Source organism: Rhinatrema bivittatum, chromosome 1 (assembly GCF_901001135.1).
Source record: "Rhinatrema bivittatum chromosome 1, aRhiBiv1.1, whole genome shotgun sequence".
In the NCBI taxonomy this organism is placed as follows: Eukaryota; Metazoa; Chordata; class Amphibia; order Gymnophiona; family Rhinatrematidae; genus Rhinatrema; species Rhinatrema bivittatum.
In genome coordinates, this window is record NC_042615.1 from 693,873,327 (window position 1) to 694,161,684 (window position 288,358).

At 43.8% G+C, this 288,358-nt stretch overlaps 1 protein-coding gene across 1 annotated transcript; it reads right to left on the reverse strand.

The window, feature by feature from the left end:
• Positions 1-293: 293 nt before the first annotated feature.
• Positions 294-176,508, reverse strand: WDR41 (WD repeat domain 41). Its single transcript, XM_029575399.1, has 13 exons — positions 176,346-176,508; positions 167,450-167,565; positions 119,251-119,299; positions 117,374-117,505; positions 101,125-101,187; positions 91,163-91,274; positions 82,184-82,246; positions 64,023-64,133; positions 59,074-59,255; positions 27,719-27,840; positions 25,650-25,738; positions 12,550-12,683; positions 294-662 (listed from the first exon to the last, which is right to left on the reverse strand). The coding sequence occupies exons 1-13, from the start codon at positions 176,391-176,393 to the stop codon at positions 510-512; spliced, it is 1,374 nt and encodes a 457-aa protein (XP_029431259.1). The 5' UTR covers positions 176,394-176,508; the 3' UTR covers positions 294-509.
• Positions 176,509-288,358: the final 111,850 nt, after the last annotated feature.

Here is a 288,358-nt window from a genome sequence, read left to right on the forward strand (position 1 = left end):
ACATAGTTGGATAACAAGTTACACAGCTATGCTGAGGAAGTTAGACTGGTAGGATTTTTAAATCCCAGTGCTGAATGTGGACTTCCAGGTTTTTGTCATCATAACTCAATTTCATGCAAGGCACTTCTTAACTTGCATCATTCCTATTTATTTAAAAAATATGTATTTTATGTTATAGTGGCTGTTGTGGTGAAAAGGTCAGAAATCCAAATTCTGGATCACTATTATCACGAAGTTGTAGTCTCCTGGTAAGTTTTGTAAGCATATAAAATGTGCCACCAATAATGCAATAATGGAAATAAAAAAATGTTTAATCAAAGGAAATAAAACACATTTTCAGGCATTTATGAAAGCAATCAAAAAGCCCCAAACCTTGCAACATATTCCATCCATTATCACGTCTATTTTGTAAATTAAAAGTTTTAAAACAATGCTCAATGTTTCTTGAGGAACATACTTTGCACATACATATATACACATTACACAATCATTTCTCTTCAGGAACTAAGCTAGAACTTTGAGAGCAAATCACCATTTTCCTCTAATTTTTGAAATAGATTTAAACTGCGCAATCTGGATTCTCTTTCTCCATCTTTCCACAAAATAATAAGATGATCTGCAGAGCAAGTTACTAGCCCATGCCTCTGAAAATACAGGAACATCTGAAATTAAAGAGAAATGCTAACATGAAACTGTAATACTGAGATTCATTATAAGCAGTAGGTAATGTATACATTTATTTTTATTTCATCTGTCAATACTTTAAATCCCAAACTCATTAGAAATAAAATTACCAGCACAGAAATACATGGCTGGCACCAGAATATTGGGAGCTCTGTAATATTATTAATCGGTTGGGGGCCACCTTAGCCCTAATAAGCTGGAAAGTTTAGCTATCTTAAAATACAATTCTTGGCATTACATTTAAAAGGACACTAACAATAACAAGCACATATTGAATTCTGCCTAACTAAGTTCAGTAGGCACAGGTAAATATGGGCTACAATACTACATTTGCATTGCTGACTTCAGGACACTTGCTGGTGAGAAGAAAGCAGAAAGTGAATAAAATTCAGCAAGTGCCCTTTACCCCTGATAAAAAATATAAGTAATTGTATATTTATGTCACATTTTTCCACTAAGAGTTAAAAGCATGTTAAAATAGGTTTTGAAGTTATAGCAGTTACAATTCATAGAATTACAATCAGGTTAGGGAGACCATACAATTTCACAAGGCATTTCAGATTGCAATATATAATATAGCAGAGTTGCTTACCTGTAACAGGTGTTCTCAAAGGACAGCAGGATGTTAGTGCTCACATATGGGTGACGTCAGTGGATGGAGCCCTGTCACAGAAAACTTTTCTGTCAAAGTTTCTAGAACTGATTGACTGACACTGGCACACTGAGTGCACTGAGCATGCTCAGCATGCCATTATCCCTGTGACCACAGGTGTCTCCCTTCAGTCTCGTGTGTAGCAAAAAGTGCGAGCGAAAAATAAAATAATAAAACATATGTAGATCCAACTCCGCGGGGTGGTGGGTGGGTTTCGTGAGGACTAACATCCTGCTGTCCCGTGAGTACACCTGTTACAGGTAAGCAACTCTGCTTTCTCACAGGACAAGCAGGATGGTAGTCCTCACATAAAGGATGTCCGAGCAATGCACCAAATGCACCCAGCTGTGCAGCAGGCACAACAACAGGGGTGGAATTTGGTAAGGAGGGCATCCTGAAACCCTGAACGGGTTGGTGGAAGGATGTTGGGTAGTTAAACTGAAAGAAGTTAAATAGAAGAGATTGGCAGAAGATGTAATCTTGTCTGCCAGCTATATCTAAGCAATAATGGGGCTGCGAAGGTATGGAGAGAACAAGTGGCACCGACCGAAGGTGAGCTACTGAGGTTGCCACAGCCCTAACAGAGAGTGTTTGCACATGGTCTTGTAGCGAAATGCCTGCCTGCTGGTAGCAAACGGAGATACAGTCCGCCAAGCAGAAGGAAAAGGTCTGTTTGCCCACTGGAACTCGCTGCTTGTCTTTTGCCAAAAAGGAGGAGTTAGGCATAATTCCTATGGAGTGTAGTGCTGTCTAGATAGAATGCAAGAGCACTCTTACAGTCCAAGGAGTGGAAAACCCTCTCGCCCTGATGAGAGAGAGGTGTTGGGAAATGTGGGCAGAGTATATGCCGAGTAAGGGGAGAGGCTGCATCTACACCTTAAGAAGGACATGAGTGTGATTACGTAGGACCACTCAGTCATGAAGGAACGCAGGGTCGGGAGTGTATGTTACAAGGTGTGTAACTCACTGACCCTGTTGGCAGAAGTGATGACTACGAGGGAAATAAGTTCCCATGCCGGAGTGGTAAGCGAGAGGAATGTAAAGGCTCGAACGGGGTACGTAGGAGTCTTGTAAGCACTAAATGTAGGCCCCATTCCGTAACCAGTAAAAATAGAGGCGGCTTAATCAGTGGATGACCCAAGGTAAGCTGACTCAGAAGGGGATGAACCGTTAATCGGGCATCCCTACTCCCATGTGGTACGCCAAATTGGAGGATGTGTGGAGAACAGAATCCGAGGGAGTAAGAGAAAAGAGTGGTGTAGAAAAAGGGGGTAATACCCTTTTGTATGCACCATGTGGTAAATCATGCCATTTGGAATGGGAAGATTGATGTGTGGAAGGCTGCTGTGATGCTACCAGTACCTGAGAACATCAGTGAGACTGTGATATGAGACTGACCTGTGATAAGGCAAATTGGTTACTGGTGTGATAGATGGAGAAGTATGGGAAAAACATACTTGTCGCGGTCAGGACGTGGGTCTGAGAAACAGGGAACCTCGTCCTGCTGCAGCCTAATGAGAGTTTTGGCTATGAGAGGCGTCGAAAGAAACACATATAAGAGACCTTTGTTGTAGAACGAGCAAAGGCGTCCATGGGAATGCATTCTGAGACATGGGAGTATAATTTTTCCCCCGTAAGGTTCGGTTCGGAGGCAGAGGGCAAGGTCAGTTGGAGACCATTCGAGAGGATGGAAACATCTATGAATAAGGTCTGCTAGCGCGTTTGGCAAATCTATTAGATAAGTGGCCCGGGAATGCATGGAGTATGCAAGGGCCAAAAGCTAAAGCTGCGCAGCTTCCTGGCAGAGTAGCTAAGAGGTTGTGCGTGCTTGTGTATTGGAATACCACATTGCCACTATGCTGTCTTTGCACAAAGGTTTGTTGCAGAGGCAGTATTTTAAGCATAAAAGGCATAACGCATGGCTGGAAGCTCCAGAAAGTTGATGTGAAAATGTGTATGGAGCAGAATAGACGCATATTGGGTTGGGACGATGTAATTCGAAGTCTTCAACCCTAAGTAAATGCGACTGTGACCAGAACCATCTGAAGATTTGGTTCTAGATTGGTAATATGGATCAGGGAGGAAAGCGGTTGAACAGCTTAGAGCCACTGATAATTGAAATTTCCACTGAATCTGACTGATCGCCATTCTGGGCAGATGAGTATAGTGGATAGTGAAAAACACCCCGTGGCCCATCCATGAAAGAATGAGGGGCTGAGGTTATGTTGCATGTGCACAGAGATGTGTAGGAAAATTGTCAGTATGTCTGCGTGGTTGGTGGGCAGGAAGTTCGTTGCGACTGTAGTGCCCAGAACTGTTCCATATGGGATTTATGGTAGTTAAACCGCAATCCCAGGTAGAAGATTTATAGTGAGTCGTGGAGAAGATAGAGCCCCTTGCTTGGATTGACTGCTCTTAGACAGTTATGCATGCAAGGAAAGCGTGAATGATGTTTTATTCCATAGAGAAAACAGCAGTCACTGCTAGTGAGTTTGGTGAAATACACAAGTTATCAAAGCTAGTACACCTGGCAAAACTTGGGCTTGGAATGTTGTTGACTCACTATAAAACCCACAGAAAGACTAGCGGAGAGAGGTAACCCACTTACTGCGGAAAGGGAAGCATGGCGACGAGAGACACCATTTTACCTGTCCCTTCTGAAGAAAGTTGACATTGCTGAGGTCCAGGGAGGGCGGAGAGCATCTGCTTTCTGTTGAAAGAAAGAATAGTGAGATTAAAAACTCCCCCTCCACCCCTCGCGCTTTGTAGCGTCCGGGGGACTGTACCCTGAACCCAGGTACTATGTGGGGTGACTGCTCTGATATCCGGCAAGTTGGGAGACCAGGAGGTGTCCAACTGGCGGAGCTTATGTAATTAAATATCAGCTAGTCTCCCACGGGAGCATGAGTGGTAAAAGTCTTACCCGCATCTGTCTGCTGTGCAAGAAAACATCGAGAGCTGTCGCCAGGTCTCAAGGTGGGCTTGCAAGTGAGGCAGTGTCTGCTGGATTTTGTGCCTAGCAGACCAGCTGGTATATCTGGGACTTCAGACCGTAATCAGGATCCAGAAGCCAGAGTATTATTGAGAACGGAGTCCCGTTGCTGAAAACGGGAGGATGTCTCGATGCAATCCCATTTATTGGTAGAGAGATTCTCTTGGTGTTGTGTCAATCATAGCCCACAATAGTGATATGTGACACTAACACGGTTCTTGGAAGATAACATGACTTAGAACCTTACGAAACCATGTGGCCAGATTTAGTGAACAGGTCTCAATGGGATTCTCGCTGGAGTGGGATTAGAGAACTTACCGTTCTTCGTGGTAGATTGCAGACGGACGAGTCGGTGAATCTCGATGGCTCCATGGATTTTGGGAGGTATCGAGGACAGCCTGAAGGATGTAACTTCCGACTCAACTCTGTAATCTGGTATGGTAGCGCAGGTACAGAGGAGACAGGCTGGGCGTGTCTGGCGCTTCCACATTATTTTGTGGTGGCTCAGAACCCCACCCCTGACTCATGAACCCGGGCCCGCTTCACAATTGGCTCAATGTTCAATGATGCCAGTGCGGAATAGGTATACCTCTGAGCTCGGCCCGGTCATTCTCTAGCACTGAGGAACTGCCACCGGTGTGCGTAACAGAGGCGGTGGCAGTGGCGATGTCTGTCTTGGCGCTTGGCCCGGTCATTCTCCAGCACCTAGTAAGGTAGAACCGATGTCCTGGATTGCGTTGGTGACGGATGGTCACCGTGCTGGTGACGATTATTGCCATGGTGCTCGGCCCGGTCTTTCCCCTGCGCCGAGGTGGATGCCCTCCCTGTCTTGGATGGCGAGTAGTGACAGACTGTCAGCAAGCCTGCACTGCTCCTGGCACTGTCTAGTGCCCTAGGATGATACCAGGCTTTGGGTAAGACCCTGACGCATGGAGCATTTTGTGTAGTCGAGGGCATTGCATTTAGGTACTACGGTAGTATTGACAGTATTGATGGCGGCATTGATGGCGGCCTCGAGGGTAACGTCAAAAACAAACATCGATGAAAGCAATGGAATGGGCGGAGCACCGATAACATTGATGAAAGCACCGATGGTATGGGCGTAGGTATCGATGTAATCGATGTGGCATCGAAGAATCGAAGAGTCCTCGATGGCATCGGCGAAATTGATAGCGGCATCGACAGCATCGATGGAATCGACAAAGGCAACGATGGCATCAATAGAATCGACGATCGCACTGAAGGCATCGACGGCATCGACTTGGGCTTCGATGGAATTAGCATGGATATTGATGGCATCGACGGAACCAGCCTGGACATCGATGGCATTGATGGAATCGACAGACATCGATGGCATTGCCCTGGGCATTGATGGAATCGATGGAATCGACCCAGACATCGATCGCATCAATGGCACCGATGTGGACGTCGATGGCATCGACGTGGGCATTGATGGAATTCATGAAGAAAACAGTGTCATGGATGTAAAAGTTGATGGCACTGACAGAATCGATCCAGAGGGAATAGATGGCGGCCTGGATTTGACAGCAGCTCTGGCGGTAACGGTAACCGTGGATGTCCCTATTCCACTACCCTAATAACCAGGTGGAGGATCACAGGAGGACACTTGCAAGCTTTGTGGGGCTTAAACATAGGGAGAGGGAGGGCCGCAATTCAGTTTGTAGGCCTGGGAAACAGTTAGTGAGGTGACAGGAACCGACCAAAAACCAGGGCAAAGTACTCACTGGGCGTCGAATAAATGTACGCGAAGGAAGACCCGTGTAGGGAAAAATTATTTGTGAAGTAAAACTTCAAGTGTTTCCGTAAGGAAAATTTGTGAGAATTTCTTGCAGAGCTCCTGACCACGATGCTAACTGCAGCGCGGAAAAAAGAAGACTGAAGGGAGACACCTGTAGTCAAAGGGATAATGGCATGCTGAGCGTGCTCCATGCACTCAGTGTGCCAGTGTCAGTCAAAGCTTTCTAGAAACCTTGAAAGAAAGGTTTTCCGTGACAGGACTCCATCCACTGACGTCACCCATATGTGAGGACTACCATCCTGCTTGTCCTGTGAGAAAAACAGTTACTAACAGGAGGACCCAGACATTATAAAGAAACATAAAATAATATAGCAGAGGTAAACAAAGCATTTTGCAATAGGTTTTTGCTTTCTGCAGTTACAATACATAAATCTTAAAAGCAGGAGAACAATTAATTTGAAAACTATAACAAGGCATTACTATTAAAATATACAGACATTAACAGGGTTAGTCTTTAGACTGGACTATGAAAGATGTAGAAAGTATTCAAGCAGTTTTGTTGTGGGATAGGCAAAGGATCTAAAGCCTTTCCCTCACACCACAAGGCAACCTTCAGATCTTCTATTGGAATCTTTGTTAAAAATCTAGAAGATCTGAAACACTCAACCGGGCAAATTCAGGATATGAATTATTACCCTCTTAACATTCAGGTCATGAGGGCTTGGGACCTGATGTTACAATGAAGTGACATTCTTTGATCCTGAGTTATGAGAGTTGGAACATTCCCAACTGAAATGGCTCCCTGATGAACAGCTCAAGAAGATGTGGGAACCAAGTCTCTCTCAGCCAAAACGTAGCTATGAGAATCATAGTTCATTGGTCCATTCTGAGTTTTAACAGACACTTTGCTACTAGAGGAATTGGAAGATATTCTTACAGAAGTCCCTTTCCCCAATTCAGGGAATAGGCATCCCAAATTAGCTTGCCTCCTGACCCCTTCTTGAACAGAATGGAAGAACCTTCCTGTTCAGAGGATATGCAAATAAGTCTAGCATGGCTGCCCCCCATTTGAAGAACATCCTGTTTAGTACACCTATGTTTAGGGACCACTCATGGGAATCCAGGTACTAGACAGTCTGTCCACTGAGACATTTTCCTTTCCTGCCAGTTATGTGACCCTTAAGGTCAACCCTTGAGAGAGGGTCCAGTTCTAAATTCTGAAAGTCTCCCGACTTGTTCAGGTAGAACATAGACATCTGATGGTCCATCTGAACTAGGACAATTTTCTGGGCCAACTGATCTCTGACAGTCTTTAGATCAGTGTTTCCCAACCCACTCCTGGAGGCACACCTAGCCAGTTGGATTTTCAAGATTATCACAATGAATATACATGAGATTTTCATTTAATTGTGCCTCAATTTTACCCATACTAGATTATTGCAATGCTATTTATGTGGACCTTCCTGATGCTTCACTGAAACCTTTACAACAATCACAAAATTCAATATCTAGCTAGATATCTTTCTATCTATCTATAAAGTTTGCAACTTTATATGATGCAAGCTTTATTACACAATGACAAAGAATAACAAAACTATTCAAAAGATAAAATTGGCACAATAACACACATATATTGATCAATTGTTCTAGTCAATCATTCCCCATTCACACCACTTCTAAACTCTCTTTAGTGTAATGCATTTATTGCATGTATAAATATCAACATAAAACATTGCCAAAATATATAGAGTGCTTATAATAAAACAATAAAACACTTGTAATATAGCTGAACAAGATACTTTGTGAATTGAAAATAAGTCACATGAAAGACACCTTCATTAAAAAGGAGATACAGTTGAAACACAGGCCACAAGAAAGGATACTTTATAACTGTTTCACAGGAATGTTATGTAGAGTCCCATGCATATCTTTATCACTTCATTTAGGTTTCACTAATATTTCTGTGTCCTGTATTGACTCTGTCCCAATGATTTTTCTGTATCCTGTGTTCACTAAGATACAGATAGATGTCAGACATGCCTAGTCTGATCAACCAATCAGATCTTGAACCAGCTACAAGTAATGAGACAACCACGCTGCCAGCAAGTGACACACACACAAACAGATTTTTAGATTGCGGAAACTATATGGCATATATACACTCTCAGACCTTCTCTCAGACATTCATATTATCTTCTCTGACACACCCACACACTGAGAACAAGAGAGGATGTGCACATCTCTGTGTCTCACTCAGATTTGCTGGCGACACTGCAAATATTACACCAGCTCCTATTACACCAATACATCTATTAGGGAAACAGAACAAATATGTTATAGATCCCTAAACAGAAATTAGACATTAGCAGAATACCTCACCTCCGTCACACCTGCAGAACACAAACATACCCTCACCAAATACAGAATAAAGAGATAATAAATTATAAATAGAAATATGCAGACAAAAACCGTAACAAGCCAGAGTCTGTATGCAGTGCAACAATGGAAAAACAAACACCATTCCTCATTAAATTTCAAATAAAATCAAGAAATATAAAACATCAATCATAATAGTAAAACCATACTAATATAAAGAAAAAATATTTCAAAGAAGCTGATAAATAGGACATCCAATAATTAAAAATATATAACTTTTTAAAAATTTCCCAAACATCGATAAAGTATATTTCAAAAGAGCAGACACATCAAATAACACACAATAATTAATACTAAGGCTAAAGAAAATCCCCTATTCTCCATACCTGGGAACTTTATGAATTCCAGTCACCCTGAGATTGTCATTGATTAATGAGTGATTGGGAGGAATGCATAAACTTTCCCCTCTCTCTCACACATTCATTCTCACATAAACTTCTTTATATTCTCTCACATACATGCTCACTGGCTCACATGCTCGCTCTCCTCTCATGCTCTCACTCACATTAATGTTCAATGACTCGCTCTTGCTCAGATACCCATGCTCACACATACAGGCTCGCTCACTTACAAATATGTAGCCTCTCACACAAATTCAGGCTCTCACTCACATATACATGCAGGCTCTCTCTCTCACATACAAGCTCTCTCATATACATGCATTCTCTCTCAAGTACACATACCCAACCTCTCATACACACAAACACACATTCTATATCTCCCCCTTTCTTCTGGGCCTTATTTAAGGCCCTACCAGATGGCCAGCTACTGCTCACTGCCGAAGGGGAAGTGGGAGGAGACCACAATAGCAGCGCTGTACTTGGGGGTGGAAGAGTGTGCGCCCCTCAGACCTCTCTTCCAGCCGTGGTGAGATGAGCTTCACCGCTAAGCTATTCTTCCAGCCACGACGGGTGAGCTCTGTTGAGGCCCCACAGCCCTCTCTTCTGGCTCCAATGAGATGAGCTCCACCATGGCCCTGTCAAATCTTTCTTCTGGGCTGCAGCAACCCCTCTTCTTTGGCCACACCCTGGAAGCTGAGGAATCATATGACTAAAGAAACCAGCCCACCAGGGGATGCCTGATCTCCCGATAGGCCAATCTACCCCTGTTCACAGGAGATGCAGAGGGCTGTCTCCCACATATTTATATGTATCCCTTTCAAAATATCATGAATAGGCTCTGCCACATTTTTAGGGAGTTCAAGAAACTAGAGGATATCCAACATATTTGCCATTGGCTCAACCTCCTTCAAATTAAATGGAACATCTTCTCCCAATCTCTTAAACTCAGCAAAGAAAAGATCAGTAGCAGGTGATCTACTCCATACCTGTGGAGGAGAGGGGCCTGAAAGGCAGCCTATAGACTTCTTTTGCTGAGAAAGGTCTTCAGAACCATAATCATAAGCCCAGAAACCCTTAGTCTCTAAACCATAAAGGCAGATTGGTGAAGTGAAATACAAAAGCACCTGCTTTCTATCCTTGGCCTCAGAAGGGTTTTCACATGGCTAGGAGGGACTAGACACCAATACACCATGATGAATCAGGGAAGTTTTCTCACCCTAACACATTGGGACAGCCTGCTTCGTTAATGATGTCCCTTGAAACACCAATACTGACGTGATGCTGTCAGGTGCTTTGAATAATTTAAGAATGGATTGAACCTATGTTTGCACCACATAAGGTATGAGTCTTGAAGTGTATTCTAACTGGCTGCCATACATTGGTGGAAGATAGAGCTGGATCTTATAAAAGTTAATGAAGATTTAGATCCATTATACAATCATATGATTTTCAGGAGAAGGGAAGGAGACCTAGAGAACAAGAAAGGCTAAAAATAATGAGTTTTAACATAATAAATATTTTTATGACCATACAATATGTCAAATTCTATATGCAATAACCAACAAAATAAAGGGATATAACTAGTATACAGTCGAAACAAAAAAATAACTAGCTATGCAATTCTATATGCAAACACATGTCTCAGGTGAATGCAACTCACAAGCCCATGGTTAAACAGGATCATCTGACTTCTTATAATTTCCTACCAAAGCCCCAGATATCTATTAACCTGCAAGTAGCTTCTTGACCTATTGTCTGGTCAATAGATCATCTGGTACTGCTGTTCCTTTTTTTTTTTTTTATTTCATTTCTCCCTGCCTTCTCTTTCTAGTCTTTCTTAAAATGACAGAATCCAAAATATGCTCTCTTCTGCTTTCATGCTCACTTTCCAAATTGATTCTTAAACTATTTTATATGCAAGAATGAGGAACAAAGTCAAAAGACGCATACTGGACTGTCTTGTCTCATTCCATTTATAAAAATGTCAAGCTTTGGGTATGTATTGTGCACATATGTGTATATGTATTTAAAAAATAATAATGAGCAAACACGGTCCTCCAAACAATATCAAATATCAAATATCAAAAGAATAAGGACTCAACTCAATCTATTGTGCTCTCTCAAATTTATTTATTTATTTATTTTTAATTTTTATATACCGACATTCTTATATCCGATGTAAATCATATCGGTTTACATTAAACAGAATAGCAGGAAATAAATTTCCATAGTCTAATACAATGAACATTTCTAATTAAAATTGTTAACAAGCGAAAAGAAAAGGTAAAGAATTGGAATAAAGGTTAAATTACAGAAAAATAATCTACAGGCTCTTGTCATAATGGGCTACAACCAGTATTACACGAATGAGCACCTTATTTAACCTCATATACTTTTCCCCATTATTTTATACCTAAAACTCCCATCTACATGGATTTGTCTCTTTTTTATTATTTATATTATTGCCACCTAAATTTCATTTACTAAGCTGAGCAGGTCTGCCATCTTTTTGGGCTGTTATGTGAGCAATTTGGGCTGATTTCAGAGATTTTTGTATTTCCCATGAAGAAGGCATGAGGGTGCCAAACACTGTCAATGTTGGGACAGCAGCCCATTGTTTGAGTACATGAATAATATTGTGGGATACATGAGTGGAACACTTACAGATAAGTTGATTTATAATGAATTTTAATGATTTGAAAATGAACAGTGAAATGATTTTTGATCAGCTTAGTAAATAAAATGTAGGTGGCATTAATATAAATAATAAAAAAAGAGACAAATCCATATAGGTGGGAATTTTAGGCATAAAATAATGGGATTAAAGCAATGGGATTTAAAATTATGGGAAAAAGTCTATGAAATTAAATAAGGTGCTCATTCGTATAATACTAGTTGTAGCCCATTGCGGGCAAGAGCCTATAGATTACATTTGAGAGAGCACAATAGATTCTGATATTATTTCCCATATTATTTTTTGGTCGAGTCCTTGTTTTTTGGATATTTGATATTGTATGTATATAAATACATATCTATATCTATAGTATTATGTATATGTATGTTTTATATATATATATATATATATATATATATATATATATAAAATATATATAACTTAATTAGAGTATATAACTAATGCTTCAGTTCTGACTGGAAATCAAGTGCTCTTTACACACAGAGAACATTAACATTAGGTATCAACAGGTATTTTCTCATAGAGAATGGGAGAAAAACCTTTGTGATTTAGGGCATAAATGGAAAAAATGTCTTTAATTTAAATGAACACACCAAGAAGATTTCAACCAAACATATAAGGTTTTAAGTTTGGTGTTTGAAACAGAATAAGGGGTTTATAAACTTCAATCACAAGTAACCATCTCTTTGCCTGCTACAATTTCACAGGAAAGAAAAGTAACATAGTAGCATAATACATGTCAGTAGACATAGACTATTTGGCCCATCTAATCAGCCCAGTTGCCACGACTATAGCTTTTACCCTTGGCAGCAGGCACAAACTGTGGCATAATTGGCCTTGTTTATTGTTAAGATGCCTGAACTATCAGCTTGAAAATGCCTGCTACCATGGGTGCTATCACTTCAAAAATGAAATCTATTGAAAAATTATTAAATATGATGAAAATAAAATAGATGCATGTTGATGTCTCCTACTGATAAAATAGTGTACCTGTACAGCTGATGAGTGTCCAATCAAATCACCAATAAGCTCCAGTGAAACTTGTACAGCATTGTCTTGCATCTTTTTAACTGTCTGACCTGTTTGCTTGCTTGCTTTTCCAAATCCCCACATACTGAAGAAACCTAGACAAGTAAAATAGTGCAAGATGTCCACTTTGAAAGAAATATTAAGTTTCATCATTTAAGTAAACATATTATTTATTATATATTATTAAAACGGTACCACTGTCATAACATACAATAAATATACTTAGCAATACAAACATAATATAAAAACCAAAAAAAAGATAAAATAAAATTAATACATATAACTGAATCCATATTTCTTTAAATCACATCTTTAAATGAAATGGTAAACAAGCAAATCTTGCAAATATAAAAATAAAAACAGATCACAAAAAAACCAAAAAACTTTGTAGTAGTAAATGACAGCAGAAAAAGACCACCCAGTCTATCTATTCTGTCCAGTTATTCTGTCTACATTGCTAAGGATAAATTCCAACTGTGAGTCACAGAATGTCACCCTCTGCAAGATTTTTCTTTATCCAGAACAGTCTTTGTCTTCCTCCTTTGTACTCCATCATCTTGGAAAGATGAGCATACAAGATCCCAAGCTCCCTTCAACACCCATTTTTCCCATGCCTAATCATAAAGTTCTGTAATAATATAAATAGCCAGCAACACTAGTGTAGCTGTTGCCCAAACATCCAGCTTGCTAAGTATCCTGCAAAAAGTTTCATCTTTAATGTTATTGGGTTTTTCACTTTAAGATTTCTTCATTTCTTTTTCCAGTACAAGGTTTCCTTGATATTTATCATCACATTTTATGAAAATTAAGAAAAAGAGTTTAAAAATACAAAGTAGGTTGCAACTTTAAATTTTGGTTTACATCCACATTTTGAAGCTCTGAATCTCACACGGACTATTTTGAATGACAATCCTACTGGAGACAAAACATACTAAGAAGTACTGAGAGCAGTGGAGAAAAAGATAGCTTATCTCAGTATAATCAAAACTGCAGTGTTTTCAAGATTATTCCTCTCAGATACCTTCACATTGCTTATAGCTGTAGATTGTTCATTAAAAAGGATCACTTTCTTAAATCATATGGTACAGAAAATTAAATTGCTCTCCTGTATGTAGCAGGTGTTCTGTGAAGACAGTAGTTCACAAGTCACACTAATGGTTAGATGACAGTCTGTGGCACCAAATGGACAGATTCTTCCAGAGCTTTCCAGGCAAGGAGGCCTTTTACTTCTCTTGTGCGACAGGTCCCATGCTGCCACAGCACTGGAGCTATCCTAAATTCCATGAAAGAGTTTTGACTAAGAGTAAGAGGTAGGGAAACAACTCCAAAGAGGAATTTGTAGGGATTGTGTGACTGGTGAACTGCTAGCTTCAGAAGTCATTTGGCACAGGTAAGCAGCTTCACTTTTTCTGAAGACAAGCAGTTCTCCGAGTCACACAAGTGGGATGTCCTAGCTAGCAGGTGTATAGAAAAACAGTTGTTACCAAAGAACAGGCAAATTTTTTTTTCAACATTCAAAAGACAACACAAAATCATAAAAACGGCCCTGGGGAATGGAGTTGGTTTGTACCCCTTAAACAAAGTAGCAAACAGACAGTCCAAAACTACTGTCCCACCGAGAGGCTGTGTGTTAGTAATAGCAGGGTGTGAAACTTTCTTCAGATATGTCAGTGAGAAAAACAAGGGCCAAAGGTGACACTGTAAAACTGAGAGGAGATGAGGGCCAATGTGTGGAAAGAGATGAAGAAAAAGCAGACATGTTCAGTTTTCACTGAAGAAGAGGTTGGTGAAGGACCTCGGATAGTTGCCAGGGGCACATGTGAAAGCTGAGTAGATGACACTATTTATGGAGGAGAGTGTCTTTGTACAACTGGCAAAACTTGAAAGTGGACAAAGCCATGGAGCTGGATAGGATTCATCCTAGGATATTAAGGGAGCTCATATGTCCTGGCGTGTCTGTTGAAGGATTTATTCAATAGATCTCTGAAGTCGGATGGGTCCCTCTTCATAAGAATGATAACTAACAGGCTGGTTAGCCTTACATCAGTGATGGAAAAATTTGATGGAGACTCTTCTGCAGGAAAAGACAGTGGACTATCTACAATTCAATGGATTGCAGGATCTGAAGCAGCATGGTTTTACCGTGGGCAGATCATGTTAGGGAATTAGATCAAGAACATGTGCTGTATGTATTTTACTTGGATTTCAGCAAGGCTTTTGATACTGTCCTATATAGGAGGTTCATTAATGAACTGAATAGCCTGGGGGTGCATCCCAAAGTAATAGCCTGGCTTAGAAACTGGTAGAGTGATAAAGAGAGTAATGGTAAAAGGCATTCAATCTGATGAGAGAAAGGTAAGTGGAATGTCTTAAGGACTGATCCTTTCAGGACAGTCCTTAAGACTTAAGGACTGATCCTTTCAGGACAGTCCTTAAGACTGTAGCGCTTGGAGGACAGTCCTTAAGAACAGTAGCGCTTGGAGGACTGATCCTTTCAGGACAGTCCTCCAAGCGCTACTGTTCGCCAAAATTGACTATTGCAGTGCACTCCTCCTAGGCCTCCCCAAATCTACTACCAAACCACTGCAGATGATACAAAATGCGGCAGCGAGACTGCTGACCAGCACCAGCCGTGGTGAACACATCTCACCCATCCTCAGAAACCTACATTGGTTACCAGTGAACTCTAGAATCCTATACAAATCAATCACCCTAATACACAAAACCATCCATCATGAACTTCAACTCAACTTGGAAATCCCATTCAAACTCCACTCCTCTAACAGACCAACTAGAGATGTTCACAAAGGCACTCTACAATTTCCTCCTACTAAAGCCACTCGCCTCTCTACGACCAAAGACAGAGCTTTTTCGATAGCAGGCCCATCTATTTGGAATAACATCCCTTCAAACCTCAGACTGGAACCCTGCCTATTAACTTTCAGAAAAAGACTCAAGACGTGGCTCTTCCACCAAGCCTTCTCCGATCCACCAGACAATCACTAATGGCCCTCCAATCTCACCCGGCCTTTGGCATTTATCTTCATGAACTATGGACTCTGGCACCTCCAGGCTAAAGCACCTTCAAGCTTTAACCCGTTCTCACTATCGTATCTTTTATAATTATTACCTGCCTTTATCTTTTTTCCAGCTTGTTTTAAGCCTCCAAGTTCTCGATTCCCGTTGATTGTAACTTTGACTTATTCATATCTATTGTTATCTATTGTTTACCTGAATTGTTCCTTCAGTTATACCCTCTGTTAAATGTAAACCGATCCGATATGGTTATTTACTATGAAGGTCGGTATAAAAAACTGTTAAATAAATAAATAAATAAAAATCCTAGGATTGTTCAATATCTGTCAGCAATACTGCAGAGCAGTAATGTCTGCAACAGAGTGGACACCCCTAAAGGAGTAGACAGAATAAAAAGTGATCTAAGAAAGCTTGAGGTGTAGTTTAGTATTTGGCAGTTAAGATTTAATGCCAAAGAGTGCACAGTCATGCACTTGGGGTGCAAAAATCAACAGGAGTGATAGCTGGTGAGGAGAAGACGTATCTTGGTGTGACAATGTCTAATGATCTCAAGGTAGCAAAACAGTGTGATAAGGTAGTTGACAGAGCCAAGAGGCTGTTTGGATGTATAGGGAGAGGTATAGCCAATAGATGAGAGAGTTAGTTGTGCCTCTTTACAGGTTGTTGTCGAGGCCTCACCTGGAGTACTGTGTTCAATTCTGGAAGCCTTATCTCAGAAAAGATATAGAAAGGTTGGAGATGGTCTGGAGAAGGGCAAACAAAATGGTATAGGGTTTGTTTGTTTTTAATGGGAATCCCTATGATATGAGATTGAAGGACCTTAATATGTACACCCTAGAAGAGAGATGAGATGACAGCAGAACTGGACCGAGATTTGGCTGAATACATCAAAAAAGTGGAAAGAAGGGAGAAATGTTGCTCGTTGGAGATATTAATTTGTCAGATGTGGATTGGACTATCCCTGCTGGAGAATCTGTAAGAAGTAGGGAGATTGTGGATGCCTTTTAAGAGGCTCTGCTTAGACAAATGGTGATAGAACCCATGAGGAATGGAGTGCTATTGGAACTGGTGCTCACAAATGAAAATAGCATCCCTAATGTCCAGGTAGGTGTTCATCAGACAGTATAGTTTGATATGGCGCTGAGACTGACAAAAGACATATGGAAATTAAAGTCACATATTTCAGAAACAGACTTTCAAAAAATGGGGAAGTATCTTGAGGAGGAGCTAAAAGGCTAGGAGGAGAAAGGAGCTATAGTAAAGACAGGCACATCTTTATGTAAGAAAAGTAAATAAAAGTAAGAGGAAAAGGAAACAAAGATGATTCTCTAAAGAGGTGACTGAACAAATATAGGCAAAAGATCTGCATTCAGAAAGTACAAAGGAATGCAAAAAGATGCACATAGAGATGAGAAGATAAATCAGGATGGCAAAACCTTGAGTGGAAGAAAAGATAGCCAAAGAGGTAAAGCAAAGTGACAAAACATTTTCAGACAGTGTATGTCAAAAGAAAGCAGGAAGACCAGAGGTGGTTTTGTGTGGAATAAGATGAAGAAAAAGAAGAATCATTAAACACTTTGGACCGTTGCTGGTTAGTAAGAGCATAGTTGGGAGTGAGGTAGATACCACACTGTTTATGGAAGAGAGTGTTTGGGTGGAACTAATGAAACTGAAAATGGACAAAGCCATGGGGCCAGATGCGATACATCCTAAGATACTGAGGAGCTCAGAGAGGTGATGGCAGGAGTGCTGAGAGACCTACAGGAGTTGTGCCACAGAACTAGATAAAGGCAATTGTAGTCCCATTTCACAAAAATGGTAGCAGGGAGGAATCTGGAAACAACAGATCGGTTAGCCTTACCTCAGTGGTGGGAAAACTAATGAAGATGCTTCTGAAGGAGAGGATAATGAACTTTCTGTAAGGCAGTGGGTTGCACAATCCAAGGCAACATAGTTTTTACCAGAGGAAAAACAGATCAGACAAATCTGATTGATTTTGTTTTAATTGGGTGACTAGAGAATTAGATCAAAGAAGAAAGAGCACTCGATATGATTTATCTGGATTTCAGCAAAGCTTTTGAGACAGTCCCACACAGAAGGTTCGTTAAATCGAAAAGCCTGGAATGGATCAGAATGACTGACAGACGACAGCGAGTAGTCACAAACAGAACCTACTATGAGGAGGGAAGAGTGGTAAGTGTAGAGCCTCAGGAATTGGTTCTGTTCAATATCTTTGTAAGTGATATTGCGGAAGGGTTAGAAGGAAAAGCGTGTCTTTTGCAGATGACACTAAGATCTGAAGGAAGCCCCTAAAATTTCAACTTGAGGTGTCTGGCTCTGACTAGATTTGGGGTAACTTATGATAAACACAAGTGACTTCAGCACTTGCATAGATTCATCTGCTTTCCACTAAGATTTGTTCTTGATCAGCAGAGGGTGTGAGTGCCAGAGAGAGGGAACCTATAAGAGGAGATTATGTAGGAATGTGCCTGAAGGAGTAGAGAAAATGAAAACTGATAGAAAACTCGAGGAGTCGTCAAATGTTTGGCAGCTGGGATTCAATGCTAAGAAGTGCATAGTCATTTATCCAGAGTGCAGAAATCCAAAAGGACTTGTACGTGACTTGGTGGGCCAAAGGTCTGATGTGCATGGACTGGGAGAGAGACTTTAGGAGTGACAGTGTCTGATGATCTGAAGGCAGTGAAGCAATATGACAAGACTGTGGCTAAGGCCAGAGGGATGCTGGTTGCATAGGGAGAGGCTTAACCAGCAGGAAAAAGGACGTGATAATGCTCCTATACAGGTTTTGGTAAGGCTTTATCTGGAGTACTGTGTTCAGTTCTGGAGACCATATCTCAAAAAGGATAGAGACAGGATCGAAGTGGTCCAGAGAACAATGACCAATATGGTATTGGGCCTGCACCAAAAGAGCTATGAGATGAGACTAAAAGACCTAAATATGTATACACTGGAGGAGAGAAGAGATGGGGTGGTATGATACAGACTTTTAAATACCTGAAAGGTATTAATGTACAGGCATCAAAACCTTTTTCAATGGAAAGAAAACTGCAGAACAATAGTCATAATATGAAACTCCAAGGGGGTCAAGTCAGGACCAATGTCAGGAAGTATTTTTTCATGGAAAGGGTGGTGGGTGCATGGAATGCCTTCCTAATAGAGGTAACGAGGACAAGGATGGCAATGGAAATCAAATGGGCACAGGATAAGCACAGAGGATTCCTAGTGGGTAAATGATGAAGACAATAAAAAAAAAAAAAAAGGTAACTCGTGTTGACTAGGGTAACCTGCAAATAGTCCTGAGGGAATTCTGCACTATTGCGGAGCGCAGAATTTGTACAAAATTCCACCCTTCACAGAACTGCCAAATTCTGTGCAGAAAATGGTATAGGAGACCCCGGCATGCTGTGAATGGAGAGCGCACCGTTCGAGGCAAAGATGAAGACCCCAGCGTGCTCTGCTCACAGTGAAGATAAAGGCTCCTGTGTGCCATGAACGGAGTGCATGCCATTCTTGGTGAAGATAAAGGTCCCGGCGTGCTACGAACGGAGTGTGCATGTTTGTGGCGGAAGGCCCCCGCATGCTGCGGGACGTGCTCTGCTTGCGGCGTAGATTAAGGACCCAGTGAGAGTGAATATGTGTAGAGAGGTTGTGTGTGTGAGAGAGAGGAGGGGGAGGGGGTGAGAGAGGAGGGGGAGGGGGTGAGAGAGAAGGGGGAGGGGGTGAGAGAGAAGGGGGAGTCGGGTGAGAAGAGAGAGCGGGGGGGGGGGGGGGGAGAGAGAATGAGAGCAGGGGGTGAGCAGGAGGGTGTGTGAGAGGGTAGCGAAGGTGAGAGAGAGATCAGGGAGGGTAAAAGCAGGGGTGTGTGAGAGAGAGCAGAGGGTGTGAGTGCCAGAGAGAGGTAACCTATATGAAGAGATTATGTAGGAATGTGTATGTACGTGAGAGATTGGGAGCTGGTGTGTATGAAAAAGCCATGTGAGGGTGCTAGCCTGTGTGAAGGGATTCTGTATGTGTGAGAGAAAGCCTGTGTGAAGGGGTGCGTGAGGGAGAGGGAGATAAGTAGCCTGTGTGAGGGTGTATGCATGAGAGAGAAAGGGAGCTTGTGTGGGTGTGTATGCAAGAGAGAGGGACCCTGTATGAGGGGATGTGTGCGCGCAAGAGAGTGAGGGAGCATGTATGAGGGTGTGTATATGTGCACTAGCGAGATGGAGCATGTGTGTGAGACAGAGAGAGGGCCAGAGGGAGCCTGTGTGAGGGACTGTACTGAGAATGGGGTCAAATTCTGGGAATGGCGATAAAGTGGAAGGGGTTGAGCCTAGAGGTGGAAGGGAGAGATACTGGCAGGTGGAGGAGTTTGGGCCTGAGAGAGCAAAATGGCCAGGAGAGAAGGGAGAGCAAGTGGAAGGGACACTCTTACAGTGAATTTCTAGGGAAATTCTGCTCAAAATATTTAAAATTCTGCATCCTTAAGTAATAACTTTTATCTGTATTAATTTAAAATGTAATTACTTAAAGACTGTCATGTAAATTGTGTTATTTTGACCAATATAAAATATGTAGCATTTTACATTTTTTGTTGCAGAATTCCCCCAGGAGTACCCGTAAAGAGCAACAATAACCATTAAAAAAAAATAAATAACAAAAGCAAACTAGACGGATCACTTGAGTCTTTTCCTACCAACATTTACTATATTACGATGTTCAATTAAAGCAAGCGACACATGACTAAAAAGGCTTTACTCAAATGAGGTTTCCACTTACATGTTGGTGATAAGTACCAGTTCACAGAGGTGAACCCTGAAAGAGCTGGTTTTGAGGTCAGACTCTGAAAGATGCAGAAGTTACTGAAGCAGTTCTGAACGGGACAAGAGAAGAAATTTAGGGACTTCCATTTGCACCAGACAAACTTCCATTTAAAACTAAAACCCGGTGAACTCATTTCTAGAAGCCAGAATGATTTCAGAGACTTTTCAAACAGACCAAAGGATCATATTACATCCCCTGAATATCCAGGCTGTGATGGCCAGAGAATGGATGCTGAGATGGAGCTATGTTCACTGGTTCCGGGTGATCAGGGTTAAGCAAGTTTCCAACTTGATTGGCGCCTATACACACAAATTCCAAAGGTGTGGAAAACAGATCTGTCTCGAGTGAAAAGGAACTATGATTATCACAGTTCTGAGTCTCTTCTGAATTTTACTACCAGAATTATGGGAGGATATGCACACAGCAGTCCTGTTCCCCAGTGGAAGAAGGTGTATGCTGCTAGCCTGCCTTCTGAATTCTTCCTGGAGCAGAAAATGTATACTTTCCTGTTCTGGGCTACCACAAACAGATCTTTCTGGGATGTACCAGTCAATAATCCTGTTTTCCACATCCTGCTCCAGTGACCACTTGTGAGAGGTCCAGGTATCAACTGAGCCTGTCAACCAGATGTAGTCTGTAGTGTCATCTCATGAGAGATGACTCAGTTCCATCACTTGAAAATGTCCCACCTCAGGAGGATGTAGCCTATTCCGCTGTTTATTTAGGTAAACCAAAAGCACTTAATTGTCTTTGGCTACCTGATTCCTGAAAACCTTCAGAGCAATCAGCACTTCCAATAGCTCAAGAAGGTTAATATGCAATTTTTTCTCCTGAAGACACTAGGGGCCAGGGCATAAATCCATTGTAGATAAGCTCTCCAGCTTAAGTTGGAAACATCTGTAGTTATGATGATTTGGTGAACAGGAATTTGAAAAGGAAGATCCAGAGTTAAATTGGCATGGGAACACTACCAAGATAGAAAGTCTGTAAGCTGCTATGTGACCCAGAGACTCGAAGTCCTTGAGTAGCTTGATTCCACTGGGTCTTGAGTCCATTGAGCTTGTTTCATATGAAGACTATGTCATTCCCATGGCATAAACTGTGGAAGCCATAGGCCTAACATTCTCAGCATGGACCAAGTCAATGTCTCCAAAGCTGAATTATTCTTTCTGCTACAGCCTGTATATTGTTGGTTCAGTTAGTGGGGAAATAAACCATGACAACTTGAATCATGTTCAGCAAAGCCCCTATAAATTTCAACTTGAGGTGTCTGGGCTCTGACTAGATTTGGGGTAGCTTATGATAAATACAAGTGACTTCAGCACTTGCATAGATTCATCTGCTTTCCACCAAGATTTGCTCTTGATCAGCCAATTGTCCAATTAAGAAAAACATATGAATCCTCAATTTGCACAGACATGTTACCCTGAGTACAGTCGTTTTTTGAAATCCAAAAGTGCAGAAGTTAGGCCAAAAGGCAGAACGTGGCACAAGAGGTGGATTTTTTCTACTACAAATCTGAGATACTTCCTGTGACTTGGATGTATCTCTAAGTAGGTGTATGCCTCCTGTAAGGCCAGAAAACACAAATCAGTCTCCTTTGTTTGGAAGGAGAATTACAAAACCAAGGGATGCCATATTGATATTCTCCCTTCTCAGGAATTTGTTCAAGGTCCTTGGGTCTAGCATGGGCCAGAATCGTCCAGTCTTCTTAGGAACCAGGAAGCATATGGATTGCTAAAACTGTGTTCCTATAAGCAGAATTAAAAACTATTAAAACTAATACATGGAATAAAATCCCTGCCCTCTCTACTACAGTGAGATAGATTCAATCGCTCTAGCTACAAGAGTTAGAACATTTCTGACCTGTGCAGGTTCTGGTGTTGCACGAGCTTTAATTTTCTGTGCTAATGTTTACAAAAAACCACAGCCTCCCCTTTTCAGGGAGGTCTTCTGGAACAATGACTGGAATTCTGGCTCTCTTCCTTAGAGTTTTGACTGGGTGGATGTATGGGGCTTAGAGCTCCTTTGCCAATCATGAAGTCTCCAGCACTGAGGCATGGGAAGTGTTTCTTCTGAGAAAAAATGGTTTCTAAGCAGGCCACTGCAGAACCTCTAAGATGTGGAATATAGTTTGGGGGTGGCAGCGAATAGGGTCTGAAGCATATTGTGCTCTTTTCATGAGTTCCATAACTTCCTTGATTTATTGTTTTCTCCAAAGAGAATTCCATCACTGCAAGGCACATCTGCATATCCTCTCTGAAGCCTGCAACCATGACATACTGCAGCCATCAATGGACATGGCAGAGTTTCTTGATGCCATTTCAAAAGCACTGGAGGTCATGCAAACTTGATGCTTTTCATACTTCTCACTTATCTCCAATAAGTGATAGAAGTCCACCTCATTCCCTTAATGGAGAAATAGTAAAATCCTTAGTCCATTCCAGCACTGTGTGCAAAAACTGTATTATGTAGACTGGAATATAGCACTCTACCAAAAATGATCCACCTTTTGAGAATCATGTCCAGGAGCTACCAGGACACAAGTTCTTTGACTACCACACTGTGGTATAAGTGGTTTCTCCAAAACCTTAGCTGCTTTGACACAATACTTTATGACCACCTTCTTACCACAAGGAAGTACAGTGTGTGGAGCTTCCCCATATCCTCTTGTACAGCCTGAAAAATAGGTTGGATAAGTGCTGCCACCAACCTTTTAGGATCATCCAGATAATAGGAGACCAAGAGGAGTTGCCCTAGGCTCATCCTCAATCTTCAACTTAAAAGGGATAGTCTTGGCCATCTTCTGGACAAAATCTGAAAGGTCGTCAGTGGGAGACCTGTTTCCAGCCTATAGCAAAGAGAAGCTTGATGGGAGGTCGGTGAAGTACTCCTCTGTTAAACATAACTAACCTGACATATATGTATGGCTCTAGGATGATAGATTCAGAGAGGACATGCTGAATTGCTGCCTGGAAATGCATCAAACCTCGAGTCAAAGACCTCTTTAGCCTAAAAGCCAACTCCTTGGGTGCCAGGACCAAGCAGCAAGAAAGGTTTCCTGTCCCAAACCCATTTCACTGTTGCTCAGCATGAATTACATCGAGAAAGGCTTGGGGAACTAAACCTGCAAAAGCATCAATGTGCTTGATAATAAACCTAAGGTGTCAAGAAAAGGATCATTTGATGCACCAAGAAGTATTGAAATGCCCTGTGCTGGACTCTTAACACATTTGGTCAAGTGAACAATGATTATTCTCCTGCTCTGCTCCACTGTGGAGCTTGAAGACAGCACCAGGTCAATCTTGTAAGGAAGTGGAAATTTTCAATGACTCTTTGGAAGTTGAGGCTGAAGACTGTATACTGGATTTCTGGAGACCAGGTCATTATCGTCTGAACCTGGCATGTAGAGCTCCTACCCAGACATGAATGCTTTGGATGTTACAGAATTGTCTGCAACTTCTTGTTATTGGACTTGTGCATCAGAGGTAAGTCCATGTTTAACAGCTTTCACCTGAGCGTTCGTACTAGCTCTTTTCAGCTCTGCATTCAGAGCCCTTGACTTGATTTGAGTGTAGAGAGTGAGATTTCACTCAGCTTCTGGATTTGTCTGAAGAGTCCAGAAGGTACTACAGAGGTTAAGGGTCACTTTGGTGTAACCTGACTACCAGTGGTAAGTCCTTACATTCCCAGCTTTGAGGAAGTGGAAAGAAATCCCATTGGCCAGGACAGCAGGGCAACAAAAAAAGGTTTTGGCACTTCAAAACAAGTTAATATGGGAGAACTAGAGTATTTATTTTAGGACTGAGCATGAAAAAAAGCAGATTTAAGAGCAGATTAAATGTAGCAGTGGCACTGAAAACGAATCCACATCTGACAGGCTCAGCAGACAGAAAGGAAATGAGTGGAGCTGTGGAGATGCAGCAGAGCAAGAACACCTACACATGAGTAGTAAAGGCCTTTAGGGCTTTCCAGAAAGCTCTGGTAGATCCGTCCATTTGGTGCTAAGCGTGGTCACATGACCCACCTGTGTGACACTGTGAACCTGATGGTTTTTGGAGAAATAAGGTTACATCAAGCGAACTGAACATTTTTCTTCTGAATGTTTAACTTTCCATTTAATTCTAGATTGTTTAATACAGTAAAATATTTGTTTCCCAAAAAAGTTACATTGATACACAAGAGAAGGCAAAGTATGTGATTTGGGAAAGCCCCACACTAAATCAAGAACAAACATTTTCAGCTTCTTCAAACATGACAACATTCTATCTAGCTTCTTTACCACAAGTGAACTTGCAGTTTCATGCAGCCCTCCTACACCTCCGGTATATTCAATGCTTTCTATTTGTTATATGCTTTCTATCGGGCGGATTTTAAAAGCCCTGCTCGCGTAAATCCGCCCGGATTTACGCGAGCAGGGCCTTGCGCGCCGGCGAGCCTATTTTCCATAGGCCGCCGGCGCGCGCAGAGCCCCGGGTCGCGCGAAGGTCCCGGGGTTTTTCGAAGGGGGCGTGTCGGGGGGGACGGGACCGGATGACGCGGCGTTTCGGGGGAGGGACCGGGGGCGTGGCGCCGGCCCGGGGGCATGGTCCAGGCCTCCGGACCAGCCCCTGGGTTGGAAGACGGCGCACCAGCAGTCCGCTGGCGCGCGTAGATTTACGTCTGCTTCTCGCAGGCGTAAATCTAGGGACAAAGGTAAGGGGGGTGTTTAGATAGGGCCGGGGTGGGTGGGTTAGGTAGAGGAAGGGAGGGGAAGGTGAGGGGAGGGCGAAAGAGAGTTCCGAACGGAAGCAGGCTGTGCGGCTCGGCGCGCGCAGGCTGCCCAAAATCGGCAGCCTTGCGCGCGCCGATCCAGGATTTTAGAGGATATGCGCGGCTATGCGCGTATCTTATAAAATCCAGCGTACTTTTGTTTGCGCCTGCTGCGCAAACAAAAGTACGCGATCGCGCTTTTTAAAAACAATCTACCCCTATATGTTCAATGCTTTCTATTTGGCATATGGAACAACAATTTATTTTGAAACACCTAATTATTATTCTCATACAATTAAACAGATGCATTGCCATTATTTGCCAGAAGACTTCTAAATATTTAAGTAGTGGATCTTAAGCTCTAAAAATTATCATTTTGTGTGGGAAAACATAACATTGATGCTATTTTCCTCTTTAGTTACACCTTTACTGACATGCAAACAGACCTGTAGGAACAGATTCCCCTGAAGTGTGCTGCCGCTCTCGTATCTCCCAAATGCGGACACTGCCATCTTCTGAACATGAAATTATCTGTCTGTCAGAACAAGGAAAGAATTCATACTAGGGGAAGTACCAGAAATGAACATTAGTTGTATTGGTGATGCAGTATACACTTATCCTAGTATCCCTGTGTGACAATTGTTTCCTTGCCTGACTAATGCAGAGGTCTGCGCTCAGAGAACGTATTTCTCATCACATAGTACTACTATGAACAGAAAATCATTCCATACAGAGAACTTATATTCACTATTATGTGGTGCTTCTTTCTCATCCTAATGAGGGAAATGTTCAAAAGTCATTTACCCAAGTAAAATTCTGTCTGAAAAATGCCCACCCTTAACCCAGCTGAAAGTATGTACAGGATTCTACCACATGCAGACTTTTAACCGCATTAGATGGTGTTGTTCCTGGGTGTATAAGAACATAAGATATGCCATATTGGGTCAGACCAAGGGTCCATCAAACCCAGCATCCTGTTTCCAACAGTGGCCAACCAAGTCACAAGTACCCAGCAAGTATCCAAACGTTAACTAGATCTCAAGCTACTATTGCTTATTGATTAATAGCAGTTTATGGATTTTTCCTGTAGGAACTTATCCATACCTTTTTTAAACCCAGTTATACTAACTGCCATAACCACATCCTCTGGCAATGAATTCCAGAGGATGTGGATCCGGCAGGAAGGAAAACATATACAGATTACATCTTCAAATTTATGCAAGTTATTTTCCATTCAAGAAGTACCTGCAAAAAAAGCAGGTGCAATGTATTTGCATGCTTTGCCTTTGAAAATTTGTGCAAAGTACTTGAGGACTTTGCATCTAAGCAGGCTGTTTTAAAAACTGTACAGACTAACTTCTGTATTAAGGTCACTATATGTGCTTGCTGCTTCAGTTTATCTTTGTACCATCCAGAGAAACCTCTCCCCTTTTTTTCCCTCCAACATCCCTTCTAGTTCTGACCAGGGGGCCTATGTACTAAAACTTTTCTTCTACTTTGTGCCTCTGGGAAAAATCCTTAGCACATAGGGCCTTACATCTAGCCACCACTTTTTAAAGGACTGTTGTTGTTAATAAAGATTACAATCTAGTTGGAATTAGTTTTATTTCTCCTATTCTTTATTCATTTTTACTCTTATTTAGCACCCATCTAAGATACCTTATAGCCTTACAAACTTGGATATCTACAATACTAGCTGACAAACAGTACATAACAAGAATAATGGCATGAGATAAATTGGTTAACTGATGGCAAGAGAGAAAAAATAAGTTTTAAATTTAGTTTTAAAGTTTGGCAGCGTAGGTACATCATGGTTGCCAGAAGGCAGTAGGTTTCAGAGAAAAAAGGAAAACCAAAAGATGTCTATTTTACATGAGGAACAAAAACGTGTATGAAGAGAAAATAATGAGAAGGGGAACAGAAAGAAAGCAGATCAAACAGATGGAGGGAGAGGGAGCATAACCATGGCATCATTGGTAGATGAGGGCAAGGATTTTGAAATTGCTGTTGGTTTACACTGGTTCCAGTGAAATTTTTCTAAGGGGTGGAAGCAAAGGAATGATGTGGCAGTTGGTAAAAGAATCGGCCAGTTGGTTCATTACTCTGAAAATATTTGTTGCATCATTGCTCTTAGACAGGAATAGTGAATCTACCCACTTATTCCTTCCAACACATCCTCTTTCCTTCAAGAACAGAAAAGTCAAATTTCTTTGTGGAATCAAAGATTTAAAAAAATTATCTGCTACAAATTATAAGAGGACTTGCATAAAAAATTACCGTGATTCAGAACTAATATGAGTAAACAAAGGATTATATAAATCTTGTAATTTTTATGTGACAAATTCTCATTTGATGGGTATTATTTAGTTTTAAGACAGTATGTAAAAATCCAGTATTGTGCTGTAAATTGTCTGAGTTTTAGAGTACAAACAACACTACATATAAAAGTAGGGTACATGTTCCAAAACAAAACATCTTTTTAGTCATGCAAAATAAAAAGGAGTAGGTTTTGTACCTGTTTGGAAGTTTAGTGATGTGCAGTAAATTTGAGTCATGAGCAGTTCGCTGGTAGGCAATCACACGCTTCATTTGAAGATTATATACATATATTCCCCTTCCTATAGCCGCAAACACACACTGTGGGAAATATAATCAACAGAACATTTTTCAGTGAGAGGCACAAAATCATCATTTTAGATAATAGGTTTCCAGTACTGATGTGACTTCATAAAGCCAGGGTTAGCGTCTCTGTGCTTATCCTTTGAACTTCTATAATTCAATTTATCTGTTTTTAAAATACAAGCATATCAGTACTCTGGCATTTAAGACACAGTAAAGCAGAGGTTTACAAATTAATAGCTGTGTAAAAACATTCTTTATTTTAGTTTATAAATCAGTGCTCCATACTGCCAGCAGATGACAGCATAAACATGTTCCTTTCATGGAACATTTTCACAAAAAAGCAAAAAGCAAAAAGTTGACCTTTTATGGGCTCCTGGTAGTTCAAACTGCCATATCACTGAAAACCATTTGCTCTTCTGCTCCATTTTTCATACATGCAGAAACAAATGTTGCCATACAGGCCAGTTTCTTCCTTTATAAGTCTGGGAGGTGGCAATTCTATTTTATTCTTTTTCTTGGAAGTTCTAACTGGACCATCTAAGGGCATACTTAAAGCAAAAACGAGTGAATTTTAAAAGCCTTACTCGCGCCAAAGCCGGGAGATACACACATGACTCGGACCCGCACGGATTTTAAAAGCCCCTCAGCCACGCACGTATCTCTCGTTAACCATACAAAAATATTTTTGCCACAACGGGGTGGGGTGTGGGCATGGGCGGGACATGGGCATTCCAGGAAATATGAATGAAACCAGCACGTAAGTATGTACGCACACCAGCGCACCCCGGGGTTCTTATCTACTTAACTTTACTTTTGCTATGGACAGCATGTAAGTCATGAAAAAAAAATACTAGGTTAGTCAGTGGGGTTTTAAGGGTTGGGGCTAATAGGGTAAAAGGAAGGCAAGTTAGTCAGGAGGTTTAGGAAGTCCTCTTCTTTACTGCGGCAAACTGGGAAAACAAGTAATCACATCGGCACATTTATCTACTAAAATCCCCCCCCCTTACGCGATCGAGGCGGCATTTGCATGCACACGCGCACGTTAACGTAAAATTCTATGCGCATGTACGTGCGTATAGCCGATTTTATACCATGTGCGCATATACGTGCGTATGTTGTAAAATCACCGCATACATGTGTGTGAGCCGGAAAATGTGCACACGTGCTCCCGCGCACAGATCTTAAAAGTCACCTTAAAATGTTTTGAGGAAAAAAAATAGCAGTTCTCCTTGAAGTAAATAAAATAAACTTTTATCTAACCTATGGGCAGCTTTTCAAAATTCAAGAAAACACAAACTTGGCTCTTAGTTACAGGTTTTATATTAAAAGAAATTTTCACAAGTGACACTACATATAGTGAAACAGAAACAAAATCCCCTCCAACTACAAAAAATGATTACCATGCTTCTCAACTGAAAGAGTTGTAATTAGGGCACTTACTTTTCAGGCTTTAGTTTTTAACCAGTGTGCATGACAAACTATTACCTCCTGCTGCTGCTAGTAGCTGTAGCAGCACAGCATTTTCAGATTAAATTCTGAAACCCTTTGATTTCCAGAAAACTAAAATCTGAAAGTGGAAATCAGCATTTTCCAGAAATTTTTCTGCAAATGCTATGTTGCTGACAGCACCAGTCACACTTTGTTGGACATACATAATTATAAAAAAAAAAACCCAAAAAATCTCACAAAAAGCAAAGGCATTACCTGTAATGGAAAGAAAAGGCTGACATTTTACAGTCAGACACCCATAGAAATAGGACACACATTTGCAAGAACAAGTCAGCTGCACTGTAAGCTTTGGCCAGATGCCCAGACACGGATGTAAACCCAGAAGAATCTCTCAAACCTAGTATTTGTTTTAAACAGTCACAGGGCAGAATTCTGGGGGCTAGGAAAGAGTTAAAGAAACTGTTCAGAACCCTTATTTTAAATACTTGGGCCAAAATGGAGGCATTGTTACTGCCACTTTAGAAAAAAACATGAAGGCAAACAATTTGGAGCTGCCTATAATTTAGGAATCTTATAATTTATTTATTTATGTTTTTTATATACCGGTCTTCTTACATAATATGCAAATCAAATCGGTTTACAGAGAACTGTTGAAAAGCTTGCTTGAAGGCAATTACATATAACGAAGAACTTTTTGAACAAACAGATAAATAGAACTTTTTAAACAAACAGGTAAATAGAGAAATATATTAGACAAAGACACTGTGTTTTAAATGTCTAAATATCTTAGTGTTTTAAATAGAGCTTTTAAATAGCCTTTATCAAGAAGAAAAAAAATAAATAAATAGCCAAAAGACAATGTCTAATTCAAACATGGTATTAGGAATTATTCCTATTCCTAAATGTATAGATGTCTTGCTGGAAACAGAAGTCATTGGAAAACTAACTTCCACTTGAGTGCATCGAATGACCCATTGTGGGAATGAAAATGAAGAGGAGGGGAGGAGGGTGGAGCTGGAGTTATCCATATTAGAGCGAAGCAGATACAAAAATAACTGGTTGAAAGCTGCTTGTTAGTGGTCAGGGAAATGCTTGACTGAATAGCCAAGTTTTCAGTTTTTTCTTGAATGACTGGTGGGAAGAGTCTTGTCTTAGTTCTGGTGGAAGTGAATTCCAAAGAGAAGGACTTGCGGTGGAAAAAGCTCTATTCCTTAGCGGAGTTTTGGCTTGAGGGATAACCATGGTGTCTTGGTAGGCTTTTCTGATTGGTCTTGTTGATTTGATGGTGCGTAGTTGATGGGTAAGATCGATAGGAGCTATATTGTTTATGGATTTGTGAATGAGGGTCATGACTTTGTAGAAGACTCTAAATTTAATTGGAAGCCAGTGGAGATTGTAGAGAATGGGCATGATGTGGTCTCTTTTATTAGAATTGGTCAAGACCCTAGCTGCTGAATTTAGAACCATCTGGAGGGGCTTGATTGTAGAGGCTGGTAGACCAAGTAGCAACGCGTTGCAGTAGTCCATTTTTAATTGTGATTAAAACCTAAATTTATAGTCTTCTCATCTGTTTTAGTTCCTTCAGAATACTAAGGTTCCATTAACTATTGTCTATGTTCCAATATGGGTATTGGGTCAGCAATGATATCTGTATTAGCTATTTTATTCTTTATATACATTATATTTGACCTGCCTTTTCTCCGTTAACAAGCAGGGCTGAATTAGCTATGACATGTGGGTGATGTCATCTGAAGGCACTGGACAGACTTCTCTCTTTAGTTCAGTAGAGCTTTTACTACTGAGCATGTGTAGAAGTTCCTCACAAGCCCCTCAGTCTCTATTTGTCTGTGCTGCAGCACAAACACATACCTTCTCTCTCTCGTGAAATTGTGTTATATATTGGCCTTAGGGCCTCAATTTTTTCACATTTTTGTATCTGCCCCTCTCCATTAAAATTTAATGCTGTCAATAAAATAGAAAAAGGTAAATAATTACTCTGTTTCTTTTCTACAGATCTTGTATCAGTCTGACAGACACTCTCCTACTATATATATTTGAGTCTAGCAGGAGCTTCTCACACAAAACTCCCCATACCTGTGCCACTGGATTCCGGATCTACTGTAGTTTCAGGGTAGAGCGAAGAAGAAATATCACAGATCGCCCTTTGAACAGTGGACCTCCTGCTGCTGGTGATGCTAGAGTGTCCTGTGCAGTTGGTGCAAGTGCTGTGATGATGCAGGAGTTCCTGGTGTCATCAACACCGAAAACGCTGTCAACACAACACCATCTAGTGCTGTCGACATGGAAAGCACCATCTACGCAGAAGTGTTCTCCGCACTATTGCCCGATCAACGCAGAAGTGTTCTCCGCACTATTGCTCGATACATCTGTGCATTTTAATGCATCAGCATCATCGATGTGTTTGACACTTCGGACTTGATGCTTTAGCACTGTCACCATCAATGCATCTGCACCAGGGGTGGCTCAAGGCAATCTGCTGCCTGAGAAGAAGGATGAAATGGCGCCTCCCCCCATGGCTCGTTGCAGGTGAAATCACTGAGTGCCAGGGCAGGGGGAAGGCAATGGAGGATGAAGTGACGCCCAAGGTCACAAGGAATGGCAATAGGATTTGAACCCTGGCTTCCCTTGTTTGCAACCCACTGCTCTAACCACTCAGTTTTAGGGCCTGTTATTTTTTTGTTCTCAGTCTTCAGTGTCCACACTAGGGGGTGCCGGAGAAATGTTTAATGGGGTGGAGTGGCTTTTGGCCACCCTACCTCCTGGGTCTAGAAATAGGAATCCTCCATTCCTTATTGCCTGCCTCCCACCCTTCTCCAGGATCTGCCCCCTGGGTGTGTGAGAGGTTGGTGAATGGTGGGAGCCTGTGTCTGTGACTCACTCTCTCTCTTAGGGCTGATACAAGGGTATTAGATGCCCTAGACAAACCTTTCAGCCTTTCATTCCCCCTTCCCTCCCATCCCCACATAATTGAAACTTAAGCATTCTTTTCCATTTTAAAATGTATTAACTTCCCCAACTTATAAATGCAGCTTTCATATGGAAAAAGACATTCAAAGTACAATCTTCTGAAGTAAAATATCACTTACAGCAGTGGTTCTCAACCTTTCTAATGCCATGACCCCGCAATACAGTTCCTCATGTTGCGGTGACCCCTTGCCCCGCCCTCGCCCCGTGAGGGTGGGGTGAGGGCGGGGCTTTGGTCATATGGGGGTGGGGTTATGGATGGGGTTGGATTTTAGTGCACACTTATCATTTAATTATGACATTTATAATGTGAATGTAACTCAACTCACCATAGGTTCTCACATGCATGGCACACTGACCCATGATCGTCACGGGGCTAGATGTAAAAGTACAGTTTGTATCCACAGGAACCCCCCTGACCCACAATAATGGATGTAAAGCAGAATTATGACATTCCCCATACAACTCACCCTACAAAAAAGATATTCTGGTTCTAGTGACATCTCAGTAACAGCAACTCAAACTCCTTCTATTTCCAGGCTCAATAGCCCTACTTATGAAAAGACAGCAGTTTACCACCAATGCATGTCCTCTGAGAAAACACAACAAATAAGACCGATACAAACGCTTACATGCTAGCAAAATATCTCATCTCGGTAACAGACACAGAACCGACCTAACATACTCCCAGGATCTGTAGTAATGCACATAAACTAATCCGCACACAGTTACACCTGTATTATGGAATACACTCAAACAGGAGCAACCCTATCTATGAAAAGGCAACACTACAAATATTAAATCAGGTCCTAAAAACCAATACACCTCTTATTAGGAAAACAGAACTAGCAAGCAGCTATAGATCCCCACACAGAAATAATTGTAAAACTATACTAATAAGCAGAATAAATGTTTCAAAACAGCTATGAACATCCAACAATTAAAAACGCATAAAAACTATTAAACATTCTCCAAACACCAATAAAATATTTCAAAAAAGCAGACATCACACAATTAAAATGGCAGTCAAGAAAAATAAACTTAAAAAGCCACCTTTACTTACCCCCTCCAGCAGCTCTCCTACTCCCCTTCCCTGCAGGCCGTGGCACTCACCAGAAGCAGCAGTAGAAGCTAAGCTCTATACTTATGGTCCTCTTCCTTAGTGCCCATGTCTCTCACACACACACACCATACCAGTCATGCCCCCATGACCAGTTTCTGTCTCTCACACACCAATCATCTCCCAAACAGTCTTTGGCACACACACACCAGTCACCTTCCTGAACAGTTTCTCTCATGCCATACACACACACACACAGGCTTCCCACTCCCGTGTTCTACTTACATATACGGGCTTCTCACTCTCATAATCACTTTCTCACACACACACACACCAGTCACCTTCCTGAACAGTTTCTCTCATGCCATACACACACACACACACAGGCTTCCCACTCCCGTGTTCTACTTACATATATGGGCTTCTCACTCTCATAATCACTTTCTCTGTCTCTCTCTCTCTCTCTCTCTCACACACACACACTCACTCACTCACCAGTCTCTCACTCCCATGCTTGTTCTCTCCACATGCACAGGCTTCTCATTCCCATAATCACTTTCTCTCTGTTACACACACACCAGTCTCTCTCATTTCCATGCTCACTCTCCACGTGCACAGGCTTCTCATTCCCTGAATCACATTCTCTCACATTCACACACACACACACACACCCAGTCTTTTTCTCTCACACACACCATCACCTTACCAAGCAGTCTCTCTCTCTCATGCATGCACACTCACCCTGGTTTCTCACTCCCATGCTTTCTTTCACCCCCACAACACCAGGCTTCTTACGCCCATGCTTTCTCACATACCTAGACTTCTCCCTTCCATGCTTTTTCTCTCTCTCACACACACACATCAGTCACCTCCCTAATGTCTCACACTCTCACACACACATCAGTCATCTCCCTGAGCAATCACTTTCATTGTCTCTCACATACACACACACACATCAGCTCTCTGACCAGTCAATCACACACAGGCTGGCTGGCTGCTTCTCTCTCTTTCTCTCACTCACTTCCTCTTCTCCCCCGAGCACAAATGGGAGCTGCAGCAGCCTCGCTGGCCAAGAAAGAAGAATCCCATCGGCTGCGGGAGGCTCGTGCTGCTCTCTCCTTTCTCCATTACCGGCTGCTTCAACTGCTCGGGGGCCGATGCTGCAGCCGCCGCTGCTACTTTTTCGCGCGGCTCTCTCTCCTTCCCGCGCACCACGATTCACTTCCTGTTCCGGGTCACGGGAGGGGGGGGGGGGGGCAGGCGCAGGAAGAAGAAAAGGCCCAGCCGTGGGTGCAGAGCTTCTTCTAGCGCCGCTGCCGTTCCCGCTGGGCTTGAATGTGCTGACAGCCCGGCGGCAACGGCAGCGGGAGAGACCGGGAGCGCGCGACCCCTGCGTTTTGGGCATTCGACCCCCGCTGGGGTTGCGACCCATAGGTTGAGAACCGCTGACTTACAGCATATATATTATACAAGCTGTTAAGCCCGTTAAAACGGGCTACATCCCTCTGTCTCTCACCTCCCCCTCATTCTCTCTCCCCTCACCACCCCCTCCCCCACCCACTCCTCTCCACTCTCCCTCTCCTCTCACTCAGTCCCTCCCTCCTCTCTCCCCCCTCTCCCTCACTCCCTCCCACTCAGTCCCCCCCTCTCCCTCCCTCCCACTCAGTCCCTCCCTTCACCCGCCTCCATTTCCTTCCGACGCCGTACTCACGACTCCTCGCAGCCCACACCCACCTCCATTTCCTCCCGGCGCCGTAAGCGCGACTTCCCGCAACCCTCACCCGGCTCCATTAACTCCTCCCGCTCCTGCCGGCAGATCTCGGGGGGGGGGGGGGGGTGTCACTTCCCGCGCGCGCGGCAGTGACCCCCCCCCCCCCCCCGAGATCTGCCGGCAGATCTGGGGAGGAGTTAATGGAGCCGGGTGAGGGTTGCGGGAAGTCGCCGCTACTTCTCCTCCCGCTCCTGCCGGCAGATCTCGGGGGGGGGGGCGCGGGAGTGACACCCCCCCCCCCCCGAGATCTGCCGGCAGATCTGGGGAGGAGAAGTAGCGGCACCGCGCGCACGCAGCGCCGCTGCTTCTCCTCCCGCTCCTGCGGCCCCACCGCCATTTTTTTTTCTGACCGACGTCCTTGCCCGCACATGCGCAGTAGAGCTGTGCTCTACTGCGCATTTGCGGGCCGTCGGTCACAGGCCATTTATAAGGTAGATAGGCATACACTGCAAAAAAATCATATCTATATAAATAAAAATGTTAAATAGTTTGTACGTCGTCGCTAATCTCGCCAACCGCTTAACCGAATGCGTTCAAATTTGCACACAACATTTACTTCCCATACGGAAAGGATCTTATACACTTACATTACATATAGGTCACACCTGTGACAGGTAATACAAGTTTAAAAATTGCTTACACAAAACAGCGACATCTGGTGGCCGTCAGGGCAAGCGCAACCTCTTACACCTTTCACACAGACTCACACACCACACCCCACCCCCACACAGGGCTATTGTCTTTCATTCACACTCCCTCATAACACACAGAAATCCACACTCATCACACCACACACCCCCACCCACACGCCTGCCAATGTCACTTACTTCACCCACCCTCCCAAAACACACCAAAACACGGATTCCTGGCTGCTACATTGGGAAGCCACACATTTCACACACCTTCCGAATTTAAATTAAAGTACCCTCTTCCACCCACCCACGCACTGCACTCCGATCACACACTACACCTGAAACAAGTCCGAGCTTTTCCGCCGGCACCACAGGAACGGTCCGGGACACATCGCATTCAGTAGGGCCGTCGGATGCCAGCAACCAATATGGCGCAGGCGAACCTTGCCCTTACTATGCTATATGGAGACAACAATGACGTCGGTACACCATGTGACATAGTAAGGGCAAGAGTCCGTCGACGCCATATCCTCAGCGGACATTTGCCCTTACTAGGTCAGGAATCCTGACGCACATCTTTCACCGATGAAGTTTTGCGACATGGCAGCCGGCGGAACAAACCCTAGCACACACCCTCACCACCGGCTGGCAGTTTACACAGATAGCCGCGTGTTTTTCACAGGGGGGGGGACCACTCATTCTCCACATCTCCCGAGAGGGGGGCTGTAGCGTGGGTTGCTCTATTTCGCCGGGTTGGGGGGGGGGGGGGGGCGCCAGGAAGGTGTGCTTGCATATTTAAACTATTCTTTGCTGGTGCTGTTCATTTGGGGTAAAAAAAAAACACCCCACACAAACTGTAACCTTTACTGCTCTGTTCTGTTTTTTCAACTTAACCAGGCTCAGCCACAGGAACGCGTGAACCAATTGCTTTCAAATTTGGACACAAGCTTCACCTCACATATGGCAAGGTTATTCTACACTTACATTACATATATGTCACACTGGGGGCTGGTAAAAAAGTTTTAAAATTTGGTTCCACAAAACAGTGATATCTGCTGGACGTAAGCGGAAGCTCTTACACCTTGCACAAACGCTCACACCCCACACACACGTGACCAATGTTTGGGATTCACACACCCTCCAACCAGACACAAATCCACCCTCCTCACACACCCCCGCACACATGCCAATTGTACTTACTTCACACACCCTCCCAAAACACACAAAACCCCACAAAATTCCAGCATGCTACACCAGGAGGCTACTCACATGCCACATGTTTGCTATTCCCACACCCTACGAACTCACACAAAAACACCCTCCTCACATCCCCCACACCCATGACTTTTCTACTTACTGCCCACACCCTCCGAACGCACGCAAAACTGCAGAATAGTTCGGGCTGCTCCAGCGGGGGGGGGGGGGGCAACACCACTCCGTGACACATCGCATACACTACGGCCGTCGGCTGCCAGCAATCAAAATGGCACCGACGGCTCTGTCCCTTACTAGGACACTCGGGAACGCCAATGGCAGCAGTAGCCCATGTGACATAGTAAGGGCGAGGGCCCGTCGACGCCATTTTCTGGACTGGCAACTGGCGCACCTTCGCCCTTACTATCTGAGCGAGATGATCGCTCCCATTGCTCCACCCCACTGACAGAGTAAGTTCTAACAGCCGTCGCAGACAGTTTCAGTGCTGGCTGCCAAGGGCCCGGCGCTAATACTTCCATGCCGGAACGAACGCCCGCTCCACCGACTACCATTTTTGACAGGTATCGGCGGGCCTGCAGGGGGGGGCATGGGAATGTTCTTGCGTCCATGTTCGGGGGGGGGGGGGGGCAGGGGGCGGTTATCCCCATTCTCTTTTCTTTCTTTTCCACTTAACCTGGCTCTGCCACTGCAAACAGCTAGTTTTCAATAATAATAGTTTAATAGACTTAATAAACTTCCTTTCTCATAGTAATCAAGGCGGTTTACCGGATCCCATATGGTATTAGGCCTACATTAACTTGCACTGGGTGTGGACTTGGCCCACAGAAAGCCAGGAATAAACTGAACCTCAATTCCAGTATGGGAAGCCTTCCATATCATAACTGCCAGCATTCAACCTATGAAAAAGCCATACAGCAAATATTACATCAGGCTCTAAACACCAATACACCTCCTACTAGGAAAACAGATTAAAGCCAGGTTGTTATAAATCCCTACACAGAAACTACATGCTAGCAGAACATCTAAAGCCTCACACACAAGCAGAACACAGATAGACTCTCACCAAATACAGAATAAAGAGATCATAAAATATAAATTGAAGTGTGCAGACAAAAATTGAACTGGAAATCACAAGAAGCCAAACTCTAAGCAATGCAACTACAATCAAGAAATATAAAACATTAAACATACCAATAAAAAGAATGTCAAATCTGCTGATAAATTCAGCCAGCTAAAAACACGTATAAAAATGTTAAAAATATTACTAAGCAATAAAATACAGCAGATACATCACATCCAATAATTAAAACTAATAAGGATTTAAAAAAAATAAAAAATAAAAATCTCACGCTCTTCATACCTTGGAACTTTAGATTTCCTGTCCTCCTGAGATTGTCATAGATTGGAGGAGGGTGCACAACCTCTCTCTCTCACATACACACACACACACACCACACTCACAAATTGTGTCTTTTCCCATTCTTCCACCGCCACCGACTTGGGCTCTGGCGCGGGCCCGTGGCCTCTTTTTTCCTCTTAGCCGTCATTCTTTTTTTTTATAATAAACTCCGGAGAGAGGATGGTTCAATCATTCATGGTCCTTAATTAACTGCTCTCTCGTTTATCTACTAAAAAGGAGTCGGGTCAGAAAATATACATATTTTACCTTGTAAAGTTATGAAACATCTACAAGGAAATTTTAAATAAAAAGTCGCACCAAATCACTAAAGCTCTACTTTTCAAGGTCAGGAAATATCTCCTTCGAGCTTGAGTAGGTCTGGAGACATCTGGGTTTGGGCAACGACGCTTGGGCTTCTTTTCTATTTCTTCAGCCGCCGCAGGCTTGGGCTCCAACGCTGGCTTGCAGTCCTTCTTTCTTTCTTCAGCTGCCGCTGGCTTGAGCTCCGGTGGCGGCTCGTGGCCCCCCTCGTTCATTCTTCAGCTGCCGCAGGCCAGGATGGCTCTGCCGCGACCCGCAGGTTTCTGGTCGGGTGATAGCGCCAGCAGCGCCTTTTTTTCTCTTCAGTCGGGAAGTAAAAAAAAAAAAAAAAAATCACGTGATGGAAGCAACCGGCCTATCAGGGGAAGCCTAATCCCCCGATAGGGCAACCCACCCCCTGGGTCAAAGGTGCTTCAGCCTTTACGGCATGAGCAGAATTACAACGCCTGCCATTAACTCTAACATGATTTGCCCGTTTTCAAATTCTAAGAGCAGGCATTATAAAGTCAAGGTGAGGTGGCTGTGGCAGGAAGGTTTCAGCGGGCAATTTTGCTGCCTCAAAATCCTGCTGCCAGAAGTGGCCACCTCACTCTGCCTCATTATAGAACCACCCCTGATCTGCACCATCAGTACACTTGATGCTTCTACATCATTAGTGCATCTACACTGTTGATGCTCAGTGCACTCAAAGTCATCACTGCATCTACACCATCGGTGCATTATATTTGTATGCACCAGTGGGGCATTTGTACCTTCTGTGCATGCCATACATAGAAATAGAAATCTGACCGCAAAAAAAAGACTGTATTGGCCAATCTAGTCTGCCCATTTACCCAAAGAATTTAGTTTTACAATTCCCATCACTCCCTCAGTGATCTCGTGTTTACTCATGCTTTCTTAAATTCTGAAATTGTTTTTGTCTCCACCACCTCTACTGGGAGGCTATTCCATGCATCCACTACGTTCACTTCAAATTTTTTGGCAAGCCGTGTTATTTGATTAGCACAGTCAAGGGTATTAATTTATTTATTTAACACTTTTTATATACTGGCATTTGTAGGACACATCATGTTGGTTTACAGGTAACTATGAAAGGAAATTACAATGAACGGTCATAGAAGGTTAACTAGATAATATACGAAAGTACAAAAATAGGGAGTCAACGAGCAGAAATAGAACTTTGTTGAACAAAATGGATTTTGATTATCCATATTAAAATAAGAAATGCATAAGAACTTATAAACAGTGTTAATTAATTAATTAATTTAGAGCTTTTTTATACCGACTTTCTTGATACGAATCAAATCAACTCGGTTTACAGAGAACAAAGATCTTAGCAATAATAATAGTAATAACAATAACAACAACAATTAACAGAGATTAGAAGAAGTATAAAGTTTATTAATGAGCTCATTTTAATATACACAGTGCGGGGATCATAGGGATGGTAACTATCAAACCGGCGTGCGTGCGCATATTTGCATGCATACATCAGCCCATGTCTAGGTAGGCCAACTTATAAAACTCACGTGCACGTTACAAAATAGCATGGCTGCGCACACATGTGCACCAAATTTTAAGTGGGCGCACGCAAATCCTGCTTCTATCGCATAAATCAGGGAATTTTAAAAGGAGCGCATGCCAACGCCATTCCCAATTTGTCCAGTCAAGAGAGAGGTCCTCTAACACACACACACACACCCCACCCCCCCCGGTTTGATAGCCTTCATTCCCCCCCAGTTAGCCACCCCTTAAAACCCCCATCTGCCTATTTGTCTTTACATTTTAACTTACACAGAGCATCTATAGCAGTAGTACCAGACCATACCCACACCCCCTTTGAAAACCTTCAAGATGCGTATGCTGCGGGAGATATACGCGTATCTCAGAGGTTTTTAAAATCTGCTTGGCGCCCGCAAGCCCAACTTCTTCTCACATCCCCTAATTAAGGCACATGTTGGGCTTTTAAAATTCACGTCTCAGATTGGGGACAAGATGGCGGCGTAGGCAGACGCGTTAACGCTGAGCTCCGTTACTTGCAATCGTTTCTGCCAAAATGCCCGCTAAACGGAAAGGCAAGCTCCGGATCTATCCCTCGGACACGGAGCTTATGGCTGCTCAGCGTCTCATAACAACTTACGCGACTGTGAAGGACCAGGAAAGTGGGGGAGCGAACTCCGTTGAAAGCGCCACCGAGGAAGCGATGGCCTTTCCAGGAGAGGTTACTCTCAGCCCCCCAGATCCTCGGAGGCCCGAAATTGCTCTTTCCCCCTCCCGCCCGGAGGCCGCTGAACCACAGACACAGGAAGTGGCTCTGTTGGATTCAGCGCAGGGAGGTCAGAGGGCGTTGGTTGCCGAAACAACTTTCAGAGATCCCCGGTACATCAGGGGCGGAGGATATCGAGGAGCCCCCCGTATCAACCCCGATTCGGAGAGAGGATGAAGAAAGTTTGAGGAGTGCGTTTGCGACAGCACAGAGGGGAAATCAACTGGCCGGAATATCGCCGGTACTAAAAGCGGGTGAGTCACTGTTGAAACCCCGTTTTTTAATGCCGCTTAAACCAGATAAAATAACACTAGAAGCAATCTGGGATATAATGGCAGCATTGGTAAATTCGATCGGAAACTACCAGGATAACATGGAAATTATAGAACATAAAGTGGAGATATGTGAAAAACAGATTGAGGAAATAAAACCAAAATTACAAGTAATGGAGGCTGATATAAAGAAAACACAGGAATGTAATGTGAAGATTATAAAGGATATCACTACGGTCTCAAGGAGGTTGGAATTCATGGAGAACTATTCCAGACATTTAAATTTGAGATTTTTGAACTTTCCGAAAATTGTTGGTGAATTGCCATATATCACATTAAAAAAATATTTCGCAGAGAATTTAAAATTTCAAGAGGGAGAAATTCCTCTGATAAACAAATTGTATTATTTACCAAAGTCGAATAAAAATAAGGAAGTTTTGCAATCGAATGTTAATGTGAATGAAGGGAATCTAACTAGATTCCTGGAGGATTCTGCTTTGGAATTTTATGAAACAGCTACTTTAATGGTATCTTTTATATCAGAAAAAGACAAACGAAATAATGAAACGCTATTTCAAAAATATTTTGGTTCAATTCAGGGGAACTCCAATACGTGTGTTCCCAGATTATGCTCCCATTACTCAAAGCAGGAGACGTGAGTTTCTTGTAATGAGACCGCAAGTAATTGCACTTGGTTTCTCCTATGTCTTAAAATATCCATGTAAATGTGTTGTTAGGTCTGCAAAAGACATATTTGCTTTCCAATATCCTGAGCAGTTGAAGTCATTTCTCAATGCTAGGAAGGTAATATCTCCTTCCATAATAGTGCCATAGACGAGGACTTAAAAAAATATGGTAATCTTCTACTACGTTAGGCTGATTACTTGAAATAATATGTTGTTTTTTCACTTCCTATGATTTCTGTCCCCACTGGTATATATTTCCTTTTTTTTTTTATCTTAATGCAATATGTAAATGTGATGTAGTAAGAGAAATTTCTTGTAAAATATTGATGAAAATGTACATATTGCATTTATTTTCTGTAGTAAGTTAACACTTGCTGTAATTGTGAAAATTAGAAAAAAAAAAAAAAATAATAATTAAAATTCACGTCTTAATGAGAGAGATTTCAAATGTCTAATGTTATCCCTGCTTTAGGCTATTTACCATGCAAAAAACACTGTTTCTGCACAGTTAATGAACTAACGTGGAATAGCGAAACGAGGCCCTTATTTTTCCTGAAGTCTAGGACCCTCGCCTTGGAATGAACCTTCATCTCCTGCATTCTAATAGTGATCCACACCATCCAGTGATCAATGGATCCCAGATGATCGTCCAATACAACATCTGAAATGCTGACCCTGGTGGTAAGCACCAGGTCCAATATTGCCCCTCTCCCATGTGGGTTCTGTTACCAGTTGATTTGTGAATACCCTCCATTAAATCTCTGTTTCTTCTGTTTGTGATGCAGGTCTGTATATAACGCTAGTATAAATAAATGTTCCATTCCCTCTTTCCAGATTAACTCACAGTGCCTCCTCCTTACCTCATAAGTCCAGCAATTCTGTTGCTTTAATATTTTTTTATATACATTATAGTGCCATATCTTCTCCCTTTCTTCTTACCCAGTCCTTCCTGAATAGACTGTAGCCTGGTATAACTATAACCCATATAAAAAATACTGGTACATCAGGTATATCTTAAATACCTAGAAGGTTATCTTAGCCAAATATATGAGCAGACGCAGCCCAACGGGGCTGTAGTGGAATTAAAAAGAAGAAGTAAGCCAACAAATTAAAGAAGGCTCCGTGACAACGCTCTCATAAGGAGATACTGAAGGATACCCCCTGAAGCAGGACGATGATGTCCGAAACACAGCTGTGTCGGGTGAACTACCAGGAATGGAGTAGATGAGTATTAGTGTCTCTTGTGTGTATTCATGAAGATTGCTTGACAGTCAATGACTGATTTTATTATAAAGAAAAATTTCTACTAAAAAAAGATAGGATTGATGAGTGAATATTAAAATTAAAGTAAGGTGACCCTGTACAATAGTAGAGTCTGTCACACAATACAGACCCTCGAAGTAAGGGGCCTACATATATTTGGCTAAGATAACCTTTGAGGTATTTAAGATATACCTGATGTACCAGTATTTTTGATATTGTTGTTAGACAGTTCGGTACACTGGAATACAGTGGTTTTGGGTAAATAGGTTGTGATTGATAACTATAACCCAGTCATGGTTTTCCATGTATCATGTTTCCGTGATAGCCACTACATCCTAGCCAGATTTTTTCATGACTGCCTCTAGATTTGGGATTTTATTTAGAAACAAACATGACAGCAGAAAAAGACTGTATGGCCTATCTAGTCTGCCTTTCTCTCCCCTTTCCCTGTTTATTGTAATTTCCATTCTATAAGCTCGCTGTAAACAGATATGATGTCTCCACTAATATTGGTATAGAAGATTCAATAAATAAATAAATAGATAGATAATAATTTAGCTTTACAATTCTTATCACTTCCTCAGAGATCCCCTGTATTCATTCTATGTGTTCTTGAATTCAGATATTGTTTTTATCTTCACCACCTCTACCGGGAAGCAGTTTCATGCATCCACATCCCTCTCTGTAAAGAAATATGTCATAAGATTATTCTTGAGTCTATTCCCTTTTACTCTTATTCTATGACCCCTCATTCTAGAATCTCCTTTCTGTTGACAGAGGCTTGCCTCCTTTGAGGTATTTAAATGTCTCTATCATATCTCCTCTACCTTGCCTTTCATCTAAGACAGTGGTTCTCAACCTTTTTTCTGTCGGGACACACCTGACGGATGGTTCTTACATGCGGGACACAATGAACACATGATCGTCATGGGGTTAAATGTAAACATACTCTGTATCTACAGGAATTGTCCTGACCCCCCCCCCCCAACAATGGGTGCAGAGCAGAACTAGGACATTCCCCGTTCAATTTACCATACAAAAAAGATATTTCTGGTGTCATCTCAGTAACAGCAACAGACACTCTCCTACCAAGCACAATAGCCCTCCTTATGAAAAAAACAGTAATTTATCACCAATGCATGTCCTATTGAGAAAACACAACAAATAATATTGATACAAATGTCCAAATGCTAGTAAAATACCTCACCTCGATCACAGACAGAATCAACCTTTACCAAGTACAGAAAGACCACAAATTACAAATATGGAGACAGAAACTGGAATGAAAACCCAAAAAGGCCACTCTGCATGCAGTGCAAAATTGAAGAAATGGAAACAAAAATATAATACCTAATAAACTCCCAGGATCTGCAATAATGTTCACAAACTAATGAGCAAAAAGTTACACCTGCATTATGGAACTCATTCAAACAGTAATAACTCTACCTATGTAAAGGCAACACTACAAATATTTAACCAGGCCCTAAACACCAATACACCTCCTATGGGGAAAAGAGAACAAGCCAAGCTGCTATAGATCCCTACACAGAAACTGCAAGTTTGCAGAATACCCTTAGCTCGGTCACACACGGAGAACACAGACAGACACTCACCAAATACAGAACAAAGTGACAATCAATTAATGTTTTTGTTTTTCCATTTTTGCACTGCATACACTCAGTCTAGTCTGGCTTCTTGCTGTTTCCAGTTCAGTTTTGTCTCCACATTCTATTTATACTTTTCTCAAGTAATATAAAATAATAATTCTAAAACTAGAATAATAAATATGTTTCAAAACAACTGATAAACAGAATAATATCCAATCATTAGAAACTTACAAAATTATTAAAAATTCTCTAAACACCAATAAAATATTTCAAACAGCAGACACATCACATAATACCCAATAATTAAAATGGCAGTGAATCACGAAAGATAAACTTAAAAAGCCACCTTTACTTACCCTCTCCAGCAACTATCCTACTCCCTTCCTTGTAGGCCAATAGCACACACTAGAAGCAGCAGTGGCTGCTGAAGCTCTGTCCTCACAGTCCTCTTCCTTAGGGCCATTGACTAGTCTGTTTCACACACACACACACACTTTCTGTCTCTCACACATCAGTCATCTTTCTCTCTCTCTCTCTCTCACACACATACCAGTCACCTCCCTGACCGATATCTTTCTCTCACATACACCAGTCACCTCCTGTCCACTCTCTCTCACACACATACACAAACACACACACCTGTCACCGCCTTGAGCACTCTTTTGCTCACACATTTTCTCTTACATGCAGTCTCAATCAAACACATTTTCTCACACACTTACACATGCTGACTCACTCTATCTGTCTCACTCACTCACCTCCACCCCAGCACACATGGCGGCTACAGCACCCGGCAGCCGGTATTTTGCTATTAAAGCAGAGTCATGACAGACTGGGAACTGCAGCAGGAGCGACTCCCCCTGGCCTTGCAGTGGTAAGGAGGCAGCACTCAGCTGTTGGCCTGTGCTGCAATCATTGCGGCGCAGAGCGGTCAGCTGAGAACATGGCCACGGGGATTTCCTGCCATGCTGCTGTTTGGGAAATCCGTCGATTAGTTGCCCCAGGTCTACAGCATTGGTGTTGAGACTGTCGCTGCCCGTTTCCACTCCGCCCTCCTTACCTCTTTGGTGACTCCCTCCTGGGTTGATGGAAGTTTGGCTACCACGGCGTCATCTTGCCGACCTCCTCCGGCATTCCCGGACCGGCTAGACGCTGCCTTCCGCCATGTTCTCCTGAGGCCTAAGGGCGCGCGGCCCTGACTAAAGTACCAGCAGTGGGGCGAACCTCAGGGGCGTCCCCCTGAGATGACATCATCTTCAGATATTTAAAGGTCTTTCATTTAGCTAACTATTCGAGTTAGCAAAGGGTTTCCTACCTAGCTGCCTCCAGGTATCGCTGCGGATGGGATTCGCTCTCCGCATACCTTGCTATTCTGCCTCTTCGGACTTTACCAGGGGTACCCGCTCCTCGGGGTGCCTCGCTCTCTCTTTTATTTTTCAGGTCACAGTCTGGAACCGGTACTTACTCCTCGAGGGCCCACGTTCCCGGACCTGCTACTGAATATAACTTCTGCCAGGAAGTCACCCCTGCCTACACCAGTGAGTTACCATCTCTCTCTCAGAGCTTTCCCTGGAACCAGGTACTCGCTTCTCGAGGGCCTACTTCATTCCAGCTCCTGGGCTATTCTAAGAGACTACAGAGTGAGTGTTACCATCAAGGTTCTGTTCCTGAACTCTGCATACTCTGCCTACTCACTATCTCAGTTTCTCTACAGCTCAGCCTTCCTGGGATCGCTGTTCCAGTGCCTGAGGGACTACAGCCCAGCCAGGCTATTCCATCTCACTACTGCCACCTCTGGTGGTTCTCAAAAACTGTTTAATAAAAGAACTTGTGTGTGTCTGTCTCCCAACTCTGAGCCTGACCAATGGTCCCTCTCGGGATCTTCCCCCGAGGGCATGGTCAGCTGCCACCGGCCCAAGGATCCACCCAAAACTATCACAAATAACAATTGGGCAGGCTTCAACTGGGGATATCAGTGCTGAAACAGCAGGGGGAGAGTACTGAGGATGAGAATTGAGATACATTAAAGATCCTCTGTGGCAGAAAGGAGCTTGCTCAGCTCTCAATCACACTGAGGTCATGGTTCCCTGTGCCTTTCTGTAACCAGCCTGTAATACTACTCCCTTTCCTTGCTTAACATCGCTCATCTCAAATATCCAGGTCTACTTAGAAATTTGTCCTTTCACTAAGTGGACAGTTATAGGCTGAGAATGAGTAAAGCAATAGTCTGCCGAATGACTCACTACATCCAGCCGAGGAAGAGCATCCTTAATTGAAATTACATGTGACAGTGATTAGATCCCTGAAATGTGTGAAGTGCCTTTAATGTCCACCTTCCATGCAATCAGCAGGATCCAAGCACTGATATTATCTGGGAGGCCAATTCATTAATCAGTGACCCGGGGCCGCTAATAGACGGATTTCCCAAACAGCAGCGTGGCAGGAAATCTCTACAGCCACATTCTTAGCTCACTGCTCTGCGCCGCAATGATCGCAGCACAGGCAGACAGCTGAGTGCTGCCTTCTTACTGCTGCGGGGCCGGTGGGGGTGAGCCTTGGGACATGATTTCAGCAGCAGCAGCATGGTCCTTTCTTCTTCCTGCGTGCCCAGTAAACATCACTTCCTCTTCTGGGCTGCAGGGGCAGGAAGAAGAAAAGGCCATGTTGCTGTTGCCAGCTTCCACAAATACTGCTGCCGTTCACCTCAGGGCTTGAATGCACTGATAGCACGGGCAGGAACGGCAGCAGTGTTGAAGAATTCTGTGTCTCGCTGGGGTGAGGAGATGGAGGGAAGAGCAGCGGGAAACCAGGATGTGCGTGACACACCTGCTGGTGCCTGGCGACACACTGGTATGTCGCGACACACCGGTTGAGAACCGCTGATCTAAGATATACATTTTTAGATCTTTTAAGTCTATCCCCATATGCTTTACAGCAAAGACCATGGACCATTTTAATAGCCACTCTATGGATCAGTAATTCCCCATCTTTTTTGTGTCGTGGCACACCACCATCTTCACAATCATCATCTTCTCTTCCCTGTCACTCCACCTCTGCCATCATCACCTTCCGGTACTACCATCGTGCCTGTAGGAACCACGTCTGAAGCAGCAAGAAGGATCTTGGCTGGATCGAGGATATATTGAGGCGGGTTAGGGCTATCCTCCGTCTCCGTAGTACAGGAAAGGGCATCTGCCCGAATGTTCTTGGAAGCTGGTCTATATCAGAGGAGAAAGTTGAACCGGCTAAAGAACAGGGACCATCGAGCTTGTCGGGGGTTGAGGCATTGAGCTTGACCTAGGAATTCCAGATTCTTGTGGGTGGTACAAACAATCACAGGATGTTGGGCTCCCTCCAACCACTGGCGCCATTCCTCAAACACCATCTTTATGGCCAGAAGCTCCTTATCCCCTATACTGTAATTCTTTTCAGCAGGCGAAAACTTCCGGGAGAAGTAAGAACAAGGCAAGGCTTTACCGTTGGTGGATATTTGGCTCAGGACGGCTCCTACCACAAGGTCGGACGTGTCTACCTCCACAATAAATTGACGCTGGGGATCAGGATGATGGAGACAGACGTCCAGAAGAAAGGCTCTCTTCAATTCCTGGAAAGCCCTTAGCGCCGCCAGGGACCAGTTTTTTGCATCAGGTCCCTTCTTGGTAAGGGCAGTAAGCGGAGCTACCACCTGGAAGTAATGGGGTATAAACTGGTGGTAAAAGTTGGTGAACCCAAGGAAGCGTTGGAGCGCCTTAACCTCCATTGGTTGAGGCCAATCCTTGATGGCCGCTACTTTCTCTAGGTCCATGTGGAAGCCCGTGGAGGAGATAATATAAGGGCAAAGACTCTTGCTCAAACTGGCACTTCTCCATCTTGGCAAAGAGACGATTGTCTCGAAGCTTCTGTAGCACTCGTCGAACGTGTATGAGGTGCGTAGCCAGGTCCTTAGAATATATCAGTACATCATCAAGATATACTATGACAGAGGTGTGCAACATATCTCTTAACATTTATTTATTTATTTATTTCAGATTTTTATGTACCGATATTCTTACATAAAATGTAAATCAAACCGGTTTACATAAAACAGTATAAGCAGGAAATATACTTCCTTTGTCTAATACAATATGTCATTCATGAGGTTCTGAAACACCGCAGGGGCATTGCAGAGGCCGAGGGGCATGACCAAGTATTCATAATGCCCGTCTCTCGTGTTGAACGCGGTCTTCCTCTCGTCAACTGGTCGTATCCTTACCAGGTTGTATGCCCCCCCAGAGGTCCAGCTTGGTAAAGACCTTGGCTCCTTGTAGCCGATCTAGCAGCTCGGGAATCAATGGCAAGGGATATCTGTTGCGTCGTGTAATGGCATTGAGACCACGGTAGTCTATATAGGGTCGGACTGACCCGTCCTTCGCAACAAAGAAGAATCTGGCTCCGGCAGAGGAAGTAGAGGGCCGAATGAAGCCCCTGTCTAAATTCTCCTGGATGTAGGATGACATGGCCCGGGTTTCTGGAAGCGACAAGGGGTATACCCGCCCCTTGGGCGGTGTAGTGCCGGGAATCAAGTCTATGGCACAGTCAAAGGGCCCATGTTCAGGGAGAAGCTCAGCCTTCTCCTTCGAGAAGACATCCTGGTATTCCAGATATTGCAGCGGAACTGCCACCGATGTGGTCAGAAGTGGCACGTGGGCCGAGGAATAGTCGCCAGGCAAGAGCCAAAACAAGACTGACTCCAAGATGCGATCTGGAGCGTATCCCAGTGGATCACTGGGGAGTGCTTCTGAAGCCAGGGCAGGCCCAAGATCATAGGGTGAATGGACCTTTCCAGTATGAGGAACGAGATCTCTTCGGCGTGTAGGAGACCGGTAGGTAGGGTCAAGGGCTTGGTGCAGGTGGAAATACTTCCCGGCAGAGGAATACCTTGGATTGAAGATACTTGGAGTAGAGGAAGTCGGGGTTGGACCTCCAGCTGCAACTGTCAGGCGAGATCCTCCTGCTCCTGAGTCGACCAAAGCCAGTGTATCAAAAGTACCTCCGGGGTAGACAATGGTAACCGACACGGTGCATAGGGAGGCAGAACTTGTATTACCTAGGGTCAACTCCCCGATGATCCCTAGGTTTGGGCGTTTCCTGGCCGCTCACCACATTGAGCAAGGAAGTGCCCCTTGTTGCCGCGGTATAGGCACAGGCCCTGGGTGCGGTGACGACTTCTCTCCTCTTGCGAGATCGGACCTCGTCCTAATTGCATGGGTTCTATCCCTTGGGTGCAGGTAGAAGCAGAGGAGGAAGGCACAGGTCGGGGAAATGTAGACTCCGAGTTACCAGGTCTACGACCAGACTTCCCTTCATGGAACCGATGTTGGTTTTGGCGGTTGACCCTTCCTGCCAGGTCGATCAAGCTATCCAGGTCATCCGGGAGGTCCCTTGCTGCTAACTTGTCCTTGAGACATGAAGACATTCCTTCCAGGAATGTACCATGTAGACTGTCATCCTTCCAGACTAGTTCGGCTGCCAGCGTGCGGAATTCAACCACGTACTCGGCAAGGGAACAGGTAACTTGGCGTAACTGGAGTAACTTGGCAACCGCTGTGGGTCTGCGGGCAGGCTCGTCAAAAATATGTCGAAAAGCAGAAACAAACTGTTCCAGGTTTCCAAGAATGGGATCCTTGCATTCCCATAACGGGGAGGCCCAGGCCAGGGGTTTCCCATCTAGCAAGGACATGATATAGCTGGTCTTTACTAGGTCAGTCGGAAACTGAGCAGGCAGCAGGGTAAAGCGTATGTAGCACTGGATGAGGAATCCGAGACACTGCTTCGCTTCCCCAGAGAATCTGGGCGGCACTGGCAGTTGGGTAGAGGTCATAGGAGCAGGGCTGGGCATAGAGGCCAGTGCTGGAGGTGCTGCCGAAGACGTGGCGTCCAAACAGTTAGCCAACCTCTTTACAGTCGCCGTCAGAACATCTAGGCAGTGTTGCTGCTGCTGCAGTCATTGGGCGATTCCGGGGATGGCCTGAAGGCCGGCCAGGTCCGCCGGGTCCATGGCCTTGCAAACTGTTGGATTCGTGGACCCTTGAGCCGGCTGGGACAGATGATGATGCACCGTGGGAAGACCCACAGTGGATGGCGAAGCCGGGAGGCGGACCAGGGCAGGAGACCGGAGGGATCTTCACCACTGGAATCCCGAGGTCCCCCCGGGAGGAGCCCGTGAGGACCCAGGCTGCTTGGACTTATGTGCGGTCTCCTGTGGGCCGGTATCTGAAGAGGAGTTCCAGCGTACTGAAGAGAGGAAAAGCTGAAACCAGGAGGCCAACCGGAACTTCACCACTGGAAGCCCGCGGTCCCCCCGGGAGGAGCCCGTGAGGACCCGAGCCACTTGGACTTAGGCGAGGCCTCCTGGATGTAGCAGAAGCAGGACACCAAGAGCAAGCAGAAGTCAAGGACCAGGAACTGAAGCTGAAGACAGAAGCCAGCGGAAGAGCCGAAGTCAGAAGCCAGAGGACGAGCCAAAGTCAGAAGCCAGAGGACGAGCCGAAGTCAGAAGCCAGAGGACGAGCCGAAGTCAGAAGCCAGAGGACGAGCCGAAGTCAGAAGCCAGAGGACAAGCTGAAGTCAGAAGCCAAAGTCAGGAACCAGGAACAGCAACTAGCAAGCTCTGGAACAGAGAAAACCTCGTTGCAAGGCAAGGAGTAGACCTAGATGCAGGGTTTAAATACCCTGAGAGCATCTGACGTCACCCCAGGCTGTGCTGTTCCTTCCCGCGCTGGCCCCTTTAAATGTGGAGTGCGTGCGCATCTAGGGGGTGGGGCCAGCCACGGAGCGCCGCCAGCAGAAGCCAGAGAGGTCTGTACAGGCCGCAAGGACGCCGCAGCGGCCCGGACCGTCCCAGAGGTAGGTGGAGGGACCAGGGCACGGCCCGGGACTGCAACAGAAACTTCAAGTGCCACTGAGCTTGCCTCATATGGCACTTGAAGTTCATGTTACACCATATGCACATGGTGTAACATGTACTACTCCTGCCATATAGCCTACCATTTTCATGAAGAATCAGGTCATAATTTTCCTTGGCTTGGAAAGATTTAGGATTATTTTTGTTAGATAGTTTAATCCGTACTGAGAGAAAGATCCATTTCCCTGTGTGGTATCCAGACAAGCTCAAGCTCCTATGAAGTTTATTAAATGTATGGGTTGCATATTGGATTTTGGGGAATTGATAATAAATTGCATGGATTGAAGGATGTTCATTGCACAGAGAGTGGAGGCATGTGCTTCCTGAAAGGAATTGCTGAATATGAGCCAAAAGTCCAAATAGGAAAAAAACAAAGGACATTTTTCTTCCTTAAATAATCAGTGATTACAGCAAGACATTGCTTGAACACCCTGGATGTCAGAGAGGCCGAAAAGAAGAACATAATACTGATAATGCTTGTTGGCTATTGTGAAAAAGAAGAAATGTATTGTGAGCTTTGTGAATTGAGATGTGCATATACTTATCTTTGAGGTCCAGAGTGGTCAGCCAGTCATCAATTTCCAAATGAGGGAGGATGGTTCCTAGAGCGTTCATCCTGAATTTTTCTTTCTTTGAAGATCTCTGTTGAGATTCCTGCGGTCCAAAATGGGATCAAGACTACCTGTTTTCTTTGGGATGAGGAAATACTTGGAGTGGAATTATCTTTCTTTGTAGTACTGGTACTGATTCCACCACATTTGCTGCACGGAGGGCAGACAGCTCTTGCTGATGTAGTAGTTCTGCATTTATGGAGTGATTTTTGAAGAGATTGTTTGGAGGCAAAGTTTTGAAATTTGAACAATATCCCTAATGTATGACTTTAAATACCCAATGGTCTATTATAAAGGACTATAATGGGCAGAAATATTGATGCTTTATTCCCACTGGAAGGCTGTTCAAATCTAATCTAATAATTACGACTGCCTCAACACCCTAATTCAACTTCATCACACTCAACGCAACACCAGAGTAACCAACAAAGCTTGACTAGAGATCCCTTCAGTCGCTACAGCCAAACTGGCCACTACCAGAAAAAGAGCATTCTCAATAGCCGGACCACATCTCTGGAACACCCTACCTTCTATAAGACTTCAAAACAATACCAAAATGTTCAAAAAACTGCTCAAAACCTGGCTCTTTAAACAAGCCTACAAGGATGGGATAGGCTAAACCAACAAAAAGGACAGCACCCTGCAGTCTCACACCACCCTTCCACACCCCCCCCCCCACCTACCACCATAACCCCTGCCTCATTCTTTAGCTCCCTCCCCACCCCCATTGATCAACATTAAAATCTGTTTAAGCACCATCAACATCACCCGAATATCCTACAATCTATGATTCTAAAGATACTTCTAACACTCTATTACCTGCTATATTATTAATATATTATACTATATCTTGTTATCATCCCAAAGTTCCTCTATTAATCCCTGTTACAGTTGATCCGAGTTTACTGTACATCCTCTGAGTTTACTGTATATCGTTGCTATAAATGTAAACCGGAGTGAAGGCCAACACCAATACTTCGGTATATAAAAACATAAAAATAAATACATAAATAAATAATCTGAAAGCTATGTTAACAGCATACTGGGATTAAATTTTGGTTGTTTGCTGGAGAAGCTTGGGTTGTGCACACTTCCTAGCATGAGGCCTGCTTTCCTGTTGTTGCTGCTGCTGCTGTCGCAGGCAGTCACTGAAAAGGGTAGGGTTAGTATCTTCCTCGTGAATAGTACTACTGTCTCTCGTAATCAAATTGACTTTTTCTACCTGTAGATAGATGCTCTGTTCTAGTTGCTGACAGGGTAAGGAGCATGGTGCAGTGATCCTTATAAAATCTACCTTGCCTCTGAAGAGATTCTCTGTTGGGCATAGGAGCATTAGACAGTTTTTCATGAAAGTCCTCCCAAAGACCTGATGTTCCCAACCATGCTAGCTTTTTGGCTCTACTGCCTACTGCAGTAGTCCTGGAGGAAGTATCGTAAGCATCATAATCTGATCTAATTAGATGCTTTTCACACTCCTCTGCCTCTTGTAATACTGGAGTAAATGATCCATTTAAAAAGCTGCTGGTTCATGTCCTGCAGCTTTTGTAAAGAATTTTATTTCTTTCTATCTATATATCTCTATATATCTATATAGTTAATGGGCAGCTATCCTGGATGTTAACATAACTGATTAGAAAATCTTTTGGGCCATATTATCTATATGGAGCAAACTATCACAGTTCACATATAAACCTCTATAGAATGCTTTTTCAGTGCTACCTTAGGATAATCTCTATTCAAAACTCTTGATGCTACTGTGATTTATATGCAAACCATGATCTTTTGCTCCAGCCACTAGTGCAGGAAGTGAAAGAAATATCTGTGTTTTAAAGCATACTATCCAAGCTGCTCAGATTGCATCAGTCATCTATACATACTGGAATACCTTACAGTTGCATTTGGTTTTTCACGATCCACCGGACAGAACATTAGAGATTATGTAGTAAGATCTGTCCTCCTGCTTTTTAATAACATGATGCATAGAGTCACGGATGGAAACAGACAAACAGCATGTGTGCACATGTACTGTCTGTCAAACTACACCTGTTGGAACTACTTAGCTGGACTCCGCATCCAGTCATATAATCATACTTTAGTCAAACAAATTGCTAGTCTAAGAATGTGGTATATGTGATAGTATACTCGTGCCTCAAAGTTTATGTTGAAAGGTTGAAAAGGCAGACTAGAACACAGTTAGTGGAAAGATGACATTGTAGTAATACTCTAAAAATGGAAGTGCCAATGGTGCAAAACTGTGTAATGAATCATTCTTTTTGATGACCTATGTTGGGATTGTGTTAAAGTAAAATAAAGTTCATTGGCAAGGAGGGGATTTTATGGTTAAACTGCCAAGAACAATACCGGATATATACATTAAACATACAAGTGGCTGGGCCAGTTGGTATGAATCGTATAATTTGATATGAGGATTTTTAAAAGGAGAGTACATAATTTGATTGCTGGTAGTAGATTGACATGTGATCTATGTAAGTGATATAGAAGTTAGATGTGTTGATTGGCTGAAAGAAAATTAATAAAATTAAGATATCTCCTCTAGCAGGGAAGCAATTGTGAGATGCTGAGTTGCTTAAATATTTGAAGGCAATATTTTTGTTAAGAAATTCATAAGTATGTATGTTAAAATTGGGGATATGTATGTGATGGGAATGTGCTAATATAAAGATAGCTTATGGATTTGTTTTCCTTGATTTTAAGAACAATTCTAGAGGTAAATTTGATAGCATAGTTTGCAGACCCTGATACAGAAGGAATTTTTGAAACACCTGGCCTGTGTCAGGCAATTCTCAAAAGGGGTCAACTAGTAATCTAAGGAAAAATATTGACCAATATAAAAGGAATTATGAACATAAGAGATACTTAACAGCAATGCACACTGTCTTTACTGTTGATAAAGAGTAACAGTATTCAGTAGAACAGTGTTAATTGGGACAGTGGAGAGAAGTTATACCTATAGGGGTAGATTTTCAAAGGGTTGCTCGTGTAAGATACGCGCGCAACCCCCGAAAACCTATCCCTGCCTCCCCCTGAGCGTGACGAGCCTATCTTGCATAGGCTCGGCGGCGCGCGCAAGCCCCGGGACGTGCGTATGTCCCGGGGCTTGCAAAAAGGGGCGGGGCAGGGCCTGAGCCTCCAGGCACAGCGGCCATTTGCTGCTGTGCCCGGGATCGCGGGCCGGCCGTTGGCCGGCGTGCGTAACTTCTTCAACAAAGGTAAGGAGGGTTCTAGGTAGGGCTGGGGGGCAGGTTAGGTAGGGGAAGGGAAGGTGTGGGGGGGGGGGGGGCGGAAGAAAAGTTCCCTCCGAGGCTGCTCCGATTTCGGAGCGGCCTCAGAGGGAATGGAGGCAGGCTGTGCGGCTCAGCGCACGCAGGTTGCACAATTGTGCACCCCCTTGCACGCGCCAACCCTGGATTTTATAACACGCGCGCACATGTTATAAAATCGGGCGTAGATTTCTTCGCACCGGGTTGCGCGAACAAATCTGTGCCCGTGCGCAGGTTTTAAAATCTGCCCCATAATGTTCAGTTGAGATATTTGTGCCTTTTACATAACCAAAATGAAGACATTTTTTGCACATGGGACGATTTTATTGCAAGTTTGGAAAAAAAAAGTACATTTCTATATACTAAAGGACCTATGATTATACCACTGAGGCCATAGCTTTTTGTTTGAATATAAGTGAAGATGTCTCTGAAATATGATAGTATAATCTATCAATGTGATATTTGCAGGAATTTTTTTCAGAAGATTTGTTTAATTGTTTGAAAATGTATCCCCATCTGGTAATTTATTTTTTTACTATGTGTGTTTTAAGTTCAGAAACGTGATGAGTATCATACTATGTAGCTATCATTTTTACACATTTACTATTTTCTTAAAGTTCTTTCTTTGCTCATTCACAACAAGAATATCAGTATACTAATGAGGAACTCACCTGTTTTGTGCTAAAGTGATCTTTGGGCACTTATGGTTGCCCTGTAGATTTGGTTGAAATCTCTTTTGATAAAGTAAATATTGCAGTTTTGCTCAAAAATAGTGTTATTCAGCAAAACTACAGCACTTACAAACAAAAAAAAAAAGGTGTCTGAGGCAGCTTTTACAGTGTCCATTCAAAAAATAAATGGCTATCACAATCTGCATCCAGTGACATCAGATATATACCTCGCCAAGAAGGAAAAAGCCAGCCAGGGTTAGGGGGATTTTCTTCTTTCATAGCCCAGGCAAGAAGATAATGCAACCGAACAACACTGGGCAGCATGCATATTCCCCTTCCCTTGTGACGCAATCCCATCCCCTCACCCACGCGTGTAGACCAATTTCCTTGTGCAGGCCAGCAGAAAACACTTAAAATACTGCTGGCTCCTGTCTACCACACAGCTCACCCAAACTTAGGAAACAATTATGTGGTACAGAGGGATCAGCTTCTTTAAACAGTGCTGCAAGGACAAATCAAACCACAGACTAAGGAGTAGGCCAAAGCAGGTCACACAAAATGAAGGGGACAGCAAAGGAGCTTTTGGAAGGAAAAGGGAGGGATCAGTAGATGAATCAGAAGGATAAAGAAAGAGTAGATGGGGTAGCAGAGGAACCTAGGATACATGGAGTAGTGGAACTTGGGGATTCCCGAGTTTGTGCCAATGAGGAGAGATACCATGAATGCAGGGCCAGGAAATCTCCTCCCCATACTCTAGGAGTGTGAGCATAGGGTCTATAGATCTAATCAGAAAAATAGTACCAGCAAATTTTTTATAAAACATCAATTTCATTACTTTTCACAGGTTTCCAACTGTCTACTGATTAATAGCAAATTTTGTGGCTTCGTGTTGATGCTTAGGGCACTTCCTGTTGCTCTCCATATGGTTGAATTATCTTTAAAAAAAAAAAACTGCAGAACATATATGGGCAGATTTTAAAAGCTACGTGTGGGTGTAGATTTGTGCACGCAACACGGCGCGCACAAATCTATGCCCGATTTTAACACATACGCATGTTATAAAATCCAGGGTCGGCGCGCGCAAAGGGGTGCACAATTGTGCAACTTGTGCGGCCGAGCCGTGCAGCCTTCCTCCGTTCCCTCCTGCCCCCCCACCTTCCCCTCTCTTCCCCTACTTAATCAGCCCCCCAGCCCTACCTAAACCCCCCTCCCCTTATCCTATAAGTTGCGTCTGCCTCTGGGCAGGTGTAGATTGCACGCGCCGGCCGGCCCGCGATCCCAGGTACAGCGGCAAATGGCTGCTGTGCCTGGAGGCTCCGACCCTGCCCCTTTTTCAAAGCCCCGGGACATATGCGCATCCCGGGGCTTGCTCGGCGCGTGCAGGAGCAGGTTTTCGGGGTTACGCGCGTAATATATATGCGTAACCCTTTGAAAATCCGTCCCATAGTTTTCCCCTCAAACATTGTTTTTCCAAATTTTTTTTTTTTTTACACAAATGCTGTAAAAATTATGTTAAAAGAATTAGCTGTGCCTCAGTTGTTATACCAGCCACTGTAAAAATGGCCAATGTGGTCAGTATAATATTGCTAGGATTCCAATGTGCAAAGGTTCAGGGATCCTATCCTCATGGTCTGGTAGGAGAGAGAAGGCAGTACAGACTCAGCATCTCCCCCTCCAGGGACTGAAATAAATTATAAGCTGGCATGGTTCCTGGGATCTCCTCTTTCCAGGGTTCAGGAGAAGACCTTGGCTGAAAGAATTTTAAATCTAAGTGAGTACTGGTAGCATAGTCCTACAGAGACCAATTTCAGTTGAGTTGGAAGCCCAAGAAGCAAGAAGAAATTTGATGGGCCAAAAAATAAGTCTTAGGGGCCTATTTATTAAACCATGATAAGGAAGTTGAAAATCATTTATCTTGCGAGACTGGGCATGCAAATGAAATTTAATGTGGACAAATACAAAGTGATGTACACTTAGGAAAGAGTAACCCAAATTCTAGATACAGAATGCAAGGTTCCACATTAGGAGTTACCATTCAGGAAAAGGATCTAGGCGACATCACTGATAATACATTGAAATCTTCTGTGACTGTGCAGCAACAGCCAAGAAAGCAAAGAGAATGCTAGGGATTATTAGGAAAGGAAAGGAGAATAAAGCAGAGAATATCATAATGCCTCTGTATTGTTCCATGGTGTGACCTCAACTTGAGTATTGTGTGCAGTTCTATAGAGATTTATAAAATAATGAGTAGAATGGAACGATTAAACGTTAATCAGTTGTTTACTCTTTCAAAAGGTACAAAGACTAGGGGGCACACAATGAATTACTAGGTGATACATTTAAAATTAATAAGACAAAATATATTTTTTTTATTCAATGCATAATTAAGCTCTGGAATTTGTTGCCAGAGGATGTGGTGAAAGCTGTTAATGTAGCTGCATTTAAAAATAGTTTGGACAAGTTCTTGGAAGGAAAGTCCATAAACCATTATTAAGGTGGAGCTGCGGATATCCTCTACTTATTCTTGGAATCTATCTACCCCTTGGAATCCTGTCAGGTACTTGTGACTTGGATTGGCCACTGTAGGAAACACTACACTATTGATGGTCCCTTGGTCTGACCTAGTATGGCAAGTTTTATGCTCATATTCATCATTAATACAGTATAGGTGTAAATTTAAATGTACATCTACAACATACCACAAAATTCTACTTCTTGCATATTATTTTCAGTTGTTATAATTAAAAGAAAATGCAAACCTAGACTACTTGGTTTGTAAAACCAATATATGCTAATAATTGCTTAGTAAATCTTACCTCTCCATCTGTTGTAAAATGCTGAACTGAAATTTCCTTTTGTTTCTGTAGTTTTATTTCTTGCAGTGCCTCATGATGTGAAGTAGTATCCCAGAAACTGCGCTCATAAGCCAGCATGGTCCAGTCCAAAGAATCCCAGACTATCAACTCACCCACATGAGAGCCACTGACAAAGGTCAACTCTGGACAAATGCAAACATAGAGAAATAAAGCAATCTGCAATAAAGTGAAAGGTGCTTACCTGCAACTGGAATTCTCTGAGGATAACAGGATGTGAGTCTTCACAGGTGAATTGAAGTACAGCGGATGAAGCTTACCCCAAAGCTTCCAGAAGCTTTTAACATACTAATGAGCATGTGCATGCTGTTCCATGTCACATACATTGAGCAGGGCCCCTTCAGTTCTTAATTTAGCTAATAATATACAGGAATTCCAAAGGGAAGTAGAAGGGTTCTGTGAGGATTTATATCCTGTTGTCCTCGGAGAGTACCTGTTACAGGTAAGCAGTTTTAATTTTATCTGAGCACAAGTAGGTTATACAGTCCTCGCAGGTGAGGAATCCCTAGCTACAGGCTGCCTTCAACAAAAAAAGGGGGGAAAAATTTAGAAAACTGTACCAACAGGCAAAGAGTTTTTGGTGGCCACAGGCTATTTTCTCATTTTATCCTTTTTTAAGGTAGCTTCAAAATAATAACAGGCCCTGGGGAGGATGGAGCTGGATTCTAAACCTCAAATAAACTCCACAGGACACCGCACCCAAGATCTTTATCTCAATATCAATGGGATGTAAAAGCAAGTTTGCTTACCGTAAATGGTGTTTCCGTAGATAGCAGGATGAATTAGACATGCTGTCTGGGAGCGTGTTGCCACCGGTCAGTAGGCGGAATTTTCTCAGTTAGTTACAGAGTTTTTAACTCTGTGTGGCTGCACGGTGATCTTCCCGCGCGATTACCTTGTTTCCTCAGTCTCTTGTAGCCAAGCGAGATGTACCTTAAAAAATGGTAAGTATATATAGACTGTCTAGGGAGGTGGGAAGGGATCGCATGGCTAATTCATCCTATCTACGGAAACACCGTTTACGGTAAGCAAACTTGCCTTTTCCTGTAGATAGCATGGCTGTCTGGGAGTCCCAAACTCCCGGGTTGTGTCTATGTAGTATGGCTTATGAGTTGAGGACACCACCCTTCAAAAAGGTAGACACTTATTAATGATTAAGGGTTGACAGGACTGCCGAACCCAGAGCTGCATCGGAAGATGTTTGTTGCTCGATACAATAGTGGGATGTGAAGGTATGAAGAGAAGATCAAGTAGCTGCTTTGCAGATGTCCAGTAGCGGAACTTTCCTTAATTGGGCAACAGATGTAGCTGTTGCGCGTATCAGGTGCACTTTAGGTTTTGCATTCAAAGTAAGGGAACGTTTATTGTAGCAGAATTGGATGCATTGGGATAACCAACTAGCAATAGTTCTCTTTGAGACAGGCTGATTCGGGTTATTAGGATTAAAGGAGAAGAACAATTGAGATGGTCTGAATTGAGAATACTGAAGAGCTGCACTTCCTGCAGGGGTATATGTACTAGGGGCTGACGTCAGATTGAAATCTGATCCGTCTCCAATTGCTCATAGTCTGTTTAAAAAAATCAAAGACCTAGAAGCCAACACAGTAGAAGAGGACACTGATGTGATTGCGTAACAGCCAAATACTACTACAACAGAATACTTTTCAATTTGAAATGCTTTATATTAAGCTAATAAATGAATTAAGCAATAACAGAGGGTAAAAATATCTATTCCCTCCATATGCCCCTCTTATGATACAATTCAGAATTCCTTAGTCACATTTCCAAAGCTAAATTCCAATATTACAATAGCAGATTAATTTCTTCTTCCTGAAATATTTCCTTACTAAGCAACGGATGGAAGACAAGTGCAACAAGTAAAATATAATGTATATAAATTCCTTCAGATTCAAGGCATATAAAATCAAGGAACCTTATAAAACAGATTAGGAAAAGCCCTATCCTCATTTGAAAAGTTGTTGGTGGTCCCATGTAATAATAAGAGATTAATTTCCAAAATATACCAAATTCTACTTGCCAGACCTACTCTAAGTATAAACAAGACTAGAAGAAAGATGTACTGTACGTTTTACAATTATGAATAAAGAATGGTCAAACATCTATAATGCTGTGTGAGGGTAATTCTGTATGTGCCTCTATTAAAGAAAATGGATAAAAGGTTTTGTACCAATGGTACTATTCACCCAATAAAGAAAATAGGTCTGAAATCTTCAGATAAATGTTGGTGTAATTGAGAGGGTTAAAGGGCACATTGCCAGAAGATGTGGTTAGTGCAGTTAGTGTTTGCCAGAGGATGTGGTTAGTGCAGTTAGTATAGCTGTGTTTAAAAAAGGATTGGATAAGTTCTTGGAAGAGAAGTCCAATACCTGCTTTTATTTATTTATTTAGTATTTTTCTATACCGACCTTCATGGTAAATACCATATCAGATCGGTTTACATCGAACAGGGGGACTGTAACAGAAAATAAACTTTTTTAAACAAGTAATAAACAGAAGAATCAAAGTTACATTTAACAGGGATGGAAAAATTAATTAAGTTGACTTAGAAAATAGCTACTGCTATTACTAGCAACAGTAGCATGGAATAGACTGAGTTTTTGGGTACTTGCCAGGTTCTTATGGCCTGGATTGGCCACTGTTGGAAACAGGATGCTGGGCTTGATGGACCCTTGGTCTGACCCAGAATGGCATGTACTTTTGTTCTTATCATATTTGGTGAGCCTGTCTCACTATTCAGATTTACTGCTAAGAAATCACTTCTTGGGTACACTGTGTGTGATGTAAAACTACTTGTTGGTATTGCTGAACATTAGGAAATCCATTTCACAAATATCACATCTATTAAAGCCTAGCATCATGTTACCAGCCACTGAAAAGCCCAGGAGATGCCATCCCTTGAAGTGCAGCCACACCAAGTATATGCTGTGGAATTAATGTGATTAATCACAGCAACAATTTTCAAATGGTCCAAATACTTGTAAAGTATGTGGGTACTCGTGTAGTTTTCAGCTAATTTTCCAAAAATAAACTATCCTGGTAATTTCCCTTTGAAAATTAGCTGGCAATAATGTATGTGCACTAAAAGCATCTGTGCATTCTGTACCTATCAGTGTGGGCAGCAGAGGAGGTGCTAAAAGTGTGCATACTTTTCAAAATCTTATGTACACATGCCATTTTTCTCCCCTGACCTAACCACAACCCCAGCCAAAAAGTACATGCTTTTTGGAAGCTTCTACTTATTTTTAGCTGGACAGAGAAAGGCAATTTTCAGACAGGCCAAAAGCTGGGATAATAGGTATTTACTAGATAAATGCTTTGGAACAAGTATGCTCTTCCTTGCTTTTCTGGCTAAGTTAAAAATTAACAGCTAAATGCTCTCTCTGTGCACATGCTTCTCCTATTTGTGGTATCCCATTGTTGTTATATCGTCACGTTATTCTTCTCAGTAAAATTTTGAAAATTCAATTATAAAAGAAAATTCAGCAACAGAAAGGTCAAGAGTAAGAGCTTGATGAAATTGATAAGAGGCTTTAAAATGTGTAGTAGAATACAATTGTTCTGTGACACAATAATCAATGTAAAAAGAAATGAAATGTGCCAAGAGTCACCAAATAGAGGGGCCGATGTAATATAAATCGCAGAAAGCGGGCGCCAAAAAGTCAGCGCCTGCTTTCCTAACGTGCGCATGTCGCCCACAAGGGGGGGCGCCATGCAATATCCAAATTAGGGGGTCGCACTAGCAAGGAGGTGCTAGGGTCGCTTGCGCAACCTTAGCGCCTCCTTGCTAACGCGACCCCGCCGCAGCTGCCGGTTATGAAGACAGACGCTGGCATTGGTCTTCATAGCTTGGCGGTCTGCCGAGTTTCTTTTTCATTTTTTTTACTTTAAAAAAAAAAAAGAAGTACAGAAAAGCAGTTTTTTTCTGCTTTTCTGTACTTCTTTTACCTGCGCTCAGCTATTAACGCCTGCTCCAGCTGAGCGCTAAATGTGCATCTGAGACGCACATTTATTTTTTTGCATGCAGAGTGAATGAGTAATAGGCTCATTTCACATGCATTTGCATGTGATGAGCGCTATTACATTCACTCCACATCCAACGCGGGTTAAATAGGCGCTAGTCCCCCTATTGCATTAGGGGTGGATTAGCGCCTATTTAATCTGCGTCAGAGTGCGGGTTATACAGTGCGCTCAGCTGAGCGCACTGTATTGCATCGGCCCCAGAATGAGGTAGTGTAACTTTTCAAATTACAAAACACCTGGGCTCCCTCTGCTGGTCAGAAGGTTTTATTAAATGGTGTAATGCACTATAATGAGAGAGGCTGCGGGTAGAATTTGCATCTTTTCTTCTTATTTAAGCTTACTCAGTGGGAATTGCAAACAAAAACTATAATTCTGTTTAGTCAAGGTTTGTTCCATCCTCTGGCAGTGAGAAATTACTGGATCACTATATAGTCCAAAGAATGAGAGACAGATGCCACTCACTACAAATCATTGAGGAACATTTACATTATCCTGTACACATGCCTGCTCAAGTTTGTAAATGCACAGAGATTACTAGCAATGAGCCAGGGTGACCCTGCTAATTCCACAGTGCCACTGAAAACAGCAAAATTAACATGCGTCTACTGACATTCTTTACTTTTTCACTCTAAATTCCACCTTGAATTTGAACTACTTGAAAGGAATGTTTTTCCATCATCAATGTATTTAAGCTAGACTCTTGCTGCAATACAGGTTTTGTGCTGGTTATTATTTATTTAAAATATATTTTATACTGCCTTATTGATCCAATGGTGTTACCTGGAAATGGAAGAAACAAATTCTCTCTATAGGACTATTTATGTACACATTATATTTACACTCACACTTACCAGTGACATTGACCAAACAGCGAATGTTATCTTGGTGAGCAGAGAGACATTTCACTTCATGGATATCCCATTTGTCAGATTCATCTGTAGGTATTAGTATTTTGAAAATGACTGAAGAGGAAGAGAAGAAGTTTACAAGAAGAGGCAATACAAAAGAATTTAAAAATCACTATAGTGTGGCACGGAGTGTTCTGCAACATAAAGCAGTGACATGCATTAAAAGAAGTTCTAGGGGGAAATAACTTCCAGTTGTGTTAAGGTGTGCAAGCCAACTTTTCAAATTTATCTGGGCTTATTATTGCATATAGGATTCACCTATTGAACATGAAAACCAGAGCTAAAATATAAGCAAAAAAATGGGTGCTAACTGCTGGATATATCTGCCTATTTATTTTATTTTCAGTTTCTTCAATACTGCACACTCAGATAAAGCAGTGTTGCTTACCTGTAACAGGTGTTCTTTGAGGACAACAGGATGTTAGCCCTCACACATGGGTGACATTATCAGATGGAGCCTCAACACAGAAAACTTATGTCAAAGTTTCTAGAACTTTGACTTGCCACACTGAATATGCCCAGCATGCCTTATACCACGCATCCATGCGGGGTTCTTTTTCAGTCTTATAACAAAGAGACATAAATAAAAAAAAAAAACAGGGGAACCCCAGCTCCACAGTATGGTGGGTGGGTTTCGGGAGGACTACCATCCTGCTGATCTGGAAGAACACCTGTTACAGGTAAGCAACTCTGCTTTCTCTGAGGACAAGCAGGATGGTAGTCTTCACACATGGGTGAATCCCTAGCTACCGGCTGCCCCCAATAAAAAGGGGACCAGCAGACATCCAAACCAGAAGCCAATGGGCACAACAACAAATGGTGCTGTTGGTAACAGAGGGGGAGACTGCACAAACAACGGGCCCTAGGCGGGAGAGAGTTGGGTTCCACATCTCAAACAGATTCCGAAGGACAGATTGGTCAAACCTACTATCGAGTCAGCCATCCCTATCCCAAGCAATAGTAAGTTGTGAATGTGTGGAGAGAACTCTACGTCACAACTTTGGAGATCTCCTCCACGGGAACTGCTTGCAAGTGAGCAGACACTGCCATGGCTCGGACAGAATGATCCTTGACATGGCCCCCAAGATGCAGTCCTGTCGGGGCATAACAGAAGGATATGCAATTTGCTGGCCAATTTGATAGTGTCTGTCTGGCAATTGTAATGCCCAACCTATTTCTATCAAAAGAAACAAAAGGTTGGGTGGACTGTATGGGCTTCTGTCTGCTCGGAGGGCAATTTGGCGGGGCACCCCATAGATTCAATCAGTACCCTTGATGGATGATGGAAAGAACCCACTAGTCTGAGGTTATACTGAGCCATTGGCTCACTAAGAACCGCAGCCTGCCCCCAACCAGTGGATCCATCACCCCGGGTACAGGTAACTGGATTACGCTCCCTAGATCCAGTCAAAAGCCCGTCCCTGAGTTGACCGAGGCGCCAGCTAGGCCTTGGGAGCTCTCTTCTGCCTGGGACAACTGCAGGAGCCCTGGTGCTGCTGGCGGGAGCGAGAGAGCGAAAGAAACACTTCTTCTGTCCCGATCTCGCCAACCTCCTAGCAGCGGAGGACAGGTCTGGAGTGCTAGCAGAGAGTTGTTGGAGGGATTCATGGTGGTCCCAGAGTTGGGCCATCGCATCCTTCACATCTCTGAAGAGATTCTCCCCAGAACATGGCACGTCAGCGAGTCTTTCCTGTATTTCTGGTTGGAGATCAGAGGCCCATAACCATGCCATTCTGCGGGTGCCGATTCCTGCTGCAGAGAACCTTGGATGTCGTTTCAAAAATATCGTAGGTCACTTGGACTTCATGTTTTCCACACTCCAGGCCCTTATGCACTAGCAACATGAGGATGTCCTGCTGCTGCTGAGGCAAATGCTTGGCCACCTCCAGCACCTGCTTCCAGATGTCCTGCAAGTACTGACTCATGTAGTGTTGGTAGGAAGCTATATGGGCAATGAGCATGGCTCCTTGAAAAAGCTCTCTCCCAAGAGCATCCATCATTCTGAGATCCTTCCCAGAAGGCATCGAGGAATGGGTCAGAGACTGCTTGGCTCTCTTGACAGCGGACTAGACTACGAACAATTGGTGGGGAAGCTGTTGCTTATCGAATCCGGGAGCCTTCTGGATGAGGTAAACTCCATCAGCCTTGTTATTCATGGGAAGCACTCTGAGGGGTTATTCCCACATCCTCAGCAGTAACTCCCTTAAGGACATCATGCACTGGGACCACCACGACCTTAGGAGGCTCCACGAACTGGAGGATTTCAAACATTTTGTGCCTGGCATCCTCCTCTCTCAGCAACTGAAAAGGGATGGCCTCTGCCATCGCCCACACAAAACCTGCGAAGATTAGGTCCTCAGACGAAGGCCTCCTTCGCTCCTCTGGAGGAGAAGTGTCTGAGGGGAGACCCTCAGAGCCATTGCTTGGGGACTCCATGGTGTCATCCCCCCAGGGGTCATAGGGGCCCTCATCCTCACTGACATTGGCAGGGGATGGGGACCTGGGGACTCTGCCTTCATCCAGAGGTGTAGGCACTGGCGGGGCTGGTCAGAGGGCTGCAGGCCTCAGTGTCTCAGCTGGCCTAGGCGGTGCTTCCTCCTCTGAGGAACTGGCCATGACCACATATCAGCAAGGGGAGGCTGCGATGCCCAGATAGACACCAGTGCCAATTTGAGAACAGATGCCAGCTGGGTCAGTAATGTGACGATGAGCATATGGAGCTTCTCCAACAGTAGCTCTAAGACAGCTCCAGTGCTGTCGGTGCCAGGGAACAGATGTCCCGCATTGCCTACTCAACCTCCAGCTGTACTCACCACTTGAGCTCCTTCTCAAACACTGCCAATGCTAACACAGACTGGGAGGAAAGAGGGGTGACCAGATCCTTTTTGGAACTGACAGAAGGATCTATGACTGGCATCTGGACCGGTAGAGACTGTCATGGACCCCCAGCACTCATGTAGGACTCCTTGCCACGGGGTCGTTTCGGGGGCATTACAGCATGAGCTGGTGCATCCCCGTGCTCGGCACTGTGCACTGACAGAGACCAATGCAGATGCTTCTTTGGCTTCCATCGATGCTCAAAATGGTCTTCCCTCGGTGCTGAGGCCAATGACGAGGAATCCAACATCCTCAGTTTGGTTTAGCCCGACAATGGTCGATCTCCGATGCCCCTATCAGCCGACAGCACTGATGGAGCAGACTGTCCCTGCCAATGTCGATGGCTTGATGTCCATCGGAGCGGCTCCGTGGTCCTTCAGTGCCAATGCAGATGCTGATGATGCAGTATCTTCGACCCGAAGAGGTGCTCCATCTTTTTGAGACGAAAGCGACATCCTTTCAGGGTCATCTGTGTGCATTTGCAGCAACCAGGAACAACATGGGATGCCCCCAGGCAAAGGACAAATTCATCATGAGGGTCAGTGATGGACATGGTCCTCGGGCACTGTGGGAATCGCTTAAACTCCATCTTGGCCATGACGGGATAAAATACATGGGAAGCAAGAGCAAAACCTATGGTGACAGGCATCGATGGCCGGTGGGCACCGAAGCACCGCCGCCACAGGGAATTGAACGTGAAAGGAAACTTATAAATAAACGTTGAAAACCCTTACTAGGAATGCTACGGGGAGGACTGAGAGGGACCAAATGTCGAACACAGGTGAAGAAAAATAGCATTAAGCAAAAAAAATGGAAAGTTTTCCAAAAGAAGCCAAAAAGGCTAAAAGTGAGCTCTCAAACCATGATGCTGCAGCTCCATGGAAAAAGAGAGACTGATAAGGGATGCTGCGTGAGTGTATAGGGCATGCTGGGCATGCTCAATGTGGCAAGTCAAAGTTCTAGAAACCTTGACATAAGTTTTCCGTGTCAGGGCTCCACCTGATGATGTCCTGCTTGTCCTCTGAGAACAGATCTGTCCAGAGTGGTATACAACAGAAAATTAAATCTAAAAATATCCAATAATAACAATAATGCTAAAACCCTTAACCCACCCCAAATACTTAATATTTTAACAGGAGGGCAGCCCTCATACCGTAATCGGCCCAAAAACAGACTAATTATTTGGGAACAGCCAAGGTTTTACTTTCTTTATAAACACCAAATAATTAGACTCCAATCAGATATCCAAAGGCACAGAGTTCTATATTTCCGGGCTAACCACTGAAAAAACTTATTTCAATGTGCCACCTTATGGACCTCATGTACTGATGAAATTTGAAACAATGCTCTATGGGCTGAACGTAAATTGCAAATCTTTATTTTATTTTAATTTATTTATTTTTAACAACTTTAAACCAGAAAGTCATTGCGAGTAGGCCCAAGTTATTGAGAGACAAACGACCTATCTCCTTAGTTCTGCTGCTGCCACCTCCTCCTGCAGCCAAATGGCTATTAGTAGAGTGCTCACAACAAATAGGTTGAAGGAAGGAGAAGCAGCACTTCAGGGAATACATTTTCTGCTTTTATCCCATGGTCGACTTGCCTGAGGCATCAGCTCATACCAAACTGCATAGTGAAAGGGAAGTGGGGGTGAGGGTGAGAGAGAGATAACAAGAAAGAAAGGGAAATAGGAAAGGGAGGAGTGAGACAGAGCACAAGCAAAGAGGGAGGATGGGGAGCAAATGCTGGGACTTGGCAAGGAAGATGGAGTAAAAGGAATACAAACAAACCTGAGGAAGGTAAGAAAAGCTATGGAAGGAAAGAAGAAAGAGAGGAAGTTTAGTGGTGAACAAAAATAGGAAGAGGGGAGGAAACATCTAGGAGTAAAAGGAAGTAATGTATCATCCAATATTTTCTGGGACATACAAGTGCACTATAAATCACTTTAGGTCCATATTCAAAGGGGTTTGTCCAGGTAACTTAAGTTACATATACAAACCCCAAGTTTTGAATTTCTAGTCCCTCTAAGTCATTACTACCGGTAAGATAAAACGTATCTGGATAAGCTGGAGGCATTCTGGGACGGAGTTAAGTCAGCCAGATAACTTAGCTGGCTATCTCCAATATTCAGAGTTGGCTGGATAAATTATCTGGCTAAATCTGGACATGCTTGAGAGCAGTCCTAAAGACATCACGTTATCTGGGTACATGCATCAGGTTAAGTTTTATCTTAACCAGTTATGTTCAAAATTGAGAAATAACTATTTACCTGATAATTTCCTTTTCTTTAGTGAAGACAGGTTAATCCACACCAGTGGGTTATGCACCTCTACCAGCAGATGGAGACGGAGCAAAGCTGATGTCATGGTATATATATCCCTGCACAGACATCAGCATGCCAGCACTGTCTGCAAAAGCCAACTATGGACAGACTAACAATATTTGATTATAACTAGCAACAGACAAACACTCAGATAACAGGGAACACTGAGCTCTGATAAAAAGTGTAACATCACTAATCTAAAGACTGAAAATTACACTTACCAGTCATCCCCAGAAACACAGCCACTCAGGAGGACACTAGAACCACAGACCGGCAGCCAAGGGCGGGAAAGTGGATTAACCTGTCTATACTAAAGAAAAGGAAATTATCAGGTAAGTAGTAATTTCTCATTTCTTAGCATTCATACAGGTTAATCCACATCAGTGGGATGTACCAAAGCAAATCCCTAATAGGGAGGGAGGTTGCCCTCGGTCTAACCCATACTACATGCTCAAAGGCTGCATCCTCCCAGGTCTACACATCCAGGCAACAATACCTGGAAAAGTATACAATGGAGAATCACGTCGCAGCTCAGGAAAAGTTGACAGTAGACAACAATCGAAGCTCCGGGCATGACACTGCTCAAGCCCTAGTGGCATGAGCCCTAACCCATCTAGGTAACAGGTGCTCAGTATTCACATATGTGCCTGAGATAACTTCCTTAATCAAGTGGGCTATGGTAGCCCATTTCACCGACTCACCCTGTTTACTGTCACTGTGGATAACAAATAGGCGGTCAGTGTTCTTGAGAGGTTTAAAAACCTCCAAGTACCTCAACAGATGCCTCTTGACATCCAAGGTCCGCAACAAAGGATGTTCGTTCATATCCCTCTCGCTCCCTGTCCAGTATTGGCAGGGAAACCGAATGATCCAAGTGAAAATCCAAGACCACTTTTGGCAAAAAAGATGAAACAGACCGAAGCTGGACCGCCCCTGGAGACACCCACAGGAACAGTCCCTGGCTGAAGAGCCTCTGCAGCACAAAACTCCACGTGCAGAACAAATTGCCATAAGAACATCGTCCTCAAACTCAGTAACCTCAAGGAAGACTACATAGTGGTTGAAAAGAGAAACTTGCCCAAAAGTTCTAGAACCAGATTAGGGTTCCATAACAGTACCAGCAACTGTAAAGGAGAACGATGATGCTTCACTCCCTTCAAAAACCGGACCACATTTGAATGGGTTGACAAGGGTCTACCATTCACCTGAGCCTGGAATCGGGCAAGATCTGCCACCTGTGCCTTCAAATAGTTATGGGCCAAGTCCTTAAGTAACCCACCATGTAAGAATTGCAAAATGAGCAGCATCTTAAATGAATGAGAAACACTCATAACAAGCCTCAAACACACTCCAAACTCTGAAGTAAGCTAAAGAAGTGGAAAACTTCCACATTTGAAGCAAGGTGGAAAACACAGCAGTGGAAAATCCATGTTTCAGCAACCAAGCCCTTTTCAAGGGCCATACTGTAAGACAAAATCAAGCCGGAACTTTGTGAAGAACAAGTCCCTGTCATAGCAGGTCCCTTTGGATCATAAACCGGAAGGAGAGTTCACCAGCAACCTTCACAATTATGAATACCACAGCCTCCTGGGCCAACCTGGAGTCACCAGAAACACCAATCCCATGTGTCCTTTGATCTTTCGAATCACTCTGCCTAACACGGGCCACAGGGAAAAAGCATATGGAAGCTTGCCTTCTGCCTACTCCTGCACTAGATCATCAATACCAAGGATGTCTGATCTCTACTGCGACGGAAAAGTGAGGAACCTTTGTACTGTGCAATAATCGCCAGTAAGTCTAAAAACAGTAAAGTTCAGAGGCCCACTATGAGCTGGCATGCCGCATCTGACATCTCCCAGTCTCTTGATCAGATTTTGCTTGCTGAGAAAATCAGCTCTTACATTGCCCTATCCTGCAATGCGGAAGGTGGGGGACCTCCTGAAGATTTACCTCCGTCCAGTCCCTGAGCTGGGCTATGTCCTGTGACACTTGCTGGCCTTTGATGCCTCCTTGGCAACTGACATAAACCACTGTCGTCATATAGTCTGACATTTGCAGGGTCAAGTGGACAGAGTAGAGGTCAATGAATCGCAACCATGTAGGCCGAATTGCATGTGCTTCCAGACAAGAGATGCCCCAGAGAGTCCTCTGCACTGCAGATCCTCTGTTCCATCAACTCCTGATAGTGAGCTCCTTAACTCCGAAGGCTCACATCAGTTGTGTGCACCAGCCAGTCCAGAGTCTGTAGGGAATGCCCTTCCTTAGTCATCCTCTTTCAACCATTACTGCAGCTGTATGCTAATCTATACCGGTAATTGAAGCTGCATCAAGTAGTCCTGAGACTTCATGCAAACAGGATGGGCTGAAGAGGATGCATATTTGTCCTTGCCCATGGAACCTCCTCCAGGGTGGCTACCATCAAAACTAACAGTTGTAGGTAAGACCACACTGTCAGGAGGAATACCTTTGTCAATAGCCACACCTGTGCTAGCAGTTTCTGAATGTGGCCTTCTGGCAGGAATATTCTGCCTTGCTTTGTATCAAAACAAACACCGAGATAGTGCATTGTCTAAGACGGCTGAAACTGCTCTTGGCCAGAAGATCACCTTACACGAGACCTGAAGACTCTCCTCCAGGATCTTGGCCTGAATTAACCAAGCTAGGTACGGGAGAACTAGAATGCCATCCTTTCTCAATCTTGCTGCTATCACCATTCTGACCTCAGCAAAGTTCTGGAGGCAGTGGCCAGACTGAAAAGTAGCACTCAAAACCGATAACTCTACCCCAAAACAGCAAACTGAAGAAAATAGATGATGCTCCAGCTGAATGGGCATATGTAGATACGCCTCTGACAGATCCAGTAATGTCAGAAACTCCCCTGACTGTATTGCTATTATCACCGAACTTAAGGTTACCATATGGAATTAAGTCACTCACTAATGACGAATGACCCCCTTTGAATTTGTATTGGCTAAACAGCTCAACCACAGCTGCCACCTGGCTGCTATGCCCAAAGCCATTCCTCTGGCAGAATTACAAACTAGGTCCAGCCTGTATCCGTCAAAAAGGCGGCGGTCGGTTCCATCATTGCCTTGGTATTCAAACCAGACTTAACTTCCTGAGATTGAAACAGACAAGATCAACCCACCAGGGAGCAGCAAGAGGCTCTCTCATCCTTTAATGCCACTCTCCTTTCCACAGGAATGATCGTCCGCTTAGTGACTGAACACACCAGCGCATTCCCATTTTAGAAAATGCAACTGCACTCTCTCTTGCTGCCGGATCCAGGAGGTACAGCCCTACCAAGGCTCACCCCCCTCTAAAATCAGTTTCCAGAGTGTCCCATTCAAGACCATTAGGCCTTGAATGGCATCCATAATGGGGCAGTAACTTCTTTGGCTCAAAAATGGAATCAACACCCGGCACTCCCAACATCTTCAGCATCAGGTTGCGAAGAGCTGGCAACTTATCTCTATGATAGAACACTCTGTAAGGATTGCTCTTGTCAACTGTGCCACCTGGGTACCTATCAGAGTGACCTGAAACAGGTTGAGGTATACTCCAACAAGATCTGCGGGATTACGCAGCCTGTGATCCTAAAATTTATTTTTAGGTTGGCTGGCTCCGCCGAACGTATCTGTAAAAGGGACTGCTGCCCTTGAAACAATTCCACCCAAGAAGGATGGAAGGATCCATACCAAAACCAGGGGGCACCAAACTGGCATCCACTGAGTTGTCCTCCCCTGCTGAAATCCAATTAGGGGGGCCTCAACAAAAATGTATAGATCCCCTTCCAGACCCATTCCCGCATCCTGCTGGGAAGGGCTGGGCTCAGCAAAAACCAGGGGAAACAACTCTCCCTGAGCCTCTGAAAAGAGCTGTCAAGATTAGAGGGACCCCCCCAGGCTGTAATGTAGGAGAGAGGGAGAGAGACAGATAGATATATAGTAGTTGTGTAAATCGCAAGGCGCTTAGGCTTCTCTACTACTAGAGCCATAGATAAAAATGTCCACTAGCACCACGCTTACAACAAGAGACTGACAATTGTGTGTTCAACTGTGCGCATGCACAAAGCAAACCCACACAGTACGCCCAAATTTAGGGAATCTACATTTTTAGGACACCCAAGTACGGGACGCCCAAGTATGGGATGTTTACATTATAAGCGTGTACTTTGGATGCTCAAAACTTATACGCCCAACCACGCGGCTCAGATAGGCAGGTGCAAACTGACGTAAGGCACTATTTTGTGGCAGACCTGCACAGCAAAAAGCATTCAGACGCCACTGCAGCCTTCCACATGGCAACTCAGAAGCCTGAGAACGGGGCCTAGCCCAAAAGGCCGCTCAACCTGCCAAAACTGCCATGAATCTCCATCCCCCCGTGGAGGTGGAGGCGAACGTCTGATCGGCCCGCCGAGGCTCGGAAACCAGACTCAGAGAGAGGATGAGAGGAATCCCTAACATTATCTTTCTCTCATGTCCTTCTTTCTTTTTTTTTTTTTTAAACAAGTAATCCCCATCCACCATTTGCTGGAGACAGAGAATACTGGCGGGCTGATGTCAGTGCAAGGTTATATATACCGTGACGTCAGCTTTGCTCCATCTCCATCTGCTGGTAGAGGTACATAATCCACTGGTGTGGATTAACTTGTCTGAATGCTAACAAAACAGCTGATTAAGAAGCAAAAACAAACAAAATAAAACTTTCCAAGCCTATAGGCCCAATTTTCCACACCCTCTCTAAAAATTATCAAAATTATGTCAAGCATTGCACCTTATGGCCCCTCCTCCCCCACTGAGCCCTGCAAAAGAATGACAATAAATGTGGGACATATAAAACATATCTAGTTAGGTTTAAAATTTAACCAGGGAAATGTACCAAGATAACTTTAGGTGAGTATATTCAGCAGGAGACTTGTCCTGCTAAATATCTGTTACAAATTATCCAGTTAACTTTACCTGGATAACTTGTCTGCTTGCTGCCTTACTGAATATGGACTTCCTTATGTAAAAGTAGGTGCCATGATAAGGTGGATTTCTTCCAGTTTTTTTACCTTACCTTGTCAGTGGCACCTACCTGCACGAACAGCACACTGATGTCTACATGGCAATTTGTGCCAAGATGATATGTACCAGAAAAACACTGAATGGATTTCTTCTCTCCTTCCTCCCTATTCTTAGGATGATCAAGTCTGATAAGTATAAATTTTAGGTGCTAGTGAAGTTGGATCTGAGATTTTAAGACTTGTATCTATCAATACAAACAGAGAATGACAAAATAAATGAGAGGCCTAACTCACAATCACTTTTGATGTCCCTAAATATTTTTGTGTGTGGTCCAGAGTGATTTAGCACATTCAGTAAATGGCAAGTGGAAAGTTCAAACCACTAGCTGAGGTACACAAATACAAGTAAACAACTATTAGTGCTACCTACTGCTATGAATTATAAACCAGCACAGGAATCCCACATTCTGAATGTGAAGTGCTTCACGAAACAAGGACTTAATAGTCAAGAAATGTCTGCTGCCCTTAGTAACCTGAAATTTCTCTGTGGAAAAGAAATAAAACTGCATTTATAGATTTTTATAAACAGTTTTATGGTTTATATTACATATGGCCTCTAGGTCAGGTATTTCCAGTTCACTGCAATCTGTTAAGGTCAAATCAAAATCTGCGTCTTAGCAGTTCTAACACGACCAACTACTCAAGAATTCTCTCCCCATCAGTCTGCACTAGTTAAATTGGGTGGTCTCATGAGTAGCCTGTGTATGGGAAAACTACTGGACAGTGGAGCTATGTGTTTCTGCTGCAATGAGCAATGCTATCCTGTTACAAGACACATGGCACCACAGACAGCAAAATACTTTCAGTGTATCACAGGTATAAAACATCTCTCTCTATACATATATTTATACATACCTTTCCCACCATTTTATATAAAAATTCCTAACATAAGAAGCTGGAAATATACAGTCAGTTATGTAATAATCTGCATATGGTTCTCTACTAATGGAGAAATTACTTACCTGATAATTTTGTTTTCCTTAGTGTAGATAGATGGACTCAGGACCAGTGGGTTTATGCTCCTCTGACAGCAGATGGAGAAGGAGAAGCTGAAGTCACAGTATATATATTCATGCAGTGACCCTAGCCTGCCAGTATTTTTATTTATTTATTTTATTTATTTAAATCTTTTCTATACCGTCGTTAAGGTGGGTACCGTCACAACGGTTTGCAATAAGGCACATAAAGTAATGATACTACAATCTGTCAGTTTACATAGGTGCCATAAGGTTCGGTAACATAGTTTGTGATCAATATTAATTGATAAATGTGATAATTCATGTCCGGGTCTCTGTCTATCATTTTCGAGTATAACACTAGTTTTATAATTGTAACTTATCGTTTAGTGATGGGCTATCTATTAAAAACTACACACTTAGTGAATACTGTAGTGTGTGTGGGTGTTCAATTGTTCGTACCTTGCACTTCCCTGGCTTCTATTCTCCCATATCTTTTTGAAAAGCTTGTTTAAAGTATTCTCTTTAAAAGCAACTGTGGACAGACTAGCAAAAAACTTTATTAAAAACCTGACCAAAAACAGGCAACCATAATTGTACTCAACCAACAAGAAACACTGAACTCATTAAGATCTAGGTACCCCAAGCTAGGGACTAGAACACTTACCAGTAATCCCTTGGGAAGTCAGAACCCCACAGGAGGACCAATGACACACTCATGCAGCAGCCAAGGGCAGGAAGCTGAGTCCATCTGTCTACACTAAGGAAAACAAAATTATCAGGTAAGTAATTTCTCCATTTCCTAGCATGTAGACAGATGAACTCAGGACCAGTGGGATGTACAAAAGCTACTCCCCAATAGGGTGAGAGGCTGCTAGTGGTCCAGTCAACACTGCATGTGCAAAGGTTGTGTCCTCCCGGGCCGCACATCCAGACGATAAAATCTGGAAAAAGTGTGTAAGGAGGACCACGTCACAGCTCAGCAGATATCGACAGGAGAAAATAAACTAATCTCCGCCCATGACACTGCCTGAGCCCTAGTGGAATGAGCCCTAACCTGAGAAGGCAATGGCTTCTCAGCATCCACATACGCGGCCATGATTGCCTCCTTAATCCAGCGAGCTATGTTAGCTTGCGAAGCTGGAGCACCTTGCTTACTTTCACCATGGAGAACAAACAAGCGATCTGTCTTATGAAAAAGTTCAGAAACCTCCAGATACCACCCGACAAGTCTCTTGACATCCAAGGAGCGCAAGAGGCGATACTCCTCTGCATCCCTGACCTTATCCAGGGACAGCGAGGAGATGGACTGATTTAAATGAAAGTCCAAAACCACCTTGGGCAAGAAGGATGGAACAGCTGAATCTTTTAGAGATCCCTTCAGTTCGACATGCTCAGTTGTTTAGTACAAGGGACATCTCTTTTTCCATCGCAGCTCCAACTCAGTGGAATCTCATTCCTGTGGAATTGAGGTCGTTGGATGATGTCAAAAGATTTAAATTAGAATTTAATGAGTTTTTACTCCATCGTGTTTATAATATGTAACAGCCTGAAGTATGTGTAATTCAGTTATCAGAGAAAAGAATGAGAGAACATGGTTATTAAAAATGAGAATAATGTGAGTAGAGTAATTGCTATGAGTTCTCGTTGATGTCAACTGACGAATAATAAATAACTTGATCTAGGGACATAGATACCAGTATTTGGTAGTACTTTTCTCCAGTTTCTGTGAAACAAAATTTTTGTCTTAAGTGTATGTTTATTATTGTTTTTACTATGTTATGTATATTTGTTCATCGCCTAGGCCTATTTTGTGTTAGGCGATCAATAAATTTTATGAAATGAAATGAAAGCACGCAGCTGCAACACCCCTGGATTCACCCAAAAGAATGGTTCCCAGCAAGACAAGGCCTGGAACTCAGTAACAGGACACGCAGAACATACAGCCATCAGGAACACTGTTTTCAAGGTCAACAACCACAAGGAAAGGCTACGCAATGGTCGGAACACAGAGTCCGCCAAAGTCCAGCACCAAGTTAAGACTCCATAAGGGAACAATAAACTGAAGGAAGGCCGAAGATGCTTTACTCCCTTCAAAAAATGGACCACATCAGGATGAGATGACAAGGAACAACCATTCACCTGGCCTTTGAAACAGGCAAGAGATGCAAACTGCACCTTCAAGGAATAAAGGGCCAATCCTTTATTCAACTCATCCTGCAAAAAATCCAGAATGAGTGAGATCTGAACACACCAGTCCTCAACAACTCTCCAAACCTGCACATAAACTAAGAAGTGGAGAACTTGTGAGCATGGAGTAAGGTGACAACCACCGTGGAGGAAAAACCACTCTTAAACAGACGAGCACTCTCAAGAGTCGTATCCTCGTAAAGAACAAGTCCCTGCTATAACAGATACATGTGCAGCGAAGGCGAAGGGGGTCTCCACCAGAAGTCTTTGCAAGTCCACATACCACAGATCCCAGGGCCAGTCCGGAGCCACCAGGAGTACTAGCCTCCTGCGGTCTTCGATTTTACGAATTATCCTGCCCAGCAAGGGCCATGGAGGAAAGGCATAAAGCAATCTGTCTTCCAGCCAGACCTATATGAAAGTATCTAATGCCCAGGGGTCATGGATCTCTCCTGCGACTGTAAAATTGAGGAACATTCGCATTGCGAGAAGTTGCCAGTAGGTCTACAAATGGAAGGCCCCCAATGATCTACAATCAGCTGAAATACTCCGGACAACACCCATTCTCCTGGGTCCAGACTCTCCCTGCTGAGAAAGTCAGTTCTTACGTTGTCTTTTCCTGCAATGTGAGAGGCTGAAATCATCTGCAGATGACGTTCTGCCCATTCCATAAACTGGTCTATTTCCTGTGATTCTTGCTGGCTCTGGATTCCTCCCTGGCAATTGATGTAGGCCACCATCGTTGCATTGTCCAACATCACGCGGACCACTCGACCCTGCAGTCCGTGGCTGGACTGCAATCATGCCAGCCATACTGCCTGAGCTTCCAGGCGATTGATGTTCCAGCGAGACTCTTCGGCATTCCAACACCTTTGGGCTGTCAGCTCCTCACAGTGAGCCCCCCAACCTTGGAGGCTTGTATTTATCATGAGTACCAACCAGGTTGGGGAGGACAAGGAAACTCCCTGTCTTGGAAGAGCTTCCTGCAACCACCACTGGAGGCGAGAGCAGATTTCCATTGGCAAGTGGGGGCCGAACTGAATAGTCCTGAAACTGCAGGTTCCAACAAGACAGTAGAGAGCGCTGAAGAGGATGCATATGCGCCTTCACTCATGGCACCACTTCCAGGATTGCCACCATCAAGCCGAGCACTGTAGATAGAACCCTTGGATATACAGTGTTCACCAACTGACACACCTGAGACATCAATTTCTGAATCCGAACTTCTGACAGGAAAACTTTGTCCTGCCCCATGTCGAACCGAACCCATAGATACTCCAATGACTGGGATGGTTGAAGATTGCTCTTGGCCAGGTTCACCACCCAATTGAGCTCCTGCAATAAAGAGATCACCTTATGTGTTACCAGGTTGCTCTGTTCCAGAGACTTGGCTAGAATCAGCTAGTCATCCAAGTATGGGTGCACCAGAATCCCTTTTCTTCTCAAGGCTGCCGCTACTACCACCATAACCTTGGAAAACATTCTGGGGTGGTGTCTAGACCAAAGGGCAGCACCCGAAACTGATAATGGCGCCCCAACACTGCAAACGTAGAAAGCACTGGTGTTCCAAATGGGTGAGAATATGAAGGTAGACCTTGGACAGATCCAGGGAGGTCAGAAATTCCCCCGATTGCACTGCCATTATCACAGAGCATAAAGTTTCCATGTGAAAATGAGTCACCTTCAAATGACCTGTTTGAGATCCAAAGAGGGATGAAAGGAACCCTCTTTCTTGGGCATCAGAACCAAAGCCCCCAGCCTGAGGAGCCTTTGAAGCGTGAACTCCACTGACTGCTTCTTCCACGGGGAGTGGCAAGGGGGACACCATAAACACATCCCGAGGAATACTGTGAAATTCCAGCGCATAGCCTTCTTGTATCACCTCAGGATCCACTGGTCTAATGTGATCTTGACCCGCCTCTGATAAGAGAGAGACGCCCCCCTATGTCTTGTTCCCGAAGGTGGGTTGGCAAAACTTCTTTGGGAAGCTCGGGAGATTCTGCCACCCAAGCCCGCTTCTCTCTTGGGCTGTTTGGGATGAAAAGACAGAGACCTACCAAAAAGCCTCGTCCGCTGAAAGGTCAACCCCTCTGTAGGGACATAAACGCTTGGAAACTAGGAATCGACCCCTCATACCAAAGGGGTGCTGTAACAGCTTCTAATCCTCCGGCAACTGGAGATTCACCCCACTTACTGGCCAGTTTTTCTAACTCGCTCCCAACTAAGAGCAAAAGTCTTTAAAGGTCATCTTTGTAAGATTAGCTTTGGAGGCTGCGTCTGCTGACCAATTTTACCATCAGAGTTGATGCCTGGCTGCTATCCACCGAAGCCACTCCTCTAGCCGAGAAAGGACCAAATTGCAGCCTGCGTCTGCTAAAAAGGTGGCAGTGGGCTCCATAACCGCTCTGGAATTCCCTCGAGAATCATTAGCCTCCTGAGAGAGAAGCAGACAAGATCATGCCACTAGGGTGCAACAGGAAGCGATCTGTAAAGTCATTGCCACTGCCTCAAAGGCTTGCTTAAGGATAGCCTCACTGCTCCTATCATGCACATCCTTCAAGGCCACGCCTCCCTCTATGGGTATAGTCGTCCACTTAGAGACTTCACATACCAGTGCATCCACTTTAGGAAAACACACTCTCACAGCCGGATCCAGGATGTACAGGCCTTCCAATGTCCAACACCCTTTGAAATTTGCCTCCGGGGCATCTCATTTAAGATCAATCAATTCCTCAATGGCATCTAGCACAGGGAAAAAACAAGAGGTTTTACATAAGGAAACCAAAATGGGATTCTTCTTCAGCTCCCATATGGCATCCGAACCAGGAACTCCCACCTGTTTCAAAGTCTGGAAATCAGGCCCAGTAGTTCATCTCTATGAAAAAACCGTAATATGGTTCCAGTCCCACAGAAATTTCCCCATCTTCCAGGGAATCAGGATCTAACTCATCATCAGTGCTATCTGGATTCCTATCAGGGATACCCGTAGGGAGCAGAAGTGAGCTCCAGTGCTTTAGCATAGGACTGGAAGAGGGAGGAACCACCGGCTGACGGTCAGACCTGAAAGGAATGGGTGAAGCAGAGGACTGTGACTGAAGAAAGGCTTGTAAACTTGAAAAAAAACTCTACCCAAGAAAAAGCAGCCAGATCCAGACCAAACCCAGAAGAAACTGGAGCGGGTCCCACAGAACTGCCCTCACCTGTGGAGGAGCCAGTCAAGGGAGAACCAAGGTCTGGCGTCCCCTCAATCAAAGCCATAACCAACCCATCATCAGAATGGGAGGGACCAGGTTCAGCAAAATCAGAGGAAGCCACTCTCCCTGAGCATCGGAATAGCACTGACACAGGTTAGAAGACAGGTCAGGCTGAGAAGCCCTAATATGACAGGCAACACAAAAAGGAAGACACTTAGGCTTCTTGCTTACCGACACCATAGCGGCAGTAAATGTGCTCCTAAATGGCTCATGCTCAAAAGTTTATGCACACAAAATTGAACGTCGCAGAAGTAAGATGCAATAAGGTGCATGCACAACTTGTGTGCCAAGCCAAAGTGTGGAACATTACAAAAGTTGGGTTCAAAGCCGATGCACTGTGCACACTGATGGTCTGTAGAGGGCAGCAGAGCACACACAGGTGCGCGTGAAAATGCTGCTGTGGTTTACCATGTGGCATGCAAGGAAAAAGCCTAACTGCAGGGCTTAGCCCACCAGGGCCGTTCAATGCACCAGGCTGGCCAGTTCCCCAACCCTCAACAGGAGTGGGAATGACGTCGGGACAGCATGCAGAGCACGGAGACCAGCGGAAGTCCTAAACACCCCTCTAACAGGTGTTCAGCTAACTTTAGCCCTTTAAGATCTGGACTAAATTGATGGTACGACATTTCCTGTCTTATTGTTGTTCGTTAATTTTGTTTTTGCTTAACATTTATTATGTATGTTATTTTTGTTAATCGCTTAGAGCATACACATTAAGCAATCAAGAAATTTTAATAAACTAAACTGTCTCTGTTTAAAGGTAAAACTTTTTTTTCTTTTTTAAAACCTTACCTGAGCTCAGTGCTTAACTGGCTGAGTACAGAGATGGTCTCCAGTTGCAGGGGGAAGAGGGCATCTGCCATCACCGCCGCATTTGGCCTCCTGCACCCGCTGTCTTTCAGCTGAATGAGCAGCTAAGTCCACGCCGGGAAACCCAGCTACCGGACCAAGGCACACCTCTGAAGGACCATGGAAACCACCTCAGGAATTCTCAACTGGGGGAGGGACCTTTTAGTATCACCACAGGAGAGCAGGGCTTTCTTTCCTTAAATCAGATTTCAAATGTCTCCTTTCATAAAACTCGAAGCAATCCACATAGGGAGATGCATGTCCACCATCTGCTGGAGGAGAATACTGGTAGGCTGGGGTCAATGCAGGAGGTTTATGCAGATGAAAACAGAGCAAGCTGTCATCACAGTAGATATATATATATATATATGTGATGACAGCTTGCTCTGTCTTCATCTGCTGGCAGGGGAGCATAAACCTACTGGTCCTGAATCCATCTGTCTACATGCTAGGAAATGACAGCATTTTAGCCCTAATCACAGAATTTGCAGTCGAGGTGGCTGATTAAAACATAGAATACATTTGAATACCAGGATTGTAATGTGTGAAGAATGAAATTAAGAATTTGTCAAATGTTGAATACTCACTCAGATCTTTGCCTATGGCTGCTGCTATACAGTTTTTAGGTAACTCAATCAAAGTGCTGATACCTTCAAAACAAAAATTGTGATCTTTAGAAAAGACCTACAGCTGAATAAGTTACTAAGACAAACACAAGTAATTATAAATAAAAACAGAGAATATGATGCCAGATAACACAAAGTCCATTTCAGCTGCTGTTTGCCTCCTTGTTGCAATACTTCAGATGCACTAGTTATGGCATATTAAATTGTTTTTTTATTTTTAAATTTTATTGTAAACCATTTTGATTGTATACAAAAAGATATTAAATAGCTAGTCAAAAACAAGCAAAAGCCAGGAGTTTGTGTGTTTGATTTTCCCTCCCTCTCACCCCTAGCTCATCCTTTGATTAGTAGGAGAAGACACTCAATATAAAAGAAAATCAGCCTTTTAACTTAAACTCAGGATTACCCCAGGCCATATCAAGAGTTTAATCATCCAATTATAAGTCACTACCAGATAACTAGTGAATACTCTTATACATTTAAAGGACTCTAAATATATGCATTCCAACTCCCATAACAACCTAAACTTAACTAAGAACTGAACAAAATTAAGATGACTGCAGCAGTCTAGCAGCAAGGGAGGCGGGGGGGGGGGGGGGGCTTCCAGTCTTTTGCATCAGGGATAGAAGGTGATGTCCTTTCGTGGATTACAAACTGGTTGAAAGACAGGAAACAGAGAGTAGGATTAAATGGTCAATTTTCTCAATGGAAAAGGGTAAACAGTGGAGTGCTTCAGGGATCTGAACTTGGACCGGTGCTTTTCAATATATTTATAAATGATCTGGAAAGGAAGTCTATAGTGATAGGAATATACTACCATCCACCAAGATGGTGAGACAGACAGTGAAATGCTAAGAGAAATTAGGGAAGCTAACCAAATTGGTAGTGCAGTAATAATGGGAGATTTCAATTACCCCAGGATTGACTGGGTAAATGTATCATCGGGACATGCTAGAGAGATAAAGCTCCTGGATGGAATAAATGACAGTTTTATGGAGCAATTAGTTCAGGAACAGACAAGAGAGGGAGCAATTTTAGATCTAATTCTCAGTGGAGCACAGGACTTGGTGAGAGAGGTAACGGTGGTGGGGGCCGCTTGGCAATAGTGATCATAATATGATGAAATTTGAATTAATGACTGGAAGGGGGGTCAGTAAGCAAATCCACGGCTCTCGTGCTAAACTTTCAAAAGGGAAACTTTGATAAAATGAGATAAATATTTTGAAAAAAAACTGATAGGAGCAGCTACAAAGGTAAAAAGTGTGCAAGAGGCGTGGTCATTGTTAAAAAATACCATCCTAGAAGCAGAGTCCAGATGTATTCCACACATTAAGAAAGGTGGAAGGAAGGCAAAACGGGAGGTGAAAGAAGCTATTTTAGCCAAAAGATCTTCATTCAAAAATTGGAAGAAGGAACCAACAGAAGAAAATAGGATAATGCATAAGCGTTGGCAAGTGAAATGTAAGATATTGATAAGACAGGCTAAGAGAGAATTTGAAAAGCAGTTGGCCATAGAGGCAAAAGCTCATATAAAAACTTTTTAAAATATATCCAAAGCAGAAAGCCTGTGAGGGAGTCAGCTGGACCGTTAGATGATCGAGGGGTTAAAAGGGCACTTAGAGAAGATAAGGCCATAGCGGAAAGATTAAATGATTTCTTTGCTTCGGTGTTTACTGAAATGGATGTTGGGGAGATACCCTAGAAGATATGGTAGGCCTGATTGGCAAAGACTAGTAAATCACCTGGACCGGATGGTATACACCTCAGGGTTCTGAAGGAACTAAAAAATGAAATTTCAGATCTATTAGTAAAATTTTGTAACCTATTATTAAAATCATCCATTGTACCTGAAGACTGGAGGGTGGCTAATGTAACCCCAATATTTAAAAAGAGCTCCAGGGACGATACAGGAAACTACAGACCAGTTAGCCTGACTTCAGTGCCAGGAAAAATAGTGGAAAGTGTTCTAAATTTCAAAATCACAGTACATATAGAAAGACATGGTTTAATGGAAAAAAGTCAGCATGGCTTTACCCAAGGCAAGTCTTGCCTCACAAATCTGCTTCACGTTTTTTAAGGAGTTAATAAACATGTAGATAAAGGTGAACCGGTAGATGTAGTGTATTTAGATTTTCAGAAGGTATTTGACAAAGTTCCTCATGAGAGGCTTCTAGGAAAAGTAAAAAGTCATGGGATAGGTGGCGATATCCTTTCGTGGATTACAAACTGGCTAAAAGACAGGAAACAGAGAGTAGGATTAAATGGACAATTTTCTCAGTGGAAGGGAGTGGGCAGTGGAGTGCCTCAGGGATCTGTATTGGGACCCGTACTTTTTCAATATATTTATTAATGATCTGGAAAGAAATATGACGAGTGAGGTAATCAAATTTGCAGATGATACAAAATTATTCAGAGTACTGTAGTTAAATCACAAGCAGATTGTGATACATTGCAGGAGGACCTTGTGAGACTGGAAGATTGGGTATCCAAATGGCAGATGAAATTTAATGTGTACAAGTACAAAGTGTTGCATCTAGGGAAAAATAACCCTTGCTGTAGTTACATGATGTTAGGTTCCATATCAGGAGCTACAACCCAGGAAAAAGATCTAGGCATCATAGTGGATAATACTTTGAAATCGTCGGCTCAGCGTGCTGCAGAAGTCAAAAAAGAAAACAGAATGTTAGGAATTAAGAAGGTAATGGTTAACAAAACAGAAAATGTCATAATGCCTCTATATCGCTCCATAGTGAGACCACACCTTGAATACTGTGTACAATTCTGGTTGCCGCATCTCAAAAACGATATAGTTGCAATGGAGAGGTACAGAAAAGGGTGACCAAAATGATAAAGGTGATGGAACAGCTCCCCTATGAGGAAAGGCTGAAGAGGTTAGGGCTGTTCAGCTTGGAGAAGAGACGGTTCAGGGGGGATATATTAGATGTCATTAAAATAATGAGAGATCTTGAATGAGTAGATGTGAATCGGTTATTTACACTTTCGGATAATAGAAGCACTAGGGGGCACTCCATGAAGTTAGCAAGTAGCACATTTAAGACTAATCGGAGAAAATTCTTTCACTCAACGCACAATTAAGCTCTGGAATTTGTTGCCATAGGATGTGGTTAGTGCAGATGGGTTTTAAAAAAAAAAGTTTGGATAGGTTCTTGGAGGAGAAGTCCATTAACTGCTATTAATCAAGTTGACTTAGGGAATGGCCTCTGCTATTACTGACATCAGTAGCATGGGATCTTCTTAGTGTTTGGGTACTTGTGGCCTGGTTTGGCCTCTGTTGGGAACAGGATGCTGGGCTCAATGGACCCTTGGTCTGACCCAACACGGCAATTTATGTTATTAAGTGTCACATGTATGATTTTTTACCTGCTGGCGAGAGGTTGTATATGTGCACCGGTGCAAAGAGATCCTATCTCTCAGAGAACAAGTCCTGTAAGCCCTAAAACTTGAAATCTACAGAGTCACTCCTCATCTAGAGAGGCAGTAAAGTTATGCAAATAACAAGCGGACGTGTGACACAGTCTCCGGTTTTAAAATAGCGTAAGTGTTCACCCTGCCCAGAATGCCCATGCCCCGCCTCTTTTCCATCCTCATTTTTGATGCACACGCGAGTATATATGCGCATACTTTGCAGCTTCTTAAATCCACATTGCTCAAGCACGGCCCACATAAGTGCGTAGGTGGGCATGTTTATGCAAGCAACACTTTTAAAATTAACCTCAAGTGATTGGGATAGCACCTTAACATTGGTATTAAAACAGATTGCACTGGAAAAAGTAATTTACATCAAACTTAACGCCCCATGGTACATCTCCCATCTACGAGACATGAAAAAGAAGTTAGGATGCCTAGATTGTTGTTGGTGTAGAATCCTTTTCCACAAGGAAAGACTACATAACTTACTTACCTAAGTAAATCAGAAAGCAAATTGATCTTACTAAAAAGCGCTATTTTTCAAACCAAATGCAATCAGCTAGGTATAACTCTAATGAATTATTTTATATTGTAAAATCCTTATCCACACAGAAGCACTCTATAAGGTGAATTTTAAAACCCATGCGCAGGCACATATGTCAGCCCACACCTAGGGTCACGGACATTTTATAGCACATGTGTGCATATGCACGCATGTTATAAAATAGGCTGGCCACGTGTACATGTGCACCCAATTTTAAATGGGCACGTGCCTGTGCGCGCAAATGCCACTTCTACCGTGTAAGTGGGTGATTTTAAAAGGGGAATGCACCGCCACTACCACTAAAACAAGTTCGTTCCCAGTTTGCCCTGTTAATAGATAGATCTTCCAGACCCGCCTAGTTTAATAGCCTTCCTTCCCCCCAGTTAGCCCAGACCCTTAAATCCTCCACTGATCTGCCCAGCTTTCTTTATTTTATCGCTTACACGTCAGCCATAACAGAAGTAAAGTTATATGGCAGGGGACCTCAGAGTGTGCTGGGGCGTGCAAATCTCAGGTACATGCCCTGAAACACTCATGCCCCACCCAGACCATGCTCCTTTTTGAAAACTTCTGAGATATGCCTCCTCAAGGAGATATGTGCATATCTTGCAACTTTTGAAATCTGCTTAGCCTGCGCACGCCCAATATATATCTCCTCGATATCTCTGCTGCTTTCAACACTGTGGATCTCTAAATTCTCCTATCTAGGCTATGCTCGCGTGGGATCTATGATGCTGTTCTATGATGCTCTTCTTTCTTGGTTTACTTCATATCTTTCCAATAGATCTCAGCAGGTCGCTATTCAATCTCATTCTTCTTCTTGGGATCATTTACTTTCTGGTATTCCGCAAGTATCAGCTCTCTCAGCCACTCTGTTTAATATCTATTTAACACCTCTATGTCGTATTCTTTCTAATATTGGCGTTCACTTCAGACTTTATGCTGATGACAAGAAACCTGGGCACAAACTGAATCTTTTCTCAGCTCCTGTTTATCAACCATTCAACAATGTTTATGAAACAAATAAAATATTAAATATTTTGTTTAATATTTTATATTTGTTTAATATTTTATTTAATATTTTATTGTAAAGCTTATTGCTGAATTACTGTTTACTGTAAACCGAGGTGATGTGCTGCATGTGCCGCGGTATATAAAAATCGTTAAATAAATAATAAAATAAAATAAACAATGGTTAAACAGTAATAAGCTAGCACTTAATCTGTCCCGTTTTCCAAACCCAAATATTCCTAACAGTTTTTTATTTAATAACCAAACAATTCAATTTTCTCAGAAAATTCGCAATCTTGGAGTGTTCATTGACCCAGCTCTATCAATGTACGAACACGTTAAGGCCCTGACACAATCCTCTTTCCACAAACAGACTTCTCCATCATTTAAAACCTCTTAACTACATCTGATTTTCATTCCGTTTTACAGTCACTTCTCATTTCAAGTAAATTACTGCAGTTCACTCTTAAATTGGTCTACCTGCCTACACCATACGCCCACTACAAATTATTCAGATCTCAGCTGCTAGGCTATTAACAGGAATACCAATTCGTGAACACATTACACCCAATCTACAATCTTTATATTGGCTCCCCATATCGTTTCGAATGCAATATAAGCTGGCAACAATTATACATTCTGTCACTCCTAATATTCATTCACCCTGGAATACATTTATTAACATTCTTGCTCCTGTTAGAACACTAAGATCACTCTCTCATCTTCACCTTGATGTTCCGTCTCCTAGAGATATCCGCTTAAAAGAAACCAGAGAACATACTTTTTCATCTGCAGGTCCTCTTTTATGGAACTCCCTTTTGTTTGAATTGAGGTTTACTGAAAAATCCTTTTTTAAGAAAGCCTTGAAGACGTTCTTATAAAGAAAGCCTTTTTGAGTCAGATAGATAAGATATAATCTCCACTGTTTTGCAGGCCCTTGTTTTTCAAGTCTGTTAATATTTTAATTTTATTTTAAAGTTTTAATGATTTTGTGTTTATGTTTTTATTGATATATTTTATTATGATTTTATGTGCTGAGCTGTTTTATGCTCTCTTTTATGTTTCAACAATTATGTATGTTTTTATTGTACCCCACCCTGAATGTAGGAAAGGCGGGTAACAAATGTTTGAAAAAATAAACATTTGCACATCCCCTAATTTATGAACATGTCATGCTTTTAAAATTCACCTTTGTGTGTACACATACAACAACAGAATACTGTAATCAAAAGGCATATTATTTCTCTAAAAAGACTATGAAAATCAATAGCAGCTCTTCCCACCTTCCAATTCCATTAAACACATTTTCTGTAATTCCCTTACCACATGGAGTTCTTTCACTACAGTTTCTGCCGAAACAATTAACCATATTCTAACAAAAATGAACAATTCTTCGACTCCCCTAAACCCTTGCCCTACTGCATAACTAAAAATATCCAAAGAGGAAATTTCACAACATATCGCAAGCATAGTTAATCTCACTCTCACAAATGGTATTCTATCAAAAGCGTGCTTCAGTAAGACCTATACCAAAGAAACTTTCCACAGATCCATTAGATTTTTCAAATTATTTCTTCATTACATCCCTCAACAAAAATAATTGAAGCAGTAGTTCTATGTCAATTGTCTGATTTTTTAGAAGATAACACTATCATTTGATCTACATCAATGTGGGGCTGATTTTTAAAGTTACGCGCGCGGGGCACATTTGTGTACGCTACCCGGCGTGCACAAATGTACACCTGATTTTATAACATGTGCCTGTAGCTGCTGCAGAGAAGCCAAGTATTCAAATGGAACCTGATTCTCTCCCTAATCCACATTCACTGAATCAGAAGACAAGCAATGTGGGGACAGAGTAAAACCACAAGCTCAAAGTCCCCTCTGCTGTTTCTCTCCTCATATGCCTCCTTTCTAAACAGGAAGGAACTGCAGGGACCGGAAACATGAACTTTCACCTTATCTCTGTATTGCTGTCTTCTGTATTTCTTTCACACCCTGCCAACCGTTGTGAAAGAAATAAAAAGGAAGGGAAGGGGAAAGGAAAGGTGGAATCTGGAAGTGACAGAAGGAACCTTGAGGAGGAGGGAGGAGAGAAAATGGGATTTTAGTTTGCCTCTTCCTTGCACATAGGAATTCCCATCCTCTAGTGCTGCAAACAGGTCTGGTTTTCAATATTTCCACAAGAAATATTCATGAAATATATTTCCATGCATTTGATCCAAGAACTAGATTAATTTGCATAAATTGGCATAATTGTTTACAGCAATTGAGAATTAGAGTTGGGATCCCTGTTAATGCCTAGGAATTGTGACTATTCCTCCAATTCTGCATATTGGTCCTCTTTTTCTCTTGCTTTTATTTACTATTAGAGAACCTAATTTTCAAAACTGTACATGGTACACAATTTGCACATATAAGCAGGCCCATAGTATTATATTAGTATTATGTTAGTATTTTATGAGTTGTGTGGCAGAAGCCACAAAATACTGAGTATTTCTCCCCTGAAAGTAAGCATGTATGTTTTGGTACATGTGTATATTTGTAATGCAAAACCATGTAAAATTTCTCTACCCATTAAAAGTAAAATATGAATGTATTTTATATACAAAATAACTAACAGTTCTCATGAAACACAGAAATATATGCAGAGGCAGGTATATATCGAAGTATGCATGTACAACATTCTGAAAATAATTAGTTGCATGATCACTAGTTCGCCGATACCTCTATCATTTCACCCAGCATTCACCAATTCACCTAGACCCTCTAGTCCAGCCTCTCTCAACCAGGAACCCTAGGGTTTCCTGAGAGGTCACTAGGGGTTCCATGAGAGATCATGATTAAAAAACAAACATTTTTTGAATGTCGCACGCCATCCTGCCAGTCACAGGAAAGTAATGAACATTCTGCTGCAGTTTTCAACGTCTTACATGTGTGAGCAAGCTTCTTTTTGTTTAACAAACATCAAGAGTAAGGACAGAAATAGTCTCATTTCAGTTTAAGATGAAAACAATGTCTGCTTATCTCAGATTTGACACAGAATTAAGTATTCGCGCAGCAAAAAACATAGGTTTCAAATTAAACAAGTAAATTTCATTCTTTACTTTTAGTTTCAAAAATAACACTTTCTGCATATATAGGCCTATAAAAGACATCAAGAGTTTTTAAAATTTATGGAGAGGGAACTAAAATAGAGAAGGCTAATAAGTTGGCCCAAATAAACAAACAGATCCACAGAAAAATATTTACTCAAAAGAGCACTGGCAATTATCATTGGATTATTATATCTACAACTTACTGATCACATTAAAATATCATGAGCTGTAGATATAAAAAAATGTTATGCAGGGGTTCCCTAAGACCTGAAAATTATTTCAAGGGTTCCTCCACTGTAAAAAGGTTGAGAAAGGCTGCTCTAGCACATCACCTTGACCCCCCACCAATTCACCCAGACCTCTCCTCAAAAACTGCAGACAAAAGACAAGTCCAATTTCAATTGTGTGGGTCAGTTAGCAGGTGTAAAAGTATTCAAACAGCTTTGGCAATGTATGCGTGTATACCTCTTACAAAAAAGCAACTTACGCATGTACTTCAGAATCCCACCCTAGAATGCCCTTAAATCACCCCATCTTTCCCTATTAAAGATTTACGCATATAATAGAGGTTTATAAAATATATGGGCATGCATATTTTTATGCAACTGTCACGCAACTCTAATGTAAACATTTCTTTACAGTAGTTTTGTCCTCTACCCCCTAAATCCTCTCTTTCTGCCAGTGCTCTCCCAAGATCCATCTTCTTGCATTAAAGAATCATAGTTTTAAAATATTTGAGTGATAAGGTTTTATAGGACTGAAACATTGATATATGTTATATTTGCTATTGATGCATTAATTGTAAAGACCTTTGCTAAGAGCCAGTATGATAACTGAATCAATCATGTACACACTTACCTGCATCTGTAAAGTGACTGGTTTCAGAGACAAGTTCTAACTCCCTGTTCCATATACGCAGCTCACTCCCACCAGACAACCACAAATCCAGTCTCTGAAGAACTATCAGACACTACAGATAAAACAAAAACAACTGAACATGTACTCTCAAAGGAAATCATAGCACTAGGCTATTCAAATGTGAAATGATTACATTTGCTTCAAACAGGTAAATCTGGGAGTAATTTTGACCATCTAAAATTAGCCCAGGCGCTATTTGGCACCCAGATCTGATTCCAATTTATTTTCCCTTAGCACAGATTAGCAACAGAACTGGAAAAACTGGAATGTAGCATTCACAGGTCCTATGAATGCCATGCACCAATGGGAAAAGGGCAGCATACACAACTGAGTTACATCTGCTTACAGACCAAGATTAATAGTGGCTATTGCTCTGGAATTCTGAATTTCACTTTCATTGGGTGACACAGTGCTTCAAGGCTCTTCTGAGTTTTAATCTACTATGTATTAAGCAAAGCATACTTCGCTCTCATGCATAAGTTTGCTTACTGTAAATGGTGTTTTCTGTAGATAGCAGAATGAATTAGCCATGCTGTCTGGGAGCGCGCCTGGCAGCTCGAGGCAGAAACTTCTCCAAGTATGTGTAGAGCTTTGCTCCTGCACGGTACCTTCCCGCATGACTGCCTTCCTTGCTTCAGTTGATCTCAAAGCGCAGAAAAAACAAAGTATCAGAAGATCAAGAGCAGCAGAACGTAGAAACTGTCTAGGGAGGAGGGTGGGAACGCATGGCTAATTCATCCTGCAATCTACGGGAAAACACTGTTTACAGTAAGCAAACTTGCTTTTTTCCTGCAGATAAGCAGGCTGAATTAGCCTATCTGGGAGTCCCCAGCCCCAGGGATTCGAAGCACGTTGGTAAGCGTAGACCTGGGAGAACGAAGATTCTGATGGCTCAAGTTTGCGTAGAGTTGGCCGGGCAGAGGATCCCCCAATATGTGGTGGACAGTCTCAAGAATTAGTGGCATGACATGTATCTCTCGTCCTATGACTGCATCAGAACTAGCTTGTTGTTGTAGGCAGTAGAGAGATGTGAAGATATGAAGCGACGACCAGGTAGCCGCTTTGCACATGTCTTGAACCGGTACCTGTCGAAGATGAGCAACTGATGTCGCTACAGCTCGCAATTGATGGGCTTTTATTTTTTATGTCAGTTGTTCCGATCTAGTTGAATAGCAGAAGTGGATACACTGAGTTAGCCAGTTAGCAAGGGTCCGTTTGGATACCGGTAAACCTGGAGCGTTCAGGTTGAACGAGAGGAAGAGCTGGGAGTGTCTGTGAGGGGCGTGGGTCCTTTGTTTTCAGTAGGCTAATGCCCTTTTGCAATCCAGCGTGTGTAATAAAGCTTCCCGGCTGGAGGCATGCAGTTTAGGGAAAAAGGTTGGTAGAGTTATGGTCTGATTCAAATTAAAGCAAAATTGCTTACCTTGTAATAGGTGTTATCCCAGGACAGCAGGATGTAGTCCTCACATATGGGTGACATCACTGATGGAGCCCTATCCCCGAAAACTTTCTGCCAAAGTTTCTAGAAACTTCTGACTGGCATCCTGAGCCTACTGAGCATGCCCAGCATGCCAAGATCCCTCGAGCCACAGGGGTCTCCCATCAGTCTCGTTTGTAGCAATTAGCATTAGCCAAAAATAAAATAAAATGTATCAGACCCAACTCCGCGGGGTGGCGGGTGGGTTTCGTGAGGACTACATCCTGCTGTCCTGGGATAACACCTATTACAAGGTAAGCAATTTTGCTTTATCCCAGGACAAGCAGGATGCTAGTCCTCACATATGGGTGATTATTTATTTATTTATTTATTTAGAGTTTTTATATACCGACCTTCTCGATATACATAATCGAATCAGGTCGGTTTGATTATTAGCAAGCTACAGGCTGAGTCATCTTTGTATTGGACCAACAGCGTACAACTTGTGCAACAGGCACAACAACTGGTGTCTGTTGGGAAAAATGAGGCAGCCTGAAATCACGAAAGGTTGGGTGTGTGGAAGGAATTGGATTATGCTGGAAACAAGTTCTTTAAGACAGATTGTCCATAAGCTGAATCTTGTCATCCTTCCTTGTCGAGACAGTAGTGAGCCGCAAAGGTATGAAGAGAACTCCATGTTGCGGCTTTACATATGTCAGCTATTGGCACTGAACGATAGTATGCTACTGAGGTTGACATTGCTCTTACTGACTGAGCCTTTACTCGCCCCTGGAGAGGAAGGCCTGCTTTTTCATAACAAAATCGAATACAATCTGCAAGCCAATTAGATAGAGTTTGCTTGCCCACTGCTTTTCCAGGTTTGTTTTGATCAAAAGAAACAAATAGCTGGGTGGATTTCCTATGGGTCCTAGTGCGATCTAAGTAGTATGCAAGCACACGTTTACAGTCCAAGGTGTGTAAAGCCCTCTCTCCTTAGTGAGAGTGCGGTTTGGGGAAGAAAGTAGGCAAGATGATGGCTTGATTCAAGTGGAATTCCGTAACTACCTTGGGGAGAAATTTTGGGTGTGTACGGAGTACCGCTCGGTCATGTAAGAATTTTGTGTAGGGTGAGTATGTGACAAGTGCTTGTAACTCCTAACCCTTCTAGCAGATGTGATGGCTATTAAGAAGATAGTCTTCCAAGTGAGAAATTTAACATTAGGGGAATCCATGGGTTCAAAAGGAGAACGCATGAGCCTTGTTAAGACTACATTAAGGTCCTATTCTGTGACCGGTGGTCAGTGTGGAGGTTTAAGTTGAATTAAACCTCTCATAAACCTACTATCGAGGGGTTGCACTGATATTGGTGCATCTCCAACGGTATTGTGATAAGCTGAGATTGCACTTAAATATACTCTTACAGATGAGGTCTGGAGACCAGAGACTGAGAGATGCCATAGATAGTCTAATAAAGATGATAGTGCATGAAAAAGGGTTCAGACTGTTTTGTGTGCACCACGTGGTAAAACGTTTCCATTTAGCACGATAGTTCTTTCGTGTGGAGGGTTTATGTGAAGCTACAAGCACTTGAGAGACATTGGTTGAAAGATTGAGTGGTTGCAAGATCAAGCTTTCAACATCCATGCTGTGAGGGACAGGGATTGAAGGTTGGGATGACGCAACCTGCCCTGATCCTGAATTATGAGAGTGGGTGCTGTGCCCAGGCGAATTGGGTCTCTGATCGAGAGGTCGAGGAGTATTGGAAACCATACTTGTCGAGGCCAATATGGGGGCTATGAATATCATGGACCCTTTGTCCTTTTGTAGCTTCACTAGGGTTTTGGTTATTAGCGGTATCGGAGGATACGCGTTTAGAAGACCTGAGTTCCAGTGGCGAGCAAAGTCATCCCTGGGTAAACGGTTTCTCTGCTCGTACAGGGAGCAAAATTTGTCCACTTTGTAATTCAGTTGTGATGCAAAGAGGTCTACTGTTGGTTGGCCCCAACGTTGAAAGATCTTGGTCGCCACTTCTGGATCCAGAGACCACTCGTGAGGTTGGAATTGACGACTGAGGCGATCCGCCACTACGTTGTGAATGCCTGCCAGATAAGTGGCCCGGAGAAACATTGAGTGTGTTAGGACCCAGTCCCAAATTTGTGCTGCTTCTTGACAAAGGAGATACGAGTCCATACCTCCCTGCTTGTTTATGTACCACATGGCTACTGTTTGTCTGTTTGTATCAAAACAGTCTTGTGGGAAAGGCAGTCCTTGAATGCATGCAGCGCATAAATTATAGCTCGAAGCTCTAGGAAATTTATTTGAAATGTAGCTTCGAGTTTTGTCCAAGAACCTTGAGTCTGCAGATGGCCAATGTGTGCTCCCCACCCGAAGGTGGATGCATCTGTAGTTAATGTCACTTGCATAACTGATTGTTGGAAAGGTAGGCCTGTAAGCAAGTTGTCCATGTTTGTCCACCATAGGAGCGAGGACCATAGTTGCTGAGTTATTTGAACTGGATAAGACAGTGGCTGAATGGCTTGTATCCATTGGTTTCTGAGTGTCCATTGAGTAACTCTCATGGCTAATCTGGCCATAGGACGGACGTGAACTGTGGGGGCCATGTGACCCAAAAGAGTGAGACATTGATGAGCTGTTATTTGTGTCCATGTGCTTAGAGAGCCTAACGAAGCGAGTGTCTGTGCACGGTCTTTTGGAAGGAAAGCTTTTGCTGTTATGGTGTTTAATTCTGCTCTGATGAATTGTAACAGGTGAGATGGTATGAAGTGGGATTTCTGGTAGTTGAGGAATCCAAATGAATGGAGTAGAGTTATTGTGAGCTTAAGAGAATTTTGAACTTGTCTTGTTTGGCTTCTGATGAGCCAATCGTCCAGGTAAGGAAACACGTGAACGCCCTCCTTGTGCAAGTGAGCAGCTGCCACTGTCAGGCACTTTGTGAACACTCGAGGTGCTGAGGCTAGACTGAATGGTAGCACCTTGTATTGGAAATGTTGACTTACTACTAGGAATCGCAGATACTTGCGATGAGGAGGGAATACTGGAATGTGAGCGTAAGCGTCCTGAAAATCCAGAGAACAGAGCCAATCTCCTTTTTAAAGTAGAGGTAGCATGGTGCCCAATGATACCATCCTGAATTTTTCTTTTTTCAGGTATTTGTTGAGTTTCCGGAGGTCCAATATGGGATGTAGGCCTCCTGTTCTTTGGAATGAGGAAATAACGGGAGTAGAATCCTCTGCTTGCTGAAGTCGGGGAACTGGTTCCACGGCCCTGGCTCTCAGAAGGGTGGATAATTATTTTTGTAAGAGTATGGATTGATTGTTTGCTGTCCAAAACGAGGTGGGTGGAGTATCGTTTGGTACAGTGAGAAAGTCCAGGTGGTACCCTTGAGATGTTATCGAGAGTACCCATTGGTCTGTGGTGTTGTGCAACCAATTGTGTTGGAAGAAAGTGATCCGACTTCCTACTGGTAAATTTGGGGTCGGATTGGCAGGTAGGCTTCTGTTCTCCGGTGAAATTTCAAAATCCCAAAGTCGGGTCTATCTGCGGATGGGGTTGAGCTCTAGGTGCTCTTGGTTGTCGGGCCTACTATCTTTGTGCTGGCCTAGATGACCTTCCACGGGCAGGAGGTGGATAGTACCGCCGTGGCCTATAATATGGCCGTTTTGAATCTTTCCTTGGGAGTCTTCGTGAAGATGTTTGAGACTCTTGAGGAGCAGAGGAGAGCTGTTGCAAGGTTTCCGAATGTTCCTTCAGCTGGGAAACTGCCTCTTTTACTTTATCTCCAAAGAGATTGTCCCCTGCACAAAGGAGATCAGCAAGTTTCTCCTGCACGTCTGGTCTCAGCTCGGAGGCCTTGAGCCAGGCCCAACTGTGGGCACTTATGCCAGTGGCAGACATTCTAGATGACGGCCCAAAGCTATCGTAAGCTGCACGAACTTCATGTTTCCCAGCCTCCAGGCCCTTATAGTACTGAAGGAATCTTGGAATTGCTGGGGAAGAGATTCTGAGAGTTCCTGAATTTGTTTCCACAAATTACGCTGATATTGCGTCATATATAGTTGGTAGGACGCAATTCTGGAAACTAACATGGACCCCTGAAACATTTTCCTGCCTATGGTGTCTAAAAACCTATTGCCTTTTCCAGAAGGATTGGATGAATGAGGCTTTATTCTTTTTGATTTCTTTTGAACTGACTCAACTACTACCGATTGATGGGCTAGTTGAGTCTTTTGGAAGCCTGGGATATGTTGGACTAGATATGTAGCATTAGTTCTTTTATTCACCGGTGGTATGGTGCAGGGATGCTCCCATAGCCTGTGTTGTAAATCAACTAGGACTTTGTGAACTGGAATCGCCAGGACTTCTTTAGGTGGGTCCACGAACTGTAATACCTCCAGAGTTTTTTCTCTAGTATCCTCTTCAGATTCCAGCTGAAAGGGGATGGTGTCAGCCATATCCTTGATGAAATCTGAAAAGGAAAGGTCTTCTGGAGGGGATTTCCTTCTTTCCTCTGGAGGAGAAGGTTCTGAGAGGACTTCCTCTGAGGAAGAGTCAGTGTTTGGATCCTCCCAAGTGTCCGGTGAACGTGGACGAGGAGGAGTCGATGGAATAGGCATAGATGGCATCGACTGCATCGGAGGCATGTCACAGAGTGCGTCTCGAACTGCCTGGCGGATGTAACCGTCCAGTTCCGCCCTCATAGCTGGTGAAACCAGAGCAGCTACAGGGGGAGGCAGCGAAGGTGAAACCGGTACCTCTGCAGGGCCCTGGGGAGGAACGGTTCCCGGCACCGATATCGATGGGGATCGCCTAGGAGTCGAAGGCCTCGGTGTATATGGAGAGTCCTCTCTCCAAGGTTTCTTCGAAGCTGATTCGAGACTCGATGGAACTCCGGTTATTGGATCTAATTCAGGATCGTGAGGCTTCTGGTGTCGATGACGATGTTTTTGTCGATGTTTGATGCCTTTCTCGATGACAGATGTAGACTTTATCGATGATTTTGAAGGGGTAGGTGATGGCCGATCACTTGCTTCATCCGATCTACGTTTTTTAAGGACAACCTTCCTGATCGCTCCAACCTCCTGAGATGACTGTGTGGAAGTCGATGTCGATGGCATTAGTTGGAGATGGAATAAATGTTCCATTTTCTCCATGCACAGTCTTCTGCCTTTCGGCGTCATCTCGGCGCATCTTGGGTACGTCGAAATATCATGCCCCTCACCGAGGCAAAGTACACACTCGATGTGTGGGTCTGTGATGGATATGGTGTGGGCACAATTCGGGCACTTCTTAAAACCCATAGCCATAACGAAGGCCGGACAGCCGTCGACGGCCTTCTGACACGGTTTTACGGTAACGGAACAGACCGGAAAAATGTAAAGACTTACTGACGATGGAAAAAAGAGAGACCCCTTCGGTGCTCTAAAGTTTTTCCGAGTTTTTGAAACTTTTTTATGTAGTGAAAATTCACCACATAGGACTCCTAGAACCGCGAGGCTAACGGCTTCGCGGAAAAAAGAAGACTGAAGGGAGACCCCTGTGGCTCGAGGGATCATGGCATGCTGGGCATGCTCAGTAGGCTCAGGATGTCAGTCAAAAGTTTCTAGAAACTTTGACAAAGTTTTCCGGGATAGGGCTCCGTCAGTGACGTCACATATGTGAGGACTAGCATCCTGTTTGTCCTGGGATAAAGACTAAGACCACCTTGGGGAGGAAGGAAGGAAGGTCTGCAAGGTTACTTTGTCATAGTGAAATTAAAGATAAGGAGCATAGTATACCAATGCCTGCAGCTCACCAATTCGTCGTGCTGAGGTGACTGCTACTAGGAATAGGACTTTCCATGTGAGGTATTTTAATGAGGATGTCTGCATAGGTTCAAACGGAGGTAGCATCAAGGTTTCTAAGACTATATTTAAGTCCCAAGGCACAGCCAGCTGCAGCCTCTGGGAACATAGTCGCAAAGCTCCCCTCATGAAACAAGATACCAAAGTGCTATGGCACCGAGATGTATGGATGGAGGAAATTGCCAGACCAGATTTGAAGAGCAAGTGCAGGTAATGAAGCAGCTGCTCTGGCAAAGATTGGAAAGGATCAAGGGACAGCGATGAGCACCAGCAGCGATACCTAGGCCATTTGGCCTCATAAGGTTTCCTTGTAGAGGGTTTCCTGGATGAAATGAGAATGTCTTGTATCTCCACCAGAATGGGAAGATGGCTCAGTACCTCCCTCTCAATCTCCATGCCGTGAGATGAGGGGAGTCATGCATTGGGTGCATCAGTGTCCCCTCCCCCCGTCCCCTCCCTTCCCGTGTCATGAGATGCTTCTTGACTCTGAGGACCAGCAATTTTATGGATAGGTGGATCAGGAAGGCATACCATGGTTGCCTGGGCCATGCTGGGGCGATCAGAATAAGGTCTGCTAATGAGGGGTATTGGAAGTAAAACGTAGAACAGGTGTCCCGTCCACGACAGAAGGAAGGCAGCCTGAACTACTCTTCGGTCGCTTGGATAAAGGGAACAAAATTCCGGTGCCTTCGCGTTGTCCTCTGTCACAAAGTGATCCACCCAGGATGTCCCCCACCGATGAAACAGGGACAACGCCACCTCCAAGTTCAGCTCCCATTCGTGGGGATGAAAGATCCTGCTGAGTCTGTTGGCCTCCGTGTTCCTTACACCTGGTAGGAAGGTGGCCTGTAACTGAATGGAGTGTGCAATTGCCCACTCTAACAGGCGTATTGATTCCTTGCAGAGAATCCTGGAACCAGACCCGCCTTCTTTGTTTATGTGTACACCATGACTAACTTGTGCTGAAGGTGGTGTGCAAAGGCGTGAATGGTATATTGGATTGTTTGTAACTCCAGCAGGTTGATCTAGAACTTCCAAAGACTTTGCGTCTTGAAGTGGAGGACATCTGTGCCCCACCCCCTGGTGGAAGCGTCTGTAACGAGGACCAGCGGGTGAGTTGGAATCCGAAAGGGGGCACCCAACTGCAGGAACCCCGGATTTAGCCACCAGTCCACATCTGAAATCATTGCTTGGGTGAGGGTCACTGGTTATGACATAGGGTGAGATCTCTGGGACCACTGTGATTTTAGACCCCATTGCAGCCGGTACATGGAAAGGCACGACAAAGGGGGACGACAAACATGGCTGCCACCATGTAGCCCAGAAGCGTGAGGATCTGATGGGCTGTGGGTTGCGAGAGACACTTCAATGCAAGTTCACATTGTCCTCCGGAAGGAAAGTTTTGCAAAGGCATATGCTTATGATTGCACCTATAAACTGGAGGGTTTGAATAAGATCGAGATGAGACTTCTCGTAGTTTATGATGTAGCCTAAACTCGAAGCTGATGGGCACGAATCAGCTCCGGAGTCGGAACTACAAGCAGCCAATCGTCCAGGTAAGGAAACAGCTTTATCCCCTGTTACCGAAGATGGGCCACAGCTACTACAAGACATTTCATAAACACCCTGGGTGCTGACGAGAGACCGAAGGGTAGAAACTTTGTATTGGTAGTGACGGGTGCAGACTTGAAAACAGAGGTAGTGCCAGGAAGAGGGGTGCATTGGTATATGAGCATAAGCATCCATGAGATCCAAGAAATACATGCAATCATTGGGTTGTAGATAGGGCAAGATGGTCTTGAGAGATTATAATGCGAGATCAATTGTTTTTATCATTATAAAATGTTTAATTGCAACTTGCTTCAAATTTGTCAAAATAAGTGTGAAACAAATGTTTAATTTATAAATAAAGTGGAAAAGTCCCTTTAGTACATCTAACCCTATGTGAATTAAAATGAACAACAAATTTACTGGTGGCAGATTTAAAATAAATTGGAGAAAGCATTTTGTCACTCAATGCACATTTAAATTGTGGAATTTGCTGCCTGAGGATAGCTGATTTTAAAAAGTTTTGGACAAGTTTCTAGAGCAGGGGTGGGCAATTCCGGTCCTCGAGGGCTGCAAACCAGTTGGGTTTTCAGGATATCCTTAATGAATATGCATGAGAGAGACCTGCATACACACTGCCTCAGTTGTATGCAAATCTATTTCATGCATATTCATTAGGGGTATCCTGAAAACACGACTGGTTTGCAGCCCTCGAGGACCGGACTTGCCCACCCCTGTTCTAGAGGACAAATCCATGAACAGCTAACAGCTGTTCAGGCAAGGGGATTGCCTCCTCCTATATCTGGGAATGAGCAATAGATACTTCCAAGTAACCTAGACCTGTTACGGTCAGAGATAGGATGCTCGGCTGAATGGACCATTGCCTGACCTGGTATGGCACATCTCATGTTCTTATAGCACAAAATCAGAAAATGGAAAATAGGAAACACTAGACTCAATCACACATAAATTAATATTTTGTGACATCTAGATAGTAATGCTGCTTTAAAAGCTATTGAATAATTTCAGTGCCACACACCAGGTAATGTAGTCATTTACCATGCCTTTAGATTTACCTTTACAGTAGAATGGAAGTCTGAAATTCTCCGAACTTGCCTACCACTATCACAGTCCCAAATCTGAACTCATCGGTTAAGGAACATCACTATTCAATTCTCTATTTTCTATGTATCCTTAAAATAATTTTTAAAAAGGTACAAAACAGCAGAAATATTTACTAAATAAAAGTTCAAATTCTTATTTGCTCGAAACTCCATTGAAATGATATCACAGGATCATACTTTGGTGTCAGAAAAGGAGTTTAAGCATGTACAGCATTTGACCCAGCAAAAAAACTTTAGGTGCGGCATACATCCAACCACCCAACTCTAGCACAGTCACCTTTTTCAGATGGACAATTTAGGACCATCATAAATACCTTGAAGTATAATAGCTTCTCCCTCTTTTCTAGGTTCATTTTATAAATCTATGCACAAAATCTATTTGTTATCCTATGCCCTTGTTCTCTGCTTTATATTGGTAAGGTCATTCGGAAAGTCCGTATTTGTATACTTGAACATCACAGTTGCATCTGAAGCTCCTGTGAAGTGCCTTTATTTCTCATTGGCAGCTGGCTGGCCATGCTGACAATGATCTTAGATTTTTTTTTTTTTTTGTCATCAACCAAGTATCTCGCCACTTTAGAGGCGGTAATTTTGAAACTTGCTGCTACAGCGCAAACAGCACTGGATATTCTACCCTAATTCTCTGCATACTTATGCTCTAAATCAGGACTCTGACTGGTCTTCATTTTACTGACTGGCGCATTCCTGCTTCCTATTGCTAATTATATTCCTTTGAGTATTCCTTTTTCTGTATGTTCTTTTTAAGCTATAAAAGAATTCAGCAGCAGAATATTAAGTTTCTGTGTTTGTTTGAATATTGGTCTTGGGTATACTTTGACCGTGCCAGTTACTTTACTGTTATAATTGTCTAACATGGGTGCTGCTGACTCATCCCCTTTATACATTATCTGCCTCTGCAATGCTGGTATATCTTTATGAATGTACTTTTAGCCCCTTCCCCCTACCTGGCTGCTCGCAGCATTGCCCTGGTCCACTTCTCCCCTTCCTTCCATTGATTGTGATTTATCTCATGACCATTTTGGCACCATTAAATGCCATATAATTGCCAGCGGTCTCTGTCATTTTGAAAACTTTGCTACACAGATATGCTCACTTTGTTCTGGGTGGTATTGGTGGTTTGTGTTTATTGTAAAGTACATTCTTTTCTGAGATTTTCTCAAATTATTTTTATTTATTTTCTGTATGATAATTGCGGTATCTTGTCCCTCCTGATGAAGCTTGATGGTGTCAGGGGACTGACTTAATGAAAAGGACTGTTCACACTTGGACTGCGACATGTTGCAACTTTGAAATAAAGGATTACAATTGTTTGGTCACTCCCAGCTTCGGGATATTGCCTCTTTCAAGCTGTGTACACCTCACCCCTTTCTCTGCCTTTTGGTAATGCAATACAGTCAGTAGTATACTTTCCCAAACAGGCTGCCAGTTAAACAGATAACCTTCCTAATTACACAGCATGCAAGATTCAGACAGATGCTTCATGTTAACAAAATCATATATGAGCTGGGCCTTGGAACTCTTAACAAAATTCTCCTCAATTACCTCTGCCCATAGCTACAAAGATCAGCTCTGCTCTAATTTGGCTCTGTTGCGCTACAGAGAAAGTCTGATCAGTTGTGGCACCTCATAACTAGAACATCTACAACCGCAAATCCTCATTTCCTTTATGCTGAAGTTTTTCAACTCTCAATGGAAGAATTTTTTTTTTAAGATTAAAATATCTTTTAAGAATTACCCAGAACTGATGTACAAAAGCATTTGAGAATACCTAGGCAATTTCTTTGGATGCCAATATCTGAAGGCAGGACCTATGTTGCTGCCTCGAGACCTTTTACTAATATTTTTTTTTCCAACATAAGTATCACAACCTGCAGAGAATCCAGGTCTCCTCAGGACCAATATGACTATTTTAGTACTAAACTACATCCCTTCCACTGCGGTGCATTTCTCATCTGATCTTTTGGATTTCCTGCATCTGTGGCTTGGGCAAACAATTTTCTAAGTGCTTTATGAATAATCGTCATACTATTAATAATATACCTACAATACACTACAAATGTAACATAAAACATGGGATGAATTTTCTAAAGCTTAGTCAGAACTTAAATGTACAAAATAAGGAGTTATAAGCATATCTCAGCCCCATGCACACAATGTGGATTTTGAGCCGCCTAAAAATATGCATACAATTTCATATAGAAATGAAATGTCGGCAGAAGGAGACCAAATGGCCCATCCAGTCTGCCTAGCAAGCTTTCACATTTATTTTTCTCATACTTATCTGTTACTCTGACCACTGAGGTCAGGGCCCTTATTGGTAACTTTTTGGTTCTAATTTCCTTCCACCCCCGCCACTGATGTAGAGAGCAGTGCTGGAGCTGCATCAAAGTGAAGTAACAAGCCTAATTTGTTTGGAGTAGTAACCGCCGCAATAAGTAAGCTACTCCCACGCTTATTTGTTTACCCAGCCTGTGCAATTTAGTCTTTGTTGGTTGTTGTCTGAATATAAATCCTCTTCTCTTCATTCCCCCCTGCCATTGAAGCAGAGAGTTGCTTAGATATGCATTGAAAGTAAAGTATCAGGCTTATTTGGTTTGGGGTAGTAACAGCCACAACAAGCAAGCTACTCTCACACTTTTTTGTGAATGCAAATCCTTTTTCCCACATTTCCTCTTGCCGTTGAAGCACAGAGCAATATTGGAGTCGCATTAACCGTGAGAATGTTTATTGAATAAGGGTATTAATCACCAGGTAGTAGCCATCATTCCCGCAAGCCACCCCCATGAAGCATAAATTTATCCACACAAAAAAATGGAAGTTCTGGAAGAATGTTAAAGATTTATATGCATCACCTGAAGTTTCAAGAAGTTATGCACATAAACAGCATAACTCTGCACCCCATTTTGCAATGGTTAAATTTAATGGATGTCCCACTATACATTGTATATAAGAAATTTTAAACAAATGTACATTTAGTCACGTTACAAACAAATTTTCAAAGTCAGCTTCTGTGTAAGTCTGAAAACTGAGCTGCTTTTGTTCATGCTTGAAATTATACACATTACTCTGCCCGACTCACTGCTGAAAATGCACTCCATAGGATCAGGTTGATCTCAAACAGCATGCATGACTGAAGCACCCGGGGGGGGGGCTATATCTCAAGACCAATGAAGGAGGCAGAAGACCAGGTAGACAGTAAATTGCTTATCTGTAATAGCTGTTCTCTGAGAAGAGCAACGAGCCACATGACTCAGTCTGCAGTATCATTCCAGAGCTTCTAGGCATACACAGTGGTTTCCCATGCACCACTTGACTTGTAGTTGCTCGCCGTCCCAGCACAACTGGGTGTGCATACCATGCATTTGCACAGGGTGGCACATCAGGGGTGGCAGCGGGCCGATGGCAGCAGGAGAAGTCACAGAGCCACTGGTGGAGCTCAACCTGCTGATGGTTTAAGGAGAGGCCCGTGTTTTTGTGTGTGCACAACCTCACACAACTTCTGCGCTTCCCCAAGCAGGAAGGCAGTTGGGCCAAGGTGGAGTTCATCCCACTATGGCCGGATGATGATAGGAGGCCCTGTATGTATGTGTGTGAGCTTGTCTGAGTGACAGCCTATATGTGTGTGTGAAAGCCTATGTGCCTGTCAATGTGTCTGTGAGAGCCTGTGCGTTTGTGTTTGTGAATGTTTGTGTGCCTGTGAGAGCCTGTGTGACACACATAAGCTCTCACAAGCACACAGACACACAAACATAATGTATTTGGGAGAAGGAGCCAGTGTATGAGAGAGAGAGTGTATAAGAGAGAGTGAATGTGTTACTGTGAGTGGTGTGTGAGAGGGAAGATAAAATACGTACGGCCCTACCTCCCCCAATCCACTATGATCTCAGGGTAACTGGAAATCAAAAGATCCCAGGTATGGAGAGCAGGAGATTTTTAAATTATTAGTTTTAATTATTGGGTGTAATAAGATGTTTCTGCTCTTGAAATATAATTGTTTTTGGGGGGATAGAACATTTGGATTTTTTATTCATCAGATGCTTTGAAATATTTTCTTGGAGTTTGGGAAATTTTAGATATTCTTATTCATTAACTGGTTTGAAATATTTATTCTTTTTACAAATATGATTTTACTATTATGATTGATGTTTTATATTTCTTGATTTTAATATTTAAAGTTTTATGAAGAATGGTAATGTTTCTGGTTTTCAATTGTTGCTCTGCATGTAGGGCTGCTTGTTGTGGGTTCCAATTCAGTTCTTCTCAGCACGTTTCTGTTTATACTTTCTGATCTTTTTATTCTGTATTTGGTGAGGCTCTGTCTGTGTTCTGCATATGTGACTGAGGAGAAGGGATGGGGGCAGGTCAGTTTTTAAAAATATAGATTGCAGGAGGGAGCTGGGCCGGGACAGAGACTGAATGAATCGTGGTGGTGTGTGTGTGGGTGTGTGTGGGCGGGGGGGGGGGGGGGGGGGGGTGCAGCACAGTAATTGTTCACTCAGGGCAGCAAAAAACCTAGTACCAGCCCTGCAGTTGCTTAATTTAATGGCTAGCCAAGCTATAGCAGAAACTGTACCGAGGCAAATCAGAAAAAAGCAAGTTTGCTTACCGTAAAACGGTGTTTCCGTAGATAGCAGGATGAATTAGCCATGCTGTCATGGGATCTGTCAATCAGGTCCGGGAGGCGGAGCTTGTTAAGCAGAGGTTAGTTTTTGTTCCCCTGCGGCTGTGCGTGTGTTCCCGCGCAGGAAAGTAACAGATTCTCTTCAGTCTGTGATTAAGCTGTAGTTGGTAGAAGAAAAACAGTGATTGCCAGGGAGGAGGGTGGGTCAGCATGGCTAATTCATCCTGCTATCTATGGAAACACCGTTTATGGTATGCAAACTTGCTTTTTCCCGTTGATAGCAGGGCTGAATTAGCCATGCTGTCATGGGAGTCCTAAGCTCCCGATCACGTTAGGTGCAATAATGTTAATTGGAACGTGATCTGCAGAAGTGTGGCAGTCACGTAGGATAAGAACATAAGAAAATGCCATACTGGGTCAGACCAAGGGTCCATCAAGCCCAGCATCCTGTTTCCAACAGTGGCCAATCCAGGCCATAAGAACCTGGCAAGTACCCAAAAACTAAGTCTATTCCATGTAACCATTGCTAATGGCAGTGGCTATTCTCTAAGGGGCGGATTTTCATACTCTGCGAACAGGCCTACTTTTGTTTGCGCTCCAGGCGCAAACAAAAGTGTCGGGCCCGCCCCCGACACGCCCCCCTCGGAGAACCCCGGGACTTACGCGAGTCCCGGGGCTCTGCGCGCGCCGGTAGGCCTATGTAAAATAGGCTTACCGGCGCGCAGGGCCCTGCTCGCCTAAATCCGCCCGGTTTTGGGCGGATTTAGGCGAGCAGGGCTCTGAAAATCCGCCCCTAAGTGAACTTAATAGCAGGTAATGGACTTCTCCTCCAAGAACTTATCCAATCCTTTTTTAAACACAGCTATACTAACTGCACGAACCACATTCTCTGGCAACAAATTCCAGAGTTTAATTGTGCGTTGAGTAAAAAAGAACTTTCTCCGATTAGTTTTAAATGTGTCCCATGCTAACTTCATGGAGTGCCCCCTAGTCTTTCTACTATCCGAAAGAGTAAATAACCGATTCACATCTACCCGTTCTAGACCTCTCATGATTTTAAACACCTCTATCATATCCCCCCTCAGTCGTCTCTTCTCCAAGCTGAAAAGTCCTAACCTCTTTAGTCTTTCCTCATAGGGGAGTTGTTCCATTCCCCTTATCATTTTGGTAGCCCTTCTCTGTACCTTCTCCATCGCAATTATATCTTTTTTGAGATGGGAGGATAAAGATTGTACCTTCTCCATCGCAATTATATCTTTTTTGAGATAGGAGGATAAAGATTGCAGGATTGCTTGTCCTATCTTCGCATCTGTGGTTGCTTGTTGATCAAGGCAGTAGTGTGATGTGAAGGTATGGAGTAATGACCATGTGGCTGCCTTGCAAATGTCTATTGGTTGCACATTCCTAAGGTGTGCCCATGAAGTTGTTAGGGCACGTACTTGGTGAGCCTTGGGCATGGAAGAGAGATGTAAGTTTTGCTTACCATAGCAGAATTTAATGCACTGTACTATCCAGCTAGAGATGGTACGTTTTGATACCAGTTGACCCGGTGCTTTTGGATCAAATGATACAAATAGTTGAGAAGCTCGGGATTCTAATTTTGTTCTGTCCATGTAGTACGTCAACGCTCTTTTACAGTCCAGCGTGTGGATTAACTTTTCCCTCTCATTGGCATGAGGTTTCGGGAAAAAGATTGGTACAGTAATTCAATGCTTTGGTTGAGATGGAATTGAGAAATTACTTTCGGTAAGAAGGAGGGGTGCGTTCTGAGCACCACCTTTTGATGGAAAAACTGTAAGTACGGGTGAATAATGGACCAGTGCTTGTAGTTCACTGACTCGTCGCGCTGAAGTTACTGCCACTAGAAATACTACTTTCCAAGTCAGATACTTTATATGCGCTGAGTCCATAGATTCAAAGGGAGGAAGCATGAGTTGTTCCAAGACCGTATTGATATGCCATGGAACTGGGGGCTTTGTAATGGGAGGGCGTAGGTGAGATAGCCCTCTGAGGAAACGAGATAGGAGCGGATGATTAGATATTGATACATTATTGAAAGGTCTATGGTAGGCACCAATGGCACTGAGATGAACTCTAATGGAAGATGTGGCCAGTCCATTGTCATATCATTATCCTCCACCAGGAACAGAGCCCTTTCCATTATTGGCCCAAAACTTTGGAATTCACTACCTCATTTCCTCACCAATCAAGAAAACTTAAAATCCTTCAAAAAAGACCTAAAATCCTGGCTACTCAGCCAATCTTTTAAAGTCTGCACTCAATGAACTTATAGTATATTAACATAGCCTGATATCTTTCAATATCTCCTTCAATCAATCTCCCTGTTTCATGATGCAGATGTCCTCTGTTTTCAAGGTTCCCAGAGATCTATGTTCACCTACTCAGGGTTTCCACTCTGTGTTATCCTGTTATTCTCATTCTCCTTGTTATGTCTTTGTTCATTATTGTTAATTTTTGATATTTTTAAATTTCAAACATCGTTCTATGTAACACGTTGTTCTGTATGTAAACCGGAGTGAAGGCAACTCTGCTATACCTCGGTATATAAAAAATGCTACATAAATAAATATAGAGTATGTAGATAATCTATAAGTTGTTCCGGTGGACAATCCAATGGAGATATGTTATTGGATGTGCACCAAGTGGAATAATGCTTCCATTTGTAATTGTAATTTTTCCTTGTGGATAGCTTTCTAGATTCTACTAATATAAGTTGGGCATGTTGCGATACTTTTTGTTCTGTTAATAGGAGCCGTTCAACCTCCACGCTGTCAAGTGGAGGGATGCATGCAAAGGGTGTAGAAGAGTCCCTTGTTCCTGAAGGAGGAGATCTGGTCAATTTGGAAGATGTATTGGCGTTTCTCGAGATAATTGGAGAAGGTAACTGTACCATGGTTGCCGCGGCCATGCCGGAGCGATAAGAATCAATTGAGCTCTGTCCGCTATGCACTTTTGGATTGTTCTGGTGATCAGAGGTATGGGAGGAAAGGCATATAGAAGGCCTGTCGACCACGGAATGAGGAACGCATATTGCGCTATCCTGATGGTGCTGGGTCATATGGAGCAGAAATTTGGAACTTGAGTGTTGAGTTCCGTTGCAAAGAGATCGATCGATGGGGTTCCCCATCTTTTGAAAACACCGTGGGCTACATCTGGAGTGTCCATTCGTGTGGATGGAAGATGCGACTTAAACTTGTCCGCTCGTGGGTTTGCAACTCCCGGTAGGTAAGTTGCTTGTTGATGAGCATGTTGATAGATAATCAATGTCTCCTTGCAAAGGGACCAGGAGCCCGATCCTCCTTGTTTGTTGATGTAAAACATTGCTACTTGATTGTCCTTATAGATCATGACTCTGCGGCCCTTCAAGTAATCTTGAAACGCTTGTAGGGCGTTTCGAATCGCTCCGAGTTCTAACAAATTTATTTGTAGATTTTGTTCTGATAACGTCCATAGCCCTTGCATCTTGTAAACTTCGAGATGTGCTCCCCAGCCTTTCCGTGATGCATCTGTTGTTAGGACTGCATTGTGGGTGGGCGGAACAGTGCTCCCTTTGCGAGTGTGGTCTGCAACAGCCACCATGCAATGTCTTTCCTCATTTCGGCTGTAAGAACAATTGGTTGTGTTAATGGTTGTGTGTGTTGTTTCCACTGATGCTTCAGTCCCCACTGCAGGCGTCTCATATGTAGTCTGGTGTTGGGAACCGTAAAATTGGCCGCCGCCATGTGACCCAAAATTACTAACACTTGCCTCGCCGAAGGTGTTTGAGTGTTGTTCAATTGTTGTAGGAGCCGTCGTAGGTGTATTTGTCTGTCCATTGGAAGATAAGCTCTGGTCTGTGTCGTGTTCAGATATGCTCCTATAAATTGTATTTGTTGTGTTGGTTGTAGATGTGATTTTTGAAAATTGATCACTAGGCCCAACGTTTGCAAACATTTTATGATTTGGTGGAGGTGCTCTATCAGTAGCTCCCGAGTCGATGCTACAATGAGCCAATCGTCCAGATAGGGAAAGATAGTCATACCCTGTTGCCTGAGATGAGCCACCACCACTACCATGCATTTGGTGAATACTCTGGGTGCAGCTGACAACCCAAAAGGGAGTACCTTGTACTGGTAGTGTTGATGCTTGTACCGAAAGCATAGGTAACACCAAGAGGATGGATGGATTGGAATGTGAGTATACGCATCCTTCAGGCCAATTGAAGACATCCAGTCATTGGGTTGTAACAGAGGAAGAATTGATTTCAAGGACACCATCTTGAATTTTTCCTTGATTAGGAATTTGTTGAGTTCCCAAAGATCTAAAATGGGGCGTAAGCCACCCGATTTTTTGGGGATCAGGAAGTATGGGGAGTAAAAACCCCTGTTCTGTTGTTTCTGAGATAGAAGTGTGATGGCCTGTTGCCTGTGTAGGTTGGAGATCTCGTGCGCGAGTTGCACCTGAGCTTCCCGGTTCTATGTGGTGGGAAGATGAGGTAATTGTGGTTTTGCTAGAAATTGAAGTTGGTATCCTTGATGTACAATGTCTAGTACCCATTGGTCGGATGTTATTTGCTACCATACTGGGAGGCGCGACTGAATTCTCCCTGGTGGCGTTAAGGTGTGTGGTGGTGGCTGGATGTTCAAAAAAACTGTGTTACTTTAACTTCAGGAGTCTGTTGTTGACCTTGCTGGCGTGGAGTACGTGGTTTCCCTCTACGAGGCAGATGGGTTTGTTGTTGTTGTTGTGGTTGTGGCCTCTGATACGCTGGGTATGACTGAGGTTGGAAACTCTGGTACGATTTATAAGGTCTGTGACCATACGACGATCGTCGATTGTATGGGTAGTATCGCTTGGAGGTCATATAAGCCGGTTGTGTTTGCAAAGATTGCATGGCTATCGCTTCCTCCTTTAGTTTACCCACTGTTTCCTGTAGCTTTGTACCAAAAAGGTTGTCCCCCATGCAGGGGAGATTGGCCAGCTTTTCATGGATGTCCTCCCTTATGGAACTAGAGCGTAGCCATGTTGTTCTGCATGCCGCTATGGCCATCGCTGATGCTCTGGACGACGTCTCCATGCCTTCGTAGATCGATCGGAGCAGATGTCTCGTGCATTCTTCCATGTCATGGAGTGTCTGCGGTGGTTGATCCCCTGTAGATGAGAGCATCCCTTTTGTTGCCTGGATGCATTCATGTATTGCACCATGTAGAATTGATGATGCATGATCCTTGCGGTGAGCATTGAATTTTGGTACACCTTTCGTCCGAATTCATCCAGATATCTGTTGTCTTTGGTGGGCGGGTACGTCGAATGGGTCTTTGCTTTCTTAAATTGGTGCATCGCCGATTCCACCACTACCGATTCGTGAGGTAGTTGTGGGAGCGCATATGGTGGGTCTTTATTCATTCGAAATTTGATGTCCGACTTCTGGGAAACCGCCTGTAGAGAATGAGGGGTTTCCCAAGATTTTAGGAGAAGTTGGTGAAGTAGATTATGCGGTGGAAGCGCAGTAGGTTCTCCCGAGACATCAAATATCTTTAAGAGCCCCAGGGTTTCGGATCTGGGGTCAGATTCTTTTTGTACCTGCAACTGCAGGATAGTACCCATTTTTTCCAGAAATCTGGGATATGATAGATCCTCGGGCGGGGAATATGGCTCCTGTGGTAGCTCTTGTGTGTCTGATGGAAACTCAGTTGACGAGGACGGTGATCGAGAAGGGGACAGAGAATCACCCAGAATCTCAGGGACTGTAGGTGACGGTAGCGGGCTCACTGCTATTGGGGAGGCAGGTGGATCACTCAGTGGGTCCCTCGGGGGCGTGGAGGTAGGGTCGATAACCAAGACCTGTTATGGTTTGCCCATTGTGAAGGAAGCTTCTAGAGTTTCGTAGAACCCTGCCAGCGATTGAGATCATTGCCAGAAAGCTTCTTTTGTTGCAGGAGGCATGACCGGTCTGCTCGTGCCCTGTGGCACGGGTATCGTGTGTGGTAGAGATGTGTCTTCTCTTCCTCTAGAAGGGCTTGTAGATGACATGGATGCCTGAGACGAAGTGAGGCATATGGGCGACTGCTGTGATCTCACCCTATGGTGTGGAGCTCTGGATGATCTGGAGGTGGAAGGGCTGACCTCCTTATCCGAGATCCGTTGCAGCACGGTATTACGATTGGAATGATGTTTATGTCTATGCTTGCGGTCTTGCCCTTTAAGAGTGGCACGACTATGGGTAGGTCTAGACCTCTTAGAAGATGCTTCCGATGTCCGGTGTCCCGATTTACTCGAAGTAGACTGTGACCGGGATTGGTGTTTACGTTTATGATGTCTCCTATGCGCTTCCGTTGTCTTAAGGCCATGCATTGGTGGATTTGGCATGGTCTTCCCAGAGAGACTATATAAGTCCGGTCTTCGTCCAGCTGGTAATGTGACCCCTTTTCTGAGTCCTTCGGTATCCGCTGTCGCCCCTGCTACCTTGTGTGTCGCTGAGGAAGTTGGGGTTGATTTGTGTGCCCATGGTGTCGGTGCCGGCGCCGTCCTGTGCACCGATGGTGTCGGTGCTGTCTGCTGCGCCACTGGTGCAGGGGCCGACAGTGGCGGCGCCTTGTCTTGTTGTGTCGGCGCCAGTTGCCTCACCATTGTCAGCTCCGTGTTGTGCGCCGACTTTTTTGGCGGCGTTTCTTTATATGGCGCCCCCTTCTCCGCGTCGTGTTTGGGCCTTTTCAGCGTATTATGGCGCGGTGGTTTTCTCGGGCCCTGCGCCGAAGTGCTGTGCTCCCCGGATCTGTCTCGGGATGGTGTCGAACGGAGGGCCGATCGATGCCGATCGGGGGAATCAGAGCCCTGATCCCCAGTTACCTGTCTCTCCTCCGTTTCTCTCGGTCTGTAATTGTCCCATGAGGCCGCCCTTCGAATAGAGTGCGAAGATTTCTTCACCGGGCCTGGTGAAGAATGGGCCTCTGACGGGTCCGACAGACTCAACAACTCTTTTAGTCGATAGGCCCGTTTTTTTTTAGCCCTGGGGGACATGCGGGCACAGAACTCACAGTCCTCCACTTCGTGTGTGACGCCGAGGCAGCGGTAACATTGGTCATGGCCATCCGTGACAGACATTACCTTGCCTCAGCGACATTTTTTAAATCCGGATTTGGACATGCTGAGGAGAAATTGGCTCCGTGTGCGATCCCGCGCGCGGAAAGAACAGGCTGAGGAGAATCTGTTACTTTCCTGCGCGGGAACACACGCGCAGCCGCAGGGGAACAAAAACTAACCTCTGCTTAACAAGCTCCGCTTCCCGGACCTGACTGACAGATCCCATGACAGCATGGCTAATTCAGCCCTGCTATCAACGAGAAAGGAAGGTAGATGAATTGTTTAGCTCACTTCACTGCTGTCATCAAATTACCTTAATGCAGACAGAGGACCAGATGTCTGACCTTATACCAGACGGTAGACCTCAATTTAAAACAATGCAAACTCCTGGTAGACTCCTTTCTAGAAGCCTAATAGAATTCACACACGTTCTCAGACAATCCAAGGTCTCATGTTACATCCCTCCTAACACCTAGGCCATGACTGCCAGACACTGGATGCTAGGGTGGAGTAACAAACCTTGGTTCCAAGTGACCAGGCTTGGAGGCATTTGTTTAGGTCAAAATGGCACAATGATAATCATAGTTCCTCAGTCTCCTCTTAATTTTATCAAAGTTCTGGCTACCAGGGGTACCCCTGTGAGGGGGGACGTCATCTGCTACAAGACTATATTTCTGATCTCTTCTTCCCAGGACCATCACAAACAGATCCAACCTAGATAGACCTCATTCAGGGAACACATTGTTTACAATGCCCTGATCCAGGTACCACCTGGGTGGTTCCAGCAGGTGATAATTAAGTCAGTCTACTAGAACACTGCCTTTGCTTGCCAGAAAGTTGGCTCGTAGGATTATTCTATAAGACATTGCCCAGTTCCACATTTTGACAGCTCCCCAGTACAGAAGACAGAATCGCGGGGGAGCGAGGGAGGACGAGGAGAGGGTGCCCTGCCGGAGCCTAGACTTACCCTGCTAGGAACTTCGTTCTTATTTCATCTTGCAGGTGTGTGAGAGGGAGATCGGGAGATCGGCGCCGCTTGATGACACGAAGGAGGCGGGGTTAGCCCCTTTAACTTCGGCGTCGCAGCGGCAGAAGTCTGGGGAGCGAGGGAGGACGAGGAGAGGGTGCCCTGCCGGAGCCTAGACTTACCCTGCTAGGAACTTCGTTCTTATTTCATCTTGCAGGTGTGTGAGAGGGAGATCGGCGCCGCTTGATGACACGAAGGAGGCGGGGTTAGCCCCTTTAACTTCGGCGTTGCGGCGGCGCGTCGCCTAAGCCGCGCGCGGGGCTTAGTCCGGCTTCGTCCAGGGAAGTCTGGAGTCTGGACACAACTCTACCCTCCTTATCCCCCCTTATGGGGAAGAAAAGGAAGGCGAGGGTTGTTACATCCTCACCCGTCATGAGTCAACAAAGAAGGGGCCCGATGGACCAGCATGTCACTAGACAGTTGGAAGCGCCAGGAATGGACAGTTTTGGGGGCAGTTTTCAAGCCTCCCTAAGTCCAGGCGATGGACCAACGTCTCCACCTCAGCCCGCTAGTCTTCCATCTGTAGCGTTGGCTAAAAACGAGGTAGGACTTGATCAAAGGGTTAATGGCCACCAAAAGGCCGATTTACCCAGTGATGTTAATGTATTACTTAAAGAGAATTCTATATTAGCCCTACCTTTAGTTTCTCAAGAAGGTAATACTGGAATAGTTCCAGATAATATTACCTTAGTAGATTTATGGCGTTATGATATCTAAGCTTGACAGTAATATTACTACGATGAATAATACCTTAACATCTGTTATAAATGACAATAGGAATGCTTTATTAGAACATAAGACAAAGATAGAGGAATGTGAGAAAAATATAAGTAGTATGAATACGAGGATGCAATTACTTTCTAACTCAGAGGAAGTTTTTATGAGGGATAGTTTATCCATGCATAAAGAGATTGAGAGTGCTGAAAATTTATTAAGGATTAAAAACTTGAGAATACTCAATTTTCCTATGACACGGTTGTTATCCCCCATAGAAATGTTTAAAAAATTCTTAAAAGAAATGTTAAACTATGAGGAGAAAGATATCCCTAAATTATCAAAAATTTACTACTTTACAAAAAAGATTGCACCTAACTCCTTACAGGGTGGGGATGCAACCTTGGGGGTTTCAACATTCTTGGAAGAATCTCTTGATATTATAGAAAATAGGGCAACACTATTTGTTTCCTTTGTTGCAGAATCTGATAAGGATATATTGTTCAAAAAGTTTTTTCTGAATAGAAATATCTCCTTTTGCGGACAGAAAATCCAAATCTTCCCTGTCGTGGCCCGAGCCACCCAGGCTAGAAGGAAATACTTTCTTTCCTTGAAGCCTAGGGTTGTGGCGTTGGGGGCCACGTTTTTCTTAAAATGTCCTTGTACATGTTTTATTAATTACCAAGGGAAGAAGTTTGGATTTGGTGATCCGATACATTTGGAAACCTTTCTAATTAATAAGAATCAAGCAGAGATTTTGGAGACAGAAGGTCAATAAAATAAATACACTCCTCTTTCCTCCTTTAGAAATTATATTGGTATATATAAACTCTTGTTTATTATTTAAATGTTTCTTAATTTCTCCCCCAATTATGGTTATGCCAAATATAGGAAAAGTAATTATTCTATGTTATTGTATTTTTTGAAGGATATTTGGACATGAGAGTTATGTTTTTTCATGATTGTAATAAATGTGAAAATTTAATAAAATACAAATTAAAAAAAAAAGAAGACAGAATCGCACTTGCTTCCTGCTTTGTCATCTCTCTGCACGAAGATAATTTAGTTAGCTACTTGATTTTCAAAGGTCATCATCGTGTTCAGAACCTCATCTCCAAAATGCTGACATCTGAACTTTTTTCGGCAGGACCAGGGGCCCCACATGTGTAGCTCAACTCTAAGCTCCCCAGCCCAGGCTGGATATATCTGTGGTAAGCACAATTTGGTGTGAAGGAATTTAGAAGGGCAAAACTTCAGTCAAACTAGAATGTGAGCATCATCAAGACAGTTTATTAACTTTTCCATGACCATGATGTAGTCTTGTAGACTCTGCATGGCCTGTGTCCAATGACACTAAGGTTCACTAGGCTTAACACATATGGAAGTATATCATGGGAGTAACATGACCTGTTGCAGCCATAAAGCCTAGCTTTCTCAACAAGGACAAAACTGATGTCTGCTGACTCTAAATAACATCCGCTGTTGTAGCCATAATGCCTTGGCTTATCACGAAACTAGGCCTTGGCCTAAGTCATATCTATCAGAGACCAAGGTGATAATCTCAGATGAAACCTGGGAAAACTGATGACAAATCCTAGCGACTGTGATACAGACACAAATAGTTAAGATCACTTTGATGAAGCCTGGCCTCCATCGCAACCCTTGGATCAGATCCTTAGGCTTCAAGGCCATCGTCAAACTGGACTTACTCATACTATGTGGCTTCTGTGCTTATAATATCGAGAGCCACACAGAAACGAACTATGCCTAGACAGCTTGGTGCGATGATCCATAAGGGACATCTTCTATAAACACCTCAAAGTCGCTGGCTTGCTTCTCAGATGTGATGAGGAAAACTGACAATATGAAACAAAGAAGTGGACAAATTTTCACAAGAAAAGATGGGCTGAGACAGAAAAGCTTTAAAACTAGATTCCTACCATTGAATGTTACTCACAATGGTATACTGCAGCAACAGAAAAAAAAAAAAGACAACTTTGAAATAGCTGAAAACCTAATTAGGGAAACTATTAGGGTACAGATGAAGCTGAGCAGAAAAAAAAGATGTGCATGAAAGAGCAAACAAAATGTAGAAAAAGGGCTCTTAAGAGAAAATGGCTGCAAGAGCAGACCAATGGGATATCTTCTGTTAATGATGGAAACAATAAAATCTCAGCAGCATGTAGGTTCAATAGCATGCAAGAAACCACTGTGCATGTCTGTCTACAAAGTTCCTTAGAAAGCTCGGGAACAATCCTTTGCATGGGTACAAGATGGACAGAGACACATGACCCATGCGTGAGGCTCCACTGTGTCTGCTTGTTCTCAGAAAGCGAGTTACAACATAGTACACGAGCACTGTCTGGCAGACATGTCACTGGTACATATTTACAGAAATAAAAAAATCAGTCATATTTATAGAAAACTGAAGAATTTAAATATATAGATAGCTCTTCGTTCTCTAGTAGTTACATTTTCAATAGAAATATGGACCAGTTCTGGCACCAAGTAATCCTAAGCATCACAGAATCTGCTCTTTCAGCAGATAAAATGTAACCTGTCTCAGTGTGCTCCAACTAAGGAGCAGGCCCAGGAGCACATTCAGCAAATCGTAAGTTAGAGCTCAATATAATTACTGTTATTAAAAAAAAACAAAAAACAACTTACCATAACCAGACAATGCTAATACTAAATATCACCAGATCACCTTGAAATGTGTTTAGATTTAAGGATATAATAACTGTTCTATCAGAAGAGGCTGTCAAAATCAATGGATTTGGCTCCCTGGGCATATCAGATGAAGGAAACACAGTGACTGCTGTAATTTGCTGTGTGTGTCCAAGAAATTCAAAAAGTCTTTCCCCTGTCTGAAACATAAAAAGACAACATAGTAATGTAGAGGTCAATATTCAAAGGTTTTGGCTGGCTAACTTTCAAAATTAGATGGACAAACCTTGCTGTTTGAAATTTCTTCCCCGCTGCCTGGCTAAATTTTATCTGTGCAAAACTTAGCCAGACAAGAGAGACAGTGCTAGGAGAGTTCACAGAGCATGGTTAAACTTTGGTCGGTCAGCACAGACATTCATCACTGACTGGACATTTACCTGAGTAAATCTGACTGGCCAAATAGCAGGCCTAAAACGTTAATTGGACAACTCTGATAGGTAACTATAGATCAGATATTCAGTCCAAACTTATAAGGGCTGAAAATCCAAATAAAGATAACTGGACAAAGTTGTCCAGTTAACTTTATCCACACAGTTAACTGAATATCAGCCTCAAAGCAGATCAAGACCAGATGGTCGAGCGAGTTTGCCCAGTTATTCCTGACTAAATTACAAACTGTTCATGCATTAAATAACCTCAAAATTACCATATATGATACGTATTATAGTATTAATAACAGCATCAATAATTTAGTGTATCACAAATTCCTTTTTTTACAACTTGTGTGTATGAACTACCTATACTGAAATTTATTTTGTTTCAAACATAATCTAACACATTTTGAAATAATAATAGGAATTACATGAATTCCTACATTTAAACCCTTTAAAATATATTAAAAAATTAAATTGTATGTAACTATTGAATATCTTGATATGTGTTCATATCTGTTCCTTTTGAAAAGGAAAATGTTTTCTTGCAAATCCAGTGCAGCAGGAGGTTACCATTGTGACCTAAATAACGTATTCTTAAATATATGTTATATTATCCTTTCCCTCTAGTTCAAAGCCAATGCTAGCACCAAGACACAAGAGGATCAATTTTCAAGGATTCAGGTGTTTAACTTGTTAATTTTACAATATTTTTATTCCCGTGATCCTAGTGTTTCCCCTCAGCAGATTACAGCTATGGGAATTAGGCAGTAAATTTGGAACCTTTGAAAACTGACTAAGGCCGAGTCCCTAAATTTAGATGTCTAAAAAGTAGGCAAGGCCAGGTCAAGGGAAATAAATTATGTGGGTAGGCGGGCACTAGGTGCCTAACTCGGCAGGCCTAGATTTATAGCTGGCCAATGCTCACCAAACCTCTCCCTCTCACCCATCTGAATAAAAAGATGAACATGGAGCCAACAGCACCCCCTGATCCCTTCTTCACTCCCCATGAGCCCCTCCCCCACCCCAAAACAAACTCCCCAAGTCACGTTGGAAAAATGTGTTAATGTAAATTTGAATAAAATGTCTTTCAGACTATTTGCACTATTTTGCCCCATTTTTGCTCAGAAGTTAGATCTGGTCCAAAATCTTCCAGTTACTCATGAAGGCTTCTAGATGTATTTCTTTATATCAGTGTTCTTATTTGAAGTATTGATTGACTATTGTATTTTGTAATTGATCAAAACAACTTTGGGGTTTTCTGCAGTTCAAGAAAGGTGGTTTATAAGTGCACAATAATATAATTTATTTAGAAAACAAAATTACAAATGTGAGTAAACAACCAACTGGTAAATTATATGAGCTAGAGAGGATTTTTGTTGATTGAAAATTGAATATGAATGTTTAGTGCTGCTATTTTTCAGGCAAAAATGTTAAATTAAGGTTTTTCTACTACTACTCTATTAATATAAAGATTGCATGGCTCTTAGAAGATGATACACAATATGTAGTACCTGAACATCCCACAAATACACAATGCCATCGTCTCCGGCTGATGCAAACCTAGGGTAAAAAATATAGGAATGTAAAATACACAATTTTAAACTTCCCACCCATGTTTCATCCTTACATTCTCTATAATCATAGCCACTAGATATGTACATCTATACCCACGATTTATAGATAAATGAAATACATTGTAATGATCCTAGTATGTTACTTATATTACTATAAATCACTAAAGTACTTCTTTTTCAATTCTAAATATTTCAAGAGTGTCTACCCTGTACACTGTTGTGATCTAGTAATTCACACATGGAACGATGGTATATAAAACACTCAAATTCAGGAATTCAGATATCAAAAATTACACAGGTTTCACATTGAGATCCATGTCAGTTCTGAAAACTGGATGTACAGCAAGCCGTTTTCTGTAATCTTAGTTTTAGGGACTGAATGTATTTTGGGTCTCCTGCAAGATTTCTCCCTTTTCTCTCTCAACCATGATCCATTTTTCTGAACAAATGGTTTAAATATCTCAAGTTAATTTAAAAGCTGACTGTATGTGAGCAATCTGATTCCACATGTCCATCAGCAAAACAACTATGAATAACAACTTGCCCAGCTCTTTTTTACAGCTACAGTCATCCATTAAATATAATCATGATGTGGCTTTTGGAGTAATAATGCCAATGGCCTGTCACTGTGGAAAATCCCTGGCTAGTATCCAAGCTACCAGAAGCCCCAGTCTCATATCTAGTTGTCTCCCCTCTTTGTTCTTTGAACTCACTCTGTAAAGTACAACTGTATCCACCTTTTACCCATATAATTAGGGAGGAGGAATAGCCTAGTGGTAAGAGCAGTGGGCTATGAACCAGGAGACCAGGGTTTGAGTCCAGCTGTCGCTCCTTGTGACCTTGGGCAAGTCACTTTACCCTCCATTGCCTCAGGTACAAAAACTTAGATTGTAAGCCCTCTGGGGATAGAAAAATACCTACAGTACCTGAATATAAACAATGTGATATGTCTGTGTATAAAAATAAATATTGTGCTTATACTTACTTTTTGTGTCCAAAAAGTATTTGCCAGCACCTTGCAAATAAGCAAACAATGAAGGCCCACATATAGGCCTAGATTTATTTATTTTCTTCAAAAAAGGTTTGGATAAGTTCTTGGAGGAGACGTCCATTAACGGTTATTAATCAAGTTTAGTTAGGGAATAGCCACTGCTTTTAATTGCATCAGTAGCATGGGATCTTCTTAGTGTTTGGGTAATTGCCAGGTTCTTGTGGCCTAGATTGGCCTCTGTTGGAAACAGGATGCTGGGCTTGATGGACCCTTGGTCTGACCCAGCATGGCAATTTCTTATGTTCTTATTTATTGCTTTTGTATGCTATCACTCTGTGACCAATCATATTGGTTTACAATAAGTAAAATAAAAATCAATAAAATCAAACTTAAAATTACAATAAATATCTTGACAAAGTAAAAAACAAATTTGAAAAAATTAAGAAAATGATATAAAATATAAAAGCAATAGTTAGTAAATAAATCAGATAAAACAGATAAAAGATACATGCTCAATCGTCAGAAAACTATTTAACTTCCTTGCCTTAACAGATGATAGCCAATTAATCAGATCCCTCAAAAAATCCCCTCAATACAGTATCTGTTAAGGCAAGCAATAGAGATTCACCAAACCGAAATCTCCGCTCCGCTAACAAAGGTCTATTAAAAATTCCACCTGCTCGTCACAAACTTACCTCAACTCAGAAGAGAGCCATTTCCCTAGGAAGCCCCGAACTATGGAACTCCCTCCCAAATGAACTGAGAACACAACAAAATTTAAAAACCTTCCAAAAAGAAGTAAAAACATGGATGTTCACCAAAGCCTACCAAAACATCCTATGACAGTATGCTACAACTTCCCTCCCCACCAGCCCATACAAACTTGCAGAACTAATCCAAAGCATGTAATATAACCTGTACAATTTAACAACAAAACTATGTTATTATGACTAAGACAACTATATTAAGCATATGAACTTTTGAACACTCTGTTAAACATCGAAACTTTGTAAACCGTTGTGATGTCGAAACCGGAAGGTATGTAAAACTCGATAAATAAATAAATAAAATGTTTTCTACAACCAAATTAAAATGGAGAGTATATTATTTGCATTGAGGTGCTCTGCCAACTGAGACTGTACTACTTTTTCCAATATCTTGGCCAAAAATGGTAAAATTAGAGATGGGTCTGAAATTATTTAACATATTAGAGTCAGGAATTCCTTTTCTTTTTTTTTTTTTTTTTCTTTTTAAATATCGGTCTTATTACAGCGCATTTTAATGGCAAAGGTATCTTGCCTTGAGAAAATGATAAATTTATCATCTAAGCAATAGAAGAAATTGACTGAGCCACTGATTTTAAGGCTAATGTAGGAATTGCATCTAAAGGATGAGTCACTGGGTTTAATTTCTTTAAGACTGAATCAATTTCTAAGGTGAAGACACTCTCAAAGGATGTCCAAGGGGTTACATCTCGCAGTTTTAATGTTATCATTTTGTCTGGAAATAGAGAGAAGTTAAGGAGTTTTTCAATCTTTTCCTTAAAAAAAAGATTGCAGGCTCATTGCATATAAGAACATAAGAACATGCCATACTGGGTCAGACCAAGGGTCCATCAAGCCCAGCATGCTGTTTCTAACAGTGGCCAATCCAGGCCATAAGACCTGGCAAGTACCCAAAAACTAAGTCTATTCCATGTTACGTTGCTAGTAATAGCAGTGGCTATTTTCTAAGTCAACTTAATTAATAGCAGGTAACGGACTTCTCCTCCAAGAACTTATCCAATCCTTTTTTAAACACAGCTATACTAACTGCACTAACCACATCCTCTGGCAACAAATTCCAGAGTTTAATTGTGCGTTGAGTAAAAAAGAACTTTCTCCGATTAGTTTTAAATGTGCCACCTGCTAACTTCATGGGGTGCCCCATAGTCTTCCTATTATCTGAAAGAGTAAATAACCGATTCACATCTACCTGTTCTAGAACTCTCATGATTTTAAACACCTCTATCATGTCTCCCCTCAGCCGTCTCTTCTCCAAGCTGAAAAGTCCTAACCTCTTTAGTCTTTCTTCATAGGGGAGCTGTTCCATTCCCCTTATCATTTTGGTAGCCCTTCTCTCTACCTTCTCCATCGCAATTATATCTTTTTTGAGATGCGGCGACCAGAACTGTACACAGTATTCAAGGTGTGGTCTCACCATGGAGCGATACAGAGGCATTATGACATTTAACGTTTTATTCACCATTCCCTTTCTAATAATTCCCAACATTCTGTTTGCTTTTTTGACTGCCGCAGCACACTGAACCAACGATTTCAATGTGTTATCCACTATGACGCCTAGATCTCTTTCTTGGGTTGTAGCACCTAATATGGAACCTAACATTGTGTAACTATAGCATGGGTTATTTTTCCCTATATGCATCACCTTGCACTTATCCACATTAAATTTTATGTGCCATTTTAATGCCCAATTTTCCAGTCTCACAAGGTCTTCCTGCAATTTATGACAATCTGCTGGTGATTTAACTACTCTGAACAATTTTGTATCATCTGCAAATTTGATTATCTCACTCGTCGTATTTCTTTCCAGATCATTTATAAATATATTGAAAAGTAAGGGTCCCAATACAGATCCCTGAGGCACTCCACTGCCCACTCCCTTCCACTGAGAAAATTGTCCATTTAATCCTACTCTGTTTCCTGTCTTTAACCAGTTTGCAATCCACAAAAGGACATCGCCACCAATCCCATGACTTTTTACTTTTCCTAGAAGCCTCTCATGAGGAATTTTGTCAAACGCCTTCTGAAAATCCAAGTATACTACATCTACTGGTTCACCTTTATCCACATGTTTATTAACTCCTTCAAAAAAGTGAAGCAGAATTTGTGAGGCAAGACTTGCCTTGGGTAAAGCCATGCTGACTTTGTTCCATTAAACCATGTCTTTCTATATGTTCTGTGATTTTGATGTTTAGAACACTTTCCACTATTTTTCCTGGCACTGAAGTCAGGCTAACTGGTCTGTAGTTTCCCGGATCACCCCTGGAGCTCTTTTTAAATATTGGGGTTATATTAGCTATCCTCCAGTCTTCAGGTACAAAGGATGATTTTAATGACAGGTTACAAATTTTTACTAATAGGTCTGAAATTTCATTTTTTAGTCCCTTCAGAACTCTGATAGTCCAGGATCAGCCCCTAAATTACATACATTAGATTTTGTTAGGCTTTGCACCACAGAAAATAGGATTTTGGGGTTAAATTTGATATCGTGAATTTTTTGGCAAAAAATTCTCGTTTCATGTTATTAATCAGCATTCTGTGTTTCAAGAGAAGCTCTATATAGCAGAGTTGCTTACCTGTAACAGGTATTCTCCTAGGAGAGCAGGATGTTAGTCCTCACATGTGGGTGACATCAACAGATGGAGCCTGGCACGGAAAACGTTTGTCAAAGTTTCTAAAAACTTTGACTGGCACACTGAGCATGCCCAGCATGCAACTATCTACACGTCCATGCAGGGTCCCTCTTCAGTCTCATAACAAGTGAAAAAATAAAATAAACTAGGAGAAACCCAACTCTGCGGGGGTGGTGGGAGGGTTCCTGAGGACTAACATCCTGCCATCCTAGGAGAACACCTGTTACAGGTAAGCAACTCTGCTTTCTCCTACGACAAGCAGGATGGTAGTCCTCACATGTGAGTGAATAGCAAGCTACAGGCTGCTCCTGGATACAACAATGACCAACAGCACCTGACTAGGTCCAATGGGCACAAGAAACTATGGTGCTGTTGGTAACAGAGGGAGGCAGCCTGAACTCTAACAATGGGAGCTAGGCTGGGAGAGTTGGGTTTTAAGGCTGGAAGAGATTGCAAAGGACAGATTGGCCGAAGCTACTGTCGTGCTGACCATCCTTGTCCAAGCAGTAGTGGGCAGCGAACTTGTGAGGGAACTCCATGTCGCAGCCTTACAGATTTCGGCGATGAGAACCACCTGCAAGTGGGCTACAGTTGCTGCCATAGCTCTCACAGACTAAGCCTTTACACTGCCTCCAAGCTGAATACCTGCCTGCGCATAGCAGAAAGATACAATCCGCCAGCCAGTTGGACAGAGTTTGATTGCCCATGCAACTCCCAATCTATTTTTTCGAAAGATATGAAGCACTGTACGGACTGCCTGTGGCCTTCTGTGTGTTCTAGATAGAAAGCTAAGGCCCTCTTGCAATCCAGACTGTGCAGAGCCCGCTCGCCCTGGTATGAATGAGGCCTCAGAAAAAAAAGGTGGGCAGAATGATCGACTGGTTCAGATGAAAATCAGTCACCATCTTAGGCAGGAATTTCTGATGAGTTTGCAGTCCCACCATATCATGAAAGAATTTCATGTAGGGCGGATACATCACCAATGCCTGAAGTTCACTGACTCTGCGCAACCAGGAAAAGGACCTTCCAGGTTAAGAACTTCAGATCGCAGGAGTGCAGAGGCTCAAAAGGATCACGCATGACCCACACTACCACCATGTTGAGGTCCCAGGACACAACGGGAGGCTGGAGGGAAGGCTTCAATTGAAGCAGACCCTACATAAACCGCCTTACTATAGGTTGCACAGAGATGGACACCCCAGCCACACCTGATGGCACTCAGGTGTAACCTGACGGACTTGGTTTTCAACCCAGCCTCTGAGAGGTGCCACAAATAGTCCAGCAACTTTGGAGTGGGACAGGCAAATGGATCTAAGCCATGGCCCTCACACCAGACAGCGAACCTCTTCCACTTCAGTCTGTAAGACTTCCTGGTGGAAGGCTTCCTGGAAGCTACCAATACCTGAGACATGTCAGAGGCCAAGGGACCACAGGACTAGCCTCTCAATATCCAGGCCGTCAAAGCTAATGACCTGAAGTTCAGATGGCACAGCCTGCCCCGATCCTGCGTGATCAGATCAGGGGAGGTCTCCAGATTGATCGGGTCTCTGATCGACAGGTCCCACAGGAGTGGAAACCAGACCTGTCTTGGCTAATAAGGACCACCAGGATCATGGTCCCCTTGTCCTGTGCAGCTTCAAGAGTCTTCATTACCAGCAGAAGCGGAGGATATGCATACAGAAGAACCTTGCCCCGATGGTGGGCAAAGGCATCTGAGGCTGGTAGTCCACCTGCCCTGAACAGGAAGCAGAAGTGGCTCACTTTGCTGTTGCAAGGGGAGGCAAAGAGGTCCACGTCTGGGGTTCCCCACAGGTGGAAGATCCGGTCCACTACTGCTGGATCCAGCACCTACTCATACGGTTGGAATGCTCAACTCAGGCAGTCCACAACCACATTCTCTGTCCCTGCTAAGTATATTGCTCGAAGAAGCATGCCTTGGGATAGAGCCCAGGCCCATATCTGCACAGCTTCTTGACAGAGGAAGAACGAACCAGTTCTCCCTCTGTCTATATACCACATCTTCACCTGATTGTTTGTATCAGGACTGCTTTGAGGGGCAAGCGATCTCGAAACGCCCAAAGGGTGTAGCAGATCGCCCGAAACTCCAGGAAGTTGATCTGGCATTCCGATTCCTGAACTGACCAACAACCTTGCGTATGGAGGCTGTTCACATGCGCCCTCCATCCCAGGGGGGATGCATCGGTGGTCAGTATGACCTGGGGTGGGGAACTTGAAATGGAACCCCCTGCTCCAGATTGGACAGATCCTTCCACCAAGACAGGGAGACCTGGAGAGGCTCTGTAATGCAGACACATGCATTGAGGTCATGGGTCGCCTGAGCCCACTGAGACCACAGTGTCCATTGCGCCGTGCACATGCACAGGCGGGTCAAGGGGGCAACATGGACAGATACTGCCATGTGACCCAGAAGACTGAGCACAAAGCGAGCCAAAATCTGACAGCATCAGCAGATGAAGCTCGCAAGGGACAACAGGGCAAGTGCTCGATCGTGGAGCAGATACGCTCTGGCTTAAGCCGTGTCCAGTGTGGCCCCAATGAAACCCAGGCATGGCGATGGGTTGAGATGGGACTTGGAGTAACTGATGACAAATCTCAGAGACTGCAGCACCCTGATGGTCAGACGGACAACACAGAGTGCACTCTGCTGAGTAGTGCTCTTGACCAGCCAGTCGTCTAGGTAGGGGAACACATGCACCCCCTGACAATGGAGATGTGCCCCCACAATTGCCAGGCACTTGGTGAAAACCCGAGGGGCTGATGCAAGGCCGAAGGGCAACAATTTGTATTGGAAATGTTCCCTACCCATCACAAATCAAAGATACTTCCTGTGACCAGGGAAAATCTCGATGTGGGAGTAGGCATCTTTTAAGTCAAGGTAGCATCGCCAATTTCCTCTTTGCAGGAGTGGGATCAGGGTGCCCATAGAGACCATCTTTTTCTCTTTGAAGAAACATGTTCAGGGCTCTTAGGTCGAGAATAGGGTGGAGGCCCCCTGTTCTCTTTGGTATGAGGAAATACCAAGAAAAGAACCCCTGTCTCCATTGGTTCCGATTAACAGGCTCAACTGCTCTGGCCATTAGAAGGGTGGCGAGATCTATCAAAAGTATTTCCTGATGAGCGGACGAGGCCCACGATGGACATGGGGAAGAGTCCATGGGGACATCCCTGAGGTTTAGCCGGTACCCTTGGCAAATGATGAAAGAACCCACTGGTCCATAGTAATGCGGGGCCAGTGGTCCATAAAAAGATGCAGCCTGCCCCCGACTGGAGGGTAGGGCGCCAAGGGTATGGCAGTCTGATTATGCTCCCCTGCTCCCATCAAAACCCCATAGTGGGGCTCTGCTGGGGGGCTGGCTAAGTCCTGGGGGCTCACTGCTGCCTGGAGTGAACCCGGGAGGCTGCGCGTGGCGTGTGTGCCCTCGATCCAGAAGAGTAATATTTCCTCTGGCGACAGAAAGACTTACTAGAGCCCTATCGCGAGGATGGAGAGTCAGAAGTAGTGGCCGAAAAGTGCTGAAGGGTCTCATGGTAGTCCATCAACTGGGCTACTGCATCCCTGATCTTATCCCCAAAGAGATTCCCCCCCGTGCAAGGCAGATTTATCAGCTTCTCTTGGACCTCGGGTTGAAGGTCTGAGTCACGGAGCCAGGCTATCCTGCGGGCGCCAATGCCTACTGTAGCCACCCTGGCCACTGTCTCAAAAACATTGTAAATGGATCTCACCTTGTGTTTACCCGCCACCAGACCCTGCTGTACCACCACTGAAAAGGCGACCTGCAGTTGTTGAGGCAGGCGCTTCAACAGTTCCTGGACTTGCTTCCACAAGTTCCAGTTGTACTGGGTCATATACAGCTGGTAGGAGGCAATGCAGGCGATGAGCTTAGCACCCTGGTAGACCTTCCTACCCAGAGCATCCAAATGCCCTATGCTCTCAGCCTGGAGGAGCAGAGGCGTGGCTGTGGGAGCAATTGGCTTTCTTGAGGGTGGACTCTACCACAACAGATGATGCTGGAGATGGCGACTCTCATACCCTAGCGCTTGTTGAACAAGGTAAATCGCGTCTGCCTTCCGATTGACTGGAGGGACAGTCACAGGGTCTTCCCAGATCGTGAGAAGTAGCTCCTTGAAAATGTCATGGACACTTCCTTTCGGACACTTCCTTTCAGACATCCACAAACTGGAGGACTTCCAGCATTTTGTGTAGGGCATCTTCCTCACTGAGGAGCTTGAATGGGATGAAGGAAGAGACGCGCAGATGAAATGACAGAGCCAGAATCTGATGAACTTCCACTGGGACAAAAGCTTTTAGATTCGCAGGATCCAGCCTTTGTCAATGAAAATGCTATGGACTCTGCAGATATAGAGCTACACCAAGCCGCATTAGATGCTGAAGCAGATTATTTGTTGGAAAAGCTTGAGTGTAAGGTAAAAAAATCTCTTTCATTCTAATTATGCATTTTAGGGGGGTTGGGAGCTATCTATAATAGAGACCTTGTTTAGAAGAGGTTTTTAATTTAATGTTTACATTACGTTTTATAGGAAAATGAAGGATCTTTACAAACAGAAGAATATGGGGACACACCAGATATCAACATGACCTGTTTGTGCTGTTTTTGCCCAAACATCAAAGAACCACCAGACTCAGAAGGTAATAATAAAAAAAAAATCAAACCAGAAGATGCACACAATTTCAGCTGGTGGGGGTGTATAGGATTTCCAAAACCCCCACCAGTACATGGCCTTTTTCGAAAAAAGTCATTTAGATTAATCATAAGGGTGGCCTTGTACAGCATTCTTACGAAGTGTTTGGCTGGCATTCACCATGATGACTGCGATGGCTGTCTCATTGATGAACCGAGTCAGGCGGACCATAGTTTCGTTTATTGGATTGTCTCTGACACCCAGGAAAAATTAAGGGCCGTTTGTACCAGGTTGTGCCTAGAATGTGTTTTGAATCTTATTGTATTAGCAGCATATAAAAGAGGTGTATTAAGTCTAAACAATGACAATTTGAATCTGATTTTGTACCTTATACATAGTGTAGAAAAATTAAACTACGCTTAGACCTACAGATGAGGTTTTAATGATGAAATATATAAATGTCATCATCTATGGGAGAAAGCACCAGTCCGTTTTTAAAAATGCATAATAAAACAACCGATGTTTGCTAGTAATGTTTTTCTTGTCTGTATTTTCAGAAGTGTGTATTGAACATGAAATACTTTGTGATATGTAATAAATTTTGCCATGTCTATAAATTAGTTAATAAAAAACATAAAAACAACTAACAAATATATATTAGAATTAACAAAATGTATCAATCGTGTTTTAAGGATCTATGGAAGGTTTGGGGGGGGCTACAAAGGGGGGGGGGTTTACCTTATGGCTTTATTAAGTCTCATTGATAACAATGCACAGACTGTAAAATGGTTGATACAGCAACTATTTCATTAAGGAATGAATATTGCAATGATCTAAGTGTGTGGGGAAGTTGTCTGGACTCAAGATCTGTAAATGGTTAATCTAATCAGGATGAGACCATGTATAATGTGTAATCTTTGGAGGAAAAACATGAGACCTGGATGACAAGCTATTCAAGAGAGAAAGGCCTTTCCCATAAGGGGTTGTGGGCCTGCTGTTGACAATACAGTTGTTCAACACATGCAGTTTGGGCAGACAGTTTTGTGTTATCGTACACAATATTTTTTAGGATTGCTGTGTGTGTGTGTGTGTGGGGGGGGGGGGGGGGGGGGGGGATGAAGAAAGACACAGAGGGGTGACCATTAAAGCACTGAAAAGCTCATCAGTCTACAGTTTGTACAGTGCCCCCAAGACCTAAAGAGGCAATGATAACACACTACCTTTCATGAACAAAAGGGGGTGGATATTATAATGATGTAGATGCGAGTAGATGTCTGGACTCAAGATCTAATCAGGGAGAAACAATGGCCAGGAACCATTAAATCACAGAAGGTTCAACAGACTGTAGTTTTGTGAAATGGCTTCTGATCTAAAGAGATATTGATAATACATACAAGAGGCCTGTAAATGATAATCCAATCAAGAGAACTATCTTATACTATAAAGGGAGGTTTCTGGGATAGTTGTAGCAGATGTCCATCACATGACAGAGAGGGGCCAGGTAGCTTTTGTGTTACAATACACAAGTTTTGAGAGGTGTTGGTGGTTATGCCCTTATGATGGAAATAAAAGGTATAGCCAGTGACCAGAAAGGTTCACCAGTCCATAGTTTGCAAGGCCTGAAGAGTTTGAAACAGAAATGGATTCTTCAAAGAGAGGCAGAAGTCTAGATTTATTAATAAATTGTCACTCACTAAACAGAGGCAACAAAGAAAACTGAAAGGTGGGTCAATAGTTTTATTGTATCTTTTTGGTTTTCAATATGATTTTAAAACTGTGGTAAAAAAAAAAAGTGTTTTCTTTTTATTATTAGAACAAGAAAATATTGCAAGAACAGATACAGCGTTGAGCACAGACCAACAGCCTGATTGAGGTGAGGCCTCAGAGCAAAAAACAAAAGCCCATGACATTTCCGACAATAATACAAATGAAGGTAAGAATTTTTTTTTCCTTAATGTCTGTGCCCAAATGCATCTTTTCCTCCACAACAACCATCGAAGCAGAGATCTATGTTGCAAAGGCATCAAAAGCATGTGTGACCCGTTTTTTTTTTATTTGTAATTTTTAGAATGATGCAAAAGAACCTATTTCCAAAAGAAAAAGAAAATACAGTAACATCTTAACAGAGGGGGAACCAGTTGAAGGTATGGAAGCATTTTTTTATATCTATACAGGTAAACCTCCAATTAAGTTCTCAGCTGTGTAAATGAAAATATATTACCATGTGTTTTTTTACATAACAGACCAAGGGGCAGATTTTATAAATCTGCGCACACGCGTACTTTTGTTTGCGCACCAGGCGCGAACAAGAGTACGCGGGATTTCAATAGATATGCGCATAGCCGTGCGTATCCATTAAAATCCGGGGTCGGCGCGCACAAGGCTGCTCAAAATCGGCAGCCTGCACGCGCCGAGCCGCACAGCCTGCCTCGGTTCCCTCCGAGGCTGCTCCGAAATCGGAACGGCCTCGGAGGGAACTTTCCTTCGCCCTCCCCCCACCTTCCCCTCCCTAACCCACCCCCCCCCGGCCCTATCTAAACCTCCCCCCTACCTCTATCACAAAAGTTACGCCTGCTCGAAGCAGGCGTAAATTTGCGCACGCCGGGCCAGCTGCCGCGCTCCATGTTCCGGTCCGGGGGCTGGTCCAGGGACCGCTGTCACGCCCCCGGGCCGGAACCACGCCCCCGGACACGCCCCCGAAACGCCGTGTCACTCCCAACACGCCACCGAAATGCTGCGTCACTCCTGGCACGCCCCCGACACGCCCCTCCATGCAAGCCCCGGGACTTAGGCGTGTCCCGGGGCTTGCGTGCACCGCTGAGCCTATGCAAAATAGGCTCAGTGCGCGCAGGGGGGGGTTGGGGTAGGTTTTTTGGGGGTACGCGCGTATCTTACGCGCGTACCCCTTTGAAAATCTACCCCCAAGAGCAGCATATACCAAAGAAATCTGACAAAAGACCATACCAAAAACTAAGAGAAAAACAAAATAGTAAGAATTTAGACTGTTATAGTTTTACAAAATTCTTCTTAAAATATTGTAAAATCAATAAAAAGTTATGACCCCATGTTAATTTTTAATTTTTTTAATTTTTAGACCGTGAAGATGCTACAAAAGGGTCTATTTCTGAAAGAAAAGACAGCGGACCAGCACACAGTGACACAGTAGAGAAAGAATATGAAAGCATGGCCTTAGATAACTGAACTGATGACAATGTTTCAGGGGGGTTGATAAATAATTGTATATCAGGCACCTCTGAAAATGCATCTGCAGAAAATGAACCGATTAATTTTGAGCAATTTGTGAGAAGGCGGAGCAGTGATTTAGAAAAATTTAATGGCATACTTTAGTCAGAGGAATTTCGTTTTATTAATTTAGAGAGAATAGATTAATTCATTGGTGCACAAAACATTGTGAGGCAAGGCATACAGCACGTTCTAAATGAAATAAGCAATAGAGTTTTATCTAATGATTATGTTCAGATACATTTACATTCTACAGGTTTTCATAATTCTTTGAATTCAGGAAAGTTAAACCCTCAGGATCTAAACGCTGATGATTTCTTAGATCACGTTAGTAAACTCATGCAGAGTTATAGAGAAATAGTTTGGTGAGAGGGCATGAAGGGTCTTAAGGTCTATTCTATACAGCCAAATCGTACATAAAAAGAGAAGGCATTTAAATTTGTCTTTAAGATCATGAGAGGTCTTGAACGAGTAGATGTGACTCGGTTATTTACACTTTCGAATAATAGAAGGACTAGGGGGCATTCCATGAAGTTAGCAAGTAACACATTTAAGACTAATCGGAGAAAATTCTTTTTCACTCAACGCAATATAAAGCTCTGGAATTTGTTGCCAGAGGAGGTGGTTAGTGCAGTTAGTGTAGGTTTAGATAAATTCTTGGAGGAGAAGTCCATTAATGGCTATTAATCAATTATACTTAGGGAATAGCCACTCATATTAATTGCATCAGTAGCATGGGTTCTGCTTAGTGTTTGGGTAATTGCCAGGTTCTTGTGGACTGGTTTTGGCCTCTGTTGGAAACAGGATGCTGGGCTTGATGGACCCTTGGTCTGACCCAGCATGGCAAGTTCTTATGTTCTTATGTAATAGACTTGAATAACACAGGTAATGCTCTATGCTTTGCAGGGAGCCTTGCAGCCCTCATGTCACCAATAAGCTCACAGATGCAGAGCTGTTAGACTGTGCTAAAAAACTGCATGCAGAGCTAGTATGGTCAGAACATAAAAAGGTCATGCTAGATGATGTCTCAACATTTGAACAACATTTAGGTGTAAACATAAGGGTTGTGCTTTATACAAAAGAATGGGGTTGCTTTAAGACAAATGACAGACCTGAATTCCATAAAACTGTTTTTATGTTGCTACATGATGACCATTTTTATGGAATCTTAGATGTAAAAAAGTTCTATGGTGAGCGAAACTTCTGTAAATTTTGCCAGCAGCCGTTCAGTCACGATCATAATTGTGCATTATGGTGCGGTATCTGCTTAACAGCAACATGCAGAGACATTGTTGGTGCACAACAGAAATGTCCTAAATGCAGACTGTACTGCAGTTCTTAAGAGTGTTTAGAAAGGCATACAGTTCTGGCTTTAAAAAAAGAAGTTGTGTGCTTGTTTAAAATACTATGTGAAAAATATGAAGTGTATGTGGACAAGAGGCATAAATGCAGGGGCAGACAATGTAAGCTGTGCTCTGAACCCTTGACCGCTTGCAACAAGCATGTGTGCTTTATGCCACCTATTGATCAAGCACAAACATCTGAAAAATATATATTTTATGATTGTGAATGTATGCAGGAAACTGGCTTTCATGTTCCAAATTATATATATGCAACAGATTTAAACACAAGAAACTGGGAGTTCAAAGGTCTTGAGAGTATTTCTGAGTTTGTTAAGATTTGTTGAGACAAAACGTTCAAAGGATACACCTTCATAGAACATAATTCTAAAAGCTATGATGGTTATTTTGAAATTAGAGAGCTGCTAAAGGAAAGATGGATGTGCGCTTGTTAGCTCAGGATGCTAAGCTCTTACAAATCATGATCGAACCCCTTTAAATTTCCTGCCCATGAAGCTTAGCAAGCTTCCACAAGCCTTGGGGTTTCCAGGCTGTAAGGGCTATTTCCCACATTTTTTTTTAATACCAGGGCTAATCAGAATTATATGGAATTTATGCCTGGTGTTAAGTATTATGGAGATGGGAATATGATGCCTCGAGAAAGAGAGGAATTTTTAAAGTGGTACAGGGACAATCAATATAAATACCTTTGATTTACAAAAGGAGCTCGCCTATTATTGCCAGCAGGAAGTGAACATTCTGAGGTTGGCATGTATCTTATACAGAACTGAAATCATGGCAATGCCAGAGAGAGAGGCAGTTGTTGCATGTCCCGGCCGCGTTGGTGCCACTACCAGGCTTGCTCACCTCACACTCCCTTCCATCCAGCTCCGGCTCCTTGTCTCTGGCTGCTGCGGCCAGCTCTCACCATCTGCGGCGCTCCCAGGCGTCCCCAGGTCCTTCCGACTCTCAGCGCTCCTCACACCGGGGTTCGGCATCCTCCGCAGCATTGGCCCCACCCCTAGGCGTGCGCGCACCCGGTGATGACATCACATATTTCCTGTATAAAAGGTGAGGTCCTGTCCCCAGAACCTCGCCTTGACAATCGGGTCAACACCTTGGTGCTACAGGTTTGCTGTCCTTGTTCCAGCATTACCTGCTTCCTTGATCCAGTCTTGTTCAGGTGCTCTTGCGTTCCTGTTTTTCCATGGTCTTTCCTGTGTTCCAGCGTCTCTCCTGATTCCTGCTCTTCGTTTCTCCTCTTGTCGTACCTCCTCGGACTGATTCACGGTACTGACCTCTGCTTGCCTGACCATGTTTGTCCGCTGCCTGGAACAGACCACTGCTTGCCTCCTGACCACGCTTGACTGCCGCCTGGAACTGACCTTTGCTCATCTTGACTATGTACGGGCTGATCTTGGAACTGACCCTTGCTTTGGCTGACTACCCTCAGACAAATACCCTGGCTTTGACCCTTGCGCTACACTCGGATACTCCGTTTGCTCCTGTGACCTCCAGACCAGCCTGTCAGACACTACCCGCGGCCTACATCTGACTAGACCAGTAGGTGCTACCCATTTCACCCGGAGGACCTCCATCTCTTGCTGCACCCCAGAGGTCTCAGACATTCCTGGTTCAGATCTAGTCCCTCCATTCCTCACAGTCGTAAACCTTTGCTCGTGGTGGGTACACCTCTCCTCTATCTCTCCGGGAGACCATCCGAGGCCCACCTAAGTCCAGGCGGTCTGGGTACCCAAGGGCTCAACCTGCAGAAACCCCGGATTGCTATTGGCGAAGCTCCAGCTAGCCTCTGTCTCCTTGTGTGCTCTGCCCCCTGGTGGCAGGCGCTCTCTGGGTCCGATCACAGGGCCGTACCAATCCTGCACTAGGCCAAGGGTCCACCTCCAGCACAACAGTTGTAGAGCTGGGTGGCGGATTTAAAACTGTGAAAAGATGTATAGATCCCTTCCAATGTATAAAACTGGCATCTGTGTGCATGGCTATGTACAGGTTTATGTTTTTAGAGCCCAAGACCGTAGCACTTGTCCCTCCAGACAATTATCACAGACACATAAAAAGATGTTCAACACCCTCTATCCAGTGGCTGATGTATACAGAGGCCGCAGAGCAAATACAGATCACCCATGCTTAAAAGGGGGGTGAAAAGCAGGTGGGTCCCTATTTTCTTGATGGTTATGCACTTATTGATGGGGTACAAACAGCTTTTGAATGTAACGGCTGTTCGAGCTGTTATAATGATAAAAACCAGAGCCCCTTAACGGCTACAACATTTGGTTCTCTCAATTACAAAACACAAATCAAAGCAGATTTCCTGAAAAGAAGAGGGTTTAAGGTCGTAAGCTTGTGGGAATATGAATGGAAGAGAATGGTAAAAGAAAATATCAGGGGTTGTGTACACTTTCTGGTTAAATCTGACCTACTGCAGCCATTAGTACCCAGAGATGCCCTCTTTGGTGGTAGAACCTATACTGATTGCTTATACTATAAAGCCAGGCCCGATGAGAAAATACATTACTATGATTTTACCAGTCTATACCCATTTGTCAATAAAACCAAGGAATATCCAGTTGGCCACCTGCAAATCATTTATGACAGTCTGAGAGGGGGCCAAAACTATTTTGAGCTTGTAAAAGCCAAAGTGTATCCACCACGAAAGATCTTTTTCCCTGTATTACCAGTCCGTGTGGATGTAAGCTAATGTTCCTGCTGTGTCGTACATGCGCTGACAATAGTCTGCAGGATATGTGCACCCACTCGGACGAGAAGAGAGCCTTCATAGGGATTGGTGCACTGTGGAGATGAATGTGGCTGTTGCAAAAGGGTATGTGGTTGCTGAAATATGTGAAATTTGGCACTTTGAACGTAAATCTGACAGTCTGTTTTCTGAATACATAAAAATGCATCTCTGTCAAAAACAGGAGGCCTCTGGTTACCCTCAGTGGTGTACCGATGTAGAAAAACAAAACATGTATATATCTGATTTTTTACAAAAAAAGAAGGTGTAGTTTTAAAGCCTGAACAGGTTAGTATAAACCCCGCAAAGCGCCAAATTGCTAAGCTTTTCTTATACTCTTTGGGGCAGATGCAATAAAAAGCGCAGAAAGCGGGCACTGAAAATCAGCGCCCGCTTTCTTAACGCACGCATGGCACCATGCTATACCCAAATTAAGGGGTCACGCTAGCAAGCGACCTTAGCGCCGCCTTGCTAACGTGACCCCGCTGCAGCTGCCGGTTATGAAAACAGACGCTGGTAAACTCTGCATCAGTTTTCATAACCGGCCGTCTGCCAGTAATAAAATCGGGTGTACATGTACACCCGCGCGCACCTTTTAAAATCTACCCCATAGTGTTTTAGAATACATCTTGCTTCTTGGTGGAGAGGTTTCTCTTCTTAGCCTTGTGGATAGTCTTTTGAAATTTGAAACGTTTGGGCATCTTTGTTTTAAAAGGTTCAGGAGGCCCCTGTTGATTGGTTCTCTTTCTTTTAACAGCTCTTCTAATAACCACTAATCCTGACCCTCTCCTGCTCTGCATTACTTTTCATTTTATTCAGAATGGTTGTGGCGATACGGCCCATAACATCTTTGGCGATGTTTTTTGCTGCACTTTTTACATGAGGTTTAACAATCTCAAAACCCCTTCTCAAAAGAGGTATTGTTTTTCTAAAGAGACTACGAAACACACCACCTATCCCTGCCCCGTACATGACCGGAGCGCCGTAATACCCCAAAAGACCATGACCGGCCTGTGCTGCATAGTAATTTCTGTATGCATCAGGGTCCCCATAGTCTTTAAGTACAACCATTTTAAAAAACAGCTTTCCGGGGTCACAGGTGTAGCTTAAGGATCACTTTCCCATAGCGAAATGAGACGTGTTGGTTCTGGTCTGACTTTATTTCAAATGTTATGGTGTCAATGTGCTGCTTGTTCACAGGGTCATAATGCGGCTTATCATAAGTGAAGGTGATAAACTCGTCCTTACCCGCTTTAGCAGGAACACAACGAAGTAGCTGTACAAAATGGTCTCCCACCAGCTGGTGCTCTACAATAGCTATGTACAGGCATAGGGTATTAAACCCGTCTGTGATATCTATTGGAAATAGCAAGTGCCTCGTATTCGCTTTAGCTTCTAGCCCCAAAATGGTCGCTAAATCACCCTCTCTGGAAATTACTGCGTTGTCCTTTGACTTTAATTTGATTCTTTGAATATTGGGATCATAAATGATTCGTGATGGCATGGGTTTAAGGAGACTGTTCATGTCATTGGTTCATTTGGTCCACAAGCTTTTGAATGGTTGCATAATACCCTCTTCATAAAACAAAGTGATGCCCCATGCTTCCTTCACCAGTGGTGACAACGTACTTATGGTCTTCTTTAATATTATCCCATATGTGCGGATACTGTATTTCCACCAGCCCCACTTCCCACGGACCCTGTAGGTCCAAAGGCCTAGCTAATTGTGTGGTAAAATTAGAGCTGGTGTTTTGTGGAAATATTCTCACAGAAGCGTTACTGGGCAGCGTTATGTAAAATCCCCCTTCATTCATTTTTTTTCTTTTTTATGATACAAGGCCTTTTCAAATCAAATGTCTTGAATCTCTGATGCTTTTATCCAACTGTTAAATTTTTCAGGCCACCCTCGCCATTTCACCAAGCACTGCTTGTTCTTACCTCTCCCTTTTACCTTTAGAACCTTATCAATGTGGTATATTCTATCCTGTTGAGGGATGATTTTCCAGTAATTCTTCAGGATAAAAAGAACCTTGAATGGCTTCCTCACCATAATCTTGTATCTTGCACACTGATTTCTGCCCCCTGTTTAAGATATCAGTTATTATAAATATCTCATGTGTCCATGTTTGTTCATAACCTTTTTCAAATTTCCCTTTAGCTTTTGACAGTCTAATATGATCCCCCTTTTTACAAAAAGGCTTAGCAGGTTCATATTTTGTAAACGCTGGGGTTAGTGGACCCTTGGGCCGGCCGTGCAGATGAAGATTGGATGAGAAGAGAACTCTGCTGAGATGATACAGCCAGGAGGCAGCATGGAACCGGGAGACCAAGCAGGAGCTTCGCTACTGGAAGCCCACGATCCCCCCGGGAGGAGCCCGTGAGGACCCGGGCCGCTGGGACTTAGGAGCGGTCTCCCGGAGCAGAAGTCCAGCTGAGTGGAGAACAGTCCAAGGATCAGAACTGGCAGCAGGCAAAGAGAAACAGAATACGAACCAAAATCAAGAACCAGGAAGTCAGTCCGAGGGCTGGAAAGCAGAAACTGAAGTGAAGACAAGAACTGGCAAGGAAGCTGGATCAGGAGCGGAGGCTGGAACAGGTGAAGAAGCAGGATGTGAAGCTGAGGTTGGAACAAGTGAGGAAATTGAATCAGGAGCACAGGACCAAGGACAGCAATAGTCACTCTTTAGAAAGAACTCTGTTGCAAGGCAACGACTTCAGTCAGATGCAGAGTTTTAATATCCTGCCGGCATCTGACATCATCTCGGGGGCCGGCCTCGGTTTCATGCCCTTGCGCCTCCAATTGCCTTCCCCTTGTGTCCGCGCGTGCCTAAGGGGGGCAGAGCCCAGAAGCAGAGCTCGGTGGCATCTCCCTCATGGAGACGCTGCCACGGAGAGGGCCGAGAAGGCCTGAAAAATGCCGGACACGATTGCGGGACCCCAGGACGGAGGAAGGACCGCAACATGTTTGTTATTGCCACAGATTACTTTCCAGAACCGCAGAGAGTTTGAGGCTGTTACGTCGATGGGGTGGGCCTGTATTGTTCTGTGAAAACTGTGGTTATAAACTGTTCACAAAAGCCTGAAGCACATCTTCATATCGAAAAGTGTTGTGCACTGTAAAGTATCACCACATTTTAGATTTTAAAGTCCTGTTAAATCTTTCCACAACTGCTGCCTTAACATCATTGTTGGTCACAAAATGATGAACGCCTCTATTTTAACAAACTCTTCACAGAGCTATTTAAACACTTTTCACCCTTCTGTTTGTATTTTATTGGGAACATGGCCGCCTTTAAATATATTTTCAAATGCCTTGGCCACTTCACGACCTGTTTCTGTTTTTAGGCTCACAACCCATGCGTATTTTGACAAAACATCTATTACCGTCAAAATGTATTTGTAGCCGCTGTTATAACCAGACAAGGTCAGGTCAATCAGATCAGGGTGCCATTGTGCATCCACATCAGACACTATGGTTTTATTTCTTTTAAAATGTACCCTAGTAGGTTTCTGTAGCTAATAAGCATCTTGGTCTGTAAGCCAATCAGTCACTTGTTTTTTGGACACTGTCTGATTACATGTTTTAGCAGCCTGAAAAAGAGGATTTATACCAGCAAAACTACCTACAGTGCCTGGTTCATAATACATTTTCTTTAAGATCTGCTGGTGTATGGCTCTTTTGTATGGCCGTAAATACAGAGGCCTGTTTTTTTTTTAAAGAAAACTAAATCCTTGTTTTATTCACTTTTGAAGCCCCACAACTTCCAACACCCAACACCCTGCTGTTAATTATCCTCTGCTCAGATTTCACTCTGCCAGAATAGGGGCGGTTGGGGCATACGTATCTACAGTGAGGGGAGGAGGGAAGGTGGGGAGATTCTCCCTGTCTCTGCGTACAGAATGAGACACAGTTTCCTGCCACCTCACTGCTAGTAACTTATAAAACAAAGGGGCTAGAAAAAAAAAAAAAGCATGCTTCTGGCTCTGTCATCATTAAAAAGCGACAGGGACATTTCTGCTGATGTTCTAGGGGATGCATTTTCGGGGGGGTGGGTTGGGTTTTGTATTGTACTTCTGGTGAGATCATCAAAAACAGACAGAGTTCATTAATTCTGTCATCATTAAAAAGCAATAGGGCCCTTTCTGATGACGTTCTAGGGGTCATGTTTTTTTGGGGGGTGGGGGGTGAAGGGGTGGACTTCCAGTGATGTCATACCTGTGATATCATAGGGGGTTCAGCTTGGGGCAGGGCATAGGAGGGGCCACTCCATTCACTTCTATGGGAGTGGGCAGGGCATAGACTGGAAGTGAACACTGATTGGCTGACATTTTTGATTGACAGTGTACCCATAGACTACTCCTGGCTCATGTCAAAGCTGTTAGGAGCAGGTCTCGTGGGCCCACCCGTGAGGCAGCATCAACTGTACCACAGTACGAAGGGCTCACACTCACACTGTTTCTTACACATTTTGTTCTTTAACATTACAGAAATCTGGGGCAGCAATAAAAACTAATGTACTTGCACAGTAAAAACCTGTTTTTCTTCAAACTTTATGAAATCTAAACATTACAACAATGCTACAAGGCACTCAATGTCATTCAGTTACATTTCCTGCCCTGTGATTTACTATTCTTGTCACCAATGGCCCCTTAAGTAAGTAGTGCACTGTATTATTAGTGGTCTAAATTTGACTTGCTCTAAAAATTGACACATACAAAAAAGCAAGAGTAGTTCACAGCCTATCACTTCTTCACTTCAGTAAAAAAAAACAAAAAACAAAACTACCTGTGGATAGATTCTTGAGATACCTTATATGCTATGTGCCAAGTAAAATGCAACTAAGAAATTCATCAACATGTTCATATTTCTACCAATCATAACCTATGTTATTTCATGTCCTTGCTTCTTGTAGATGTGCATAGCCCTGTTCAAAACAGCAGTCAAGTCCAGAGCTGCAGAAATGCAGGATGCTACAGATGTACTACTGCTCTCCTATTCCTCCTCTTGCTAATAAACAGCTGCTGCCTACCCAATCCAGCCCCTGATCTGCCACAGTTATGTGTGAAGGGCCAGATTTCAGTTGGACTATGGCCCACCTCAATATCCCTGAACCCTTCTTATCCTCCCTCCCCCCCAAGATGGAGCTCTGGATTGGTCTGTCAGGACTCAAGGAAAGACAATTAGCACAAAAGAATCTAACTGGACCTTTCTCATCATCCTGCAGACCAAGTAAAGTGGGATGTACTCAGGCAGTACTATACAAAGTGGGAGTATCCCAGAGCTACTTCTAGGACCCCCATAGCAAAGGCTGAATCCTTCCTTTCTTGAAGGTTTAGCCTATAATGCTTCGAAAGTGAATGTGATGATGCCCAAGTGGCTGATCTGCAAATATCCATGGGTGTTACTGTCCTGAATTCTGCCCAGGATACTTCCTGGACCCTTGTAGAGTGTGTTTTGGGTCCCTCTGGGTTGTTTCCCTTTTACTATATAAGCTGTTGCTATTGCTTCCTTGTCCATTCGAGTGATAGATGCATTGGAGGCTACTTCCCCTTTGTAAGTTCCTGCAAATAATATGAAAAGACTGTCTGACTTTCTGAACTAACTGATTACCTGCAAGTATCTCGGAAGTATCCTTAGAACATCCAGTAACCTGAGTTCCCTCTTACTGCCTGTGCAGTCTCTTTTTCTGAATCCTGATAAAGAAACAACTTCATTCAGGGGCAAATCTGATACTACCTTTGGTAGAAAAGCAGGTACTAGCTTAATTATGACTTTCTCCCTAGAGAAAGACAGATACAGATCTCGGCATGTTAATGCTTTCAGTTCCGAGATTCTTCTTGCTGAGCAAATTGCTAAGAGGAATGCTGTTTTCAGAGTAAGGTCCTTAACTGAGGTCATTTTGAGAGTTTACATGGTGCCTGTACCAGCGCCCTTAGAATCAAATTTAGATCCCAGGGTGATACTTCGGCCTCCTAGGAGGGCACATGTATTTTGCTCCTCTCAAAATCGTAACCATGTCCAAGTGCCACCAGAGTAGAGCTCTTAATCTGTCATCTGTAGCAGGCTATTGCTGTTATTCGATCTCTTAGGTCCTTAATCTAGCCCATCCTGTAAGAACTGCAAAATAATGGGCATATCAGTTATGTAGGCCTTGAATTTTGTGTGCACATCTTTCAAAGATCTTCCAGATTCTTATGTACGTGAGCAAAGTCAAGTTTTTCCTAGCCTTTAGCAGTCTTGATATGACCTATCTTGAATATCCTCTCTAGCTCAATTTCTTCCTCTCAAGAGCCAGGCTGTAAGAGATAATGGGGTTGAATCCTCCATGGTCACCAGGCTCTTTTAGCAGACCCACTGCTTGGCTGAACCTTAGCAGTTCCCCTATGCTGAGCCTGACCAAGTCCGCATACTACAGATGCCTCACCCAGCACCACTTTCCCTGGATGGTTTGCAATCCTTCTTACCACTTTGCCCACAATCAGCCAGGGTGGGAAGATATACAATAGCACTTCTTGTGGCCACACCTGTGTTAGTGCATCTATTCCTCTAGACCAGTGGTTCTCAACCTTTTTTTGGCTGGGACACATCTGACAGATGGTTCTCACATGCGTGACACATTGAACATGTGACCATCACGGGACTAAATGTAAACATGCACTCTGCATGCACAGGAATCCCCTCAACCCCCAGCAATGAGTGCAGAGCAGATTTAGGGCATTATCAAATACAAATTGGCATACAAAAAAAGATATTCTGGTTCTGATAATATCCCAGTAAAAAACAAAAACTCCTTTTACTACCAGGCACAATAGCCTTCCTTATGAAAAGACAGTAATTTACCACTAAAGCATATCCTATTGAGAAAACACAACAAATAAGATTGATACAAATGCCTACATGCTAGTAAAATACCTCATCTCAGTCACATACCCAGAACTGACCTTCACCAAGTATAGAAAAAACACAAATTATAAATATGGAGACAGAAACTGGAATGGAAAACCAAAAAAGCCACTCTGCAGGCAGTGCGAACCTGGAGAAATGGAAAGAGAAATATAGCATCTAACATAGTCCCAGGATCTACAATAATGCACACAAACTAATCCACACAAAGTTACATCTGTATTATGGAACACACTCAAACGGTAACAACCCTATCTAAGAAATAAAACTATTAAACCAGGCCCTAAACACTAATACATTTCCTATTGGGAAAACAGAATAAGCCAAGCTGCTATAGAGCCCCACACAGAAATAATTCTAAAGCTATACTAAAAATGTTACAAAACAGCTGCTGAACAGAATAATATCCAACAATTAAAAACTCATAAACATGATTAAAACATGTCCAAATATCAATAAAATATTTCAAAACAGCAGACATCGCATAATACCCAATAATTAAAATGGCAGTCAATCAAGAACAATAAATTTAAAAAGCCACCTTTATTTAGAAACTATCACGTTAGCTTGCTCAGACTTAGACAAACAAATTGATCTATCATCCCCAGATAATGCATTCTCCTCCTGGGTTAACTGCACACGCAGCATTGCCAATGAGCACTGCCCCCTGATAACAAAAACCATCAACCCATACAGAAAAAATAAGAAACCCTGGTACACTCCTTTCCTCAGAAATCTCAAAATCCAACTCAGAGCCACGGAAAGATCGTGGCGTAAACACCAATCCCCCGCAACCAAAACCCTCTACTACCAACGCATGCATGACTATAGAAACTCTATCCAACTTTCCAAACGTGAATACTACGCCAATAAAATAAATGGTCTACAATACAACCCCAAGGCTTTGTTCACCATGGTTGCTAACCTTACTTCTCCCATACACACGCAACAATCGACTTTATCCTCCACAAATCGCTGCAATGAATTAGCGCAATTTTTTAAAAACAAAGTATCCTCCATCACAGCACAGTTCTCACACAACAACCTCAATATCTTTCTCCCCATTATCAATTCCCCTAGCTCCCTCTCTTCATTTGAGTCCACATCCTCCCTGGAAGTAGAGAACATACTTAAGAAAATGAAACCCTCCACACACCCCTCCGAAACGATCCCCTCTAAACTCCTACTTTCTATTCACAATGTGATCGCCAAACCCCTCTCGAATATCCTTAACTGCTCCCTAGAGCATGGCATTGTCCCAGACTTTCTGAAACAAGCCATAGTGAAACCCCTACTCAAAAAATCCAACCTTGACCCCACCATCCTCTCTAATTACAGACCTGTGTCCAACCTACCCCTCCTAGCTAAAGTTATTGAAAAGCTAGTGAACTCATGCCTCTCCGATCACCTTGAGCAGAATAACATCCTCCCTCCTACCCAATATGGTTTCAAGAAGCACTTAAGTACTGAAACACTTCTCCTCTCCCTACACGATACCCTTATCAAAGGAACCGACTCAGGGTCATCCTACCTTATTGCGTTACTTGACATATCAGCTGCGTTTGACACTGTTAATCATGATGTCCTACTCAACATACTTAGAAATATTGGGATTACTGGCAAAGCCATTGATTGGATTCAATCATATCTTCAAAATCGTACTTTCACTGTCACTATGGACAATAACCAATCTGATCCCATCAGTCTCCCCCCAAGGTGTTCCCCAGGGTTCCTCTCTCTCTTCTACTCTGTTTAATATATACATGCTTCCCCTCACTACGCTTCTTACTAATCTACACATCAAACATTTTATTTATGCTGATGATGTACAAATCATCTTCCCTTTCTCAGACACCATCCAAACCGCTCTACACAGCTGGAAATCCTGTCTTTCCTCTATCAACCAACTCCTAAAGGACATGCATCTAGCTCTTAACTCAAACAAAACTGAGCTTTTAATCATATCCAATAAGCAACCGCTCCCAGACATCCCTCCTGCCTTCTCTGCCACCAACTTCCCATCACACACTCGCAACCTAGGAGTCATTATTGATAATCACCTCTCATTCAAAACCATTCATCAAATCCATCTTAAAGGATTGCTACTTTAAACTGCAAACAATAAAGAAACTCAGACCCTTACTACATTTCAATGATTTCCGTACTGTCCTCCAAGCTATTATTTTATCGAAGATTGACTATTGTAATGCGCTCTTACTTGGCATTCCTGCAATACACACTAGACCTCTCCAACTCTTACAAAACGCCGCCGCTCGGATATTGACAAACACAAAGAAAAGAGATCACATCACCCCCACACTTATTCAATTACACTGGCTCCCTATACAGTCACGAATTCTTTATAAAACTCTCTCGATCATACACAAGAGTCTAGTTAACTCCAACCTCAACTGGATTAACCCCCCCCCTTCTTACCCCGTACCTCCAAGAGACCCACCCGCCCTGCACTCCAAGGAACACTCCATGCCCAATCTATCAAACCTTTTAAACTCTCCTCCACCATGAACAGAGCTTTTTCCCTTGCCGGCCCAGCCATATGGAACTCACTGCCACATGATATTCGCATTGAGACCTATACCCCTGCCTTCAAAAAGAAACTTAAAACCTGGCTCTTCCAGCAAGCTTACTCCATCTCACCCCCCATTACTTAATTGCCCCTTACGAATGTTTTTCTGATATCCTGGTATGAACGCCTTTTTGCCTGATGATTTTGTACTGTGCAATAATCTGTATATAGGTTCTGTTATAGCTCAATCCCTTAGCATATACCCTTAGCATTCCCTCCTTGATGTTTGTATTTCATGTAAGGGCTCCTCCCAACTATTTTTATATGTTACCTAGTTACTATATTATCTGTTATTTGTAAGGGCTCTGCCCAATGGTTTTTTGTTCACTGTAAACCGATGCGATGTGCGAACGGTCATCGGTATATAAGAAATTTTAAATAAATAAATAAATAAATAAATAAATAAATAAATTTACTCTCTCCAGCAACTCTCCTACTCCTTTCCCTTCCAGGCCAATAGCACTCACCAGAAGCAGCAAGGGCTGCTGAAGCTCTGTCCTCACAGTCCTCTTCCTTAGCGCCCACAACCAGTCACTCACACACACACACCCAATTAGATCCCACGACCAGTCTCGGTCTCTCTCTCACACCAGTCAACTCCCTGACCAGTCTCTCTCTCAATCATCCTCATGCTCTCTTATATACAAGCTCTCAATCACACACAAATGCTCTCGCACCCATTCACACCAGCTCTTACCCAAGTACCCATTCACACCCACACACACAAGCTCTCACCCAGGCACCCACACACACAAGCTCTCACCCAGGCTTCCATTCACACCCACACACACAAGCTCTCACCCAGGCACCCATTCATACCCTCAGACAAGCTCTCACCCAGGCTTCCATTCACACCAACACACACACACCAGCTCTCACCCAAGCACCCATTCACACCAGCTCTCACCCATGCATCCATTCACACTCACAGACACAAGCTCTCACCCAAGCACCCATTCACACAAAGACACACCAGCTCTCACCCAGGCACTCATTCACAGACACAAGCTCTCACCCAGGCTTCCATTCGCACACACACACACACACACACACACATAAGCTCTCACCCAAGCACCCATTCACTCACACACACACAAGCTCTCACCAATGCATCCATTCACACCCACAGACACAAGCTCTCACCCAGGCTTCCATTCACACCCTCAGACACAAACTCTCACCCAAGCACCCATTCACACCCACTCACACAAGCTCTCACCCAAGCACCCATTCACACAAAGACGCACCAGCTCTCACCCAAGCACCCATTCACACAAAGACGCACCAGCTCTCACCCAAGCACCCACTCACACACAGACACTCATTCACACACAGACACACCAGCTCTCACCCAGGCACTCATTCACACACAGACACACAAACTCTCACCAAAAACATCTTCTTCCTTCGCTGCAGGGATGGGCTCCAGTTCCGCTGCGACTTTACTCCGGCGGGCCTTCTTTTTTCACCGCCACTTGGATTGGCTACCGTGGTGGCTTCAGTCGGGGTTGGGTTTCCTCTTCGCCGCCATGGTCCTGTGGCGGCCTTGCTTCGTCGGAGTTGGAAACTGCTATTCCTCCCACCACATCCCCGGGCTAGGCGATGCCTGCTTCACCGGCCAATCAAAGGCTTCCTTCTTCCTACTCCCACTGGCAGGTAGAAGGGAGGAGGCTTTTGATTGGCCTGCACGGGGGCAGGCAGAATGAAGGCGGCTTCCCATTGGGCAGGGGGTAGGAAGAAAGAAGGCTTCCAATTGGCCCGCAGGGGCTGGAAAATAGAGGGAAGGAAAGTACAAAGGGTAGTGGTACACCGGGAGACGCGACACACCTGCCGGTGTTTGGTGACACACTGATGTGTTGCGACACACCAGTTGAGAAGCGCTGCTCTAGACCCTGCAGTCTTCTTTCTGCTGAAGAAGTTATTTGTCCTGGTGTTTGTGTGCATTGCCATCATGTCCCACTGTGGTCTCCCCCATCTGATCACTATTTGATTGAAGGTCCAACCTGCTAATTCCCACTTCCCTGGATCTAGATTCTGTCTGCTCACAAAATCTGCCTGCAGATTGTCCGATCCCGCTATATGCACTGTGGAGAGGTCCTGCAGGTGTTTCTCCGCCCATTGCATCAGAATCTCTGGTTTTCTTAACATCCATCTGCTTCGTGCCTCCTTGCCTGTCCACATATGCTACTGCCACAAGTATCGGTTTGTTCTCCAATATCTGCTGAAAGCTGAACACCACCACACTGATTCCTCTTGTCTCCAAGAGATTTACTGAGAATATCTTCTTTTCCTGGGACCACCGGCCCAGTGCTCTCTGTCCCAGACAATGTGTACCCTAACCTACTGTGCTTGCGTCTGTAGTCAATATCATACAGGGAGATGATAATGATCACAGTTTGATTCTGAGCAACCACCAGCTCAGGCTCTCTCTTCCCTGAGTTGTAATCATTAAATGCTTTTTTGCACGAGTGATGACCACTGGTCGGAAACTTCTCTATATGGGGTGGTGTACTCTCAACCAGGGAATTATTCTATGGCTGCTGCCATTGAACCAAAGAGTTGTAAATACGTCCAGGCTGTGGAAGACTTAATAATCATCAACAATTTGACTTGCTCTTGCAGCTCATCTATCCTTTACTCCATCATGAACAGCTTGGTCTGTGCTGTATCAAACTGACCTCCAAAGTACGTCAACACCTGGGATGAGTACAATTCAATTTTTTGTTCTGTTCACTACCCAACCCAGCTTTTCCAACACTTGAATAACTCTCTATCAGCTCAATACTGTAAAGTGTGGCCGCGTTTACCCCGCTCCTAACTCGCGTTCTACTCACTTTCTGGCCGCGTTAGCCCTTCCTGCGATACACTATCCCCTTTAACCTACTCCTATCACGTCATAAAATCCCCGGGCAACCCCTTCCGCACGCGGCATGTATATTGCATGTAAACGAGTGAATTAGCTATTCCCTACCATCCAGTAACGCGCCCCGACTATCCCTTTTTTACCCTGCCGTTTTGCCACGCGTTTAACCTGCTAACTTACCGCCTACCCCTACCCCTGCGTTAGAGGCAGGGGTAAGGGTAGGCGGCAAACTTTCCCCCAGCCCCCGCTCTCCTGCCCTGGCCGCGTCCATGGGTGCCGGTCTCCGGGGCAGCCCCAGTCCTCTCCCCTCCTCCCGAAGCAAAAAAAAAAAAAAAGCGAAAAAAAAAAAATGCAAGAGAGAGAGGGGAGAGGACGGGCAATCCTACGCTCGGGATTGCCAGTCCTCCCTCCCCTCCTCCCGAGGCAGGCGCGAAAAGCAGCCTTGCTCCGGGAGGAGGGGAGAGAGGACTGGCAGTGTGAAGCGACTTACTTTTTGCAGCCCCCCCCCTCCGGACATCGGCGAGGACGGGTTTGCCAGTCCCCCCCCTCCCCCTCCTCCCGAAGCAGGGCGCGAAAAGCAGCCTTGCTCCGGGAGGAGGGGGGAGGGGACTGGCAGTATAAAGCGACTTACTTTTTGCAGCCCCCCATCCGGACATTGGCGAAGACGACCGCGGTTCCCCTCTCCTGCCTCCAGCTGCTCAGGAAGATGGACGTCACGTCTTGAGCGGCCATCAGCAGAAACGGATCGCGGCTCCCCTCCCCTGCCTCCCGGCGAAGATGGACGCCTGCATGGGGGAAAGCGGCCCCTGTGCGTGCAATTGGCCACTCAAGACGTGACATCACATGCCGTGACGCCAAACGTCGTGACGTCACGTCTTGAGCGGCCAATTGCACGCACAGGGGCCGCTTTCCCCCGTGCAGGCGTCCATCTTCGCCAGGAGCAGCGATCCGTTTCTGCTGATGGCCGTCTCCTCCGGAGGGCTGCAAAAAAAAGTAAGTCGCTTGGTCGCTTCACACTGCCAGTCCTCTCTCCCCTCCTCCCGGAGCAAGGCTGCTTTCGCGCCTTGCTTCGGGAGGAGGGGAGAGGGCTGTCAATCACCCGCCCGCCGGCTCCCGCCTCGATGACAGCCCGCCGGATGAATGCGCGCCCGCCGGCTCCCACCGCCGCCGCCTGGATAAACGTGCGCCCGCCGGCTCCCACCGCCGCCGCCTGGATAAACGCGCGCCCGCCGGCTCCCGGGAGGGGGGGAACCATCCACTTCCTGGTACCTGTCATTTCAAATGTCAGTTGAAATGACATTTGAAATGACAGGTACCAGCGCACCCAGGATACTGTATAGGCGCTGTATTAAGCGCCTATACAGTAAAATGGGTTGTGCAGGCCTAACCCTTCGCCTAACGCTTCGCAGACGCGGCTTGTATTTGCAAGCAATTTGAATAGAGTATCGAGCGGTATGTGAGCAGGACTGTGCGAGCGGGGAACGAGGGTGCGCCCGGCACTGCCGCACTCTTTCTAACGCAGCCTTGCTGTATCGACCTGTATATCAATAGGACTCCTTCCAGGTAGGAAATTGCCCTGTTGAGCCAATCGTCCAGGTATGGGTGAGACAAAAACTGTATCTGAATTCAAGAAAGCATAGGATAAATACAAGGGATCTCTAAAGAAGTGCTGACAGTTGTAGTGCTGGATTGGTTGGATGGATGGGCAGACAAGATAGGCCATATGGTCTTCTTCCTCTCTTTTTTTCTTTTTCCTACTTTGGGCTGCCAGTTTTACATGTGGTCACCATGGGCAGAGCTTATCTCGTCATTGTTGGTATGTAATTCATGATTGGCTACCTTTTGGTTGCTAGGTAGCTCTAGCCAGTTATTATGGTCACACCTTCTAGATATGTGATTGGCCTATCTGACTCCAGGGGACACCTGGCTATGTCAGGATGCATTGTCAAGCTCTGATTAGCCTAGTCATTGCCATATGTTATTTGGTTATTACGACCTTTTCAGCACCAGTACTTTTCAACAAAAATGTCTGGATTCTGTTCCATGGTTCTTTTCAGACGTTACTGTCATGGTTCTGTCGACAATTTAATGAGACTTGATTCAATCTAAACTTAGATCTACCTAATGTGTCCTCCCTCCAGCCACACATGAGTGCAAGGCCTATCTTCTCTCTCTGCATTTTGATTGCTGTATTCAGTGGAACAGGATGTTTATTGTCAAACGCAGCACAAAGCACAGCAGAGAGTGACAGCTAAACTAAGATTTCAAAATAAAAGAAGACAAAAACTGTATTTTTAAAAAAGAATTCTACTAAAAATAACCCTTACTGAACATTTACACCCTTGGCCCTGAAAAGGTCTACTGCCTTGCCTTCATTTTCAGATAAGATTTATGCATCATCTGGATAAATTTTGTGGAAAATTCCTGATTTCCTTCTTCCTCTGTTTTCTGGAAATCAGGGGCCTCTCTGGAGCCTGAAAACAGTAGTTCCGATGCTGTGGGGGAGAGTTGGGTCTGTCCTGCTGTCAATGAACCCTGTTCCAGCAAAGTGGGAAAGGTGGTATGGGGAGTCTGTGTTGCTCTTCGTAAACTGTCTCCTCCTGCCACTGTGCTGGCTTTGCTTCCTGCCCATAGCAGGTTATACAAAACGAGCCAGCAATGCTTGCCACTCGTCTAGCCCCACACCACCCACACTCTCTTCTCTTCTCCATTCCTGAGGCCTCCTCGGGTGGGAGGGAGAAGAGGACAGAGTCTGCCACCGACCTGCCACTGATTCCCGGGTCGCACTGCTGCTGTTAGTGTGATTGTCTTTTTTTTTCCCCTTAAAGGGGGTCTCACCACTGCTGGGAAATGCAGGAGTCTACACTCCTGATTGCCCTGCAGGAAAGGAAGAACAGGCCCAACCTAGCTGCCATCTTACTGGAGCTTCCCTGACTCAGCCCTAGCCAACCTTCAAGGAATTAACCCAACACCTGGGATATTGCTCTATTGGCTTTGTCCTTTCCTGCTGGATATGCCTTCCTACCATCTACTGGAAGCAAAGAACTACCGACAACTTTCCTGTACCACATGTATAGGGGGACAGTGTCAGGTCAAAGAATTTGCTCGCTGCCTCCATCTGCTGACAGAAGGAACAAACCTACTTGTCTGGACTAGTCTGCAGGACAATGAGGAATGTGTCAACTCTCTTACTGTGCCCTGCCTCAAATACTTAACATTACTCATGGTCTCTATACCTGTAATCTTATCCCTATTGATGTATGGCTTTTTTTTTTCATACTGATAAATTATTTGGTAATTCTGTACCTTGTTCTCAGTACTCTGGTAGTGGCACACCATGAGTAACAAATTATTGCAATTAACTAGGAAAAATAACAAGTGACAATATATCTATTGAGTTCTTTCAGAAAAGCAGTTATCCAGAATTAAAAGTGATGGCCCACCACCATCTTAATGAATGAGGAAAACGCTTCCATACCAAATTACGAGAGAATGATTAAGGGAAATAAGCTAATGCCCTTCTCAGCACAGCACACCACACACCTATATTAAGATGAAGACAATAGCCATGGACAAGATACACAGGAATGCAAAAGCATAACGGGGCAAGCCATATAAAATTTACACCGTATATCAAATCAATTACAGAATGAAGAATTACAAAGAGAAATTGTATACTTATAGGCAGCAGTTTTCTCTGAAACATCTCAATCATAAAATCATTTAAAAAATAGCATTCTAGTAATTTATCTGGTAAAAATGGAAGCCATGCAGCATTATTTCACATCATTCCCTACAGCACATCATTATCCCACTAATGACCACATCTAGTTAAATATTTTCTCATTAAGATAACATTGTGTATTCTTTAACAATGTTTTCTGTTTCCTCTTCTCATTAACTGAAACAGATTAATTTTGCAATCTGTTTTCAACAAAGCTCTGAACACTTAAGTGGTCTTGAGATTTCCAAGAATCCTAATGGGAATCCTTTGTAGAAATGTGTTTCACTGGGACTTTTATCAAACCAAAGAGCTTTCCTATGTTTCAGAAAGATTTTATGAAGATAAATTTACAATGAGAATCATTTAACATAAACTAATTATTTTTGGCTGATAGCTGCACAGAAAAAAAAATGAAGTTTGCATTTTGTAAAGCAAAAAATGAGATTTGAAATGTACAAACTAAAAAAACAAATTTCACTGAAGCCTGTCAAATAATAAAAATGATAATACTACTTGCCATCTGTATGCACAAGAGATATGATTCGCATGCTGACATGGAAACCAATATTCAAAGTGCACAAAAGACTATCAAGGCCCATCCAGTCTGTCCATTTTCCTTGGAAACAATACCGCACACTCTACTTAACTTCCAGATCTACTCTTGCATTTTCAACAATTAAAATTAATCATATCCCTTCTCTCACAGATTTTCTGACTGGTTTAAAATGTAGCAAGATAAATTTTGACCGTACAAATGACAGTAACTTTCAAATGGGCGCATTGAGAGCACATATACACGGGCATCGGCACACGCCCAGAGACACAGCTTTTTTATAATATGTGCGCAGATTATAAAATAGCCTAGGCATGCATATGTGCGCGCCTAATTTTAAGCTTGTGCGTGCCCAATAGCAGAAGTCAATTTATGAATGCACAACTGCCTGAATTTTAAAACAGATGCGCATCCAGCCGAGGAACAGTTTCATCAGTTCATCCACCAGTCCGCTTAGTGTTGTCCTAGGTCCTCCCAAACCCCCTGGTTATATAGCCTGCATCCCCCCCCCACCCCCAGTTATCTTAGACCCCTCATACCTCTCACCAGATGCCTGTATTTTTTTTTTTCTTTAACTCAACACCTCCTCCATAGCAGAAGTAAAGTTATGAGGCACTGGATCTGGGCACGTGCCCAGTTGCATAGGTACTTGCTTGCACATCTCTTGGTCCCACCCCGGAATACCAACACCTCACCCATACTGGGCCCACATCACGCCCCTTTTTCTTCCAATGTGAGATGTGCGTGCATCTGCCTGCTTTTAAAATAGGGTGAACATGTGCTAGTGCTAGATGCGAGCCCTTCTCCTGATTTCGGCATAAAATTCACCTGCACGGATTAACTGTACTAATTTGCCAAAGCTATGATTTTATATTCGCTAGCAGTTCACTAAACCCTCCAAGGTTTAATAAATAAGCCCATACTTCAGCAGTCTCCAGGAAAACCTGAAAGAGGCCTGAGAACAACCAAGATTAGAAAGAATTTTTGGCATATTTTAAAATATATACTTTTTCTCCCAAGGTGTATGTATAAAACTCTTTTTGGTAAGTTTAGAAACCAGCTCCATAATAGCTGGAATAATCAACTTTATTTAAAGTCTGATGTTTACTTTATTGACTTCACTCTCCTGGCATTTTTGTGGTCCTTTTGAGATAATTTTTGTGTTAAGGTTATAACAAAGAAGAGAAACAGAAGTTAGGGGATATCTTTCAACAGCCTGTTTACTTTTGGAAAATCAGACTTTAATGTAAAATTAAGAATACTGGCATTTGAAACAACTTGTCAGAATTTGTATGAGACAGGGGGGTAATGAAAGTATTTTATGTTATCTCCCCTTTTAACCAAGAAGCAGAACAACAGTTCCTAAGAAACTAATTCTACGCTACTTGCCAATAATTAAACTAAAGCTTTTCAGCACTAACTGGCAATCTATCCACATTAATTCATGAAAAAGCAAACCTCAGAAAATCAGAAGAAAACAGAAGTTTTCACTATTTTAACAGATGAACCATTTTGTGTTTCAACAAGTGTTCATGATTCAGATATCTCAAAATATGTTACAATATAAGCCAAATTGCTGCCATTATCCAAAATTTCTAGACAATGGTAAAATCAGGAGGAGATGAGGTGTAGTGCATTAAGTACTCAACTAGGAATCAGGAAAACTCCTAGTAAGTGAATTTCAGTCTCTACTCAAAAGTGAGTCATTCTGGATCAGTTTACCAAATTAAGTAATATTACTTAACAATATTAGCAGTTCTTTTTCACATCCTCCAAGGGACCTGTCATGCAATTAAAGCCATGTTTTCCAATCAATGTGCCTTCAAACCTGATCAGGTATGCCACTTAAAAGTCACCACTGCCTGATCATCAGATCCAGACCAGTACCTGGACTCTGCTTCTCAGCACCTCAGAACAAAAGAAACCAGTGGTGGCTTTTAAACATGTAGGAGCTCCTTTTTGAGACTAATGTGCAATCATGAATGCCTCTTCCTATCTACGACATGAAGCCCAGAGTGGGGGAATTAAAGAGCAGCTTGCAGGCATAAGATGGCTGGGCCCCACTTTGTGCAGCACACATACTTCACAAAGCAACTTCTCTTCTTCCCGTTTCTGAGCCTCCTCCTCTGAGTCCTTTCACCTGACTTAGTCCCAGGCCGAGTGAGATGGTAACTATGCACTGGATGTGACTCATTCTGAGCACTGGAAGCAGCAGAAAGGAGAAGCTCTGGCATCCAATGTGGCTGCCATAATAACTAACTGAGCTAGCTGCACTTGTATATATTTATTATGTTTCATGTGTGTCTCTCCCTCTTCTCTCCCTTTATTTTAAAAGTTGGAAGAAACTGGTGGGGCTTTCAGGGCTTCTGTAGCTCTTCTTTTGGGTATAAGAATCCTCTCCATTTTTTGCAAGGCCTGCTCCATGGAGGTTTGTGTACCACACAATATTTTTGTAAATGGAGGTGTGCCTCGGGCTTGAAAAGGTTGGAAAACACTGAATTAAAGCATAAATGTGTTCCCAAATTATCCAAATGTAGGCCTCTAAAGAATTAAATTCTAAATGACTGTGGAAGAGTAGTGATTTGTAAAAGTAAGTTAATGCTACTGAATCCTAAATCAACATCTTAGCAAAATGATATACACACAGAACTGGAAAACTGTGCCTCAAGTTTCAGTAAGCCATGTAAATCATAAAAACTATTAAAGCTATGATGTAGTGTCAGTCATCCTACAGATATATTTTTTCACTTCATCTTGCATGGGTCACCTGATTCTATATCAGTCCTGATCACCATCCTCCATACTTTTATCTACTGCTTCCTGCAGGAACAAGAAATGGTCAAACAAGCAAGAGAGAAAGCTAATAAAAAAAATGTGCTATGAATTCAGTTTTAGTTTAACGTGTCAGGTGCTAGAGTATTACAAGTAATTTTATGACTGATCTCTTTCAGTCTTACTGAAGCTTAGATTTTCTGCAGTCTTCCAGTCAGGATGACCCTCACTCCATGTTCCGAAACAAAAAAGAAAAGAAGTTAAGGGGCACTATCTGCTAGTAAATAAATCCTGTATCAGTCTATCCTCAAAACCAATCTTGGAAAATTTTCCACTTGCTGGTTTTAGCTGAGCTACTGAGAGACGAAAATCCTTTTGCAAAGCTCTCAGTAAGATATTATCCAAAATACCTGAAGTGTAAAACCTGGATTGCAGAAACTAACAAATCCACATAATGAAAGACCTCCAAAATCAAACAAAACAAAAAAAAAAAAGTTGCACATATTAAGGGGGTAATTTTCAAAGGCTTTTACACACAAAGTTTAGTTTATTTAATATTCTTGATATACCACCTTTTTACATCAAACCAAAGCGCTTCATAACAAATAAAAAGCATGATTACTTACCTGTAACAGGTGTTCTCTGAAGACGGCAGGTTACCAGGACTCACATGTGGGTGATATCAGATGCAATCTGGCATGGAAGTTTAACGTCACAGTTTCTACAAACTTTGAAATGTCCTATTGAGCATGTGTATCCTGCTAAATCTCCATCTATTCACACAGGGCTTCTTCAGTCCATAATTTATCTTAGATTTGGAGAAACCAACTCCAGGGGGGCGTGTTTTGTGAGGACTGACATCCTACTGTTCTCAGAGAACATCCGTTACACACAAGTAACTTTGCTTTCTCCAAGGACAAGCAGAATAGCAGTCTTTATACATGGGGAATCCCTAGCTACAAATTGCCCCATATAAGAAAAGAGGAAAAATCCAAAACAGTGCCAAGAGGCAGGAACTGTTTTTCGTGGCTATAGGCCATTTTTATATTTTCTGAGGGGGTTTTTTTTGTTTGTTTGTTTTTTTTTTTTTTTAAATAGGGACAGCCTAGAAGCAAAATAAGCCCTAGAAGAGATCAAGTTGGATTCTATATGTCAAACAGACTTCTCAGGTCAGACTGGCCAAAAATGTCACATCAGGAGTCCCTATCCAAGCAATAGTATGATGTGAATATATGGCGAGAACTCCACGTCACAGCCTTGCAGATTTCCTCCATGGAGGCTGATCTTAGGTGGGATACAAAGGCTGCCATGGATCGGGCACTATGAACCTTGACATGTCCCATCTAATTCAGGCCTGCCTGGGCATAACAGAAAAAAATGCAATCTGCTAGCCAATAAGAAAGGGTGTGCTTGATAACAACAATTCCAAGTTTGTTGATGTCAAAAGAAACAAAAAGCTAGATGGACTTTCTAAGGCTTCAATTCACTCCAGACAGAAGGCCAAGTCTCTCTCATAATTCAAACTGTTTAGTATTTTTTCACACTCGTTGACAAGTGATCTGAGAAAGAAAAAATAGAAGAATGACTGGTTAAGGTGGCAGTCTGACACTACCTTAAGCAGGAAATTAGGATACATGCACAGAATCGCCCTTCTGTGAAAACACTTGGTAAAAGTCAGTAGGGCCTAGAGCTGAAGTGAATGCCATCAAATATATGACCTCCCAGATCAGGTACTTCAGATCACAGTAGTCTATAGGCTAAAAGGAAGCTTTCAACAACTTAATATATTAAGGTCCCATGACACAACAGGAAGCTTGATGGGAGCTTTCAAATAAAACAAGCCCAGCATAAAACAGACAACTAAAGGCTCTACAGACATGGGTTACCATTGTCTTACAACATTAGCTTCAACATCTTTCCAAGTTATCAAGCAATTTTTGTGTGGGGCAGGTGAAAAGATCTAGGACCTTTCCTTCACACCAAAAGGCAAACCCCTTTCACTTTAAACCACAGGACTTCCTCTTGGAATTCCTCCTGCCAGGTAGAAGAAACCAAGAGGCATCTTCAGGAAGATTCAGAGGTTGTACAGCTACCTTCTCAACATTTATGCTGTGAGGGCCAGGGATTCGATGTAGGGATGATGCAACAGTCTCTAATTTTGAGTGGAATTTCCCAGCCCAATTAGATTCCCAATGGTGTGCCACTGGGACTGGTCCTCAGTCTAATTCTGTTCAACATTTTCATAAGGAATACTGCGAAAGGAATATCGGAGGTGGTTTACCTTTTTGTAGATAATGATCAAAATCTGCAACAGGGTAGATATCCTGAAAGTTGTGAAAAACATGAAGCAGGATCTAGTGAAGCTTGGAGGAAAGGTCTAGAGCAGGGGTGGGCAGTTCTGGTCCTCGAGGGCCACAAACCAGTCTGGTTTTCAGGATATCCCTAATGAATATGCATGAGAGAGATTTGCATGCACACTGCCTCCGTTGTATGCAAATCTATTTCATGCATATTCATTAGGATATCCTAAAACCTTGACAGGTTTGTGGCCATCGAGGACTGGAATTGCCCACCCCTGGTCTAGAGTTTAGCATCTAAGATTTAACACTAAAAAATGCAAGGTCACATATTTGGGTTGCAAAAACTCAGCGGAGCGGTACAGTATAGGAGATGAGGTTTTTCTGTGCATAAATCAAGTGTAGGATCTGGGGGTGATCATATCAGACGATCTCAAGGTGGCCAAGCAGATAGATAAGGCAATGGCAAAAGTCAGATGCTGTGGCATATAGAGAAAGAATAGCCAGTAGAAAAAAAGAAAGCAACAGTGACTCTGTATAAGTCTGGTGAGACCTCATTTGGAGTACTGTGCATAGTTCTGAAGACAGTGCTTTCGAAAAGATGTAAACCAGATGGAGTCTTTATAGAAGGCAGTTACTAAGATGGTCAATGGCCATCATCATAAAGCATTTGAGGATAGACCTAAATACCAAAATACGTATATTCTAGAGAAAAGAAGAGAAAGGGGAGACATGATAGAGACATTTAAATACCTTCAAGGAATAAAAGAATAAGAGGTTCTAGAAAGAGGAGGTAATGGGATAAGGGTCATAGGTGGCAGACTCAGGAGTAATCTTCTAAGGAAATATTTCTTTACAGAAAGGGTAGTAGAAGCATAGAACAACCTCCAGAAGAGCTGGTGGAAACAAGGACAGTATAAGAATTCAAGAAAACCTGGGACAAGCACAGATCTCTGAGGAAGAGAAAGGATTAGAAAGCTGAACAAGTGGTGTGGATGGGCAGACTGAATGGGTGAAATGGTCTTTATCTGCTGCCATGTTCTAAGTTTCCTTGCTTAAAATGTGATAAATAACAGGAACTGCATTGTAAATATGTAAACTATACATGGTTACATACTGACACATTTACATAGCAACTATTAAATTATCAGAACAAGAACATTGAAAAAGCAATTTAATCAAGTCAACACAAGCTTTCAGCTTAGCTGCAATGCTACCCTGTGTGTTTAGCACCCACAGGGCAACAGGGCAACGGTGCAACTTCACTGACAGCCAAAAATGAAATTAACTTTCAGATTAGTTTATTGGTGCACACAAAGGGAATATTTGCTTTCTCTGTTGCAGTGTCCAAAGTGTCTGTGGACCTTATTAAAGAGATAAAATGGATTGTCACTGGCCACCTCAAATGCCCACCTGAAAGCTAGAAATCAAAAGAGACACAGACCTTCAGGAAAAAGTTTTTAAACATTTCATTGATAAACTGAACTAGACGATACAGTGGACAGCTACAGGACTCCAGAAATTCATACCTCCACAACATATCCTCTTGCATGCCAAACACAACTTTTTATGTTATGGACATCAACATAATTATAACCAGAATTAATGTTGTTCTTGTACCTTGGAGTATTTGTATCAAATAACTGTACTGCCAGATTGGTCCCCTTTCAGATGTCCTACTCAAAATCTCTACAAAGCTTATTAAGTCTTATTATTGAAGATGATCTCCACTCTAATTCATAGTTGGATTAAGCAGAGACTAAACAATCATACCAGTAAGACAATATGAAGGCATTATAAATTATGTTTCTTGCCTCATTAGACCGCTTTTGAATTAAAAAACAAAATCCCACATCACAAAGAACTTATCAGTTTCCTTACTCTTGCCCAGAATTGCTGAGATTTTTTTTCCATTTCCATATAATCTGTCATCGCAGACATTCACAAAGGGATCTGGGGCCAAGCATCTGGCAAGCATATATTTTCCCAATGAGTAAGGGGACTATTATAAATTGGCTGGAAAAATTAGAAGCATTAATCAGACTAAGCATCTCCCAAAATCACCACTCTTAGTTTTGGAATGATAATCTCTAATGCAGAATTAATACAACATATTGTTTAATCCTACAACCTACTTATACCTTCACAACAATTAAAAAAAAAAAATCACTTAACCAGGAAATGTTTGTGCAGATTACAAACAAATAGACAGGGTCACAGGATCAACTAAGGGGATGCAAATGCTGAGCAGTAAAGCACTATAGAGAACATCTGCAAGATCATTAGATTAGCTTTTTATATTTTCAAACCAGCAAGATCTATGCATTAGTTTACTACATGGACAAATCTGTGGTAAAAGACCAATCTGCAAATTCCTTTAAAGCACAGCAAACACAAGAGAGGGAGATAGCCTCAGGCTAAGAAAATGACTGATTTGGAGAAAAATCTCATGGTCAGGTCAGAGGAAACCACAAGAGAATATCAGACTGTTGCTGAAGTATTAGAGAATACACTCTCTAAATTACAATTATCTATAGGTGCAATCAAGGAGTGATCTGAGATGTACATAACAAGGCTAACAGAAATTAAAAACAATCTCAGTTCAAAAAGATCTAATATTGAAAGCTTGGAATAAAAAATTACTCTTTAGAAGAAAGAAGTGAAAACTAGGAGAAATAGGGAGAAGTAATAAGGAATGCAAAATCAAACTACCAGCGCTGGTTAAAAGAAAAAAAAAGAAGAAGAAGATTCAGCTGTGCAAGTCCTGAGTGCCAGAAAAGCAGGGCTTGCAAAAAGGTAATAACTCCATTAGCACAGAATGTAAACATAAATTGGGATCTTTAGAGATAATGCCACCAAGCCTCACCCAGTGATTGCTCAGCTGCTTAACTATACTGATAAAGGGGCCGATGCAATACAGTTCGCTCAGCCAAAATGTGTACGATGGGGGCTTACTAGTTGTTCCTAAAAAATAAAATTGAGAAATTACTACCTACCTGATAATTTCCTTTTCTTTAGTATAGACAGGTGGATCCAGAACAAGTGGGTTATGCAGCAGATGGAGATGGATCAAAGCTGACATCACAGTATATACACTCCTGCAGTGACATCAGCCCACCAGTATTCTCTGCAAAAGCCAACTGTGGGCAAACTAGCAAAACTTGATTATTAACAGATAACCATTCCAGAACTCAGCCAACAAGAAAACACTGAGCTCAGACAAAGAATGTACTATTAGTCTAGGAACTAGATGGACACCAGTAACCCCTGGAACCCAAAGCCACACAGGACAATAGCACAACCTGCTGGCAGCCAAGGGCAGGAAGGTGGATCCACCTGTCTATACTAAAGAAAAGGAAATTGGAGAGAGAATTCTTTGGACTTGCAAAAGGAGGTGGAAAGACCTGCTCTGTGTCCCGGGGGTAAGGCCTTGCTCGACCTAGCCCCGACGGCGTTCCAGAAGCCCTGCCCTCCCGTGTGATGTCAGCCCAGTGGGAACCTTTAGCTGGAGCTGCAACAGGACTTACTTGAGAGAGAATTCTTTGGACTTGCAAAAGGAGATGGAAAGACCTGCTCTGTGTCCTGGGGGTAAGGCCTTGCTCGACCTAGCCCCAACAGCATTCCAGAAGCCCCGCCCTCCCGTGTGACGTCACTGTACTAGGGTTTTAGTTCCGGGAAGGCAGCGGCGCATTGCGTCCGCCGGCGCATCACCTAAGCCACGCGCGTCCAAGGGGTGCGCGCGACTTAGTTTCAACTTTGTTTCTGAATTTGTTTCTGGATTTTCTTCTCGATTGTTTTTTAAGATAAAATATCTCTCTCCTTTTCAGAGGAAGTCGGGGGAATTTAGGAAGAAGATTTTGGTAAGGAACCTTTAATAGTAATTTGGTAATTTATTTGATATGCCTCATACTAAGTGGAAGGGACGAATAAGGTCTGAGTCCACTGCCTCGGCTTTAAACTCTCCCATCCAAACAAAAATAAAAGGTTTCTTTACCCCGGCTGCAGCCTCTACGCTTTGAGTCTAGAAATTATTGACAACCGGGAGAAATGTCCGCTGAGGGATCGGTTAAGGAACAAAACCTATCCCTCTTGGACAACCAAACATCTTTGTCCCCAGGTGCACCAGTTATTCCCCCACCCCCAAATCTTGGAAATTCACAGGGACCACTCCAGGACCTTGATGATGGTATCAAGGAGACTCTGGAGGCAGAGGGGGTCCCTGTGGAAGGTACAAGATATACTACGGAGGAGGGAGGTAACTCGACAGGGGAAATTCAAATGATTTCCCAAACCTGCCGAGTGGGAATGGTATCTGCTGGTATAAATATACCTAAAATAGATAAACCCAAGGCAATAACATTAGATACAATATGGCAGGCAATAATAACATTGGGAAAATCAGTCTCTTTATTAGCCACTTCTATGAATAATTCTCAAGTTATGTTATCATCGATGGAACCCAAAGTAAATGAACATACAGAGCAATTTTTTTTTTTATTGTAACTTGTTTTATTGTAACTTGTTTAATGTTTATTAATGCTTATTATTATTATTATTTTGTTCCTTCTCCACTTGTTAATTGTAAACCGGCATGATGCGATATTCATCGCGAATGCCGGAATAGAAAAACTTAAAATAAATAAATAAAATAAATAAATTTGTTGAGATTACAAATAAGATAACATCTGTTCAAAAGATTCAAACAACAATGATTCAATCAGAGTTGGGACTAAGAAGGAGGTTAGAAAATGCGGAGAATAAAATGCAATATTTGAATTTGAGAGTTTTAAATTTTCCTTGTGTTAAAATAATTTCTCCTAAAGAACAATTTAAGAAATATTTAAAGGAAGTATTATTAATATCCTCTGATAAATTGCCGCAGATTTCAAAACTATTTTTTATTCCTTTGATAAGAAATAGAAGTGAAGGAAAGAAAGATATTTCTAATATAAATCTTGATTTAGATTTGACTGCTTATTTAGAAACCCCTTCAGAAGAACAAATTGAACAAAGAGGTACTTTATTAGTTTCATTTGTCTTATCATCAGATAGAGATTTGGTTTTAAGAACCTTTTTGAAAAATAGGAACAAATTGTTCTTAGGTCAAAAATTACAGATATATCCTGATATTGTAAAGGAAACACAGATTCGTAGAAAAGCTTTTGTTGGCCTAAGTCAAGAGGCTAGAAAGTTGGGGGCACAAGTTAATATTAGATACCCATGCAAATGTTTGATGCAATATCAAGGGAAAAGGTATATCTATTATGAACCTGAATATATGAAAAGCTATTTAGAGAGTATAAAGAGATCTCCAGCAAATGTCGAACCAACTGGTGAATAATTTGAAATAGCTGCAGTATTTTCTCCTAATATTGTAAATTATGATTTATAGTTATTGTCCCAATTACTTTTCTTCGACTCTTCTGTATCTTTATGAATTGTTAAGTGGAATTTAAGTTTACTGACTTATGGATGTGAACTGTATTTTTCGCATTGTATGAAAAATGATAAATAAAGAATTAAAAAAAAAAAAAGAAAAGGAAATTATCAGATAGATTTCTCATTTCTTAACATTTAGACAGCTGGATCCAGAACAAGTGGGATGTACCAAAGCTACTCCCAAACAGGGCAGGAGGCTGCCCATGAACCAGTCAAAAGCGCACATATGAAGGCTGCGTCCTCCCGGGCCTGCACATCCAGACGATAATACTGGAAAAGGTATGCAAGGAGGACCACGCCGCAACTCGGCAAATGTCGATGGGAGACAATCTAATCTCCGCCCATGACACTGCCTGAGCCCTAGTGGAATGAGCCTTAACCTGATTGGGCAACGGCTGACCAGCATCCACATACACGGCTGTGACTACCTCCTTAATTGTAGCCCATGATGCCAGCTCACTGCTTACTTCCACCATGGAGAACAGGCGATCCATCTTCCTGCGAGGTTTAAAAACCCCCAAATACCTCACTATATGCCTCTTGACATCCAAGGGCCATAACAGGCGATATTCCTTTGCATTTCTTTCCCCGTCCAGAGGCAGCAGGGAAATGGACTGATTAAAGTGAAAATCCAAAACCACTTTTGGCAAAAGGGAAGGAACAGTACGCAGCTGTATCGCCCCCAGAGTCACTGGAAGGAATGGCTCCCAGTAAGACATGGCCTGCAGTTCGGATACTCTATGTACTGAACAAATTGCCACAAGAAAAATCAATTTGAAGGTCAGTAACTGCAAAGAGAGGGCATACGGTCGAAAAGTAAGACCTGCTATAAAATCCAAAACCAGATTAAGATTCCACAAGGGCAGTGCAAGGGAGGATGAAGATGTTTCACTCCTTTCAAGAAACAGGCCATATCTGGATGACCTGACAAGGCTCCACCATTCACCTGACCTCTGGAAAGACAAGAGCCAACATTCTGTACCTTTATTCAATCCATCCTGCAAAAATTCCAAAATCAGCGGGATCTTAACCGAACGAGGAAAACCCCTCAGTCTTTACACCAAGCCCCAACACTCGCCAAAACCAAACATAGGCTAAGGAAGTGGGGAACTTTCTTGCTCGTAGCAAGGTGGCAATCACTGCAGTAGAATATCCCTCTCAAGGGCCGTACTGTAAGATAAAATTGAGTTGGATCTCTGTGAAGAACAGATCCCTGTGTGCTGGAAACCAAAAAAGGAGGGGGGAATCTAACAGAAGCCTTTGAAGATCTGCACACCATGGTCTCCTGGGCCAATCTGGAGCCACCAAAAGCACTATCCTCCTGTGACTCTTGATCTTCTGAATTATCCTACCCAACATGGGCCACGGGGAGGAGGCATACAGCAGCTTGCCCTCTGGCCACTCCTGCATGAGGACATCGATGCCCAGGGACTTTGGATCTGTCCTGTGATTGAAGAAATGAAAAACCTTTGCAGTGCGAGATGTCGCCTGCAGGTCCAGAAATAGAAGGCCCCAGCAATCCACTATCAGCTGAAACACCTCATCTGACAATTCCCATTCTCCTGGGTCTAGATTCTGTCTGCTGAGAAAGTCTGCTCTTACATGGTCTTTTCCTGCTACATATGAGGCCGAGATCTCCTGAAGATGCACTTCTGCCCATTCCATAAGTTGGGCAATTTCCTGTGACACTTGCTGGCTTTTGATTCCTCCCTGGCATCGGTGCAGCTCCGTGGAAGCTTGATGCAGATGGCTCAGTCTTTCCCGACCCGAAGAGGTGCTCCATCTTATCGAGTTAGAGGCAATGTTCTTTTGGGGTCATCGGGGCACATCTGTGGCAACCCTGGACGTCATACGATGCCCCCAGGCAGAGGATGCAGTCATCATGGGGGTCCGTGATGAATATAGTCCTCAAGCTGCTCTACAATGACCATAAAAAGTACAGCCAAGGGAATAAAGCTGAGTCCCATCAGGATGTCAGCTTCTCCAAGCCATCTTTCAGTAGCACATAAGATGCCTATCCACGCTTCACTACTTAAGACATTAATCACAATAACTTTCCCTTTTACTGAATATGTGTTAACCAACCCAAGCTTTACCTCTAAAGGTGGAGGAGCCTCATATAGAGTAGAGAGATAACTCTCAAACATCTTGCTACCTCCCTTACCACAGAAATCATCTGCTTACCCAAATTTAAAATTAATACCATACCTCTTCCCCACCACTACTGAAATACTTGAAAAAGCCACTACCATTCCATCAGGAACCTTAGAAAAACACATTCGGGGTCTCAGTACAAGAAAGGCAGCATACAAAAAAAATAAAATTTCTATTAGGATAAACTATTGTAATTTGCTGTACATTGGACTCACAAAGATAGGCTGCAGCCTATGCAAAATACAGCTGCTCAAAAATATTCTTGGGACAGTAATCTAGGGATCATAATACCCCAGTTTTAGACTAGCTTAACTGGCTTCCAGTGATTAAGAATTTGTTTAGCAAGTTTTTAAACCATCTCCTTGATCTCTACAAGGTCATCCAAAGCTATGTGCAAAAATGATATGATGAGATCGTAAATACAAATTACAATACAAAAACACAAGGCAATAACCAACTATTTAACATACTGTCACTAGTTTTAAAAACTTTATTTTTTAACCAGCCAGTACATCTTAAAGATCACTTCCAAGCTTATATCCTCATTAGAGCACTGCAATTGTGTTAGGATGTGTGCCTTTGCATTCCATTTGTAAAAGAGATTATCTGAGTGTAAGAAAAAGGACATTTCATGTATAGGTCAAGATACCTAAGGAATTGTGCTCAATATGGAATTATCTGAATTTTAGAAAGCACTGCAAAGCCAGGTTATTGTTATAAACATTGTGGGGTAGATTTTTAAAAAGTGCGCCTTCGCGTACTTTTGTTGGCGCACCAGGCGCCAACAAAAGTACGCTGGATTTTAGTAGATACGCGCGTAGCCGTGCGTATCTGCTAAAATCCAGGATCGGCGTGCACAAGGCTGCTGATTTCGTGTAGCCGGCGCGCGCTGAGCCGCGCAGCCTGCCGCTGTTCCCTCCAAGGCCGCTCCGAAATCGGAATCCCCTCACCTTCCCCTCCCTTCCTCTATCTAACCCACCCCCCCGGCCCTATCTAAACCCCCCCTACCTTTGTCGGGGGATTTACGCCTCCCGGAGGGAGAAGTAAATCCCCGCGTGCCAGCGGGCCGCTAGCGCGCCGAGACGCGACCTGGGGGTGGTTCCGGATGGCGCGGCCACGCCCCCGGACCGCCCCGGGCCGAAACCACGCCCCCAAAACGCCGCGCCGATCGGCCCTGCCCCCGACACGCCCCCCTCGAAAAACCCCGGGACTTACGCGAATCCCGGGGCTCTGCGCGCCGGCAGGCCTATGGAACATAGGCGCACCGACGCGCAAGGCCCTGCTCGCGTAAATCCGGGCGGATTTACACGAGCAGGGCTTTTAAAATCCGCCCCTGTATATTTATGACATTTCTGTACCTCATTATAATGCATTATTTTCTATTATATTTTAATGTGAGTTACAGTATTTCATCCTGAGCCTCTATGTACAGGTAGACAATGAATCAAATCAATCATGTAACACTCCTGAAAGTGGCTCTTCTATATTGCCTAAAAGAAAAAGAATCAGGCAGACCTAGAAAAGAAGTCTGAACGAGTACTAACTCAGGATAGATGAAGAAAAAATACATTTCTCCAGTCCTTTTAATGGGTCACTCAAAGATACCCAGTTATCCTTCAGTATAAGAATGTCTCATTTGGAAATATATACTTTTTTAAAGCCTTAATAAACTCAAAATCTGTCTGCAACTGTTGAAATAATCCACTGCTCAATGCATGTTATTTCGTTGCATTCCCACCTCTAAGGACCCTTCCCACACATGTTCAGAAATATTTTCTGGAGAGTTCTCCAAATATTCCTGCAACAACATGCACAAGGCAGGTCATATGACCTCTATGTGTGCTCTCCATACACAGGTGCGTAAAAAAACAAAGTGAAGAGATTTAATCACAAGCAATCGCACAGGAACTGCTGCACATTCTCAGTGAAGCAAAGCGTTGCAAGTTTGGAAAGAACTCTGCACTGCCGAATGACGTCACCCAGTCAGCTTGGCTAATTCAGCCTGTTTATTGACGGAAAACAATCTGAACACCCTTTCTTCATCATTACCTTTCCTTTTTGCCTCCATACTTCCAGAAGTAAGGACTATGGGATTGATTTACTAAGCATTTTTCCCAACAGATATAAAATGGGAAAAATGGTTTAGTGAATCAGGCCCTAAGTGATCTACTAAATCATCTATTAAAAATACAGCAACTTTCAGCAATTGTAAGGGTACAAAAAAAAAGAAATCATGAAATAAAAACAAATTTTGTTCTAGTAAACTTGGTTATAAATGGCTTAATAAATGCAACTGGAAATAAAATAAAGGCAAAGAATTCTAAAGCATCTTTCATAAATATGAAAATTAAAAACCTGACATTCAAAATATTTCATTCTGATTACATCTGCCCTCCAATTCTGAAATTCAATATTTTTGCATTAAAATTTAATTTACCTGCAATCGTCTACTTGCACAAGAAAACGCACAATGTCACGATGCGCTTTCAGTACCTGGAGCTCTGTGTAGGGATTGTGTGTTTGTTCTTCACCTATGGTCAGTACAGGGGATTTCTAGGAAGCCATAAAACAAGACACACATTTTAAGATTTTGCAGTTTACTTGAAAACTATTTTTAATTATTAGATATTCACTGAATCTTTTCCAACATGCAAGGTGAATTCACATGCAGCAATATTATACTATATTTGTCCACTAACAATCAGAATGCAAGCAGCAAAATATTTTGGGCTTGACTTGCTGTTTTATCTCCCCTAACCCCTCCAAAAAATGGGAAAAGTCATTTTGAAAACAGGATGCTGTATGCAGATATTTTCATGAATTGCTGATCAGCAGCAGCAACTCATGCTAACAGTTCATACTGGAAAACAAAACTGTTCCAATCAATGACCGCAATGACAATCAGACACTGGAAGTAGGACATTCAACAGTATTTATAAACCTTAGGACTTCACACAGGCACCCTACACTGTTCATCAACATGACCACTGAGTATTTGCTTCTTTATGTCATTTTGCTGTTTAAATAGTGTCTTTTTATAACTGTAGAGATTATTTTCCAAAGAACTGGCAAGGAGACTCATTTTTTCTTTTATGTCCATACTAGTGATGACACAAATATTTCCATATCTATCTAGTAATATGTCTTGATAGTGGTTTTCACATTTGTGTCACTGACTGCAGAGACAGTAAGATAGAGAGACTGTAAATGTCCCCAAATCTAACATAAAAAAAATCAAGGTGTAACTTAGAGATGGTGGTTGTGACGTACATTTGGAGACTGACCTATACCCTATTTCACCGTTTCAATGTTTGCCACAACTTAAATTTTTATGGTCGGATATACTAAAAGGTTATTTCCACTTTGGGTTTATGGGAAAATCCCTTTAGTATAGACTACAATTATTTGGAAAACAAAATCCTAACAAAACAAACCATTCACAAGCAGAGGTTTGAAAAACACACTAGCTCATGGAAACTTTGATGTGAATAGCAAAGTATGAATTTTAACAATTTTAATAGTAACTAATAACATGAAATAACAGTATTTAAAAGAAAATTGGATGACTAGTAAAAATAACAGTGCTCTCTTCATTCACGAAAATACAGAAAGATCTAGCTAGAACAAAAAAAAAAAAAAAAGAATATTGAAATCTCAGAAAAGCAGATTTTCCACAAAAGGTTTAATGCTCAGTTTACAGATTATGTTACTTCTTAAATGCATTTACGGCCTTTTTTGGAGAAATTACTTACCTGATAATTTCGTTTTCCTTAGTGTAGACAGATGGACTCAGGACTAATGGGTATAGTGTACTCCTGCTAGCAGTTGGCGACGGATCAGATTTCAATCTGACGTCAGCCCCTAGCACATATACCCCTGCAGGAAGTGCAGCTCTTCAGTATTCTGCTCAAAAAGCATTGTGGATATATGTGTGACTGTCTGATTGATTAACTTAATAATTTGGTTAACTTGAATAACTTCATAACTTGGTTAAAGTAAAAACTTGATTAACTTGAACTGGTTGATTGACTCTAGCTGGAGACTGCCAGTGTACTCAACCGGTAAGCGTTGACACCCGCAGGGTGGATGCCCTAGGTAAATGAAAACATGGCTTACCCTTGAATCATTTGAAGGAGCATGCGTGTTGGCAGCCAAGGGTGGGATGCTGAGTCCATCTGTCTACACTAAGGAAAACGAAATTATCAGGTAAGTAATTTCTCCATTTCCTAGCGTGTAGCAGATGGACTCAGGACTAATGGGATGTATAAAAGCTACTCCCGAACCGGGTGGGAGGCTGCCTGTGACCCACTTAGTATTGCCCTTGCAAATGCAGTGTCCTCCCGAGCCTGAACATCTAGACGGTAGAATCTGGAGAAGGTATGGATGGAGGACCATGTAGCCGCCCTGCAGATCTCGGCAGGTGACAGCATTCTAGTTTCTGCCCAGGATACTGCCTGGGCTCTGGTAGAATGGGCCTTGACCTGTAGAGGTGGTGGCTTGCCAGCTTCTACATAGGCCGCCTTGATGACTTCCTTGATCCAGCGGGCGATGGTTGCCCGCGAGGCCACTTCCCTTTGTCTCTTTCCGCTGGGAAGGACGAAAAGGTGGTCCGTTTTTCGTACGGGTTTGGACATTTCCAGGTATCTGGATAGGAGTCTGCCGATGTTGAGGTGGCGCAGACTACGGGCTTCTTCCGAATTCTTCAAGCCATCCGTCATTGGTAGCGAGATGGTCTGGTTAAGGTGGAAGTGTGAGACCACTTTGGGGAGGAAGGAGGGAACCGTGCGTAGTTGGATGGACCCCGGAGTGAGCCTGATGAATGGCTCACGGCAGGACAGTGCTTGTAGTTCCGATATGCGGCGGACTGAACACACCACCAGCAAAAACACAGTCTTTAAGGTTAAGAGGCGGAGGAACAGGCCTCGGAGGGGTATGAAGGCGGTTCCCACTAGGAAGTCCAAAACGAGATTAAGATTCCACAGAGGTACCGGCCACTTTAGTGGTGGGCGAATGTGCTTGACTCCTTTCAGGAAGCGTGACACGTCCGGGTGAGAAACTATGCTGTTGCCCTCGCTCTTGGAGCCGTAGCATGACAATGCGGCCACCTGTACCTTGATGGGGTTGAAGGACAGACCCTTCTGTAGTCCATTCTGTAAGAATTCCAGGATCACGGGAACTTTAAATGAGCATGGCTTGATGTTGTGGTCTTCGCACCAGGCTTCAAATACTCTCCAGATCCGTATGTACGTTAGCGATGTGGAGAACTTGCGTGCTCAGAGGAGAGTGTCGATTACCACCCCCGAGTATCCGCTCTTTCTTAGGCGAGCCCTCTCAATAGCCAGACCGTAAGAGAGAATTGAGCTGGATCCTCGTGGAGGATCGGACCTTGTTGTAGCAGGTCCCTGTGTGGGGGCAGGAGTAAGGGATTCCCTGCCAGCAGTCTTCTCATGTCTGCGTACCAGGGTCTTCTTGGCCAATCCGGAGTCACCAGAAGAACTAGTCCCTTGTGTAGTTGTATCTTGTGAAAGATTGCGCCCAGTAGGGGCCACAGCGGGAAGGCGTATAGTAGAGTCCCCAGGGACCAGGGCTGGACCAGGGCATCGATCCCTTGGGACTGCAGTTCCCGCCAGCGGCTGAAGTATCTGGATACTTGGGCGTTGGATCTGTTTGCCAGAAGGTCCATGTCTGGTGTCCCCCACCGATTCACTATCATCTTGAAGGCTGCTGACGATAGCCTCCATTCTCCTGGGTCTAGACTTTCCCTGCTGAGGAAGTCTGCCGTGATGTTGTCTTTCCCGGTGATGTGGACGGCGGATATCTCCTGGAGGTTTGCTTCCGCCCTCGCCATCAGGGGAGTCTATTTCTAGGGACACCTGTTGGCTCCTGGCTCCCCCCTGCCGGTTGATGTAGGCTACTGTCGTGTTGTCCGACATTACTCTGACCCCTTTGTTTCGAAGTCTGTGAGCGAACCGCAGGCAGGCTAATCTGACTGCCCGCGCCTCTAGGCGGTTGATGTTCCATCCTGCCTCTTCTGCGTTCCACTGCCCTTGGGCGGTTAACTCCTCGCAGTGTGCTCCCCATCCTCGTAGACTGGCATCTGTGGCGAGTAGGGTCCAGGATGGGGAGGATAGTCTTGATCCCCGGCTCATGTAGCTGGCCTGCAGCCACCACCGTAGCTGGGTCCGAGCTCTGCCCGGGAGCGATAGATGTACGGTGTAGTTCTGGGACCGTGGGCTCCACCGTGATAGGAGGGAGCGCTGTAGGGGCCTCATGTGGGCTCTTGCCCATGGCACTACTTCCAGTGTGGATGCCATCAGCCCGAGGACTTGCAGGCAATCTCATGCTGTGGGACGAGGATCGTTCAGCAAGGTTTGCAGCTGGTTCCACAATTTTGATCTCCTTGTGGGGGTCAGACTGACCTTGTCCTCTTTGGTGTCAAATCGGACTCCTAGGTATTCCAGCGACTATGAGGGCTGTAGGGAGCTTTTGTGTGTGTTGACCACCCATCCTAGGCTCTCCAGTGGCGTTATGACTCTGCTGGTTGTTTGGTGGCTTCCCTCCGGTGACTTTGCCCTGATCAGCCAATCGTCTAGGTAAGGGTGAACGAGGAGTCCTTCCTTCCTCAGGGTTGCAGCTACCACTACTATTACCTTGGTGAACGTCCGGGGTGCTGAGGCTAGCCCGAATGGTAGTGCCCGGAACTGGTAGTGATGGTTCAGGACTTTGAAGTGTAGGTAGCGCTGGTGTTCCTGATGAATTAGGATGTGCAGGTAGGCCTCCAAAAGATCCAGGGATGTGAGAAACTCTCCTGGTTGAATCGCCCTTATAACGGATCGTGAGGTTTCCATGCGGAAGCGGGGAATCCTGAGGTGGCGGTTGACCGACTTGAGGTCCAGGATGGGTCTGAATGTTTCCTCTTTCTTGGGGACGATAAAATAAATGCAATAATGTCCAGTATTTATTTCCTGTGGAGGCACTGGGGTTATGGCCTCGAGGGCCAGTAGTCTGGTCAGTGTAGCTTCCACTGCCGCCCTCTTGAAGGGGTCGTGGCAGGGGGACTCCACGAACTTGTCTGGAGGGGTTCGAAGGAAATCTAGGTAGTACCCTTCCCGAATGATGGCTAGGACTCACTTGTCCGATGTTATCTCGACCCATCTGCGGTAGAATAGGGCTAGTCTGCCCCCTATGGCTTCTTCCCTTGGATGGGTCGGCTGAATCTCATTGTGGGGTGCAGCTGGGGCCTGCACCCGAGCTGGTTCCCCTCTTGCTGTGCTTGGTCCGAAAGGACTAGTTCCTGCCCATAGGGCGGGGAGGGGGGGGGGGGTTTGATAGTTGCTCCTGTAAGGATTGAAGCGCTGTGAACCTCTGCCCCTAGAGGACCTGGGGAAGGGTCGCTGGTTTCTCTTCGTCTTATCCTCCGGCAGGCGCAGCAATGGGGATTCGCCCCATTTGTCAGCCAGTTTCTCTAGTTCGCTGCCGAACAGGAGGGATCCCTTGAAGGGCATCCTTGTGAGGCGCGCCTTGGAAGATGCGTCGGCCGACCAGCTTCTGAGCCAGAGTTGCCTTCTGGCCGCCACCACAGATGACACTCCTCTGGCCGCTGTGCGCACTAGGTCAGAAGCAGCGTCCGCGAGGAATGATACTGCTAGTTCTATGTATTCTCCAGGGGTGTTGTTCCTGGGTTGTGATAAACAGACACGTGTCACCACGGTGCAGCAGGCCGCAATTTGTAGAGACATAGCGGCTACGTCAAATGACTGTTTGAGGATAGACTCCAGACACCGGTCATGTGTATCCTTGAGCGCAGCTCCTCCCTCTACTGGGATAGTGGTGCGTTTAGAGACCACGCAGACCATGGCATCCACTCTTGGGCATGCGATAAGATCTTTGGTTGCCGGGTCCAGGGGGTATAGGGCTGCCAAGGCTCGTCCCCCTTTGAATGTGGACTCTGGAGCACTCCATTCCAGGTCAATCAGCTGTTGTGCTGCTTGTAACAGAGGGAAATGTTGAGAAGTCTGTCGGAGACCCTCCAGCAGGGGGTTCGGTTTAGGTTCCCCCAAAGTCCCTCGGCCCGGGATAGCGAGCTCCGTCAGGCATTGGTTGACCAGGTCCGGGAGCTCGTCCTTTGTGAAGAAGCGTCTCATGGTTCGGTGAGGCTCCTTCCCCGGGGGGAGCTCCCCCTCTTCTAGGGGTTTGGCTTCCTCTTCAGAGATGTCCAAGTCCCGATAGGTGGGGCTTCTGGGTAGTGGAAGCCTGTGCCTAGGTCTTGAAAGGCCTGGGGCATGAGGGTCCTCCGGTGGAGCTTGTGGCTGGACAGACAGAGGTTCAGTTTGCATTTGAACAAAGGTGTGAATCCCCTTGAAGAACTCCACCCATGAGATCGAAGCTGGGTCGAAGCTGAGGGGCGCTGGATCCTTGGGGGTTCCCCGTCTGTGGGGAGGTCCCCCTGGCTAGGTCCGGGGTACCCCCTGAGGAGCTAGATCTCGGTCCTGGGTGGGACTGGCCATGAACTGGATCTCCCAGGGCCTCCTCGCAATGGGTGCACAGGGTGTCGGCCTCCTCGCTTTGTGCGGCTCTGATGTGGCATGCTGGGCAGAGGCCTTGAGCTTTTATCTCTGTTTCTGGAGGTGCCATGGCTGTCGGTGCGTAAACTTATGTGCACCGGTACTCTTAAGGTAAGCGTGTAGTTGTGTGCCCAGCCGTAGATATGCGTCCGGCTCTGCGCAAGTAACTTATGCGCGCAAGACCTGATATGCGTGTAAGGCTATGCGCACACGTGCTTTGTGCACCTAGGTCGGAGTTGTGCGCTCGGGCGAAACGGCGAACAGTGCGGCGAATAGGGCCAAAATGGCGACGGCGAGCACGCGGGCAATATGGCGACCCCATCGGAGGGTCTCCACGTGAGTAGACCCTTGGAAATAACCAGGGCCTGGCCCTGCTAGGGCGGATTAACCCGGTGGCACTGGTCCTGGCCGGCGACCTGTGCTCCTCCTTGATCCTCGGAGACTGGTTCAAGCAGAAGATTTCTACCTTACCTTGTCTTCGGCGCTTCCCGGTTGCGTCCCGGGTGGTCTCCGGCTGCGGGGGGAGAGGGAAAATACCTTCACCACCTCGCTCAAGGATGCACCCGCTGCCTCTCAGCCACGCCCGAGGGTCAGAGGCTAGGTCCTCGCCGCGATTCGGCCGCCGGACCGAGGCTTACCTCCTAGGGACCACGGAAATCACCTCGGGAATCTCAACTGGGGGAGGGACCCTAGGGTATCACCGCAGGAGAGCGGGGCTCGACTTCAGGTAGGTTTGTTCTTTAAATTTGGATTTTCTTCTTTGAATTTATTTGAACGCTGTGAGAGCGTGCAGATAGTCCCTAACTTCTATGGAGACAGCACTTCCTGCAGGGGTATATGTACTAGGGGCTGACGTCAGATTGAAATCTGATCCGTCTCCAACTGCTAGCAGGAGTACACTATACCCATTAGTCCCGAGTCCATCTGCTACACGCTAGGAAATTATTTTTTTAAACATCTGATATTCCACTTTGTACCAATAATATCAACAGCAGTGTTTACTTACATTCAGGTTGATACAGTAAAAATCGCGGGAGAGTGGGCGAGCGCACAGGCCACTCTCCTGTTGCGGGCGCTATTAGGTTCGGGGGGGTTGGACGCGCGTTTTGGACGTGCTATTACCCCTTACTGAATAAGGGGTAAAGCTAGTGCATCCAAAACACGCGTCCAAATGCCGGCTAACAGTGTGCTCCACTGTACTGTATTGGCCCGATTATGCTTTTCCAACCAGAGAAGACCTGGTTGAAAAGCTAGGCCTTAGCTTTTTTCCTGAAAGTAAGTTAGCAAGGTTCAAGTTGTGGTACCTTGTTCCACATTTTTGGGGCTTAATAGCTAAAGGCATAGGGGTAGATTTTAAAAGGGTTACGCGCATAAGGTACGCACATAACTCTTTTAAAACACCCCTGCGCGCGCCAAACCTATTTTGCATAGGCTCGGCGGCGCGCGCAAGCCCCAGGATGCGCGTAAGTCCCGGGGCTTCGCTAGGGGGCGTGTCAGGTGGGTGGCACGATGTTCGGGGCGCTCTGGGGAGCGTGTCGGGGGGCGTGCTGCCGGCCCGGGGGCGTGGCCGAGGCCTTCGGAACAGCCCTCTGGTCGGGAGATGGCGTGCCAACAGCCTGCTGGCAGGCATAACTTTTACAACAACGGTAAGGGGGGGTTTAGATAGGGCCGGGGGGGGGGGGGGTAGATTAGGTAGGGGAAGGTGCAGGGGGGGTGGGGGTGGAAGGAAAGTTCCCTCCAAGGCCGCTCCGATTTCGGAGCGGCCTCGGAGGGAACGGGCAGCGCGCACAGGGCTCGGCGCTCGCAAGTTGCACAAATGTGCACCCCCTTGCGCGCGCCGACCCCAGATTTTATAGGCTACGCGCGTATCTTATAAAATCTGGCGTACTTTTGTTTGCGCCTGGTGCGCGAAGAAAAGTACGCGCGCGCTGTTTTTTAAAATGTACCCCATAAAGTCTAGTGAAGGGCAATCTGGCAGTGGTCAGAGGAGCAGGCAAAAAAAAAAAAAAAAGGACATTTGGGAGGATCACGGATCTCTTGTGGATGTGTAGGAGAAAAAAAGTTGGGAGATGTAATCGGGTATTTGCTTATTCATACATGTGTAAGGGAAGCTGAGAATTTTTCATGTTATCCCGTCAGTGCAGTTGACGGAGTACAGAAAGGGAAAACGTCCTTTGTGACTATGGCCATGAACGTTTCTCTTTGACTAGTGATAGGGGGAGGAAAAGGAAAGGAGAAGACACCAGATAGCACAGCAGACAGGTACGACTAAGCAGACTGGGTAGATAAAATGGCCTTTACCAACATTTTCTGTATGGTCATTGCTCCTCTTTGCCATTTTGAATTGTTGACAAGGACTGTGATAAAATATGCTTATGACTGCAAAAGCACAGTCTGGTTTCTGCTATACCCTGTGGAGTACATTATATCACCTTCGAGTTCCTTAGCGAGAGCTATGCTTGTCATGTACCAAACTGTGGTCATGTAACAGCTGCATAACATGTATTACCGAGCTGCAAAAACAAAATAATTCTGGAAGATGCAACTGTCCTGCATGGGAGGAAAAGTACAATTTACTATACTGTCATTTTGTATGTTTGTCTCGCCCTCTTAAATCGTTACATGCATTACTTTGGCATACCAATAAAGTTATCTGAACCTCTTTTATAAGCGGGGACGTATCTATTATGAAGCGCCGATTTCCGCAGGCAAGCGGACGAGGCGGCTTCCGCTAAACAGGTCCGAGCCCGGCTGCCACCCGTTACCCACCTCCTGCTGCCCCTGCGGCTCCCGACCCCCGAGCAGCCAGCGTAACATGAGGGCGCCGCGCTGGACTTGATAGCGAAGGAGTCACGGAGAGAGCCGGCTCGAGCTCTCTACTGTATACCAACAGTCACGGACGCCGACGTCATCGAGCGTCTCCCCGCCCCCTTCAAGGACGGCGGCCCTGAGCGGCCAAACGAGCTCCTCCGATCGGTGTGTTCCTCCCCAGCATCTGTGAATAGGGTTTACGAGGGCTAAAGTTTGGCTTGAAGCTGTTGCGCTGGAAAAATAGACACATATTCCTCCTGTTCAGAAGTTCTAGTATTTCTACAGACTTTTTGTGGAGGATGCCCTAGTGATGCTATGCGCTGTAGGCAGTGAGTGAACAGCGCCGAGAGAATGCGATAGCAGGGAAAGGTTACAAATCCTGTGCAGAGTGCACTAGAATAGAAAAACATAGGAGCCGAAAGCTGTTGCACCAAAGTTCTGTTTCCTTCAAGGTGGTAGGTCTGATACATTATTGTATCGGGCAATTACTGTGTCGACAAGCAGTGCCTAACCGTGTGGTAGCCTGGGGACTCCTGACATAGGTTCGTCTGCTGCTGGTCAAACACGCTTGGGAATAAATGCAAAAACACAACTTTATAAAGCAGGGGTTCCCAGAATCCCAAACCTTTCAAGGGAAAGACCATATAGGAAATTTAAAATCATCGTGGGGTGGGGGAAGTTGTCCCTTTGGATATTCGGGGGGGGGGGGGGGGGGTGCGCATATCTGGCCCTTGAATGATTTTAAATACTGAGAATGGAAGAAAACAGAGTTCCTGGGATGTGGCAGATATGCGAGTAATAATATTTCTTGATTTTCCAGAAGTTGGTAATCCTGCTGCCCCCCCCCCCCCTCCTCCCCAAGAGACTGAAGTTTGAGTGAGCTCAGGAGAGAAAAGAACAGAATAATACAACTATGTAAGATACTGAAAAGGTTGCCAGAAGTTCTGCTGTGAGATTAGTTAACTGACCATTGAATGGATTAGTCAGACATTCAGGTAGAGGATTTGTATATCATAGTCCCCTGGACCTCTGGGTAATTTTGTAGAAAATATCACTAACAAAAAAATTCAGAGGATTTAAACTTCTAAATTACAGAACTATGACTGGGGGGAAGGGATTTGTGAGAGAAATGTGCTGGAAGACAGTACTGGGAGGCAGACAGATATTCACCCCGACTTTCTTGGGTATTCAGACACGTTGGGTGTGAAGTTCCCAGATAGGTAGGGAAAAAAGAAGTGGGATGAAGAAGTGTGTACATGGTGTTCTGTCTGTGTTCCTTGCCTGATTCTCTGTTTTTTTGGTTAAGAAATCACTTATATGTGGTTAGACAATAGATGAAGCAGAAGTCAGGCTGAGAAAAGGTGACTTTTCCTGGCTGAGTAATAATACATGATTGGCTATGATCTTTATAAAAAAAAGATAAACTCATTGACTGCTGACGGCCAAACCTGACTGTAAGATAGCCATAAACCAGTGGCAGATTGATTCATAAGCTCATCAGCCGGGAGTGGGAATCCCTGGAGGCAGGGCTTAAGGTCGGCCGGGCGATGCAAAAACTCTACCCGCTAGAATGCCTCAGGGTACCTAAGGTGGATGCGGCTGTATCAGCGGTGATTAAGAAGACGATCATTCCAGTGGCGGGAGCAGCTGCTCTCAGAGATGTGCAGGACTGCAAACTGGAGCTGCATCTGAAGCGGGTGTTCGAGGTCTCCTCCTTAGGACTTCGGGTGGCGGTGTGTGCCAACATGATGCAAAGAGTGTGTTTATGTTGGATTCAAAAACCGCAGGACCCATCATCTTCTGGGACTGTCAGCTTCTCAGGTGGCTCATCTGGAGGCAGCGGTAGCATATGTGGCGGATGCCTTACATGATTTGGTGCGTTCGGTGGCCCGGACTATGGTCTCCTCGGTGGCGGCTCGGCGACTCCTATGGCTCCGCAATTGGGCAGCGGATGCTTCCTCCAAGTCGTAACTGTGCAGTCTGCCTTTTCGAGGGAAGTTGCTGTTTGGAGAGGATTTGGATCAGCTGATGAAATCTCTGAGGGATTCCAAGGGCAATAAACTGCCGGAAGATAGAAAGCCCTACAGGAAATCATTCGGTCCTCAATCCCGTTTTCGGGATTTCTGAAAAAGCAGGTCGAGTAGGAGTGTTCCACCCTCTGGTTCCAGACAGACCTCTTACCGTACACAGTGCTTTCGCGGCTCCAATTGTCCTGCCAGAGGTGGTTTCGGTCAGGGAACCGGAACTGGGAAGCCTGCCCAATGAAATCAGTCCCGCCCACTCCTCGGACGGGATGATCGAGGGCAGGTTGTCCCAATTTTATGAGGAGTGGGCCAGGATCACCTCCGATCTCTGGGTGTTGGAGGTGGCAAAAGAAGGTTGCGCCTTAGAATTTTCTTGGCCTCTCATGCCGGCCTTTGTGGAATCGCAATGCGTTTCCTGCAACAAGCGAGCCACGGTAGAAGACATTCTAGCAAGATTGCTGACCCTGAAGGCGATCGTCCCCGTGCCATCCGAGGAACGGGGGAGGGGACTGTACTCCATTTATTTCGTGGTTCCCAAAAAAGAGGGCACTTTCCGACCTATCCTGGACCTACAGAAGATGAATCGCTGCTTGAAGGTGCCCCGTTTTGAATGAAAACACTTCAAACAGTCATCGCAGCAGTTCGAAAGGGAGAGTTCCTCGCCTCCTTGGATCTCACCGAGCCTTATCTACACATCCCGATTCGCAGCGCTCACCAGGGATTCCTATGATTCAAGATCCTGGGTCAGCATTTTCAGTTCTGGGTGCTGCCGTCCAGACTGGCGACAGCCCCGTGCACCTTTACCAAGGTGATGGTCATGGTGGCGGCGACCCTCCGGAAGGAAGGGATAATGGTCCATCTTTAACTCGACAATTGGCTGATTCGAGCCAAGTCGGAAGAGGAAGGCGAGCGGACCGTTCTTCATGTGATCCATTGTCTCCAGTTCCTAGGCTGGGTAAACAACGAAGCGAAAAGTCATCTGACTCCGTCACAGTGTCTGGAGTATTTGGGAGCTCGTTTCGACACCCTCCAGGGCAGGGTGTTTCTCACGAACAACAGGATGTACAAATTGCAGCAACAAGTGTGTCTCTTGTTACAGCTTCCAATCCCCAGAGTGTGGGATTGCCTACAAGTTCTGGGGTTCATGGCTTCGACGTTGGAATTGGTGCCTTGGGCCTTCGCTCACCTGAGACCATTGCAGTCTCAGGTGACTGCAACCCTAACCCTACTACCCTAACCCTAACCCTCACTACTGTCGTGGTGGAACCCAGTGTCGGAGCAATACCAGTTGCCCCTGACTTTGTTGCAGTGAATCAGGTCTAGCCTGCAATGGTGGCTGTCAGAAGACAACTTACAGAAGGGGATGCCCCTCGAAGTCCCGGACTGGGTGATCGTGACAACGGATGTGAGCCTTCAAGGCTGGGAAGCAGTGTGCCTCGATCATGCGGTGCAGGGAACCTGGTCCTTACCCAAACGGTCATAGTCTATCAATTGCCTAGAGACAAGGGCAGTCCGCAAAGCATTGATGGCATTCTAGTCCCTGGTGCAGGGGAGAATGGTTCGAGTCTTCTTGGACAACGCCGCCATGGTGGCATATCTCAATCGCCAGGGAGGAACCAGGAGTCCGGCCATGGCACATGAAGCACACCTCCTCTTCGCTTGGGCCGAGCCTCATCTGGAAGGCATCACAGCCTCCCACATGGCAGGTGTGGAAAACGTGTAGGCGGACTTCCTCAGTCATCAACAGCTGGATCCCGGGGAGTGGGAACTATCCCGAGAGGGTTGGAATCACATTTGTGCCCCATGGGGAGTTCCCCAACTGGACCTCATGGTGACCCTTGTCAACACCAAGACAGACAAGTTCTTCAGCTGAAAGAAGGAAATTGGGGCGGTAGGAGTAGACACCCTAGTCTGCAACTGGCCAACCGGAATCCTCCTGTTTGCCTTTCCTCCATTGCCCCTGATTGGGCGCATTCTCCAGCGCAAAGAGGACCATCCCAGTTCAGTAATTCTGGTGACACCGGAGTGGCCACAGCGGCAGTGGTTTGCAGACCTGGTACTGTTGGTGACAGACGGCCCACTATGCCTAGCTCATCTGCCGAGCCTCCTGCGACAAGGGCCCATTTTTACGGATTGGGAGGATCACTTCTCTCACAACCTGGTGTTTGAGAGGCAGCGGTTACAGATGAAAGGTTATTCAGAACCCTGCTTCAGTCCAGGTGGACCTCGACGTCTATGGCATACGCTCAAGCGTGGAAGGTGTTTAAAGTCTGGTGTGACCAGCAGGGTGTAGTGCCATTGTTGGTGACCATTCCTCAGGTCTTGGGGTTTTTGCAGCAGGGATTATCTAAAAGTTTGGCTTATAGTTCCCTGCGTGTTCAGGTTTTGGCCCTGGGATGTCTCCTAGGGCGGGTAGGTGGCAGGCTTCTAGCCAGCCACTCTGACATTGGCCATTTCCTGAAAGGGGTGAAGCACCTTCGTCCTCCTCTTCGTAAGTTATGCCCAGAGTTGAATCTCAATCTGGTGTTGAGGGCACTTCGTGATCCCCCTTTTGAGCTTCTGGGATACGCTTATTTTTTGCTGAAAGTGGTGTCTGACTTTCATGTTAATCAGTCCGTGCAGTTACCCGGATTCCCTGTTTGGGCTCGTGACCCCGCTATGGGAAGAGATCTTCATCTGTTAGATGTCTGCCAGGTTCTCCTTCGGTATTTGAAGGTCACTAACTCTTTTCAAAAATCGGATCATCTTTTTGTGCTCTTTGGAGGTCCGAAGAAGGGTGAAAAGGCATCTAAGGCATCCTTGGCTCCTGGCTGAAGGAAACAATTTGCTTGGCCTACATCGGGAAGGTTTGAAAGCTCACTCGATGAGAGCGCAAGTGGCTTCTTGGTGGAGTGTCAGTTGTCACCTGAGGAGATTTGAAGAGCCACAGTCTGGTCTTCCCTGCATTCCTTCACAAGGCATTATCATCTGGATGTCAGGGATCCGGACCAAGCGCTTTTTGGGGAGAGCGTCTTGCAAGCGGGTCTTTCGGGTTCTCGCCCGGTGTAATGTGGCTTTGGTACATCCCACTGGTCTGGACTGATCTGGGTACGTACAGGAAAGGAAAATTGGATCTTACCTGCTAATTTTCATTCCTGTAATACCACAGATCAGTCCAGGATCCCACCCGGGTGCTACTGCCAAAAGATTGATTTGCCTAATGGTTAGCTGCTGTACATAGGGAATCTATTAGAATGATTCTATATATTTTGTTTTTTGTTATGAACCGTGGTTCAAACCTGATTTTCAGGTATTGGGGTCATTTGTTTCAGACCCTTGAGGGAGGTTTTTTTCCCTGTTCGCCCTTTGTTTCGGGAATTAGATAGTTTTTTGTCAATTATACTTTGCTTGGATATCAATAAATACTGATGAGCTGCAACTGGCACACTTGCGATACCGGTGCCTCAAAGCTTTGTTCTCTGACTCCATCTGCTGGTGGGCGTGCATAACCCACTGGTCTGGACTGATCTGTGGTATTACAGGAATGAAAATTAGCAGGGAAGAACCAATTTTCCTTTCTTTTTTATTCACCGAGGAAGATGCATCAGATATGCACATTCCTCTTTACCAAAATGTATTAGTTAATACATTTTTAATGTCTTGTGGTATAATAGTTAAATTTACAACAAAGATTCTTATGATACTGTTCTGGGTTTGTATTTTGGTATTGCTATCAGAAAGAAAGTTGGGGCAGTCTTTTGTTTTATACTAGAGATATACCCATGCCAGAAATGATATTCAAATGTCAGTGAACCTGGAAGATATATTAGGACAGATTGACAAACTAAAGAGTAGCAAATAACCTGGACCAGATGGTATATATCCTAGAGTGCTAAAAGAACTGAGAAATGAAATTGCGGACCTGCTATTGGAAATTTGTAAACCATCAATAACATCATTGTTATGACTTGTAGGTGTGTGGGCCCTGGGCTGAGGTGAGAGATGGTACAGCCCACAGGGAAGAGCTCTGTGAGCCTCACTGTCTCAGTGGACGTCAGACACAGCTGTGGAATAGAGTCTTTATTATAAAAGTAGAAAAGGCACAGCCCACGGAGGAGGGTGCAGGAGCAGGAGATAAAGTTTGAGAAGGGGTACACCCAGAGGGAATACCTCAGACGTGAATATCCGGTAATGGTCCGCAGAGCGGGGTACATCGAAGAAGTCTCTCCGAAGTGATGATGCGGTAGTGGCCTGCAGTGCAGGGTACATCGAGAGATTCCTCACTCAGAGATAATGTTGTAGTGGCCTGTAGCGATGACGTGGCAATGACCTGCAGCGCAGGGTACACCGAGTCGGTTCCTCACTAGAGCTGGCATGGAATTGGCCCGAGACCCAGGGTACACCGGAGAGGGTTCTGTAGTGATGACGTGGCAATGACCTGCAGTGCAGGGTACACCAAGGTGGCTCCTCACTAGTGCTGGCATGGTAGTGGCCCGAGGTACGGGGTATAACGGAGAGGATTTCACAATAAAGCTGGTTCAATGGTAGTCCGTGGAGTCAAGGTACTCACAGAGTGATAGTTCCAGGGGAAGACCCGGGGAACAGGAACAGGAACAGACCGCAGTCCAAGGCAGAAGGCCCTCCGAGGAGTGGATAGCCAGAGACGAGGAAGGGCCCCCGAGGAGCGGGTACCCAGAGCATCTCATGCCGAAGTGCAGGAACTGGAACAGGAAGTCTGTACGAGAGAAGCGGATTCAGCAATGAGAGAACTCCTTGCTAACTCGTTGATAGGCAGGGCCAGGCAGCTTAAGTACAGCAGAGTGTAGACGTCATCTGGAGGGGACGCCCCCGAGGTTCCCGCCATGATGTGCTTAATACTGGCCCATGCGCGTGCGTCACTTTCCCCAATGATGTCAGGGCTGCATAAAAAGAGGTGAGCATTAGTGGTCGCAGCTGTCTGTGACCGACGGGCATAACAATCATTTAAGGTATCTGAAGACTGGAGGGTTGCCAATGTAACACCAATTTTTAAAAAGGGATCAAGGGGTGATCCAGGAAACTACAGATCAGTGAGTCTGACATCTGTGCCAGGCAAAATGGTAGAAACTAACATAAAGAACAGAATTGTTGAATGAATAGATAAGCATAGTTTAATAGGACAAAGCCAACAAGGGAAGTCTTGCCTCACAGTGAGTCAGTTGATATAGTATATCTGCATTTCCAGAAAGAATTTGACAAAGTCCCTCAATTTTTCTATAAAAATCCTTAAAACTCCTTCATTCAATATTTTTACTTCATTTTCTTCTTTATAAGGTGCCTTGCTGCCTTTGCAGCCTACAATAGTACTTTTCAGTGTTACTGGAAAAAAAAAAAAAAGGAACTTCTTAACAAGATTGTAGCCTACTCTTCAACTATGGTGAACAGTTTCAAGAGTTGTATCTGTGGGAAGATTATGTCCCTCACTGACAGCCATGAATTGTGTTATCAATGTTCCAGGCTAGATCAAGATCAAAAGAACTGCTATGCCTGTGGATGGGTATCCCCACTCTCACAGAGATCCAAGACACTTCAAATCAAGGAACTGTCTGTATCTCTCCAGAGTCACAATAGGACCTTGTCCCACAGTGCAGCCTTGCTGGGAAATGGATTGGGTGGGAAATCCTCAAAAACCCTTCCATCCACTCAGGCCGAAGTTGTGAAGTCAAGCTCCACCGTCCACCCTGCATCAAAAGTGAACTGGCATCATGCACTGGAATTATTGCAGCCTGTGTTGAAGAAGCATAAGTTTTATAAGTGTGGGGGTGGCACCAGAGATGTGGTCATCATCAGCACTGTTGGTGCTAACATCATCGCAGTGCATAGTACATCCAACTGCCCGATACAATTTCCTCAGGTGCCAGCGGCGCATGGTGCATCAAGGCACTCAATGTACCCTTGCACTTGATGCGTGACATACTCAATGCATGATGCACCAAAGTACTCAATGTGCGATGCACTGGTGCATTTAACATTTGATGCTCCAATGCCATGCAAGTTTGTGGCTTCCGTAAATGATCCTGTTATGCACAGTGCAAGAACCCATGGCGCAACTACAATACAACCGATACAATATCATTGACCTGCACCAGATTCCTTAACGCGAGACTTTAAAGACCTGTTGAAGCATGCCAGGGCATCCAAGGTATCCAAACACTCTACCCTTTCAAAGCCATCACATCTACATCAGTCTTTGATTTATCAAGCTCCTTTGCCAACACAACTCTATACAGCCCATCCTAGATTGGCGAGAGGCGGGGGGGGGGGGGGGGGGGTCAAATTGCCTCTGCCAATGCCAGTAACCAGGGCCCTTACCCCACCTAGACTAGTGGAAGAAGAACTTTGCCTGGAGACTGCAGACCCAGTGACTTCTATAGTACCACTCACATCAAACAGGCCGCTTGTCCTCATGCAGGAGCCTATCCTGATCTCAGAAGAGGATGTTCTGCCACTTTCACCATGCTGGATAACACATCAGTTGGTCAACCAAATCGCAAACTTTGTGTGAAGTTTCTTTACCTTTCTGACCAAGGAAACAGAAGGAATGATTCTGCCTCTCTTGTCCATTCTTGCTGCCGTGATACCACAGATTGGAGTCCTGATATCACCTATAAGGGTGAACTTATCAAAATAACCCTTGCTCAGGGATTCTTCATCAATTGCAACAGATTCGAGCAGGTTGGAGGTGTTAGATCAGGCTGCTCCTTCTCCAGGTCAACTGGAAGCCCTTCTGGTTCACTCTCTTAATCATGGTAGTTCTGAGTAAGTGACACAATACTTTTAGACTCAGATGAAGACTCTACTGGCATACCCACTGATCCTCTTCCAGATCCTGTGGACTATACCTTGCCACCAGAGGATCTGACCTATTCTAAGTTTTGCATCCATCGGTGCTAGATGGCTTCGCCCTGTTTGCCTCACCTTGTTCATGGCTCCTCCCGCTTACCTAGGAAAGATAGCTACCGCCGCGTCTACAAGCCAACTTCTCCGGCGTCCCTGGAACGGCTATGGTGCAGCCTCCCACCATGCTCCTCCCAGGTACTACTAGGGTGCGCGTACGCGCGTGCCATCCACGTCTTTATTCCAACCTTGGCGCAAACCTCGGGAGCGTTCCCCTTTGCTGACATCATGCCATCCGGGTATATAACCTATTCTAATTTGCTAGCTGTTTGAGTTAGCAAGGACTCAAATCCGTTCCTGTCTACGCTACTCTGTCGCTTCCGTGCTGCCGCTGAAAGCTCTCTCTCTGCCCTTCCGGGTAACTGCTAACCTGGGTACCCGCTCCTCGGGTGCCCTCTGCTTTATTTCAGGTGCCTTACAGGTAACAGGTACTCGTTCCTCGAGGGCCTGCTCTCCCTGCCTCGGTGCCTGCACTTTCTTCTTCAACCTGGTGGAATCGCATACCTACAGCAAACACCCAGTGAGTACTCTAACACTCAGTCTATCTCATCCACAGTACTCCCTTGCTGGGAAACCTGCTTCGGAATCTCCCTATACCAACAGGGTGAGAAGGGCTCCCTCTGCCGAGGTCCCTGAGACTGCTTCTACCAGACTGCCTCACTACTGCCACCTCTGGTGGTACTCTTCAAGCTGTATAATAAAGAGCTAACTGTGTTTGTGCGTTCTGAGTCTAGCCCAGTACTGTGGCTCCTCAGGGGGCTCCTCCCCGTGGGCACCATCTGCCACAGTACCCAAGGATCCACCCAAACACAGCTTAACCATAACATTAAGTTTGTGGAAAATATAGTAGTGCACTGGGTGTCCATGTCTGCAAAGGCAAAGACTCCCGAGCTCCTTGGGCTTCTTCAAATACTGGACACTCTAACTGAACCAGTGGCTTTTCCAGTTCACAACATTCTCAATGCTCTATAAATGAGAATGTGAGAAATTCCCATTTCAGTCACCCAAACTGCTAGAAAGTTAGATCTTAAATTGGGAATCCAACAATTGCCAGGCTTTGGTATCATCCAGCTTCCTCACCAGTCGGTAGTAGTTAAATCTGCAGTGAAAAAAGTATAGAACACATGCATTCACTTGAATTCTCCATTTGGAAAAGAACATAAACTTTAAGAAATTTTGACAAGAAAATGTTTCAAAGTGCAATGCTATCTGCTTGCATTAAAATCCATCAGTTCTGCATGGTGCAGTACATACATGACTGTTGTTATGGTTTAGCGGTGTTTGGGTTGATTCTTGGGTACGGAGGCAGATGACCACGCCCACGGGGAGGAGCCCCGTGAGGCGCCACAATACTTGGCTAAACGCAGACACACAAACACAGAGCTAGTTCTTTTACTTCAATGCAATTTTATTAAATTGGCAAAGAAAAAATGTAGCTCAGCCATACATTCATCGAAACCAGGCATTCATTGCCTGAACAATACTTGCGAACAGACAGAGCAGCAAACGAAGAAAACATGTAATTTAAACAGCTTGAAGTGTACCACCAGAGGTGGCAGTAGTGAGGTAGTCTGGATGTAGCAGTCTCAGGACCCTCGGCAGAGGGGACCCTTCTCACCCCGTTGGTATAGAGGGATTCCAGTGTAGGTTTCCCAGCAAGGCAGTACTGTGAATGAGATAGGCTGAGAGTTAGATTACTCACTAGATGATTGCTGTTGGTATGTGATTCCACCAGGCTGAAGACGTTGGTAGCAGCACCGAGGCAGGGAGAGCAGGCCTTCAAGGAGCGAGTACCTGATCCCTGTAAGACACCTGAAATAAAGCAGAGGGCCCTCCGAGGAGCGGGTACCCAAGGTTAGCAATACCCCGAAGGGCAGAGAGAGAGCTTCCAGCAGCAGCACGGAAGCAGCAGAGTAGCTTAGACCGGCCGAGACCAATCCTTTGCTAACTCAGCGAGCTAGCAACTTAGTACAGGCTATATACCCGGATGGCGTGACGTCAGTGGAGGGGAACGCCCCCGAGGTTCGCGCCAATGCTGGAATAAAGACGTGGGTGGCATGCGCGCGCACACCCTAGTAGGCCCTTGGGAGGAGTATGGCGGGAGGCAGCACCATAGCCATTCCGGGGACGCCGGAGAGGTCGGCTTGTAGACGTAGTGGCAGCCATTTTCCCAAGGGAAGCGAGAGGAGCCGTGAACAAGGTGAGGCAAACGGGGCAAAGCCGTCTAGCACCGATAGACGCAACAACTGTATTCAAAAGTTGTTTCTTAACTGCTACAGAGCAAGGCAATTACTATCTAAAACCACTCCTAGATGCGGAAAAGGGCATCCACCATCTTCTCCAATCAGGAAATGAATCCTTTCAGGTAGATTTTAAAAGTGCTGCTCACACAAAAACAGCCCCATACATGCGTATGTGGGCCGCACACAAGCAATGCGAATTTTAAAAAGCTGGGAAGTACGTGCATCAAGAATAAGGAGGCAGAAAAAGAGCGTGCCATGGCTTACATATGTAACCCCAAATTTTGCAGAGGCTGATTATGGTGGGGTCCTCAGCACTGATCTGCCTAGGGCACAAGGGTCTGTAGACCCTTGTAACACTGCCCCCCTTAAAACCCACCCTGAGTTGAAAGTGCATCTCTTACAGAGGGAGATAAATAGAGTGTCAGATTGTCTCTCAAACAGAAAATCTCTCTTTCTCTCTCTCTCCATCCCCCCTCCCCTCCATGTTCATTTATGCAGGCATGTTAAAATATGCACATAAAGGCTGCACACATATGCACAGCAGGGCTATTTTAAATGATGTTTGTGTACTTGCACATACGATATAAAATTAAGCATATCTTTGCTCATGGGCCCGCACACACACTCTTTTTAAAATTTACCTGTTTGATTCCATTTCACATACTTCATCCATCTCTACTGGGTCTAGACATATGGCATGGCTTCGAGTTAATAGCATCTCTAAGGATGTCCACTAAAAACTAGCAGATCTCTACAGCCTAGGAGACAATCTCTTACATGAAAAGCTCTGTGAGACAGTCGCCCAGATTAAAGACCAGAAAGTAGCAGTGCACTCTCTCTCGACAACTCCTGAACAGCTTTCCACAAACGTTGTCACTCCTTTCAATACAAATGATCATACTTCCACAGGAGGCCCTAAGGGTCTTTTCAATATACCATCTACCACCCCTTCTAATCCAGCATCAGCAACCACTTCTGGCCAGGTCTAGACAATGAGAATGCTAGCCAAGAGAAACCTACACAACAGGCCAAACCCAAACCAGGGCCTAGTTTTTGATCCCTCCAAACAAACCATTTCCAGCTCTTCCCATAGGGGAAGAATTCAACATTTCATGGAGGAGTGGTGTCAGATCACCAAGTACCCTTGGGTCCTTCAAATTGTGCAGTCGAGAGGTACCAATTGTGTTTGGTGCTCCATGCTTGACTGCTGCTTCGACTGGAAGTCTATAGAACCAGTTCTGTTTCAGCATGCCCTGGGTTTTGTTCCCGATACATTCTTATCCCCATGAAAATGGAGGGGCTCATTCTTGGCTTGAGACACCTAAACCAACATACTCTGAGAGAAATTCAAAATGAACTCCCTTGGCATGATCCTACCTTATATAAAGAAGGATGAATGGATGTGTGCCTTGGATCTGAAAAATGCTTATACTCACATACTTATTCATCCTTCGCATTGGTGCTATCTCTGCACTCAGATGGATTCTTTATGAAATGCTCCACAGTAGTGGCAGCTCACCTCCATCACCAGGGAATACAAGTTTTTCAGTACCTAGACAATTGACTCATCACAGAGAACTCGAGGGACAAAGTGCTGCTTTCTCTGCGCTCAGCCATAGCTTTACTACAATACTTGGGTTTTCTGTTCAACTTTGAGAAGTCAAGCAAGGAGCCCACTCAGAGTCTCAAATTCAACTGGGCTTGCATAAATTCAATACAGGAAAGAGCATTCTTGCCTCCCAACTGAGCGAACACTATGGCGTCACTCATCTGCAACCTGATCTCTTCTCTTCATTCGTCTGCAAGATGACTTCTAGTGGTTCTTGAACCTATGGCAGCAGTAATCCATGTGGTTCTGCTAACCCATCTTCACATCTGTTAACTCCAGTGGGGCCTATGTTCCCAATTGGATCAACCAACTCAACTACTGTTGTCTCCAGTGTAGATCACAGTGACTATGAAACAAGAATTGCGGTGGTGGTTAGACTCACAAATTTTCAAGAAATGAATCCCTCTTCCATTGCTCCCATATGAAGTAGTTCTAGTGACAAATGCCTCCATCAGAATGTGGGGAGCGCACACCGGAACCCTTTGAATACAAGACCTCTGGAATCTTCAAGTGAGCCTCTATCAAATCAATCTTCTGGAATTGAGAGCAATCAGATACACTCTAGCAATCTTTGCATACCTTCTTCAGGGGAAGATCATCCTGATTCAAACTGACAATTAGGTTGCCATGTTTTATATCCACAAGCAGGGAGGCATGGGATCACGGCCTCTCTGTCAAGAGGCCCTAAAAACTTCGCTATTAACTGGACAAACTAGTAAACTAATTGCAAAACTGGGAATGTGCCTCGCAGGAACATGTTTTCAAATTTGCTGACATATACATTTAAAAGCCAACAAGTTCCTATAGAAGAAATTTGCGTGCTAACTGTGCTCAAGTAACTTCTTAAAATTAGGAGCATACTTACTCGCAGTTGGTACGTTTTAAAAACATTCGCATGCAAGTGCATGCACAATTAAAAATTCCAGCATATCCTCGCTCACACACCGATACAGGTGTGTATGAGTGCAAGCGTGCTCATTTTAAAATCGACTTCTTAGATTGTAAGACCTCTGGGGATAGGGAAATACCTACAATACTTGAATGTTATCCACTTTGAAGTGGCAAAAAGTGGAATCTAAATCAAATAAATAAACATTAACCCATTACCTGTGCAATATCTGAGTTACATTATGGTGCTAAATGAGCATAGCATAACAGACTACTTCAGGGAAGCTAAAAGCTTTCCAAAAATAGTTCTGTGGTTCTTTATAGATAACTGCATTCTCATCATTGCCTGCCCTTGCAGATCTGCTTCATCTCAAGTGTGTTTAGCACTATTGTTTTATCCAAAAGCCTGGTGTATTTGTTATGAATCCGGTATGGACTGTGGATCCTTGGCCTGAGGTGGAGTTGACGCTACCTGAGGGGGTAAACCCCCGCAGGTCCCCACCGTCGGGAGTTGAGGCCGGAGAGACACAGGGGCTAACTGGAGCTTCGCCACTACCAGCCCACGTTCCCCGCGGGTTGAACCTTTGGATACCGGGGCCGACTGGTCTTAGGTGGGCCCCTGTGAATACAGATCAAGAGTATGTGGGCATCTGAAAGTGAGGCGGAGTCCAGTCCATGGCCAGAGGAAGGAGGCTAGAGAATAACACAGTCCGGTCCTGAGGTCAAGGCAGGAGGAAAGAAGCCAGGTGAAGTCTGGTCCAAAGGTCAGGGGCTGGTGGCGTATAGCAGGTAGAAGTCCGGTCTAAGGTCAAGAGGCTGGGAGATCCGTCCGATGGGGAGAACAAGAGAGGCCGGGTCAGGTGGGCTGGAAAGAAGGGCTGGAGGCTGGAACAGGCAGGCTGGATCAGGAACAGACAGGCTGAAACAGGAACGCAGTAACAGGAACGCTGTAACAGGAATGCTGAGCAAGGAGACCTGTTGCCAAGTCGTCCGGTGCATGTCTGCCGCAGGATTTTATAGGGCAAGAGCCCTGATGCCATCCGAGGGGGCCGGTGGCGACTTCCCGCCGTGGGCCCTTTAAATCTCCAGAGGCGGCGCGCATGCGCACCTGAGGGAAGAGCCAAGAGAGGAAGGAGTCGGCGGTGTCCCTCGTGCTGGCTCACCTGGGTGGCCCCAGCAGCGTGGGAGAGACGCCAACCGCGTCTGGAAGAGCTGGGTGCCACGACCTGAGATCCAAGGGTTGGAATAGAGTATCGGAGAGCTGAGGAGGGTGGCCGGGATGGCCCGCGGCTGGTGAGTGTAACCGTACCCCCCTTTCTAGGCCCCCATCCAGGGGTTTTAGGCTTGTTGGGATGGGAGGCATGAAATTGTTGTAACAAACCTTTGTCCAGAATATTGGCGGCGGGTTCCCAGGAATCGTTCTCCAGGCCAAAGCCTTCCCAGGCGAGTAGATATTCCCATTTCCGACCCCTCTTACTTGATAGGTGGCGTCGTCCTCCGATGCCACTGGCTGTGGCTCAGGTGGCTTCTTAGTGGGCCAGGAGAGTACTAATGGCTTCAGGAGTGAAATGTGAAACGAGTTGTGGACGTTCAAGAATAATAGCAACCGCAGATGGTAGGTCACTAGACCTAGACGATGGAGCACCGGGAAGGGCTTTAAAAATGGCACAGGTCATCCAGTGCTTCTACCATGTGACAGGGGCAGCCAATGGCACGGATACCCTGTCACATTGTAAGGGCAAAGGGCCATCTGCGCCATTTTTATTAGTGTAAATACAATAATTCAAGAATCCACAGATACCAGGAAACAACCAATATAGACTATAAATCAAATATTCCTGAAGAAAATGGAGGGTGGGAAACTCAATGAGACCTCATATGTTGCGTGCCCAATGTCTAGGCTTAATGAGAGCTTATAGTGGCGCAAGCTTCTCCTTAATCATAGGTCTCAATGAGCTGAATTTAATGGGACGCTTATAGACCACAGCTGTCCCAATGCACTAATGGTCTCAAAAGTGCTGAAAAAGTTGTACTTAACTTGCAACTTCAAAAACGAAGTCAAGTTGACAGGAGCTAGTAATGGAGATGGTGAAGTCCGACTTCTTTCCGACACGTCGTGTTTCGGAGGGGAAACCTCCTCCCTCAGGGGGTCGGACACCGCTGTTTCCTGCTTTAGTCTCTTGCCAAAAATACTTGACTTGTGTATGCAATACACTTGCATACACAATACACAATATACAATACACTTGCATACACAATACACAATATACAATACACTTGCATACACAAGTCAAGTATTTTTGGCAAGAGACTAAAGCAGGAAACAGCGGTGTCCGACCCCCTGAGGGAGGAGGTTTCCCCTCCGAAACACGACGTGTCGGAAAGAAGTCGGACTTCACCATCTCCATTACTAGCTCCTGTCAACTTGACTTCGGTTTTGAAGTTGCAAGTTAAGTACAACTTTTTCAGCACTTTTGAGACCATTAGTGCATTGGGACAGCTGTGGTCTATAAGCGTCCCGTTAAATTCAGCTCATTGAGACCTATGATTATGCCATAAGGAGAAGCTTGCGCCACTATAAGCTCTCATTAAGCCTAGACATTGGGCACGCAACATATGAGGTCTCATTGAGTTTCCCACCCTCCATTTTTATTAGTGGCAGCCGATGGCCCGAGAGCGGGAGATCGCTCCCCGTGCCCCCACGGGACCACCAGGTAATTTTAAAATGTTTTTGGGGGGGTCGTGAGGGTGGGGGAAGCTAAGGGGTCGATTTTTAAAGGGTTGGTGGGGTTTTTTTTATTGGGCCAACGGCGCCATTCTTATTAGTGGCATCAAAATGGCGCCGATAGCCCGAGAGCAGGAGCTCGGTCCCAGGGCTTCCACTAGACCACCAGGTACTCGTAAAAAGTTTTGGGGGGGTTCGGGAGGGTGGGGGAAGGTAAGGGTTTAGTTTTAAAGGTCCGGGGTGGGTTTAGGGGTTGTTTTGGTGTGCCAGTTTCCCCGCCCTCCCCCCATGCCGATTTACGATTTTTCATGATAAATCGGGGGAATTTCTATTGTATCGCGCGACGTGCACTCTAACGATTTTTGATGATTTAAAAAATATCGGACAATTTTTTAAATCATCAAAAAACGATTCACATCCCTATTAAAATCATCCATTGTACCTGAAGAGAGCTCTAGGGACGATCCAGGAAACTGTAGAGGGTGAGCCTGACTTCAGTGCTGGGAAAATCATGGAAACTATTCTAAAGAACAAAATCACAAAACATATAGATAGACATAGTTTAATGGAACACAAACACCATGGATTTACCCAAGGGAAGTCTTGCCTCACAAATCTGCTACATTTTTTAAGGGATTAATAAACATGTAGATAAAGATAAGTCAGTAGATGTAGTGTATTTGGAATTTCAGAAGGCATTTGACAAGTCCCCCATGAGAGGCTTCTAAGAAAATTAAAAAGTTATGGTATAGGAGGCAATATACTTTTGTGGCTTGAAAATTTCTTAAAAGACAGGAAACAGAGTAGGATTAAATGGTCAGTTTTCTCAGTGGAGAGAGGTAAACAGTGGAGTGCCTCAATGATCTGTACTTGGACCAGTGCTTTTTAATATATTTATAAATGATCAGGGAAAGGGGATCAAATTTGCAAATGATACAAAATTATTCAGAGTAGATAAATCACAAATGGACAAGTGCAAGGTGATGTACCGTATATATATATTTTTTAATTATTTATTTTAAATCTTTTCTATACCGTCATTTGGTGGGGACCGTCACGACGGTTTACATTAAGGCACATAAAAGTAATAATGCTGCAATTTATCCGATTACAAAAGGGCCATAAGGTTCGGTAACGTAGTTAGTGATCACTATTAAATGTTAAATATAATGAATCTTGTCCGGGTCTCTCTATCTCGGTTTTGATTACAGAATTAACTTTAAAATTGTGACTGTTCTCTTAAAAAAAACAAACTACACATTTAGTGAATACAGCAGTGTGTGTGGGTGTTTTATTATTTGTGCTTTGCTCGTCCCTGGTTTCTATTCACCCTTCTCTTTCTGAAAAGCTTGTTTAAAGAGCCAGGTTTTTAAACCTTTTCTAAATGTTTTGCTGTCTCTTTGTAATCTTAAATCTAGGGGCATGGAATTCCATAGTATGGGTCCTGCCAGTGATAGTGCTCTCTCTCGTACTTGTGTTATATAGGGAAAAAATAACCCATACTATTGTCACACGATGTTAGGATTAATGTTAGGAGTAACCACCCAAGAAAATGATCTAGGTGTCATAGCTGACTATACATTGACGTTGTCAGCTCAGTGTGCTGCAGCGGTCAAAAAAGCAAATAATATTAGGAATTATTAGGAAGGAAATGGTGAATAAAACGGAGAATGTCATAATGCCTCTGTATTACTTCATGGTGAGACCACACCTTGAGTACTGAGTTCAATTCTGGTCGCTGAATCTTAAAAAAGATATAGATGAACTGGAGAAGGTAAGGAGAAGAGCAACGAAAATGATAAAGGGGATGGAATGGCTTCCCTATGAGGAAAGGCTAAAGAGGTTAGGGCTGAACAGCTTGGAAAAGAGACGGCTGAGGGGGGGATATGATGGGGGGGATATGATGGAGGTCTACAAAATCATGAGAGGACTAGAATGGGTAAATGTGAATCAGTTATTTACTCTTTCAGATAATAGAAGGACTAGGGGGCACACCATTAAGTTAGAAAGTAGCACATTTAAAACAAATCAGAGAACATGCTTTTTCACTCAACTCACAATTAAGCTCTGAAATTCATTGCCAGAGTATGTGGTTAAGGTTAGCTGATGATGAGGTTAGATTTTGATGAGTTTCTGGAGGAGAAGTCCATAAATTGCTATTAGTCAAGTTGATTTAGGGAATAGTCATTGCTAATTACCGGCATTAGTAGCATGGGATATATTTAATGTTTGGGTATTTGCAGATACTTGTATCCTGGATTGGCCACTGTTAGAAACAGGATGCTGCACTTGATGGGCCCTCGGTCTGACCCAGTATGGCAACTTCTTATGTTCTTAGGATAGTTTTCAAAGCCATTTACCCAGATAAATTGGCCTGGCTGATAATTGCCTTCCTTAGAGCAGTTTAAAACATATGTGTACTGTTCACAGTGTGCATACCATTAACCATATTAAAAAGGGCATTCATGGGAGCTTGTTTAGCTTGTTGGGCGCAGAATGGCATGTTCAGATCTGCATGTGTACTTTTACCCCTTCCCTCTGCCTGCAGAAGGAGGAGGTGCAAAGTCAGTGCGGATTTTTGTGTACAAATATCCATGAACTGAATTTTCTAAAAATACATCAGTGTGCTTAGCTTTCTTTGAAAATCGTCTACTGGATCCACAGATACAAATCTACATGGGGCCTCTGCACCTAGCCGGGATGCTGAAAATTGCCCCGTGACTTATTAAATTTGACTTTTCTTTATTTACTTTAGCAGATCTATAGTTTGTTGTTTATCAGCTGCATCATGTCACGTCCAATAAATAGCAGAAAGAAAGGAAGCAATAGCTGCAGAAATCCAACAGCTTTCCATGCAGATCGATATCCTGATAACAGAAAATGAAGAGTGGATGACCTGACAGTGTGAATGGGAGACCAGAGGGACTTCAGAGATGAGACATGTTGCTAGAGCAATAAACATGGAAATTGACGATGACAGTGTTCTCTAGCAGGTGGATATTAAAGATGAAGTAGAAATACTAACAGCAGGGGAGGCAAATAGATAATTTGGAATATGTCACTCATAGCTGGCAAGCATAACGGATCAGACTAACTTCATGTACTATTGCTTAACATTAAAGAAGTTAAAACCGTGGGGGCAGCAGCCCTTCAAGACTGATTCTGGATCCGTTTCTGTTGGGGGTAGCCATTAAGAGAAAGGGTTGCAGTGAGGCAATGCGGAGCTGGTTCTGATTGGGCTAGAGGTCTAGGGATTGATAGAGAACTGACTAGATGGAAAAAGAATTGCTAGTTACTAGGAGTGTGCATTCATATTGACCGCATATGTAAAACGCTACGCATATTTTTTTTTTAACTTAAAAAAGTGATGAGACATAAACGATCGGATTTCCAACATATCCAACATAACTATGTTGGATATGTTGGAAATCGCGATTGTTGATCCAAAATTAAAAGTTAAACCCCTCACCTTCCTTAATCCCCCCCAAAGACTTACCAGAACTCCCTGGTGAACTAGCGAGGAGTGAGGACGCCATTTCTGCAATCCTTTGCGAGGAGCACGTGACGTCGGCGCCACGTCGAGTGACGCGGCGTCACGTGATTCCCCGCGGGGTCGCGCCGGAACGCTCGTTCGGCCCAAAAGGAACTTTTGGCCAGCTTGGGGGGGGCCTCCTGTCGAGAAGAGAGAGTGTGCACTGATCACTGGATGTGACTCATTCCGAGTGTTGGAAGCAGCAACAGCGAAGGAGCTCTGGAAGCTGCAAGTGGCAGCCAAGGCAGCTAACTGATCCAGCTGCCCTCACTACACTGACTTCTCCTTTCTCCTGCACTTACATGTAGAGGGAGCTGGATCATTGTGACAGGTTGCTATGCATCTGTGGCGCTTCCCTGGTTTAAATTTTTGAAGAGAGACTGGTGGAGCTTTCCGTGCTTCCCTAGTTCTTCTCTTGAACATAAGTGCTCTTCAAGTCCACGTCGCTTAGTGATTTGGTCTGCCACATAATATTTTTGATAATGTAGGTGTGTCTTGGGCTCAAAAAAGTTTGAAAACCCTGCTGTAGATGGGCTACAACATTGCAAGCAGTAACAGGAATTAATGACTTACTCAATATCCCCAGAAAGTGGATGCATACCTAGATCTGCAGGTTTCATTGCTCTCATTTTCATTTTATTTTCTTTGTATATCGTCGCTCTGTATAAAATACAATCATGGTGGTTCAAAGGAACTAAAACCATTTATAAATAAAAACAGCACAAATACATAAATACAACAAAATATAAAAAAGAATCAATGTTAATTAGCAAGGTAATTTCTATCTAATATTATTTCTGCATTCTCCTTCCATAGAGACTGTTGAATTAATCTTTCTCAAAGGCAATTCTGAACCGCCATGGTTTTAATTCTCTTTTGAAGACTTTAAGATCTTTTTGTAGCCTTAAATTTTCAGGTAAAGAATTCCACAATTTTGGACCTGCAACCAATAGGGCTCTATCTCTCACCTCAGATAGATATGCACTCTGTATCGATGGGATAGTTAGCAAACCTTTATTTGCAGATCTAAGGTTTCTTGATGGGGTATGAAAATGGAATGCTGCTCCTAACCATTCAGAGTTTTTATTGTGTATAATTTTATGAATAATAGAAGCTTGTATTGTATTCTTTGTTTAATTGGAAGCCAATGCAGGGCCTTCAATACCAGGGTAATATGATCATATTTTTTAACATCTCGATATTACTCGAGCAGTGGGTTCTGTAACAACTGCATGGGTCTCAATGTCGTAGCTGGTAAGCCCAATAAAAGAGCATTGCAATAATCAAAACTGGAAGAAAGCATAGCTTGCAAGATAGTGCAAACATTGCATGTCTTAAGTAGGGGTTTTATCTGTTTTAGTAGGCAAAGTTTATTTTAACCCGCTTTAATTGTTCCAGTAATATTTTTTTTCATAGACAGATTCTTGTCTATTATCACACCTAAATCCCGAGCATACTCAGCTATCTCAAAGTTATCTGTTCCTAATATAATCTGCTGAGGGGTATTGATAGTAATTTTCCTGCCCAACCAGATTATTTCTGTTTTTTGCGTGTTCAAAATTAATTGGAGATGAGAGAATAGTCTTTCAATAGTGGATAAGTAAATATGCAAAGTCTGTACGGTATAGTCCATTCATTTTTCTATGGGTACAATGAATTGTACATCATTGGCATATAAACTGAAGTTAAGACCCAGAACAGATAATAATATATCTACTAGCCTACAAAACTAGCCATAGTTTATAAATATCAAAAGTACTCTGTTTAGGAGTTCAAAGGTGACTGTGAGCTAAACAGAGGCTTTTCTGTCTTCCTACACAGAGAAGAAAATTATTCTTCTTTATCTGGCTTTCCTGTTCCTTTTTTCCTTCCCATCATTATAAAAAAATGAGGAACACTTGTGTTGTCCCTGAGAGGATCCCAAACTAATACTATTCTCCCTTACCCTCCTGCAGCATTTCAGCTGGGAATACATCCTGAGGATGACTGTGGTAGCTCATGTTGTAGAACAGACTTTCAGTCCATGTTGTGTTCGTAGACCCTTGGACCAAGGCAGGCTTGACACAACTTGCAGGGAGGAGCCCTGCAGGTCCCTACCTTAGCAGACGAACCTGGATGAAGCAGAGGCCCAGTTGGAGCTTTGCCTTTACCAGCCCTCATTCCCTTCGGGTTGAGCTTTTTGGTACCAGGCCGTCAGGTCTTAAGTGAGGGCCTCTGCTGATGGCAGGTAGATTCATCAAGGATAGCTGGGTCAATGTATATGGAGGCCAGGTGTATCCGGAGACAGGCTGTGGTCAGTGGCAGGCCGAGGTCAAGCGATTCTGAGATCAGGCCGAGGTCAAACCATGTATCTGTCAGAAGGGAAAGGCAGGATGGATAGGTGGGGCAGGCAGGCAAGGAGATGAACAAGTGGGCAAGGAACACTGAAGACAGAGCCGGGCTGAAGACAAGGCACTGAAGACACTGTAACTGAAGACAAGATGCTTAGGCCACTCACATTAGTACAGGAGCAGATAGACCTGTTGCTGAGGCAATGAGAGGAAGGTCGAGAGAGCCTTTTATAGGCTTGTCTAAATGAGGTCATGAAGGGATTCTTCCTGCTGCAAGGCCCTTTAAATAAATCAACGTTGGGCATGTGCACACCTAAGGCATGTCATGGCAGGAGGAAGTCGGCAGTGTCCCGCTAGCTGCGACTTGCTGCGTGGTGGAGCAATGGAATTCCCTTATCAGGACGGAGACCAGGATAGCTGGCTGGTAGAGGAGGTGAATGTGGTGGTCTGTGAGAGGAGCCTGCAAACCGCCAAACATAACCATCCAGACTTTCTTCAACAACCAAAGGTACCCAGGCAGGATTTACTGAAACAAGTGCTACTACTTGATATCTGAATCAAATTCCATTCAGTTACAACATCTGATCTTGCCATGACTTGAGTCACAATAGGGACCAATGAAGACATTATATTGTCGTTATCCTTTGCTCCAATGGAAGCAGCTGCTGATTTGACTGTGTCTATGGCAGCAGAAGGAATGCAAGGATATCCAGTGCCGCTTGCCCCAGTTGGAATGATGGCCAAATTGACTGCAAGATATGGATGCATCCAAAAATCTGACAATGGAACTTTATGGGAAGCCTCTGTCAATATTTCTCCACAGTTAAACATGTTTGTGTTCTCAGTTGGAGAAGCAAATGGTACAGTTTTTGTGGAGTTTCTGCCTTTTAGACAGTTCAATTTTTAGCAGGAGGTTCGAAGCCTCTCTCAGAGAAGATCTTAAGGAGTTTACACATACACTTATATGGCTAACCTTGAAATTGCTGCTGTAGACAGACTCAGTTCTCAGGAGGTATCAAGTCTTATAACGTCTGAGAGGTTATCAGGGACAGATCTTAAACTTTTATCTTTTCAGACATTTATGGAGTAATTTTAAAAGGTCCATACATATAAAATAGCCAGTTTTATGTGTGCGTCACAGCAAGCTCTGCTGGAGAGTGCTAGGAGGTATGGTGTCTAAGCAGGGGCATAGCTTGGAAAGGCTGGGTATCCTGGAAAGATTATTCTTCTGCCCTGAAGGGCAGTAGGATCCAGTAGTGTGATCAAATTTGAATTAATAACTGGAAGGGGGGGGGGGGGGGGCAGAAAATAAATCCATGGTTCTAGCACTAAGCTTTGAAAAGAGAAACTGATAAAATGAGAAAAACTTTCAAAAGGAAAACTTTGCTAAAATGAAAAAAAATAGTTTAATAAAAACTGAAAAGTGCAGCTACATAGGTTAAGAGTGTGTAACAGGCATTGCTGCACACTCTTAACATTTTTAAAAAATACCATCTTAAAAGCACAGTCCAGATGTATTCCACACATTAAGAAAGGTGGAAGGAAGGCCAAACGATTGCCGGCATGGGTAAGAAATGAGGTGAAAGATACTATTTTAGCCAAAAAATCTTCATTCAAAAATTGGAAGAAGGATCCATCAGAAGAAAATAGGCTAAAGCATAAGCGTTGGCAAGTTAAATATAAGACATTGATAAGACAAGCTAAGAGAGAATTTGAAAAAAAGTTGGCAATAGAGGCAAAAACTCAAAAATAAAACCTTTTTAAAATATATCCAAAGCAGAAAACCTGCGAGGAAGTCGGTTAAAGGGGCACTTAGGGAAGATAAGGCCATCGTGGGAAAACTAAACATTCTTTGCTTTGGTGTTTACTGAAGAGGGTGTTGAGGAGATACCATTTCCGGAGAAAGTTTTCAAGGGTGACGATTCAGATGAACTGAACCAAATCATGGTGAACCTTGAAGATATAGTAGGCCGGATTGACAAAATGAAGAGTAGTAAATCACTTGGACTGGATGGTATGCACCTCAGGGGTCTGAAAGAACTAAAAAATGAAATTTGAGACCTATTACAATTAATTTGAAACCTATCATTAAAATCATCCATTGTACCTGAGGACTGGAAGGTTGGCAATGTAACTCCGATATTTAAAAGAGGCTCCAGGGATGATCCAGAAAACTATAGATTGGTGAGCCTGACCAGTACGAGGAAAAATCGTGAAAACTGTTATAAAGAATAAAATCAGAAAACATTTAGATAGACATGGTTTAATGGGACACAGCCAGCAAGGATTAACCAAGGGAAGTCTTGTCTCACAAATCTCCAACATTTTTTGTTGAAGGGGTGAATAAACATTTGGACAAATGTGAACCGGTAGATGTGGTGTATTTGGATTTTCAGAAGGTGTTCGACAAAGTTCCTCACGAGAGGCTTCTAAGAAAACTAAAAAGTCATGGAATAGGAGGTGATGTCCTTTTATGGATTGCAAACTAGTTAAAAGACAGGAAACAGAGAGTAGGATTAAATGGTTTGTTTTCACAGTGGAAAAAGGTAAACAGTGGAGTGCCTCAGGGATCTGTACTTGACCGGTGCTTTTTAATATATTTATAAATGATCTGGAAAGGTTTACGATGAGTGAGGTAATCAAAATTGCCAATGTCACAAAATTATGCAGAGTAGTTAAATATCAAGCAGATTGTGATACATTGCAGGACCTTGTGAGACTGGAAGATTTGGCATTCGAATGGCAGATGAAATTTAATGTGGACAACTGCAAAGTGATGCATATAGGGAAAAATAACCCTTGCTGTAGTTACATGATGTTAGGTTCCATGTTAGAAGTTACCACCCCCGAAAGAGATCTAGGTGTCATAGTGGATAATACATTGAAATCATCAGCTCAGTGCGCTATGGCAGTCAAAAAAACAAACAGAATGTTAGTAATTATTAGGAAGGGAATGGCAAATAAAATGGTGGATGTCATAATGCCTCTGTATCGTTCCATGGTGAGACTACATCTTGAATACTGTTTGCAATTCTGGTCGCCACATCTCAAAAAAGATATAGTTGCACTGGAGAAAGTGCAGAGAAGGGCAACTAAAATGATAAGGGGCATGGAATGGCTCCCCTATGAGGAAAGGCTAATAAGGTTAGGGCTGTTCAGCTTGGAGAAGAGAAGGCTGAGGGGGGATATGATAGAGTCTACAAAATCATGAAAGGACTTAACAGGTTAATGTAAATCGGTTATTTACTCTCTCAGATAATAGAAGAAGTTTGCAAGTAGCTCATTAAAAACAAATCAGAGAAAATTCATATTCACTCAATGCATAGTTAAGCTCTGGAATTGATTGCCAGAGGATGTGGTTACGACAGTTAGTGTAACTGGGTTTATAAAAGGTTTGGATAAGTTCCTAGAAGAGAAGTCCATAAACTGCTATTAATCAATAAGAATAGTAGTTTGGGATCTATTTAATGTTTGGGTACATGTGACTTTGATTGGTTATTGTTGGACACAGGATGCTGGTCTTGATGAACCCTTGGTCTGACCCAGGATGGCATACCTTATGTTCTCATGTAATGTTTGGCCACTCACAGGATGGCCCTGCTAGTAGCCTCATTTACCCAGACACTGGCATGCCGCACAGTCTTTCAAGCAGCATGGACGCCACCATTCCGGGCCCCCCAATGCTGGCCTACGCGCTGGCCTATGCGTACACTGCATACTGGCTTAATAAGTGTCTGTGGCAGGAAACCTCAAGCCAGAACACACTGATGACATCAGCACGACTGGATATTTAAACCTCAGCCATGCCCCAGACCGGTGCCTCAGCAGCAAGTTCCCTGCAGCCTTGCAGTGTGTGCTGCGTCTCCAAATCCTGTCAGGCTTCAGTTTCTGTTCCAGCCTGCTTTGCCTTGTCCAGCCTGCCCTGCCTCATCCAGCCTGCCTTGCCCCAGCTCCAGTCTTACCTTGTTCCTGTCTCCTGCTTCCTGCCTTCTCCTGCCCTGGTTCCTCGTCTGCCTGATCTCCTAGTACTGATTTCAGTGATGGACCCTGACTATGCCTTGATCACTGCTTGCCCTGACCTTAGCCAGATCTAGACTCTGTCATTCTGATTACCCTTTGGAACATTTGTCTAAGTCCTGACAGCCCCTGGAACTCAAGGGCTCAACCTACGAGGAATGGGGCTGGTATAGATAAAAGTCGAGCTCAATCCCAGCCTAGGGTGTGTCCGCCAGCTGTCTTCATATGCTTAGTGAATTCACCTTCTAAGCTGCGTCAACCATGCCACAGCAGAAGGGCTCACTAGCATGGCAGTTTGCTGAGACCATGAGCTCAGTGGACTCGTCCCCTGCTCAGGCCATTGCCTAGGTTGCACTCCAGATGCAATGACAATGGGACCAGTTGAACTTCCTCACTGGCCTCCTCTAAAATTTAGCCCAGTGAGCTCAGCAGCAGCAGGAACTTCTTAATCAAGTAACCAGCCTGCTCCACGGCCTTGAAATCCGCAGTAATGCCATGAAGGTCCCACTAGCGGCACTAGTGCCTGCATCTGCCCCTGTGGCTCCTCCTACTGCCATACCTGTTTGTGTTCCAGGACCCATGCCACATCTCCTGCCACCTCCCAGGTATTGTGATGACCTCATGGGGTGCAGGGGTTTATCAATTTATGCAAAATACATTTTGAACTCCAGGTGGCCCAATTCTTGTCAGGTATATAACACAGAGAGTATATCATATTCCCCTACTAAACATAGAATACAGCATATACATGTAGGGGCATCATTAATCTAATTATACACATATCTTATACATATGATGTGTGTATGGCATGATGTATGAATGGGTGGGTGAGTATGTATGGGTGTGTGGTAACAGCAAGAGCTGCTTATAAGGTTTTGTGACATGTTTATATGGGAATATGATGATGATGTAAAGTTGTGGAATGTCTCTTTGATATGCCCATAGGTATTTGTTGCAGTTCTGGCCGCGAGCACTGTGGCCAGGCCCTTACCTCCGGGCTCCCAGACCTGCTCCCGCTTCCAGAGGCCTGGTTTGCGGCCTGTTTGGTGGCATCCCCGCTGGGGCCGCACCGCTGCGAGCTCTCCCATGGATGCCTTGCTCCTAGGCGCGCACGCATGCGCGCGCCACTTGGGCACTTTTCTAGGCTATTTCCCGCCAGTGGTGACTCGGCCCAACTCCTGACGTCAGACGCCAAGGCCTTGATAAACCGGCTGCGGTCATCCAGTCTTTGCCTTGCAACGGGTTAGCCTCTCGGTTTCCTGTTGCGCTGTGCACTGGAGTGACTCGCTTCGCTCCGTTCCTGCTTCAGTACCAGCTTGGTTCCAGCCTGCCTGCTACAGTTCCTACCTGCCTGGTTGGTTCCTCCTTGCTTGCTATTGTACCTGCTCGGTTCCAGCCTGCCTGCTACAGTTCCTGCCTGGTTCCAGTACCCGAATCCTGCCACAGTTCCTGCCTGGTTCCAGTACCCGAATCCTGCCACAGTTCCTGCCTGGTTCCAAAACCCGAGCCCAGTTACAGCATTACTACTGTCCTAGTCTGGTTCCAGTTACCTGTCCTGATCCACAACCCGCCTAATTCTCAGCGGCCGGGCCCCTATGGGCTCCTCCCGGGGTGGCTTCGGCTTCCAAGGGTGAAGCCACCTAAGTCCCAGCGGTTGGGCTCCTATGGGCTCCTCCCGGGGGAGTACCAGCTTCCAGGGTGAAGAGCATCTACATCCTGCCTGAACATCTGCCTCCCGGCCTGCTATTCATTAGAGACATTGACCATCTTTCCCAATCTCCAGCAGGTCGGCCCAAGGGTCCACTAAACAGAGACTCCCATAACAGGTATTAATCATGAATGTATATGGGATTTTGAATTGTACTTTGATAGGTATATGTATGAGGTATTGATGTATAAGATATGTGTATGATTAAATTAATGATGCCCAATTCTTGTCAGACCACACGAAGGTGACCTAAGTACTCTCCTTGCTGGATGACCCTGCCCTTGCCTGGATTTCTCCCTTGTGGGAACAAGATGACCCACTCCAGGGGAACCCGGACAATTTTTTGCAGCATTTCCTGCTCCACTCTTGTTCCTGTTCCAGCTTGCCTTACCTCATCCAGCCTACCCTGCCTCATGCAGCCTCTCTCGCCCCAGCTCCAGTCTTGCCTTGTTCCTTTTACTTTTGGGACATCTCTCCTTATTATTAAGACTTACAAATGCAATGAAAATAAATTCTAGCTACTGTTTTCGCCTTTTGTAAAATGCAGCTATCTATTTCTATGTTATTGTAGTTAATGTTATGTGTCTTATTTTTCTTTTTCCTTTGTATATTGTAAAAAGTTTGAAAATGTACAGATTTCTCTATTTCAAATAGGAAATTTCATATTTCTGGATGGAAAACAGCAAAATCACCACAATTAATAAGTCAGAAGGTTAGATGGTCTACAGTATTTGAGAAAGAAAAGACATATATGTCTGACAGTAACTGCAGTTTAGTTTGGAAGTTTATTACACTATTTAGTGGCTGTATGGAACTATTGCTTTGGTTTATAAAGAGAAAACCATGATGAAAATGTTATTTGGAAGACTAGAGATTTGTATATAGAGACATCTGGACTGCTTAATGCATCATTTCTCTTCTGTGACAGCTTTTGGGAGCAGAGCCAAACGTTTATAAGTGGGTGCTCCCAGTTGAGGAGAAGGACTGTAAGATAGTAACATATGGGGACATGTGTCTACTTAGCAAATAAAAAGCAAAGTTATTTTGCATCATGAATATAAATTCAGTGGGTCCTATTTCTAAATCAATTGTGTTGGGCTATAGATGCAAAATGGAAGAAAACCTAATAAAACAGGGCCAAGTGTCTTTTCCTGGGAGCTGATGATACCACCTGTTTACACTATAAATTAATAGTTGAATTTTCAAAGGAATTAAGGGCCAGATTTTATAAAATTGCGCGAGGGTGTACTTTTGTTCGCGCACCAGGCGCGAACAAAAGTATGCTGGATTTTATAAGATACGCGCATAGCTGCGCGTATCTTATAAAATCCAGGGTCGGCGCGCGCAAGGGGGTGCACATTTGTGCAACCTGCATGCACCGAGCCCGGCGCGCATTGCATGTTCCCTCCGAGGCCGCTCCGAAATCGGAGCGGCCTCGGAGGGAACTTTCCTTCGCCCTCCCCCCACCTTCCCCTCCCTTCCCCTACCTAACTCACCCCCCCCGGCCCTATCTAAACCCCCCCTACCTTTGTCGGCAAAGTTACGCCTGCTGGAAGCAGGCGTAACTTTGCGCGCGCCGGGCCGGCTGCCCCGCTCCGTGTTCCGGTCCAGGGGCTGGTCCGGAGGCCGTGGCCACACCCCCAGAATGCCCCTGGGCCGAAACCACGCCCGCGGGCCCGCCCCTGAAATGCTGCGTCACTCGCAGCCCGCCCCCGAAACGCCGCATCACTCATGGCACGCCCCCGACACGCCCCTCCATGCAAGCCCTGGGACTTACGCGCATCCCGGGGCTTGTGCGCGCTGCCAAGCCTAGGCAAAATAGGCTCGGCGCGCGCAGGGGGGGGGGTTTGGGGTAGGTTTTCGGGGGGGTACGCGCGTACCCCTTTGAAAATCTACCCCTAAGCGTATAAATGTAACATACTATTGTAGCAATTTTCAAAAGCCATTTACCCGTATTAAGTGTTCTTAACGTGGGTAAAACCTATTGAAGATTCAATCACATATATTGTAGCAATTCAAAGAAACTTTCTTACACGGGGAAAGTGCATTTCACATGTAAAACCCAGTTTTAAATGTTTAAACTGCTTTTGAAAATCAGTTCCATAGGTTTTGCGAAAGTGCAGCCAAAAATTAAGTATATTATTGGTCAAGACGGTGCCTGGAGGAAGTAGCACTTGGTGAAGCTCTTGTCCTTTTCACTGGATTGCTTTCCTTGTTTTGTTTGCATTATCTTTTTATCTATGGTGGGCAAGAAAAGGAAAGACTGCTTGAGAATGCACTCTGCAGTTCCTGGTCTAGCCGGGGCAAGGGGTCCGATTAATACCTTCATTAAATACCAAGGAAATGCCGCTAGGGAAAGGCCATTGGGAGGTGTTGAAGGGGAAGGTTTGGCGCCTTCTCTCCAGACCTTAGCATCACATTAAGTCTTCCAGTGAGAGAGCTCCTGGTGCAGCAGGCAAGAGTTTTGTGCAAGGCTCGCGGATAGGCACTGCTGATTGAGTTCATCTGCCCTGTTCCAGAGGCAGCGGGAACCACGGGACAGTTTCCTCAGTCTGCAGCATATTCTGTGGAAGTTAGTGCTGCCGGAGAAGCAAGGTCTGATTTGCAGGCAAGGTTTTCTAGGAATGGACTGAATTATAAACACAGGGACTATCAGCACACATCAAGGTGAGAAAGGTGTATTCCACTCAGCAAGGCCCATTGAGTTCACCTTAAAAGGAATCTGGGAGGCTATTTTTGGACTGGGACGACAATACAGGCTTTGGTGGCCAAAATACGGGCTCTGAGTGAGACTTTAGAGAAGATTCAGACGCAGATGAAGGAGGAAAGGAAAAAAATAGAACTGGTAGAGAAAAAAATGGTGCAGATGAGTACAGTGCAAGAAAATTAATTAAGGACAATTCTCATTTTTACTCCAAGGTAGAGAACTTGGAAAATCATAATTTGCATTTTATTAATTTTCCAAAAATGCCATTGGTGTCTTCCCTGGAGATACTCAAAAGATATCTGATAGTGATTCTGAAAGAGCCTGTAAAATCTGTTCTTCTTGTTTCACATAGGTTTTATTTTCCACCATTTACGAAAAAAGCCCGTAGCTATTCTTTCCCCTATATCTGAGGATAGTTTGAATCTGAAAATATTAGGGAAGCCTCAGGTGATGAGCTAATAGTGCCTGCAACTTTGATTATTTCCTTAGCCTTAGACCTGGTTAAGGACTGGCTATTAAAGATGTTTTTCAGACATAGTGAAGAGTTATTTCTAAACATGAAAGTTAAGAGTGTTTCTGTATGTCACTAAAACGACACAAAAGAAGCACTAACAATTGTTGTTGTTAAAACTACGGGTTCTTAGGTGCTTCCTTTTTTTCTAAAGTTTCCATGCAAGTATTTAGTAACGTATCAGAATGTCTCCTATATTTCCTATGAACCACGTCAACTGATACTGTTTGTGAGTGGTATAATTGTGCAAGATGAGCAGCCTAATACACCCTTATTTTAGGATATGTTGGGTTTTTGGCTTTCTTTAAGATTTAAGTGCTTCCTCTAGGCAGTGATTGCTGTTGTTATTGACAGGATTGTTTCCTCGCTTTTTTTTCTTTTAGATTGTGAATTGTCCTCCTACATATCTGAGGTGTTCATTGTATTGTGCATGGAATGGTTGAATGTTTCTTATTATTGCCTATGTTTATTTAAATATATACAGAATGTGTTCTTCTCAAGACTTAAATTTCTTGAAGTTGTATTTTCAAAATTAATAAATTATAAGTAAAAAAGTAAAGTATATTATTCTAAGAATAGAACTATGATAAACCTCTGTGCAGATCTAAAATAAATCTCATCTAGGTAATTGAGTGATAAGCAAAAGTAAAAAAAACAATAGGCAAAAGTAAAAAAAAAAAAAAATTCAAATTAAATGGATATGTAGGTCAAATGCAATACAGTAAAAGCAAAAAAAAAAAAATAAATCAAACTTATTTTACTTACACTCACTTTGGACAAGTAAATTAACCACTGTACTCCCTTTTCCAAGTTTCACTTTTCTAGCATAGGTTTGGCATTATTAAAAGGGGCAATATAAATGCAAACTTCACTGTAAAAGTGAGGATAGTGTAGAATGTTAAGCTGGGACCAGTGTCTTTACATGTAATGGTTTTTCATGTATAATTCCGTCATTTGTGAGGAATTTATTAGGAATGACATAAACCGACCATGACACAATCCTCTATTTGGATTAGATGCAGTCTTTTATTTAATGACTTGTTAATCAACCACAGTCAAAACTGAATCATATTAAGGCTCTGTACAACATACATAAAGCATTTATATTTTCTGTGCAATGCTCCCTAACAATATGAATGTACTCGTATATTCATCTGATTTCTCTTAATGAAGGTCAACTAAAGTTGACTTACTGTCAGCGCTTAGAAACTTCCATGGACAGATGAGCATAATTGGTTCACATACGCGCATCTCTTCTTTTTTTTTTTTTAATGGAAGTCAAAAATACTTCAGCATGCAGTCAAGAAAATTAACATGGCAACAACATTATAGAGCTGAGGCTGAGACTCAAAAAATGCAGGTGGTGCTGGCAAAGAAGGTCTGTAGGAATAGTGCTTGCAGTCAAGGACTGAGCCCACTCTTTAAGGTGAATTTTAAAAGAGATGTGTGCATATAAAATGGCAGATGCACGTGCAAGTAGCACTTATTCACACTGGGGCCATTTTATAAACCTCGCACGTACACGTGCAAGTACTGATGCGTGATTTTTTTTTACTAAAAAAGGGGGCAAATTTGGGAGGCAGGGCAGGGCTTTCTATGGCGGGGCCAACATACACGCATGTAAGTTGCAATTTTATATCCTGCAAACGCAGCACGTGTACAGCTCTTACCTGCGCACATTTACTTCTGCTATTTATAAGGTATAAGCCTGAATAAAACTGTTAAAAGCCAAACACGGGCTGCGTGAGGGGTCTGGGTAAACTGGGGGGAGCCATGGAGGGTCTTGATGACTTAGAGATAGATCGGGCAAACCGGTGGACTAACTGGTAAAACTGGTCATTTCCTTCACACGCACTTTATAAAATGAGCTCTCCTGCATGTGCAAAAACCCCACAATTCTTAAAGAAAATGCATGAATAGCAGTTGCTCGTGTAAATGCTTAAAATTAGGAACACACATATGCATGGACAGGTGTATTTTATATAATACGCTCGCATTTACGCGGACGATATAAGCTTCATGCGTACGTGGCTACATGCCCACATATGCATGCACGTGGGTGAGCGCGTGCTCCTTTAGAAGTTACCATTCCTCTGTTCTGGCCATCTGGATGTAAGGGTGCTGTGAGGATAAGCATTCTCAGTCCCAGGTAGAAGGAAGGTGTCTAATAATTATTGCTCTCCAATGATCCCTGCTGGCTGCAGCTTGAATCAGACATTCCTAAATGAAATCCTACTGTATTACGGCTCCTTGTGGCCTTTGTTCACCGCCCATGGTTAAATTAGGTTTGTTGCCATGATGAGGGACCTTTGGTACCAGGGTTCTTTCTGTGCCTTTGCTCATGGATGAATGGGGGAAGGGCAGAGCATGTGAAAATAAAGCCTTATTGCAAATGTTGTTGCTATAATTGTTCAGTTTTGAACTCTTCCTAATTTAGGGCAGAATGGGCAATGGAAACAAGCCACAGGTATGGATCATAAAGACTAGAGGATGTTCTGGATGGAAAACAGACAATTTTGAATTATATGGCTAAAAGTACAGCAGTAGGAAAATGTGGTCTTGAGGGTTGAGAGGACAGGCTGTTATGGGCTCACCAATACACGAACACTTGTCAGTGAAGAAGAGCCAAGCAGCCCAAATCTTCCATATTATCCGGAAGACTCCTGGGCTGTCTGATTACATTTTTACCTCTGGGTCCCCTTCTGCATCTGGAGAAACATCAGCACTACTGCTGTGGCTCAGAAGAGCAGCAGTTACTGTGCCTCAAAACAAGATGCAGGAAGGGACAACTGTATGGCAAAAAGCAAGAAAGCTGCATGCTTTTCCTGTCGCAGCCTCGCTTCCTCACGCCATACCATATTAAGACAGCTCAGATTTACAGCCATGACTTCAGATACTCTCTGAGGCTCTCTCCCCTCAGCCGTCTCGAGGGGAGAAAGAAATAGAAAGGAATAGAGGCATGAGATTTGAGAATGGTTAAAGACCCAGAGAAGGCAAAGGAGCAAGAGAATAAAGGGGGGAAATAGGGAGAAAGAGCATGGACTCTTGTTAGCTCAGTTTATGTGCTATTTGCAATCTAACAGGGTCATTTATCAAAACCTGATGTGGCCTTATCGCATGCATTAGGGCCTAATCATGTGCGATAACGCCCTACCGCACGCTATAATTGCTGTATCGTGGCGGTATTATTGAAATGAGGGGGAGGGGAGGAGTGTGGGCGGGGTTCGGGTGGGGTTATGGCCCGGCAGCGCTGCGGACGATAATGTTTTCCCACATTACCGCTGGCAGCACCGTGGGAAATAACTACATCTTTTCCACTGGCACTATGGGGGGGGGGGGGGGGAAGTATGTGGCCCGGCTGCAACCACGGCAGGCAAAAACACACCGCCGCGATGCGGCTGGCTGCACAATTTCGCCCCCCACCCCTATTTTTTTTACCGCAGCTCATCATTCTTCTATAAATATAGCAGAAAGATGAATCTAGCTGTAAATGCACTAAATGCAATTTTTGGCAATTTTTAGTAGGGTGTGTAGTGGGAACATTTTAGTTTAGTTTTTTTTATTTATTTCATTTATCCATAACAAAATAAACAAAATGAATCCCCCCCTCCCCTTCCTCCCCCCACACCAAAACAAAACAAAGGGAGGATAACCTTCAAACCTATTCATGTTAGTGGATTTGTGTGCATGGAGATTTAACCCAGTATTTTATCATCTGTACAGCAGATTGCTGCACAGTTTATAAAATACAGCATAGTTTAGCTTTAAAAGGAAGTGCACATGTTTCACAGTATGCACAAATATTAGAAATGCAATAAAAGTGCTTAGTTTCTCTACCTATTTTATAAACATATGTGCATATATTTTACGTGCGAAAAAAAAATATAACATGTACATGTAACAACCTGACTTATATAAGGAGGCAGGTATATTTTAAAATATCCATGTACTTGAAATCACCAGTTTGCTGATACCTTTTCCATTTTATTCAGACCATCTTCAGTTCATCTAGACCCTCTAGTACATCACCCAGACCTCCCCCCAGTTCACCCAGACTTCCCACCCAAAAACAGCAAATAGAGAAGTCCAATTTCACTTGCCCAAATCAATTAGAAGATGTAAAATTATGAGGATAAGTTGGCTAACTTATTCACATAAATCTCTTATAAACTAGCAACTTCCACGCGTTCCTCTTGATCCTGCCCTGGAATGCCCCTAGTCTGCCAATTTTTTCACCAGTAAATGTGCACATGAAATGAAACTACATACCTGTTTTTGATGTTAATAAAATAGTATAACAATGTATAGACCATTCATCTGGATCTACTAGTTTAAGACCCACCAAAAAACTTTTTTGTGCTGAAATCTAGAAACTATAAAACAGAAAATCTATAAAGAGGAGGCGTGTTGATGGTTCCATATAAAATAGCAAACCCTCACCGACTCAGGTTATAGGTTCAATGCTGTAAATATAATCATAAACTATCAACCACCGTCCTCCTACTGGTATTTTTCTTTTTTATATGTCAAAACTTTATCAATAATTATAAATATAATGTCTTTTATATCTGTGAATAAATTATCCTTTAACAACACTCCGTATGCGTTGGAAGCCAAAACTAAATCATTTATATTTCTATCTACATTGGCCTCAATGTCTTACTGTCCTGAGAACTTGTACAGATTCTCAGTCACAGCCAAAAGGACCAGAAGGGATCACCGTCAGCTGATGGCTCAGATCTTACATTTGATCTTAGCCAAAAGAGGCCAAGAAATTTACAGCACTCCACTATAACACCACTTCTTAATCTTTTGGCTAAGATTTGAGTGTTAAGTCTGTGCTAGGGGCTGAGGATAATCCCTGCTTGGCCTTTTGTCTGAGACTGAAAAGCTGTATGATATTGGGGAGGAGGGGTGGGGGGTTAACCCCTTCTACCTGACCACATTGGTGTCATGATGATGTTATGACCAATGCCAAAACAGAAAGGTTGTACCCCTTGCCTTAAAATAATACCTCACTAAAACAACTTGGCCTTAAGCTTGTGGCATCTGAAACAGTGAAATTACACGTACTTGTACCGTCAAGAAAAAACCAATTAAGCTCTTACAAGAATTAATTATGTTATCACCATGGGAACCAAGAACAAAATTTTTACATACCTCCCCATCAATTAACAATAATTACATTAAAAAAAGGTTGTCAACAACTGAAACTTAGTAAAATTCTTCAAAAATCTTATTTAATTACATTAGTCTCTTAACAGATATTTAATAAAACAGTGATACAGTTTAAATAAGATTTAAAACTATTCCGGGGCCTAAGAACTAAAACTTGTACAACCCTTTCTTTAGCCTGCATTTGGTAAACGTTTACGTGCACATTTTTACATATATGCACTAAAAATAGTCTTAATAACAGGTGAAGGTTAACAGTGTGCATGCTAACTCATGTCTAGAATGTGAACATGATGCTCTAAATTGTTTAATTGGTTCTACAATGTATCCTAGGATTATAAAATTTGGAAAATTATGACTTTGGATATCGTCCAGATCATTCTGAGTCATTGTCAACATTGGAACCTTTCAATCCTTCGACATTGAAACCTTCAAAATAAAACTTATACTTCAACTCATTCCTCAAATGAACCTTTGAAAGTTGCCTCCTACTTTTTGGCGTCATAATTGTGAGGCACGTTAAGGACATCTATAAGGATACCCTCTATTTACTTTCTCCCCTGGACAAAGTTTTGGAGGTCATTGCAAACGTGAAAGTTATAGAGGCTGAATAATGGGCTCTATCATCAATACTTCATATTAATCTAGTCCTTTGGTGCTGTGGATGATGTCATGGAAGGTTACCTTTTTAAGAGGTCTAGAAAGAAGGTGCTCCTTTTGATGCTATGTTTTGACAGTGTCCCCCTGGAAAGAAGTCTATATTAAGACGCTCCTAAAATGACCAGGACCCAAAAATATTGCTTGCGTAAAACCCTTATTTATATGCAGAAGTAAGTATATTTTAAAACATGTACGTGTAATTGAAATCACTAGTTTGCCTATACCTCCAACAGTTAACCCAGTTCTTCCCCATGTCATCAAGACCCTCATGGTTCATCACCCTGAACTCTCCCCAGTTCACCCAAACCTCCCATCCAACCAATAACAGATGATTCTATTATTAATTGTGGAAGATAATTAGCAGGTACAACTTGCACAAATAAGTTGCCAAATGTACTCATGTAATTCTCTTATAAAATAGCAACTTCTGCATGTAAGAACATAAGAACATAAGAACATGCCATACTGGGTCAGACCAAGGGTCCATCAAGCCCATATCCTGTTTCCAACAGTGGCCAATCCAAACCATAAGAACCTGGCAAGTACCCCAAAAACTAAGTCTATTCCATGTTACAGTTGCTAGTAATAGCAGTGGTTATTATCTAAGTCAACTTAATTAATAGCAGGTAATGGACTTCTCCTCCAAGAACTTATCCAATCCTTTCTTAAACACAGCTATACTAACTGCACTAACCACATCTTCTGGCAACAAATTCCAGAGTTTAATTGAGCGTTGAGTGAAAAAGAACTTTCTCTGATTAGTTTTAAATGTGCCACGTGCTAACTTCATGGAGTGCCCCCTAGTCTTTCTATTATCTGAAAGAGTAAAAAACCAATTCACATCTACCCATTCTAGACCTCTCATGATTTTAAACACCTCTATCATATCCCCCCTCAGATGTCTCTTCTCCAAGCTGAAAAGTCCTAACCTCTTTAGTCTTTCCTCATAGGGTAGCTGTTCCATTTCCCTTATCATTTTGGTTGCCCTTCTCTGTACCTTCTCCATCGCAATTATATCTTTTTTGAGATGCGGCGACCAGAATTGTACACAATATTCAAGGTGCGGTCTCACCATGGAGCGATACAGAGTCATTATGACATTTTCCGTTCTATTAACCATTCCCTTCCTAATAATTCCTAACATTCTATTTGCTTTTTTGACTGCTGCAGCGCGCGTAAGGCCCGGCCACGCGCATATACCCCGGGATTTACGTGCGTTGGGGTTTGAAAATCTACTCTAAAGGATCTTATATATAACTAAGGCACATGTAAGAAGTTTAGTACAAACACATACACAACCTATGGCCATTCTCCTGAAAGATGAATAACAATTAGAATGAACCAAAGGCCAGCACTGCCACTGCTGGAGGTCAGAGGGTGCTGCCACCACCCAAAGGATAAGAGGTATGCCCTCACTATCTGATAAAACTGTAACATTTTACACAATACTAAAATACAACAACAATCCCCAGGTTGGTTTTCTACAAAGAATAAAAGCCATTAGATTTTTGACGAGTCATATTGGGACATCCGCTGGCAGGGGGGACACTATTTAAAGCTGAATACATTATTGTCATCTGAGAAATCTTCCTCCTTAATACTTCCTCATTATTTCCTATCACATATCCTGTGAATGGAATTTCTCCTCATTACTGGCTGGGACACAGTATCTTATTTCACCAGCAGAGTAATATCCTGTAATTTAATAATGCATTAATGTGAGGGGTGTCAAATCCTGTGAGAGGATTCCACCTGTGAAAGAAATCAAAGTTAATCATGAGTAATTTAATAAATAAATCAAAGACTCATTTTATGAAGTTTTCACTTTTATAGAATTATGTAATGCAGAGTCAACATTAAAACATGTCACATCATAAATCAATAATAATTTTCATCAGAATCAACAGCTGTCCCTCCGGCAAGGAAATATTTAACAATAAACACCATTTAGGCTATCATTGTCCAGATATCGGAATGTCTTCGTGTCTTCTTGGCCTCTGGCCCAGGCCAGGTCAACAACTTGACAGAAGAATCTTTCTTAGTTTTAAACTGTCACCAATAAACAAAGCCAAATACTACCCTTTAAGAAAAAAATCTAAAAAACAAACTAGAAAGGGGGAATACTTTTAAAATGGCAAGATAGTATGTCTGGTGGTGTGAATACCTGGGTTAAAACTACTATTTTAAGGCTATAACCCAATAAATACACCAAATGAATCGTGGAAAACAATCCAGTAGTGATTCTTTGAAATTTCTTATTTTTTGTTGTTTATTTTTTATGCAATTAAAATATCTCTTATCAATGTCCATTTATTTTTCATTGCTTTTTATTACTTTTCATTAAGTGCCCTCTTTTTAACCATTCCAATAATAGGAGTAAAGCACAACTGAAACATTCAGGTGATGCCTTCGCCCTCACAGAGACAGGTCGGCGGTGTTTATGCTAATATTTTAAAATTAGCCTGACACTGACAGCGATTTGCCATTCTGTCTGCTTCAGGGGCAAGAGGGTACAATGAGACTACATAAAATATGAAATAACATTTGCTGAATAACAAAAATTAAACAGATAGGGGCGGATTTTCAAAGGGTTACGCGCGTAAATCCTCAGGATTTACGCGCGTAACTGCTCCTGCGCTCACAGAGCCTATTTTGCATAGGCCCGGCTATGTGTGCAAGCCCCGTGATGCGCGTATGACCCAGGGCTTTGTGAAAGGGGCGGGGCGGGACCGAGGTTTCCAGCACAGCGGCCGTGCCGGAGGATCGCATGCCAGCACTTGGCCAGCAGGCGTAAATAATACAACAAAGTTAGGGTGGGGATTTAGATAGGGCTGGGGGGCGGGTTAGATAGGGGAAGGGAGGGGAAGGTGGGGGGGGGGGGCGGAGGGAACAGGGAAAGCCATCGGGGCTCCCCTAGGGCTCTGCACGTGCAAGGTGCACAAGTGTGCACTCCCTTGTGCGCTCCGACCCCGGATTTTATAACATGCAAGCAGCTGCGCACGCATGTTATAAAATCGGGCGTACGTCTTAAAATCCGGCCCATAATTTCTGTCTTGCATGGAATCATCTAGGGTAAAAATGTACTTGTTGCTGAAAGCAGTGTTCATCATGGCCACCATTCCCAGAAGCTCCTAGCTATCTTCCTTTATTTAATTCAAACTTACCTCACCTTTACTGTGATGTGATAGGATGTCTTGTAAAACCTCTTGTGCATGACATTTGTAAATCTTACGAGATGTTCTCAAAGACGATAATACTGTGATTATAATAAAAGGGTATAGCAAAAGTATTTAGTGAAAAAGGTACACATTGCTGAATCATAATTGTTACAGTAATCACCACGGTTAAAAAAACCTAAAAATATCAAAAGAAGTGTGACCATTCTATTTCTTTGTTTAACCTGTGAGGGATTACTATATTCCATTTATAAATGAATTTCTGTTCCAACTTGTAGCAATCTCTGATTGAAATCTTCACCTCTTGGAGATGGTAAAATTCGAACCAAACTGTTTCCAGTTCTTGTTGTTCCTGGGCCTCCATCTGCTTGGCTCAGAAAAGTTTGCCGGAATCACTGCTAGTCCTGCCCATGGAGATATCTTTCTCGATGGCCTCCACCACTACCTTGAGGCTATCTCCACTTGGGAAAATCTGACCACACCCAGTTTCTAGCTTTGCTGAGCTAGCAGCAACAGGAATAACTAGCCCTCTAGAAGAGGAGGGCTTCTTGGCCACCATCACTCTATCTTTCTCGGCACTACCGCTGCTTTCATCCAACCCTACTAGAGAGGTCTGGTCTTCTCGTCGGTAGGTTACCAGCTGCCGAAAAGTGCTGGATGCGGAGGGACTGTCTTGGAACAGTCAATACAACAATAGCAGTGCATAAAGACAAGTTCTGGCTGTTTACCACTCTACAGTTGATGCAAAGGACACACACAATCCGGTGTAGTCGCTTGCGCAAGGCCAAAGAATTGGCCGGGCCCACATACAGGGATGACTGCCTCACTCACCCGCTATCCATCAACTGTCTGCACAGCGTCGGCTTCTTCAGTAGGAGATCTGGGTAGGCTGCCATCACTAGAGCTGGGAAGCTTAGTAGTTGATTTGTCGACCATGCTGTCTTTTACGTCTCTCATGTCGTCTAGCATAAGATGTCTAATTTTGTTACATAGCGTTCAATTGTAAGGTCTGTAGATGTTTAATAAATAAATAACAAGGATTGCGAAAAGGATGGATCACTCACTGCAGCTATCCTTGGATACTGGAATCACAGCCTTCGCTTGTAGATTTGCTTGGCACCGTTCCCATATCACACAGTCGTTCATGCTGAGGATGATGTTGCGAGCATGCCACCACATTTATGGTGTTTAATTCATTGATTATCACATATGCTATGTCACACATCTTTTGAAATTCATTGGCCAGATATTCTCTATACCAGAGGAATACTAATTGTCTCTAATGCCTCGGGACCGAATAATGGCATCTGGTATAGAGAATATCTGGCCGATGGCTCTAATTACAGTAGAATGAGATTTTCCCTGAAGAAGGCTTGTTAGCCGAAACATGGTCCATGTTGCATTAAATTATGAGACATTTGAACAACTCATTCGGCTAAGTATCTCTTTTTATATACAGTGAATTGCAAAAGATGTGGATGGACTTGCATGGTAGCTGCATATTTAATCTAAGAGAAAATAGGTGCCATAAATGTTAAAATTTTAAGAAGAAAAAAATTTCTAGAAGTAGAGTATGGGATTTTTTGATTAATAAAATTTTTTTGAAAATATATAAAATAAAAAAATCTGTAAGGAGACAGTAAATGATTATAGTAACAGTGATGAAAAGGCTGATACTGCCTGCGGCCCTTTGCGGGCGAGAGACAGTGGTTTACACTATAAGCACAGTCATTCTGATACTGTCTTCCTTATATTCAAAAATTGTTGGTAATAAGATAACTTTGAATATATTTTGTGAAAAATGTGTTTAAGAAGATTGTTGCCCTCTCATATGATACAGTTTTGTAGAGATATATCCATGCCAGAAATGATATTCAAAGGTGTTGATTCAGAAGAGCTGAAACAAATTTCAGTGAACTTGGAAAATGAATTAGAGCAAATTGATAAACTAAAAAGTAGCAAATCACCTGGACCAGATGGTACATATCCCAGAGTGCTGAAAGAACAGAGAAATGTAATTCAAGACCTTCTACTGGAAATTTGTAAACTATCAATAACATCATCTATGGTACCTGAAGACTGGTGGATTGACAATGTAATGCCAATTTTTAAAAAAGGGATCAAGGGTTGATCCAGGAAACTACAGACCAGAGAGTCTGATGTCTGTGCCTTGCAAAATGGTAGAAACTATCATGAAGAACAAAATTGCTGAACATGTAGATAAGCATAGTTTAATAGAAAAAAGCCAAAATGGATTTAGCCAAGGGAAGCCTTGCCTCACAAATTTGCTACATTTTATGAGTGCATAAATAAACATTTGGTTAATGGTGAGCCAGTTGATATAGAGTATCTGGATTTCCAGAAAGCATTTGACAAAGTCCCTCATAAGATACTTCTTAGGAAATTAAAAAGTCATGGGATAAGGGGTAGTGTCCTATTGTGGATTACTAACTGGTTAAAAGATAGAAAACAGAGAGTAGGGCTAAATAGTAAATTTTCCCAATGGAAAAAGGTGAATAGTGGAGTGTCCCAGGGGGAGCACTGAGAGGAGAGGATCACCTTGCTGGTGGCTGAAAGGAATCAGAAAGTTTTTTGCTTGGGACATTCTCTTTTTTAAAAGTATTGGGGCAAAGTTGGGAATATTATTTAGTGTGTTTTTCCTTTTAATAGTCAGTAAGGCAGCGACTAAACAAGTTAAACTGTTTGTATTTTTAAATAGTCAGTAAGGCAGCTAGTAAGCAGTAGTTAGTGTGTTTATTTTTAAAAGTCTGTAAGGCAGCTAGTAAGCAGAACTGAGTGTTTGTATTAAAAAAAAAAAAAAGTAGCCAGAAGCTAAAAATAAGCTAGGAGCAGTGTATACCTAAGTAAAAAGGTTGAAAAGTTCAGTTCAGTTAATCACCTTGGAAAGGTGTGGAGGTAGTGTTATTTGATTTGAATAGGGACCAACATTTGTTAATCAAGAGAGCAGTGAGCCACTCTGACTGACTAACTGAAGTTAGACTGTTTGGATTTCCCAACCCTCCCACCCGCCCCTAGTTCATCCTTTAATTTATAGGCAGGTGCCACTTTCACAAAAAAAACAAAAACAAAACCAAAAAAACAACAACAAAAACTTTATTGAGAGTTTGATCAGCCCCTTGTAGGCCACTACCAGACATATAGTGAATTCACTAATACATTTAAAGGACGTTAATTAGATACATTCCTACTCCCATAGCAACCTAAAATTTAACTAGGAACTGAACAAAACTGAGATGAAGGCAGCAGCCCAGCAGCAAGAGGGGGGCTTCCCAGTCTTTTGCATCGAGTCTCACATGTATGATTTTTTACCTGCCGGTGAGAAGTTGTACATGTGCATGTGATGCAAAGAACTCCTGGCTCTCAGAGAATGAGTCCGATCTCTGGAGGCTAGAGTGGCAGACCTGGAGGAGCGGAGGCAGACAGAGAGGTATATAGATGAGACCTTCAGGGACATAGTAGCCAAGTCCCAACTTCAGACTGGCAGCCCTGGTGCTGCCTTGGAGGAAGAAGGTCTCATGATTGGAGAACATCAACCTGGTGCAGCAGGAAAGGATCCTGTAGCAAGCACCTGCTCTACAGGTCCTTTCACACCGAGGATACCTCCCCAAGGCCTACTGCCCAGGAGGGAAGGGTTAGGTCGGCCGTCATAGTTGGTGATTCGATTATTAGGAATGTAGATAGCTGGGTGGCTGGTGGGCATGAGGATCGCCTGGTAACATGCCTACCTGGTGTGAAGGTGGTAGACCTAACGCCTCACCTAGATAGGATTTTAGACAGTGCTGGGGAGGAGCTGGCTGTCGTGCTACATGTGGGCACCAACGACATAGGAAAATGTGGGAGGGAGGTTCTGGAAGCCAAATTTAGGCTCTTAGGTAGAAAGCTTAAATCCAGAACCTCCAGGGTAGCATTCTCTGAAATGCTCCCTGTTCCATGCACAGGTCACCAGAGGCAGGCAGAGCTCCGGAGTCTCAATGTGTGGATGAGATGATGGTGCAAGGAAGAGGGATTCAGTATTATTAGGAACTGGGGAACCTTTTGGGGAAGGGGTAGTCTCTTCCAAAGGGATGGGCTCCACCTTAACCAGGGTGGAACCAGACTGCTGGCGCTAACCTTCATAAAGGAGATAGAGCAGCTTTTAAACTAGAACAAAGGGGAAAGCCGACAGTCGCTCAGCAGCACATGGTTCGGAGAGAGGTATCTTCAAAGAATACTAATGATGCATTAGAATTAGGGCATCCCGACAGTGAGGTTCCAATAATAAGAAAAGTAGTCCAAGTGCCTGTAACTAAAAACTCACCTGAGCTAAAACATTCTAACTTATTCCTATCAATTAAAAAGCTGAATGAAAATACAAACAAAAAACAAACTTTGAAATGTTTGTATGCTAATGCCAGAAGTCTAAGAAGTAAGATTGGAAGAATTAGAATGTATAGCAGTGAATGATGACATAGACTTAATTGGCATCTCAGAGACATGGTGGAAGGAGGACAACCAATGGGACAGTGCTATACCGCGGTACAAATTATATCGCAATGACAGAGAGGAGCACCCAGGAGGCGGTGTGGCGCTTTATGATGGGATAGCATAGAGTCCAACAGGATAAACATCCTGCATGAGACTAAATGCACAATTGAATCTTTATGGGTAGAAATCCCTTGTGTGTCGGGTAAGACTATAGTGATAGGAGTATACTACCGACCACCTGGTCAAGATGGTGAGACTGACAGTGAAATGCTAAGAGAAATTAGGGAAGCTAACCAAATTGGTAGTGCTGTAATAATGGGAGACTTCAATTACCCCAATATTGACTGGGTAAATGTATCATCAGGACACGCTAGAGAGATACAGTTCCTGGATGGAATAAATGATAGCTTTATGGAGCAATTGGTTCAGGAACCGACGAGAGAGGGAACAATTTTAGATCTAATTCTCAGTGGAGCACAGGATTTGGTGAAAGAGGTAACGGTGGTGGGGCCTTTTGGCAATAGTGGTCATAATATGATCAAATTTTAATTAATGACTGGAAGGGGACAGTAAGCAAATCCATGGCTCTCGTGCTAAACTTTCAAAAGGGAAACTTTGATAAAATAAGAAAAATAGTTAGAAAAAAACTGAAAGGAGCAGCTACAAAAGTAAAAAGTGTGCAAGAGACGTGGTCATTGTTAAAAAATACCATCCTAGAAGCGCAGTCCAGATGTATTCCACACATTAAGAAAGGTGGAAAGAAGGCAAAACGATTACTGGCATGGTTAAAAGGGGAGGTGAAAGAAGCTATTTTAGCCAAAAGATCTTCAATCAAAAATTGGAAGAAGAATCCAACAGAAGAAAATAGGATAATGCATAAACGTTGGCAAGTTAAATGTAAGACATTGATAAGACAGGCTAAGAGAGAATTTGAAAAGAAGTTGGCCGTAGAGGCAAAAACTCACAGTAAAAACTTTTTAAAATATATCCGAAGCAGAAAGCCTGTGAGGGAGTCCGATGGACCGTTAGATGATCGAGGGGTTAAAGGGACACTTAGAGAAGATAAGGCCATCGCGGAAAGATTAAATGATTTCTTTGCTTTGGCGTTTACTAAAGAGGATGTTGGGGTGGTACCCGTACTGGAGAAGGTTTTCATGGGTAATGATTCAGATGGACTGAACCAAATCACAGTGAACCTAGAAGATATGGTAGACCTGATTGACAAACTGAAGAGTAGTAAATCACCTGGACCGGATGGTATACACCCCAGAGTTCTGAAGGAACTAAAAAATGAAATTTCAGACCTATTAGTAAAAATTTGTAACCTATCATTAAAATCATCCATTGTACCTGAAGACTGGAGGATAGCTAATGTAACCCCAATATTTAAAAGGGGTTCCAGGGGTGATCTGGGAAACTACAGACTGGTTAGCCTGACTTCAGTGCCAGGAAAAATAGTGGAAAGTGTTCTAAACATCAAAATCACAGAACATATAGAAAGACATGGTTTAATGGAACAAAGTCACCATGGCTTTACCCAAGGCAAGTCTTGCCTCACAAATCTGCTTCACTTTTTTGAAGGAGTTAATAAACATGTGGATAAAGGTGAACCAGTAGATGTAGTGTACTTGGATTTTCAGAAGGCGTTTGACAAAGTTTCTCATGAGAGGCTTCTAGGAAAAGTAAAAAGTCATGGGATAGGTGGCGATGTCCTTTAGTGGATTACAAACTGGCTAAAAGACAGGAAACAGAGAGTAGGATTAAATGGACAATTTTCTCAGTAGAAGGGAGTGGGCAGTGGAGTGCCTCAGGGATCTGTATTGGGACCCCTAATTTTCAATATATTTATAAATGATCTGGAAAGAAATACGACGAGTGAGGTAATCAAATTTGCAGATGATACAAAATTGTTCAGAGTAGTTAAATCACAAGTAGATTGTGATAAATTGCAGGAAGACCTTGTGAGACTGGAAAATTGGGCATCGAAATGGCAGATGAAATATAATGGGGATGTGCAAGGTGATGCGTATAGGGAAAAATAACCCATGCTATAGTTACACAATGTTAGGTTCCATATTAGGTGCTACCACCCAAGAAAGAGATCTAGGTGTCATAGTGTATAACACATTGAAATCTTCGGTTCAGTGTGCTGCGGCAGTCAAAAAAGCAAACAGAATGTTGGGAATTATTAGAAAGGGAATGGTGAATAAAACGGAAAATGTCATAATGCCTCTGTATTGCTCCATGGTAAGACCGCACCTTAAATACTGTGTACAATTCTTGTCGCCACATCTCAAAAAAGATATAATTGCGATGGAGAAGGTACAGAAAAGGGTGACCAAAATGATAAGGGGAAATGGAACAGCTCCCCTATGAGGAAAGACTGAAGAGGTTAGGACTTTTCAGCTTGGAGAAGAGACGGCTGAGGGGGATATGTTATAGGTGTTTAAAATCATGAGAGGTCTAGAACGGGTAGATATGAATCGGTTATTTACTCTTTCAGATAATAGAAAGACTAGGGGACACTCCATGAAGTTAGCATGTGGCACATTTAAAACTAATCGGAAAAAGTTCTTTTTCACTCAACGCACAATTAAACTCTGGAATTTGTTGCCAGAGGATATGGTTAGTGCAGTTAGTATAGCTGTGTTTAAAAAAGGAATGGATAAGTTCTTGGAGGAGAAGTCCATTATCTGTTATTAAGTTGACTTAGTAAATAGCCATTGCTATTACTAGCAACAGTAGCATGGAATAGACTTCGTTTTTGGATACTTGCCAGGTTCTTATGGCCTGGATTGGAAACAGGATGCTGGGCTTGATAGACCCTTGCTCTGACCCAGTATGGCATGTTCTTATGTTCTTAACCTGCGGGGTACAAGGGTCGGTACAGGTGAAGTTCAAGCTCGCCTCTGTTCCCCGCCAATGGGGACCTGTGGGGCCCAACCTGGCCAGTGGGGACCTGTGGGGCCCAACCTTTCAGGTAGCATCAACCCTATCTCAGGCCAAGGGTCCACAATTCCTAACAACATCTTGGCATTTGGCAAATTCATGCATCATTCTGTATGGAGTCTCTGATTTCAAGATGAGTGCTTTTTTGAACTATAATTGCATTGTGAAATATCACAAGGTTTTAAATGCAGTATAAAAATATTAAAAAAATAGTGACAACAGACATATGATTACAAATAAGGCAGAAGATCCATAGATGTCTTGCACACATCTATTTTGGTGATGCCTTGTATGAAGGTCTAGGTGGAAGCAGTGTATCAAGTCTAACGAAGAGGGTTTTCTGTTATTACATTGTGTAAACTTCTCTCTTCCACTCTAGGGAATTTTTGTAGTGTAATAAATCAACATATAATAATGTGGAGACAAAACACCTTACAAAAGAAAAACTGATGCAAAATAGAATAGATAAGTTATTTGTTTGCTTCTTACATTTTTTCCCTCAGAAACTTGTTATTCCTTCTTATTTTATTGAATCAAGAGGAAGAACTTGTAAGTAAATAAATATTGATGGACATTTGGCAAAATCACCTTCCAGATAACCTCAATTGTACAATAAGTTTCAAAATGGCTGATGTTATAAGATGCCCAAGCAATAAGTAAGAGCATGGAATACCAGGTAAACACCCATTTTTATATTATTAATGAACTATGGCACATGATGAATTGATTCAGTTCTTTCACTTATTTATCTTACCATTTGGAGACTTCTACAACATGTATATCTTTTTTACATTATGTGACTATTCTGAAATTTTGCAATAAAAATAATATTCATGTTCTCAAGAAGTTTCATTTGTTAAGACAGTGTTTCTCAACTGGCATGCTGTGGCACACTAGTGTGTCTTGGGAAAGTTCTTCCTGTGCCACAATGCTGGCAGCCTCAGCATAATCCTCTTTCTGAGCCCATACTTGGACTCTGCTTGCTGCTCCAACCCCACCCTTCTGTCTTTGCAGTGACCAAGCAGCACTCGGGAAGACAGGAGCAGGGATCTAACAAAGCAGCCGTGAAGAGCAATAAAGAGACTACTCCCTGCTCCAGTCCTTAACCCCAGATGCTGGCTTTATTACAAAGCTCATCTCTGCTGTGCTGTGCTATGCCTGCTTCAGCTGTGAAGGGAGGAAAGAAGCACCCGGAACATCAGTCAGGTGAGAATGATTTGTAGAGAGGGGCCGGGGCAGGGCTGAATAATGAAAGGGGGTGAGGGGAGAGAGGATGAATGTTTGTGGGATAGCAGTGAGCAAGATGGAGAAAGTGAGCAAGATGTGAATGATTGCAGAGAACAGAAGATATTGATGCTATTGCTACTGGCCAAAGAAGGGGAGAGGATCAGGAGGGATAGGCCAGGCCAGCCCTATCAGGGGAAGGAAGGGATAGATTATACCAGGTATATGGGGGAATATGGAGAGGGGAGGCAAAACTTAGGTTAGAGGTCATGGATGGAAGAAAAGGGAGAGAGGACCAGGTTGAGGAAGAGGGAGGGAGAACATAGGAGGAGGAAGAGGCAGGTGAAGGGAGATTTAGAAAGTGAAAGGGAGGAGCAGGAGTGAAGGAGAAATAATCTAGGAAAGAGTGAGGGAGAGGAAGAAGAGAAGTACATGCATAAGTTAACTCATACTCATTACAACCATTAGGCCCTTGATAGAGAAGACATAACTTTGTGGGGGGTAAGTTTATGCACATACCAAGGCATTTACACAAGAACTTTCAAAGAAAACATATGTGGTTTAAAGTCTGCATATGTATATAGTTTAATATTGTAAACCACCCGCTGTTTTTATTTGAGGATGCAGTATATAAATCATTGTAAATAAATGTAAAAATTACTGAAGCTGTAAAAGTTACGTGCAGACTTTGCCGTCACCTGCACAAGCATAAAAGTACCATCCCTATATTTATTTATATGGTACCCTAATCTTAGCTGAGGAGGATTAGAGAAAGCAGAGTAACATGTGAATATTTGTAGCATAGTCTTTTCAACCATTTCAAACTTCTGCTCACACAGCCTCAGAAAAAACATTACAGGCACTGGAACCCACAACAAATGATAATCCACAGCAACAATGCTCAGAATAAAAGACATAATTCAGATTTATTGGATTGCAATAGCATGGAAGAAAATTGTTGTTGTTTTTTTCCTTTTTAAATTAGCTAAATGTAACTATCCACATGAACCTTCAGACAGGTAATTAGGTATCACACTGCAGGCAGAAATGATTGTGCAGAATGCAAGGATATATAATAAAATTACTTTCCAAAACAAATCTGTGCAACTTCCTTGAAAGAGCATCAGGGCTCATCATCCGGTGCTTGGCAAGGGAGCCCGACGCTCACAAAATATCACCATACTCAATTATAGTGTAAATAGAATTGGTTGACATTGGTGAACCAATTCTTATGTGCCTTTGGTGTTAATTTATTGTATTCACTGTATTTACTTCATAATCAAAATGATAATTACATAAAGCGCCTGTAACACCACAAGCAAAATGCCTGATCTTTATATGTGCCAAATCCAACCCACCCACTCTGCTAATCAAATTATAGTTACGTGCTAAGAAATTTTAAATAAAATTATATTTGTTGAGAGGTAATTACAATATTTGGGATTGAATTTTAATTGTGATTAAATTTAAATTATGTCTTGTAAATAGAAACATGATGGCAGAAAAAGACCATACAGCCTATCTAGTTTGCCCAGCCACACCAACTATTCAGCTTTTCAATCCCTACCACTCCGTCAGAGATCCTCTGTGCTTTTTATGTCTTCTTGAATTCAGATACTGTCCTTCTCTTTACCACCTCTAGAGGGAGGCTATTTCATGCATCTACTACCCTCACTGTAAAGAAATATTTCCTTAGATTACTCCTGAGTCTATCCCCTTTCACCTTCATTCCATGATTACTTGTTCTAGAGCCTCCTTTCTTTTGAAAAAGAGGTCCGTCTCCTCTGCATGGAAACCTTAGAGGTATTTAAATGTCTCTATCATATCTCCCCATCCCACATTTCCTGTAGGTTATACATGTTTAGATCTTTAAATCTGTCCCCAAATGCTTTAGAATGAAGACTACTGATCTCTAGAATTATATACAGTATTCCAAATGAGATCTCATCAGGGACTTATACAGGGACATTATCGCCTCCTTTTTTCTGTTGACTATTCTTCTCCCTATACACTTAAGCAACTTTCTGGCTTTTGCTGTTATCTTATCTACCTGTTGGATCATCAAGTATGATCACTCTCAGATTCTGCTCTTCTTTTGTGCTTAGAAGAATTTCATCCCCTATACTATACCTCTCCTTTGGGTTTGTGCAGCCCATATGATTAATTCTGTATTTTTATGCATTAGATTTTAGCAGCTAGGCGCTAGACCATTCCTTGAAATCCGCACAGCTGGCAGAATTTAACTTTGAAATATGTATTTATTTAAAATATTTATAGCTTACCCCTGCATAGTTCAGAATGTGATGCAAAAAACTGCTCATAATAAAAGCAGCATTTATACAATAAATACAACAAACAATACACCTATCAGTAATATAATACAGTAGCACTGCAAGGGATAATCAATATGTCTTTGTCCTGAGGAGGCTTAATTATGGAAACGTCATGTCTAGATACTACATATAGAGTAAGGAAGAGAGTTCCAAAGTAATGGTTTAGCCACAGAGAATGAACACTCCCATGTCTCATCTAGGTTTGCCAGCTTGAAAGAGGGGACATCTAAAAGGCCTTGACTGGTCAATCTCAATGTGCATGATGGGGTATAAATTTTGAGAGTGGATGAAATCCAAGGTGAATTGAGATTATTTAGTAGACTATGGATGATGACTGCCATTTTGAATTGTATGCACCATGAGACTGGGAGCCAGTGTAGTGTTCACAGAATTGAAGTTATATGCTCTCGGAGTGGTGTACTAGTTAATAGTCTGGCTGCGGAGTTTTGGATTAGTTGAAGAGGTCTGAGAGATGTTATAGGTAGTAGGGATGTGAATCGTTTTTGAACGATTAAAATTATCGTCAGATAATTTTAGAATCGTTCTAAATCGTTAGAGTGCACAATACAATACAAATGCCCCCGATTTATCGTCAGGGGCATTTGTATTGTATCGTTAAATAGGGCACGGGCATTATTTGGGGGAGGGCGGGAAAACCGGCACACCAAAACAACCCCTAAACCCACCCTGACCCTTTAAAACCAATTCCTTACCCTCCCGAACCCCCCCAAAATGTTAAGTTACCTGGTGGTCCAGTGGGGGGGGGGGGGGGGGGTTCCCGGCATGATCTCCCACTCTCGGGCCATCGGCGCCATTTTGGCTACCACTGATAAAAATGGCGCCGATGGCCCGATAAAAAAAAACCCACCCCGACCCTTTACAAATTACCCCTTTGCTTCTCCCACCCTCCCGACCCCCCCCAAAAACCTTTTACATGTACCTGGTGGTCTAGTGGGGGGTCCGGGAGCCATCCCTTCAATCATACCCTCGGTGCTGGTGCTGGAGTTTCAAAATGGCGCCGATCGCTTTTGACCTCACCATGTCACAGGGAGCGACGGTCGCTCCCTGTGACATAGTAAGGGCAAAGGCGATCGGCGCCATACTGGCAGTCGATCGTCTTTGCCCTCACTTTGTCCCAGGGAGCGACGGTCGCTCCCTGTGACACAGTAAGGGCAAAGGTGATCGGCGCCATACTGGCAGTAAGGGCAAAGACGATCGCCTTTGCCCTTACTATGTCACAGGGAGCGACCTTCGCTCCCTGTGACATAGTGAGGTCAAAGGCGATCGGCGCCATTTTGAAACTCCAGCACCGGCACCGAGGGTATGATTGAAGGGATGGCTCCCGGACCCCCCGCTAGACCACCAGGTACATGTAAAAGGTTTTTGTGGGGGTTGGGAGGGTGGGAGAAGCAAAGGGGTAATTTGTAAAGGGTCGGGGTGGGTTTTTTTTTATCGGGCCATCGGCGCCATTTTTATCAGTGGTAGCCAAAATGGCGCTGATGGCCCGAGAGCGGGAGATCGCGCCAGGACCCCCCCCCCCCCCCCACTGGACCACCAGGTAATTTAACATTTTGGGGGGGGGGTTTCGGGAGGGTGGGAGAGGAAAAGGGTCATTTGTAAAGGGTCGGGGTGGGGTTTTTTAAATCTGCTCAGGCCTCACTAAAAAATTAACAATGTGAATTGGAATCGGAACTGATTCCAATTCACATCTCTAACGATACGATTTTTTTCTCCCACCATCCGAACCTGATTGTTAAAACGATCGGGCACACGATTCACATCTCTAATAGGTAGACCATCATAAAGAATGTTAAATAGTCAAGGCTAGAAAATATCAAAGACTGGAGCACAATACAGAAATCATTAGGTTCTAATATAGGTTTTAAATTACGCAGTAACTAAGCTTACCAAACAAGGATTGTACTACAGCCTTAATTTGTGCTTGCATGCACAAAGATTGATCTAGAGTAATCCCCAAGTTTCTGACAGTGATCAAGATTCAGATCTGCTGATTGTTGAATTCTAATGTGACAGGTAAGTCAAAAGAGGGAAAATGAGAAAGAATAATTATTTCAGATTTACTGATGTTTAACACAAACTTATTGTGATGAAGCTAGTTTTGAATAGTGGATATTCATAAGCAGGCTCTGTTTTGTTAGAGACCAAGTGGGTTTGAGGGGAAAGATAAACTGAATGCCATCAGCAATCAATTTATAATGTAGCCCAAGACTTGCCAGCACCTGACAATGTGGCATTATATAGATGTGGTGTTAAAAAGCTGGCAAGGATAATGTAAATGCTATAGAAGATGAACCTGAAATGAAGGACAATGAAAAAGATTTCCTGAAAATCGAGACTGGTGAGGTTAGAAAATGGTTAATGCCAAAAGAAAAGTTTATTAAGAAGGTTCAAGCAGTAGAACAAAGAGTACTGGTAGTGAGTATAGTCCTGAATTTCTAGAAAAACGCCAAGAAGAAGATAGAGAATTGATTTTGAACATCATAATCTCTGTCGTCTTAGAAGAAAAGAATAGTCCAGATATTACAAGTTGGGATGAAAGCATAAAGAAATTGTGGAGACAGAGAGACGGGTTATTCATTAAAAAGAAACTGTTATATCAAAGAATAACTGATCCCAGAGACTAGTCTAAAATGTTTCAGTTTGTAGTCCTACAAAAAGAAGTATTTAGTACTAAACATGATAGAGGTGGGCATCTTGGAGGAGAAAGTACTTTGAAAAATTTAAGGAAACAGTATTTTTGGTCAACTGTGTCTTCTGATGTGCAAGAATGAATCTTGTAAAAGATGTGTTTTCACAAAAAATGTATTCTTAAGAGAGAGTGCTTATCTGAATTGTTTTGATGTCTCATATGTGTTAAAATTATTACTGATGGACTATACTATGCTAGAACCTGATTTGTCAGGAAGAGAAAATATTTTAATTCTTGCAGATATGTTCATTAGATATTCATTGGCGGTTCCCACAAGAAATCAGAGAGCAAAATCCTGCACTTGTCCTGCTCTCCGCGTGGTCCGTGACCAGCCTCTTCAGGTTGTGTAGGGCACACAGTGGGACAGGGTGGTCTGTGACCAGTCCTGTGGTGGACTGTGTAGGGCGCCCTGAGAGCCAGTGCCAATGTCCGAACCTTCCAAGCTTCTCGTCTCGTCCAGACTCTTCCAAGTTCTTCGTCTCATCTAGAGTCTTCCAAGTTCCTGGTCCACATCCAGAGTCTTCTCATCTCGTCTCGAGTCTCCTGTGTCACAAGGCCTCCATCTGCCCTCATCCTCAGTCCGGCCTGCTGCTTCTTGTCGATACCTAGCAGCAGGTCCGAAAGGGCTGGGAATGGTCGGAGGACTGTTCAACTACCAACATAGTATTTTTGGCTTTCCAGAAGCCTGCAGGTCTGGCAGAGGGTCAGACTTTGTCTTTGCCCATGCTGGGACATGCCTCGCCAACTCTCGGTGCTGTCTTGGATTCATCTGGGGTCGTGCCAAGGCCCAAGGGCACACAATCCCCTCAAGTTGGAATCGCTCTCCTAGCATTCCCGAAACATAACAGAATGCAAGGCCATGTGTCCGGTGAATGTGTTCCTGTGATGGACTTGCCTTGTTCCTAGCATTTTGCTTCAGTCTTCGTCTTTGTTCCTGGACTTGTATTTGAACCCAAAAAATTTCTTTTTGGTTCAGGACTTTTCCCATGACCTGCTGGAGGTGCCAGCTGTCTGGATTCCATGACCTGCAGGAGGCACCTGCGACCAGACATTTTTTTACACCTTTTTTCCAGGTTGGGGTTTTTACGACCTGCAGGAGGTGCCTGCACCCCACCTGGTTTGCTGGTTCTGGTTTCCCACCCTGGGTCCCTCCCAGGTCCTTCCTGAAGTTTCTTGTGATTTTTATCTGGTTTCTTGTGCTTCTTGTGGTTTTTTGTGCTTCTTGTGTGTGTTTGTGCTGTTTTCTTATCTCGTCTGTGCTGTTTTGTTTTTCGTTTGTGTTCCTTGGGGCTGTTTGTCTGTCACGTTTGTACTATTCTTTTTTACTTCTTTGTGCTGTCTTTTGTCTTTTTGGCTCTTTTGCGCTGTTTTTTGCCTTTTTGCGCTGTTTTTTGCCTTTTTGCACTGTTTTTTGCCTTTTGGCTCATCTGTGCTGTTTTTTGCCCTTTTTGGCTCTTTTGTGCTGTTTTTTGGCTTTTTGCTTGTTTGTGCTGTTTTTTGGCTTTTTGCCTCTTGTTTGTGCTGTTTTGCCTCTTGTTTGTGCTGTTTTGTTCATCTTGTTTGTGCTGTTTTGTTCATCTTGTTTGTGTTGTTTTGTTTGGCTTTGTTTCTTGTCGGCAGTTGCTAGTTCCTGTTTCCCTTCAGTCCCTGGAAATACCAGCTTCCATTTTTGGACCCTTGATTCCCCTCTAGCTGTTGATATTAGGCTTGGGGGGGGGGTCTTTGAGGAGGGGGTACTGTTGTGATTCTGCCCTCATGGGCAGCCTCTTACCTTCTCTCTGCCTGGAGGCCACATTTCCCGGTCTTCCTTGCGGCTGGAGCCGCTCCTCAGTCTGCCTTCTGCGGCTTGAGAGCTGCCGACAACGCTGGGCCTGTTCCTCGTCCCTGCCATACTCTTTGGCCTTAGCAGCAGCATGGCCGCTGGCCATGGTCCTGCACAACTTCCTGCTTTCTGTTCCTAAGGCACGGGCTGCGCCTCTTCACAAGATTTAAAGAGCCCGTGGCTGGATATGCCCCGGGCCCCACCTGATGACCATTTCCTATCTCAGCCCTATAAAAAGGCTTCTCCATCACTTCTGCCTTGCCTTGCATTGGAGTTCTTCACTCCTGGAAGTCTCGTCTTCCAGCGCTCCATCAGGTCTTCATTCTTCGTTGGAGCTCCATGTCTCGTCTTGCTTCCTGACTCTTCATGGTTTCCTGATGTTCCATATCTTCATCTTCCGAGGTTCCTAGTCCAGGCTTCCTGATGTTTCACCTCCTGATGTTCCTGGCTTCCTGATGTTCCACTTCCTGATGTTCCGAAGTTTCGCTCCTCCTTCATCTGTTTCGAATCCTCCAGATCCTCCAGCTCCTGTGGTTCTCCAGATGACACCTTGCCTCGTCATTGGAGTCTCCTCCCAGCTGGAATCCCTTCTTGTGCTTCTGAGTCCTCTTGACCCTCCAGCTCCTGTGGTTCTCTAGATGAAACCTAGCCTCTTCATTGGAGTTTCGTCTCAGCTAAATTCCCTTCCTGCGCTTGTCCTGCTCTCCGCGTGGTCCGTGACCAGCCTCTTCAGGTTGTGTAGGGTGTGCAGTGGGACAGGATGGTCCGTGACCAGTCCTGCAGGTGGACTGTGTAGGGTGCCCTGAGAGCCAGTGCCAATGTCCAAACCTTCCAAGCTTCTCATCTCATCCAGACTTCCAAGTTCCTCGTCTTGTCTAGAGTCTTCCAAGTTCCTGGTCCACATCCAGAGTCTTCTCGTCTCATCTTGAGTCTCCTGTGTCACAAGCCCTCCGTCTGCCCTCATCCTCAGTCCGGCCTGCTGCTTCTTGCCGATACCTAGCGGCAGGTCCGAAAGGGCTGGGAACGGTCGGAGGATTGTTCAACTACCAACAAAGTGTTGTTGGCATTCCAGAAGCATGCAGGTCCGGCAGAGGGTCAGACTTTGTCTTAGCCCATGCTGGGATATGCCTCGCCAACCCTCGGTGCTGTCTTGGATTCGTCTGGGGTCATGCCAAGGCCCAAAGGCACACAATCGCCTCAAGTTGGGATCACTCTCCTAGCGGTCCCATAACATAACAGAGAAGTTGAATAGTTAGATGACTGGATACTAGTTCATAAAAACTGAATGAGTAAAGCCCAAGAAATAGCTAGTGACATTTTTTGAAAAAGTGGAGAAATCCAAAAAAGTTATTATGATAGGAGATTTAAAGGAGCTCTGATATTTGTAGGTGATAGAGCACTTCTTAGATACCACAATTTTGCGAGAAGACACAGAATACAGGATGTGTGTGGAAAACATCCATGTGAATCACAACAATTTTTTATGTTCTTATTTATTTATTTATTTAAACCTTTTATATACCGGCATTAGTGTGCAAACATCATACTGGTTTACATTACAACTGAAAGATTGAAAATACAAAGAACAGGGGTGGGGGAGGGGGAGTAAGTAATTAAAGAGATACAGAAGTACAGAAAGTGCAAATAACAGTGGCAGTAAACATTAACAAAAAGCAGCTATATGCAGTGGTGAACTTATATACAGGGCATAATCATGGAATTATGAATAGAATATAAGAGTATAGGAAACGGACTGTTCTGCGTAAGCTTGTCGGAATAGCCAGGTCTTTAGTTTCTTTCTGAATTTAGAATAGCATGGTTCAAGTCTAAGTACTGTTGGGAGGGAGTTCCATTGCTTGGGGCCAGCTATGGAGATGGCGCGATCCCTAGTGGCGGAGAGGCGGGCTCTTTTAAGGGGCGGTATAGTTAGAGTTCCTTTACTGTTTGATCTGGTTGGTCGATCTGAGCGTGTGAGGCAGAAGGGCTCGTCAAGCCAGTTGGAATTGTAGGAGTGGATGAATTTGTGTATTATGGTTAGGGTTTTAAAGAGAATACGGTATGCAATGGGGAGCCAGTGGAGGTCTTTGAGTATAGGGGTGATGTGATCGGATTTGGTGTGTTTGTGATAACCCTGGCAACCGCATTTTGGAACATTTGTAGGGGTTTGATGGTGGAGGAGGGTAGTCCAAGGAAAAGGGCATTACAGTAATCAAGCTTTGAGGATAGGGTAGCTTGGATAACTGTCCGGAAGTCGTGATAGTGGAGGAGGGGTCTAAGTTTCTTAAGGACATTGAGCTTGAAAAAGCCCTCTTTGAGGATAAAACTGATATATTTTTTCAGATTCAGTTGTTGGTCTAGGGCTACACCAAGGTCTCTTACATGGGGTTGGGAGGATATGGTGTTGAAGGATGGGTCATTGGAGATCAGGGGTTTGGGGGGGTTGGTGCTGGGACAATAGGAGCAGCTCTGTTTTGGATGTGTTCAGTGCAAGATGGATGTTTGTGAGGAAGTCATTTATGGAGGTGAGACAAGTATTCCAATAAACCAATGCATCGGTCAGGGAGTTATGAATGGGGATGAGGATCTGAACATCATCCGCATAGAGGTAGAATTTGAGGCCGAGGTCTGTTAGAAGCTGACAGAGGGGGGAGAGGTAAATGTTGAATAAGGTGGAGGAGAGGGAGGAACCTTGTGGAACACCTTGGGCCAGGGAGTAGAGTGCGGATTCAGAATTTCCTATTTTGACTGCGAACTTCCTGTTGAATAGGTAAGATTTAAACCATAGCAGGGCTAAGCCCGATATGCCTATTTCAGCCAGCCATGTGAGGAGGTGATTGTGATTGATGGTGTCAAAGGCGGCTGAGATGTCGAGTAGGGCAAGAAGGTAGCAGTTGCCCTGATCCATGCCTCTGAGTAAGTGGTCTGAGAGGGAGAGGAGGAGTGTTTCAGTGTTGAGGTGTTTACGGAAACCGAACTGGGCAGGGTGTAGCAGGTTGTTGTGTTCAAGGTATTCTGTGAGTTGGAAATTCACTATCTTTTCCATGATCTTAGAGATGAAGGGAAGGTTAGAGATTGGGCGGAAGTTGGAGGGGTCCTTAGGGTCTAGAGAAGGTTTTTGAGGAGAGGTTTAACAATTGCTTGTTTGAGGGTATCTGGGACGTGGCCTGAGGAGAGGGAGGAGTTAATAATGTCAGCAATAGGTTTGGCAATGGAGCTTGGGATGGAGAGTAGGGATTTGGTGGGGATAGTGTCTGAGGGGTGGCTGGCAGGTCTGAGTTTTTTGAGAACTGATTCAACTTCCTTGGCGGAGGTTAGTTCAAGTGTTTCAAGGGTAGTAGTAGTGGGAGTAAGTTGGGGGGAGGAGGGTGGGTGGGCGGTGGGCGGAAGGTGATGGAATCTGAGGAGGATATTGGTAATTTTCGTGTGGAAGAATTGGGCGATTTCTTCACTTCTGGCGGAGGCTTCGTTGTCTGGGATGGGGGGATGAGAGGACTTGGTGAGGTTGGCTACATATGAGAAAAGTGCTTTAGGGTTATACATGTATTCATGGATTTTGGAAGCATAGAAGTCTTTTGGTGTTGAGGGTGGTTATTCTATATTGATGAAGTGCGGATTTATAGCTGGATGCGAGCTGAGGTGAGGGGACTTTGCGCCAGGTTCTTTCTCGCTGTCTAAGTTTATTTTTCAAGGCTCTCAGCTCCGCAGTGTACCAAGTATTAACTTGGTACACTGGTACAAAATATTAACTTTGTTTGAACCTTATATCTAGAATCTAATCTAAAATGGATGAGACTAAAGTAGTTTGTCTTGCTTTGATTATGCATGTTCAGCTTTGTATATTGCTTAATGCTACAGCATAGGTGATTATTAATAAGTGTTTTGATAAAGATACACAGAAATCAAATAAGATTGTATATTATCCCTGATAATGATAGAGCCTTGAATAAGGAAATTGTATATTCAAATGATATAGCAAATAATTGGCAAGAACAACATTAAGAAACACTTGATAAACCTAAATCAAATTCTGACCAAATCTTGCTGATTTAACATAATAAAGTAGTAAGTGCTTGGTGTTGTGGAAGATGAATAAAATACTAGTGAAATTGAAAGAGAAATAGAATCAGAATTACTTGACGAGGAATTGTTAGAAGAAATGTCATCATTTAGTTCTGAATTACCAAGAATTACAGTGTTAAAAAGAATGAATAAAAGGAGAATGTCCAGTTATATTAAAAAGTATTATTGGCAATAACAAAATGGTTACTCCATACTTTTGCTGTGTACTGGCTCCCATACGTCATCAATGATATAGACCTGAGTGGCATGTACCATTTTTTGTAATATAATCAGGTTTAACTTGCTTTATTTCATGATCCATTAGGTATAAAATAAGTAAAATAGAGATTGTGGGGCGGATTTTAAAAGCCCTGCTCGCGTAAATCCGCCCGGATTTACGCGAGCAGGGCCTTGCGCGCCGGCGCGCCTATTTTCCATAGGCCTGCCGGCGCGCGCAGAGCCCCGGGACTCGCGTAGATAGGGCTGGGGGGGTGGGTTAGGTAGAGGAAGGGAGGGGAAGGTGAGGGGAGGGCGAAAGAGAGTTCCCTCCGAGGCCGCTCCGATTTCGGAGCGGCCTCGGAGGGAACGGAGACAGGCTGTGCGGCTCGGCGCGCACCGGCTGCCCAAAATCGGCAGCCTTGCGTGCGCCGATCCTGGATTTTAGCAGATACGCGCGGCTACGTGTGTATCTACTAAAATCCGACTGATGCGCCAACAAAAGTACGCGAACGCGCATTTTTTAAAAATCTACCCCACACTGAATAGTGAATTTTGTGGGTGACATTCAACAAAATGGGGAGATAGGTAACAAAAAGGAAAAAAATAAAAAGAGCCCAAAGTGTTTTTTTTTTAATGCAGCCATGGCCCAGGCAAAGGAGCTATTAAATAAGCAGGCAAGAAGTCTAATTCTGTATCTTACTTTGGCAATACATATGAAATTGTCATGCTAATATGGTTATCTGAATCTGGGCTATGTTGCTAGGCAGACTTGTAAGGGATGCCTGTTTTGAGTGAGAGACAATTGATAGAGGATGTTTGGGGATCGAAGGATACAGTAACTCATTGAGGAAGCATCTTTCTGATACTCTACTTGTAAATGTTATTAAAACTAAGAATAGCATTCACATAATTGAATGACTGGAATGAAGAATAAACTGTGACTGTGGCAGGAGTGTGTAGTGACTGCTGGAAACTTTATAATTGTAAACAGTGCAAGATAAATGTCTGTTAAAACCTCTACATAAACTTGAGTTAAAACCTTTTATAATTAAAAAAGCAGAAATACACAGTAAAGGAGTGTAGTTATAATTAGATATTGGATCAGAATCACAAGATGTATACTAGCTTTAAAAGGATGAGAGAAATTCTCTGAATGCTTTGAAAATACTTGGAAAATTTTTGTGAACTCCTGGCTTGTTGAGGAAATGTTATTTTTCCCTAAAGCTGAGTTTGAAACCTGTACACTATCTGTTAGAACCCTAAACAATCAGATCACTGTAAGAGGACAGACACTGTTGATAGGTGTCAGTGTCACATAATGCTGTCTCACTGTCAGTGGAGCTCTGTGAGATTCCAAAGGGGCTTAAAGAGTTCTAATAAGTAAGGTTTGAAACATTTTTGAAGCAAATAGAGCTATTAAACTCCTGCAACTTATAATAAGAGCATAAAAATTATATGCCAAGCTGAAATAATAAAATACAAAAATAAATCTGATAAAATTGTTTCTAGCAAAATTAACCTGCACAGCCCTGAGAATAAAATTATACTGCAATAAAAGTAGACAGGGAAACATGTTTTTTATTCTTTATTTTTACACTAATTAGCACTACAGTTTTCCTAAGCTATCCAAATGAATTGAGGGTACATTCTGATATTTAATATACAGAAGGGGGGGGGGGGGGAATGCGAGAGAGTAGATAGATTTCTCTTTTTGATTTCTTCAAGTTAGAGTAGTAGGATCAGCTACCAGAAAGGGACTGCAGAGGAACAGAAGACCTGACAGAGAAAATTTGAGCAAAGCACGCCAACAGTTCTCTGCTCTAGAACTATGAGCTATATACTCACAAGATTTACACACATTTCACATTTTGGGTAATAATTAACTGTAATGTTTGACTATAGACAAAACATATAGTAGTATGTACACTAACAAAGTAACAAAAATAGGTACTTACTCGAAAAGAGAAATTTCAGAAGAACTGGATTTCTGAAAAACATAATAGAAAGAAAAATTTAAGAACCAACTTCTTTGTTTAGAAAGTGATATATTTATTTTCTACTGTTTTTCTGAACCCATACTTATCTGATGCAGTTGGGTTTAACAGTTTTTTGAAAACCTACAAAAAGAAGACATATTTAGTATAACATATAAATTGGAAGTTAGAAAGCTGACAAAAACAAATCCAAAATCAAAGAATGGAATATGAAAAAGGAAAAAAAATACTTGCCTATTAATACCTTTTATGTGCATTGCTATGAGGTTTGCCTTAAATGGATGTTTCTTTCTAAAAATCAAAAGCATAAATGTCATTAAAAATTATTTCATTAATATTTCTCATTCAATAAAATTCAGCAAATTCCTTTATAAGTGATTGTTATTATAGGAAACAAGGTATTATTCAAAAATCTCTTTATATTTTCATTTTAAATTTAAAAAGGTGCCAACCTTTCTTTCCTATCTCTGGAGAAACCCACTGTATAGTTAGCATCACTATACAGAAAGATGGTATTCTCCTTTGTATTCCCCACAGAATGGAAGTTATAATCATGGTGTTGCGGTCCCAACCGCCTCCCCCATGTTCGGGGTCGGGTCCGCTTACCTTTGTCTTGGTCCACGGAGGACCGCGCCGGACCCCCGGTCCAGCAGGCCACCAGGCCACTGCCTCGCCACGTGGAGAACGCCGTCCAGGCCGCAAGAAGCTCCGCCCCCCTTGTTGCCTCGCACGCGTGCGAGGAAGGCCCTTATGTGCGTCCAGCACCTGGAAGTTCAGGACGGCCCCTTTCTCTGACGTCACGCCCCAGACCACATTTAACTGGCGTCCAGTCTCCGACTAAACGCCTTGCAACAAGGTTCTCTGAATACTAGTTGCCTTCCGTTCCTGTACCTGCTTCAGTGACGTTCTCGTTTGACTTCCTGGTTTCCGACTCTGGTTTGCTTCAGTACTTTGCCTGTCTGCCTGCCTGCCTCGACCCCGGTTTGCTTCAGTACTCTGCCTGCCTGCCTGCCGCCTGCCTCGATCCCGGTTTGCTTCAGTACTCTACCAGCCTGCCTGCCGCCTGCCTTGATCCCGGTTCGTTCCAGTACCCTGCCTGCCTGCTGCCTGCCTCGATCCCGGTTTGCTTCAGTATTCAGCCTGCCTGCCGGCTGCCTGCCTCAATTACGGTTTGCCTCTGTTCCCGGCTTGCCTGCCAGCTGCTGGTCTAGACCCCGCCTTGCTACTGGACTCTCTCCTTTGGACTCCTGCCCTGACCTTGTCCACGGAGCCTTGGCCCAGTCTCTGATCAGTATCTGAACTTCCTCCTTGCAGCCTAATTCCCAAGGGCCTGGGTCCCTACGGGCTCCTCCCGGGGGGATTCCGGGTCCCGGGTGAAGTCCTACCTAGCCTCTGACTCCGCCTCCCGGCCTGCCAGTCTGTCAACCCTGGCAGCCCGGTGCAAGGGTCCACTAACTGACTAGCACTCCCCTTGAACGTTAACACATGGTATCTCATTTAACACTATGTAGGGGAAATTTACCTCTCCCACTCCTACCTTATGTTCTTCTTATATTCTTATATACCCTGCTGGAGAATTACACTAAGTTCTCTTAATACTCTCAGATGTAGCCCATCCGACTCTATTGCTTTATGTACTTTAAGGTTAGTTGACTCCTCATGGACACACTTTTCTGAAAATCAATTGAAGTTTATCTCACTTCCAATCCTATTTGGGTTCATTTTATGTGGTTCTGTTCTTGGCCGTTCTACAGTGAATACAAAATAGAAATCTTTGTTAAACATTTTCACTTTTTCCTTGACAGCCTCTCTATATTCCTCCTCTTTTGGATTTTTTTGGATTGGAACAATGTCCAATCACCTTTAAGAAGAGACTTAAGACTTTGTTGTTCGAACAAGCCTTCCCATAACTACTCACCTCAGCCTTGGTTCTTATCCGCATCATGTGTACACTATCCAACTTGAGGCCTTCACAGTCCTCCTCTATTTAATTTCCCTGCTGTTCGCCCAAGTTATACAAACCCAATTCTCTATACTTGCCTCACCCATTTTATGTTTTCCAGGTTATTTCTACCCTGTTCATTGTTTCATCCAGGTTATTCCACCCTGTTCATTGTAAAACAAGACTTTGTCTCTGTTATTGTTTGGCTGGTTGTAATGTAAACTGAAGTGATAATTAATCTTGTTAATTGAACCTCGGTATATAAAAGTAATAAATAAATAAATAAATAAATAAATAAATCTTTACCTCTGAGTCTCACAATGCCACTTTCACTTTTGCACTTCTTCTTATTACTAACATATAAAAAAAAAAAGTCTTGGTCCCTGTTTTACCATAATTTGCTATTTTTTCTTCCATTTGTATCTTTACATTCCTGATTACTTTCCCAGCTTCTCTTAGCTTTTCCAGATGATTGTTGCCTACTTCCTTTGTATGTGATTTCTTGTAGTTTATGAATCTTATCTTTTCAGTTACCTTTTCAGTGGACTCCTTTTCCTTTATCCAAAATCTCTCTGCTGTGTGCTATGTTTTTTTTTCTTTTATTTGTAATTGGTGAATAATTGGTACAACAAAGAAGGTTCTTATGTCTGTTCTAACTTTAAAATCCCTGCTGTGGGATGTACTGAAGTTAAAGCATTTTAATTGTGCAATTAAAATAATGTTTTTTTTTCTATACTTACAACCTCTCTCTTCATTTGAAAAAAGTAATATTTGCTTATGTATGTAGCATTCACAGTATATTGGGTATTATAAAAATAATTCACAACACTTAAAAGTACATAGGTACCACACAGAACAAAAGTGACTTCATGGCACTAGGAGAAAGGAAGAAAGTAGTTAGGTGCACAGGTGGTATTCTCCTCAGTCTACTCAGTCAAGGATGAAGGCCAAAGCAATGAAGATCACATATTGAAGATTAATGAATGGTTGCATAGATAAGAACATAAAATAGGGTCAGAACAAGGTCCGTCAAGTCGATCATCCTATCTATGTCCATGGCTAGACTGGGTCACGTGTACCTGGCAAATTTCAAAAAGTAGATCTATTTCTTTCTTTCTTTTTTTTTTATTTTTTATTTTTATTTAACAAATCAGCAGGCATTACAGAGTATCAAATTGCATAATATAGTTCATACATCACTTGTTACTCATTCCCAGAGATAACGATGGCTTTCCCTAGGTTACCTGGCTAATTGTTTATGGACTTTTCTTCCAGGAATGTGTCCAAATCTATTTAAACCCTGCCATGCTAGTCACCTTGACCATGTCCTCTGGAAAATATTCCACAGCTTGATAGTACACTGAGTGAAAAAAGTACTTTCTACAATTTATTTTAAATCTTATAGTTGCTATTTTCATAGATTGACCCCTTTTTTTTAGTACTATTTGAATAGGTAAATAGCCATTTTTTATTTACCTGTTCTACTCTGCTCATGATTTTATAAACTTCTATTATGTCCCTTTCTCAGCGATCCCTTTTCCAAGTTGAAAAAACCCTAGCCTATGTAGGCTCTAGGAAATTAGTCAAGTCAGGGAAGGCACAAATGGAAGAAAGAAATAGCTAATACAGTATGTATTAAATATGTTAGTGTAAGGAGACCCTGAAATCTGCCTCTTATTAGCAGTGGTTACCACTAGAGAAATGGCATTAGTGGCTTCAATAGGTCAGCTTGCCAGTAGTATGAGTCAGAAGTCTCCACCCAGACCCTGCGCTTGCAGTGTGATGCCAGTGTATTGTTAGTGTGTTAGTGCAGTGCATCATTCATTCCCCACTGGGAGGGGTTTCAGATCTAGCACAACTCCTGTGCCCATGTGACACAAGGGGGAGTTGAAAATCAGCCTTAGAACAGGGCTGAGGAAGCAGGTGTCTCTTCTTTTGGGTCTGTCCCTCCATTGGCTCAGGGCCTGAAGAAGTGATATCCTTTTGGGCAAGGAGTGTCTGAAAGGGGAAAGAAGGTCCAGAGCTCAGGAGGAGTGAAGTGCTGGGTCTCTAGATAGTTCAGAAAAGAAGTGATTTTTTTGTGTGTGTGTGTGAAGAACACCTGTATCTTATGAGCCCCAGAAAGGAAGGATTTCTCCAGAGGCAGAATGCAGTGGTGGTCAGTATTATCTTGGAAGGTTCCAGAGAGAAGTAACTTACCCAGGAAAATCTCCAAGCATGCTGACTAGATCTAGCAGCAAGAGACTCTAGTAGGAGATAAGAGAGAGATAAAGGAACAGGAAAGACGATCTAAACACTCAAAAGCTACTGGGAGGGCCCAGGGTGAAAGAGTACCTGCTCCATGGGCTGACCTGTATAGGGAAGGGGGGGGGGGTGCAGAGAAGAAGTGAAAAAGACAAAGATCTTGGGTGGGGGGTGGTGTTGTATTTTGAAATGTGTTTGCTGGCTTGTACTACCACAATTATAATTGTTTTGGACTTTGTTTTTCCTGCAATCAGTTCAGCAAAGCCTTTTTATTCTGGACAACAGAACTGGAGTGAAGAGTGTTTCTTTGGTGTGACTGCATTGGTGTGCAGAAGAGCTCAGAGAGAACAAAACCCTAAGGGGCTTGAAAAGAGTATTGTCTCTCGCCTGTGCATGAACCCTGGGGGATCATGGGGTCTTACCTGGTTCATAACCCTTCCCGTGGGCCTCCATGCCCAAGAGCTGACCAGCACAGAGGCTACATTAGTGACAGAGTGAAAGAAAGGTGGGAGGGGGGGGGGGGGGTTGTGAAAAATGTAGAGACCTACAATGAGAATTGCTTAATAAATATTTCTGCTCAATTTTCACTGAGGAATAGTTGGTTAGACTGACTTCAGTGTTGTCTGAATATATTAATGGAGTTGCCTCTAAAAACAGAGGATAGTGCAGTTTTTGGTATCCAGCAAATTACAAGATCTGAGGCAGCATGATTTTACCAGAGGCAGCTCTTGTCAGATGAATTTTAACAATTTCTTTGACTGGTTGACTAGAGAGTTAAATCAGGGGAGTGCACTAGAAGTAGTATACTTGGATTTCATCAAGACCTTTGACACTGTTCCACCTAGACGACTTCTAAACAGGGATGGTAACTCTGCACACATGTGCACGTTCATCGGCCCAGGGACAGGGCTATTTTATAACATTCGTGCATATATGAGCACATGGTATAAAATAACCTGACCACGTGCACATGTGCGGTCAATTTTAAGTGGGTGCGTGCCTGTGTGTGCAAGTGTCACTTTGACTGCATAAGTGGAGGGACTTTAATAGGCATGCACCAACACCATTGCCAGTTTTCCAATTTTGTTCCCAGTTCACTGAGTTAAGGGATAGTATGGGATTGTAAGCTTAGCCCCTGAAGGAGTATGTCAGGGGTTAACTCTAACTTCCCTTTTCCCGGGCCTGCACTGAAGGCAGCAGAATTGTGTAAACTCCAGCATGCCACTAACTGAGACAGGAAGTCTGAAAAAAACACTTGCACTAGACATGCCCGCCCCAGGAATAGATCTCAAACTGTAGCAACCCGAAACTGCTCTCTGCTTACTTCCTCTTGCACTTAGTCAGCTAGTTCAACACATCTTAAACTGCTTCAATGTCCAGTCTTATAACTTTTCCCCTCCCGGCCTGCCAGCTTACGTGTAGTCAGCATAAAGGCCAGGAAGGACATTTAGGGTATGACGCTGTAACATCCAATGAATGATGTATGTATTTGCAAGGACCCAATGATGTTATGACAAATCTGCATGCATGCTATGCTATGGAATGATGGACAATAAAAGAGGCCTCGGGGAAGGAGGAGGAGGAGAGGTGACCTTCCCGGGGACACGCTTCACCACGAATCCTGCCTGATGTGTCTTCATTGCAACAGGATAGGACTTCCAAACCTCCCTAGTTTAATAGCCTCCCATCTCCCCTGTTAGCCCTGACCTTTAAAAACCCGCTACTCTGCCTAGATTTTTTTGTTTTATAAATTACTTGTCATCCATAGCAGAAGTAAACTTACAGGGCAGGTGACCCATGCATGCGCCAGTGCGCATAAATATTTACACGCAAATTTAATGTGAAAATCCCGGTATGCCCATTTTCTGTCCCTTTTGGAAACTTTATTTGTGTGCACAGCGCATGTTCCTGCATATCTGAGCAGCTTTTCAAAATCCGCTTGGTGCACACTGGCCAGACATATTTCCACTTCCCTAATTGATGCGTGCATAGGGCTTTTAACATATACATAGTAACATAGTAATGATGGCAGAAAAAGACCAAATGGTCCATCCAGTCTGCCCAGCAAGCTTCCTATGGTAGTAAATGCTGCTCCGTGCAGGTTACTTCATGTTTCTGTAAAGGGTAGTAACTCTGTGCAGGTTACCCTGATGATTCTGTTTTCATGTAAAACTTGTTATTATAAATTACCCTTGCACCAGCCCTGGCTGCACTGGCTCCACAAGAGAAAGCAGGATTCCCATCTGGAGCTGGGTTAGTGGCTCTCCCTCGTCTTGGCCAGGGCTTAAGTTTTTCTTTTTATAAGCCCAGGGGAAAGCATAGATCACTTCTGGTCCCCTATCCCCTGGAGTAGATAGGCAGAGTCAAGCCTGGGGAACCATAAAAACAGCAGACTGTGTAGCATGCAGTCAATGGGAATGTGCACTGGAGTGGTGGGAGGGTGGCAGAGAAGTGGAGGCAAGAGACAGGCACAGGAAGGGAGAGAGTGAGCCAGGAGGAAGAACCTGTGCAGGGTTGGGGAGACTTCTGTCTGAGGTGACTGGACTGAGCTGTGAGAGGAGCAGTTAGCTGTGGAACCAGCAAGTCTCAGAGTGGGATTGGAAAGGGAGGAGGCTACTGCAGAATGAGGAAGGGCTGGCAGCAAGCAAGAACTTTTCACTGTGATGCGGTAGTGCTGGGGTTGGGGCATATGAGCACATAAGCAGCAGCACAACAGTAGCGTTTTAGAGAGAATGTGTGTCTAACAGCTAAGATTTAATGCTAAATAATGCAGGATCAATTATTTGGGTTTAAAAAATCCAAGGGAGCAGTACAGTATAGGGGATAAAGTTCTGTGCACAAACCAAGAGCGGGATTTGGGGATGGTCTTAAGATGGTCAAACACATAGATAAGATGATGGCAAGAACCAGAAAGATGTTTGGATGCATAGGAAGAAGAATTGCTAGCAGGAAAGAGAAAGTGATATTACATAAGTGTAATCTCTGATGAGCTCTCATTTGGAATACTGTGTATAATTCTGGAGACCACACCTCCAAAAAGATATAAAGCAGATGGAGACGGTTCAGAAGGCAACTAATAAAATGATCAACAGACTTCATCATAAACCATATGGAGCAGACAAAGATCTAAACTTGTATATCCTGGAGGAAAGAAAGGAAATGGGAGAAATAATAGAGACTATCTCCAAGGAATAAATGAACAGGAGGCAGACCTCTTCCAACAGAATGGAGTCTCTAAAGCAAGCGGTCATGGGATGAGTTTAAAAAGGGGGTAGACTCAGGAGTAATCTAAGGAAATGTTTCTTTACATAAATGGTGGTGGACATATGAATTAGTTTCCATATGAAGGTAGTGGAAACAAGGACTGTATCAGAATTTAAGAAAACATAGGATCAAATATAGTGGATCTGTGAGAGAGAGGAAGGGATTATAAAGCTGAGCAGATGTGGATGGGCCAAATGGTCTTTATTTGTTGTTATGTTCTACATTTCTATGTTTAAACACATGAAGAAAAATGAAATTTTGTTTGTGGCTTTGTGTTGTTTCATTTAGAAATGACATGAAATGGCATAAGAAATATTGTCAATATTTTTTATGTCATTTGAAATGACAGCATATCCCTGGCAAACATCTGCTTTTACTGTCAATGCTGTGTGCAGAGGGGAAAGCAACTGAACCTGAGCATGGAAGATTCATTTGAGGGGGGAAAAAGTGATTGCTGAATAGTTTGAAGTGCTGTGTTTTTGTGCTTCTAGCTTCCAGTTTTCCTTCTTCTTGCTTGATCTTTTTCTTTTGGGGTGCTTGTGAGAGGGGATGCCTGTGTCTGTTGGTTTCAATTTGTCTCAAGTTTTGCCAGCCTTCCTATCAGAAAGTTTGCAATAGAAGACTGATAGTGGGGAGCATGGAAGAGGATGAGACCTGATCTAGATGCATGGGTCTACTAGGACCCTGACTGTTGAGAGTTTGCATAGAGCTGAGGTGAAGATGAGGCACGTGATGGCCACAAAAAGCAGTTAAGTACAGGTCCTGCCATAGGGGAAGTAGTGAAGAGGACGGTGCAGCAGCAGAGTAACCAGCTCATGGATGTAGAGGAGGAAGGGCAGAGCCCAGTGTTAAGAGCCACAGGAAGGATGACAGCAGGAGAGAACAAGGAAGGAAAAAAGACCATGCAAGAATCTGGCAGGGAGGCAAGAAGGCCTCACCAGCATTCACCTGCAAAACAAGAACAGCATGAGGAGGATGAGCAGGCAGAACCAAGTGCCAGTGGAACAGAGCCAGGAGCACTCATGGGGAGCTGGGAGAACAAAATATCCTGGAATGTGTTCTAAACAATTACAGTATTGTAGAATATGGAGGCATAGAACACACTAGCGCATATTTCCCACAAGTATTCTGTTTGGAAAGCATTCAAGACAGAAGTACATGGCTGCAAAGCAGTTAGGGACCTTCATTTCAATTTTCATTTTATTTTTTTCTAGGAATTTCAATGTTAAAACAAACAAAAGAATCTGTGGAAAAAATGACTTTTCCACTCATCTTTTTGCCTGTTTGTTATGTCTTTTTTTTTTTCTTCACTGATTCTTTTTGTTATAACATTGAAATTCCCAGGGAAAATAAAAACTGAAAACAAAGGTCTGTAAAAGCAGTGCATCAAGGAAACTCTGGTGGCACAAACCTGACATTGTCTCAGGTTAGAGTCCCTGCAAATAACAAGTCATACTCTGTGATAATGTCTCAGCTGCAAGGACCTGGCTTACAATACTGCAGGTTATTTTTAAATATAAGTCAGATTACATTCCAGTCACTTACTGTTTGGGGCAAGACAATCCAGTCCATGGTCTAGGTGCAAAGTAGCTCTTCCTCTTGACAGATGTAACACACAGGTGGACAGTACTTCAATTTCTTCCATATTGCTCCCATTTTCCACAGATTTAAGAACTCATGGTCTTGACTGGGTCACTCAATTTTGGCCACAAACCTTCAATCCTTCAGTGTCACAGACTGGCCATCTGCATCTGAGGATCCATGGCAGAACAGGACAAAGGTCTTCTGCTTGGCCAGCCACCTCCCCTAGGGTTGAGCCCGCAGGCTCTGCTGGCCAGCAGGACTTTCTTAGCATGGTACATGGCAAGCCAGGGTCAGGGCTGGCAGAGGTTAGGCAAGTTCAGAGTCCAAGCAAAGGTCAGGGCAGGCAATCAGTCAGAGGGAGACTGACTGAGAGGTAAGGCAAGGCAGGAGCAAGGAGAGACAAGGCAGGAACAGGATAACACACCTAGGTAGGAACAGGGTAAAAGCGCACAAGTGGGAAAGGAGTAAACAGGGGTACAGACAGGATTCAGACAGACTAGGTAAGCCACTAGGATGCCTAGACAAGACAAGGAACAGAAAGGGGAAAGAAGTAGAAATAAGACAGAGCAGAAGCAGAAGTGGGTTCAGAGCAAGGAGAGCAAGGAGAGCTAGGCCACTGGAAGGGAACAGGACAGCTGCTGAGAGGCCCAGAGAGGACAGGGACAGCAAATCACAGCAAGGAATACACAGGCAGGCAAAGGACGCCCTGTATGCCAGGGGTCACCTTCCCAGCCTCAGGGAGCATTGCAGTTACTGTCCTGAGGTAGGGAAATAAATCTCCGGGGCTGTGATTTGGGGGCAGGATAACCCACAGGGCCAGTACCAGGCTGAGAACTCTCCACGTAAACAAACCACTCTCCAGACTCAAGATGTGCTCCAAATAATAAATAGTTTACTGCAGAGTCTTCAAGATCAAACATAATGACAGTGGCAGATCAAGTAGATACAGCAATCAAATGGAATCACAGTTCCAGAAATCTTAACTCCTCTACTTAAGCAACAGTTTCTTCTTAGAGCAACAGAATAGTCCTGGTTACTTTGTTTCTCTTCTCATTAGTCTTTATTAGGGATGTGAATCGTTTTAGGACGATTAAAATTATCGTCCGATAATTTTAATATCGTCTTAAACCGTTATGGAACACAATACAATAGAGATTCTAACGATTTATCGTTATAAATCGTTAGAATCGTGAGCCGGCACACTAAAACCCCCTAAAACCCACCCCCGACCCTTTAAATTAAATCCCCCACCCTCCCGAACCCCCCCCAAATGAGTTAAATAACCTGCGGGTCCAGCGGCGGTCCGGAACGGCAGCGGTCCGGAACGGGCTCCTGCTCCTGAATCTTGTTGTCTTCAGCCGGCGCCATTTTCCAAAATGGCGCCGAAAAATGGCGGCGGCCATAGACGAACACGATTGGACGGCAGGAGGTCCTTCCGGACCCCCGCTGGACTTTTGGCAAGTCTCGTGGGGGTCAGGAGGCCCCCCACAAGCTGGCCAAAAGTTCCTGGAGGTCCAGCGGGGGTCAGGGAGCAATTTCCCGCCGCGAATCGTTTTCGTACGGAAAATGGCGCCGGCAGGAGATCGACTGCAGGAGGTCGTTCAGCGAGGCGCCGGAACCCTCGCTGAACGACCTCCTGCAGTCGATCTCCTGCCGGCGCCATTTTCCGTACGAAAACGATTCGCGGCGGGAAATCGCTCCCTGACGGCAAAACGATTTGAGTGCAGGAGGTCGTTCCCGGACCCCCACTGGACATTTGGCAAGTCTTGTGGGGGTCAGGAGGCCCCCCGAATCTGGCCAAAAGTCCCTGGGGGTCTAGCGGGGGTCCGGGAGCGATCTCCTATGCTCCTGACTTCGGGGGACAAACAACGCAGCGGAGGCCCGAGAGTAAAAGATCACACCGGGATACCCCTCTGGACCCCAGGTAATTTAAGGCATTTTGGGGGGGTTCGGGAGGGTGGGGGATTTATTTTAAAGGGTCGGGGTGGGTTTTAGGGATGTTTTAGTTTGCCGGTTTTCCCGCCCTCCTCCGATTTACGATTTACACGATATTTAAAAAAACAAAACCACGACGATCCGATTCCCTCCCCCCCAGCCGAAATCGATCGTTAAGACGATCGATCACACGATTCACATCTCTAATACAGACTGCATTGAGGATTCCACGCGGCATACCCCAATCCTCAGGCCACTACCGCTTTCCGTCTGTGGGAGTCAATCTCCTTCTTGCTCTACAGAATACCTACATACCATCTACAAGATCCACTTCCTGGTTTCGACATTGCTTCCAGTTCTTCAACACCTATTGTACAGACACCCTCGGCATACCCCGCTCTGTGGGCCACTACCGGATCTTCTCTGCTGTGTCTCATTCTGGGTAATTCCCATTGCTCAGGACTATATGAACATTTTCCATTTCCTATGGAGACTAATCCTTCCTTCCTATTTAATAAAGTCTTCATTCCTAGCTGTGTCCACATCACTGAGACTGTGCCTGCTGATGGTGAAGCTCACAGGGCTCCTCTCTGTGGGTGGAGACATTGCTCATCTCAGCCCAGGGGTTCATATCCTTCCTTAAACATAACAGATTGCTAACTCCATGGATCCGGCTCAGCTCTCAGCCCTTCAGGCCATCCCTGGTCTGGTCCAGCATCTGGATGAACAGCAAAGGACATTGGAGACACTGGCTAATGCCTTTAACCAGCTCAGTTCTCGACTAACTCTACATCTATGCCTAACAAGGTTATCGCCTCTTCACCTACTGGATCCATAAGACTTTCAGTGCCTTTGCCTGCACCCACTCGTTTTACAGGAGATCCCCTATTATGCAGAGGCTTCCTGAACCAGTGCTGTATGCACTTCTCCTTCAGTCTACCTACTTTCCAGACGTAGTGTCCAAAACTACATATATCCTGTCTCTTTTAGATGGGAAAGTCCTGGCCTGGGCTTCACTTCTCTGGGAACGTAATGATCCTATTCTCACTGATTTGACGGAGTTTCTTACCCTATTTCGTTCAGTGTTTGATGACCCTGCTTGAAAGACCGTCACTGAATCTGCATTCCTACACCTTCAACAAGGTTCCAAACCATTGACTGACTATGTTATTGAGTTTAAAACCTTGTCTTCCGAGTTGCCTTGGGACCTGGATTGTCTACGGACTATTTTTCTGGAAGGTCTTAATTACCGCATTAAAGAATTAGCAGCCCGTGAGCTCCCTGATACTTTGGAATCTCTCATTGATCTTGCCGGACGAATTGATCGTCTACGTGAGCGCTCGCAAGAAATAAAGGGACCCAAGAAGATGACACCGGGAGTTCCACATTCCCATCCTACACTGGTTACACAGACCACTTCCATACCCAGTACCAAGGAGGAAGAACCCATGCAATTAGGCTGTAGCCATCTAACAGCCAAGGAGAGGCGTTACTATAAAAGGTTAGGCCTCTGTATGTACTGTGGACAACCTGGCCATGCAGTTCCCTCCTGCCCTATCTGTCCTGGAAACTCACAGACCTAGGATCCGCCGGAGGACTCCTCCTTGGTCTAACCTCTCCATCTCCTCCACTGACTCTTCCAGTCTCCATCATATTGAATACACTCAAATTCCACACTTTAGCTCTAGTGGACTCCGGTGCTGGGGGAAACTTCATACTTAGACAACTCAAAGAGCACCTACGAATTCCCACTGTCCGGACACCTACGCCACTGTTGCTGTCTTCTATACACGGCGAGCCACTTCCAAATGAGGTCACCTATTCTACTCAACCCATTCGTCTCCACACGGGGTCGCTCCACTCGGAGACCTGGTTTTGGATAAAGCTATTCACCCGGTTGTACTTGGAATACCTTGGTTACAGACACACTTATTCCAGTTTGACTGGAACACGTTGGAACTATCCCAATGGGGAAGAGACTGACACGGGAGATGTCTTCAAGAAGTCACCCCCATGCCATGCCTAACCACAACCACCTCACTTATGGGCCTACCTCAGCAATATTCATCCTACCAAGATGTATTCTGTAAAAAGGCTGATGATACTCTGCCACCTCACCGTGTTGCGTCCGTCGCTGCTCGACGCCCTCACTCCGCCCTTTTTACCTCTGTGGCGATTCCCTTCGGGTCTGATGGATGGTTAGCTGCCGCGGTGTCTTCTTGCCTTCTCCTCCAGCATCCCCGGACCGGCACGATGCTGCGGATCTGCCATGTTGCCTGATGACATAGGGCATGCGCGCGCGCTCCGATTGATGTACCAGCAAGGGCGCGAACCTTGGGGGCGTCCCCCTGAGATGACGTCATCCACTTCCAATCTAAAAGGTCTCAGTAATTGCTAACGGATCGCGTTAGCAAGGATACGGATATGGATTCGGATTCGCAAATGGGATTCATTCCAAGCTACTCTGCCTCCTTGGACTTACCAGGGGTACCCGCTCCTCGGGGGCCTCGTTCTCTTTTCTCTATTTCAGACAGCAGATAGGAACCGGTACTCGCTCCTCGAGGGCCCATGTTCCTGAACACTCTGAAGATTCTCTACTGCCTGGAAGCGATCACAGATACAGACATTTGTGAGTTACTATTTCAGATTGCAGATAGAACCGGTACTCGCTCCTCAAGGGCCCATGTTCCTGAACACTCTGAAGATTCTCTACTGCCTGGAAGCTATCGCAGATACAGACAATTGTGAGTTACCACTACTCTCTCAGAGCTTTCCCTGGAACCAGGTACTCGCTCCTCGAGGGCCTAACCCTTTCCAGCTACTGAGCCTCCTTAAGACCTTATGTGAGTTTTGTAGTCTAGTTCTGGCTATGAACACAGCATACCCTGTCTACTCACTATCTATAGTTTCTCTACAGCTCAGCAACCCTGGGATCACTGTTCCAGTTCCTGAGGGTCTTCAGTCCTGCCGGGCATATCAGCTCACTACTGGCACCTCTGGTGGTTCTACTAACCTGTCTAATAAAAGAACTATCTGTATCTGTCTCCATATCCAAGCCTAGCTGGTGGTCCCTCTCAGGTATCCTCCTGGGGGCGCAGTCATCTGCCATCGGCCCAAGGATCCACCTATCTACTTTCCTTTACAGCCAAGTGCCTTCTCCAAGCACTCCGCTGGTAACAGATTGCTTCACCTTCCCCTCAAGAGTCTTCAGCAACAGATTCATAACGGATTGCAACTCCGCAGTCTATATCTTTACAGTTTGCTAATTCCTCCCTCCTTAAGGATCGGGGCATATCAGATTGCTAACTCCTCATGGAGTCTCTAACAGATTGCTAACTCTTCCCCTTCTTGAGGAGTGGTTCACAACAAGATTGCCAACTCCTCCTTCTACAGGAGTCAATGCATAGCAAGATTGCTAACTCCCAGCTCTAACACAGAGCTTTCCTAGCACACCGGTCCTTTGATTGCGCCATTAATTTGGTACCTAATTCTGAACCTCCGAGGAAGGGTGTACCCACTTTCTCTGTCAGAGATTCAGGCTATGTCAGCCTATATTCAAGAGAACTTGGCGAAGGGCTTCATTAGGCCTTCTAAATCTCCAGCCAGGGCTGGTTTCTTTTTCGTGGGTAAGAAGGATGGGTCCCTTCGCCCATGTATAGACTACCCATTGCCACTGATCTCCGAATTCTTTGATCAGCTTCAAGAGTCCAAAATATTCACAAAGCTGGACCTCAGAGGGGCAAAGGGTGTGGGGCCTCTGGAAGCTGGAGCTGTGGAAGTCAATCCCTGGATCGCTTGCAGTGACCTCTGGACTCCTCTCCTGGGGGATGCTGGGAGCAGTATGCAGATGAGCCTTCTGGTCCTCCTCTACTGCAAAGGGTGTGGGGCCTCTGGAAGCTGGGGCTGTGGAAGTCAATCCCTGGATCGCTTGCAGTGACCTCTGGACTCTTCTCCAGGGGGATGGTGGGAGCAGTATGCAGATGAGCCTTCCAGTCCTCCTCTACTGCAAAGGGTGCATGGCCTCTGGAAGCTGGGGCTGTGGAAGTCAATCCCTGGATTGCTTGCGGTGACCTCTGGACTCCTCTCCCGGGGGATGCAGGGAGCAGTATGCAGATGAGCCTTCCGGTCTTCCTCTACTGCAAAGGGTGCGGGGCCTCTGGAAGCTGGGGCTATGGAAGTCAATCCCTGGATCACTTGCGGTGACCTCTGGACTCCTCTCCCAGGGGATGCTGGAAGCAGTATGCAGATGAGCCCTCCGGTCCTCCTCTACTGCAAAGGGTGTGGAGCCTCTGAAAGCTGGGGCTGTGGAAGTCAATCCCTGGATCACTTGCGGTGACCTCTGGACTCCTCTCCCAGACTGTTTTGTAAGCTTTGATTTTAAAGAAGTTGGACTACTGTAACTCTGCCTTTTGGGGCTTCCTGGTATTGGTCCTGAGTGCCTTTCAAATGGTCCAAAACTCAGCGACTAGAATTCTCATGGGCACTTCCCAAAACCAGCATATCACTCCTGTTTTTCAATCCATTGCCAGTTCAGTGGAGGATAACGTTTAAGATTCTTAAATTGATTCATAGGGCTCTTAACATTTTGTATAAGTTCACTACTTAAAATTTAAAGACTTTTGAAAAACCTATGGTCTGTTGGCAGATGTTTGCTTGAAGTCACCTCTACGAAAGTGATCCATTTAGCAGAATGTAGAGATGGAATTTTTGCAGTAGGAGCACTAGGAGGTGCAGTGATGTGGAACTCCTTACATGTGCTGTTAAGGCAGGAATCATGTCTTAAACCTTTGTAACCTCTGTTCTACTCAGGGTCACCTTCCCAGTCTTGGGTTGCATTGGAGTCACTCTTCCAAGGTGGGGGATCAAGTCTCTGGAGTCATGAGCTGGGAGTAGGAAACCTGCAGGGCAGTACTGGATAAAGGACACTCCACACACACACAAAAAAAACCAATGTCCAACCAAAAGTGGGCTCCATAATAAAAATAGTTTACTGTAGATTCTTAAAAAAAAAAAAAAGAAACATGTTGACAAATACCAAATGGTAAAGGTAATCAAAATTTTACATTTTTTAAAAATGTTTATTCATTAGAATATTTAGCTAATAAAGCATTGATAAAATTATCAATGAAAAAGCAGATACTCTATGCCCAATCCAGACAAAAATATTAGAAATAAAGGAAACACAACTAAACAAAAAAGCCCTTGGTGTAGCAAAGAACTAAGGCACACTAGACAGACCTTGAGAAAATCTGAAAAGCAATAGAGAAAATACCAATCTACGGAATCCCTTGAAAAAATACAAAGCCCTGTTAACAAAATACCAAGAACAAGTCAACAAAGAAAAAAAAGAATACTAAGCTAAACAGATTCATGGTGTTATATTTAACTTCAAATTACTCTTCAAACAACCACGACTTTTCTAATAACTCATGCAACAAAATATGCTATCTCACTGTTATAAAAAAAAATCAATACACTAAAATCACAATTCTCTACCTGCTCAGCAACAAAAGAACCTGAAGAAAAATTTGGACACATAAAATGGAGCTCATTTGACCCAGTATCTAAACTTGAAATAAACCAAATCATCACAAAAATGAAGCCTGCTACCCACCCACTGGACTCTATCCCTGCAAGTACCCTGAAAACAGTGAACAGCGTAATAACTACGATATTCACAACCATAATAAACCTCTTGCTAGCTGAGGGATTAATCTTTGATAAGGCAAAACAAACTGTGATTAAACTAATCCTAAAAAAGAAACTGGCAGGCTCGATGATTGGGACAATTATCGACCAGTTTCCAACCTGCCTCTCATTGCTAAAGTCCTAGAAAAAGCAGTGTTATCACAATTAGAAAACCACAAAGCAGACAACAATATACTATACCCAAACCAATTCGGATTCAGAAAAAATCACTCATCAGAAATCCTACTCATTTCCTTAGCTGACCCAGTACTACAAGGGTTTAATAACAATGAATCATATTTCTTGGTACTAATCGATCTAACAGCTGTATCTGACATAGTTGGGACCAGGGTTAAGTAAGTTAGCCATAAATATTAATATATTAAGCAGGCTAAGGTTTATGGCATGTTTGAAATCACCCTTGACACAGAAGTTTCTTTAGGATAAACTGGAGTTTAGTGGCCAGGATGTTAGAGACAGGAATTGTTATCTACTAAATGCTAAATCCTGCCAAATCTGATAAATAAAAGTCTAATTCTGAGGAGAACACTTTGTCTTTTTCCTGAACTTAGGATCGTGAAGTGAAGTGGGAGGGGAACTGGAAGTGTCCTGTAGCAGACAGATCCCTGCACCCCTAAACTTACTTATATTCCTTCTGGTACAGTTTGTCTTCCTAGTCCAAATAAGTTCTTACTCCAATTAAGCACAGGTTTCTTCAAATTTCCAAACCAGACTTTCCAACACGTTAGCTCTTTCTTCAGGCTTCCTGAGATTTTGGAAGAAAATCTCTGCCCCACTTCTTCTACTCCCTTCTGTAACACTGGAAGAGGTTTGTTTTTATTTTAGATATTGTTTTATATATTATCAAGTAAATAAAAAAAAACCCTGCATGCGCAAATATCAGGAGATACGCGTGTGGCTGGGCCGAGAATGTGCTGAGCGCATTTTTTAAATGGCCCCACCATGCACGTCCGGGAGCAACTTCCTGCACTCGGGCCGTATTGCAATACGAAAAGTAAATGAAAGTTCCTTATTTTGGATGATTTTGAATCCTCCCAAAATTTGTCCATGGCTTCCTGATATGTGGTTAACTGAGTAGAAAATGGGTCAACAGCTGATTAACCTCCTTATGATGCTCTGTAATAGACACATTAGCTGTTTCTATAATCAGCAGCATCAAATCGTATGAACACTTATTGCAATACGGCCGAGTGCAGGAGGTCGCTCCCGGACCCCCGCTGGACTTTTGGCAAGTCTTGTTGGGGTCAGGAGGCCCCTCCAAGCTGGCCAAAAGTCCCTGGGGGTCCAGCGGGGGTCCGGGAGCGATCTCCTGTGCTCGTGACGTCGGGGGACAGGAACCAAAATGGCGCCGGCGCTACTAACGCAGCCGTGGCCCGAGAGTGGAAGATCACACCGGGACCCCCCCCCCCCACTGGACCCCAAGTAATTTAAAACATTTTGGGGGGGTTCGGGAGGGTGGGGGATTTATTTTAAAGGGTCGGGGTGGGTTTTAGGGTTGTTTTAGTGTGCCGGTTTTCCCGCCCTCCCCCTTCCCCTCCCCCTCCCCCGATTTACGATTTTTGACGATAAATTGGGGGAATTCCTATTGTATCGCGCCTCTAATGATTTTTGACGATTTAAAATATATCGGACGATATTTTAAATCGTCAAAAAACGATTCACATCCCTACTAGTTAGACCGAGGGAGTTCCGTGGGTCATCAGAGGGAGTTCCTTGTGGAACTACAATCTGCATGTGGAAATACAATCTGCAAAATAAATGTGCTTCTCAATTAGTAAACTAAGGGCATGTACAGGAATCAGAGAGCAGTTACACACTCCCTCTTCATCAGGAGCCACCACTATAACAATTGGAGCATTAAATACTGCCTGGTGGAGCTCAGAAGTCCAGCACCTTCAGCTTCCTTTCCTCCTGTTCAGTGAGTGGTTCCCGAGCTAGCAGTTTATGGTGCAGTTTCTGGTGTTTGCCAATGCCCAGTTTGGGTAGGCCACGGTTCAGCCCCTCCAGCAGCACGCAGGCTTTGCACAAGGCCTGACTAGAGATGTATCCACAGCGGGAAACAAAATGTTTTAGTGGAGTTAGGGTGGGTTTAGGGGTCAGTGATGAGAGGGGGAAGGGAGGAAGGCTAAGTAGGGAGATAGGGAAGTTCCCTCCCAGTCCTCTCCTTAACTGGAGCAGACTGGGAAGGAACCTGGAATGGTCTACCCGCATCACCGCACATGTTTTATTTTTAAATCCCCCCTTGCACTCGTGAGACGCCACCCGCCCACACATGCGAGCCGATATAAAATTGGGTATACATGTGTGCACGGGTATCGTATTTTATAAATTGCACCCTGCAATGCGCATGTTATAAAATCGGCGCGTCCCTTAAAATATACCCCTATATATTTATGTTTTCCCTATGTATTCATGTTAGCTTAGTACAGGGATGAGCAAACTGGAAGGCAAGCCCTCAGGGGGGCTTGAACAATGCTGAAGGGGGGGGGGGGCACACTAGCTGCTCAATCACTGATTATAATAAAAAGCAATGGTTATGATAAATGCAATATAAGCAACAGCAATATTCTGATAAGTGCATTGCTAATATAAGATTACCTTTGAGAATGGTTTAAAAGAGAAAGATAGAAACAAAACAAAGAGAAAGTATTTATAAGGATAAGTCTTTGGTAGTTGCTTCTACAAGCAGTCAGGTGAGTTCCAGTTTCAAACATGGCCCCTTTCAAGCAAGTATGGCAACTCCAGTTATTATTGATCCTGCTGATAGTAGGGCTCAATGTCAGGGTCCGATAAGTAGAAAGTTTCTTCCATCTGTTCTGTATTTCTTTATGTCTGGCTTCCTTTTATATACTATCAGAGGGATCTTACTGGCACATGCAAGGTTCCTTCTTCATTGTCCATTACAACTGAGCCAATTCCAAAAGGACAGGGAGGGGGGAGGGGAGAGGAGGGCCGAGAGGCCACATGTCTTTGCTTTTATTAGACAAAATGTAGCTTTATACTAGTTCCTCATTCTCTGATAAAGACAGTCTTTCTGTTAGAAGCAGTAAACTAAGAGTGTTCAAAGCATTTACTTTTCTCTGGTCTGCAGGAAGTTATGCAAAGGAAAGGGGCTCTATAAGAAGGCACATACATCTAAAATAGTCATTTATGCTTAAACAATTCACTTAACTGTTTCTGATGTGTATTATAAACAAAAGCAGTCTTTTATATGCAACAATAATTATTTCTTCAATATATGTAAAGCAATGTTATGTATGCAATTATACTATTCTTTTTTAAGCATAGCAGATTCATATATACCACTTAACAGCATCCATTTTATGCAGGGTGCTAGCTACCATCCCTGTGCATCACTTCTAGGTATCTTGCAATCCACCGTCCCTAAATATTCTAACACATTTTCCCAAATCTACTTCTCTACACCAGAAATGTATTTAGGAATCAAGCCCCAAATCTCAGCCTGTTTGTCTGACATTGTCGCCTGGATGTCCTTCTATCACCATAAACTTAACATGGCCAAGCTAAAGTAAAATAGTAAATGATAGCAGATAAAGACCAAAATGGTCTATCCAGTCTGCCCAGTTGAGAGTCCTCCACTTTGGGTAGATGCATATATAAATTCCCGTATACAACCCAACACCATCACTCCCCTTCTCCATGTCTTTTACCTGTTTTCCCAACCCTTTTTCCACCTCTGCTCTCCACATCTGTTCCAATCATGCCCAAAATCTTCCATAGTGGTAGCCTCCTCCACCTCCAATAGTTGTCTATTTCAGGTCTTGCCATCTTCAGCTTTGCTTCTTACAAAACCAATATTTAAGTCAACTCACAGGCCCTCTTTCTTTGCCATATTACCAAGTTTAATATTAATCCCTACAGCCATTAGAGATGTGAATCGGAACCGGAATCAGTTTGGATTCTGGTTCCGATTCACATGTGGTTTTTTTTTCATCTGGCCCAATCGCGGTTTTGTTTATTGGCTGCGCCCGAGCCAATAAACAAAAAACCCACCCCGACCCTTTAAAACTAATACCTTAGCTTCCCCCACCCTCCCGACCCCCAAAAAAACTTTTTACAGGTACCGGTGGTCCAGTGGGGGTTCCTGGAGAGATCTCCTGCTCCCGGGCCATCGGCTGCCACTAATCAAAATGGCGCCGATGGCCCTTTGCCCTTACCATGTGACAGGGTATCCATGCCATTGGCCGGACCCTGTCACGTGGTAGGAGCACTGGATGGCCTGCGCCATATTGTGCTCCTACCATGTGACAGGGGCTGACCAATGGCACCGGAAGCCCCTGTGACATAGTAAGGGCAAAGGCTATCGGCGCCATTTTGATTGCTGGCAGCCAATGGCCCGAGTGCAGGAGATTGCTCCCGGACCCCCGCTGGACCACCAGGGGCTTTTGGCAAGTCTTGGGGGACCCTCCTGACCCCCACAAGACTTGCCAAAAGTCCAGCGGAGGTCCGGGAGCGACCTCCTGCACTCGGACCGTCGGCTGCCAGTATTTCTGACGATTTTGAAAATATCATCCAATATTTTTAATCATCCGAAGCCCGATTCACATCCCTAACCTCAGCTATCAAATTAAGTGATGCTGTTGTGAAGAAAAATACAGCTTCCCCTTTCACATTTAAGTTTGGGTTTTATCCATGGTGTTGCACCGGGAGGTGGACCCTTGGCCTAGTGCAGGATTGGTAGGCTCCCTGGTCGGACCCAGAGAGCGCCTGCCACCAGGAGGTGGAACACAAGAGGAGACAGAGGCTAGCTGGAGCTTCACCAATAGCAACCCGGGGTTCCCTCAGATTGAGCCCTTGGTTACCTGGGCCGCCTGGTCTTAGATGGGCCTGGCAGGATCTCCTTGAGAAAAAGTTCAGAGGTGTGAACACCACGATCAAGGATGCGTGGTCGATGCTCAGGCTAGAAGTCCGGGGTGCCAGAGAAGGCCAGAAGAGAGTCTCTGAATGTATGGAAAGAATCAAGGCCAGAGTCAAGGGAGTGTAGTCAGCCAAAGCAGGGGTCAATACCAGTGGTCAGTCCGTGGATAGTCAGCCAAAGCAGGGGTTAATACCAGTAGTCAGTCCATGGATAGTCAGCCAAAGCAGAGGTCAGGTTCCAGGCAGCAGTCAGACGTGGTCAGTGGTCAGGCAGAGGTCAGTTCCAGGCAGCGTGCAGAAGTGGTCAGTAAACAGGCAGAGGTCAAATCCAGGCAGCGATCACATAGTCAAGAACAGGCAGAGCTCAGTACCGAGAAGACAATCCGAGAGGTACTATCTGGGGAGACGAAGGAACAGGAGGATGCAGGAACAGAAGGACGCTGGAACAGAAGGATGCTGGAACAGGACTGGAACAAAGCTAGAATGAGAATTGAACAAATACTGGAAACGCAGAGGCAAACTAGAAATCACAGCATGATCGACCCGATTGCCAAGGCAAGGAAGTGCAGGGTCCCAATACAGATCCCTGAGGCTCTCCACTGCCCACTCCCTTCCACTGAGAAAATTGTTCATTTAATCCTACTCTGTTTCCTGTCTTTTAGCCAGTTTGCAATCCACGAAAGGTCTGAAATTTCATTTTTTCGTTCTTTTAGAACTCTGGGGTGTATACCATCCGGTCCAGGTGATTTACTACTCTTCAGTTTGTCAATCAGGTCTACCACATCTTCTAGGTTCACCGTGATTTGATTCAGTCCATCTGAATCATTGCCCATGAAAACCTTCTCTGATACGGGTATCTCTCCAACATCCTCTTCAGTAAACACCGAAGCAAAGAAATCATTTAATCTTTCTGCAATGGCCTTATCTTCTCTAAGTGCCCCTTTAACCCCTTGATCATCTAACGGTCCAACTGTTGCAGTTCTGGCTGCGAGCACTGCGGCCAGGCCCTTACCTCCGAGCTCCCGGACCTGCTCCCGCTTCCAGAGGCATGGTTTGTGGCCTGTTTGGCGGTGTTCCCGCTCGGGCTGCACCGCTGCGAGGTCTCCCATGGACGCCTGGCTCCTAGGCATGCGCGTGCGCGCCACTTGTGCGCTTTTCTAGGCCGTTTCCCGCCAGTGGTGACTCCGTCCAACTCCTGACTTCAGACGCCGCGGCCTTGGTAAGCCGGCCGCGGCCATCCAGTCTTTGCCTTGCAATGGGTTAGCCTCCCGGTTTCCTGTTGCGCTGTGCCCTGGAGTGACTCGCTTTGCTTCGTCGCTCCATTCCTGCTACAGTACCTGCCTGGTTCCTGCCTGCCTGCTACAGTACCTGCTTGGTTCCCACCTGCCTGCTACAGTACCTGGTTGGTTCCGTACCCAAATCCTGCTACAGTTCCTGCCTTGTTCCAGTACCCGAATCCTGCTTCAGTTCCTGCCTGGTTCCAGAACCCGAGCCCAGTTACAGTATTGCTACTGTCCTAGTTTGGTTCCAGTTACCTGTCCTGATCCACAACCCGCCTAAGTCCCAGCGGCTGGGCCCCTGGGACTTGGCCCAGGGGCCCAGCCGCAAGCCCCCCAGGGGGGCTTCGGCTTCCAAGGGTGAAGCCACCTAAGTCCCAGCGGTTGGGCTCCTACGGGCTCCTCCCTGGGGAGTACCAGCTTCCAGGGTGAAGAGCATCTACGTCCTGCCTGAACATCTGCCTCCCGGCCTGCTATTCATTAGAGACATTGACCACCTTTCCAAGTCTCCAGCAGGTCGGCCCAAGGGTCCACTAAACAGAGACTCCCATAACAGATTGCAAGGCCATGGACTCGGCGGATGTGCCTGTTCCCTTGGACCTGCCAGGGTTGGCCTAGCAGCTGCAGTATCAACAACAGTACCTCGAGGTCCTTACCGGTTCGGTAGGGGAGTTGTCAGCCCTGTTGGATGCCAGGGCCTCGTCTGCCCCAGAACCAGCACTCGAGGTCCAAGACTCGTCAGTGACCCAGCTGCCCGCACCCTCTCGTTACGCTGGGGATTTAAGGAACTGCCATGGCTTTTTGAACCAATGTTTTATACGGTTCTCCCTGTTGCCCCAGCAGTTTCCCTCGGATGCGGTGAAAGTGGCATATATCCTGTCCCTGCTTGATGGGAAAGCCTTAATCTGGGCTTCTTTCCTCTGGGAGAACAATGATTCTTCGCTAACAGACTTACAACAGTTCATCATGAACTTTCGCCAGGCCTTTCATGAGCCCGCCCGAGTAGCCACAGCTACGTTTGACCTGCTGCAACTTCGTCAGGGGGCTCGCTCCTTGGCAGATTATGCAATGGAGTTTCGGACTTTAGCCCAAGAAGTAGGCTGGCAAGATGGTAGTCTTTAGGCCATCTTCCTGGAAGGCCTCTCCGGACGCATAAAGGATGAATTTGCTGCTCGAGATCTGCCGGAGGACCTCAACGCCTTGATTGAGATGGCTGCCCGCATTGACCGCTGCCTACAACAACGGGCCAATGAGCAACGCTCCTTTCATCATAGTCCGGCTTGTGGGCCGAGACCTGTGCCCACGCCCAAGATTTCTCGTCCAGACGTTCCCACCTGCGAACCTATGCAGCTGGGACGGGCCCCGCTTTCTGCTGAAGAAAGGCAATGTTGCCGTTCGTTGAAGTTGTGCTTATATTGTGGCCAGAAGGGCCACTTCTTGGCACGCTGCCAGGAGCGTACGGAAAATGCCAAAGCCTAGGAGGTCGGGAGGAGCTCCTCCTAGGCTGTGCTACAGCTCTTCAATGTACTGTCCCTGTTACCTTGAAATATCCCGGAGGCTCCTTTGAGACGATGGCGTTCCTGGATTCCGGAGCCAGAGGTAATTTCATCCTGCAGGACTTAGTCTCCCAGTTGCGAATCCCTACACATAGATGGGAGGTCCTGTTACGAATTACCTCTATCCAGGGGACGCTTCTTCCAGGACCTGTCCAGATGTCCACAGCATCCATTACGGTCTGCACCGGGGCGATCTATTCGGAGGAGATAGCCTTCCTAATCTTTCATAATGGAAACTTTGATAAAATGAGAAAAATTGTTAGAAAAAAACTGAAAGGAGCAGCTACAAAAGTAAAAAATGTCCAAGAGGCGTGGTCATTGTTAAAAAATACCATTCTAGAAGCACAGTCTAGATGTATTCCACACATTAAGAAAGGTGGAAAGAAGGCAAAACGATTACCGACATGGTTAAAAGGGGAGGTGAAAGAAGCTATTTTAGCCAAAAGATCTTCATTCAAAAATTGGAAGAAGGATCCAACAGAAGAAAATAGGATAAAGCATAAACATTGGCAAGTTAAATGTAAGACATTGATAAGACAGGCTAAGAGAGAATTTGAAAAGAAGTTGGCTGTAGAGGCAAAAACTCACAGTAAAATCTTTTTTAAATATATCCGAAGCAGGAAGCCTGTGAGGGAGTCAGTTGGACTGTTAGATGATCGAGGGGTTAAAGGGGCACTTAGAGAAGATAAGGCCATCACAGAAAGATCAAATGATTTCTTTCCTTCGGTGTTTACTGAAGAGGATGTTGGGGAGGTACCCGTAATGGAGAAGGTTTTCATGGGTAATGATTCAGATGGACTGAATCAAATCATGGTGAACCTAGAAGATGTGGTAGGCCTGATTGACAAACTGAAGAGTAGTGAATCACCTGGACCAGATGGTATACACCCCAGAGTTCTGAAGGAACTAAAAAATGAAATTTCAGACCTATTTGTAAAAATTTGTAACCTATCATTAAAATCATCCATTGTACCTGAAGACTAGAAGATAGCAAATTGTAACCACAATATTTAAAAAGGGTTCCAGGGGCAATCCGGGAAACTACAGATCGGTTAGCCTGACTTCAGTGCCAGGAAAAATAGTGGAAAGTGTTCTAAACATCAAAATCACAGAACATATAGAAAGACATGGTTTAATGGAAAAAAGTCAGCATGGCTTTACCCAGGGCAAGTCTTGTCTTACAAATCTGCTTCACTTTTTTGAAGGAGTTAATAAACATGTGATAAAGGTGAACCGGTAGATGTAGTATACTTGGATTTTCAGAAGGCGTTTGACAAAGTTCCTCATGAGAGGCTTCTAGGAAAAGTAAAAAGTCATGGGATAGGTGGCGATGTCCTTTCGTGGATTGCAAACTGGCTAAAAGACAGGAAACAGAGAGTAGAATTAAATGGACAATTTTCTCAGTGGAAGAGAGTGGACAGTGGAGTGCCTCAGGGATCTGTATTGGGACCCTTACTTTTCAATATATTTATAAATGATCTGGAAAGAAATACGACGAGTGAGATAATCAAATTTGCAGATGACACAAAATTGTTCAGAGTAGACTCTGTATATAACAGAGTAGACTCTGTATATAACCTTCTCTTGTTTATTATTATTGTTTTTTACTCTCTCCCCGCTCCCATCCTATGTTACTCCCAGTTGAATCCCTCCTATTAATTTTATCTAGCCTTCGCTTTGTTACTGCATCCTTTTGTTCTCTGTTCTTTGTAAAGGCAACGCCTATATATATACTTTGGTTAGTAAGTTACATGTAAACCGGCACAATGTGCAAACGGTTGTCGGTATATAAAACTGTTCAAATAAATAAATAAATAGTTAAATCACAAGCAGATTATGATAAATTGCAGGAAGACCTTGTGAGACTGGAAAATTGGGCATTAAAATGGCACATAAAATTTAATGTGGATAAGTGCAAGGTGATGCATATAGGGAAAAATAACCCATGCTATAGTTACACAATGTTGGGTTCCATATTAGGTGCTACAACCCAAGAAAGAGATCTAGGCGTCATAGTGGATAACACATTGAAATCGTCGGTTCAGTGTACTGCGGTAGTCAAAAAAGCAAACAGAATGTTGGGAATTATTAGAAAGGGAATGGTGAATAAAACGGAAAATGTCATAATGCCTCTGTATCGCTCCATGGTGAGACCGCACCTTGAATACTGTGTACAATTCTGGTCGCCGCATCTCAAAAAAGATATAATTGCGATGGAGAAGGTACAGAGAAGGGCTACCAAAATGATAAGGGGAATGGAACAGCTCCCCTATGAGGAAAGACTAAAGAGGTTAGGACTTTTCAGCTTGGAGAAGAGACGGCTGAGGGGGGATATGATAGAGATGTTTAAAATTATGAGAGGTCTAGAACGGGTAGATGTGAATTGATTATTTACTCTTTTGGATAGTAGAAAGTAGATAGTAGAAAGATAGTAGAAAGACTAGGGGGTACTCCATGAAGTTGGCATGGGGCACATTTAAAACTAATCGGAGAAAGTTCTTTTTTACTCAACGCACAATTAAACTCTGGAATTTGTTGCCAAAGGATGTGGTTAGTGCAGTTAGTATAGCGGTGTTGAAAAAAGGATTGGATGAGTTCTTGGAGGAGAAGTCCATTACCTGCCATTAAGTTCACTTAGAGAATAGCCACTGCCATTAGCAATGGTAACATGGAATAGACTTAGTTTTTGGGTACTTGCCTGGTTCTTATGGCCTGGATTGACCACTGTTGGAAACAGGATGCTGGGCTTGATGGACCCTTGGTCTGACCCAGTATGGCATTTTCTTATGTTCTTATGTTCTTAGTGTTGGAGAAGGCTGTCCACCCTGTGGAGCTAGGGTTGCCGTGGTTACAGAAACACTCGCCGTGGTTACAGAAACAGTGGGATACGCTACAGATTGTCAAATGGAGTCCTCTTTGCCTTGCTAATTGTATGAAAGTGTCTAAGACTCCCGCACTTCCCTTGATGCACGCTGCCGTGGGTCCTCCTGCACCTTATGAGGACTTTACGGATGTATTCTCCAAGACCAAGGCAGAGATCCTTCCGCAGCATCGTCCATATGACTGTGCTATAGACTTGCTACCTGGTTCTATGCCCCCCCGAGGAAGGGTTTATCCCTTATCCATACCTGAGACCCGGGCCATGTCCGAGTACATTGCGGAGAATCTGGCCAAGGGCTTTATCTGCCCGTCCAAGTCGCCTGCAGGGGCAGGTTTCTTTTTTGTCAGCAAGAAAGATGGCTCACTGAGGCCGTGCATAGACCATCTGCTCCCGCTACCTGCTCCCGTTAATCCCGGAGCTCCTTGATCGGCTTCAAGGAGCGAAGATTTTCACAAAGTTGGACTTGCGAGGAGCGTACAATTTAGTCAGAATCCATCCCGGAGATGAGTGGAAAACCGCATTTAATACCCGAGACGGGCATTACGAGTACCTTGTGATGCCTTTCGGCTTATGTAATGCCCCAGCGGTGTTCCAGCACCTGATGAATGAGGTGTTGCGGGACCTTCTGAACACCTGCATAATTGTTTACCTCGACAATGTGTTAATCTACTCCCAGGATCTGTTGTCACACCGTCAGCATGTCCGTCAAGTGCTCCAGATACTTAGGGAGCATGGTCTGTACGCAAAGCTGGAAAAATGTAGCTTCTAGAAGACGTCCCTGCCATTCTTAGGCTATATAGTCTCTGCAGCTGGCTTTCGAATGGATCCTGAGAAAGTGGCAGCTATTAAGAATTGGCCCCAGCCAAGGGGTCTTAAAGCGTTGCAACGCTTCCTCGGCTTTTCCAATTTCTACCGTCACTTTATTCCCAATTACTCTCGTATTGTGGCACCGTTAACTGCTCTCACCCGAAAGGGGGCTAACGCGGTGGATTGGCCTGCTTCTGCCTGTCAAGCTTTTGAGGCCCACTTCAAATTGTGATACAATAGTGGATCTTCAAATTTGCTGAATGGACTCCTCAGGTCTTCCACAAGATGACTGAGAATAAAGTTGCCTCCTGCCCCTAAGTCCTTCAGGGCAGAGGTTTGAACCGTCACTGGTTCAGGGATCACAGAGACTGGACAAGAGAATGGAGGAGATATTGCTCTTTAGCCCAAGAACAATCAGACAGAAGAGAGTCTTCAGAGATTAGGAACAGAGGCCCTCGTGGAGCGAGTACCAGTTCCTATCTGTAATAGAACTCACAGTGTTCACGTCTGCGATCGCTTCCAGGCAGTAAGGAGTCTTCTGAGCATTCAGGGACGTAGGTCCTCGAGGAGCGAGTACCGGGTCCTGTCTTAACAATCTGAAATCAAGAAGAGAGAGCGGGGCCCCCGAGGAGCAGGTACTCCTAGGTAAGTTTGTGGAGGCAGAGCAGCAGAGAGAAGAATTTCCCCCTTGCTAACTCAATTCATAGTTGCAAGCAAAGACCTTTTAAGTTGGAAGCGGATGACGTTACTACGGGGGGGACGCCCCCGAGGTTCATACCCTTGCCGGTACAAACTCTGGAGCGCGCACGCGCACGCGCCCTTATGTCATCAGGAACATGGCGGATCCACAGGGTCAGGTCAGGCCAGCCCGGGGATTCCGGGGAGAAGTGGCGAGGAGAAGCCGTGGCAGCATCTGTCCATCAGACCCGAAGGGAGTCGCCACCAAGGTAGAGAGGGTGGAGCAAGGGCGAGAACAGGCATGAATGCAACAAGATCTGAGGTCCGTGGTGCAGGATACCCTGAGCTGAATAGGCCCTCGAGGAGCGAGTACCTAGGAGTGCCGAAGGTTCCTGAAAAGAAAGCAGACCAGAACCCCGAGGAGCGGGTGTCCTAAGATTAGGCAGAGTAACCCCGGAGGGTGAGTAGAAGCGAGAGACCCCCGAGGAACAGGTACCCAGAACTTCCGTAGTAGCGAGATACCCCGGAGGGCAGTGAGGAATCCAAGTGAGCAGCTTAGAAGCGGTCAGAGAAGCAGAACTGTAGTCCTTGCTAACTCATTCAATTGGAGCGGAGGTTTAAATACCTGGAGGTACTGACGTCATGCGGTGGGTCCGCCTTTGAGGTTCCCACCATGACATATTCATAAACGTAGGCAGCGTGCGTGCGCGTGTCCTAGGAGGCCTCAGGAAGAAGCATGGCGGACGGGGATGCCCATGCTGGTTCAGAGACGCTGAGGGTTTCGGCAAACAGCAGTGGAGGCAGCCATCCTTCCCATGGAGGAGGAAAAGGGTAAAAGAGAGGTGAGGCAGAGTTGTCCCAGCCGTCTGTGACCGACGGATGCAACACATATATGTAACATAGTAACATAACAATGATGGCATAAAAGGACCAAATGGTGCATCCAGTCTGCCCAGCAAGTTTTTTATGGTGCAGGTTACTCCCATGTTTCTCTTAAGGATAATCCGTGTAGTTACCCCCTCGCTCGCATCTGTGTGCCCTTTTGAAAGTTACCATCTTAAAGTTGAATTTTAAAAGCCTGGCATGCACATAAATTAAGGGTTGTGCACAGAAGTCAGGCTAAAACAAGCCAACCAAATTTTAATAGCCATACAAATGCACAAATATCTCGCACTGCAGACAGATCTCACTTGATATCAAAAAGGGGCATGGTCTGCGCATTTCAGGAGATAGCCAAGAGATGTAAGTGTAAATACTTATGCATCCTTGCTTGTCCCCAAGTCCACTGCCGTGTAAGTTTACTTCTGCTAGGAAGGAGGTATATGTTTAAAAAAAATTAAAACCAGCCATTTATGCTGGGTTTAAAGGGGTTGGGGTAACTGGGAGGAATGCAGGTTATCAAACCAGGGGGGGGGGGGGGGGGTTTGGAGGACCTAGCTGTTAATTGGACTAACTGGTGAAACTGGCAATGGCATGGATGCATGCCCACTATAAAATACCCTAACTTGTGGTAGAATCGTGATTTGCATGCCTAGGTGCGCACTCACTTAAAATTGGGCGCACATGTGTGCACAGCCAGGCTATTTTATAATGTGTATGCATATGTGTGCGCACATTATAAAATGGCCGTGTATCTGGGAACACGCTCACGCACATGTGCCAAAATTCATCCACGTGCCAGTTTGAAAGTTACTGTCCCTATGTCCATTGTTTATTACTGTTTCTAAGAAAAATAATCAACGGGGTTGATCTTTCAACAGTCTCGGCTAAGGACTCAGACTGTTCTAAAAAAGCAGAAAGATCAGCACCAACAGAACCTGCATGATTTTCAGCCATTGGAAATATACTTTTCTTAATTGGTAAAAAGTAACTTTAGTAAATTCAAGAATAATTTCCTTAGAAACTTTAAGAAACTCCAAGCAAAATTTTCTCAACATCTCTTTAGGAGAGATTAGTGGACAACGAGGAAAATTAAATTGCAGCAATTGGCTCCATTTTAGAACCATTGTTAAAGTTCAATAACATATTTCTTAGGCCCTTTGTTAAGAAAACTCCTTCTGTCTCGGGTTCACTCTGTCAGGTTGTACTGGATGAAGGAATCATTAACAAAGATTGCTCTTATAGGTCACTACCTCTCTCTAGGACACCATGTCATATAAGTATAACACATCATTGCCCCTAGGAGTTAATGTATTCATATGAGAGCAATAATTTTTTATAAGGACAGAGTTCAATAATCAGACAAAAGAATTTTCAGTAAAAGAATATGCTTATTTATTTAATATATTTGAGTAAATTGAACATGTCTTTTCTAAAATGGATATAGAAGAAAAAATGGTTAGCTTACCTATATAAGTTAATGCCAGTCTCGAACTACAATCCCATGTCTCTGCAGAGTTAAAGACAGAAGCCTCAAGCTCACAATTCTCATCATATTTATACTTTATTTGTTTATAAATTTATAGACTCATAAATTTTATAGACAAAGACTTATAGAATCACAAATTTTATCATCTATTTATGTTTAGCTAGCTGTATGCCCAGTCTTCCTGTTCAGCTATCTAGCTACATTGTAGTTATTTATTTATAGTTTATTTTACTAGCTTAAAGCTTCTAATAATTAAGTACTGACATAAACTTTAAAAACTTGTTGCTCTTCTTTTATGGCAAATCATAACAATTTAATGGCTTACAAAGAACTTTGTATTGAGCTGTTGTTTGGGAAGTCTTCTCACCCTTCCTCCACCACCCAGCCTTCTCAAACCTTCTCTTCATCCCAGACACTATAGAAAAACTTAGATGCTGGTCACGTATAGTTATGCATTAACGGGTAGATTTTAAAACCCGCTCGCATGCATCCATGTGCACGTGGCTCCCAGCACGTTAATGGAAGTACCAATTTTATAACATCCTCCCCAACCCCTAACCCCTTCCTATCTAGTCTAGTTTTTTTTCATTAATAACTTACTGCTCCTTTGGAGCAGAAGTAAGTTTCATGTGCTGGCCGGCTGCTGGTGTGTGCTTCCCTGGGACAGCATCTAATGGCGCCTTCCCGGACGGCCCCATCCCACCCAGACCCTGCCCCGCCCCTTATACTGAGCCCGGCACTTCCACATGGCTGGACTGTTTCCAAAATGCTACACACGTATCTCCCAGTATTTGCATGCGCCAGGCTTTTAAAATTTGGCCCTAAGGACCTTTCACTATCATTTCCAATGACAAACCTCTCCTACTGCAATAAACTAGTTCCATAATTCAAACCATGACTACAAAGTAACATCTCTAGCCAATTCCCTTATTAAGAGGAATCCCCCTCCATCTCCCAATAAATCCCATGTTTGACAAAATGTTAATCCAAGAAAAACTCAGGTCAGTGTTTGTTGCCATCGAGCCATTTCTCCTTTCCTTCCATGGCCCAACTTTAGGTAATGTTCAAGTAATGATTAGATATTGATCTAAATATGAACCAAGTTTCAAATAGAGCTTGTTATATTCATGTCTCAAGCATCCCCAAGTATTAAAGAGAAAATCCCAACTGACTCCACAATTCAGGGAGCTATTGTGCCCAGAGAGTCAAATATGAACTAAACAAATTGCCAGTATTCTCCATTATTCACCAAATATTTTTTTTTTAAAAAAAGGAAATGCAAACAGGTAAAATTACCATAAATATCTTCTTTCTTCAAATACAAAAGTTGAATAAAGTTCTTAAATATAATAATGTAAAAGGTAGCATTTTCATTTAGCTTAAACCAACCGCTGAGAATAGTTAAACTATAGAACCAAACATCTTTAAATTCCTTCTGTGTCATTGCAAATCATGCAGGCCTCAGCCATAGCTTCAACTCACTGCATACAATGTCAAGCATCCTTTCAGTTCATACTAACATATATCCATAATGTCTCACATTTTCCACACATTTAGAAGAAAGGCCTGTGCTGATTGCTGCTTCCCCTCATATAGGACTGTAAGCTTTGCTGGAAATTGCAATGTGACGCAGATCTTTTTCTCCACCAGTCTGGCAGGCACATTTGCTGAGTAATCTTGGAATATTAGTGTTATGCTCAGGCTTGTGGACCCTTGGGCCGATGGAAGGATAGAATACCTTGGAGGAAGATCCGTAGGTTCTCCCTTCGGGTGGCGAGGCAGGAACAGAAGAGGTGACCAGCTGACCCTTGGCACCGGAGACAGATGCGACTGTGAAGGCAGATGATGAGTCGAGACATCAAGGAAGGGAGGTGTGTCTTCGCCACTGGAAGTCCGCGGTTCCCCCAGGAAGAGCCCATAGGGACCTGGACCGCTTGGACTTAGGTGGACCTTTGAGAGGTCAAGGAACAGATGTACGGTGCAAGGGCTGTCTGGAGCTTCACCCCTGGAAGCCTGCGGTCCCCCCCGGGAGGAGCCCGTAGGGACCCGGGCCGCTGGGACTTAGGTGGGCCCTTGGAGACGATGGTCAGGAAGAGGTCCAAGGTCAAGTGCCAGAGGGTCGTTGCTTACCAGTCCGAGGTCACACACCGAGGGATCGCCACTTGCCAGTCCGAAGCCACACACCAGAGAATCACCGCTTGCCAGTCCGAAGTCAATACCAGGAATCACCGCTAGCCAATCCGAAGTCAATACCAGGAATCACCGCTAGCCGATCCAAGGTCCGGAACCAGGAATACCAAGACGAAATTGGAACAAGGAGTCAAGACGCTGGAACTCACCGAAGCAAGCAGACTCAAACAACTCTCACAGGAGACGTTGCCAAGTCAAGGAATGGTCAGAGGAAGTCTCCTTTTATACTTCCTCTGGCCCTGGAGATAGGAATCAGCTGCAGGCAATTAAAGGGACGAGGTCCCTTTAAATCTAGTGAAGGGGCGCGGCCTCGCACCTAAGGATGGTGGTGGCCATCTTGGATCCGGGCCGCAGAGGAGAGCAGCAGCGGCTGCGAGGGAGGAGCAGGGATGGCTCCGATCCCGGCGGCCAGCCCGAAGACCTGCGCCGCCGCGCGGGGGTGCCAATCTTGGCGCAGGGCAATCGGCCCCGACACTGCCGCTGGGCTGGTCAGGAGAAGAGGTAGGGGGTCGCGCCCGCGGACGGCTGCGGGCGCGGAACACAACAATTAGGACCTTATTACCTTTATAGTCAATGTCTCTTTTTTTCCTGTACTCTTGCATTATTTCAGCCTTATGGGCAAAGTTTAGCATTTTTGCAATTATTATTCTGGGTTTATTGGAATTCTTATTTATTTGTTCCAAACGATGTACCTTTTCAATTAATAGAGGGCCAAGAGGCACTCCAACCTGAATACATATTTCAACTTATTTATAAGTTCAATACCAGTTATTGTATCAGGAGGCCTAAAAATGAGAGATTGCTGCACCATGATCTATTTTCTAGATCATCTAGTTTTTCCTCATGTTTGCTTTCTAATCGTTTAAGCACAATGACTTCTTTTTCTAGCTGCTGAACTTGATCATCTACTCCAGAGATTTTAGCCTCTGCCTCTTGCATCTGTTTTTTAATATCTGCCAACTGTTCTCAGATCCCCTCAAACTTCTTGTATAGATTGTCGAATTTATTGTCAAGGGTAAGCACTACCGCCGTGGCAACTTCACTTACCAGGGGTCAGATGTTGGTGATGGTGGGTCATCCTCTTGCAGATCTGCCATCTTGGTCTGCTGCTCTCATTTTTTCTTTATCTTTCCTGGCTGATTCCATCAGGGAGGGACGGAGCTCTGCGCTCAGGCTTCCACTCTCATTGGTGGCAAAACAGCGCCCCCCCCCCCCCTGACCTTTTTTTAATGCATGGAATACATTTTATCTAGACTTCCAGGATGGTATTTTTAAGCAATGTTCACACCTCATGCAAACCTTTAACCTTGGCAACCACTCCTTTTAATTTTTTTAAACTAATTTCTCCCCTTTTAAAGTTAAATGCTACTGTGGCAGTTTTACTTTGTATCTGCCCTCTAGTGATTGTCAAATATTATAATATTATGATGATTATTGTCAAACGGATCTGCCACATTTACCTCTTGTACCAGGTCCTATGTTTTATTGAAAATTTGATCTACTCTGCCCCTTCTTTTGTTGATTTCATGATCAGCTGCTGCATGAATCGGTGATTGGCATCTAGGAACTTTACCTCCTTTGATTGGGATATGGCCATCTCTGGCTATAACCTTTTTAGGAAGGACAGAGTACAGAAAAGATAGAGTATGCAGCTCTTTATGTCAGAAACTATATCCAAGCAACTGAAATGCAAGGGACGTGGGTTAGGAAAGAAGCATTATGAGCTTTCCTAAAAAAAGAAGATGGTGCTTCAATTTACATTGGTGTGGTCTACAGGCTTTCAGTTCAGATGGAAGGGCTGGGCAGAAATCTGGTCAAAGTCAAAAGATGGGAAAGAAGGGACAAGTGTTTGGGTACTTGCCAGGTTCTTATGGCCTGGATTGGCCACTGTTGGAAACAGGATGCTGGGCTTGATGGACCCTTGGTCTGACCCAGTACGGCAATTTCTTATGTTCTTATGTTCTTATGTACGGCAATTTCTTATTTGAGATCCAGAAAAGGCCTTCTCCAATTCAGAGTAAGCTTAACTAAATGAAACAGCACTTTGTAGATGGGCTCAGCACCGATTTTAGTTCAAAGTTTAGAAAAAGGGAGTAGAAGGCCCCTAAGAAATCAGACCAGCATCCTTTCCCTTTCACTGCCTCATGTGACTCTTCAAAACGTAATTTATTTTAAGCTGTGAATCACATGCCATGTATGACACTAGGGATGGTAACTTTAAAACAAGCACGCGCATGCCCATATATGTGGGTGCAGTCACATAAATGCATTAATTCTATATCATCCGCACAACTGCATGCATATTATATAAAATATGCCTATTCACACATATGTGTGCTCCTAATTTTAAGTATTTGCACAAGAAATATTATTCATGCATTTTCCTTGGCACTCCGTGGCTTTTACACTTGCAAGTTAGCACATTTTATAATATGCAAGCGTGAAGGAAATGACCAGCTTTACCAATTAATCCACCAGTTTGCCTAGTCTATTCCTAGGTCATAAAGACACCTCTGGATATTCAGCCTGCAGTTTCCCCAGTTTCTCCTGACCCTTCACCCAGTCAGTATTTGTCTTTAAAGAGTTTTATTCTGATTTACATCTGATAAAAAACTGAAATAAATATGCGTAGGTAACAGCCATCTGCGCATTGCGTTCACAGGTTATAAAATCACAACTATGTGTGTAAATGTTGGCCCCACCCTGGAATGCTCCACATCCACCCAGCCTTTTTACATGAGAAAATTAATTTGCACACCAGTACTTGTGCATATATGAATGAGGTTTATAAAATATCACTTGTGTGAATATCTGCTATTTGTGCACGCATCTACTATTTTGTGCATGAGCATCTCTTTTTAAAATTCACCTTTAATGTTTCAAGTTGTATAAAACATATCTAGAGTAATAATTTTAACTTACTTTTAGTATAGAAATCGAATGGTTGTGAATAATCAAGCTCTGTGACCTTTATCCTTAACCTATCTCACTGCAACAAAATTAGATGCATATTGCTTTTAACTCCACTTTTGTGAGTGAATGAGTCAATTTGCTGCCTTCTTGGTAAATCAGATCCTGTGCAAACAGACAGGCTTCTAAATCTAAATGGCTTTTAGGTAGACTTCCATTCTTAAGCTACAGATAAAAGCTTTATCAAAACCTTAGCTTTTAGCACAATTTGCATATTTAATAATACATTGATCACAATTAAACTTGCATTATTGCACTTTATTTCAGAAACAGATGGGATGCATTATATGAAAAAACTAGGACATCTAATTTAAGCAGACACACTGATTGACTACTGATGAGTGATGAGTCAGAAAGCTTTATTACACATAAAGCAAGTTTAGCAAATCCTTTCTGCTTGTTTGCTCTTACTTGCTTTGCTAGCAATTCCATGCAGATGGTAAAATGAAAGTTCATTTAAAACAAAAGATCTAAATCAAAATTGTTCTTTATTTTGACAAAAAGTCTATCCATACACTGGAAACATACTGACATCAGGTGCTGACTGAAGACAGATGCTTTGCCTCAGACAAACTTTGTACATCTTTCTTTCATTTTGCATTTTTTCTGGATAGGCTAGTGAAGAAGTAATTTAGCTTTCTTTACCACCAGATGGCAGCAGATCCCAATATTCATTCTCCTCTCCACAGCTGTCCTGTTGTTCCATGGTGTTGCTTAGTCTAGGGTAAAATTGAATGTCAGCTTGTCCACTGCATATATTCTCTGCTGTCAGTAGTCTGTATTGCGCTGATCATAGGTGCTTATGTGAAAGAGTACTTGAATTTAACCGTCCCTTCTCATACACCACATAAAAATGCAATGTAAAATCTAAGTATAAGAGCAGTAAATCCTAGTACCAACAATGCATCATGTTGCAACAGAACCTCACTTAACTGAGAGTAGCAGGAGACATAGGAACATGGAATATGAGGGCAGGTAGGGTCTGCAAGAGCCATCTAGTTTCTCCATTCCTGATGCTACACTGCAGATCCTATCTGATCTCAGAAATTATCCTCACTTATTTCTATCTAAGGGTCTCTGTGCTCATTCAATCCTGTCTTGAATTGTGTTATTGTTTCAGCCACTACCACCTCCACTGGAAGGCAGTTCTATGCATTCATCACCTTTTCTTTGCAGAAATACTTTCTAATTATTTCTGAATACAACCCTTTTGAGTCTCATATCATGTGTTCTTTTTCTAGAACTTTCTTTCCACTGAAAAATGTTTATTTCTTATGCATTATTACCACAAAGGAATTTAAATCTATTTATTATATCCTGTCTCCCTTTTCTCATCTTCGGTATGCATATTTAGGTCTTTAAACTTGATTTCATAGAACTTATGGTGCAAACTTTTTGACATTGTGGTAGCCTTTATCTGGACTGTCAATATCATTCTATAGATACAGCCCCTACAATTGGCCAAATTAACAGGGGATCCCCAGAATTGGCCATTAACGGCTATTAATCAAGTTTACTTAGGGAATAGCCACTGCTATTAATTGCATCAGTAGCATGGGATCTTCTTAGTGTTTGGGTAATTTCCAGGTTCTTGTGGCCTGGTTTGGCCTCTGTTGGAAACAGGATGCTGGGCTTCATGGACCCTTGGTCTGACCCAGCATGGCAATTTCTTATGTTCTTATGTTCTTACTTGTTAAAAAACCCTTAAAAATAGTATTAAGAGTGGTGCGGGGAAAATGATTGAACAGTCCAGCGATGGTGTGCAACCGCATGCAGCATGGTTTGCTGATACCCCAGACTAACATCTTTAATTTTTTGTTGACTTTGCGTTTTGGATTAATTAATTAATTTGATTTAAGAATGGACAAATTTGTTTAATAGTATGAAGAAGAAAGAATGTACCGTACTTTGTAACAGATTAGAAATATGTTTATCCAGGGATAATTTACTATCCAATAGGATACTAAGATTACGAACAACCTTGGAAGGAGATAGAACTATGCTGCCCAACAATAGTGGATTTCGTAAACCATCCATAATACCTTAGGGTTTTTACCTTAAAGCACAGCTTATTTTCAGTTAACCAAATCTAAATTTTCTGAAAGCTTTGATTTATTGAAGCAATGTTGTTTGCCTTAATCCTGGGGAATAACTAATTGAATATTACCTGCATAGCAGAAAAATTTAAACCCCAGGTTAGTTTTAACAGCAATTAGTGGCTACATATAAAGGTTGAATGATGATGGTGATAATGTAGACCTTTAAAGCAGACCAGATCTGAGAGGTTGGATGGATGATTGAAAATCACCAAAAATAACTAATTGCTGTCGATCCTCTAAAAATGAATGAAACCAGTGTAAGATACTGCCCCCCACCCAACCCAAAAGGGCAAGATGTTGTAGTAAGGTAGCATGGTCCAAAGCAGGGCTTCCCAAACCTGTCCTGGGGACCACACAGCCAGTTGGGTTTTCAGAATATCCACCATAAATATGCATGAGATAAATTTGCATATACCGAGTCTCCTTGATATGCAAATGTATGAGTCCCCATGAATTGCAAATTTATCTCATGCATGTTCATGATGGATGTCCTGAAAACCCAACTGGTTAAGGGATCCCCAGGACAGGTTTGGGAAGCCATGATCTAAAATATCAAAGCTGGTGCTGAGATCCAAAAAGATTATGCTGAATTGTTCAAAAAGCAAATTATTTAAATATTCATGCAAAGCAACCAGCACTGCCTCTGTACTGTGGCTACAGCGAAAACCCAGTTTATTTTGTTCAATTATGAATGCTGCTATCTGAAGAATAATCTTAACCACAAGAATATTTGAGGCAGGACTTAAATTAGCTGAATTTTCAGGGGGCGAGGCCAGGTTTGTTCAATAAGAGGCAGATTAATACACCTTTCAAAGTGGAAGGGCACACTTCCTCATAAAAATATAAGAACATAAGAAATGTCATGCAGGGTCAGACCAAGGCCCATAGAGCTCAGTGTCCTGTTTCTGACAGTGGCCAGTCTGGGTCGCTAGTATCTGGCAAATCCCAAAACATAGATCTATTTCTTGTTACTCTCGCCAAGTAATAGAAACAACTTTCCCTAGTCTACCTGGCTAATAATGTTTCATGGACTTTTCTTCCAATTTTTTCATGTGCATAAATTGTGCTATTCGAACACAAAATGACGATAACGTTCAAAGAGGAGCGCGGGCACACAGGTGCGTGCTTTCATCAGCTTGCACCCAGAAATGCGGATATTTTATAACATATGTGCGTATATGTGTACATGCTATATAATAGCTTGGCCGCACACCCATGTGCACTCAATTTTAAGTGGGCACGTTCCTATGCACACAAATCCCACTTCTACTGCATGTGGGGGATTTAAAAAAGGGATGCACGCTGACGCCATTGCCACTAAAACAAGTTCGCTCCCAGTTCCCCCAGTTAAGAGATAGATCTTCCAAAACCACTAGTTTAATAGCCTTCCTTACCCCCTTGTTAGCCCTGACCCTTAAAACCCTGGTGATCTGCCTAGTTGTTTTTTGCTTTATAAATTACACATCCTCCATGGCAGAAGTAAAATTATGCAGCAGTGGATCCCAGTGCATGCTAGTACGTGAAAGTATTTAAAATCCTGGAACACCCACGCCCTGTGCAGACCATGCCCCGCCCCTTTTGAAAACTTCATTTGTGCACTCAGTGGGAGAGGCATGTGTATCTGGGCAGCTTTTAAAATCTGCTCAGTGTGCACGAGGCCAAAATATTTGTGCGTCCCCTGATTGATGCGTGCATCGGGCTTTTAAAATTCACCTTAATATGTTTTCTGTGCAGAAAATATTTTAGGCCTGATTTTAAAAAATCCAGCGCGTGTTAAAACCGGGAGATACGCGCGTGGTTGGGATGCACACACCGCAGGGATTTTCAAAGGCCCACGGCCATGAGTGTATCTCCTGTTACGCACCGAAGAACGGGTTAGAGAAAATGGGGTGGTCCAGAGTGGGGCATGGGTGGGACATGGGTAGGGCATGGGCGGGCCTGGACAACGCCATTAGGCAAGCTGTCCCGCTGAAGCATGAGCTGGCAGCCGGCCGGCCTGCGCAACCTGCTTCTGCTCCAGAGAGCAGGTAAGTATTAAAACAAAAAAAGCAAAGTTAGTTAGTGGGGCTTTATAGGTCGGGGCAGGAAGGGGAAAAGGGAGGCAGGTTAGCTAGGGGGTTTAGGAAGTTCCCTCCCAGTTCGCTCCATTTTTAGAGCAGACTGGGAAGGAATTGTGGAAAGGGCCTATTGCGTTGCCGCTCACATCTTATAAAATTTCCCCCCTTACGCACGTGCCGATATAAAGGTGAGCGTGCATGTGTGCGCGGATAGTAGATTTTATAAAATCTACTATCCTCAACGCATGCATGTTATAAAATTGGCGCATCCTTGTGGGTGCGCCAGGAACTGCGCGCACATGGATGCCCATGCCCGGCTTTGAAAGTTACCGTCTCTATGCACATACAGGGGCAGATTTTAAAAAAGTACGCGAGTGCGTACTTTTGTTTGCGCACCCGTCGCAAACAAGAGTACGCCGGATTTTAATAGATATGCACGTATCTTTTAAATCCAGGGTCGACGCGCGCAAGGCTGCGCAAAATCGGCAGCCTGTGCGCGCCGAGCCGCGCAGCCTGCCTCCGTTCCCAAGGCAGGCGAAACTCGCCCGGGAGCAGTTTCGGAGGCCTCGGCCACACCCATGAAACGCCCCCGGGCCGGAACCACGCCCACATCCCCGCCCCCGGAATGCCCCCGATGACACGCCACTGCGACACACACCCCGACATGTCCCCCAGGAAAGCCCCGGGACTTAAGCAAGTCCTGGGGCTTGCGCGCGCCGCCGAGCCTATGCAACATAGGCTCAGCGTGTACCCCTTTGAAAATCTGCCCCAAATTGTATTTTATGTGTGCTAAGTATAACTGTGCACATTTTTTAGTTAGTGTATTTTAAACTATCAATGTATTAGCAAAGCATTCACTTGCTGCATAGGGAATACATTTTTATTTTTTGCATGTGTGTTAAGAAACAGTGTGCTGAATTTCAGTGCACAGTTTAAACGCACAGATTATTACTTTGGCCATTCAGTGATGTATTAATTATTTGTAGTAGTAACCATTCAACTAATCTTTCCTGAGTTTCTTTTATCAAGCAAGTTTCTTTTATCAAGCAAGGTCCAGTAGCCAATAGGCATGAACATTTTTTAAATTATTATTTTTATAAGATTCTTATGCACTTGTGGTCTGAAATTAGTCATCTTATCATCCATATTTTTATTTGGAGGCCATCTTGATTTATTTGTGTTCTTAACTAATTTTTTTAGTGACACTTATTTTCTCACAATTTACTTTAGAGGCTGATGGATTGTCCATAGTGAATAAAGGTTTAGAGATGGTATTTACAATTGTTAATCCCTTTTTTTGTTCAGTTCTTTGCTATGCTTATCTGCTTTGTGTAATAATCCTTTTTTGAAGAGAATAATTTTTAAATACGGTATATATTTTTGTGAAACTTATGGCAAATGTGCTTATCAACTGGGTTCAAGCTTTTTTCCTACTTCCTTTCCAGTTTCCTTTTTTTAGATTTCATAGCCTGAAGATACAAAGTAAACCTAGCAAAAAACCAATTTGTTTTAAATCTCATCTCTTTAAGGGCCACTGATCTTTTAATCTCATTGTTCAAATGATTAATTAGTGCCTTTGCTTAAATCCTGAATATTCAGTATAGAATAATGTAGAAAACAGTCCGATGTTAGTTTTCTTTTAGGACAACATCACTTATTTTCTAGTTTTGCAAGACAAAGAGGAAGTACCCTGATCAGATGTGATTACCCCATGATTTCTCTCTTGATTGTTGCCCATCAGTATTTCACCTCCAACATGTACTGTCATCATAGATTTCTATGCTTCCAATGCATTATATTAAATCTTAGTTGCCAGTCCTCAAGCTTGTTAGATAGTGTTCATTCTTCTACATTATCTGGCATGTCCACATGGTTATTATAGATCTATCTATCATCTGCAAAAAGACAAATCGTTCCTATTAACCTGTATGCAATGTCACTTATAAAAATATTGAACACAAGTATTACCCTGGGATTGATGCCTGTGGCACTCACTGATAACTCCCCTTTCCTTGGTAAGTACTCCATTTTCTGGTTACCAGCATCTTCCTTATTTCCAGTTTGATGAAGAGAGATAATGTCTACCCACCTCTAGTCATCTGGAATTACTCCTCTCTGAAAGAATGAGTGACAAGGACTGCCAAAGGGGCTGCCAAAACCTCTCTAAGCTTAAGTTCTTCCATATTCTATGATGTATCCCATTTGATTCCACTGCTTTATCCAGTTTCAATTTTTCCAGTTCCATGCAAACCCTCTCCTCTGTCTATGGTCCTTCTTCAGCTCCTTCTTCAATGAACACGGAACAAAAATATTTGTTCAGTTTTTCAGCAATTTCCTTGTCAGCCTCCAAACATTCCACATATAAAAATCTTAAAACATCCATACAGGGAGGAGATACAAGATGGCATTTCAGTAACAATTTGAGGCTGCAGAGTTCCAGAGACACCGGCTCTCCTTACTATTGATTTATTTCATACCTTTTTATTGTGATGGTCAAAAGAAAAGGGAAAGCCTGGTGTACCCTTCTAAATCCTAGACTTCTATTACTCTTGGCCAAATGAATGTTTTTGTCACCACTGCAGTCCAGATGAAGTCCTCAGCTTCTGCAGTATCCTTGAATCTACTGGTAAGAGAAGACAATCTGCTAACAAATCTAGACAATGAGGTATCTTTAAACCTGGAGAATTGTGTCACACCCCTGGTGTTGCGCTGGTAGTGGACCCTTGGCCCGAGGTGGGGTTGACACTACCCATAGGGCAAGCCCCATGGGTCCCCACCATCGGGAGGTGGAGCTGACTAGGAGTCAGAGGTCGACTGGAGGTTCGTCAATACCAGCCCTCGTTCCCCGCAGGTTGAGCCTTTGGGTGCTGGGGCCGGCTGGTCTTAGGCAGGCCTCCATGTGACGACTCCCAGTAGATGAGAGGAATGGTAGCCAGGGACCAGCAGAGGTATCAAAGGACTGACATAGGTCCGGACGAGGCAGGGATCCAGAGACCCGGATGCCAAAGAGAAACAGAGTGGAGACAGGTGGTGCTCTGGTAGTAGAAGGCCAAGTCCAAGGAGATACCTTAGGTATAGTCTGAGACAGGCTGGTGTCAGGGCAGGCAGCTGAGTAAGGCAAGGTACAGAGTCAAACGGAACAAGGGTCAAGTCAAAGGTCCTGAGCATGGTCCAGATGTAGCAAGGGTCAAAGCCAGAGGTCAATCCTGAGCATGGTCCAACATAGCAAGGGTCAAAGCCAGAGGACAATCCTGAGCGTAGTCCAACGTAGCAAGCGTCAAAGCCAGAGGTCAATCCTGAGCATAGTCCAATGTAGGAAGGGTCAAAGCTGGAGATGAATCCTGAGCATGGTCCAAAGTAGCAAGGGTCAAAGCCAAAGGTCAGTCCAGCAAGACTAGGAAGGGACCTGGTACGGATCAGGAACAGGAACCAGGAACAGAGTCAGGATCAGGAACCAGGAATGAAGTCAGGATCAGGAACAGGAACGAAGAGCAACAAGCACACGAACAAACATGGAGACCTGTTGCCAAGGCAAGGAACTAGTGGCGGGCCTTGCCTTAAGTAGCAGGACCTGATGATGTCATCATCTGGGGCTGCGGACTAGTTTCCCACCACGGCCCCTTTAAAGGTTGAAGAGGTGCGCACGCTCACCTAAGCAAGGGTCTGCAGGAGGCTGGACAGTGGCGTCTCCCAGCGACCCACGCGGGGAGACTCACCAGGTGCTGGGGAGGTCTGCGGAGAAGCCAGGAACAGCCATGGAGGCAGCAGGGGCTCGGGAGCACAGGTGGCTGCCCACAGCCGTGAGTGGGGATGGACCGGGTCCGGGAGCAGTGCTGCGAAGGTGAGTAGGCCCGGACACCTGGAACCTGCTGCAAGTTATTCTAAAGCCCCTGGCACCCCAGTTGAAGGTGATGATGGAAGCAAGAGTGCACCAGGAGTGGAGACTCTAGTTGAGACATTCATGCAAGAATGGGAGCCATGGTTCCAGGCAGTGTTCTGAATTCATCCCAGAGAGGATGAATATAGCAGGATTGATCTTAAAAGTACCATATTTTCCAGTGTATAAGACGAGTTTTTAACCCCTGAAAATCTTCTCAAAAGTCGGGGGTCATCTTATATGCCGGGTGTCGTCTTATAGGGTGTATATTTGCCGGCGTATAGGTCGCACTTTTTTCCCCTGAAAATAGGTGAAAAATAAGGAGTGTGTCCTATGCGCCGGTAATCCAAATTTACAGCGTCTGGTGGATTCCCCACGCCCTCGCTCCCCGATTGGCCAATGCGCTCTTGCTCCCCGAGTCACTCACCCTCACCTCCGGACACCATAGAAATTGATTCTCCGTGCCCTCGCTCCTCGAGTCACTCCCCCCGGATGCTGTAAAATATTCATTCTCTGCTCCCCGATTGGCCGGTGCTGGGCAAAAGGGGCTTGCTTCGGCAAGCCCTTTAGCCCAGCACTGACCAATCGGGCAGCGTGTCTTCGCTCGAGTCACTCCCTCCCCCCCACCGGATGCTTTAAAAAAGTTCATTCTCCGCTCCCTCACTCCCCGATTGGCTGGAGCTGGGCAAAAGGGGCTTGCTTCGGCAATCGGGCAGCGCGCCTTCGCTCCTCGAGTCACTCCCTCCCCTCACCGGATGCTGTAAAAATGTTCATTATTTTCTACAATAAAAAAAATGTTCATTCTCCGTTCCCTCGCTCCCTGATTGGCCAATGCGCTCTTGCTCCCCGAGTCACTCACCCTCACCTCCGGATGCCGTAGAAATTGATTCTCCGCGCCCTCGCTCCTCAAGTCACTCCCCCCGGATGCTATAAAATGTTCATTCTCCTCTCCCTGATTGGCCGGTGCTAGACAAAAGGGGTTTGCTTTGGCAAGCCCCTTTTGCCCAGCACCGACCAATCGGGCAGCGTGCCTTCGCTCGAGTCACTCCCTCCCCCCCACTGGATGCTGTAAAAATGTTCATTCTCCGTTCCCTGCTCCCCGATTGGCCGGTGCTGGGCAAAAGGGGCAGTCTTATATGGCGAATATATCCCAAACTCTATATTTTAACTGGAAAAGTTGGGGGTCGTCTTATACGCCCAGTCGTCTTATACGCCGGAAAATACGGTACCTTTAGATTTTCTACAGCCCAGAAGAGAGATGAGATCTGAATGTTCATTTAAAAAAATGTTTATGCCATTACTAGTGAAGCCCAGAGTTTTTAATACCCTTGAGGAGAACTGGAAGTCTTGAAAAACTTCATCTTAGGGTAAATGTTTCAACTTATTTATTTGAGCCTTCACAGATCTCTATCTTTTTGTATGATAAGGTTCAATTACCTATTTCCTTAGCCCTGTTCCAGCTAGAAATGCTGATAATGATGTGTATATGAAATACTATTGTTCTTTGTTATTTGATTACTTTTGTTTTCATGGTATTTGCTAATTTCTTCAAAGAATAGAGACTTAGATCTCTTCCCTATTTGTGGACTTGATAGCAGAAGACTAAGTTGATTTTCTTTGCTTTTTTTTTTTTTCTTCCTTACTTTTTTGGGGACTGATGTAATAAGCAATGCATTAAAACTGTATGCTGAAAGTCAGTGCACAGTTTCTTTATGCACGTGCTGAAAAGAATTTTAACTCCTGATGCAATTAAGCTAATGGGATGCTAATGCATTGGGAGTTAAAAAAAAATGCACTGACTTGAAATCGTGCACACAAACCAGAGTCTGAATGTGTACTCATCTTTTTGCTTGGGCTGAGCGCACATTTTAACTGGGGAAAGGAGAGTTGTTTATGTACAGAAATTATGCTTGGTGAACAAATCATGTTTTCTGCGTCAAATAGGACTTGTGTGCAGAAATTATGCTTTGTGCACAAAAGGGGTGGAGAGTGGTTATGTGGAGTTGGAGCCCTTGTGCTTGGGAGCATATTTAAATGAGTGGAAGTGAGAAGGATGAGGCATCAGGCCATCAGCAAACTCTATGTGCTTCCTCTGCCCAAGTACAGATGTTCCTAATATCAGCTGAGAAACTCTGCATGATCCAGTAGGGATAGTGAGACTCGTGCACATTTTAATGAAACTGATAATGTATTATGCATTGAAAGGGGGGAGGGCCGAGCCAGCCTAAAATCCCAAATAAACACAGTTTATTCAGATTTTTGGAGATAAGCAGGTCCTTTTTCAAACACAAGATACAAATGCATGTAAGAAGGATCGTTTTCAAAGCTGTCTGAAGATTGTCCTCCCTCGATGCAATAAAAGTATCCACATTTAAAGGAGGTATTCCCATGGAAATGTGTTTCAGTCAGGGGAGGAAAATAAAATGCATATATTATATTTTCAGCTCTATGGGCCAGATTTTGTAATCTACGCGCGGGCGTAGATTTGTGCGCTCAACCCGGTGCACACAAATTTATGCCCGATTTTATAACATTCGTGCGCAGCCGTGCGCATGTTATAAAATCCGGGGTCGGCGCGCGCAAGGGGGTGCACACTTGTACACCTTGCGTGTGCCGAGCCCTAGGGGAGCCCCGATGGCTTTCCCAGTTCCCTCCGCCAACCCCCATCTTCCTCTCCCTTCCCCTATCTAACCCGCCCCCCAGCCCTATCTAAATCCCCCCTAACTTTGTTGTATTATTTACGCCCGCCTTCGGGCAGGCGTAGGTTGCGCGTGCCGGCCAAGTGCTGGCACGCGATCCCCGGGCCCAGCAGCAGTGGCGAGGCCTCTGGCCACGCCCCCACCCTGCCCCTCCCTGCCCACGCCCCACCCGTTTTTTCAAGCCCCAGGACATACGCGCATCCCGGGGCTCGACGCGTTGCCGAGCCTACGCAAAATAGGCTCGGCACACGCAAGAGGGGTTTTAAAGGGTTACGCACGTATATTACGCGCGTAACCCTTTTAAAATCCGTCCCTATGTGTGCCTTATTTTCCATGGAAAAAGTACCAGAGGAAAAGCAGGTGCAAGTGTCTGTGAATTTCGTGTACATGTAGCGAATTTCAAAGTGAAAGGAGGCATGGACTTCCTCTTTCACACTTGATACAAAGTCCATGTGTTAAAAGTACCCACTGATTTTGTCCCAATGTGGACAGTTTGAAAATTGCCTCTTTACTTGCCCAAGGTGGGCAAATACATTTTTTGCCAGAAATTTTCCTAAGATTGGAGCAGGTGCAAATCAAGCCTGACCCCTTTTTCGGGCCGATTCAGTAAAGTGCGCTGGGCTGTGCGCACTGTTCAACACGGGTTTGGCCACGTGATTTCGAGGGGTGTCTATTACCCCTTATACTGTAAGGGGTTTAGTGCTTCAAAAATGCACGGCCAAACCCCCTGAAAACTAATAGCGCCCATCACATGCAAATACATGTTGATGAGCCTATTAGTCATTCACCCAGGATTCAAAAAGTCAAATGTGTGGCCAATCTGCACATTTTATGCTCATAAATTAATTTATGAGCGTTAATTTATGAGCAGCCCGGAAAAGTGTCCCGAAAAGCAGAAAATACTGCTTTTTTGTACACCCCCGACTTAATGTCCTAGCAATATCAAGTCGGAGGAACCAAAAATGTAAAAAAATTAAAATTAAAATTAAAAAATGAAAAATAAATGCGCTGGCCAGTCTGTTTAGGAGAACGGAAGCTCAATTTAACCGGCGTCTGTTTTACTAACCGATCGCTGTCAATGGGTTTGGAAAACTGACGCTCGTAAAATTGAGCATCGGTTTCCTGCACCTGCTGACAGAGTTTCTCTCCTGGGCCAAGGAGGTGTTAGGGGCTCGTAATTGTCCCTAGCGCCTCCTTATAGCACGACCCCTCATTTACATTTAGGATCACGCGCCCAGGAGAGGTGGCTGGGCATGCGGCGGGAGAGCGGGCGCTCAACACAGAGCGCCCATTCTCCCGCAATCATTTCTGTATCGGCCTTTTTGTGACCTTGCTCCAGTTTACTCGGATGGTAATTGGGTAATAACATCAGTATTACTCTTTCTTCATGCCTTAAGAAGCCTGTAAGCAGACAACTAGATGTATTTTTTTAACATTGCATAGGGGTGTGCAGAGGAGAAACTTTGATTTCATTTCATTTTCTTTTGTTTTTTATTGGTCGATTTAGCATGCTTTACACAACCAAAAATAAAATAAATGCAAAGTCACTGCTTTTTGGCTTTCATTTTAGAAGTTAGTGGTTAGAGCAGTGAGCTAAGAGCTAGAAAAACCAACGTTCAAATCCCACTACTTGTGACCTTAGGTAAGTCATTTTACCTGCCATTACCTCATGTACAAACTTAGATTATGAGCCCTCTAGGGAAAGGGGACTATCTACCGTACCTGAATATAATCTGCTTTGAATATAAATCAATTAACAAAAAATTATTTTTATATTGTTTTTAAATGACAGCATGTCCCTAACATGCTGTGATGAAAAAAGCACATTTGCGTGCTCTCTGGAAAAAAAAGAACCCATATAAATATCCCGGGGGACAATTTTGAGTAGCTCACATTGCTGTAAGATGTGTGCACATTTGTTTGTATGTGCTTCCCTTGTGGCTGATTCTCAAAGAAAAGCTATCCAGGCAGTTTTCCCTTTGAAAATGTGCCTACAAGGTCTGCACATATGTCAGGGATAGAATAGCATGGGTACATTTCAAAATGCAACCGTACGTCACTGTTTACTCCCTCAGCCCAAACACACCCCTGGAAGTGCAGCTTTTGCGGCCAGTTAAAAGTAAACGTGCTGCGAAGCCTGACGTCTGCTTTTAGCCACCAAAAGTAGGACAAAGTTCCCAACAGGGGAAATGGAATCTCGTCAGGTAACTCTACTGTGTCCCAGATAAATCCCTCTGAAAATCATCCTCTGTATACACTATTTCAGTTCTACATTGCGAGCACAAGCAAATTCTTTTACATATTTTTTTTTATGAGATCGCTGAAGAGTGCTATTAATTGGTTTTGACCTGTGGATATAAAAATAGAAGCTAAGGAACTGTAATATCTATGTTTTTTCACTAATACTAATGACAATATGCCCTGTAAGTACTGTCTGTCCCCTATAGAACCATGTGCAGCAAAGGACATTGTATTAATAGTTAATAGCAAGTGAAGGAGGGGTTTCATTTTCAAAGAAATCTATGTGTGTGGCAAGCATTTTACGAGCGTTGATTGGCTTGTCTGAAAATTGTTCTTCTGCAAGACGTGGACTTTTAGCCACATTGGCAGGAAGAGACCCCAGGATGTGTTTGAAATGGGGAGGAACAGTGCATGCGTAGATGACGCTTTTAGATTTTTGGACACATTGGTCCAGCAAACATTCTAATCACAGAAGCAGGTGTAAGTGACAGCATGCCCTTTGTACCCTCGGTGAGTTTCACAGTGAGGGTTTGTGTGTACTTTGCTTTGAGAATTGGTGCAAAGCCACCTGAAGACTAGAAACATGTGCTCTTTGTCCTGGTGCAGACACTTTGAAAATTATCCACCATGTACACAGCACTGCACATAATGAGGTCAATTTTCAAAACAGCCTAGGCATGACAAAATGGATTGTCAATTA

Excerpts from the sequence above, each read along its gene's own strand:
- WDR41 (XM_029575399.1), bottom strand. The coding sequence starts at position 176,393 with ATGTTACGCTGGCTGCTCGGGGGTCGGGAGCCGCAGGGGCAGCAGGAG. Across the intron at positions 101,188-117,373 it reads CTTCTGATAGAACAGTTATT|ATTTGGGACTGTGATAGTGG; the intron begins ATATCCTTAAAT and ends CGATGAGTTCAG. Across the intron at positions 59,256-64,022 it reads CTGTTTGGTCAATGTCACTG|AGTTGACCTTTGTCAGTGGC; the intron begins GTAAGTGTGAGT and ends GCATTTGTCCAG.